At 40.5% G+C, this 288,358-nt stretch overlaps 8 protein-coding genes across 14 annotated transcripts; 6 read left to right on the top strand and 2 right to left on the bottom strand.

The window, feature by feature from the left end:
- Positions 1-70,822: 70,822 nt before the first annotated feature.
- On the top strand, positions 70,823-81,068 carry LOC144014186 (cyclic AMP-responsive element-binding protein 1-like). Of its 2 annotated transcripts, none has more exons than XM_077513788.1 (8): positions 70,823-71,015; positions 71,865-71,952; positions 73,356-73,505; positions 73,590-73,690; positions 74,802-74,941; positions 75,024-75,206; positions 77,088-77,235; positions 79,688-81,068. In XM_077513788.1, exons 2-8 carry the CDS (start codon positions 71,872-71,874, stop codon positions 79,830-79,832), a joined length of 948 nt encoding a protein of 315 aa, XP_077369914.1. In that variant the 5' UTR covers positions 70,823-71,015; positions 71,865-71,871; the 3' UTR covers positions 79,833-81,068. The 2 variants fall into 2 exon arrangements, with proteins under 2 accessions (XP_077369914.1, XP_077369915.1); XM_077513789.1 differs by lacking the exon at positions 70,823-71,015 and adding an exon at positions 71,203-71,781.
- A 3,706-nt stretch (positions 81,069-84,774) lies between these two features.
- On the bottom strand, positions 84,775-85,885 carry mettl21a (methyltransferase 21A, HSPA lysine). The gene is made up of 3 exons (XM_077515346.1): positions 85,666-85,885; positions 85,490-85,601; positions 84,775-85,402 (listed from the first exon to the last, which is right to left on the bottom strand). Exons 1-3 carry the CDS (start codon positions 85,810-85,812, stop codon positions 85,005-85,007), a joined length of 657 nt encoding a protein of 218 aa, XP_077371472.1. The 5' UTR covers positions 85,813-85,885; the 3' UTR covers positions 84,775-85,004.
- A 1,457-nt stretch (positions 85,886-87,342) lies between these two features.
- Positions 87,343-94,624, top strand: LOC144014185 (cyclin-Y-like protein 1). The gene is made up of 10 exons (XM_077513787.1): positions 87,343-88,148; positions 88,227-88,301; positions 88,383-88,417; positions 89,557-89,657; positions 90,613-90,648; positions 91,753-91,804; positions 91,884-92,003; positions 93,331-93,497; positions 94,035-94,191; positions 94,272-94,624. Exons 1-10 carry the CDS (start codon positions 87,992-87,994, stop codon positions 94,386-94,388), a joined length of 1,017 nt encoding a protein of 338 aa, XP_077369913.1. The 5' UTR covers positions 87,343-87,991; the 3' UTR covers positions 94,389-94,624.
- Positions 94,625-95,530: 906 nt separating this feature from the next.
- On the top strand, positions 95,531-208,652 carry tns1a (tensin 1a). Of its 5 annotated transcripts, XM_077513782.1 has the most exons (35): positions 95,531-96,121; positions 96,691-96,815; positions 117,529-117,701; positions 141,722-141,836; positions 145,528-145,565; positions 158,869-158,901; positions 160,531-160,572; positions 165,618-165,667; positions 165,924-166,095; positions 166,174-166,224; positions 166,306-166,428; positions 166,502-166,566; positions 166,838-166,921; positions 169,110-169,222; positions 170,154-170,214; positions 170,303-170,378; positions 170,459-170,588; positions 171,622-171,687; positions 171,762-171,887; positions 182,639-183,957; positions 186,621-186,912; positions 189,253-189,416; positions 189,526-189,610; positions 192,100-192,181; positions 192,312-192,841; positions 194,317-194,406; positions 194,485-194,613; positions 198,063-198,158; positions 198,237-198,314; positions 198,398-198,469; positions 199,172-199,198; positions 199,279-199,447; positions 201,577-201,645; positions 204,649-204,678; positions 204,753-208,652. In XM_077513782.1, exons 3-35 carry the CDS (start codon positions 117,606-117,608, stop codon positions 204,880-204,882), a joined length of 4,803 nt encoding a protein of 1,600 aa, XP_077369908.1. In that variant the 5' UTR covers positions 95,531-96,121; positions 96,691-96,815; positions 117,529-117,605; the 3' UTR covers positions 204,883-208,652. The 5 variants fall into 5 exon arrangements, with proteins under 5 accessions (XP_077369908.1, XP_077369909.1, XP_077369910.1 ...); XM_077513783.1 differs by lacking the exons at positions 95,531-96,121; positions 96,691-96,815 and adding an exon at positions 116,631-117,094; XM_077513784.1 differs by lacking the exons at positions 95,531-96,121; positions 96,691-96,815; positions 117,529-117,701 and adding an exon at positions 125,416-125,621.
- A 17,377-nt stretch (positions 208,653-226,029) lies between these two features.
- On the top strand, positions 226,030-235,272 carry LOC144014182 (insulin-like growth factor-binding protein 5). The gene is made up of 5 exons (XM_077513780.1): positions 226,030-226,048; positions 226,469-227,178; positions 232,919-233,094; positions 234,624-234,743; positions 234,835-235,272. The coding sequence occupies exons 2-5, from the start codon at positions 226,776-226,778 to the stop codon at positions 234,970-234,972; spliced, it is 837 nt and encodes a 278-aa protein (XP_077369906.1). The 5' UTR covers positions 226,030-226,048; positions 226,469-226,775; the 3' UTR covers positions 234,973-235,272.
- A 4,117-nt stretch (positions 235,273-239,389) lies between these two features.
- Positions 239,390-251,165, bottom strand: igfbp2a (insulin-like growth factor binding protein 2a). The gene is made up of 4 exons (XM_077513779.1): positions 250,716-251,165; positions 242,622-242,797; positions 241,166-241,306; positions 239,390-239,636 (listed from the first exon to the last, which is right to left on the bottom strand). Exons 1-4 carry the CDS (start codon positions 251,098-251,100, stop codon positions 239,472-239,474), a joined length of 867 nt encoding a protein of 288 aa, XP_077369905.1. The 5' UTR covers positions 251,101-251,165; the 3' UTR covers positions 239,390-239,471.
- Positions 251,166-255,017: 3,852 nt separating this feature from the next.
- On the top strand, positions 255,018-273,236 carry stk11ip (serine/threonine kinase 11 interacting protein). Its single transcript, XM_077513778.1, has 25 exons — positions 255,018-255,319; positions 256,913-257,115; positions 257,190-257,264; positions 257,601-257,696; positions 257,775-257,882; positions 257,971-258,042; positions 258,123-258,252; positions 258,328-258,431; positions 259,408-259,497; positions 259,569-259,610; positions 259,693-259,857; positions 259,938-260,007; positions 260,759-261,175; positions 262,104-262,318; positions 262,395-262,505; positions 262,628-262,835; positions 264,164-264,285; positions 264,361-264,601; positions 265,759-265,868; positions 265,935-266,032; positions 266,107-266,297; positions 267,655-267,739; positions 268,756-268,838; positions 270,543-270,772; positions 272,772-273,236. Exons 1-25 carry the CDS (start codon positions 255,253-255,255, stop codon positions 272,910-272,912), a joined length of 3,474 nt encoding a protein of 1,157 aa, XP_077369904.1. The 5' UTR covers positions 255,018-255,252; the 3' UTR covers positions 272,913-273,236.
- A 1,833-nt stretch (positions 273,237-275,069) lies between these two features.
- LOC144014179 (gap junction gamma-1 protein-like) lies at positions 275,070-285,998 on the top strand. Of its 2 annotated transcripts, none has more exons than XM_077513776.1 (5): positions 275,070-275,255; positions 278,573-278,842; positions 278,935-279,154; positions 281,576-282,253; positions 284,869-285,998. In XM_077513776.1, the coding sequence occupies exons 2-5, from the start codon at positions 278,603-278,605 to the stop codon at positions 284,880-284,882; spliced, it is 1,152 nt and encodes a 383-aa protein (XP_077369902.1). In that variant the 5' UTR covers positions 275,070-275,255; positions 278,573-278,602; the 3' UTR covers positions 284,883-285,998. The 2 variants fall into 2 exon arrangements, with proteins under 2 accessions (XP_077369902.1, XP_077369903.1); XM_077513777.1 differs by lacking the exon at positions 275,070-275,255 and adding an exon at positions 275,269-275,398.
- Positions 285,999-288,358: the final 2,360 nt, after the last annotated feature.

The following is a 288,358-nucleotide window of genomic DNA, read 5'->3' as shown; positions in this document are numbered from 1 at the left end:
CATATGAATGGCCTTTCAGTTCATTTCATTTGGGAAAACTGATTGGATAGATGCAAAATGAATTACGAGTTTTGGTCACGGAAGAATTTCACTCGAAAGTCAAGGTACCGTTGTATTTAGGGCTAAGAACATTCATAGCTTTGTAAGCTCACAGGATGATTTGAAAAACTATTCTTTTATCCTCAGGAAGCCAGTGTCGAGATATTCGGACCACTGTGATGTGGTCCAGATTTCCTAGAACCTGAAAAAAACTCAAGCGGCTGCATTGTGGCCCAGTTACAGCTGTCAAATTTGTTCAGACCTGTAAGAACCTCCCCCCACACACACACACCCCACCCCCTTTACAATAGTCAAGTCTAGTGAAAATGACTGCGGCAACCAGCTTTTGTGTGTCTTGTTTAGACAGATTCCAGACAAGAATTCATTTTAATATTGTACAAAAAAAAAAAGATAAAAAGCTCTCCAGTGAATACTGACATGCGTCCTCATGCTGCTCTTTGCAGCATGTGCGCAACACAATATTGCAGGTCTCTTTATGGCCTTCTATGGCCTTCCTGCGGAGACCTGCTTCCCCTCCACTCGCACAGATACAAACACACACACGTTTATTTGTATCATCGTCGGGACTTCTCATTGACATAATGCCTTTCCCTAACCTCAACCATGAAAAATGATTGCCTTACCCCCATTCCTTAGCCGAACCTCAACCCAATTCAAACCTAAACTCTAAAACCAAGTCTTGACCCTCAAAAAGAGGTCCGAACTTGTGGGGACCATCAAAATGTCCCCATAATTTCAAGTCGGTCCCCACAATGGTAGTTAAACCTGGAAAAACCATGCGTGTATGGGCCCCACAATGTAGCAAAGACAAAGGCACACGCATATTTGTCTTTGTGTTTTAGTGGGGACATCTCATTGACAGTGTCATTCCGAGATCCTCACCCTAACCATCACAACTGGTTGAGGGATGGACCCAAATGTGGGGAAACATGGCAGGGAGACAGACGGGGCGATGTCAGGAACTTTAAACACGGAAAGGTATGTGACGGGACGGGAGAGAACTGGTCGGCAAGACTTGACGAGAGAGCAGAACGTTGGCAACTCGGCAGCACGTGGACAACTTGCAGCGATGAGGACGACTTGATGGCGACGTAATGAAGACGAGGGTGAACTTCACCGAGATGAAGAAGACTCGACGTTAACGTGGGCGACTGGACGTGACGGACGTGAACTTGACCGAGAAGAAAATGACGTACAAAGATAAAGGAGACGAATACAAGGCTGACTTGTGCACGACATTTGGCCACAATCTTGTTGTGGCAAGTCGTGCCATTTTGGGGCACGAACTGGGAGGTTCCCGCAGTATTCACGCACTGTTCATGACTAGTTCAGGAATGCGTGACCATTCGTATCCACATTGACACGAACTGGCACGACGAGTTCACGCATAGTTCGCACATAGTTTGCGCATAGTTTATGCACTTCCCGCATTTGCACGACGAGTTCGCGCAACTCGGACGGTGTCATGCTGACTTGGGCACGCCATACAAAAAGGGGACCTCCCCTACCCCTATTCGTGGCACTTCGTGACAGTCGTGGCATGGCGCGCACTGCCATGCACCGGCGCGCATCTTTCCCACATCCTCCCGACGAGTTCACGAACAGTGCGCATCCTTCCCGCTTCGTCCCGACGAATTTGCGCATAGTTCACGATCCGGTCGCGAAATTTTGTCGTGACGAAAATTGTGAACATTTCAAAATTTTTGCCCCGACATGGCACGCAGTCACGACGGGTTTACGCACACTTCATGCCACTTTACGACTAGTTCGCGCACTAGCACGACTCGAGTCGTGTCAATTCGTGCCACAAAATCATGCAAGTGTCAGCCTTGCATAACTGATGAGGACAACTTGACCAGAGACCAAAAACACAGTTCTTGCATGACTTGACTTGACTTTACCTGACCTGTCTTGACTTGACTTGACCTGACTTGGCTTGACCTGACTTGATCTGACCTAACTTGACTTGAACGACGACGACGACACGCAACGACGAAAATGCTCTGACACCGACTGAACAAACAACTCCTGATTAAATACACCAACACTAACGAGAAACTTGGGGAACACAATTAGCTGAGGGCACTGATTGGTTACACATACTGGGGGAAGGGAAGGGAAGAAACACGCAGGTGGACTAGGTTAACCATAACGAGACAAGGGGAGAAATCAAGACTTCAAGAAACCACTAACCATAGACAAAACAACAACAACACCCAGAACTAAGAAAAGCCATACACAGAACCAAAACATGACATTAACTGGTTTAAACTGGATATGTGCGCCACAGTGCATATATGAAGACGTCAAGCCAGGACAGGTCACAGCGACACAATAATTGAGCAAAACCTAAACTCTAAAACCAAGTCTTCACCCTCAAAGAGGTCTGAACTTGTGGGGCCCACGTCGGTCCCCACAATGCTAGTTAAACCGGGAGAAAAACGGGAGTATGGGCCCCAAAACACACACACACACATGCACAGAAGCCATTACCAGTAAGGGTTGGACCATTACTCTCTGTCCAATGTGTGTATGTGTGTGCGTGCGCATGAAGTCATCTGAGCATGCTCCTACAAACACTATTTGATGTGACTAGTCCATTAGACTTTCAATGGGCTCCTACGATATAATCGTGAATATACTGAGGGTTTTTTTTGTTTTTTTTTCTCGAAAGCCCCCGTCTCTCCCTGCCGGGCTCCTCACTGGAACAGCGCTACAGATTGCTCCTGTCACCATCGAAGCAGACAAATATGCCCCTCGTATACGCCGCATATGGGACGGTATTGTCTCGTTATGGCCCCGTTACGTCCCCCCGTGGCAACATTAGCCGGCAGCTGTAAAAAGACCATTAGGATCCAAATCATTGCCAAGGTGGAGCGACGAAGAGGGAGGCGAGGACTGATGGGAAATTGAAGGTGCAGGAAAGCGTCACCGAAGGATTAGGTGGGGTGATCATACACGTATAGGGAAGGGGCTTTTTCGATATGTAGACATCAAAACGTTTATTTACCTTCCCCGAGGGCGGAATGTTTTCCTTGCTTTGTTAGAAGGAGTGTTCATAAATTACAACCACATTTTTTTATTTTTTTTTATTGAGGCGACGCATGGAAAACAACAGAGAACCATTAAATTTTGTTGCAGATCTGGATGCAGATGTTGATCCATGATTTCGAGGGTAGTGTAGTAGTTCACATTGCTGATTGGAATGCGACTTACTGCCCCATTAACATTTAACAACAGCTTTATGCCCTTCAAATTGATGAAATATTGTCAGGTACTCTGACATCCTCCCACATCCCAAAATCATCCATGGCGACTTGAAATCACGAGTGTCAAACCTACGGCCAACATGGACCAGATCACGCTCACAAATGGATTGGCCGTGATATCACTTAGTAAAGCATAAAAACCACCCGATGTTCAAACTGAGACACCACTGTTGAATTAAACGCTAAAGAACATGATGACAAACTTGTGTTGCCAAAACTCTGGTTAAATGGTAAGTATTCCTGTTCAATTCAATTGAATTCTTTACACTTTGCTGTATTCCATGAAATGAAGTTGTACGATAACCACATATTGTGATAGGGACTTTTTCCTGCCACTATATTTGTGTTTATTTATTTATTTATTTGGGTTTTGTTGTTTTTTCCCAGGGTTGCTTTTGTTAAGGATCGGGTTTGGTTTGCGTTTTGATTGGTTTTCCTCATGTTTCCTTGAGTCAGTCATGTTCTATGTTTTTGAGTTGTTGAGTTGTTGTTGTGTCATCCCCTAGTCTTAGTCTAAGCATTGTTTTGCCCACCTGTGTTGCCTGCACGTTCCTCATGTATCTACCAATCAGCTTCCCCTGCCACTTGTAACTTGCCCAGCTGTGTCTAATCATTGTCAATTAGTGTGTGTATTTAGTTCCCTGTCTCCCCGCTGTCCTTTGTCCGTTCATTGTTATTTTCCCACTGTCATGCTGCCGAGTTTTTGCCTTGCTGTTGTTGTCACGCCTCGTTTTGCCCTCTCAGGTTTTTGATAGTTGTTAAAGTTTTTTTGTTCGCATCTGGACTTCGTTGTTTTGGTTTCAGTTGCCAAATACCTTGTTTGCCCTTTGTTTTGTTTGACTAAAGTACACTTCTTTTTTGAGCACCTCAACCTCCCTGCTGCCTTCCTTCCCTGCACTTGGGTCCACATTTACCGCATTTCCTGACAATTTATTTATAGTACATGTTATTGTGTGTGTATATATGTGTATATATATATATATATATATATATATATATATAAAAGAATTGGTTATTGTAAAATTCCAAACCAAGTTGTTGTTTCCGTAGAGTATAGTGGATTGCCCATTTAGTCCTGTCTTTCTAATGTCGCCATTTTTCCTCTTTTAGGAAGAACCTGAAAAATGATGCTCGTTTAATTCCATCACATATCCTTCCTTCTTCATCTCTTAATGTCTCACAAGACGCTGAAAATTGGAAAAGCCCCACAAACGTGTGTGGGACGCATCCCCAAACCAAATGGAGGTGCCATTACCCTGACGGGCAAATCACAGCGCTGGGCTGAAAAATCTCCGCCGTCCTCCCTCGTGCTCAATGATTGTCTCATCAGCGGGAGTAATTTGGGTTCCTGGTTATCGCGTCATTTCTGATGCAGACGAAGGGGAGGAAAATGGGGAGAGAAGTAATTACTTCTTGTTGGCAGGCGGAGAACAGATGAGCTATCGTGGAGTAATTAATAACCGGCCGCGGAAGTCGACGGTTACCGCCTCCGAGAGACTCCCATGTCGGACCGACAACAGGCACCTCAAAGAGAGAAAAGAAATGAGAAAGTGTGCTGAACGCCAAGGAGGCGGGGGTGCGAGATGGAGGAGCGATAGAGGAGAGGCTGAAGATAGGGAATGAAGAGGACAGATCGGCCTCAGCTTTAATACACGTGAGAGGCAGGGGAGAAGAGATTGGAGAGGAAAAAGATCCTACGCCAGTCGAGAAAGGCATTAACCAAAAAAAAAAAATCACGATAAAAGGCTATCAAATCTGGCACTTCTCTGTACGCATGGAAAGAAAATATTGCAAAACCTCGTCTGCTTTTAGTTTTCATTTCCTCAGATGTGTTTACGTTGTACATCTCCGATCGCCCTCCTATTGCTTGTATCACTCTCTCATTTGCATATCACTGAGATCTTGACACCGCAACATTAACTACATCTCACAACAGCTTGGATCATGATAATTTTGCACAAGGTGAATTTGCACTCTCAGGGCCTTCTTTGATTCCATTCCATGCAGACTATTTGGGTGGAGTTTTCTTACCTTTGGTATTTTGCTAGACGAGCGCAGATAAAGAGAGCATTTGTTTTGTTGTGCGCTGTTGTAGGATGGAACGCAGCTGACTCTCGGCCAATCGAAGTGGCTCCCCTCATTCCCATTAAAATCAGGGTGGTTGGAGCACACACATGCTTGACATTGTGAGTCATAAGGGTTCTCTCAAGCTGTGGCATATTTCGGAATGAAATATGATGACATCCAGCATACATGTCCGACGAGCACCGAATCTATCTGCCTGCGCCTCAATCAAATCCAACAATATGACTTACATCACCACTTAGACATGTTATTTTTTGTGAGTGTACAATCTAGTCTCGTGCACTCTAAAAATTGATTGGTTAAAAAAAAAAAAAAAAAAAAAAAAAAAAAAAAAAAAAAAAAAAAAACTACCAATCTAGTAGGTTAAGCTCATGTTGGCTTGATGAACCAATAGATTGATCACGCATTGTCCATTTTTAGTGGTTAGCCAAACAATAAATGAAATTGGTTACAATAGAAATTAAGTCTAGATAGGACACTTGGAAATATGTTTATTGAATTCCAAATGTATTTATTATTTATTATAAGTGATTACAATATATTCTCATACTGTATATTAAAAAAATAATAATTGTGTTTAAAAATGGAAAAGTGTGTCTAGATAAATTATAATAGGCGTGACTAGCTCCGTGGCCGAGTGGTAAAGTGTCTACCTTGAAAATGGGAGGTTGTGGGTTCAATCCATTCCCGGGTCTCAGGTTTACCAATTTGGTATTTATTAAACACAAAGAAAATGGAGAGAACACACTCAGTTCAAGGCTCGCAAGGAGAGGGGAGAGGAACTGACTGATACAATTTACTACTGCACTCTGAAAAAAAATCCCCTTCTCACCCTCTCTTTTGATTCGGTTTCCACCCCCCGAGTTCCATAGGTGTTCCAACCCTAATAATACAAATTCAAAACACAGTGTACTTGTTTGCCTATGTGTGTGTGCATGTGAGTGGAAGATTGAGTACATGTGTGGTCAAGTTTGCAATCATTTCTTTACAGAAAACAGGCGGCCTCAGCAGACTGGCTCTAACCATTCTGCTACGTTTGATGTTCTGCTTCTTGAGCTTCTCGAGTCATCTTCTGTTAAGATAACATATAGCTAGGCAATGTGAATGTGAGTGCGGAGCAGAGCAAAGCATCCTTCATTGCAAGCAGAAGCAATTCATCAAGAATGAATTTGACCCTGCTTATGTGGCTGTGACAGTTTATGTGGCTGTGACAATCAGTGGTATTTCTTTTCAGCCTCTACCCCAGATAAACCAATCTCTGTCAAAATGACCAATTTGTATCAGTTGGCCCAATCACCAATACATATTGGTTGAAAACACCAAATACCATTCTGGAGTGGTTGTTTTAACCAAAGGATCTGTCGGACACATAACTACCAGCTAGATTGGTCGTATTTTGAGTGTGAGATGTGTCAGGGCCGTGGGTAAGTCTACCAAATTCACAAACTAGACTTGCCCTGTGTCCGTTTTTACGCCAGGTGCACGGGTGGCACCTTTGTATGAAATAAGACTCTCAGACATTTATGTTCTCAAACTATCCGTGTAGGCATTTGTGAGTGGAACAGTGCTTTTTTTTTTTTTTTACATATATTTTTTTAGCTTCTTATTAGATTCATCCATGATCCTTTCTAGTTGCGGGAAAGCTCGGATTTATCTTACCTAACTGTGGGCGTAAGACATCAGACTACGCCAGAGCTGGCCACGATTGAACAGCATTGCACATGGAGACAAACGATCATTCATACACCCACACTGAGCGGGAATGGATTCCACGTTGGAAAGTCGGCCTACAGTGACCTTTCGGTCCACATCTTCCAGTCAAATTCAGTTTGCTGCTAGCAAGCGCCAAGTGCTACAATCTCGGTCACTTTTATTTCAGCAAGCGGTATTTGGAGAAGGTTTGTAGCGAGTAGCATTTTGTGGAAAGTTTATCAGACGAGTGGAGTGTGCAAACTGAGCTCAGTCACAGAATCTGTAATCATTTCTCTCTCAACTCAAAGCACAATTGATGTTGCAGCCATAAAAGTAGCAAACAGCTGTTGGCTTGGCAGTGAATTTTGCTGGTAAGAGTGTGAGAGAACTGTGAAACCTCAAACGTTGCAGCACATTTCACAACAATTCTTAATGGAGACAGAAGTGATCAATTTAGTTTTTAACTTCTTCCTACTCCCTTTTGAACATGTAAGTTATGATTAATTGAATGATTATGTTATTGGGATTTTCTTCTATTTTGATTGTTGTTGTTTTTTGTTTTATCTCTGCTGTTCATTTGTTTATATGTTCAAAAAAAAAAAAAAAAAAAAAAAAAAAAAAAAAAAAAAAAAAAAAAAAAATTTAACACTCAATCTGCCTGCCGCCATCATAAAGCCTAAGAAAGGATGGAACTGAAGAGAACAGGCAATTTATTAAGTAAAAATTTGGCATTGTTTATTGTCATACAGAGCAAAAAAGTTGTAGTGATGTAATCAGTCCAAAGTGAACCCATTAGTTATGGCCCTGCGATTTGCACAGGATAAGTGGTATAAAATAGTTGAATGGATGAATGCAGAGCGTCAAAAAATGTCAAGGCAAAAAGCAGCGACACAATCCCGATTCAATCTGTACTTTGAGGCCTTTGATAATCTATATTTACACTCTGATCTCGGCGGTCATGGCAGCCCCGAAGCTTGGTGTATTCCAGTCTTGCTAAGCCATTTTTACGGTTTACCACCGTATCCGTGACAGCCCAAAGGGGGAGGGGCCATTAAATCCCAGAGGCTCAAAGGCACACTACGGTTCGGTTTACGGTTTACCAGGAATACCAGTAAAGGGCCCCTCTCATCTATTATATAATGTCAAGGCTTTCTACAGCTGAGACTTGGTGGATTTGGAGCAAGTTTGTGATCACAGCAGAGTTGAATGAAGCTGCCCTACTAGACCCGGATCCAGAGGTGGCGTCAGCACATACTACCACTCAATATATGCCCAAAAAATATCAACGCAAAAATTTTGTTTTTGCTCCTACTTTTTTATTAGATGAATTCAAAGATCTCAAACTTATTAAACGTATTGTTCACAAAGCAGTCTAAATCTGTGATAGTGAGCACTTCTCCTTTGCCGAAATAATCCATCCCATCTCACAGGTGTGCCATATCAAGATGCTCATTAAACACTATTACTGCACAGGTGGGCCTTATGCTACGTTCAGACCAACTGTGGGGGAGGCGTTTCCGGCGGCGCAATTGCTTTGTAATCTATGGACTTTGTGCGGGGGGGAGGAATGGCGTGCCAGGCGGCACATTTGGGACGTTTTTTCGGCGAGCATTTCGCTCCTTCGCCCATTTCGTAGGCGTTAGCTGAATTGAACGTTTGGCGCCATCGCGTCAGCGACAGCCAATCGGTGTGGAGATAGTCCATGTCACCAAAGACGTCACACAGCAGACAAAACATAGGAAGCGGTCGTGTGCAGAACGTGTAGCATAGCAATGGGGGCTAGCTTGATCGTCGCCGTTTGCCGGCACCCGGAGCTGTACTACGGCCATCTACGTGTACCGGGATCAGGCCCAAAAGGTGATTGCTTGTGGGAAGAAGGTTGGAGGTCGGCTTATCTGAGTTATGAGATTGTTTGTTTAATTGTTGAAGTGTGAAGCAAGCTAGCAATTGCTACGATAAAGGTAGCACCACCTACCGAAGCGGAAATCCCTCCTTTTCCACCGTTGCAGCGCAGAGCGAGACAAATTCCACTGGGAACCCCGCCAACAAACAAGCTCGAGACCAGTGTGGCGTCGCCATATTTTCGGTTCGGTCTGAACGTAGCATTAGACTAACCTGGCAATAGCCAGATGGGTATACGCTTCACTCAAGTGAGTTCTCCGCAATATCCATCTGGTACCTCTCCACATTAATTTGGTCGGGAAAAGGCGAGATATTCTGTACAATATTTCGAGCTGATTTGGCGATGCGACGTCCTACACGTTTATTTTAACCAATCACGGCCATGGGTGAAAATGTCATCTTTGTTCTTGCCGAAGGGGAGAAAAGCACAAACATCTTAACAGCTAGAAATGTACGAAGCGCCTCTCGCTGTTCAACATTCAACAAGGAAACGGTGAGTCAATCTGCGAAAACAGAATTAATTGTGGCGTCCATTTGTCTATGTTAGGTTTGTTTGTTAGCTCTGGCGTCAGTGCTGGCTTCCTGGTTTCGTCACAGTTGCATATCCCGCCCCTAAACGTAATGTCTCTCTGTGATTGGTCCGAACCACCAGTGGTTCGGGAACGGCGGATATCAGCGGGAGTGGTACAAGATGTATTCTCCGGGGTTTGTCAACTCACAAATACTGTGAGAATTCATCTTGCAAGAGCAAGGTTAGTATAAGACGGCCCGCAATAAAAGGGCGTTTTGAACGGTGCAGTTGGTTTTCTTTGTCACCAAAATTATTATCTTGGCAAAGGAGAAGTGCTCACTATCACAGATTTAGACTGGCTTGTGAACAATATTTGAGAGAAATGCTGATATTGTGTATGTGGAACGAATTTGAGATCTTCGAGTTGATCTAAAAAATTGGAACAAAAACAAAAGTGTTGCGTTCATATTTGTGTTATGTACATTTGACTAATAATAGTTTTCTGCCCTTGTACCAAAACATGCAAAAGAGTTAATTATTCACTCATGGCGTGGCAAACCAAAGTGCTGTGGCAAATTTTTTCCCCCAGTTGTCTCGCAACATCCCGTTTTGTCCACAGCTGCTGAAAGCGATACACCACTTACTAATCATTTTCCAGTATTGGATTTGGCATTGTGTACAAAGAATAAAAGTGAAAATATCTCTGGCATCGAATTTCCTGAATTTTATTTTAAACTGATTAAAGTATGAAATTTCGAACCATCGTGAGGGATGCCATGTTCCTGGTCACGTGATCGTGATGACGTATCCTGTGTGTAAAACGGAAGCTGTCTTCACTCATTTCAATGGGAATTTGCTGGCGTAAAGGGTCAGAAAAAGACGTCTTCAATCCCAAATTTTGCGCCAATTCTGTTGAGAGTCAAATCCTCAACTCGTCCCGTTTCATTTCATTCTGTGCGGTGGTGTATGCCGCTCCTAATGTGGGCTAAAGCGTGCTCAGCACACAACATGTAGCTTAGCCTAGCAGAGTGAAAGTCACCCGGATGTTTACTGTCCATTCAACTCGCCGGCTGTTGGATCTGCCAGTTTCATCCGGCTTTCGGTTGGAAACACATCTTTGGCGAGTCCTCCATGGCTGTACTGCTTTTGAAGAAGTGCTTCTTTGCTGTAAGGCGTAATTCCACCTTTGATGTCCGCCGTGGGACGTGATAATTCCTTGTCTCTTTGACTCATTCTATGTCATTCAATGTGTATTTTACGCATGCGATACATCACAGTCCTTAGCGCAAAAATATTAATAAAAAATGTTGTAAAATCATAATTGCTCAACATAAATTGGCAATTTTTTTAGGGAAGAGTTGAACTTTACTATTTCACAGAATAGCTGGTAAGTTTTTCATAAGTCTTGTGTTCCTTTAAAATGGTGTTGCCCGCCCGGTCGCTGGGAACTTATTGTAAAGGTGGCTTTAACCAACACTTGTTAACTTTCCATTCGTTTCTCCATCTCATTTCCTTTTTTTTTTTTTGTTACTCGTAGCGACCTTGCATATTACGACTTATCATTTTATAGTTCTGGCATTAAAACTTACCCTTGCCACGTACGTCTGTCTGTTCATCTTCCCATTTCTATTCTGCACCACGCGCTTAATAAGATCTCTCAGGTGGCAAGCCGCTCGCTTGAGTGCTGTCTGCAAGAGGGATGATCGGCGCTGGTCAAAATACAATCTCCAGTCTCGGGTGAAGTCAACAAGATGTTATCTTGACAGCGCAAGATGAAGGGGGCTGATGTCTTTTCCGTCTGTTTCGAGCGCGACGCGTGATCGTTATCGACGGCCAAATCGCATGCAAGAACGTCCGCACGTGCGTATCCATTTATCACTTGACACAAGATGCTATCTTTCACGCTAGTGCACAAAAACAAGCTGATAGCGGCGGCAGGTGGATGGCCAGCACGGCCATCTTTGTGAGTTATGGTGCAGAATGTCGGGCCGCGGCGGAATATGCAAAGACAATAAAGGGCAGATAAAGGCGCAGACGAAGAGGAACCGAAAGGTAAATGAGTGCACTGAGGGGCTGCATATTGTTACAAGCCAGTGCGAATCAATCACGCTCATCTCTCACAGTTTATTAACAATTCAGGAAGCTGCCAGCGCCGCTTTGAGATGAATTGACTCTTGCTCGATTGCACCGAGACTACTTGCACCTCAGTAAACTTTTACACCTCTTTTTTTTGCACCGTCTTGTCGTCAGTTGATGGAACAAATGTGCAAAAGTAGTCAGTGCTTCACTGAACAAAAGTTGTTTAATGTATTGTTTGCTTCCATGAATGGAGTTATGGTCTCAGTTAAAGTCGCGATCACTCTCCCCACTTCCTTTTTTTTTTTTTTTGCAAGACTGCATACGATCCCATGGGTCACAAAGACGACGATGCCAACCGGTTGCTCGGCAACCTGTGACGGTGCGAGCGGGCAGAGGCTTGAATCGCTTCCTAGTACAATACAAGGGCTGCTGAATCCATCAGGTAAAAAAAAACGTGTTTGTCTATCTGCTGCCAACACCTGCGGAGGGCAGCTGGCTGGCTCGCGGGGTGCTTCACATGGGGGATAGTGAAAACCAGTGGTTGTTACAGCGATGTTTCACACCGTGACACCAGCCAGAAAACCTGCTGATGCAACTGCTCACATGGGACACGGGAGTGGAGGTAACACATGCGCACGCACAAAGCGCCTGATTTGTTCCACATTTCAGTGTTATGCTCAGACCAAAAATACATATTTGAACAACAGGCCACAGGTCTGAGCTGTTTTTAAGCATATATCATGATATGTATGCATATATTTTCAAATTTTAAATTAACCCTTTTGCAAATATACAATAATGACACATAGGTAAATCCCATGTATAATACATCCCCCAAAAATCACTCTTGAAAAGTTTTTTCTTCTCTGTACCCATATATAATATGGTCCCCGAATTTGCTGGCATCCTTTATTATACTGGCCAACATTTTTTTTTTTTTTTTGACCCATGAGTGCCATTTTATGACGTGAGCAATTCTGTGCTGCTGACTCTGAAAATGAGCATTTCTTTGAATTGGCTTTAGTTTTAGAGAGATTGATATTTTTGACAATTAATTGATTCCTATCACATGTAGGTAGGTACTGGTAAAACGTGTTTAAAATGTTGAAAAAAAACATGTTTTTATCATTATTATTATTATTATTATTATTATTATATTAATAATATAATATATTTAATTATTATCCGATTATTTAATTTTATTTTTATTATTTTATAAAAAATATATTATTATTATTATTATTATTATTATTATTATTATTATTATTATTATTATTATTATTATCCATCCATTTTCTTAAACCCTTATTCCTCTCACACATAAGGACAATTCAGACTAGTGTCAAATTAACCTGCCATGCATGTCTTTGGAATGTGGGAGGAAACCGGATAATTATTATTATTATTATTATTCCCGCGACCCTTGTGATGAGTAAGCATTTAAGAAAATTGATGTATTATTATTATTATTATTATTATTATTATTATTATTATTACGGTGGAACTATTTTGGATCATTTTATTTTGGGAAAAATGTTTCTAGTTCACAGGAGTTTACAGTATAGGCTTACTAGTAAAATGACTAAAAAGAGTGCAGGAAAAACTTTTTTTTAATGATCTTCAAAATGCTTTCAAAAAGCTCAATCATAAGCATGAGGAAATACTGTAGAAAAAAAAATAGTTTTAACCTTAAAAGCATTCACATTTGAGGCTGAATTCACTTCTGCTGGCAGCATTTGTGTGCAGCATAACAGCTAAATGCTGCTTCATCATGTTTGCTTTGAACTCATAAAAAGTGCTATAAAATCATAATCGCTCAACATCAATTGGCAATTTTTTTCAGACAAGAGTTGATATGAACCATTTCACAGGATAGCTGGTTAATTTTTCACAAGTCTTGTGTTCCTTTAAACTGCCATTGATTTCCCGGCAGCTAGCCGTTAGCGACAATGTGAGAGTTGAGCAGGTCTCCAAGGCGGGTAAATCAAAGGTTGCAGCTTGTTATCAGCTTTCATATGCAGCTGGAGGATCATGGCTATGTAATGCAATAAAAAACGGAGCTCCGAGGGAGAGCAAGGATGCTATTACTACTGGTGCGCTGGGCAAGGCAAGGCGTAAGCCTGGCAGCCTCAGGAACATAACTTATTCACTTCTTCACGTATGCATGTAATAATATAGTCCACGCAGGGACAAAGGACTTACATAAACACTGCGTTATATACAGATAAATATCTACAAGGCATGTATTTTTAAACGTGTAATTCAGGTGATTTATAAAAGTTTGGAAACTTCCGAGCAATGCAGTGACGGATGTAATGTAAGCGGCTCCCCATGCATGTTTCATCAAGCCCGTTCCTGTTGGAGAGCAAAGACCTCCTCGTGGCATCTCACCTTTGGGACTAGTGAGCGGCGTCTTCAATCATTCAGCGGCTCCAGTACTGCACAAGAGGACTCGCCGGCGAGCGTCCGATGAGCATCGAGAGGAGGCTCAGAAAGTAGCAGCCCACCCAACCTACCCCCTTTCACTCCTTTGTAATGGATAAGTCCAACTCGAATATCGAAAGGATAGAAAATCAGAATTTGCGAGGATACCACACATTTTTAGTACATGCAGAAGAACGTGTGGACACGTGATATTCAAAAGACAAAGACAAAAAGATATATTGGGGTGGAATTGACACCTTTATGACAGTCCTTTGATGCTTTTGCACCAAATGCGATGATGAATGAGTACAATTTAGAAAGGATTAGATATTTAGGTTTTTCTTTTTCCGCAATATAGTGAGGAAATCGATTGTGGTGAATATCTTTGGCTAAGAGACTTATTTTTTTCTGCAGATTGCAGTGGATGTATGTGAAACATTTACCGTAAGTCATTTGGATGAATGGGGTAAGGACTTGGGCTGGGTATCGAGTCTAATTTCCTCAATCGATTATTTGACATCTATTAAACACGACACAAAAAAGAGAGAAGACACTCAGTTCAAGGCTCGCGAGGAGCGAGGAGATGAACTGACTGATACAATTCACAACTGCACTCTCTGGGAAAAAAAAAAATCCCCTCCTCACCCTCTCTTTTTATTTGGTTTCTACGGCCCTAGTTCCATAGGTGTTCCAACCCTAATAATGCAAATGCAAGGCATAGTTGGAACACAGTGTAATTGTATTTACAATTATTTTTTAAATTTAATTTCGACTCACAAAAGTTCAGTTCGATTAAATTTCCATTTTTTTCCGATTCGATTCACTTCAATTTAATCTGATATCGATTAATTATGGAATATCAAGTCTTCTTGAACGTTAATGACGAGGGTTTTGAATTGCCGAGTATATGGCGATTTGATCCATATCACGATTCATAGGTCACGATTTGATACCAATTAATCCCGTTACGAATCTGTAAGTTGACTATTGCGATTTTTCTTTAAAACTCAAATTTAGAAAATACTAATCAGTAAACTTGTACATGTACACTGTAATATTTGGATGAGAATGTATTTAACTGAAGATTCAAACAGTTTGCAATCTGCTTCATGTTTGAACAGCATTAAAATAAAAAAAATAAAAAATAAAAATTATGGCTTAATATTACATTAATATTAATATAAACGTTCTTCCATGGTTAAAGAGTAAACCCTAAGTAAGACTTTTTGTTGAATATTTCCATCGAAAATTGATGTTTAAATATCGATTCGGCCGCATATTGAATCGATGCAAGAATTGCGCGCTGTAATATTGCGATATATTGCTGAATCGATTTTTCTTAACACCCCTATTAAGGGCATGATAAAAACTCCACAAATATTAAGTTCCAACTTAAATTTTGCAGAGGCAGTAACTGGTCAAATGATTTAGTTAAGTAAAGGATTAAAGATTGACATCACAAAGCTCATGACATCACATAGCATAAAACCAGTTGGAACATCACATAGCGTCTTTCAAAACAGACACTTGTTAAATCAGTACATAACAGACACTTGACCTCACGGTCGTGAACCCAAGCTTAACAGGTCATGAACTCAAACTTAACCCTGGCATGACCCCAGACATTACAGTAACAGTAAAATACCATAATAATAAAAAATTCTTAAGAATTTGATGGGGAAAAGAGATATATAAAATAATATCGATTCATGGTTTTATGAATCGATATCGGGTTTGAAAAGGAAAATCGATTCGATATAAAATGTGATTGATATTATTTGATTTTTTTTTAAAAACCCAGCCCTAGTAAGGACGGTGGATGTTAAAACTGTATCACAACTTCTTGAAAAGTAGCAACACACCCCCAGCAATAGGTTTTGTAATTTTCAATGACAAGTTAAAGGCCAGGAATCAAGAGTGGAAGGTGAATTTCCCTCAGGTGGTCTTGTCTCCACGGTTTACGGTGAACTAAAGTTCAACCCTCGCCTGCTGCTGCGCCACTGAATCCTGCTTGTGCACTCCACGAGCGACGGTGGTCACCATGACAGACAGACGCAGCAGGAAAGGCTAAACCGAGATGGAAGGCATGCGGAGGTTTGGCCATTTAATGGCCACTGGTGAGGATCAAGTCCTCTGGGGGTCTGCGATAATGCGCGAATTGGAGCTTAATGTGTATCTGTGGAGAACTCGCAGAAAAAGGCCGCCGGGTGCATCCTGCAAATCTATGCTTGACTCATTTTAAAGAAAAACAAAATATATAAACTTGCGTTTTGACCGCTTGCGAAACAATCGCCAATTAAATTTGCGATTGGGTTAATCTGTTCATTATATTTATTCATTCTGAATGATCACACTTGTCTTCTCTGCGCATTTTGTAGCCTCCAAAGTCTCCCGCAGGGGAATTCCACCACCATAAGTTTGACCTGTGCCACATTTATGTGTCGTCCCTTTAACAAAGCGAGTGGCTGAGAAGCCAGGAAAGTGGTGGCAGTCCTGCGCAACATGTCAGCCGCGTCGCTTCAGGCATTGTTAGCCAATTCCAGGTGGAGGAAGGGAAATGGGGAAACAACAAAGAAGAGGAGACAAGGGAGGAGGAAGGCAAGAAGAGGATGACCGTCATTTTCAGGCTAATAACAAAGCGGTGTGCAAACAGTACGATTAAAATGACATCATCACTGCTCAGTTTTCACATTTTTGACAAACGTAAAAGTCCATTTGCACTCGAGGCTATTTTCAAAAGTTCATGCCACACGTGCTTGACTTGCTCAAATTGATCCCTTTTAAGTAGGGTCTGACGGATTCAGCGTCCACCGATTATAATCGGCCGATGATTGCCCTTCAAAAACATCTGCCGAAACAATCGAAGAATTGGGCCAAATGGCCGATTATTTTCCTCTTAAAACGTTAGAATTGAAGAAATCTGAAGTTTCAGAAGCTGTGAATGCACTTTTTGCTTGTGTAGCATTAGCAACTAGCAAGTGTGTAGCATATGCTATTGTGGTTCTACTGTTGTCCCAAAGCATCCTTTAAGCTGTTTCATGACACCCCATTTTGGGTTAACTGTAAAACTAAACACACGACAATAAGAATGACACCCACATTGTATATTTAAATACAAAACATGGTTCGTTTTTAAAACATCACTAGCCCAGCGCTAATGCTAAAAGCGAAGGGAGAATCCCATTCAAATGCTCACGGGACGTTAGCATCGACTTGGGGAGTGTTTTTTCCTTCAAATAACAAATATTCACACACAAATGCTGCGGGAACGCATACCCACAGGTAAGATAACAGGTAAGATATTGCCCTTCAAAAACATCTGCCAAAACAATCAGCATATTGGGCCAAATGGCCAATTACTTTCACCTTAAAACGTTAGAATTGAAGAAAACCAAAGTTTCAGACGCTGTGAAAGTACCCTGAATGCACCATTTTGCTTGCATAGCATTAGCAACTAGCAAGTGTGTAGCATATGTTATTCTGGTTATTCTGTTGTCCCAAAGCGTCCTTCAAGATGTTTACTGACACCCCACTTAAAGTCAACTGTAAAACTAAACACACGACAATAAGAATGACATCCACAGTATATTTAAATACAAAACATTCTTCGTTTGTACATCACTAGCCCAGCGCCAATGCTAAAAGTGAAGGGAGAATCCCATTCAAATGCTCACGGGATGTTAGCATCGACTTGAGTGTTTTTCCTTCAAATAACGAATATTAACACACAAATGCTGTGGGAACACATACCCACAGATAAGATAACACTACGCAAAGGCACAAATTCTTCTCAATGTATGATAAACAAGTTATTTTAATATAATTCAATCGAAACTTTCTTCTGTACTCAATACATATACATTTTTTAAAACAATTGGCATATTCGTTGGAATTGGCATTTTTTTTTCTGCCAAAATTCGGCATCGGCGTCAAAAAATACGTAACTACTTTAAAGTTTTAGGATCGTTTGATGAACGAGTTGATGCGATTGCTGAGAGGTTTCATGTGAACGTTAGTCGCATAGAAAGCGAGATTATGACTCGTCTATCGCTTTCATACCATACAATGCACACATCCGATAACCCTTTTCGCCACGTTGTGCTCTGCCCTCAGTAGAGTCCATTTCTGTGCACAGATGTGCATGAGACATAAAACACATGAAACAAGCACAGGAGCGATTTTCTCCTTTGCTTGTTGTCTCAGCAGAGAGCAAAGGAAGCCGCGTGTTCTAAATAGCTCATTAACTTTTGATGAGCGGCTCCTTTGGCTGTAGATCTTGAAAGCAAACAGGAGCCAGAATCCTTATGGCTATTGATTCAGCAACCCCCACCTCCCTCACCCTGAGCACCCCCCCGCATCCCGACAAGGGCTACTGACAACTTCAAATTAGTCATGCCAAACACACTAAAGACTTGATGGGGTAAAATGTGTCCAGTTAGGTTTGGATTTGGGGAGTTGAACTTTTAAGTAAAAAATGGCAACACAGAGCCCGTATGTTGTAACTAAGAATATTTAGAGGTCACAAATGGATGGTGTCTGCAAATTGGGATTAAGTGGCTGAGACCCCTGTCATCTAAAATGAGTATTGTTGATATTTGTGCAGAGCACAAGCACGTTTGTGCAGCAAAAGTGTGTCACACAGAGGCTTTACGGCTCAAAAACATGCAGATAAACTAAACTGGAGGCTATATGCAGATGAGCTTTATTTATATATATATATATATATATATATATATATATATATATATATATATATATATATATATATATATATATATTAGGGGTGGGAATCTCTGACATGAGGCCGATTCGATATGTATCTCGATACACAGGTTGCGATTCGATTGAAAAACGATATCTTTCAGAGCAGAACGGTTCGATACGGTTCGATTAAGTCTGGGAACGATAAGATTTTCGATTCGATACGATTCATTTCAACATTCAAAACTTATAGTGACATTTGTTGCTGGTAGTGTGAAGTATTTCGGAAACATACATTTGAGACATGAAATAAACCTACCGTCCAGCCAAAAGAAATATGAAGCCACCTTATGGAACAATAATAATTTTGTATCGATTGACGAGTCTGCTACGGTCGTTATAGCTCTCCTTGACAAACGATACCCGGTTGAATCCCACCCCTGATATATATATATATATATATATATATATATATATATATATATATATATATATATATATATATATATATGTATATGCCCTAGAGCGTTGGATTTGTTTGTTTGTCCATCTGTTTGTTAATTAGCAGGCTACTTCCTGGTTCATTAAGGATAACAGACGGATGGGCGGTGCCAATATGGGGGATTCACGCTTCCGTTAATAGCAGAATGACTCAAATGATAAAAAGCACATTCATGTAAATACATGCTTATCCAGATGCTCACTAAAATGTAATTGCTTGGTTGTTCACCAACTCGGCTTGGGCCAATTACCGGTTTAAAGGTTTACCGTGGTTTTAATAACCGCTAATACTTTCTGTCACCAGTAATGGACTCTTTGAAGCAGGCTACAGTATGATTGGTAGTTATTTATTTGAACTTAACATGGTACCGCTTTCTTAATGCATTATTTATTCGGAGAAGATGAACATGTGGACACTCAAGTATAAAACTAGGCACTTTCCCCCCTCCCCCACTTCTCATTTATAGAAATCCATAACACAATTCTGATATGGCTTTTGATCCTCTGTTCGTAACGCTGGACGGCTTTCTCATTAGCCTTCACGTTTAGCGATCCAGGATAACCCATTTCAAGACGAGGAACAAGTCAAGGTGGCTGTCGATCGTGCTTGGGAACACCTGACTGAATACGACCGGAAAACAATATGACTCAGCGGATTTTAGAATGCACAAACTCGATTATTATTATTATTTAATCCTTTCCAAATAACAAATATATAGTCACAAGTACTTACCGGCAATAAAGTGAGCGTTAGAAACCCGTTAGCATCAGACGGAATCCGGGCTTTGAGCGTGAAGTTATAACCTGTCCTCCCTGCTTGCAGCCATTTCTTTCCCTTTTCGCGGCCCCTTTTGGTGCGAATGCGAGAAAAAAAAACTTTTTTTTATCAGGTCCCCGACGGGCCATACAATTTATGGCACAAGATTTAACCATCTGCTTCTCTTAATCCTCCTCCAAATGTTCGAAAGCATCGAACTCCATGCAAAACACGTTGCTTCTTGTCACTCATTTCCCATGATGCAACGCGCGAAACATAAACAATACGTCACACAGGATCCTCCTATAGCTAGGCTGTGTGAATGTGAGTGGGAACAGAGCAAAGCATTCTTCATTGCAAGCAGGAGCAGTTCTTCATTGCAGCAAATGTATGATAACTTATTATTTACAATTATTCCTACAGTTTTGTATTTGTGAAATCTGCTAACTAAGAGTCATATGAGCAAACCCCACCATGTAGAAGGATTCATAACAAAACTACACAAATGCTAATTGGTCAAACTGGAGATGATGATGAATTCCACCAAAAAAAAAAAAAAAATCAGCCATGATGCCTATCATGGTTTGGAATTGAACTTCAGTTTGCAGACCATTGACAGTAAACGGGGTTGTTTTGCAGCCTCACACAAAATCTTTGCATGGGACATGATAGTCTTTGGTGCATCTTTTTTTCTTTTTCTTTTTTTTTTTTTTTAACTCACAATTAGCTTACATTCCGTTTTGGAAAATAGTTCATTTATTTTCCATGTTCCTTCCGATGAGGAAGTGTATGTGGTGAGTATTGTCACGTCTGTGCACCTGAGGGAAAACACAAATCTTCACTTTTTAAAGTCGCACCTTGAACAGGACATGAGAGTCAAATTAGGCAGGACATGAGAGTCAAATTAGAGTCGCTGCTGGTGAAGTGACGCTGCTGCCTTGCTGCTCGACATTAATTATATGGAGATAAACTACATCACCGGGCCCTGTTACGGGGCCCGTGTCTGTAAGTTTTAATTCACAACGTTTGATTTACGACGTTTTTAAATCCTTTAACACGCCAGAGTTCTGCCATCACCGTGCTCACTGTGCTTGTTTGCCTGTCCCACCGTCGCGGCCGTTCGGCGGGCCGGAGCTTCTGGTTCCGCCGTCGGGACTGCTGGCCGGGCTTGCGTGCCGGAACAACCGTTGCCGCTGCTCGGGGGCCTGTTCCACCAGTTCTGCTGTCGCCAGCCTGTTTCGCCGTCGCTGCTGTTCGGCGGGCCGGGGTCTCTGGTTGCAGCTGCCTGCCGGGTTCGTCGGCTGGATTGACGGTCGATGCTTCTCGACGCGGCGCCTGACCAGCTCTGCCATCGTCGCTACGCACCGGGGCTTGCCTGGTGAATCGACCACCGCAGCTACTCGACGCCGGGCCTGCCCAATTCCGCCGTCGTCGTTGCGCACCGGACTTGCCTGATCGTCTCTCGGTTGCTGCTGCTTGGCGGGCTTGCCTGTTTTGTTCAACGGGCTTGCCTGCATCGTTGTTTTTCGCCATTTACACGTTGACTGCAGTACGGCGAGGGGGAAGAGAAGGAGGGGGACCCCTCAATCTCAGGATACTTCGGACAACAACATGCCACCAAAACAGAAACAGGACTCAAAACCGGAGGAGGACTACTTAACGCTCACACAGGTAAACAAAATGCTACAACAACAAAACGAACTTTTCAATACACTCCTAAATCAACAACAGGAACAATTTAAAGGATTTGTTAAAATAATACTGGATTCAACTAATGCACGCATTGACAATATCACCAGAGAACTACAAGAAGTTAAGGGGAGTCTGCAATATACGCAAAAGGAGGTGGATGATCTTAAAACAACTCAAATTAATCACATTGAAAACGGTAAAACCATGCAAACTGAAATGTACAAAATATGTGACAGTTTAATCATTTTAAATGAGAAAATGGAATATTTAGAAGGACAGTGTAAAAGAAACAATCTGATTATTGATGGAATTGAAGAATCACCAGGAGAAACATGGACTGACACTGAAGATAAAGTAATGAAACTATTCAGAGATAAATTACAATTTCAGGACAAGATAGAATTGGAGCGTGTGTATCGGACTGGCAAACGGGAAACTGGGAGGACCAGACCCAGGACAATTACAGTTAAATTTGAAAAGTACAAAGATAAAATAAAAATTCTACAAAAAACAAAACATCTTAAGGGCACAAACATATACATAAATGAGGATTTTACTGATATTGTTCGAAAAAAACGGAAAGAACTTATACCAGAAATGAAAGCAGCACGGGAAAGAGGAGATATTGCCTACCTAAAATACGACAAGCTTATAATTCATCCCCGTACAAGCACACCCAGACACTTGCACCAACACAACTCATCAATAAAATGAAGGAAGACACAGTACACTTGATGACGAAAAGTTGACAAATACTAGAATGGAAAATCTATACCCAAACACAAAAAAATTACAAATATTTGATTATACGGAACATAAGACATCTGATCCAGAAAATGGCATTGATCCAGATAAATTTTTATGTAGTAACAACTATGACCTTGCCTGCGAGTACCACACTGATGAGCAATTCAATGTAAATGTAAGTAAGGATTTTCGTGCATTCTCAATCATACATTTTAATAGTAGAAGTCTATATAAAAACTTTACAGAAATTAAAAAATGCTTGAGTAAAATAAATAAATTCCAAATTATAGCCATATCAGAGACATGGCTTGATAATGAGAAAATAAGCGATATAGAAATGGAAGGATATGAATTGTTTACAATGAATAGGGAAAACAGAAGGGGAGGAGGAGTTGCAATATATGTTGATAAGGTTTTCAAATGTAGTAAAATTGAACATCTAACTACTACTGTGGATAATGTAATGGAATGTGTAACTATTGAAGTTCACATAAAAAATATATCAAACGTAATTATAAGTTGTATATATAGGACACCAGGATCATGTCTTGATACATTTAACGATAAGTTAACAGATATCCTTAGTTATACAAATGATAAAAAATTGCGAATATTGTGTGGTGATTTTAACATTGATTTATTAAATCCTAATGGACATCAGAAGACAACTGATTTTATAAATATGATGTATAGTAATAGTTTATTTCCTGTTATTATAAAACCTAGTAGAATAACAATCGATACAGCTACACTAATTGATAATATATTCACAAATAAAATTGACCTTAAAATAGAAAGTGGACTCCTTATTAACGATATAAGTGATCACCTCCCGATCTTTGCAATTTTTTATGATTATTTTGATAAAAAAATGAAGCCGACTACTTACACATTTGAAACTAGAGTAAGAACAACACGCTCCATGGCTGCCTTTAAGTTGGATTTAGAGAAACACAACTGGTCTGAGGTTTATTCAAATAACGATCCTGATATTGCATATAGTGAATTTCAGTCAACCATTATTTCTTTATATAATAAACATTGTCCATCAATTAAAATTACAAGAAAGTATAAAGGTCCAAATAAGACATGGATGACGAAGGGAATACAGAATGCATGCAAAAAGAAAAATAATTTATATAAAAGATTTATTAAATTGAGAACTGTGGAAGCTGAAACAAAGTACAAGATCTATAAAAATAAATTAGCAAATATTATTCGAATAAGAAAGAAAGATTATTACCATGAATTATTAGAACAGAATAAAAGCAATACACAAGAAATATGGAAAACACTAAATCATGTAATTAAAAAAAGTTCTAAAAAAACAAATTTTCCACAATATTTTATAAAAGATAACGATGTGGTAATTGATGAAATTTCTGACATAGCTAATAATTTTAATGAATATCTAGTTAACGTGGGCAGTAACTTGGCAAACAAAATCCCAGAGCCAAGAAACAAACGTGAAATAGATAAGAACATTGTAAATAATTCATCCACAATGTTTCTTAATGATGTTAATGATATAGAAGTATTAAATGTTGTGAAAACATTAAAAAATAAAAAGTCTACTGACTGTCTTAACATTGATATGACATTAGTTAAAAGTATTATGAAATATATTGTACAACCTTTTACATATATTTGTAATTTATCATTTAAAACTGGTATATTTCCATCAAAAATGAAGATAGCCAAAGTCATTCCTGTTCATAAAAGTGGAGAAAGACACACGTTTAATAACTACAGACCAATATCATTGTTGCCACAGTTCTCAAAAATTCTAGAAAAATTATTTTCATATAGACTGGATAATTTTATTGAGAAACATAAGCTCTTAAGTGAAACCCAATATGGGTTTAGAGAAAAACGGACCACCTCAATGGCAGTCATGGAGCTTGTAGAAGCAATATCTACCGAAATAGATAATAAAAAATTTACTGTTGGGATTTTTATGGATTTAAAAAAAGCTTTTGATACTATAGATCATTCTATATTAATGAATAAATTAAATAAATATGGAATAAGAGGTTTAGCTTATAAGTGGATGAAAAGTTATTTGGAAAATAGATATCAGTATGTGCAGTTTAATAATGTACAATCAGAACACATGAAGATCACTCATGGAGTTCCCCAAGGGTCTGTGCTTGGCCCTAAATTATTTATACTGTACATAAATGATATTTGCTATGTCTCAAAAATATTGAAAAGTGTCTTATTTGCTGATGATACAACTTTCTATTGTTCAGGAGAAAACCTGAAGCAGCTTCTGACTACTGTGGAGTATGAATTGAATATAATAAAAAAATGGTTTGATGTAAATAAATTATCATTGAATTTAAATAAAACCAAGTTCATAGTTTTTGGCACTAGACAAATCACTCATCAAGTTAAAATTATGGTGAATTCAATTGAAATAGAAAGGGTGAATGAAAATAAATTCCTTGGAGTTATTATCGATGATAAATTATGTTGGAAGCCACACATAGAAACTGTTAAAAGGAAAATGTCAAAAATTATAGGGATACTCTATAAAAGTAAGGATGTTTTAAACATGAAATCATTATATATATTATATAGTTCATTATTATTACCATATTTGACCTATTGTGTAGAATTATGGGGAATGGCATATAAAACAAATACTAACACCGTTTTCAAATTGCAAAAGAAAGCTATAAGAATTATTAATGGATCAAAATATATAGAACCAACACATCCACTATTTATTAAATTAAATGCAATGAAATTTTATGACTTGGTGGATTTTAAAATAGCACAAATAATGTATAAAGTTTATAACAATTTACTCTGCCACAGTACTCAGAAGTTATTTGAAATTAGACACAGTCCTTATGATATAAGGGGTACAAGTGTGTACAAAAAACCCAAAATAAGAACAAATATTAAGCAAAGGTGTGTATCTGTAAAAGGTGTTGATCTGTGGAATCATCTGGAAATTGCTCTGAAAAATTGTGACTCAATGCTGGAGTTTAAAAAAATGTTTAAAAGTAAAGTTCAAAAAAATTATCTATGTCAGACCAGAATATGAAAAATGTACATGTATGTGTAAATGATCTAGATAGGTATTATGGTATATGTTTAGTAAATTTATGTATATATGTTTTTGGTAAATGTGAATATGTTAAGTGCACTTGTGTATATGTATGTATGTATATGTGTATATGTATATATATATATATAACTTGGATTATATATATCATTTATTATTATTATTATTTTTTTATTTTTTATGTTTTTAATAATTAGTCAATTAAAATTGTATTAATAATGAAATAAGTTTAAATATATTGAGTAAAAGGGGTAGGACTAGATAAGTTTTTAACTTCTTCCTACTCCCTTTTGAACATGTAAGTTATGATTGATTGAATGATTATTTTATTGGGATTTTCTTCTCTTTTGATTGTTGTTGTTTTCTGTTTTATTTCTACTGTTCATCTGTTTATATGTTCAAATAAATGTACAAAGAAAGAAAAGAAAGAAAGAAAGAACAGCTCAAAGGCCAGCAGGCGCCATGGCTGAGCCTGATAGCGCAGCTGACTGACTCGACCTATATCTGACGTGGCGTTTCCAGCCTGGCGTGTTCCACGTGCTGCCAGGAGTGAAAAGCGGCGACAACGAGGAGAGCGCTGATAAGGTGGGGCTGGTCATGTCCGGGGTCCGTGCAGCTGAGATAGGGCGACAGGAAGTGAAGTGTGACCACTTTCTTACTGTCTTCCTCCATCTTCGCCACACGGGGCCTCCAGCTTTCTGCTCATTGTCAGCATAATTACGTTATCTCGTACAAGACTGATGTATGCTGCTCTTACTCATATTCGGATTGACGTATGAATGGCACCTTTGTACGGAAGCGTGGGACTGCCAATGTGGAGTTAAGCATTTTTGAAGGGTGAGTAAATTTACTTCAAACATGTTCAAACGTACTCGCGAGTACGTTCAATTCTACTAGCCCATCTTTGAACGTATTTGTAGTTTAAATGCTACAACCATAGCATATATTCCCATAATACCATAGGGTATTACTTGGGCATGCACAAGTGGAAAAAAAACGAATACTTTTTTTGGCCAAATTATGCTAATACGTAAGGAAATTAAGTACAAATCCTCGCTTATTGGTAACTCTTATGATTTAAGATTATGTCTGTAGTACATGATTTAGGGTTACCATTTTTTTTTCCCCATTATGCAGCAGAATACCCCATACTGAATACTGAATACCCCATGACATTATGGGGAACATAGGAAAACATATTTAGCATATTTTCCCATAATGTCACACGGGGTATTGCGCAACTCAACACTATGTTATGCTATGTTTGTAGCATATTTCTGAACGTATTTGCAAATATGTTCAAACGTACTTGCGAGTACGTTCGAACATACTTGCATATATGGTTGAACGTACTTATAGGCTAAATGCTACAAACAGCATAACGTAGTATAGACTTACGCATTACCCTGTGAAATTGTGGGAAAATATGCTAAATATATTTGTAACAATTAGCCTACAAGTACTTTTGAACATATTTGTGAATATGTTCAAAAGTACTTGGGGGTACGGTCGAACATACTTGCCAATATGTTTGAACGTACTTACTGTATAGGTTAAATGCTACAAACACAGCAGAGCATAGTATAGACTTGCGTAATACCCCGTGACATTGTGGGAAAATATGTTTCTAGCATTTAGCCTCAAGTATGTTTGAACATATTTGCAAATAGGTTCACAAGTACTTGCAAATACGTTTAAATATACTCGCCAGTCAAAAATGTTTACGGAACATTGGCAGTTCCACGTTTCCGTACCTCTGCTATCAGTGTTCAATGTTTTTTAAATGTTCCACTGACCGTTGCGCCTGAGCACGGTTCCGGCAGGATGAAGAAAAAAAAACCACAAGAAGGAAGAGACGAGACGTTAAACCTCTGCATCGATTTTACTCGCACTTGTCATCTGCTGCAGCTCCTTGAATATAAATGGCTTTTTCAGCCCACTTGTCCCAAAGCTATGTCTGGCTATCACGCCGAGGATCTCCCTCATCTTGCATTCCCGCAGGAAAGTCCTCAACATCTGTCTCATGACTGGAAGTCATTTTGATGCTCAAGTGGAGAACGTGCTCTCTGAGTTCACTCATCTTTCCGCGGCCAATCCGGCGGGGCGGAGGACACTTACGGTACAAGTTGCTCATCTTCAGTGGCGGCTTTGATTCTCCGGCCACTCGCTGCTGATTTTTGCATAATCACACCGTAATGAAGTTGGCGGCGGCCCCCGACGCACCGCATGCTAGCTCACGCTAATATGCTCTAAACGGCTGAGAGGAGGTTCCACTAGAGAGGCGGTAGAAGGGCTGGAAGTCGGAAAGGTGTTAAGTCCCCCCTACATGGCAGCCCCATTTATTAGAAACACAATTACACAGGTGCACAGGGGCATACCGGACTCCGCAATGATTTCTCCATTCTCCAGTCGCTGGAGCGGCTAATTTCCTCAGCAGCTTAGTACTTATAGACTGTTCTGTCGGTGGCCTGACTCGAGAGAGGGCAATGTATCGCATGCTTGTTTCTGTATCGTACGCTGCATTCACAAACCATTCAGACTGCCTTCCAGTTTTTGTGATGGTACAGCATTGTGCCATAACATTTAGTTTCATTTTTTTTCATGCATCAGGACACATTCAACTGACTGCGTTGACAAAGTACAAAGAGGACGCAGTGGACGTCAAATGAGCAAAATGTTGTACAGAATTCTAGCAACATATACCAAAAACACTGTACAAAATCTTGGAGATAAAACCTCCGCCATTCATCATAACATCTGACTTAAGATCAAGCATGCATCATACCTCAAACCTGACCTTATGTTGTGCTTTTCGTGGCTTGTTTGTAACACTATCCAAGGTCTTGAGAACAGGAGAGAGGACACTATATATATAAATATATATATATATATATATATGTGTGTGTGTGTGTGTGTGTACTAGAATCAGTGCAATTTCTGGAGAAATTGCATGGGAATGCTGAAAGCAAATTGAGAGATAAATTATGAAATTATAATCTCGTGGTTATTGGACAAATGCGCTTTTATCAACTGTGCGACCGAACAGTATCAGACACCTGGTAATGATGATAAGTTATATATATATATATATGGAAGTGGGCATGGAAAGTGATACTTAGAAAAAATTAAATGTCTGTCCCATTGAAAATGAAAGGGGAAAAGTTGATATTAAATATTAAATTGGGCAAATACTGCAAGTAATGTGGAATCAGGCGATATATACCCCGGGAGGCGTGAATTTTTGAAGCTAGTTGAAATTTGAACAATACAAATTGGAAGTATTATGTGGGAGTTGTTACACGGCAAAAAAGTGTGGAGAATAACACTCACAACTAGACTAAGTGCAATTTCTGGAGAAATTGCGTGGGAATGCTGAAAGCTGAACGCTAATATCTGAATGCATGTGGAATGCTTATGAGGTAAATTGAGAGATAAATTATGAAATTATGACCTGATTACTGGACACTTTACCAAACTGTGCCACCAAACATTATCAGACAGCTGGTTATGATGGTAAGTTATATGTACGGAAGTGGGCATGGAAAGTAATACTTGGTAAAAGTTCAATGACTGTCCCATGGAAATGAAGGGGAAAAGTTTATATTTAACGTTAAATTGTGAGAATACGGTAAGTAATGTGGAATCAGACGATATATACCCCAGGAGGCGTGAATTATTTAAGCAAGTTGAAATTTGAACAGTGTAAACAGGAGGTATTATGTGGGAGTTGTTACACGGCAAAAAAGTGTGGAGAATAAAAATCACAATAACATATGTGGGAATGCTGAAGCATTCCCACAATAACATATGTCCTTTTCTTCTCAATTCTTCTTCAGGTACATATTGTACATCTGAAATGATGTAAAAAGCTATCTAGTTCAAGTAAATTGTGTTTTCCCATTCACGGATTGTGTTTCCGAAGGGGTCGCCATTGTAGAGTGACGTCACTTGTAGTCCGTCAGTGAAGTCGGGATCTTTTTTTTTCCGACTTCGCAAGCAAGTGGAATTTCCGAGTTCAAGGGGGCGTTCCCGTACACACTTCCTGCTTTGAACTGGGAAACGTCCCACTTCCGACCATACTCAAATGCAGCATGAGCTTTACTGTTTTTTAAAGACACTTTGTTAACAACACCTGCCCTCTATTTAACAATCTATCGTAAACCCGTTGCAAAAAAAGCCCAATGGCTCATGGGTTAATGACACCAAAATGTCCGTTTACACCCACAGAGAGAAGAGCTGAAAGGTTTTATGGCTTCTCATCATCACATACGTGACACTAGCAGCGCTGTTGGCAAGGAACAACGACATGATGATACAGAAAGATTTGCACCAATTCACACATAGGGCTCATCATCATCATCATCATCATCATCATCGTCCCTCTGCCCTTTGACCAGCTCCTCCCATAATTGCGACATGCAATTTTGGGGAGCACATGCTGACCGAAGTTTCGTTTCTATTCATGTTGTTGTTTGTACACTTGTATGTAAAGATGGCGCGTGTGCGTGCGTGCTTGCTTGCATCTGTCTGGACATACGATTGCACCATTTACTGATTGTGCGGCTGCAAATATCCATCTTCCTCTAGTTTGGCTGTCAACATGCGCTCCGTACATCTTGCCATCGTCTCGCAACATCTCTCACCCGTGAACACATCACATGGGGACGAAAACGCTCCCAGAAGAGGCTTTTATTTTATTTATTTTTTAATAGACACATTGCTGGGCCACACATCCTAGAAACCTGCATTAATCCAACAAAATGTCGGGTCTCCAGCAAGTTTTTTTTTTTGTGAACTAAAACTAACGAAAAAACTAAAATTAAAAAATTCGGTAACGAAAAAAAATAAAAACGAAAATGCTTATTAAAAGAACGAAAACTAACTGAAATTATTACACTTAGTTAGTTATGTTTCTAAAACTAAACTAAAACTAACTACAATTATAGCGAAGATGTCCTTCGTTTTAGTCTTTGGTAAAAAATTTAATGCATGAGTCTGGGGATGATTTTAAATATGATTTTAAGTAGATTTATTTTGATATTAACTAGGGATAGACCGAATATCGGCTGGACCGATTATCTGTGCCGATATTCAGCATTTTGACAAATGTCGGCATCGGCCATTTTGAAGAATCATACGGCCGATAATAGATTCATTTCAAAAAGTGTTAACTTCAAGGAACTAATTATTAAAATTTCCTGAGATGCTGCTGAGCTTGGGAACTCTTTGCACATTGTATTTTTGTTTGAAATTTCAATAAAACTTTAATACTTCAGATATTTTTAAATTGGGAAAAATGTATTTACTGTAAAAACAACAACAACAATATTTATTTACATTTCTATTTAACTTTTGAAGACATGTGTCTTCCCCTGAGAGAACCCTGAACTTTTTCTTATATTTTTGAAAACAAAGATGTCTATTGACTAAGATTTTTTTTTTTAACTACCGTACAGTATACACTTATACACTTACTTTTCCTCTTCCCTAAAAAGTGTTTTCACTGAGGGAAGCCATTTTCTTTTATAATGCAATCAAAGATAGCAAAGCCCCACCCCTAAACATTTGGTATCATTGGAAAGCTCTGAATGTCCTCTACAAAGCACAAAAGGAGTTAATCGTATGCACTGGGTGGGAGATATTCAAGTTTAAAAAGGTCCACTACAGACGACACATTTCAATTGCTGGTAGTCAGAAGGATACCGATTATCGGTGTCCTTGATGACTAATAATCGGTATCTGCCCTGGAAAAAAACTTATCGGTCTATCTCTAATATGAACCAGAATAAGGACGTTTGACAATTTGTCACATAGAAGTGACGTCATCTCACAGCAGCCAATAAAAAAGCACATTCAGATGACGCCGCTCCCATAGTGTTTTTTAAATATTGCGCACAAGTCATACACACACAAAAATAAACAAAAACTTTAGCATTTATTAAATAACTAAAACTAATAAAAACTAACAGAACCACCCTGCAAACTAATTAAAATGAACTAAATTTAAAAAAGAAAACTCAAATGAAATCAAACCTAACTAAAATGAAAAATTCCAAACCTATAATAATCCTGCCTGGTGACCATTTAAAAAAATCAAATAAAATAATAATAATCCTTATCAACCTTTGGGTCTGTGTGCCGGCCTTTAATGAAAGCATCTTGCCTGGAGGGGCTGTCTCGGTGCCGTAATGTACGGTTGAGTGTTTGAGGCCTATTTGCCGTGATAACACTCAAGTATAATCAGAGGATGGGCCACTTTTGGAGTGTTTGGAGAAAGCACTCGTGCCCACAGGCAATCAACACCTCATCACTCTTCTGTGCAGAGTAGACGGCACGAGGCGCAGGGCGGTGAAGAGTGCAATTTCACCTCCTTCTCTTCCCCTTTGTTCTTTCGTTAGACCCCCCGTTTACGTTCTCTCTGCTTCGTATCACACATTTCGCCAGCTAATTTCGTTAAGTTAAATAAAGCCACGTTTCCACCAGAGAGGGCAAATCCTGTTGAGTTAGAGCAGCCACAACAAAATGTCACCCAACATCAAGGAATGAGACAGTCAAGTAATTGTGATGCATGCTAATTGACGAGCACAAACTGGCGACTTGGTTATGAAGTATCACCTCTATGAATGGAAATATCATCGATAGGCGTTTTTCCACCAACAAGCCCAGGAACTTTGAGTTCTGGGTAAAGGGAGTTCTTGGTGGTAAAAGTTCCGCAGGGAATTTATGATTTGTTGTCCTGCGATTGGCTGGCAACCAGTCCAGGGTGTACCCCACCTACTGCCCATAGCCAGCTGGGATAGGCTCCAGCACCCCCCGCGACCCTTGAGAGGAATAAGCGGTCAAAAAAAATGGATGGATGGATTTATGATTTGTGTTTCCATTGCAGTTCTCTGTAATTAATTCAAATGACTTTGATTGAGTACAGCCGATGTAAAAACAACGCCCCCCAAAATTTGACCAATCAGCCTTGGTCATTGCAGCCCGCCCTGAGTTCCTGCCTGGCTCAGCACTACTCTGCTGCCGAGATAGTATTTGGATGCTCCCTGGTAATTGTTGTTGGTGGGAAAACGCCCAAACTGAATTTTACCAAGATAAACTGAAAAGCTGTGTGGTAAGAAACAATTGAATTTCCAATAACATCTGTTTAATCCCTAACCGCCGGTTAAATTCTTAACCCGCCGTTAACTAACCGGCCGCTAAATATGCGTTGTTCAAAACATGGTTAGTCACCCCGTTTGTTAACGGCACAGTCAAAGTTAACGGTGTCGTTTCTGTCACTCGTTAGCACCGATATATCCCACAATTCCTCTTTTTGTTTACTTCAGGGTCGGCAAAAGCAATGGATACTATCCAAAAGACCCCTGGCACTCGCCGAAAAAAAAAGAAGCCGGAAGTTTTCTGCTGACGAAGAAAACGTTAAACAATCATTGTTTGAAGTAATTTAGGAGTTTTTGTGACATTATTTATTTATTTTTAATTCATCATGATTTATTTTTGTTTTCTCTGTCCATTTTTAGAACTTGTCTTAAAAAACAAATTTTTATTCTTTCTCTTTTGACTCAGCATGAGACTTGGAATTTTATTACTGCTAAGAGGTAACGTGTGCTTAATTCTTCATCAGAATAATCATCAACGTCAAAGTCAGGCCCTCGATAGACTCTCTTTTTTTCTTGCACTCAGTGGGCATCATGAAGGCAATATTAGCCACGAACACAGAGTTAACCACACTGTTAAAAAGTTAGCGGCGGTCCTTAGGTGTGTTAACTTTAACAGAAAGTTAACAGCCGGTTTAAGTTAACAGAGTTTTGAACAACAGGATAACAGTGCCGTTAAAGTTAACGGTCGGTTAAATCTATAACCGAGTTTTGAACAATTGGGTCCAGACCAACACTAGAAGGGTCTATTTGGACAACCTGTGAGCCACACTGGTTGCTTAGATGGGTTTTAAAAAAAAAGTCTTATGAAAGCAGAACTAAACTGGATTGAAAGATAAGCTATATTACAGAGTGAGGCAAGATTTGGCATAAAGTAGGCATTGAGTAGGACGTTGATGCTGCAATCGCTCCCGGACCGACGCTCCCATTCAGTTTGCTTCTGCTACTCTACAGGAAACGCTTCACTCTCGCACCTGTTTGCCAAAAGTTCCTGTCAAGACAGGCAGAGCGAACGAGAGAAGCCGTGGGAGTGAGTTGAAAAGAGAACACAGGCAGAGATGCGCTAACGAGCCTCGGGAGGTCGACGTTTGTATGCTTCTGCGCTTCACCAGTGCCGGATGTACGCGCGGGCTAGCACGTCGCGCTAGCAGACAGTCGCTCCGTCACTTGTCAAGTGGCAAATTTGCAGCGAGCGGCAGCAAATCTGAAAAATCCCTTTTGTGTCTTTGATTTTGACGGCAGGGAGAAGCAACACCGTCTCACTTTATGGCGCTTGTTTCATCAAAGCGGGATGAATGAAGACAAAGCCGGCGCGTTCTGCTCTCCGTGTCGTCATCATTGTATGAAGGCACCACAAAGAGATGCCATATACGGAATCAGTCAGAATTTGGTTCCTCATTTGAAGTGAACGCATGAAGACGTTTTTCTTTGCTCGCTCCACTGAGTAGAACTTTACACCTACGCGCCCACACTTGTGTGATTCACGACCCCCTCGACAGGCACATTACTCAAATGTGCACTCCACTCTTATGGTCAAGTGCCTCTTTGTGTCAAAAGCATCGATTTGATAGTTTGATAGTTGTTGGGCAAACAAGAAGTCAGCCGGTGTGACGGCGCACATGCAGCATAATGTGAGTAATCAGAGCCACGAGAGAAATGAATCTGTGATGATGTTTTGGGTTTGTTTCCGTCTTCCTGTAAAAGATAACCTCGCGGTTGTCAGGGTGTTTTAAGCAAACAGGTTGCATTATTCAAATCGCACTGCATGAAGGATAATTATTCTTTCCTGTTTTATGCTCCGCACACTAAGAAAAAAAAAAAGTCCCGCCCCCTCCCTCTCATTTGAAACCTACTTCCACTGTTCCTTCATCATCTTGTTTCTCACATCTGTCAGTCGACTACAATTTCAACATAGGGCACAAGTGTCATGGTTTGGGTTGGGTTTGGCTTGATAAGGTTACTTTTGTCATTACTCGAGTTTGATTTTGGTTTGGTTTGATTTTGTCCTCATGTTTCTTTTGAGTTCTTGTCGTGATCTGTGTTTTGCCATGTTGTCCTTGTGGGCTTCCCCTGTCTCGTCAAACCTGAGTATGTTCACCTGTGTTTGTCTACCACTCCTAATGTGTCAACCAATCAGCACCTTTTGCCACTTTTGTCTGGTCCAGCTGTGTCTCGTTGCGTCAATTAGTGTGTGTATTTAGTCTCTTGTCTCCCCTCTGTCTGCGTCGGTTCATTGTCATTTTCCTCCTGTCATGCTGCCTGTTTTTTTCCACGGCTCGTCTCGTTTTACCTTTTTGGACTTTGTTGTTTTGGTTTCTTAGTTTGTAGCTCATTTTTGCCTCCTCCTTCTTGTTTATTAAACATTTTTTTGACCTCATTCTTTGCCTCCTCGCCCTGCTTCCCTGAATTTGGGTCCACCAGCACACCTCCATCGTGACCAAAAAAAAAAAAAAAAAAAAAATGCTGAATTCAGTTTTAGTTCGTTTTTGTGTTAGGTTTAGTAGGTGATAAATATTGCGTAGTAAAAATTGAGCAAAAATATTATTTTAAAAACATTTTGAAAGTAATCGTCCATCTACAAATCAAATGTAGGTACTGTATAACAGTCTGCAGACTTTGACGTCACTTCTGCGTGACACAATTTGGAAATTGTTCTGGTTAGTATAGAAATAAATACATAAAAAAAAAAAAATCACATTTAAAATCTGTTCCAAAGGCTCTTGTTTTACAATAATTAACAAAGAGAAGGACATTTTAAGTTTTGTGTTTTGTTTTTTTTGTAAACATACTTTGTTTTCTTTTTTTTTTAAGCATTTTTGTTTTTATTTTTATCAATTTAATGTTGTTATTTTGTTATAACCAGAGTGTGTGGTGCATATACACAAGCGAAGAGTCACTTTTTCGTATTCAGTGCCATCCTTAACTCCTTTCTGTGTGTTCCTGGAGACTGCGTGCGTCTTTTTGATGCTTGGCAAGTAATGGAGAAGGTGTGCGATGGTGGGGGGGTTGCATCATCATCCATCACCTTTCATCCAGCAGATGCTTTCATGAAGGGAGGAAGGGATGGTGCCTCTGTGTGCTCCCAAGTTGTCAAACCAAGAACATGTTAAAATAATCAACAGGTGCACTTTTTTAAGAATGATTTCACTCACATCCTCAACTGAGTGTCACGTGTTTCAACAATGAGCCGGCGCAGCTCCATAATCATGAAAAAAAAAGCCGCCTCTTCGTCTTTAACTTGCAGCTGAATTGGAAAAAAATGTGACAAGCATTGTCTGGGTAGAGAGGAGAGGAGTTGAAGGTTTTATGTTGTGCAAGAACCACAGTGGACAAGAATTTACACATCTATATTAAAAAAAACTTAAGCCCAATTCACACTGGCTGCGGAAAGGACGCGGCGCGTTTTCCGCACGGCTTCGGCAAGGACTGAAAGTTACACCGCGTGCGTTGCGTGTCCGGAAATGTGCACCCACCAGACCACAAGATCACATGTGGTTCACGCTGGAGAGTTGAGTTAATGCGATAACAACCGTGTATATAGAGTCTTATTTTATAAAATAGCTACGCTTGCCTGTTGTCACATCCATATGCTTTTTGGACATTATTTCTGGGACTTCTACCATGGGTAAGTAGGTTTTGTGTTTAAATAGTGTTATTTTGTCATGTTTAATTTATTCTAAGCTCATTTTTTGTCTTAAATGTCCCACTGATTTCATGCTATGTAGCTAGCTAGCTTCCCTCCCAAAAAAATGAGTTCGCAAGCGGTTTTATTTTGAAATATACCGGATTTACCTTGATGTGAGATGCCTGACTTCCTATCCGGCTCGTGTCATTTCTTCAGCTTCATGAAAATCCGCATGCGACGTCTGGAAAAAAATGGAACGCTTGCGGAAACCTTCATCATCACCGCGGTCGTGACGCACCGTAGCTGGTGTGAATTGACACGCAGACTTGAATGCGTTCTATCCTTACAGCCACCGTACGGAAAACGCACCGCGTCCGTTCCGCAACCAGTGTGAATTGGGGTTAACTCGGTGCGGAACGGATGGCGCGATGCGGAAGGTTTCTGCAAGCTTTCTATTTTTTTTCGGACGCCGCATGCGGATTTTCATGAAGCTAAAGAAATGACACGAGCCGGACAGGAAGTCGGATGTCTCGCATCAAGGTCTATTATCTTTCAAAAATAAAACCGTTTGCAAACTTATTTTTCTTTTTTGGGGGGGACTGAAGCTAGCTAACTACATAGACAAAAAAATGAGCTCAGAATAAATTAAACATGACAAAATAACACTATTTAAACACAAAACGTACTTACCGATGGTAGAAGTCCCAGAAATAATATCCAAAAAGCATATTGATGTGACAACAGGCAAGCGTGGCTATTGTTTACAAAATAGGACTCTATATACACGGTTGTTATCGTATGAACTCAACTCTCCAGTGTCTAGCCCCGTGATCTTGTGGTCTGGCGGGTGCACATTTCCGGACACGTAACGCATGTGGCGTGAATTGCAGTCCGTGCGGAAGCCGTGCGGAAAAAGCACCACATCCTTTCTGCAGTCAGTGTGAAGTGGGCGTAAGATGGAAGTAGAAAAAAATCATCATGGATGGACATTTTTACTACTTAGCATTTTGCAAACAGGCCAAATATGCAAAAGTGCTTTTTAAAGCGGTGTAATCTTGTGTAACATGCGGGTGTACGTATGCACAAGAGATAGCTTATAGCTTAACTCCTTGAATGGCAGACATTTTCATCGAAGCAACCCCCTTTGCTCCCGGCTCTTTTACCGGATTTGGACTAATTTTGCAAGGGCCACAGAATATTGTGTTCTATTGCTATAAAACATGGAACCCACCAAAAGAAAGATTCGAGCCTCTTCTTTCATCGGGAAAAAAAAAAAAGTTTCCGTTTTGCAGCAATTAGCATTGGAATATAGCTAAGTGTCATCATTATTCACAAATCTGTTTAAACAGTGGGAAAAAGAGCTTGTTGCAACATGGCCCTGGTTGATCTACTATACTCTGCTGCCACCTGATGGCCGTTTTTGTAATTACTACAATTTTTTTTTCACTCGTTTTCTGCAGTTGAGAGGCTGCATCAAAGCCTTCTGTATGCTCAATCACATCGATGTCAAACTGCAGTCCTCGAGGGCCGCAGTCCTGCAGGTTTTGGAGGTTTCCCACTTTCAACACAGCCGATTCATATTTAAGCTCATCAGCAAGCTCTGCAGTAGCCTGATAATTATCCTGATCAGTGAATCAGGTGCGTTGGAGTAGAGAAACATGCAGGACTCTGGCCCTCAATGACACCTGTGTTCTAGCATAAAATAAAAATAAAAAATGTATAAAAACATCTTTGGGACACGATCCATTTAAAATAGAACGTATTTATACAAGAATTTTTGGTAACAAGTGAGTGTTAATAGTGAAGCTGCGTGTTGCGCCAGGCTTGCACAGTGGGGGGTGAGCACAAAGTAGACATGCTGAAAGTGTCCTTGCATGCAAATCTGTGTGACTGTGACACGCTGTACGGCAGTGAGCTCCCTCACACGTGCACACGAACGTTAAGCCCCTTCAGACTCCCTGTTTGGCCACCAAGGTTCAAGGTTGCTACTCGGCTTGTCACATTCTCAACAAGTGAAAAGAACCCCCCCCACCCCCACCCCCCCCCCCCCCCCCCAAGGTGCTTGAAATTTGTCATTGGCTGCACATCAGGGCTGGCAGGCAGGAAGTTGTTTGTCACTGCACTTGACGAGCACCATCACCTGACTGAAGCAAGCAGGCACTCACGTTTGTTTTGTACGTTTGCACAGTTGTTTTTGTTTTGCACTAAACAGGTCTGAGGTGCCTTCATAGCATGCGTGCGTGATGGATAATCAATAAACACTTTTGTTCCTCAATGTAATGATAGCTGATCACCAGTAACCATGTGGATTAAAAAAAAAGAACAAAAAAAAAGCTGACGACCATCATGAATCATATCACAGTTTATGCAACGGCATTTTTGGAGCCGTCTGTTTCATGCAAATTAAGCCAGCCGTCATCATGCCTCATGTAGTGTTGGATAACGAGTCCGACTTTGGTTACATGGACAACTTGGAAGCTGAATCTTGCTCACTTCTTCTTGCAGAAGCAAAAACCAATGTGTGAAGAAAGAGAGAATCTTTAAAGACAATGAAAGCATTTACATTAAAATTGTACTTTTTCCCGCTCTTGAGATCAACACTAGCTAATTTAACCACTGGTTGGTGAGCAGGCACTCCAGTGGCCAGAAAAAAAATCAAATACTTGTGCTGTAGTGCTGTCACTATCGAATATTTTTAGAATTGATTACTCAACTCAACTTTATTGTGGGAACGCTGAAGCATTCCCACATATGTTATTGTGATTTTTATTCTCCACACTTATTTGCCGTGTAACAACTCCCACATAATACTTTCAATTTACACTGTTCAAATTTCAACTAGCTTCAAAAATTGACACCTGGGTATATATTGTATGATTCCACATTACTTACAGTATTTGCACAATTCAACTTGTAATATCAACTTTTTTTCCACATTCATTTTCAATGGCACAGACATTGAACTTTTTCCCCAAGTATCACTTTCCATACATGTAACTTAGCATCATTACCAGGTGTCTTACACTGTTCGTTGGCACAGTTGGTAAAGGGCATTGTCCAGTAAACCAGGAGGTCATAATTTCATAAATTATCTCTCAATTTACTTCATAAGCATTTCACATGCATTCAAATCTTAGCATTCAGCTTTCAGCATTCCCTCGCAATTTATCCAGAAATTGCACTTAGTCTAATTTATAAAGCACTTTAAAACAACCATTGCTGTCTACAACGTGCTGTATATGAAACAGAAATCGGTCGTGCAGTCAAGAATACGATAAGAAAAACAAGCAAACATTTTAAGTGAGTATGCATTTTTTTTGTATACAAGTAAATACATTTTACATCAGTAAATTAATAAGAAGTAGGTGAGTGAATAAATAAATAAATAAATAAATACATATATAAATAAATAGAATAAACATCAGATTCATGAAACAAAACACCAAAAACAATGTTAAGTCTCATGGTGCGCCAAAAGCCAAAGAATACAGATGTGTTTTAAGACAGGTTTTAAATTATTATTATTATTATAAAATGATTATTCAATCAATTAATCAACTAATTGGATTCATTTTAATTTTGCATTAAAGTATATCACAAAAGCATATTTCCCTGATTGGTGTTTATTTCGTAGTTGTATAGTCCATTTTCCATCCATTTTCTGAACCGCTTACTCCTCACAAGCATTGTGGGGGTGCTGGAGCCTATCCCAGCCGGCTTCGGGCAGTAGGCGGGTGTACACACTGAACCAGCCAATCGCGGGGCACACAGAGACGAACAACCATCCACACTAAAAAACACACCTCGGGACAATTCAGAGCACCCAATTAACCTGCCATGCGTGTCTTTGGAATGTGGGAGTACCCAGAGAAAACCCACGCAAGCACGGAGAGAACATGCAAACTACCCAGGAAGGCCGAAGCATGGACTCGATCTTGCGTCCTCAGAACTGAGGCGGACGTGCTAACTAGTCATGCACCGTGCCACCCTATTCGTATAGTGATTTGACAAAAAAAAAAAAAAAAAAAAGGGTGGGGGGGTTGGATTGATGTACTATTACCAGTTTGGTTTTTGTTTTCCAAAGTAAAAACAAATGTTTGCAAATGTCTTATTTTGATTAAACACAGAAGAGTCTTCCTTCGTGAAGGACTACAGAAATTATTGTTGATACACTGCAATCAGATTGGGATAATTTTAAATTTACATTTTTGGGACCATTTTAAATTTAAAAATGGCTCCAAACGATTACTTGAGTATTAAAATAGTTGTCGATTAATTTCATAATCGATTACTTGTTGATTAATCGATTAATTTTTAAAGCTCTATAATGCTAATGTCCTCTTTCAAGCACAGATTTTCCCTGTGTCACTTTTGTCCTCCAACGTGCAGTATTGTACTAGAAATAGTGACCTCAGTATTCCTCCGATCATAAATTCAAGCGATGGCGGCCTTGGTGCACTGAAAAGCAGCCGTCTCTCATGATTGCTTACAAAGTTGTCACACACTTCAACACTTTCTCCCGCCCTGCTTCTTGACATTGGTGCGGGATACAAGTGCACGCAGACTGAATATTAGTGGCTAATAAAACATTCAAATGTCACCAAACGTCCTTGCCGCGGCATCCTTACAAGACAACCTTTGGTGCTAAATATTGGCCTGCTGGGAATTTTTTAATCACAGAAAACATTTGGAAACAAGATGGAGTGGCACCAGCTTGTTCAGCTGTGCACAAATTGTCCCTTTATGGCTTTTTCTGCATACGATAGTGCCAATGATCACAGCAAGCTATGCGCTCTGACATGAAATTTATGTTAGTCTATTAAGTGGAATACAGGATACTATAAAAATTAAAGTTATAACAGCAATATCATCCTCCGTTTTTTTTTTTTTTTTAATCTCCATCCCAGCGCGACTGTTCCATTCTCGCTCGTATAGGTCGCCTGCACATGCTGTCTTTGGTGCTCTTTGATATTTACAAGGACATATAGTGTATAGCAATTGTGACAAAATGGGCGTTAGCGCAGCCATTTTGGCAGCAAAGAAAACGCGTCTGCCACTTTGACAAATCGGCAAACGCTACACTTTAACAATGATTGACAGCTGTTGTGGACTTGCTGCCACGACTAGATTAGGCAATTTAAAAAAAAAAAGGATTGAGCATATTCCAGGCTACCAAAAGAGGAAACCAGACATAGCCAATGCATCACAGCAGCCATAAAAAGGGTGAACAACAAGACGGAGGATTTGGGTTTGTGTAGCGATCACGTCATATCAGGTGAGTCAATTGCTCAGTTAGTCGTGTAGATGTAGCTCGATTGTATAGTTATTAAATGTAGACGAAAGACGTGATCGAGCACTCTGTACATGGTGACTGAATCAGCAGATGCTAACTTGCCTGAAGCTAGCCTCCTACCGTACTACCTACTATTAGTAACCCGTAAAGGCAAAAAATTTAAATGAATAAATAAATAAAAAATACTGAAAGAAGGGGGCAGACCTGCATTAAAAACCTTTGTCTGAAATCCGGAGGAGCGGAGTCGGACAATGATCGGATATGAAGTTATTGCATGCGTGAAATGTAAGGCTACAGTAATGAAACTATATACTTACGTAGCTGAATAAAACTCTCAACAGGCCGGTGTGATATTATTGGAAACAGCTAACCGTGATAATACTATGTGGAGTTTGTTTTACAGCTTGTGTGTCCATTCTAGGTGGCTGTCTTTGTTTTTAGCAACGCTAGCGACGTTAGCCATCACAACGAGTTCTTTAGCCACGATCCACGGTTTCACCGGTATCTCGTAAGAACTCTGAGAATGATTAACCTAGCAACGTAGAAAATAGCAAGTAAAGTAAAAGTTAGCCAGCTAGCTTGTAGCCTTAAGTTGAAAAGAGACATTTACTCACCCGAACAAAAACAAGACGGCAGTTATTTAGTGTTTCTTATAATCCGAGTTCGATGACACAACCACACATGAAATCATTATAAGCCTCCAGGCTTTTATATGTCTTCATTTGGCTAACGGTGTAGTACGATGTCTGGAGGACGAGGTAGTTCGCGATGTCGATTGCCTCCACACCAAGCAAATCCCACACGAGTTCTGAAAAATCTCTTTTCCTCAGAGTGTAAGGATCATAGCCGACTTATTTTACTATCTATAGAGCCAATCGGCTATGTCCAGGCTCACCCAACACTTTTACATCGTCGCTTTCCATCATTTTCAATTTGTGTTTCCTACTTCCCGACCCCCAGTTGAATTTCGCGCGCCGCCGGATTCACATGATTGCAACCCAGCTATATCCTGCTGAACTTGCAATTATTCGGTGACCACAACCACCCAACGCAGTGCAGCGATGCCCCGCCCGTCTTCCACACCTGATCTGAAGTCGTCAAAGAGGAAAAGAGCTTAAGGTGTCTATCAGCGTTGTACATGATATTGTCTTCTTTTCAAGACTCCTGTCCACATGATGGATCACGTTTGAGGCTTTCTTCTCTCGGGAGTGATCTACTGTCTGCACTGTCAACTGCAGCGAGGTGAGAATGAGGAAGAGACGAGCGAGCGGACGTGGAGCAGACGCATTTCTCATTACAAACCAATCCTGCAGGATGTCGGCCGGAGTGAGAACAATTTGGAGTTGGTGGTTGAAAGACTTATCTCGCACTCCGATTGGAGGAACAGCCACATTCGGGCAACACTTCTCTCTTGCTTCCGGGAACTCATTATCTCCCCAGACATGCTCGCTCTCCAAACACAGAGTCAATTTTTGTGACATTGGCTGCAGAAACGAATCACGTAGACACACTCTGGTATTGGAGCAGGCTTGGAGTTACTGTTACAGATCATCACTGGAGAACGCTCTGCTCTTTGGGAAAACGTAACAAAGAAATTCTTAACAGCAACAGGTGCGGGCTTTGTAGGCGTCATGCAAGATTTTCCACTGCATAGTCGGGTCATAGCGAGCTTTTGTAGAGTAACACTGAATAGGAAAGGAACAGTTGTGGAAAGATAATGCCAAAAGTGTTATTTATCAAAATACTGTTCCTAATCCTGTGATAGGTCATAGGGTCATGTGCTCACCACTGTGTCACGATATAGGAAGCAGAGAAAAGTTCGATAACATAAACTAAATCCAATATGAATATTGCTTTTCATTGATTTTTTTTTGTTTTTCCCGGCTTGTGTGCGGATGCATAAACACATAATGGTGGGTAAACGAAACATGATTGGTTGTTCTCGTGTATGTTCACTAATGCCTTCATTGTGGGTGCAAATGGAAACGTAACTCTTTCAAGATGTGTAGGAGACATGGGACAGTACAGGACAATCACTTTTGTGTGCTAAGGGCACACAAACACACACACATATTTGTCTTTGTATTACCGTGGTGACATCTCATTGACATAATGCCTTTGCCTAACCTCAACTATGAAAAATGATTACCTACCCCTATTCCTTACCCTAACCTCAACCATAACCCAATTCACACCCAAACTGTAAAACCAAGTCCTGACCCTCAAAAAGAGGTCTGAACGTGTGGGGACCACCAAAATGTCCCCACAATTTCAAGTCGGTCCCCACTATGGCAATTAAACAAAAACACACATGTATGGGCCCCACAACATAGCAAAGACAAAGACACTCACAGAACAACTCACCAGTCACCACAGAGAGGCCAAGGCCAGTTATTTGTTAACTCTTTTAGTGCCACACGTTATAAAAAAAACAAAACTTTAATATAACAAAGGTTTTGATCATTTACATTATCCTTGAAAACGTTCTGCTTCATCAAATTTCATACACATTGAGACCATTAAAAAGAGATACAATGTTGCCATCTGCTGGCTATAGATAGTGAGGGCTTTTGATTCCACAACTCATTGACCAGGCAGCACGTGCTGCACTTAGACGGTGCACTGCCCATTGCTAAAAAAACAACAACAACAAAAACACATATAGTCAACATCATTTAACCTTTATGGTGGCATACATCGTGATTTTATTAATCGTTATTAAACGTTTTTGGCAGTAAAAGAGTTAAATGCCATCACAACTGTTCCGGTGTGCTTAATTGGATTTCCGTTCTCACTGAAAACCTGTCCACTGCTAAAGGGAATGACCTCTTAAGCCCAATTCACACTGGCTGCGGAAAGGACACAGTACATTTTCCCTACGGCTTCCGCACAGGTTCCGGAAGGAATGAAATTCCCACCGCATAACACACGCAACACGCGTGTCTGGAAATGTGCACCCGCCAGACCACAAGATCACGGGGGTTCATGCTGGAGAGTTGAGTTCACGCGAGAACAACCGTGTATTTAGAGCCCAATTTTGTAAACAATAGCCACGCTTGCCTGTTGTCACATCGTTATGCTTTTTGGACATTATTTCTGGGACTTCTACCATGGGTAAGTACGTTTTGTGTTTAAATAGTCTTATTTTGTCATGTTTAATTTATTCTAAGCTGATTTTTTTGTCTTAAAACACGCGTGTATGGGCCCCACAATGTACCAACGATAAAGACACTTTACCAACACACCAGTCAGCACAGAGAGACCAAGGCCAGTTATTTGTTAAATGCAATCACAACTGCACCCTAATTGTCCCTAATTGGATTTCCGTTCCGTTCACTAAAAACCTGTATACATTTTAATGTGGAAAAAAAGAATACTGGACACAGTGTGAAACATGAACACACATGACGGTGCAGTGAAAAAGTGTACATGAGGCGTGGACTTAATTAGGAATTAGTTTGTCACATTTCATTTTCACAGGCAGCTTCTTGTCAATCCCCCAGAGTTCTATGGCACCAGATGACGAGCAGGCTGTCAGGGCAACCCGGTGACTCTCCAAAGTTGAAACGTCTGCCAATACTCTGCGGAAGCAACCTCGTATCGTTGCACCCTGATCTCAACCGTTATTGAGGATTATGTCCCCCACCATCCGCCGCCTAAAGGAACCCTCGCCGATTCACACAGCAGTTTTATGAGTTGTGGTTTTATGAGCCCCTCCATGAGCGGTCACTTTATCTGGGGGGAGGGGCTTGTGTGTTCCAATAATCCTACGAGGTACGTTTTCTGGCGCTTTATGACAAACGGGTTTAGGTGAGGGACCAGACAAAGCGCTGCTCGAGAACTTTGGCTCTCTGATCACCGGCAACAGAAGCTGGCTCTAGGGACGGGGAATGTCAACTCTCTGGCAGGAAAGGAGCCCAAGCTGGTGACGGTGGTTAAACGGATGGATGGATGGATGGATGGATGGATGGATCGATGATGGATGACTGCTTTATGGATGGATGAAGGATTGCTTGATGGATGGATGGATGGATGGATGGATGGATGGATGGATGGATGGGTGGACCGATGATGGATGACTGCTTTATGGATGGATGAAGGATTGCTTGATGGATGGATGGATGGATGGATGGATGGATGATTGCTTAATGGATGAATGATTGATTGCTTGATGGATGGATAATAATTGTTGGGTGGATGAATGATTGCTTTATGGGTGGATGAATGATGGATGGATGGATGGATGGATGGATGATGAATAGAGGGATTATTGCTTAATAGATGGATGAACGGATGAATTATTAATGGTTGGATGGATGATTGATGGATGGATGGATAGATGGATGGATGGATGAATTATTGCTTTATGGTTGGATAAAAGGATGGATGGATGGATGGATGGATGGATGGATGAATGGGTGGATGATTGCTTGATGGATGGATGGATGGATGGACGGATGATTGCTTGATTGATGGATAGAGAGATGGATGGATGATTATTTGATGAATGGATGGATGGATGATTGCTTTATGGATGGATGAATGATGCTTGATGGATGGATGGATTATTGATGGATGCATGAATGGAAGAATGATTGCTTTATGGGTGGATAAATGGATTGGGGTGGATGAATAATGGATGCATGCATGAATGCTTGATGAATGGATGGATTGATGGATGGATAATTGATGGATGAATTATTGCTTTATGGGTGGATAAAAGGATGGATGGGTGGATGGATGATTGATGGATGGATGAATGATTTCTTGAGGATGGATGGATGATTGATGGATGGATGAATGGGTGAATGATTTCTTTATGGATGGATGATGGATGGATGATTGCTTGATGGATGTTTGCTTGATGGATGATTGATGGATGAATTGATTTATGGATGGATAAAAGGATGGATGGATGGATGGATGGATGGATCCATAGTTGGATGGATAATTTATGAGATTCAGCCACTTGGATTTTCTTCTTTTTTTTTCCCCCTGTAGACAGCCTTTTCAGCTCATTTCCACCGGACACCCTGCAGGGAATCGAACGTTTGGTCTTTCTCCCACTGCCGCCCAACTTGTGCGACCATAAAGCAAAATAAAAATGTGCTTTCGTGATTTGTCAGCCATAATCCTCATAGAGACATGAAGTCATCCTTGAAATGTATTCTTTTGAGACGCTGCATGCGCATGCGTCCTTTGTTTGTCATTGTCATGATACGATGTCGTCCTGATGCTTCCCACCCCCTCGCCATTTTGTGTCCATTGTCATTCAAACATGACCCCCGCCTTCATTGTTTCTCCCCCACCTTAACTCAGCATCAACACGCGTGCGCCTCTCGCGACCTGCTCTTATCTTCCGCCACTTCCTGCTTTTCTGCCCCGCCCACCCTCGGTCCCCACCCATTACCGACAGCCCACATGCTGCTCCCCCGTCCTGCTCCGATGCCTGCCAACAATAGGGACTCGAGAGCCATAATGGCAGTCCAAGTCTGGCTTTGGGCCCCAGGGGGCCGCGGCATATCGTCCCAGCCAATCTTAATGCACGATTTCCGCAACAAATTGGCTAGTTTACTTAAAGAGGCGGCGGCTGCGCTCCATGAATATTTGATGGGGTGAAGGCGGCCGAGTGAGGCCATACAATGACACGGGCTTATCTTATTAAGGCAGACAGAAGGGGGTCGCTACCTGGTTCAGTCCGGAACACTCTCTTGAGATATGAGATCTTTTTTTTTTTTTTTTTCATATCCACTTGTTCTCAGCCTTCAAATAGAAAAGGCGTTTCAATCAGAGGTGCTGGAAAAATTCTGGACGAGGGCAGCATCTGTCCTCACTGCATAAAAACAACGGTCTTTATGCTAGGGATAGACTGATTATCGGCTGGGCCGATTATCGGTGCCGATATTCAGGATTGTGACGGATAATATATCAATTTAAAAATGTGTCAACTTCAGGAAACTATTGAAATTTTCAGTTAATATTATAAGGAATGATGTTGTACTGAGAACTATCTGAACCTTCAGTTTTTGTTTGAAACTATAACGGCGATAAGTACAATTTTAATACCTTACTTAAAAGTATTTTGAAATTTTGGAAAGGTTCATTAACTGTAGATATACAATATATTTAACTTTTGAAGACATGCTACTGGCCTAGGGAGATCCCTGAACTTTTCTTTAGAATTTGAAAACAAAGACGTCTCTTGAATACGATTTTTCTTTTTTTAACTCCAATATTTTACAAATCCTAAAAGTTCCTCAAGAAACAGATTCGAATCGATTCACATTGATTTTCGATTCTGTTAAGGATTTCATGCAGTACCAATTTGATTTTTCTATGGAAGACATTCCAAGAAGTAGCAATGCTGTAAAATAGTAGAAACTTCTTTCTCTTAGTTGGTGCATTAGTAAAAATATGAACATTTACATTTAGAATTGAAAACAATACAGTTACATTAATCATGTATCATGGATGTTTTATTGAACATGACCTGATCAAAACCATAAATAATAATGAAATCAATTACAACCACAGCGCTATGTAAATAAAGTGGCAAAAACACTGGCAAATCACGACATTTACATTCCTGTGCCAGATTTTATACTACGGTCCCAGTGGTTAATAAATAAATTAAAAACAAATTGACCTGTATTGTAAGAGACACAGCCATAGTACATAACCAAAAAAAATTCCGCAGAAAGTTTGAATGTGACTGCTGACTCTTGCAAGGTGGAAACTAAAGCCACATGCACTGAACAGTTTGCCAAATCCTGTTGAAATCAAGTCACTTCCTGTTGTAATCAGGGCATGTCCTGTTGATATTAGGCCACTTCCGGGTCACTTCCTGTTAAAATCAGGTCACTTCTGTGTCACTTCCTGTTGAAATCAAGTCACTTCCTGTTAAAATCAGGTCACTTCTGGGTCACTTCCTGTTGAAATCAAGTCACTTCCTGTTGAAATCAGGTCACTACTGGGTCACTTCCTGTTGAAATCAAGTCACGTCCTGTTGAAATAATGTCACTTCTGGTCACTTCCTGTTGAAATCAAGTCGCTTCCTGTTGAAATCAGGTCACTTCTGGGTCACTTCCTGTTGAAATCAAGTCACTTCCTCTTGAAATCATGTCACTTCTGGTCACTTCCTATTGAAATCAAGTCACTTCCTGTTGAAATCAGGTCAATACCGAGGTGCTTGATTTGTGGAGCTTTTACCCCCTTCTCCATTCATTCCTATGGGACTTTTTGGAGGGTTTTTGGGGGGGGACACCATGGTAACTCGGAATTCTGCAAAAAAACAAAAATTAAATTAGAAAAAATAAAAAATTCCCCGCCGAGTCTGATCGAGCCGCATCTTTTGACACCTCATTTGTGCCGGTATGTTCAACAGTTCGGGCCGCATTTTGTCTCAAAAATTACGGTAAATAAAGAAAAACAATAAACGCCGTTTTCTAGTATCGTAATATGTGCCTGCTTTGCTTTGCAACAGTCACCTACTTATGTATCCACATTTTTTTTTTTTTTTTATGTCTAATTCTTACCTTACTTCTTTTTTTTATGGGGCGTGGGGGCTGTATTAAAAGTATCAATTCATGGTTTTATGAATCGATTTTGGGCTATGAAAAGGAGTATCAATTTGATATCGATATTTTAGACCCAGCCCTACTAATAATCAGTATCGACCCTGAACTAACCATATCGGTCTATCTCTATGCACCGAGTCCTACTTGAAATGACAAAACGGAAATCCCGACATTCATTCGCAATGCCAAGAGCGTTGTCCTGCTCAAGTTACTGTGACGCGCCACACAAATGTTCTGTCTTCTTTCTCTTTGTGACATCTACGCATGATACAATGAAGGCAGGGAAGAGGAAACAACACAAGGATAGTTTTCCCAACTATCCCTCCCTTCTCTCTCTCTGCACCTCCTTTCTGTCCCTCTCGGCTTGTGTGATTTACAAAAAAAAAAAAAAAAAGGCCTCTCATATTGCCTTGGCGGTGATGGCGAGTAATACGGCAGCCTCCAAATCAATGGAGCCTGTCCTAGATTTCGCCGCGGTCTCAACTCTCTCTATAAAGGGATCTGGAGGGCACTCTATATTTTTATTAGCTGCAGAGAAATGGAGAGGCAGGGACCTGGATCTTATTACACGCACACACACATACTGACATGCACAAACAATAAGTGGACATATGAACACAAAAGTTGCATACACATAAAAAACAAACAAACACATGAAGAAACGTGGAATCCATGTACTTCACCTGAGACCTGCTAGTGGCTGGAGGAAAGGGACTGAACACGCACACGCGAGACAAGCATGATGCAAATGTGACAGTGGCTTACACCGCATTGCTGACGCAGCACTGCGAGGCTGTCGCGGGAAAAGATGCACGCAGCATGCAAAGGGACACAAGGCAGAAATATGCCGTAAGACATGTTCGGCTTGCGTCCAGACATTTTCACTTCCTCAGCAGGGATCAAGTCGAACGTCTGACGACGGTCGAGCCATTTATCAATCTTTCTGTTTTCTATTTGTTCAGGGGAGCCAGCCGCAGCTAACGCGGGGTGAGATTTGATACACCCTGGACAGATCACAACTTAATCACATGGACTGACACAATGCTGAGTCGTCACGGAAATGTACACATCTTTTTCGACTGTGGCTAAAACAAGGCTACAAAGGGATGTAAACGTCAAACAGAGAAATGCCAAAGTATCCTCATATTCAAATGTAATATTTTTTGTTGTGAGGCGCATAAGAATGTCACTGACAAGGAATACGTGTAACTAAGGGCGCTATAGGTTATTATTATGAATATGATATACAGGGAGTCCTTCAGTTTCATTGGTGTTCCGTTCCTACACTAGCGATGTAACCCGAATTTCGACTTAAGTTGAATTTCCCTATTAAAGTCGGATGGTCGGAAGTGGGACTTTTCCAGGAAATGTGTACGGGAACACCCCCTTGAACTTGGAAATTCCACTTAAGAAGTCGGGGAAAAAAAAGGACCCCGACTTCACCGACAGATTACAAGTGATGTCATGACCACAGACCGTAAATGGTAAAACACAATTTACTCCAGTATAAAACTAGATAGCGTTCTTCATTCATAAATATTCAACATAATTTGACGTTAACGCAACGTATACGTGACAGTATGCCGATATCTCCCTGCATGAAATTATACGGGCAGTAGGCGGAGGACACCCTGGACTGGTTGCCAGCCAATCGCAAGGCACACGGAGACAAGCAACCACTCACGCTCACAAGCAAACCTAGGGACAATTCGGAGCACCCAATTAACCTGCCATGCATGTCTTTGGAATGTGGGAGGAGACCGGAGTACCCGGAGAAAACCCACACAGGCACGGGGAGAATATGCAAAGTCCACCCAGGAAGGACGGAGCCTGGACTCGACCTTGCGTCTTCAGTACTGGGAAGCGGACATGCTAAATGTAAATCATAAAGCTAACTTCTTTGTAGATTTCATTTATCGCGGGTACTTTTTTTCACCTAACCCCAGCGGAAAACAAGGAAACACTGTACTTCATTTTAACATTTTTTTTTTCAATACGTGTGTTTCCTCACAACTTTGAGGTTCAGCTATCACGTATTATCATTTGTGACCAATTTGTAACCTGGTTTCTGGTTAAGGTCAGCAATTTCAAGATTAAAAAATAGTTTTGAAAGACCCCGTAAAGACCCCACGTTAGTTACATCAGGAGTGGCTAAATTAATTCTTATTTTCAACGGCGTCACATTTGTCATGCAGTATGTCACATAAACACGTAACGCAAACTGAAATCCGAAAGGGGAAAACAAACTCGTTCATGAGTGAGATATTTTGAACAGGATTTTGCAAACTCTCTTTTTGTTTCTGTGGACTGAAATTTGATGTCAGAATTCATTTGACGCAGTGAAGCAGCGCCTGCAAAGTGCATTCTCACTCGTCCGCCACCCCCGTTGACCCGGGCGGGTCGGAGGCGACGCGGACCTGCGAGCCGTCCATCCGCCCGGCTGCCGGACAGCCGGCCTTCGTCAGCGGCTAATTCAATCTGCCACTATTCATTTGTCCTTAATGTGCGTTTAATTGGATTACAGGCCTGGTGCCAGAGGAAGGGGGCTTTCCACTTTCCAGGAAGAGGGGCGACGGGGTAAGTCAGAGGTGAGGCCACAGGGGGAGGAGATCCGTCGGAGTGGGTCACCTTCCATTCTCAACAAACTGGAGGAGAAAGATCAAGAAGCAAGCTTTCACATTGATGCTTTTTTTTATTTTTAGTTTTTTTTACGGTCAGCAGCTTTGGGAGATTTGAAGAGAAATATCCATGGCCATACATAATATATATCTTTGTGCTGGGGTGTCTTAAGGCAGAGAAAAATGACTACGGTATTTGGGGCGCATGACTGACAGGGGTCCTAGAAAATTGTATTTTTCCATTTGCGGTATTAAAGTGGGAACTAAAAGTGATCCCCCCCCACATAGCAACAAATCCCTGATGGCAGTGTGTGGATGGGCCTTGCAAGGCAGCAACACACGGAAGAGGTCAAATACTTCAAATATTTGGACGTTTTTGCCAGTTAAAAGTAGAAAAAAAAATGGTAAGAGTAGAGGAATGAGAGGAATGGCGGGAAGAAATGTAAGAGAGCAATTTTTTTGCTAACCTGGCAATTGGTGGGTTTCATGTGACGTCACGACAAGCGGCCCAACCCCAGATGGGTGACAGGAAGTAATTTCCCCATAGGAAAGAGCTGGTGCTTCCTCCTCTGCTTCCCCCCTCCCGCCACTGTGCTACTCTCGCGCGGCTGGAGGTGGGGTGGGCACATCTTCCCTCTCTGCGCTGCTGCCCGGTGCCGGTTTCCGGGGGGGGGGGGGGGGGTTTCACGGGGGCCCGGGTTCGCGGGGTGGGGGGGGGGGGGGGGGGGGGTTGGCGGCCATCGGGGGGGTGGGGGGGGGGGGGGGGCTTGTTTGGGGGGGGGGGGTATGGGTGGGTGGGGGGTTGGGTGTTGGGGTGTGTTCGGGGGTTTGGGGGTCGGGGGTGGTGGGGCCTGGGTCGTGGTGGGTGGCGGGTTTGGGTGGGGTGCGGGGGGGTCGTGGGAGGATGGGGGCTGGGGACCGGTGGGGCGCTGTGGGGGCCCGCTGGGCCTCGTTCTGCGGCCTTGGGCTCGGGGGTGTGGGCCGGGGCTGGGGCGGGGGTGTTCCGGGTGTCTGGGTCGGCTCGCCGACCGGTGTCCGCTCGGGTGGCTTGGGGGTGGCCTTGGTGCTGCCGCGGCCTGGGTATTTCGGGGGGGGAGTGCTCGCTTTGCTGGACCGCGGTTGACGGCTTCTTTCTTTGGTGGTGGTCCTTATGCATGCCAGATCCGTCGCACCAGCATCTACTGAAACTCAACAGAAGTAGCCTCTCCCTCCCACAGCCCCTTGAATCAGTTGGTGCTGGTGTCTGTGGTTCTCACTTTGCTCTATCTATCCTTCCCTCCTTCCTCTCTTTAGTTTTTCCTCTGGTCACTTGAGATCTTAATTTATTAGAAGTATGAGGTTTCTGGGGTTGGCATAAGACTCTGGTTTTGTAACCACGTAGGAGGGGTCTTGTTGGTGCTGGACTTCACTTTGATGGATTGGATGTACTGGCTTCTATGGATCTCTCTCTGCCTTATCGATCCTTCCCTCCTTCCTCTCTTTAGTTTTTCCTCTGGTCTCTTGAGATCTCGCCAAATTTGCTGGAATTTAGAGGCTTCCGGGGTTGGCGTAAGACTTTGATTTTGTAATCATGGGGAAGGCAGGAAGTGTTTGGTCGGTGCTGGATTTCACTTTGATTTTCCTTTCTTTTCTCTTTATTTCTTTTTTTTCTGACCTTTTCTCTGGTCTCCTGACCATTTAAACCTCACGACTCTGGCAAGATTCTGAAGTACCTGGTTAAGGCGAAGGGTAATGGGATATATATAAGGTTTTAGGTGAATGAATGAGTATAAATTTATACGTATTTGCACGCACGCGCACGCACGCAAACGCACGCAAACGCACACACGCAAACGCACGCACACATACACACAAAAAAAAAAAAAGAGCAATGATGACAAGACGTTGAATCGGTAAGACTACCGAATGAACAATTCTGAGCTCTTTAAAAAAAAAAAAAAAAAAAAAAAAAAAAGGAAAGAGCTGAGAAAATTGGCCAAGTTTTGTGCTGTTTGTGGCTGTACCAACCAGTCTAATCGAGAAAAAAATAAAAGCTACTTTCACGGCCAGAAAGTAGTAACCCATAAGGGTGATTTAAAAAAATTCATAAAAAATGAAAAAAGACTGCAGACCTGGATTGAAAAACCTTCGTCTGAAATCCGGAGGAGCAAAGCGTCATGTTTCAATTTTGGGGGGTTGGGTTTTGGTTTAGTTTTTGGGTGTTTGTTGTCTCTTGTCTGGTTTGTCTCCCCTTGTCTTGTCTTAGTTAACCTCGTCCACCTGTGTGTGTGTGTGTGTGTCTTCCCTCCCTATGTGTTGCTAATTACTGCCCCCTGCCTGCTGTGTTTCCCAGGTGTGTCTTGTTAGTGTTGTATTTAGTCAGTGGTGTTTGTTCATGCGTGGTGGTAGCATTGTCTTGTGTTGTCCAAGTTGAGGTGTGCTAAGCTATGTTGGTAGCGTCTACGCCAAAGCCAATTTTCTCAACGTCTGGTCAAGTTTCTCTTCGCCTGGTCAAGTTTCTCTACGCCTGGTCAAGTTTCTCTACGCCTGGTCAAGTGTCTCACATCCGAGCCAAGTGTCTCACTCTCTCACGTCGAAGCCAAGTCTCTCTCTATCTCTCTCTCTCTCTCTCTCTCTCTCTCTCTCTCTCTCTCTCTCTCTCTCTCTCTCTCGCTCATGTCCTGCCAAGTCTGTCCACGTCCTGTCAGGTTTGTCCACGTCATGTCCAGTCTGTCTACATTCAGTCCGGTCATGGCAACCAGTCTGCTCACATTCCGTCCCGTCCTGTCTGTCACCATCTTTGCTGTAAATAAAGTAATGATGAAACTTAGCTATATTCTGATGCTAATTGCTGCAGAACAGAAACAGATAGAAATATACTTCTTTTTTTTTCCTAATGAAAGAAGAGACTTTAAACTTTTTGTAGGTTCCATGTTTTTATAGCAATATAACACAATATTGTGTGGGCCTTGCAAAATCAGTCAAAATCCAGTAAAACAGCCAGGAGCAAACGGCTGCAAGTGGAGTTTTAAAAGATTTCTTTATTTTTACTCACATTTTACACACACAGTCGGTATTCGAGTCATTACATGCTGTAAGATTAGAAGAAGTGGGAGGGTTGGAGCTCAATGTTTAATTTGGAGTAGAATTGATAAACAAATGACAGTCCGATCGATGGACTTTGAATGTGTCTCCCTTGAAAATGCGACTCCTCTCACGCTGCTGCCTGATGACGATTGCAATTTGTTTTCGCAGCATACTCGCGTGAAGCAGGACCTCTTGCGTCATGTCTCATAGAGGACCTTCATTGTGTCTAATATACTTATCCCTTTTAAACGGCATATTTTAATGGTGAAGGTAATCCATTTCTAGCCGTTTGTTGAAACCGGCAACCGCCGGTGACCCTTCGGCTTGGCATGCAAATGCAATGAAGCCGGCGCAATGTAAATCAATGCTGCAATGATGTATGGATATTTAATAGACAAGTCTAAGTTCAAGGTCTAAGCTCCAATGAATGCGTGCTTACGTCTTCCTCTGCAACGTTCAACCGATTCATTGCTCCTCCACCTCAATGTATTCATACGTACTTTCATTCGCGTCATCAATACAAAAACTTAAGCATGTGCATTGATTTTGTTCACTTGCAGTTGCGGCTGAATGGAGTCGCTTCCAATACAAATGAAATGACTGTGACGTTGGCGAGTCGCACAAACCTTGCTTGGCCAAATTAAAAGGCTCATCATCCATCAAGTGATGAATTGCAGGACAGCAGCAAGATGCTGGGAGCAGCCCCCAGCCTCGCTCTCGCCAAACTCTTACACATGGCTTCATATGAATGTCATCCGTTTCCATCAGAATTGTCTTGTGTCACTTTATTGAGGTCTGTTTTCACAGAAGGGGATTTGGCGTGTCACGCACTGCTGTGGACTGTTGAAAACGCAAAGACAGCATGTTGTGCGCATCACGCACACTAACAGAGAGGCTCTTGTTGGAATTTAGATAACATAGCAAAAGGTTCCAGCTCAAAGCAGCTGAGCAGCTGGAAACGAATTGGGTTCAACTCCAGCGCATCAGCAAGGTAATGTCGCCAAATTGTTGAAAACAACATCCACAAGTCACCAAAAGGACTTGAAAAAAATGTTCATTTTGTTACGGTCACTCTTATGTAATTAGGATACAACAATGGAAAAAAAGAATCTGAACTATTTTATTATTTTATCTCCTCTGTAAAGTAGGGCAGCACAATATTGGAAAATCATTCAAAATGCGATATAGTATAGTATATCGATATTATCGCAATATTTAACATTTACCTAAGGAAATTACTTTTTTATGATCTAATAAAATAATTACATTTTCCATGCACCAAAAATAAGCAAACTCAATCTATTCTTAGTTAATTAATTGCAATGACATCTCAATAATGTTCAACTATTGGATGGTGGTGCACATTTTAGTTCGCGGCTGACAGGTCAAATTCAGATAAAAGCATCAAATTCCATATGAAACTTATTGCATGTCTTTGTGATATGAATATTGCATGGGCCAATATCATGATACCAATATTTTTTCGATATATTGTGCAACCCAAATGGGTAGAAACGAAAACACACCGTTTTTGTTTTGTTTTGTTTTTTTGGGGGGGGGGGTGGTTTACATTCTACAATTACAAAATTGGCATAATCGTAAACAAAAATAAAAGATTATTAATACTAATTTTGAGTTGTTGAAATTGACTTTTTTTTTTTTTTTTTTTTTTTTTTTTTTTAATGAGTAATTTAATACATTTGGTCCAAAAATAACTTGCATAACGATAGTGTTTCAAAGAAATGTATTTGTCTGAATACTTTTTACTGTCATGTTTTGGTTCCGTGTGGTCGGGTTTTGTTGAGTTTTAGGTGTCGCTGTGGTGTTTTGTCCTGAGTTCTCCAACTTCTCCCCTTGTCTCGTCATGGTTAACCTCGTCCACCGGCGTGTGTCTTCCCTTCCCAATATGTGTGGCCAGTCAGTGCCCTCAGCCTATTGTGTTTCCCAGGTGTGTCTTGTTTATGTCTCGTTAGTGTTGGTGTATTTAGTCAGTGGTGTTTGGTCAGTCTGTGTAGGAGCATTGTTCTTATCTTCGCTGTCGTCAAGTCAAGTCAAGTCAAGTCAGTCTGTGTGGGAGCATTGTCTTGTCTTCGCTGTCGTCAAGTCAAAGTCAAGTCAAGTCAGTCTGTGTGGGAGCATTGTTCTTATCTTCGCTGTCGTCAAGTCAAGTCAGTCTGTGTGGGAGCATTGTCTTGTCTTCGCAGTCGTCAAGTCAAAGTCAAGTCAAGTCAGTCTGTGTGGGAGCATTGTCTTGTCTTCGCTGTCGTCAAGTCAAAGTCAAGTCAAGTCAGTCTGTGTGGGAGCATTGTCTTGTCTTCGCTGTCGTCAAGTCAGGTCAAGTCAAAGTCAAGTCAAGTCTAGTGTTGGAAGAACTGCGTCTTTGGGCTCCAGTCAAGTCTCCCCTCTTCTTTGTCACGTTCAGTCACCCACATCACCAAGTCTTTCTCGCCTCCGTCAAGTCCCCCTTCGTCTTTGTCACGTCCAGTCGTCCACGTTTCCCTCTAGCCGCCGTGAGGTGCCCACATTCTATCAAGTTGCCCGCGTTCTGGCCCCTCATTCAGTCAAGTCATGATGACCTGCTACACCTTGTCCGGTCCAGTCATGGCGACCCGTCTTTTCTCGATCAGACCAGCCATGGCAACCCGCTACACCATGTCTGGTCCAGTCATGGCGACCTGTCCCCTCTCCTTCAGTCCAGTCATGGCAACCAGTCCTCTCATATCCCACCATGGCAACCAGCTTCCCTCCGTTTGGTCAAGTCTGGGCGACCAGTTCGCTCACGTCCCGTCGTTTAGTTGTCTTATGTAAATAAAGTTCCTTATTTTGTCCTTCCTGCCTTGTTTCTCTACATTTACGTCCATCCGTCACACCCCAAACTGTGACATTTATACATTTAAACTAGTGTTGTTACGATACCGTTTTTTGGCCACCGATACCCAGCTTTGCAGTATCGGCCGATACCATACCGATACTTAAGGTTTTTTTCCCTCAACATGAAAAAGCTGTCCTGCTATTGGTTGAGAGCATTCAAGGGCCAATAGGATATCTTGCATGCAGTTAACATGTCACATACCAGTGAATGTCGTGCACGAGCAAGACACAAGATGCTGCATCCAAAATCCTACATTAATGTTAGAATGAATGGTTACTTGTGAGTACTCACCAATACCGATGGCACTGTTTTAATGCAGTTTTGGCACCTCTGCCGATACCAGTAATATTTGTTTCATAATCAATCAGACCTACACTGTGGCACATTTTACAAGTAAAAGACGGGCTTTGTTCTGTTACATTTATCCATGGCAGAAAAAAAGTACTTGTCAATGCCAATGCAAAAAGAAACAAGAGTGCAATGTGACTTGCGCCATCGTAAATGTCATTCTGGCGGAAAACTGGGTACCGTACAGTGACTTAAAATTGCCTTTAATTTCAACCACGTTTCTTTTTAGTGGCTTCTTGGAAAAACCTAACTTGGGATTACATCCTTGACCTCGGTGGCCCTTCAGGTCTGCTTCCACAAACAAAGTGACACTTTGGTGGCCGTGCTTTAAGAGGCAGCCGCCAACGCGCATCCCGAGCGAATGATGTCAAAATCAATACGGCAATGTCAGCGGGTCCGCTGCGGGAGTAACGACGGGGCCTGAGCGAGCGTGCTCCCGAGTCACGCACAGGCAGGCACGTACTTAAACACGCCCACTCCATCATATCATCAAGCCCATCAGCAGGCTCAATATGGGGGTAGTGCGGTGCCGTGCAATCAGGGCCTACACACCGAAAGTAATAACTCGTTTTTCCACACGTGTTTCCACAACATTTGTGTGTGGATATTCGTTATTTGGAGGAAAAACACTCTCAAAGTCAATGCTAACTTCCTGTTTGATTAACACTAGGCTAGCGATTTTTAGAAAACGAAGCATGTTTTATATTGAATAGAGAGTGGATGTAATTCTTAACATCGTGTGTTTTGTTATACAGTTTACTCCAACTGAGCTGTCATTAAACAGCTGAAAGGACGCTTAAAGGGACAACAGAATAACCAGAATAACGTACGCTACGCACTTGCTAATTGCTAATGCCACGCAAACAAAATGGTGCATTCAGGGGACTTTCACAGCATCAGAAACTTTGGTTTTCTTTGATAATGTATTAAGGCGAAAATTATTGGCCAATTGGCTGATTGTTTTCACCGATGTTTGAAGGCCAATAATCGACCGATTATAATCGGCGGCTGATGAATCGGTCGAGCTCTATAATTTATACATGTATTCAAGGAAATTGTAAAATGTCTAAAGTCCTCTTGTTTATGTTTAATAAAATTAAAACAGCCATAAATCATGCTGTTTCCACTAAGTACTGTCTCAAATGTTCTCCGATTTCGACGTAAATGTACCGGATCGTATGGTGAGAAACGTTTCTTGGGAGGAGCTGTCATGACTGGGTCATGCCAGGATTAATATATATATATATATATATACATGTATATAGATCAGTGCGCTTCACCTGTCACTGTCTTTTGGCTTATTGTGCTTATCGCAGCATCCTTTGTCTAAAGCTCCACCGGGGGATGATAACAGGCCAGAGGTCAATCCCTCCTGACGTTATGAAGTCATTAAGTGAGGAACTTGTGAAACCCAGATGAGATCTTGGCGCTGTATCACGTTCAGCCCCCTCTCGGCCTCGCTGCAGTCTGTTTATAATGCCAGGAAGAGAGCGGCAAAAACAAATGAGTCCACGGGAGAGGAAAATAGCCCAGGATATTGATTTCGCCTTTTCATGCCAGAGTGGAGCACAGAAAATATTGGCCTATAAAAGGGAAACAAGGATATAAAGCCATTACAGTGCACACTTAATTGATCCCTCTTCCCATAACAAATTAATTGAGCGGAAAATGGCAGATGGCTTTGATGAATGTCATAAAAAAGGCTCGTCAGCGACCCTCCCCTCCCCCACTTGCCCATAAGCGTAAGAATGGGGGGCTTCTCGGCGTGTATTTGCTCACCACAGCGATGCTGATGTTTGAATCACTTTTTTTTTTTTTTTTTTTTTTTTTTTTTTTTACATCATTGCTAATTTGTCTTGTGTTTCCATCGTTGTTTTTTTCACCACTGCTTCAACAGCCGCTCAACACTCGGCTGCACGCTTGCGCGTATGTTTGCTTCAGGTTATGCTTGCTGACAGGTTGCTGCCCTCGTAGCAGAACAAATGCTAATTTAATCAATTGGCTATAAATCCTACCGGTCGCTGACTCATGCCTCTTCTGCCCAGGGGACTCTGACAAAAAAAAAAAAAAATCCCTGCCAGTGCAGTTTGTTCAGCACACTTGTGCCCAACCATACACACGCACTAACACATGTAGTGGGGACATCTCATTGACATTTCCCTAACCTTAACCATCACAACTGATTGCCTAATCCTAACCCTTATCCTCACCTCAACCAAAAATGAATTTAAACTTAAACTCTAAAAGCAAGTCTTGACCCTCAAAAAGAGGTCTGAACTTGCGAGGGCCACCAAAATGTCCCCAAACAACTGAGGTAAAGCTAGCCGCCATTTCTTTTTACACAGTCAAGTCCACCGCAGTTCATTTTTTCTGTTCGTCCTTTTGTAGGATTTACGTTAGTGTGCTCGAAGAGACGCTTTCACGGAGAACGACATCCGCTGGTACAGAGAACGACGTAAGCTTTTCAAAATAAAGGATCGGTTTTCAAAAATAAAATTCAGTTCAAACGTGGTTTAGAAGACGTTTGTTTTTATTATTATTATTATTAACAGTTCACTGGGAATGCACTCTTGTGGGGTGATATTGAGCAATAACATTGATATGTGCAATATTAAGTTAATTTAAAATGAAGGAAAGGTTGAAATGGAGAAAAAAAAAAAAAGAGTCTGTGTCATTGAGCAGACACGCCACTATGAGCCAGTACTAATTTGGGGCCAATAGGTCACATGACCTAGAAGCCATTAAGCAAAAATGCTAACATTTATAGAAAAAAAATTATTAAAAATAAGTGGAGGTCTAAAATGAAAAAATAAAAGGTGTGCATCATCTATCAGACATGCCACTATGATGTGACCCATTGACACCCCAAAACAATGCTGCATCATCGTGGGGACTTCTCATTGACATCATGCCTTTCCCTAACCTCAACCATCAAAAATGATTCAAACCTAAACTCGAAAACCAAGTCTTGACCCTCAAAAAGAGGTCTGAACTAATGGGGACCACCAAAATGTCCGCACAAAGACATGTGGTCCCCACAATGACTGTAAAAACCCAGAAAATGGTCCTCATGATGTGATATAAACCTGCCCACGCACACACACCCTTCATCATACTCCTCCTCCTCCATCATGCAACATCAATATCACCACCACCACAATTATAACTGGAGAAACCAGAGTGAGCGCATATGTTGACATAGTGGAATATTTTTTTTCTTCCCCCACATCCTCTAAATTCGTGCATCTGTGCAGACAGCTTGGAAGCTGCGGTGGGTAAACACACTCGGGTAGGCATCCATCTCGGGTAAGCGCTCCTGCAACCCTCTTAACCACAGAATTATTTATTGACAGCATATTCCCGCACATGGCTGCACCACACTTACGCGCGTACATTTCTTGACATCCAAATATCCAAATAGGCTAATGCTGCTGACAGTGACTTAAGGGGGCTTAGAGGCTGTTTGGGGGGGCACGAGGAGGTGATAGAGTGACACAGACGCAGCAAACTGGGATGCAGGAAGTGTCATGCGACAGAGCAAGAGAAGTGCCAGCGGGGGCAACAGTGTTGTAAAGAAAAGTTGAGGGGAAAAAAAGCAGGTGACAAGGGAGGAGCGTCTGACTGCCGGCTGTAGTCGGGTTGCGCTCAGAATTCTGTGGGGCCTCTGCTGCGGCGGCCCCAGCGTCCCCCATCAATCTCAGGATCCTATGGCAGCCGCCAGCAGCTGCATCTTAATCTGCCGGGGACGGACGTGAGGACGGACGGACGTGAGGACGGACAGGTCGCCAGGGCCGAGCGGTAAATAACACAACTCCTGAGTGGCGCAAATGCACACAGAATTTTTTTTTACATTTACAACATGCATGATGAAGCACTTGCGTTCACATTCTTGCGTTGTGAAACTTTGGTTTCAGTTTAAATTCCAGCACCCCCTTGGTGTGAGTGTACCAAGATTTGTCATCACTTTATATTCAGGAAATTATTGGGTGGCAAGTGGACAGTGCGCACTATAGCACATAGCCAGGGTTATTATCTCATTCAAACCCAAAAACATATAAATATGTTTTTTAATACTTTGCCCTGCACTCCCAAAAACGTATTCATACTTTTTTGTGTTATTTTTTATTTTTTTATATTCTAGAGCATACAGACGGCTTTGATACAGCTTCTGACATAAAAAGGTTGCTTAAAGCAATGGTAGTTATTACAAAAATGGCCAGTAGGTGGCAATAGAGTATAAGAGATCAACCAGGCCAAAGGTCTTTTTGTCAATGTTTTCACCAGGAATGTGAATATTGATGAAACTTAGCTATATTCTAATGATAATTGCTGAAAAACTGAAACAGATAGAAAATACTGAGACTCTAATTTTTCTTTTGGTAGGTTCCATATTTTTATAGCAATGCAACACAATATTCTGTGGGCATTGCAAATTGGTCAAAATCCAGTCAAACAGCCGAGAGTGAAGCTTCTGTGAAAATGGCTGGGAGTGAATAAGTTAAAGTTTGTTTTTTTTCCAGGTAGTTTTTATTACGTTTTGAGTTTTGTTTCTTTAAATGTATCCATCCATCCATCCATTTTCTTGACCGCTTGCTTGGTGAGTCAAAGGTCAGCGTACTCTCCCCACCTGCCGAGCCTGCTTGCTCCTGTAGCCTGCGGGTAGAGACGTTTGTGGTCCACTGGGATGTTGGTAACCATGGCAACCTTTGAACCGCCAGAGGAAGCGTGGGATGACTGAGGATGGATGGGAAGGTAACATCACAACGGTTGTGGTCACACTAGAAAGAAAAAGAATGTCAAAACGTCACCCCAGCGTCATTGCGGAATTTGTTCACAAACACGACGAGAATACATCTTGTACCACTCCCGTTGATACGTTTGCAAATCAACCTTTTTTAGATTGGACCAATCAGGGGTTGTTTAAGGAGGGACGAAACCAGGAAACGCTGGATTTGGCCTGACGTGAGAGAGATATGCGAGCAATAGGTTGGTCTACAAAATAAAATGACATGGACATTCTCTTCCGTCCAATCACCATTCATCATTATCTGCTGCACTCAACTCATGTCTGCACAGATGTCAAGCAAGTGAACCACTACATTATCAGTTACTGCTTGATTTTCTATCAGTGTTGACCAAACAGATTACTTTGAGAAAAAAATGACATTAATTAATCTTGATCTGCAAATACTGCAAACTTTAATTTTATCCCGTTAAAACAATTACCAGTAATTGCCTTTAGTCAAATTATATTCAACAGTAATTAACTAATTCCCCTTCATTAATCATTAGGTATGTAACAATAAGGGCAATATCGTGATATTAAAACTGCCACAATATCGTCATTGTCATGTTCACGATATTTAAAAGCAACACATCTGTTAAAAAAAAGTCAGATTGAGTTCCATTTGTGCAGTTTAGCACCCTCTGGTGGATAGTTTTTTTTTTTTTTGTGCAATTTGATTTTCATAAGGCATGTTTTGGTCTTCTATGTTTAAAATCTACACTAATTGTCAGATGAAGGGGAACGTAATATGCTTGTGAACAGAGTCAATGTGTACGTGCATTAGTGCCTCAATATTGTTATTCGAGATAGTGGTTTATATATGCATTGCTGTTATGTACAAATGTTTTATTGTGTTTTTTTTTAGTATGAGCTTTTTTTTTTTTTTTTTTACAATATTGTGACCTTTTTTAAAGATCGCCAACCTCCCCACAATAGCGTGTTAATTATCGCATCGTGAGCTTCATATCATGACAATATCGTATCGTGATGTTTGGATATCGTTAGATCCCTATTAATCATTGTGTACCAACTTTACTATTTTCAGTGTGTTATTGCATACTGTACAACATCCATCCATCTGTTTTCTTGACCGCTTATTCCTCACAAGGGTTGCGGGGGGTGCTGGAGCCTATCTCAGCTGGCCTTGGGCAGTAGGCAGGGGACACGTTGGACTGGTTGCCAGCCAATCGCAAGGCACACAGAGACGAACAACCATCCACACTCACAAGCACACCTAGGGACAATTCGGAGCGCCCAATTAACCTGCCATGCATGTCTTTGGAATGTGGGAGGAGACCGGAGTACCCGGAGCAGACCCACGCAGGCACGGGGAGAACATGCAAACTCCACCCAGGAAGGCTGGAGCGAGTCCAGGCTCCAAATATCAACAAATATCTTTATTATTATTATTATTATTATTACCTTATTATTGGGTCTTGATCACTTTTTTTTTTTTTTGGGAAAAGCGCTCTTGAAATATGCTTTTGCATAAGTAACTACAGTGGGGCAAATAATAAAACAAGTCAGCAAGTATAAATCAAACATACTTCTATTGAGTACATCCATCATGTAAGGAATACTGAACCAATATTTGTTTGTTTATTGAACATATACACATAGCAACATAAAGAAATAGCAGATAAAAAAAATGTAAAAGAAAGAAGAAACTTATTCAGTCATTAGTGATAGTTTACATGTTGAAAGGGAGTAGGAAGAAGTTGAAAACTTATCTAGTCCTACCCGTTATTCTTTGTATCTTTTGACTTACTTCATTATTAATACAATAAATTAATACATTTCAATAAATAGGCCTATTATAAATATTATATTCATACGAAACAAATGGCATCATTCATTCATCATTCATCATTCAACACGCGAAGGCGCGTGGTTCTCTATATTTTGATTGATTAATAATTCTTATAGCTCGTTTTTACAATTTAAAAACATGGTTGGTATTTTTTTTTTTATGCGTTCATGTATATATATATATATATATATATATATATATATATATATATATATATATATATGTAACTTTCCAAACAATAAGTCAGATATGGTGATAATAATGAACAGTATAATGTATAATCAAGTGCAAAGACACAAAGTGTAAGTGTTAAAAAATAAAAACACCATTACGTTATGTTGCTCAAGATACTGACTGTGATCACTCCTGCAGCCAAGAGTCAATTTGAATACCAACTGCCACATCACTTCTAAGCAGGACAGTTGTCAACCCAAACAAACATGGCAATGAAACTTGAAGGGAGATTTGGAGGAGGAAGGCAAATTCCTAAGAAGAGGTCCAGGTCAGCACAATCCGGCCATCTTAAGGTAACTTTGCTGCTTTGTGGGCCTGGCTACAATGTGACATCTCAACCGACTCACATTTGAAAATCTTCTTGATATGTAGTATGAGTGCATGTATTCGTGTGCGCGTTTAAGTGTCTGCGGGCCCTTGTAGCCATGGCAACCCCCACCAGGTGTTCATATGCGAGCCTGATAATTCAACTTGTGATAAAAAGCAAGCACATAAGGTCAGTGGTATTCAAACGAGTCAAATCCCCCCCTTGGCCACATTATAGACTCTCTCCAAATTTGAGTGGCAGCTATGATATTTTCCACACTCTATCGAGATTTTGGACTGTTTAATACTGTTCAATATGTTGACGGTATGTATTACCATAGTTGTGTTATGAATGCACTCAACATTGTGTAAACAGGAGGTGCTGGTAGTGTTCATTACGTCACTAAATCAGTTTGCATTTTCATCGACTAATGAAGCCGAGATGAAAATGTCCTTCACTTCATAAAAACTGGACTAAAATCTATGAACGTTTTAGTTCATGAACAAAAACGAGACGAAAATGATATGATTTTGTCAAATCTTGTCTCCGCTAATCTGTCCAGTCTGTGACAATGTCATGTGACACAAAGCACAAAAATATGGGACAGACAGGAGGTGGACTCACGGTGAAATGTTTAAAAAAAAAGAAAAAAAAAAAAGTAAATTATAGTTATAACTTAACATGAATCCAACAGCTATAACGTTCCAACAATAATGTTAATGTAACTGCTAGCTAATGCTGGCTAACTTGCTAGCTCATAGCATGGTGGTCATAGCAGCCACTGTAATTGTGTGTCAAGTTGTTTTTCATCAAAAGGATGAGAACATTTTAGGTGAAATAGTTTTAGATCCGAAAAGGTTCAATATAATCTGCTGACAAAAACAAACAAAAAACAAAAAAAACGGGGTAAAATGGTTGCCCTGACTAAAACTAGATTAAAATGTTGACAGTTTTTGTTGACTAAAACTAGACGAATAAAATTACGTTTTTGTTTTTTTTTTGGACTAAAATAAAGACAAAAATGCTCATGTGACACAGCACAAAAAAAGTAAATTATAGTTATAACTTAACATGAATCCAACAGCTATAACTACTGATAGTAGCTAATGCTAACTTATTAGCTCATAGCATGGCGGCTAAAGTAGCCACTGTAATTGTGTGTCAAGTTGTTTTTCATCAAAAACATGAGAAAATTTGTTCTGAAATAGTTTTAGATCGCGACCCTTATGAGGAGTAAGCGGTTGAGAAAATAGATGGATGGATGGATGGATGGATGGACGGACGGACGGACGGACGGACGGACGGATGGATTGTCTGCTGACGACAAAAATCTACAGGGGTAAAATGGTTGTTCTGACTAAAACGAGACTAAAATGTTGACTAAAACTAGACGAATAAAATTAAGTTTTCCTGGACTGAAAAAGACTAAAATGCTCGATTTATAGGTGACTAAAAATGGACTAAATAAAAACGAGATGAGGTTGACTAACTGTAATTAAAAACTAACAGGCGTGACTGAAATTGGACGAAAACTGAGACTATATTTCAAAATGGCAGACAAAATTACCACTAGGTGCTGGCAACAGCCAGTGCGCACAAAGTGAATGGGTGTGACTATTGCAATAGGAACACGTGATTAAAAAACAAGTTGGGGGTGGGAGAAAAGCGCAAGTGGGCTGAAGGGATACAAAGTGTCACAAGCAGGCAGGCCATGCTGTCGATGGGCTTTCAGGAGCTCGTGTTAAGCCAAGAGGTTTGACAGCTGGATTTAAGGAGAGGGGAAAGGGCTATAGATTGGAGTTTAGGTTGCTACATGCTTCAGATTAAACTCCCATCCTCCTCCTACGCCATTTTTTGGGGGGCGTCTTTGACATCATCGGCTCGGCTCTTTGGGCCATGATTTACAGCCCGCTTTGGCACGCTGGTGGCCTTGAAAATCAGATTTTCTCTTGCAGCGTCAGCAAGGCCAATCTCATTTCATCGCAAGGCACACTGTCCATGCATGGTGAGAGAGAAAATGTGATGAAGACGTTCATAATCAATGGACATTCCCATTTTGGCAAAGTTTGACTTTAAAGTGCAGGGTCTTCCGTTTCCACTCAGGAAAATGCACTATATGAATACAGGATGTATACTCATGAACTCCTTCTCAAGCTACACCTCTGGGCTTCTGTTAATGTGTGGTGGTGATTTTTTCCTAAACCCCCACCCTTCCCAGCCTGTATTTTGCCATTTTGTGTTTGTTTTGTCAACAGCGGGACTTTTCTGTGGACAGACAATCACAGAGTAGGGCGTGTCATTCACTGTCGGCAGACGGGGCCGGGCAAATTTGTCGGCTGCTTGTGATTTTTTTTTCAAGCTTAATATTAAGCTTGTGTGAGTGAGTGAGTGAGTGAGTGAGTGAGTGAGTGAGTGAGTGAGTGAGTGAGTGAGTGAGTGAGTGAGTGAGTGAAAAAAAAAATCACCAGCAGCCGACAAATTTAAGCTTGAGTGAGTGAGTGAGTGAGTGAGTGAGTGAGTAAGCTTGAGTGAGTGAGTGAGTGAGTGAGTGAGTGAGTGAGTGAGTGAGTGAGTGAGTGAGTGAGTAAGCTTGAGTGAGTGAGTGAGTGAGTGAGTGAGTGAGTGAGTGAGTGAGTGAGTGAGTGAGTGAGTGAGTGAGTGACAAAAAATATCCATGCGTGCTGTCAAGTTGCCGCGGGAGTGACGTCATACAGCCGACAAATTCGCCTGGCCCCATATGCCGACAGTGAGTGACACGCCCCCCGCAACACCCCGCTCTGCGATTGGCTGGAGGAGTAAACAACTGTCTGTCCACAGAAACATCCCACTGTTGACAAAACAAACACAAAATGGCAAAATACAGGCTTGGGTAGGAAAAAAAAAATCACCACCACACATTAACAGAAGCCCAGAGGTGTAGCCTGAGAAGGAGTTCATGGGTATACATCCTGTATTTATATAGTGCATTTTCCTGAGTGGAAACAGAAGACCCCGCCTTTAATGGGAAAAAAAAACATTTATTGGCGTCACACGCTCATACAGATAATAGAGATCCAGATGTGATCGGGCTTCCAGATCGTATCATGGTCGCCTAACAAACACGTCCCACTACAGGGTTGGCTGGAAATGATCCAGTTGACGTCAAACATAGGAAAGAAACTCTTAAAGACGTCATACAAATAACAAAATGTATGGACTGAAATTGTAAATACGTAAATAAACCTAAGAATATAAACGCAAAATAAATTGAATACATAACAAAATAGAATGACTAAATGATAAAAACTATTGTATCGATACCATTTTTTGGCTCCCGATACCGCTACCCAGCTTTGCAGTATCGGCCGATACCGATACCATACTGATACTTACGTTTTTTTTTTCCTCAACATGAAAAAGCTGTCCTGCCATTGGTTCAGAGCATTCAAGGGCCAATAGGATATCTTAGATCGGCATGCAGTGAACATGTCACATACCAGTGAATGTCGTGCACCAGCAAGACACAAGATGCTGCATCCAAAATCCTATATTAGCGTTGGAATTAATCGTATCGGCATGTTACTTGTGAGTAGTCACCGATACCGATACCACTGTTTTAATGCAGTATTGGCACCTATGCCGATACCAGTATCGGTATCGGAACAACACTAATAAAAACATAAAATAATTGTCTCAGATGTGACAAATATTGTCAGTTTAGATTGTTAATGTGTTCCTATTATCATTAAGACTGTGTTTTGTTTTTGTGATTGATTTGTGAACATCTAAAAAGGAACCCAAATCGAAGTTGGTTAGCGCTGCTGTACTGACGTCACCAGCAAGCGCGAAGGCGCTTCAATCTTTTTTCTTTTTTTTTTCACACTGAAAGTATGATGCTTTTATATTTTTAGGTTTATTTATGTTTTTACAATTTAGGTCTTTGGGACCTTGATAATATTTAAAATAGAACATATTTATACGTTTTTGGGAGCAAATGAGTTAAAAGCTGTTGTTCTTATGTTTTCTTCCATCCAAATGTTATTGTGAGTTTGTCAGAATGCTGGATGGGTAGTTTACAAGACATGTTTACAATAGCTACCAACTATTTTGAATATATGAAACCTTTACATAAATGTTTGTCGGGTTTATTAGATTAAAATGGATTCTAATCTGAATCATCCTGAATGACTAAAAAAAATTTGAGTTGAGGAATTTATGGAAGCTGGTACGATCTTGGGAAATCAATGTCTAATCAAATGAGCCACATACGTGAAGAGATGTAAAGGCAGCTTTGTGACAACTATTTATTACACTATTTGAGTGGAAAAGTGCAAAAGTTGAAATCCTCGTAGATGGCACATCCTGTTTTATTGCAAAGGACGGCGTTTAGGTCAGAAGAGTTTGCACCAGCGGGATATTCAATCACTCGCTAGGTATGTTTCACATCTGTATACGTGCGGGTTGAAGAAGATGCTGCCGTGTTGACCTCGCACATCCGAGATGATGCTCATAAATTGGCCTGAAGTCTCATTTTCCCCGCTGGATTTTGACCAGCTGCCACAGCTTAAGAAGCCACTTTGTCGAGGCGGCCCCCACACGCCCGACTGACAGAGATAATGAGAACATTTTATGGCCCGGCTTGATGACCAGGGAGAGGCCAGCGTATTGCGAATGCAAGAGCTGTAAATAGTACATAATAAGCACCACATGGCTGAAATCCGCTGGCCTTCCATTAAAAAGAAAAGAAGATAGTAGCTAATTTCACCAGCTATTTCACCCACGGTCAGGCTCGGGTGAGAGAAAACATGATGATGCCAATAACAGAGGCAGGTGACTGCTGTGCAAGATGGCGAAAGAAACGGAAAGATTGTAATGCCACCATGTGGTGGACAAGACACATTGCTGCTTCATGATGGAAAATGGGAACGTTGCAAGAAATAGACTAGAACGAGAACTAATTGTCATTCAGTGTGCAATTACAACCTCTGTATCAATATTGTTAAGTACTTATATCGGGCAAGACTTTTAAGTTATAAAACGATAATATTATGATAATGTTATGCCAGCACCTCCCCAAGAAAGAAAATATTAACATAATACTTTCAATTTCTTTTAATTTCAGAATGTTTTGAAATGGTATCACGTAAAAATGGCAGTGAGCAAAAACGAAAAGAATAATTATTCCTTTTGTTGGAATATTTAAAATATATTAGTCTACATGGCAATATTGTAATATATGCGGTTTTCTGTGTAACGTGAAAACTACTTTGAATAAGTACCTTGTACATTGTGTCCTTTGCCCTGGAAAGAGTTGACATGATAATTGCATTAAAAAAAAAAAAAAAAAACTAGACACATAGTATGACACGTCGGGGGTTCGTGAATCACATAAATTCAAGCAGACTTTGTTAAGTCTCTTCCTTTTTTTTTAATTACTGTAACACATATTTGATTATCCATTGTCCTCTTTTCGTTTGGATGGCTAGGCCAGTGCACTCTAAACAGCGACAAAATATGAATTATTCCTCATGCCATTTTCGTAAGAACCATGTCGGAACCGAAGGAGGCGCTATTGCAACCAAAGCCTTGTGCGCCGACATCTATAACAGAAGAGGAAGAAGCTTTCGGCATTACTCGTGACTTCTCGGCTTCTCGGCCATCTTCGACCCTTTCCGGACCTCCGCTCGTTTCTTGCCGATTCATCGCTGTCGTCGAAGCCCTCCGTCCTCCTCTCGGTGTTGTTGTTCTCGGTGACGCGACGGAGGTGTAGCCTGACGCGGTCTCTTACGTGTCGGTCTGAATAAAAGTGGAGCTCCGTAGACCCGGGAGTGACGAAGCGAGTCTGCGTTGGTAAGAGGATACGCATCCGATCTTTGCTAGACAGTTCGATGGCTTGCCCTCAAACGTTTATTTGCGGCTTGTATCCGCACAACGCCAACAAAGAAATCATGGCGGCGGCGTTGCAGAGGCTAACTAAAAATGAGTCAGTCGTTGCAATGCTTGCAAAAAAAAAAAAAAAAAAAAAAAGTCTGACTTAGATGGAGAATGGGCTACATTAAGAAAAAAAAGGAAGAAAAATGAAATAAAATTCACAACACCGTTGGACTAAGTTACAGAAGCAGCTTGTCTGATACATTTTAGCAACTACATTGTTTTGATATAAACATAAAGCATATAAACTGTGTGCTACACAGTTATAGAATGTTCCCCTCGCAAATCATTCATGTATGTAACTTTGCAGTATAAATCACATTAAGTTGAATGACTCCATGGAGGCTCGTTTTAATCTGAACACTAACGACTCACGGTGCGAATGCGAAGGACACTAAACGGTCTTTTTTTTTTCAAGCGGAATGAAAGTTAATGCGCTCTTATTAGCTTGTTAGCATGCTAACGACAACAATGTTGGCCACGGGAGCTAGCTGCATGCTACATGCAAATCGATCGATCTTCACACAACTAAGCCAAACAGCAAATTGATTGATTACACTACGATCGGTTTGCTAGCCCGGCTCATCACGACTATTTTTTTTTTATTGCAATGTCTTTATTTTTGTTGAAATGAAATGGTGCACGCGTGTTCAGAATGCCACACCCTCCTTCAAAAGTTGCTCAGGTCAAGCATCTCCGCCGAACGTGATGAACACAATGATAACATACTTATGCGCATACATTAAAGGTTTTTCTTTCATCGTGCAGGTTTTAAATGACAATGGAAGCTTGTGCAGATACACAGCCAAGTGGTGAAACGAGTGTCAAGCAAGAGTCTGATATTGAGCTGGCCCAGGTAACTCCATCACATCACATCACCGCTTGATATAGTTTGGAATATTCAAACCCAGGATTTTCAACCAGTGTGCCGTGGGAAATCTTCCAATGTTAATACTATATATTTATAATAATATATTTATGTTGTCAACAACTTGAAGTTGGAGTGCAGCTTGTGCACTGTGCAGTAGGAAGATTTTTGCTTAAATGTAAAAAAAACAAATAAAAATATTAAGACGTATATTTTTTTTAAACACTAATTATGTAAGTTCCTTTTGGATGAAACAAAATATTAAATTTGTTACTTTGAAATTTAAAAGAAGGTTCAAATGTATAAATTTAAACCACTCAAAAATGAGTACCATATTAATAATCTTGTTGTTGTTTGTTTTTTTGTTTTTTTACGATTATGCTGATTTTTGTAATTTTTGGAGTATAATTGAAATTGTAATTGAATTGTGATTAATTGCACAGCCCTAGTGTCCATGAGGGCTGTTCGATTATGGAAAAAATAATAATCACGGTTATTTTGACAATAATTGAAATCACAATTATTCAAATAATTATTTTTTGGTACAAAACAAGAAAATGCTTTAGCATTTAAAAATATTAAGACCAATAAAAAAAATAAAAATGCTATAATTATGCAAGTTTCTTTTAGACCAAACAGAATTTAGAATATGACATATTTATAATAATATATTTATGTTCACAAAAACTTAGTGCAGCTTGTGCACTGTGAAGTAGGATGATTTTTTTTTGTACGAAACAAGAAAATTTTTAAACGTAAAACACAAATAAAAAATATGAGGACTTATAAAAAAAAAATGAAACACTATAATTATGTAAGTTGCTTTTGGATAAAATAAAATGTATTAAATTTGTTATTTTAAAATTTCAAAAAAGGTGCAAATGTATAAATTTAAACAACTCCAAAAAAATTTATTCATTAACTTTTTTTTATTTATTTTTATTTTTTTTTTACGATTATGCAAATTTGCTGTTTTTTGTCATTTTTGGAGTGTGATAATTGAAATTGTAATTGAATTTTGATTAATTTCACAGCCCTAGCGTAAATAATTACTAATCATTGGTATTGGCATTGGCCTTGGGAAAAGAAAAAAAAAACCATATCGGTCTATCACTAGTAAGTGGTATTACATGAGATTGATTTTTTTTTTCCTGATGCCAAATATGTGTCTTGGGAAACGCTGTTGTCATCCATCAGTGATGAGAAAGTGTGTAAGTGGTGGCCCTTATTTTTATTTATTTTATTATTATTATTATTATTATTATTGTACTTATTTTATTTGTTTTATTATTATTATTATTATTATTATTATTATTATTATTATTATTATTATTATTATTATTATCTTATTTATTTTTAAATAATTATTATTATTATTTTGGTCGTGTCAGGCCTCGATCGCAACGAGCCAGGCGCCGTCGTCCAGCAGTCCCACGGTGGCCTTGGTGCAGCTGCCCAACGGCCAAACGGTGCAAGTGCACGGCGTGATCCAGGCTGCCCAACCCTCCGTCATCCAGTCCCCTTCAGTCCAAGCGGTTCAGGTGTGCACCAAACAATTAAAAAACAAACAAACAAAAAAACAAAAACAAACGTTTGACATGTTTGTCATTCGTTTCCCTGCAAAGATTTCAACGGTCGGCGAGAGCGAAGACTCTCAGGAGTCTGTCGACAGCGTCACCGATTCTCAGAAGCGGAGAGAGATCCTTTCCAGGCGACCTTCGTACAGGTAGCGTCATTTCTTGACATTTTTTAATTCATTGAATTCAACATTGCAATGTAGGCTGTGCTTCATTTTCATCAGTCTGTAGGTAGTATTTTTTTTCTTTTTTACATTTATATGTGTCTATTGTAATTATGTTTTTATGGTAAGAGGACCTTGAAAAAATAATCACAATATTGAGGGGGGGTTAGGTTATTTATATTTCTAAAATTTATATTTCTATTTGTTTTCGTTTGCAGCTATTAGCATTTGAATGTAGCTAAGTTTAATCAATTTTCAGAAATCTATTTAGAATTGTGAGCAATTGAGCTTTTTTTTTTTTTAACCTGGCCCTGGTTGATCTCTTATACCCTGCTATATGTATATGTGTGTATATATAATAAATACAAAAATAATAATAAAACTAAGCTGATGAGTCTTCTTCGCCTGAAGACTTCGTCCATTTCCCCGCCACTCTTATAAGGTGTTCCCCCTAGTGGCCCACCAAGTAATTGCTCAATAAGTCATCAACATTGGAGCTGTTCTAGTAGCTGGTTATTAACTACAAATATCGCAATACTTGCGTAGACGTATCTATAATCTATCGGGAGACAAAGTATCACGATTTATCGTGATATTGATATATTGTCATACTCCTAGTTGGGATGAAATGATAACGGCAATATTGGGATATCGCTATATTTAAACAGCCACAATATATCGTCGTCGTCATTTCCCGATATTGAAAGCAGCACATCTTTGAAAAAAAGTCAGGTTGATTTCAATTTGTGTAGTTCTAGCACCTTCCGGTGGCTAGTTTTTTAATAGTTTCATTTTCATACAGCATGTTTTGTCCCTTCTATGTTAAAAATCCACGCTAATGGTCAGATGAAGGGGAACGTAATATGCTTGTGAACCAAGTCAATATTTGAAAGAACTCCATGTGTGCGCGCATTAGCAAATAGCAAGTTTTTGTTGTTGTTGTTGTTGTTTTTTTTACAATATTGTGACTTTTTTAATATTGCCAACCTCCCCACAATATGGTGATAATGATCGTATTGTGACCTTCATATCATATTGTGATGTTTGGATGTCAATTTCCCTACTCAATGGTCCCGTAATCACTCCGTGTGTTCAGGAAAATCCTCAACGACTTGTCGTCAGACGCTCCGGCGGTCGCGTGCATCGAGGAAGAGAAGTCGGAAGACGACTCGGCCCCGGCCATCGCCACGGTCACCATGCCCACGCCCATCTACCAAACCAGCAGCGGCCAGTACAGTACGTTCTCCGTGCCGCCATCTTGCAATGCGCTTGAAGGCCGACGTTGTGAAAATAATCTGCCCGCCTGCCCCGCCCGCAGTCGCCATCACGCAGGGAGGGGCCATCCAGCTTGCCAATAATGGCACCGACGGCGTTCAGGGCCTGCAAGCGCTCACTATGGCCAACGCGGCCGCGGGCCAACCTGGCGCCACCATTTTGCAATATGCCCAGACCAGTGATGGCCAACAGATCCTGTTGCCTAGCAACCAGGTGGTTGTACAAGGTGAGAACAAGATGGCGGACGCAAGCTCTCTTTGGATTTCATCTTAAAGGGATACTTGACTCATTGAACAATTTTCAGCAGTCATTACCTACTTCCTCAGCACAGGTGATGTCATCATCAGTCGACAGCAAGTAGAAAAAAAAGTCTTTTTAAAGGTATTAAATGTACATGAAAATTAATCAAGTTATTACATCAATTATAGACAAAATATTAACTTTTCACTTCTGAAAATGGCACAATGAGTCAACTCAACTCTGCCTCTAGTGTCATCACTGTCAAATATTTTTAGAGTCAATTCATCAATTGATGATTCAGTCGATTAATCGGCTCATCAAATTGGTTTTCATTTTGCATGAAAGTGTGCAGGTAGTCCTCCACTTACAAACACAATGGGTACAGAGAGGTTGCTTATAAGTCAAATTTGTCTGTCAGTCGACTGACATGAAATTTTGCTTCAAAATAAAATGAAATTATTTGTGGATGTAGTGCGCATTTAAAAATATTTATTCATATGTGCAAATGTTCGTAAGTTGGATGTTCATAACTACATCATAAATCATTTTTTCCCCCTGATTACTGTTTATTAAGTCTTTTGCTCCCAAAAACGTTTAAATACGTTCTATTTTAAATGTATCAAGTGTGCCAAACACTTGTTTATAGTTTTTATTTCACTTTTTTTATTTTTTTATTTATTATTATTATTATTTTTAAATTTACTCTTGAGATGCTAGCCTGAAATCAGAGGATTTGGACAATTAAAAAAAAAAATGACTCCAAACGATTACTCGACAATTAAAATTGTTGTCGATTACAGTGTTCCCTCATTTATCGCGGGTTCATCTTTCGCAGCCTTGCTGTTTTTTTAACAGCATGCTTTTTTTTGTTTATTTTTTTTTGTTCTTTGCGCAACCGTATCTCCCCAACTGTACATCCGACCGGGGACATACGGGCATCGGTGGATTTATCTCGACAAGACCTTTCCAACCTTTCTAATTAAAAAACAACAACATACTTTTAATGGAATCAAATGACTGTAAATGAAAAAAAAACATAAATGATGAATGAAAAAGTATTTACAATGAACTAAAAATCATACCAAAACGAAAAAACATAATAAATAGAAATATAGGGCTGGGAATCTTTGACTGCCTCATGATTCGATTCGATTACGATTTTTGGGTCTACGATTCGATTCAGAATCGATTTTCAATTCTCGATTCAAACGATTTTCGATTCAAAATTTGATTGACAAATGATTTCTGCTTCAATTTACAGATATGCACAACATTGTCATGATATACTCCAGTCTGCTTTGCAAGACAAAATAGCAAATAGAGACATTAAAGTGTCTTTTTTTGTTTAAACATTTATTCATTTTGTATTGTAAGTGCCTTTTTCCACAAAAACAGCATGTGGGCTACAACTGCCTTTTCCCCTTCTTCTTCATTTCTAATTTAAATAAAATCGATTTTTGGATATTAATATCGATTTGATTCGATTAATAAATGGGAATCTCGATTCTTTTATGAATCGATTTTTTGGCACACCCCTCAACTCAACTTTATTTATAAAGCGCTTTAAGAATTAGTAAATACAAAAAAAACAACAACATACTTTTAATGGAAAAAATGAATTTAAATGAAAAAGAAAATATATGATGAATAAAAAAGCATTCCATACCGAAAAACATACATATAATTAACGGGATTTTTTATTTATTTTATTTTTTTTAAATTAACGTTGATTTCTGTTATCGCGGGTAATTTTTGGAACGTAACACCTTGCGATAAACGAGGGAACACTGTAATCTTGATCATCGATGACTTGTCGATGAATTGAAGAATTTTGACAGCTCTGCTTACCTCTGTCTTCACCCTTCAGGAGACGTTCAGGCCTATCAGATCCGCACAGCGCCAGCCAGCGCCATCACCCCCGGCGGGGTCGTCATGGCGACCTCGCCCGCGTTGGGGACGGGCACGGGAACCGAGGAAGTCACGCGCAAACGAGAGGTGCGCCTTATGAAAAACAGGTACGTCGCTGATGATACTGCATGGGAACAATTAGGGGTGTGAATTGCCTAGTATCAATCTGGCAATTCGAACCACATCACAATTAATAGGTCACAATTCCATTTGATATACCGCTTAATCTCGATACAAATCTGTAAGTCGATGATTGCGATTTTCTTTCCTTTTTTTAAACTGAAATTTAGAAAATACTAGGGGTGTGAATTGCCTAGTACCTGACAATTCGATTCGTATCACGATTCACAGGTCACGATTCGATTCGATACCGATTAATCCCGATACGAATTTATAAGTCGATTGTTGCGATTTTTTTTCATTCAAATTTAGAAAATACTAATCAGTAAGCTTGTAGAGTGTAAGATTTATATGAAAATGTATTATTTATTTATCTGAAATTTCAGTCTTATAGAGGTTGTAATCTGTTTCATGTTTGAACAGCATTAAAATAAAATATTAAGGCTTAATGTTCCGTTCATATAACATTCTTCCATGCTCAAGGTGTGAATCCTAAAAAAAAAAAAATCGATTCTGCCGATTATCGAATCGATTCGAGAATCGCGCGATGTAGTATCGCGATATATCGCCGAATCGATTTTTTTTAACACCCCTAGAAAATACTAGTCCATAAACTTGTACATGTACACTGTAAGATTTGTATGATAATGTATTTAACAACACTGTATTTAACAAACAAGTTGCAATCTCTTTCATGTTTGAACAGCATTAAAATGAAATATTAAGGTTTCATCTTCCATTAATATAAAATTCTTCCATGCTTAAATTGTGAACCCTAACCCTAAGTAAGACGTTTTGTTGAATATTTCCATCAAAAATTTATATTTAAGATGCTTGACTCATTGAACAATTTTCAGCAGTGAAAAGTTAATATTTTGTCCAGAATGAATTTGATAACTTCATTATTTTTCATGTACAATCAATACCTTTAAAAAGTCATTTTTCCATTTACTGTCGACTGAAGATGACTCACCTGTTCTGTAGGTAACAACCAATCATGGCTCAGCTGTTTTTTGGGTTTGGTCAGAAAACAGAGCCATGATTGGTCGTTACCTGCTTCCCCAGCACAGTTGATGTCATCATCAGTGGACAGCAAGGAGAAAAATTACTAATTGTACTTGAAAAATAATGAAATTACAACATTAATAATAGACAAAATATTAGCTTTTTACTGCTGAAAATGGCTCAATGAGCCAAGTATCCTTTTAAATATCGATTCGACCGCATATTGAATCAATACAAGAATTTCACCGTCAGGTTGCATGATATTGGAAAAACATGCGATATGCGATAAGGATGTAACAATAAGGGCAATGTCATGATATTGTGATATTAAAACTACCACAATATCGTCGTCGTCATGTTCATAATATTTAAAAGGAACACATCTGTTAAAAAAAAAGTCACGTTGATTTCCATTTGTGCAGTTCTAGCACCCTCTACTGGCTAGTTTATTAGTGTATGTAATTTCATTTTCATTAGGTATGTTTTGGCCTTCTATGTTTAAAATCTATGCTAATTGTCAGATGTAAGCGAACCTAATTTGCATGTGAAGCAATAAATGTGTGCTTGCATTGGCAAGTAAGTGCCTCAATATTGTTATTAGAGATTGGAGGTGGTTAATATGTATTGCTGTTATATACAAAAGCACAATATTGTGCTTTGTTTTTGTATGAGCTTTTTTTTTTTTTTTTTACAATATTGTGATCTTTTTTTAAATATCGCCAACCCCCCCCACAATATCGTGATAATTATCGTATCGTGACCTTCATATCGTGATATCATATTGTGATGTTTGGATATCGTTACATCCCTAATATGCGATATAGTTGTTGAATATAGCGATTATCGATATTATTGCAATATTCAACGTGTACCTAAAGAAATGGCATTTTTATTATGTAATGATAGAATTACATTTTTTTCATGCTCAACGTATTCTTAATTGTAATTACCTCTTGATAATGTTCAACTATTGGATGGTAGTGCACATTTTTGTTAAGTGCACTGTGTTCCAACTACGTTTTGCATTATTAGGGTTGGAACACCCATGGAACTAGGGGCGTGGAAACCAAATAAAAAGAGAGGGTGAGGAGGGGATTTTTCTCAGAGAATGAAGTAGTGAATTGTATCAGTCAGTTCCTCTCCTCGCGACCTTTGAACTGAACTCTCCTTTTTTGTCATGTTTCGTAAATGTCAAACAGGTAAACCTGACAGTCTGATTGGTCAACTTCAGATAAAAGTATGAAATTCCATATCAAATTTATTGCATGTCTTTGTGATATGCATATTGCATAGGCCAATATCGCCATTTTTTCGATATATTGTGCTGCCCTATTTCACGCTGTAATATCGCGATATATTGCCAAATTGATTTTTCCTAACACCCCGAGTAACAATCGGACCATTTTCCAAGTTTCCTTTTGTCATTTTGTCCAGGGAGGCCGCCCGCGAGTGTCGCCGGAAGAAGAAGGAGTACGTCAAGTGTTTGGAGAACCGCGTAGCCGTGCTGGAGAACCAGAACAAAACCCTGATTGAGGAGCTGAAAGCCCTCAAAGACTTGTATTGCCACAAATCGGAGTAACCCATCAAAAATGTACAGAGACTCCGCAAAAGAGCCGTGCATATGGACGCCGCGCCACCTTTTTCTTAATTGTTTTGCTTTCTTAAAAAACACACAAACAAACTGCAAGAAATGGATGTGGCCCAGTAGGCAAAATGAACTGCCAAGTTCGAAGTTAGCGTTCTGTCCCCTTGACGTCGTGATGAGCGCTCCCAAATGGAATGAGCAACAGAAAAAAGGATTTTGTCACCGATGGAAGCTTGCAAAGATGCGATCGGCGCGAAGGATTGAACCTCGCAGATCAAACTTCAACAACACAAAAGTTGCTTTGGAATTTGCGCCATGGATTTGACCTTTGCTCTGGTCTCCTTCCCGCTCTTAAATTGCCATTTGCCCTCTTTTTGTTCGCTCACTTTGCCTTGCTTACGTAAACAAAAACAAACAAAAAAATGTTCACTGTGTTAAAACACAAGCAATTTGTTGAATTTATTATTTTTTTTTGTAATTGACAATTTGTTTCTAACCTTATTACTGCAGGATCATTATTTTTATTTTATTTTTTTAATTGATCTGCAACTTTTTTTTTTCCAGTTCCACACAATTTTGCAATAGGGCTGGGTATTGATTCAGATTTCTAAAATCGATTCGATTCACATTGATTTTGGATTCAGTTCAGGATTTCTTGCAGTACCAATTTGATTTTTTGTATGGAAGAAGCAGTGCTGCAAAATCGTCTAAACTTCTTTCTCTTACTAGGTGCATTAGTAAAAATATGAATATTTACATTTATAATTAAATCCAATACAAGTTACATGTATCAGGTATGTTTTATTGAACGTGACCTGATCAAAACCATAAATAAGAATTGAAATCTATTATCAGCACAGCGCTATGCAAATGAAGCGACAAATCACGACAATTACATTCCTGTGACAGATTTGATATTCCAGTGGGTAATAAATAAATTAATTCATTTACAGGGGGGGGGGGGAAGCCATATTAAAATAATCGATACAAAAAGGAATATCGATTTCATATCGATATTTTAGACCCAGCCCTAGTTTGCAATAAACAAGGTCTTTTTTTTTTCTTTTTTCTTTTTTTTTTAAAGACATGGAATGAGAAAAACAAAACAAAACATAAAGCGTGTGCACGACCCACGTAGTATGAAATGCTTTTTTTGTATTGTGGCTTTTATTCTAATCGTTTCTGATGTCATTATTTTCTTAAAATAAAAAACAAAAATAATGAGCCCTACTTACAACTGGTTATGCAAATATATGCATCGTCACAGACGGCCTGTGACGATGCATTTTCACTTTTCGGACTTCGGAAAATTTGAGAAGTTCCGGTTAGTAAGATGAGTTTGTATCGAGAATGCACTTTTCCTTGCTGGAACAATCCACGTATATACAAGTTGTGTCGGAAAAGTTGCAGACCTGCTGCAGGTGTCTTCAGGATGTTTCAAGTCCAAACGACAAGTTTTCCCATTTGAAGGAAGGGGGCCGTGCACGAGTTGTGCCACAACTGAATGAAACCAAATGAAGCGAACGTCACAGGATCTTTTTGTAAACGTGCTGCTTGATCGTCTGGCGTACTTGGAGTCAGAAAACGAACACATGGTTTGGATTTGAAAAAATATTTTTTGTGTCAACGATAAGGGTGTCACGATTTCGATTTTTTATCGAAATCGATCGAAATTACGTCACGATTTCGAGCATCGAAATAGAAGAGAGGACACACGATTCGATGCCCCCCCCCCGCGCCCGCCGCCACCGCCACCTCCCAGGAAAGCAAATGAGACGCAGCCATTCAGCTACTAGCTAACGGCACTTGTTAGCTGACTTCTCCTGCAGTCATGATGGCAAGCGCGGACAGACACAGCAATGGTGCTTCAAGCCGCTCCCGCTTCTCTCGTCACCAGTTTGGAAACATTTTGCGTTCCCGGTGAGTTATGTCGACAACGTTCACGTTGTCGATAAAAAAGACCACAGTTGCAAGATATGCTATGTGCGCGTACTGTACTCGGCCACGGTGTTACGCCCGGCTCGTCAAGGGGAAGGGAAGTAACACAATAACAGAAAATATAGAGTAGATAAACACGGGTCGACTTTAACATCTGAGTAGTTTTAATTGAAATTTCAGGCAGGGGTTTGACAAGGGAGTGAAAGTGGAAGGTGAACAAATAATAACCGCATTTGACAGAACTGACAGAACGGAGGAGAAACAATAACTAATAGGGGTATAATACACGGATACACAATAGCGTCGCGCTGGCACAGTCGTCCAATCGGAGTGTCGCGCTGGCACAGTCGTCCAATCGGAGTGTCGCGCTGGCACAGTCGTCCAATCGGAGTGTCGCGCTGGCACAGTCCTCCAATCAGAGTGTCGCGCTGGCGCATTCAAACTGAATGGCCCGAGCCGCCAGCCGTAACAACGGGAAACACGACAAACATGACGGGACATTTACGCAGGCATCACAAAGATTTAGATTTATCAAATTCAACTAGAAGTGGGAAAACAACGGTCCAACCAACTATTTCATCCTCATTTACAGTGAAACTTCCACACACTTCAGCTCGCGCGAAACGCCAGATCCATAGGTCTATTTATAGCAGCAGACCTGCAGCCTTGGAAAACGCTGGATTCAAACATTTAATTAGTGTACTTGAACCACGCTACAGTATGCCCAGCAACTGTAAATGTTGGGATATAGTTTGTTCAGGCTGTATTTGTTCCATGACTTTGGATACAATATATTTTTTGTTGTTGTTGCACATTGCACATTATTTTAAGAGGAACACACAGCACACTGTTGTAACCAAAAACAGTCAATAGATGGCAGGCACCCACTGTGACTTTTTGTTTTTGTTTTTTTATTTTTTATTTTACACTTCAGTAAGAACAAGACGGTTAACTTTATATTGTAAATAAATTCTTTGAATTTGATCATTCCTGCCTAATGTCAATTATCATATATTACATAAATTTACACAAAAATAATATGGAAATTGCATCACCTATATGTAGCCGATCTTTTGAAATAAGATTTACTGTACAATGAATAGAACCAATGATCATAGACTAGCCTTAGCCTACAGAAGCATATGCCTCTGTGTTATAAAGTGGGGGAGCGGAGAAAAAAAAAAAAAAAAAAAATCGAAAAAAAAATCGAATCGTGACCCCAAAATCGAAATTTAAATCGAATCGTGGAGTTGGCGAATCGTGACACCCCTAGTCAACGAGTATTCCATATTCAAACGTGAAACACTGGGGCAACTTTATAAAGGGATAGTTTAGTTTTTTGGACATGAATCTATTTCATCCTCACCTCCAGTGGTGTGCGATCAGGACTGACTTACACCTGACAACCTTCTCTGACGCGAGTTCTGGTCCGGTTTTGGCCGAGAGGAAAGTTGTCTGGCAAGTTGGCTGGGGATCACGGGAATAAAGTGTTTTTCTTCTAAAAACAATTTGTGTCCAAAAGAGTGATACATTTGCATCACAAAACTTCACCCTAGAAAAAAAGTCAAACTCCATTACCACCGGGCACTATTTTTCTGCTCGTTCGTATCTCTACGCGGTGCGCTGCATACAGCTGATAGATGCGCACACGGGCGCGCTTTCCGCCCTAATTATAACTTCGAAACGACAAACAACTTGTAGATTAGTGCGCGCGTCTATGCGTGATGCAAATATGTCACTATTTTGTTTTTAGAAGAAAAACGCTTTATTGCCTTGAGGCCAGCCAACTTGCCGGACTACTTTCCTCTCGACCAAAACCGGACCAGAACTTGTGTCACGGAACGTTGTCAGGGGTAAGTTAGTGCTGATTGTACACCACTGAAGGTGAGGATGCAATACAGATTCATGTCCAAAAATCTGAACTCTCCTTTTAAAACAGTAATTGAACACAAAATGTTGGGAAGGAAGGTCAGTTTCCATCTTAAAAAAATAAAAATAACGTCACACCTGTATTTGTTGCACATTATATTTGACGTTTGGCAAAACGAGGATTGTAAAGTGCTCCCAAACCAAGAAGACTTAATCATGATGGGTTACCATATTTTCTTCTTAGGTATTATGTAATATGAGACTTTGTTATAATTCTTGTGGCTTTTCATTTATTTTCTTAACGTCTGCACCAACTTGTATGATACGTTATGTTTGAGCTGTTACATTTTGGCAGCTGTTAATAAAAAAAAAAAAAAGAAAAAAAAAGTGTTTCTGATTCACTTGGATTGCAAAACAATTACAGCTGTCAAACGACATTTTTAATCAGATCAATCTCACATTTTACAATTTTGATTCATCACTTAATTGAAAAGGCTTTTCAATCAATGCTTTTTTTTTCTCGCCAGACTTGAAGTGTTAATTCTTTTTGATGTTATGAGGACATCTTCAACATTTTTCATCCACTGCACACACTCAGTGTTAATTTTGTCTGCCATTTTTAAATTTAGTCTCTTTTCGTCCAATTTTAGTCACACGTGTTAGTTTTTATCATAGTTAGTCAACCTCATCCCATTTTTACTTAGTCTATTTTAGTCCAAGAAAACATGGTTTTATTTGTCTAATTTTAGTCAATTTTAGTTTAGTCAGTCTCGTTTTAGTCAGGACAGCCATTATTTTACCTCTGGGTATATATATATATATATATATATATATATATATATATATATATATATATATATTATTTTTTTTATTTATTTATTTTTTTTTCATTACTTGCGGAATTTCAAAGTGTGTGTGTGTGGGGGGGGGGGGGTGATCCCGATATTTTGACGTGAACAAAATATTCTGAATGTCATACACAAACATTTATGAAATACTTGAATGCATGTACTATAGTTAGGTTATTGCTCAAGCACAACCTGGTGCTACCTTTACGTAACCATCCACAGCCATCTGCGGTCAAAATAAACGGTGTGATTGTAAATCGATGCAATATCGGCACAAGTGTTTTACTTAATCCAAACGCTTTATTTGTGGCTAAAAAAAAAAAACAATCCAACGTTACCGATAAAAGCTAAAAATAGCACACCTGCGGGCGTTGCTATAGTAACCCCCTCGCCGCGCTTTACGGCATGTCGGACTGCTGTCGTAAAGTCAGTTGCACATCGTCCTCATTTTTTTTGCGATTAATTCATTAGTTAATGGCACTGAAAACAATACATATATTTAAATGGAAAATCATAAATCACTCCTGGGCACTCGTTTCCGAGCTTCGTATATATAAATGTCCCTGTTTTGATCATAGAAAACCTCGTCGACAGTGAATTTCCGCCTCAGCATGTTTAAAAACGCGCCATCTCGTTCATAGCGTATCCTGCATGCCAGCAGCACCACGGTGGCATCGGCGCACAAGTGCTCAAGCGTCCGGATCAGCGGCACAAACGTGTCCTCCAGGTAAACAATGTCTGCTCCCAAAACCAGGTCGAATCCTCCTGCTGGGAAGCGGGCAAGACCCTCGCCCCAAGACAGCTCAGACACCACTACACATTCCTCAAGTTCCGAGGGCAGGTTGGCTTTGACGTTGGTCGAAAGGAAGTCCAGAGCACACTTCCTGTCGGTGATGGTCACGTTGGCACCTGTGAAGTCAAGAAAGAAGTGTGAACGTTGCAAAGCCATCTCCAGTCACACCATTATGGTGCGATTATTATTATTATTATTATTACCCAGCAGGGCTGCAACGATGCCCACCAGTCCAGTGCCCGCTCCCAGCTCAATGGACACTTTCCCATTGAGATCGACATGGCCCAACTCCAAGTACATACACAAGACAACAGCCTGCAAAAAATTCCAAGATCATAAATTCAAGCACATTGTTGAACTTGAGCGTTCGATCACTGACCGCGTCCCACACAACCGCCGCGACTCCAAGATTCCTCCAATCCTGAGCGATGAGGATCTCATGGCTGGCAAAATGAAAACGCGCCGATGAATTTTGAAGTTTGGAAAGCGCAGGCACCGCATTCTCTACATACGGAACCAGAGCCATCGTGCCAGTTAGAAAATGAAATGATGGCCAACGACAAACCAATCATTGACGCTCTTTCCGTCTACATTTTGTACTTCTTCCGCCAAGCTAAGCGAACCGTCATCACTACGCTTGAGATGCTGCTGCCCTCTCCTGGTGAATATTATTACTACAATACAGTATACCCTTCTTTTTAATTTAGTCACACGTGATCACTAGAACATCCATCCATCCATTTTCTTGACCGCTTATTCCTCACAAGGGTTGCGGGGGGTGCTGGCGCCCATCTCAGCTGGCTATAGGCAGTAGGCGGGGGACACCCTGGACTGGTTGCCAGCCAATCGCAGGGCAATCACATGAACAGTATTTTATAAATGTCACGCCCATTTCAATTTCAGCTTCTTTTAACATATGCAATATAAAAATTGTGTTTGTATGTGTGTGTGTGTGTGGGGGGGGGGGGGGGGGGGGGGGGTCAAATCACATTTAGCATTTACTGTACATACAAAGAGCATATTCAGGGGTTTATCTTCCCCCTCAAAAATACTCTTATTTTGTTCTTACCAGAACATTTTGAGAGACGTTCTTTACCTAAATATGTACAAGTTAACGATAACAAGGACAATTCCTGGGCATCACGGCTGTTTATTTATTTATTTATTTATTTATTTATTTATTATTAATTATTATTATTGTTGTTATTATTATTATTATTTAATTTATTTTTATGCTATATTGAAAAAAATGCATTCAACAGTAAATACAACATACATTACAGATTATTATTATTATTATTATTATTATTATTATTATTAACAAAAAAATACAAACGGCTTGTAAGTCAACATAAATCAATTAAATTCACGCGTGGGACGGAATTTAAAAAGCAATTCATGTCGTTGATATGTGACGTAAAAATCACATGACACGCGGGATGAGTTGTTTTTTTGTTTTTGTTTTTTTTAACCAATCACGTTAACGGCTAAGTAGCCGATTAGAAAGTGTAATGGTAGATGCACAAACACAATTTCCTATTCATTTTCCTATTCAAAATAAATGACAAAGGACGCGTCATCTATAAATGTCGGCGTTTATTCAAATGTAATGTACATACATTACAAACAAATAGCTTAGTTGAAGTCTGAAAATTTTATTCTAAATTCCATTTGAATATTTGCCATTGTTGATTATGGTGTAATTTCTTTGGAAACAAACACCCGCAATATAATAAACATTGAGTAAGTATAAATGAAAACAATCTCATTACCCGGAATTTAACGGAGACATCACATAGCGTCGTTATTGATTTATTATTTATTGATTTATTTATTTAGTATCACATTCTGATGTTACACATACAACAAATCCACAGATCAGAGCATTAGCAAATACTGTTCATGTAACAATCAAAACACAAACAACAAGAAAAAAAAAGTTGCAGTCAACTCACAACTCAACGCAAACAAACTTTCAACTTAGTCTGTCTTGAGTTACATGAAGTTTCACTCAATCACTTATAACGTATTTATCTTGAAAGTAATTTCCCGGATATGACGTGTATTTGAATGCCCACTGCTGTATGTGCAAAACATGATAGCTAACGTGGGATATCGTTAGAAAATTCAAATTCGGTTCTTCTATGTTCATTGTCACTTAAGTGCCGTTGGTTTTTATTGAAGTATCTATCTACACTTTACGCTGGCTTTTAATTGAGTTTTCAGCTCCAGTTATGAACGTAAAGTGAAGTCGTGGAGTGGAATTGGATGCGGAAGTTAGCCGTGCGGGCAACTAGCCATGGGTCAAGAAGAGAAAGCCGCCCGTGACTATTGTTTGTTTTATCTCTGCTAAGATGACCTGACAGCATGACATGTTTTACACTTCCGAGCCTTTTCCATCCATGCTTGAAGCGATCCAAAAATGCAGCAGTGCTTAGATTGCTCCGCACACGCCCTCAACATGTCAGCTGTTCAAGACGCGTCTGGTTTGTTTGCACATTTGTCAAACAGTGCACATCCTTGTTCTCTCAAGCTAAGCCACCTTTCGTTGAGGACGCCTTGCACGCCGGCTTTACATACTTGAACCAACTCAAACTTAAAGGGCAATCGAGTCAGATGCTCTAGTGTACACGACGTCAGCTTGCAAGGTTGCAAGCCAACCCGGCAGCCCAGATTTCTTGTCAATTGCATGGGAAAAATAAACAATGGGTGGCTCTGTGTCCTGCTGCGTCTCTCCAAGAGAGAGTCCCAAGAACCACAGGAGAGATCTGGAGCTGGAGGAATGTCCTTTCACCGCAGAGGATGTGAGTGAGGACACCGGGACTTACCTGCAGCACATCAGTGACAGAGAACTCCCTGACGGTGAGAGAGGATCCAGCAGGACAGCAGCAACACTGAGCGATACTCGATGCGCTTGTATGACCTTTCCTTCCTTTTCAGAGTTGGCCCAAGAGGCCAACCCATCGGACCACCCGGGAGCCACCACCCTGTTCCTTAGCAAATCTCAGACGGATGGTGAGCATTTCACTAATCATCGATATTCACCCGTAAAGTCATCTAAAAGTTTTTGTTGTTGTTTCTCACCTTTTAATTTAGTGCGAGAGAAAAGGAAAAGCAACTACATAAACAATGTGAGTCTGCCTTACAATTGTAATGTTCTTATTCGTTCATTGCTCGCCATGGATAAATATTAAGGGAAAAACAAAACAAAACTATAGCACGATGCATTAGGGATGTAATGATATCCAGACATCACGATACGATATCACGATATATCGGCTATCCAGTCATACATACATGTTAGTGGTCTGCAACAAGTCATTTGGAGTTCAGAGGTAAAAAATAAATAAATAAATAAATAAATAAAATACTCAGGAAAAACACATGTTGGTGTTCTTTAATTTTTTATTTTTTATTTTTTTCTGTTTTGTTTTTTTTAATTTCTCCTGTTTTTCTGAATAATTTTTCGTCCTGTTTATCTGAATATTTTTTTTTCCATTTTTTTTTTATGACAGAAAAAAATATTCAGTAAAACAGAAAAAAAAAATTCAGAAAAACAGAAAAAAATACTCAAAAAACAAAGCTCCCAAAAAAATGAGTCAGAAAAACAGGAGATTTATTTTTCAAGTGAATGCAATAACCTTCAGCATAAAAAAAAAACAACAAAAAAACATGCAACTGTAATATATATACCTACTTTCTAATTCAAGCACACATTGAGTTCCTCCACACAATGACTTAGTTCACAAGCAAATTACGTTCCCCTTCATCTGACCATTAGTGTGGATTTGAATCATAGAAGGGCCAAAACATGCCTTGTGAAAATTAAACTGCACTAATAAACTAGCCAACAGAGGGTGCCAGAAATGCACAAATGGAAATCAACTTGATTATTTGAACAAATGTGCTACTTTTAATATCGTGACATGATGATGACAATATATTGTGGCAGTTTTACTATCGTGATATCACCATATTGTCGTTATCGTTACATCCCTACTATGCATATTAGTAAACATTCTTCACATATATCTGATTGTAGAGAGTCCATCGTTTTTGTTTTCCAACATAGACATAATTATTTTTTATTTTATTTTTTAAATAACAGTTGTTTGGACAATTTTCAATTATAAAAATGGCTCCAAACAATGACTCTATATTAAAATAGTTGTCGATTAATTTGATAATCAGTTTAATTGATGAATTTTGACAGCTCGAGAATGAGGTTCCTTCCTCTCTCTTAAACTAAACATTTTGTCATTTCCACCAGTTGTCCCCTAGCCTGGTAATGAGGAAGTACAACTCGTGCTCCACAATCTTCCTCGATGACAGCACAGTCAGCCAGCCCAACCTCAAGAACACCATCAAATGGTACATGACTTTGCTGGTACGATATAATAGCTGGAGCTGCCAGAATCAAAAGTGGAGTTATGCATGAAAATTCATAGAAAACTCAGCATGTTTACAACATCTTGAGTTTTTAGTCTATTGTCAGGCGTACAGCAGGTAGACGTGGTTGCAAAAATGCAACGAGATGCATGAATACTAGGGATGCAAACGATATCCCAAACATCACAATACAGTATTATCTAGAATATGAAGGTCACGATACGATCATTATTACAATATTGTGGGGAGGTTGGCAATACCACAACAAGAAAAAGGTCCCAAAGTTGTAAAAAAAAAACACTATTGTGCTTTTGTACATTACAGCAATTAAAAATATAAATATTAAATATATGTGTGTGATTAAATATATATGTATATGTAGAGAGAGAGAGAGAACGAGAGAGAGAGAGAGAGAGAGAGAGAGAGAGAGAGAGAGAGAGAGAGAGAAGAGAGAGAGAGAGGAGAGAGAGAGAGAGAGAGAGAGAGAGAGAGAGAGAGAGAGAGAGAGAGAGAGAGAGAGAGAGAGAGAGAGAGAGAGAGAGAGAGAGAGAGAGAGAGAGAGAGAGAGAGAGAGAGAGAGAGAGAGAGAGACTTGCTAATGCAAGCTCAGATTGACTCAGTTCAAACAAATGCCTTGTGAAAATGGAACTTCACTAAAAAAAAAACCAACTAGCCACCAGAGGGTGCTAGAACTGCACAAATGGAAATCAAACTGACTTTTTTTTTTTTTTTTTTTAATAACAGATGTGCTGCTTTTAATATCGTTATATGACGACTACAATATATTGTGGCAGTTTTAATACTGCGATATGACATTATTGCCGGTATTGTGACATCCCTAATGAATACAACTCCACCATTGAACCCTTGTCCTTCCATCTGTTCCGGCCAGTGGCACACATCCCAGACTGATAATCCTTCTTTTTTTCTGTTCCAGTGTGGCCTTGGCCATTTACTATCACATCAAAAACAGGTAAGAGCGATGTTATCGTTATCATTATTATTAATAATGAAATAAATAAATAAAAATCATTTCGTCAACACACATTTTTCACCAGACTAAAACTAGACCAGACTAGACTAAAACCCTCATTAATAAACAATAAGTGGGACTAAATCAGTATGCATTTTCATCGACTAATGAAGACGAGACCAAAATGTACTAAAACTGGACTAAAATCTAAGGACATTTTAGTTCATGAACAAAAATGAGACGAAAATGATATGATTTTGTAAAATCTTGTCTCCGCTAATCTGTCATTTCTGTGACACTGTCATCTGACACAAAGCACAGACAGGAGGTGGACTGAAAGGTTAAAAAAAACAAAAACTTGAATACTAGTTATAACGTAATATTATAATAATAATATCCAACGGCTATAACGGTCCAACAATAATGCTAATGCGACTGCTAGCTAATGCTGGCTAACTTGCTAGCTCATAGCATGGAGCCATAGTAGCTAGGTAGTTTAAACATAAAACATAGTAAACATATTAGCTAAGTTGTTTTTCATAAAAAAGATGACAGAAAATTTGATGTAAAATAGTTTGAGGTACGAAAAGGTTCAATAAATCTGCTGACAAAAAATATATACAGGGGTAATAAAATGGTTGTCATGACTAAAACTTGACTAAAATGTTGACAGTTTTTGTTGACTAAAATTAGCCAAATAAAGTGAGTTTTTTTGTACTAAAATAAAGACTAAAATACTAGGTTTATAGTCGACTAAATAAAAATAGGTTGAGGTTGACTAACTGTGATAAAAACTAACAAGCGTGACTGAAATTGGACTAAAACTGAGGCTAATTTAAAAAATGGCAGACAAAATTAACACTAGTGAGTATTCGTAGCAGCATCTTTTAGATAGCTACACCATTGAGATTACACTTCTCTAGAAATGTCGGTTAAAAATTTAGAGAAGGTTTTAGCTAACGTAAAGTAAGCGTTAATTAGCACACCGTAAGATGTGGTTCATTTCTGCTAAAGGGAAGTGCCGAGTAAATGTTTTCAGGGTTTTAATAAATTATACAATTGTTCACTGTTAAATTTTGTGCTACGATATTCTCCCATTTTCAGGGATTCCAGTCGCTCCCTGGACATATTTGATGAGAAGAAACATCCACTGTCGGTGAGATGAAAGAAAGCGTTTTGATTTTCATTGGTTTTGGCTCACGACTGACAGATGCGCTTGTCTCCCGTCTCGCTAGCACGAGAAAGTCGCAGATGACTACTTTGCGGTGAACCCCGAGCACAGGCTCATTTACCGCTTCATACGCACGCTCTTCAGCTCTGCGCAGCTCACCGCCGAGTGCGCCATCGTCACGCTGGTGAGTTTGTGTCAGCGCACCCCGACCCGAGTCAAGTCCATTTCATTGACACAACACAGCAGCAGTTCACAAGTGAGCGATCCAGTGATAATTACGTCGACCAAACATTTGTCACCAAAATGTTTTTTCTAGACGAAAATGAAACGAAAACTAAAATAGAAGCCATTCGTTGAGACGATAACTATAACTTGACTGACAATTTCGTCAAGGACTAAAAATGAAAATGAAAACAACATAGTGACGAAAATTTGCACAATCCATCCGAAGGAATGAAACGCGGGTTGGAGAAAAGAACCACTCACAAACTGTTCAGTGTTCACTGCACGTTCTTTCATGTAATTTAATTTAATGAATGTATTTAATTTTATGTATTTCATTGTGCAGCTGTAAGATTCATCACAAACAATTATGCACTTTTTTTTTATTTCGGTGAAAACTAATTTATGCAAGACTTAGTGCAATTCTTGGAGAAATTGCGCGGGAATGCTGAAAGCTGAATGCTAAGATTTGAATGCCTGTGGAATGCTTATGAAGTAAATTGAGAGATAAATTATGAAATTATGACCTCCTGGTTACTGGACAATGCAGTTTACCAACTTTGCCACGAAGCAGCATCAGACACCTGGTAATGACGGTAAGTTATATATACGGAAATGGACGTGGAAAGTGATACTTAGAAAAAGGTCAATGTCTGTCCCATTGAAAATGAATGGGGAAAATTTTATATTAAATGTTAAATTGTGCAAATAGTGTAAGTAATGTGGAATCATACGATATATAGTTGAAATTTGAACAGTGTAAATTGGAAGTATTATGTGGGAGTTATGCGGCAAAAAAGTGGGAAGCATTCCCACAATTATTGTCAATTCAACATGTTTCATTGAAACAATTAATAAATACACCGTTGTGGTTGAACAGGGCTAAGTATATTACCTTGTGGGACGCCAGTCCATACATTTATAGGATTGGACTTAATTGATAATTATTGAGAGACGATGTGATGAAACTGTGGAAGAATTACTGTTGAGTACTTGCAGTTTATTCTGTTTACTTTTTTTTTTTGTATAAAATGACAGATAGACTCATGACTGTATGTCAATCCAAATTGCAGTAGCGAAGTAAGAGGAGATTGCAGGGGATCAAAACATGATTGACATTGGCAGCGTTCCAAGATGAAGGAACAGTCTGTTGCTCATGTAACGTGTTCATGACGACTTTTCATGAGCGGCTTCCTTTCAGCACGATGTTCCCCCTTCCTCCTTAAGGATATCTTGAATCCTGGACGAAGTGGAGGGTGATTTATTTATTTATTTTATTCTGGTCACAGGTGTACTTGGAGCGTCTGCTGACGTATGCCGAGATGGACATCTGTCCTTCCAACTGGAAGCGGATCGTGTTGGGTGCCATCCTGCTGGCCTCCAAAGTCTGGGACGACCAGGCGGTCTGGAACGTCGACTACTGCCAGATTCTCAAAGACATCGCCGTGGAGGACATGTGAGCGAACCGTCATTGGAATCGGACAAGTACTGTCGACGTTGCCATTGTGGCAATACAGATTTGCATTGAAATCATCAAACTTTGAATGACTCTTTGGGCTTTTTTTTTTTTTTCCCCCATTAGGGCTGGGTATCGACTCTAATTTCCTCAATTGATTTTATTTTGATAGAGTTCAGTTAGATTTTGATTTTTCCTGATCTTGGTTCGATTCACTTAGTTCAAGCCATTATTAACTAATTTGCTCCCAAAAAGGTATAAATACGTTCTATTTTAAATATTACCATGCTCCCAAAGACGTACACAAATTGAGTCCTTAATCTTGATTAAATTACCTGAGGTCAAAAGTCAAATCAGTCTTTTTTTTTTTTTTTTTTTTTTTTTTTTTTTTTTAATAAATCGCTCTTGCATCTTCAAGCTTTCAATAATTATTGTTTCATGCAAAATTCCCTCCTTTTTTTTTTTTTTTTTTTTTTTTTTTTTTTAAGTAAATTGGACCCAACTAATGTGTGACACAATTCCGTTTGAATTTTTCAGGAATGAGATGGAGCGTCAATTCCTGGAGTTGCTCCAGTTCAACATCAACGTGCCGGCCAGCGTCTACGCCAAATACTACTTTGACCTGCGCTCGCTCGCCAATGACAACAACGTTGTCATGGAGCCGCTTAGCAACAAGCGGGCCCAGAAACTGGAGGTGAATAGTCACAAGCACTTTGCCGCATGTTCTGTCTGGCATGTATCACTCCCAGGCTTTGCTTCTGATGTTGTCTTCAGGCCATCTCCAGGCTGTGTGAGGACCGCTACAAGAACCTCAACAGATCCATTTTGCGGAGGTCCGTCAGTGCAGACAACTTGGCTGCTATCAACAACACAAAAGCAATATTGTCCTAATTTGAAAGCCGCAATGATGGGCTACCATCCCAGACATTTTGGACTGGAGCTATACGTTTTAAATTGTTTTTTTTTGCAGGCTGACATTTCAAAGTGTCTTCACAAACTTTTGGATACGACCCTGTGGTGTTGTTCCTCGCATGGAGACAAAAGTAGATTTTTCTTTGCTTACTATGTAGGCTATTTTGGCTGAAATGTAACACACTTTATTCAACTACAATAAAATAAGTACAGTAGTTATTGTTTTTTTATGTGGGGGTCCAAAAAAAAACACAAAAAAAAAACCCTGGAAGTTCTGAAAAGAGTCCAGGATCGTTAAGTCTGGAGAGAATTTGTTTGTGGCTGAGTCCCAAAGCTGGGCAGAAATTCTAAGTAAGAAATCCAGTTTAGCGTGGAGTAGCACTGCACTGCGTCATACTGAGAACTGTTTCCAACATTTAAGCATTTTTGCTTTCTATAGTACATAAGATTTAAAAATAATAAAAATAAAATGTAAGCAGCCGAGCTCACCATCCTTAGCATTCTTGTAAGATTATCATTAATGTTAGTCGAGGATGCTAATTAGTAGGAACAAACAAACATTACAAAACTAATTTATAGGAACCATTTTAATGAGGATCCTAATAAATAATGACGAGGTTATTATGGGGAAATGTGGACATTTACTTTACAATGTCACGCTGGCTTCGATTGATTCAGAAATCCTCTCCAGAATCATTTGGCAGTATATTAGTGCAATACAAATTTGATTACATTTGAAACTAATATTGTTATATATGGTGGAAAGTCAATTTTTACATCCTGCAATATATTTTTGCTACACCGCACAGGGAAGCAAACACACACATGAAAGTTGAATTGATGGGGCATATAAATACCATGCTGAATAACCTCAACAACCTTTGTCAGCTGCATGGTGCCCCAAAATATTTGGGGGAAAAAAGCAAACAAAAAAAACTATATATTTGCCAATTACCCTTCTACCCAGTGTTCTACTACGTCTCTAAAAGATATCATTTGACAGTAGTCTACCTGGAAATGTTCACTGCAAAATTGCAGCGATACAGTTCGCCACCTGATGCATATCTAGCTCATCCTCCTTTCCATTCATCATCACGTTCTTTTTATTGCCACTTGTTCTAGAATTGTACGACGTGCTTGTCTCCACGGGGAGGCAGCACTGCAGTGCCTACAGTTAGTGAGCGCATGCACGTATCATTCAACGTCCTCAAGTGCGGCTTGGCTTTACGACGTCACACCATGTACGCGTCCGGCCAACAAGTTTTTTTTTTTTTTTTTTTTTTGCGGAGAAAGTACTGTAAATGCTAACTTTTCCCATCTTTTTTTTTTAAAAATTATTCATTTAAAGTATCAAAATCCTCGGATGTAAACTCTTAAATGTGAATATGTTTTATTTTATTAGTCCCCCTGCAAAAAACGTTTGAAAGGTTGACTTCCTTCCGGTTCAGATGACTGACGGAGCTCCATCACCCAACAACGGGGGGGGGGACACCTGCAGAAATATTCAGCAGTGTCAAGTTTCATACAATATATCATAAAGAGCTACCATTAATGACCATATCAAATGTTCAGGCATCGTTCGTATCTACATGATGTATATGAACATGGACATTTCCGAGCATACGTCACGTCAAAATGGCGGTCAACTCGGTTTAAAGGGCGCTCTCCGCTCATTGAAAAGCATTGGACTTTAGAGCCTTGTAATTTGATTTGTGAGTATTATTTTGATTTCAAAATGTAATGAAATGTTGATTGACCACAATAACAATCTGCCTGGTTTGTATATTCGTCACGGGCAAAGGCATATGATGTTTGTTTTCACTGTGTAAAGTACACCGTAGTAAAGGATGCATTTGTTTTGTGTTGCATTGTGGAAATATCAGAAATACCCGGATGTTAAGAATTGCCCCTCCAAAGATACAAGTGATAAATATATAGCAAGTTTTAGGGTCCATTATGTCATGACGTTTATGCAGCACAAACTGGACGCCTGCTAACTTGTTTTCCTGGTTTGGTCACATCACGTGACATTCCAGGTTCCACATAAACTGTATTGTTGTGATTTTAGGTAAATCATGCGCCGGTTCATGTAGGACAACTGATAAAAAAAAAAAAAAAAAAAAAGTGTCCGTTTTCTGCCGTATTTGGAGTCAAACAAACAAACACTAACACTTTATTTCCCAAACTATAACCTATATACAGAATTTGGAAAGTCACGTGTGGAGTAATATGAAGAAATACGCTGTATAATATGAAATCTGTACGTGGGTTTTCCCTGTAGGACACACAGTTGCCAGAGTGGCTTCATTAATCTCTCAGCATCATGGGACTTGACTGAACTCATCCAGCAGCACCTGGGGGAGTCTCACCATTTACCCTCTGCCCGGGTCACTCTTCAAAGAGAAGGTGAGAGAGAGTAACTTGTACTGTACTTGTCAGCCTTCACAGCGGGAAGTGGGCTGGTCATTCATTCAGTGCCACAGAAGTATCAAATCAAACATCAAAGCATGCAGATCTTATCTTCTAATCTTAGTATCTATGCTTATGGATTTAGAATACAATGTAATCACGTCCAAATTGCACATTTGATCAGTTTGAAAATGGCATGTCTGCATCATAAATATTTATTTACTATAGCTCCTAATGTACAGAGGCAGCATTATGATTACATTACAAAATATGCTGCACTGTATAAAATGAATATGACTTTCATCGTGCAAAGCAATAATGCTCTCAAGAATGCTCTAGTAAAGCGGTTTCTTTCTCTGTCTCTATAAATGTTAGTAAAGCAATCCATCCATCACTATTGCAGTTGTCGTGTGAGTGTGTGCAGTAGCACCCCGGCAGGTCGTTGCTGAGTGACAGGCCAGCTGCATCAAGTAGTTGTTGGTCAATCCATTGACACTATAAGGCTTGTAAATTCCATAATGCTTTTGAAGAGGAGCTAATGAAGGCTGTCATTTTGTCTGAATGTAACACTAATGAATTTTCTGTCTAGATACCTGCAAAGCTTCCTACGAGTATGAGTAAAATGCCTGGTTGCGTTGTCATGGAATAATTTAGCAAGATTTAATGGCGAGCCTGCTAGTAGAACGACAATGCGCTATCCATTCCGTTGTCAAAAGAGCATAATATTTGTTGTGTTTATCCGAGCAACAGAAAAGTCAATCAAATAGTCAGTGACTGAATTTCCGAAACATTTGTTTTTGAATTACCTACCTGTTGAAATGTCAATGGGGAACCGCACGATATACGTCACCACACTTAATTAATATTCATGAGTCTCGCAAGGAGGGTCAAACTCGGCGGGCTGTTTTTTTTTTTGTTTGTTTGTTTTCTCCCCCTCAAACCATCGTCCTATGCAACTGACAGTGACATTCTCCAGTTTCAACAAGCTATTCTTCCTTTACCACCATATGCCCCGTCTGTCATATCTGGTTGTATTACGCCTTTGATAGTTATTGGGGGTAATATTTTATTGCTTTTTTTTGTGTATGTGTGTAGCGTGCGTGTCTCTTGGGCACAACCAACAATACTCGCGATACACCTCAGTTCTTTCAATTATTATATCCTTCCCGCTTATAAACCCCTTTACTTAATTCAGCAAAGGCCCTTTGTATGAAAAGCAAAATAAAAAAAATAAATTAAATAAAAAAAGAAAAAAAAAAAACAGGTGGTAAGCACGACAACGCCACTTTAGCATTTTTTCCTCGTCATTCATTATTGTCGTCCGGCAGTCGGGGTAGTGCCAGATACGAAACGAAAAAATACATAAAAATAAAGACAATCGTTTACCTCTTCGGGGCGGCGGTAGTCGGCAAGGGCAGGGTTGTCATCGAGGAGCATACATGCATGCCATGTCGAAACCCTAACCCCGAACAAAATGTTTACTAGTGAAAGGCTTCACTTGGCTGGTGTTAAACTGCTCTTTTGGACATCCGCACAAGTTTATCCCCGTTCACATTCATGACTCTGAATTTTTGGCTTGGGGAAACGAATAAAGAATACATCCTTCATATGCGGACAATTGTAGTGTCTGGAGTGGTTTTTGCACGTTCCATAACAGCTGAGTTTACTCGCCATGTTGTTTTTCTGGAGATAAGCGAGAACAAAACAAGCACTATTTTCATGGCTCATCTCAATGAGCCAGTTTCTTTCTGACCCACTTCCGGGTTCAAGCTGCTGAAGTCACGTGACCTTGCGTTCTAAAAATAGCATTCGTGTGGTTCCCCAATATAATTGAAAGCAAGTATGGTGTCACCTTCACAGACAAATGGATTCATGACATTTTGTGCAAAACAGACAAGAACGTGTCTCCTGACGACAAATGGCATTGTTTTGTATTTAGTTGCAGTGCATACAAAAGTATGACACAGTATCATCTGTAGGAGTGAAGTGATGACGTTAATTAACCATGCATGTTGGAGCCACGCGTTCACAATGTAGCATCCATCTTGGCTTTTTGTCGCCCCGCCGCTTGCTCTTCCTGCTGAGCTGGCACAAAAATGGCTGCTGACTTGCCGCTGGTTCCGTTTGTCTTCTAATGAGCTCCCGTCCAAATTTTGCCATGCAGCCCTGGCATTGAAGCAAAGCATTCCGGGGAAGCAGATGTTGGGCAGACGGCAACGGCAAGTTGAGCTTAAGTGCGCCTGTAATACCCGGTTACCCTTTGACCTTAGCGGGGAGGCTGCTATGGTATTCAAACAGCAGGCGAGTGAGTTGGCTTGGCACCAGGGTTTTTATAGTTTTGGAATTTTCATTATAGTTAGTTTATATTTCGTGTTCGAGTTCGTTTTTTTACATTTATATAGTTTTAATTAGTTTTCAGGGCGGCTCCCTCAGTTTTTACTAATTTTAGGTATTTAAAAAATGCTTTGTTTTAGTTTAGTTTTAGTATGAGTTTATTTTGGCCATTTTGTGCGGTTTCTCCGTATCTTCCGCCTTTGCTGCCTTTCGTACAATCACAAGAGCGAGGGTTGACTATGACAGCATTATACAATACTGTGCAAAATGCCGGAGGGTTTCATTCATGGTGGGCAGTGGCGTTCCTAAGCAACTTGGCACCCTCGGCAGGATTTCTGGTAGTGTCCCCCCAGAGGCTGCACAACTTATTAGACCAACCACAAACACGACCCCGCTCAAATTCTTAGACCAACCACAAAATATTTTATCATAAACTCACACTCTGGGATTTTAAAACCGCAGTTGCAGTGCAAAATTAATAATGTAGTAATTGTACTACAATAAATCCCTGTAGGCTATGGGATAATGAGAACCTAGCAAAGAACGAACTGAATTATTTACATCAACCATTCAGAATATTATCTCAGTATCGTGAATCGGGACTTGCAGAATTTAGGTTTACATTTCACAAGAATTGTTTTTTCTTGTGTGCTTTGCTTTCATTCCATTGTTGATGGTTCTGATAACTGGTGGTTGGTTCTGATAACTTTTATACTTATTGTTACAACCGTACATCACACAGTGGTATTTTCGCTATTTTCGAAAGAAAGTGCAGGGGGGGGCACTCCATCAAACCTAAATCTAATGTTGTTCAGGTTGAACAGTGGTGTTCTGACAACTGCAAAAGTGCTCAGAAATATTTTGTGACTTAAAAGCGGCAGTTCATTCTGAAATCTAAAAGACAATCAGAAAAAAAGCAGAGGAGTGAACCCGCGCCAACCGGCACTGAAGGCAAGTGACGGTTCCACTCCTCCACCTGGAGCCCTTATGCTACGTTCTCACCAAATCCGAAAAGGCGAACTGGAACGCTTCATTCGCGAGCATTTCACCGCGTAGAGCGTTTTTGGAACAATTGCTGCTCATTCGCGCTGTCGTGCGCACCGGAGCGGAGGAGGCGTGTCCCTTGGTGAACAAGGTAGTGGAGCACTTTAGCGAGTCAACAAAAAGTGGGCGCCGCCAACTACTTCCACTTCTTTCCTGGGACTAAACATGGGACTAATGCTACTGATTTGCTCACTATTCTGTCCCGGCTGGCGTGTTGTTGCGCTCGGGGTGACAATAGAGAGGATGTGGCCCGTACTCGAAGCCGATTGGCTACTGCGAGGCAAAATGCGAAAAAAGTTCAATTTTTTTAACTTCAGCGAATGTGCGGATTTTCATCACGAATGTGCGGATTCTCGCTGCTGCGCACCGCGTCTCAGCGCGCCAAACGCGTCCTCCGCGCCGCCGCATGCACTTTCGTTCCGGTGCGGGCGAACTCCATTGACTACAATGCAAACGCGCCGCCGAACCGCCTCCCCCCGCTTTCGGTGTGAACCCAGCATTAGCATAATGGACACAAACGGCTGCAGTAGGTTATCGAGCTTGAGGGTTAAGATTGTTTTGTTTTTTTTGTTTTTTGACATAGTGACTGTATTTCTCGCTTTGATGCCAGATGGCTAGCAGACCCGTCACCAGAAAGAAATTGTAGGGGGGGCATTACCTTTTTTTGGGGGGGCACACTTTATCAACCTAAATCTAATGTTCATCAGGTTGAACAGCGGCATTGTGACAACTGCAAAAGTGTTCAGAAATATTTTCTGTCACTTAAAAGCGGCTGTTCGTTCTGAAATCTAAAAGACAAACTGAAAAAAAAATGTGTAGTTCATTTTGCATTTATTCAACTCAAAAGTTCATTTGAAACAAATCCACTCTTCACTTCTGTAAACAACTATGTCCGAATGAATGACTCTGTGACCCAGCCCCTTCTATCTGGAATTGGCGAGCAGTTGCCTTCATTTGCGTGTTGGATTAGGGCTGTACGATATGGACAAAATTTCCATTCATTTTTGCCAGACATCTCTATTCTTTGATCTTTGACTCAGCATGAGACTTCACATCATTTTACTTTTTTTATGGTGCCTTCTGTATTTTGTGTTATTTTATTTATATACTTGTACAGATTTTTTTTTTTTAGTATTTTATTTGCGTGTATACTTATCTACTTATATTTACTCTAATTAATTTTATTTTGTGTTATTTTATTTCACTTGTGTCTACTAAAAGACTAATTTCTATTCGATGCACAGCACTTTGTATGCAGCAATGGCTGTTTTAAAGTGATTTAGAAATAAGGTTGAGTTATGTCGATGACATACAGAAACAACATATGGGTTCAGTGAAAAACTAAGCAGAATATCAATCCAAAAGGATGTGTAAAGTGCTGGGGTTTTTTTATTAGAACTTAGTGACAGTCATCAACATGAACAAACTTGGCAATAAAAAAGAGAATTCAACTCACATTGTACTGCAACTGCTTTAGTGATAAATAATTTTATGCTCCATAGTTGTTGTTGTGTATGTGTGACTGCTTGGGTCTGTTAACAGCATACTGTGTATTGCTACAATTCATCCGTGCTGTGTGGCTTGACTAATTAAAATAAAAGTTTGACACTCACTTGTAAACGTAACCAGTGGACTCAGGATTCCCATTCATTGATGTCAACTGTGTCATCCTGGATCGAGGTTTGGCATTTGGTAGCTTCCATTAAAGCGGCACGACGTGCTCACTGCTCAGTCTTTGTGCCAGCGCCAGCCGGCAAATGCTCACTATCTGACCGGAAGTAGATTTGGCTAAGGCACGTCTGCAGAGCGCGCGTCTCCCCCCACCCCACCCCATCCCTCCTGATCCTGATTGTCATTGGCTCGCTTAGTTGTCAATCACAGCCAAACTTGAAAGGAGGTATATGGTTGGCTGGCACGCCATGTTTTACTTAAAACAGAAGGCGCAAGTTTACGTGACTGATAGGACGAATAGTTGGTGAGTCATCTTGCTAGGGCGGGCACGGCTGACTGACAGGGCGGGCACGGACCCCCAAGGCCCGCCCATGGCGACGGGTCCGATGGCTAGCACTGATATTATTTTATTAAGGGTCATGAAATGCTTACCTTTTCCTCTGGTGCTAGTTTACAGCGAAGCAATGCGACACTGGAGGTGAACTTAATGATGATGCTCCTTTTGCGACCATTACATTAACGTTCCTGTGTGCGCTGCGATTAGCGGTCGCATTGCAGTGATGATGAGTTGAACAAAAATGCCTGCATTACAACTACGCTTGTTTTGTTTATTTTGGAAGAGACTAAAATGTCTACGTGGGATCTCATGTTGACCTTCACATCAAACCCCTGCACATTAACTGCCGTCAGCCAAGAGAGTGTAATAAAGCTAATGGAGCGAGAGGCAGTTGAGAGAATGGGGGGTGGGGGGGGGGGTTGGGGGGTAATGCATGGCTGTCCATGCATGTCTCTGCATTTATCGTCCCAAAATCTGGCTCCACTCTCGCTGCACATCAGTTTCAAAGTAAGCAAGCATCACGTTTTGTTTGTCTCGAAGCAACATTCCAGTTTTGTGCTTTGATGTGTGGTTGTGCCGAGGCTAGCTTAGCATGCTGCAAATTGAGTCAACATGACAAATGTTCCTGCATTCATAGTGGGCGGTTCCAGAACCAGCCAATGAGGTGGCCACTTTGCCTCTCTTGTTCTGGTTTCCCCCAATGGTAGTTTAAAATTCACCTTATCGCACTCCCCAAGACAATTACGTCCTTTGTTAAATCACCAAGAACGGACTTTTCTTTTTTTTTTTTTGGAAGCGCGGCAAGGCACCCCTGCTCTCCGGCTCCCGCAGTGACAGTTAACAGGATTAGGCATGGCTTACATAAGCGTCTCCCATGGCAACAGAGCAATGGCAGCAAAGGCAAGGCAGGGAGATCATTCGCACCTGCAAAACATCACCGCCAGTTTGCTGCATGTCCACGCGCATACTCGTGTTAATTGTAGCAGCCATTTTAAAATTTATTCTCAGTTTTAGTCCAGTTCCAGAAATGCTTGTTAGATTTTATCATTGTCCATTATTGGATTATATATATATATATATATATATATATATATATATATATATATATATATATATATATATATATATATATATATATATATATATATATATATATATATAGTCTTTATTTTAGTCCAAGAAAACAATAATTTTATTCGTCTAGTTTTTGTCAAGAACAACTGTCAAGGTTTTAGTGTAGTTTTACCCCTGTTTATTTTTTTTGTCAGCTGATAATGTTGAACATTTCGGATCTAAAAAAAACAAACAATTTTACATCAAATGTTCTCTCATCTTTTTAATGAAAACCAACTTGACACACAATTACAGTATATCAACAAGTGGATCCGATGGCTCCATGCTACAATCTAATAAATTAGCCAGCATTAGTTAGCGGTCGGATTAATATTATTGTTGGAATGTTATAGCCGTTGGATTAATGTTATAACTGTAATTGTTTTTTTGTTTTTTTTTTAAACTGTGATTCCACCTCCTGGTTGTCCCATGTGTTTGTGCATGTTGCACTCACTAGCTGCAGATTTGAATGTGGGTGTGTCACTATGTGTCACATGACACCGTCACAGTGACAGATTAGCAGAGACAAGATTTAACAAAACCATGTGATTTTTTTTATTTTTATTTTATTTATTTTTTGTCTCGTTTTTGTTCATGAACTAAAATGTCCATAGATTTTATGAAGTGAAGTATATTTTCGTCTCATCTTCATTAGTCGAATAAAATGCAGAGGCCTACTGATTTAGTCCCAGTTATTGTTTATTAATGAGGGTTTTAGTCTAGTCTAGTCTAGTTTTAGTCCGGTGAAAAATGTGTGTTGATGAAATTATTTTTGTTTAGTTTTCCTTGACAAAATTAACACTAGCACATACAAGTTGTTATTTTGGATGATTTTCCTTCACTGTCCCTAAATAATGTAACAAAAAGTTGGCAACGTGAGTGCGCTCTTCATCTTCTCTACCATGTTTTGAGGTATGTCGTTGTTCCTTTGTTTCTTGCTCCCTGCGACAGTTGTGCTTAGATGCCTTGGGTTGTGTCCCGTTGGATACACAAGGCCTTTAAAATGCTTCATTTCCCATAATTCCCCCCGGAGAGTCACATGCACGCTTTCTGCCTCTCGTGGCTCCAGACATTTGTATTATACAATTGCACTACATTAGAATAATTGATACCTCTCTTACAGAATTCACTGCAAAAACCAAAATCTTAACTAAGATATAATTTTCTAAATTTAACCTGCATTTGCTTATTTTGCCTTGACAAGTTATTTTTACTTAAAATGAAATTGTCGGACAAGATAATTGTGCTTACTTTTAGATACTTTTGACGTAACGATCTTATTTGATCAACCAGTCTTAACCTTGTGACAGCTAAGGCTGTTTGAAAGCTCTAAAAAAAAAGACTTGACTTGACTTGACTTGAGTGTTAACAGCCAGTTTTAAGTACCGTAAGACTTAAAATAATCATTTTCCACATTTGAAGATGACAACTAACTTAACATCAAAGGCCCTGAACTGGGCTTTCATAAGATGAATTTTCTTATTTTAAGATTTTGCATCATCTAAAAATAAGAGAAATAGAAAAGTTACAAGTATGAAAGTAGTTTAGTTATATTTACTAGGCTTATTTTTTTATCTTTCCATTGTTCTGGTATCCAAATTCAGTGGTCTAGTGGTAGAGTGCCTACCCTCAGACTTGGAGGTTGTGGGTTCAATCCCGGCCTCGGTCATACTAAAGATAATTAAAAATGTGACTTGTTACTTCCATGCTTGACACTCAGTCAAAGTTATTCAGAGTGAATAAATACTTTTGTATTTTAAGAAAATTGTTCTATTTATTAGAGCTTGGAAAAAGTCAATATAACTTGTTTTTTGAATAAAAATACTATTTTCAAGACTGCTCTGGTTGATATTAGAATAGTATTAATTTCTTATTTTTCTAAATCTTACAGGTAAATGTAAGTAAAATTTTCTTGTTCTGTTGGCAAATCCATCCATCCATCCATTTTCTTGACCGCTTATTCCTCACAAGGGTCGCGGGGGCTGCTGGCACCTATCTCAGCTGGCTCTGGGCAGTAGGCGGGGGACACCCTGGACTGGTTGCCAACCAATCGCAGGGCACACAGAGACGAACAACCATCCACACTCACACGCACGCACACCTAGGGACAATTCGGAGCGCCCAATTAACCTGCCATGCATGTCTTTGGAATGTGGGAGGAGACCGGAGTACCCGGAGAAGACCCACGCGGGCACGGGGAGAACATGCAAACTCCACCCAGGAAGGTCCGAGCCTGGACTCGAACCGGAGACCTCAGAACTGGGAAGCGGACGTGCTAACCACTCGACTACCGTGCCGCTGTTGGCAAATAATTGTGCTTATTTAAAGTAATAATTTTCTTATTTTACAATTTTTTTTTTTTTTTTTTTTTTTTTCTTACATTTTCTACTGTCCTTTGTGCAGTAATTGCAACTGTGTGTTCTCGTTTTTGGAAATCCAAATCTTGGTCACCCAAAGTCAAATATTATTCTCTATTATTTGATCCTTGCTGTCAGCTGCACCTCTCCCATCTTTATCTCGCGGGCATCGGATTGGCCCAGTCCCAGATAGAGGTCCTGAATGAGCTTTTCGGATCAACTGGATGGAGCCTCACTGTCATTTGAAGTGCAGCATCACTTTGCATCCAAGTCCAAGGCTGTGATTGGTGATGAATGCTTATAATTAGAAGGGCTCGGTCGTTCGATTGATTCCTTGGCCCATTTAGGGAATGAGAGCTCTGCAGATTTCTGAGCACAGCAGACAGAATGAGGTGATTAATTCACTCATAGATATAAAACGTTCACCATTCTCTCAGAACCAATCAAGGTTGAAATGCATTGCCGGGCTGTTTCTCTCTCAGTTGTTGGCGGCAACCTTTCCCGCATGATCGGCTTTAACCTTGAGACGTCTCCCCCCGGCGCTGGTGTGTTTGTCGACCACAAGGGGGTCTTTAACCTACATAGGTAGCAACATTAGCGGAGCTAAAAGCATGCCACAAAAACTCGACTGGAGAACAGCCAAGTCAGCAGCGGGATGCAAGCTAGCAGTCATGTTTGGAGGCTCGCGGGGGAGAGAGAGCCTGCCGTTCCAGGTTCTCACACCTTTTCCTGCTGCTCCCTCAAAGGACTTATTTTGATTTCGCACATACCAAACTGTGTCTTGCAACATTGACAATCACCTTGACAGACTATGGGTGCGTTTCCATGACCCTCAGTTTTGCGCAAAAGGCATGTTTCACAAAAGCAAGCTGTAATGGAAACACTTAACCTTGCTCTCGCAAGATGAATTCTGGCGGTATTTGTGAGTTGACAAACTCCGGAGAATACATCTTGTACCGCTCCCGCTGATAACCGCCGTTTAGTGGTTCGGACCAATCACAGAGCGACATTGTGTTTGGGGGCGGGAGATATGCAACTGTGACAAAACCAGGAAGCCAGCGCCGACGCTGGGGCTAACAAACAAACCTAACATGGAGGAATGGACGCTACGATTAATTCTGTTCTCGCAGAATTACTTACCGTTTCCTTCTTGAATGTAGAAACAGCGAGAGGCGCTTCGTGCATTTCTAGCTGGTAAGATGGTTGTGCTTTTCCCCCCTTCGACAACAACAAACATGAAATTTTCACCCGTGGCCGTGATTGGTTAAAACAAATGCGTAGAATGTTTTATCGTCCAATCAGTTTGAATTATTGTACAGCCTTTTCCCGATGAAATTACTGTGGAGAGGTACCAGATGGATATCCATTTGGCTATTGCCAGGTTAGGAAACACTGGATTTGTGAAAAAACTCCAAAAACGTAATTGCGCTCTCATGAGGTGTTTTTTTTTAATTTTTTTTTTAGATGTATCGAAATAGAAGTATTTCGCAAAATGGTAATGGTAACACTCATTTGCACATTAGTAGTCATGCGGTCACAGAGGAAAGGAATGTAACACGTTTGCCAAATGTGTGTTTTTATTTACTTGCAATTGATGAACATTTGTTTTGAGAATGATTAATTTTGGTATCGTATTTTAGTTTTACATGCTTAAGTGTTTTTGTATACTGCAAATGTGCACAAAAGTGAGAGAGAGGTGTAACCGAACGAGCCTCGTTCAAGAAGTTAAATAAAAGGAGAGGAGCTTGAAATCCTGTCCTGCCATGTCTGCTTCATTGAGCAGGGAAGACGCCAGAAAACATCAGAAACTTTCAACTATTTGTAACCCGCCTTTTACCCAGCCTCTGGGAACAAAAACAACATTTTAGGGTTACAGGAAATAGGAAGTACGAGGCTAATCGTTGTCGGCACCAAGAAAGACATTCTAGCCGTCCGCACTATAACATGGGTTACAACCGCGCGCACATACACACAACACCACGCACACAACACCAACACTAAATACCGGAACATGCCCGATGAGGGGTGTGTGTTTTTAAAGTAATATAACTACACCGGGTGTCCGTCTACCTTAAACAACACCTACAGCACAGCGAGGTCTCGCGAGACGGGACATTCCAGAGAACTGAAACGCTCTTCAATGGAAACACCGACAAATCCAAATGGTACTTTATCGAAATAGTTACAATGTCGCTTTTATTTTTGCAAAAAAGGGTAATGGAAACGCACCGATTGAAGTCAGTGCATGTTTATTAAGTCCACATCACATTTATTGACTGCTAGGTAGCCAGCACCGTGCCACGGCCTCCTCTTGGCAGCAAAAGCTGCGGCGTGTGGAAGATTTAAAGGTGCGGAGTTAAGTTGGGGGTCGATTTTAATTTGGCCCAGCGCTGCAGCTGATTGTGGCGATAACTGTCGAGGCTCATCGCGTTGCTGTTGTCGGGCTTCTGCCGGTCGGGGCTTATCAGGGGTATGTACGTCGCTGATTACCTGCAGCTTTCTGCGGCTGCACCCACATCAGCCATCCTTGCCTGGCCCATTCAAGCGGGACAGTAAAGGTGACAAAAGGACATATAGGGAATTATGAGCATGCATATAGGGCCTTTGGGAGCAAGAAAATCAGGTCACAATACAAATTCATCATTTGGTTGAAAACACGGTCACTGAGTGTTGTGCTTCATTCGGCTGACGTCAGGCCAGCCATTGAGATTCAATTCCCGCTCAGTAATGGAATAAATGAGACTGTGAATAGTCTGTTTCAATGCATACCCCCCGTCCCCATTCAAGCCAAGTTCTTATGAAATACAACAGATATAAAAAATGAAGGGATAGATCCAAAGTATGCTCAAAGTAGCCGAGGAAAGGAACCATTTGCCAACTTGCATTCTTAAAAAGGTGTACCGAAGGGTTTTATACGTCCCGAAAGGACCTGACAATTTGGTGACTGAAGGCACACTAGACTTCAGACCAGTTGAAACCAGGTCTAAGTTGTGGCACAGGTGGTGTCATCTGGTTGTGGTGAATTTGAACACGGCACTGGCAGACAGATTCTGCGCTCTGTTGATATGTATGTTTGGTGGACGTCATTGTATTTCATTCATCAAGATGACAACAGCATGCATCGAACCCTCTAAATCAGGGGTGTCAAACTCATTAGTTCAGGGGCCACATGGAGGAAAATATATTACTAAGTGGGCCGAATCGGTAAAATAATGGTATATCTTAAAAATAATTACCGTCAATTATACACAGATTTTTGCGATTTTTGGGCCAGCCCTATATTACGGAGCTCAATTGTAATCTATTGTTTAAAAAAATAACACGAATGCAAATGAAACGCGGCAATATATATATATATATATATATATATATATATATATATATATATATATATATATATATATATATATATATATATATATATATATATAGTTCCCAGAATGCATTGTGTGGCACAGTTAATGAAGTTATAAGGACGTTAATCCCTGTCATATGTATTTGTATTACCAGTAATTGAATTTGTGTCATATTTAACACGTTTATGTTGGTCTATGATTTAAAAAAACAAAAAAACAAAAAAAAAACTTGTGAGTAAAAAGTTGTGAGTAAAATAATTACTTCCAGGGTGATTCCGTGTACAAGTTACATTATTCACCTGAGGACTGCTTGCAAAATTACAAATTTATATATTTGATTGTGGCTGGCTGATTAATTGGTCCGACATTACAATTTTTTTTTACTGTACAGTCGTCTCGCAGGCTAGATTAAACGCCATTGCGGGCCTGATCCGGCCCGCGGGCCGTATGTTTGACACCCCTGAGTCTATTTCTGCTTCCGCAGTGTCATGCCTCTCTTCTGCTGAATTTAAAGGGAATGGGAGGAGCCTCTTCCATCAGCTGTGTTCACTCACACAATGGCGCAAAAATGCAAACTTTTGTACTTCTCATGTAGGGCTGCTGGATTATGAAGAAAATATTAAACACAATTAATTTAGTAATAATTGATCATTTGTCTTTTTGGAGCAAAACAAGAACATTTTTAACCGGCTCTGGGCAGTATGCAGGGTACACCTTGGACCGGTTGCCAGCCAATCGCAGGGCATACATGAGTTATTTTAAAATAAAACAAAGTGCAAATATATACATTTAAACAACTCAAAATTAGTATTAATAATCTTCTATATTTGATGACGATTATGCCAATTTTGTAATTATGGAGTGTAATAAATGAAATTGTAATTGAATTTCAATTAATTGCACAGCCCTATTCTCACATACATGAACATACCAAAAGGAAAAAAAAAGTGAGGGTGCCCTCTCTTACCGATTCTGTTCATAACTTTTATGCACAGAATTTCTCGGCGCAGCTGAAGCTTTGAGGAGGTCCCGTTTGGTGCCTCAGCATTGCATCTCTGCTTTTTGCAGATGATGTGGGTGCTGTTGGCTTCATCAAGCCTCCAACACTCACCGGAACGGTTCGCAGCCGAGTGTGAAGCGGTTGGATGAAGATCAGCACCTGCAAATCCGAGACCATGGTCCTCAGTCGTGTCCTCTATGGGTCGGGGATGAGATCCTGCCCCAAGTGTTCAAGTATCTTGGGGTCTTGTTCACGAGTGAGGGTAGGATGGAGCGGAAGATCGACATGCGGATCGGTGCAGTGTCTGCAGTGATGCTGACTCTGTATCGACTCGTGGTCAAGAAGACGCCGAGTTGAAAGGTGTGAAACTCTCGATTTACTGGTCGATCGACGTTCCTACCCTCGCTTATGGTCACGAGCTGTGAAAGAACAAGAACAAAATCCCGGATACAAACGGCTGAAATGAGTTTCCTCCGCAGTGTGTCCGGGCTCTCCCGTAGAGATAGGGTGAGAAACTTGCTCATCCGGGAGAGACCCGGACTAGAACCGCTTCTCCTCCGCATTGAGAGGAAGCAGTTGAGGTGGCTCGGGCATCTACAAGCAGTTTGGATGCCCCCTGGACACCTCCCTGGAGAGGTATTCTGGCTATATCCCACCGGCGGGAGACCCTGGGGACGACCCAGGACACGGTGGAGAGACATCCGTCTCTCTGCTGGCCTGGGAATGCCTTGGGATCCCGCCGGTAAGCTGACAAGCCGGATTGATGATTGTGATTGACTCAAGGGAGTTCTTCACATGATCAATCTGGGACTTCCTTGATAGATCAGTTCATTAAATGAGTGGCTTGCTGTACAATACTTCAAGCTGATTGGACAATGCGACATCTTTGCACATTTGTTTTGACCAATCAAGGCAATGGATGAAAATGTCGTCTTCCATCTCGTCTTGGTTTACCAGATAAAAATGCACAAAGCGCCTTTCGCTGTTCAAATTCAACAAGGAAACGGTGAGTAATAATTATACGTGAACAGAATCAATTGCAGCGTCCATTCGCCTGTTAGGTTTGTTTGTTTCTCCCCCGCCATCGGTGCTTATTTGGTTTGTCCCGCCCTAAACAACGCCTGATTGGTCTACAAACATATCAATGGGAGTGGTACGAGTTGGATTCTCTGGAGTTTGTGAACTCATAAATACCGCCAGAATTCAGCTTGCTGGCAAGGTTATCCCGCAGGAGGAGCTGATTGAAGTGGATGGAGAGAGGGAAGTCTGGGCTTCCCTCCTAAAGCTGCTGCCGTAACCCGATGGATGGATGGATGGATGGATGGAAAAAAAAATATACCAATGCAAAAGGACATTTGAACACTAATGTAGTTAACATCATTGCTACATCAATTTGGAAATCATTGCTATTTTTACTTATAATCCATCAAAAGATGTGAAAAAAGGTGAAATTACACATGGTTTTTCCCTTAATGGCCCACGTTATCCTCCTCCCTTGGGTGTTCACGAAACAATAGGATGCCGCTGGAGTGGCATAGGTGGGGGAGACCCGGCCAGATAAGTGAGTTTACCTTGGCAGCCGGCCCCGGATGTGTCACCACTCATGGTCCTCCGCTTTAAGTGCATCTCCGTCCCCTCACATAATTTGGCCCCGCTAAAGACAAAGCTGTCACCTGGAGCTTGATTCCATGCGGAGACGAGCCGTGGGGCCGGTCCTGGGCAGGTCCTTCACCCTGACCCGCCCTGACGTCGCTTATATGAAACAACATTGTCATTTCCAGTCTGACGGCCAATTCACACTGACTGCGCAATGGACGAGGTGCGTTTTCCATACGGCTTCCGCATGGCTTCCACTCGGTCTGCAATTCACACCGCGTGCGTTGCGTGTCCGGAAATGTGCACCCACCAGACCACAAGATAACGGGGGTTCACACTGGAGAGTTGAGTTCACGCGATAACAATCGTGTATATAGAGTCCTATTTTGTTAACAATAACCACGCTTGCCTTTGGTCACATTCATATGCTTTTTGGACATTTTTTCTGGGACTTCTACCATTGCTATTCTACTATGGGTAAGTACGTTTTGTCTTTAAATAGTCTTATTTTGTCAAGTTTAATTTATTCTGAGCTCTTGTTTTGTCTTTTAAATGTCCGATTCGTTATGCTGTGTTAGCTAGCTTCCCTCCTCCCAAAAAAACGAGTTCGCAAACGGTTTTATTTTGAAATAAAGCGGATTTACCTTGATGCGAGATGCCCGACTTCCTGTGTCATTTCTTCAGCTTCATGAAAATCCGCATGCGGCGTCCGGAAAAAAAGCATCGCCGCATCCCTTCCGCACCGCACCGCAACTGGTGTGAATTGACACGTAGACTTGAATGCGTTCTATCTTTGCGGCATCCGTACGGCCGCCGTATGGAAAACGCACCGTGTCTCTTCCGCAGTCGGTGTGAATTGGGCATGAGACACATGTGAATCACTCATTAACGGAGTTATCTTTCATCAAATTAGTGATCAAAGCACATTGGGCAAATCGACAAAAGCATTGATTGCAGGACGCTGGGCTCACCTCTGTCTGTGGTGCTTTCACTTGGATCAGACGGCTGATGTTACCATGTAGACGGAACGTTTTTTGATGCAAAATTGTGTCACCATTGTTGGGAGTTGTTAATTTTATCTGCCATTTTAAAATTTAGGCTTAGTTTTAGTCCAGTTTCAATCACATTTGTTAGTTTTTAATCATAGTTAGTCAATCTCATCCCGTTTTTATTTAGTCCATTTTAAGTCGACTATAAATCGGGGCATTTTAGTCTTTATTTCCATCCATCCATTTCCTTAACCGCTTATTCTTCACAAGGGCCACAGGGGTGCTGGAGCCTATCCCAGCTGGGCAGTAGGCGGGGTACACCCTGAACCGATTGCCAGCCAATCGCAGTAGTCTTTATTATCGGCCAAGAAAACGTAATTTTATTCGTCTAGTTTTAGTCAACAAAAACTGTCAACGTTTTAGTCTAATTTTAGTCAGGACAATCATTTTACCCCTGCACATATTTTTTTTTGTCAGCAGATAATGTTTAACATTTCAGATCTACAACAATTTTACATCAAATTTTCTCTCACCTTTTTAATGGAAAAACAAATTCACACACAATTACTGTATATCAACAAGTGGCTACTATGGCTTCATGCTACGAGCTCGTAAATTAGCCAGCATTGGTTAGCGGTCGGATTAACAGCATTGTTGGAATGTTATAGCCGTTGGATTAATATTACATTAAAACTATGATTTACTGTTTTTGTTAACCTTTCACCGTGAATCTACCTCCTGTCTTTCCCATGTGTTTATGCATGTTGCTAGCTGCAGAAATGAAAGGGGTTGTGTCACTGTGGGTCACATGACAAATTTCACAGTGTCAGATTAGCAGTGACAAGACTTTTCAAAATATTTCATATTTTTATCTCGTTTTTTGTTCATGAACTAAAATGTCCATAGATTTTAGTCCAGTTTTTATTAAGTGAAGTACATTTTGGTCTCGTCTTCATTAGTTGACGAAAATACATACTGATTTAGTCCCAGTTATTGTTTATAAATGAGGGGTTTAGTCTAGTTTTCGTCTGGTGAAAACTGTGTATTGACAAAATTATTTTTGTTTTAGTTTTCGTTGACGAAATTAACACTAGTTGGGAGTTGTTGCAGATGAAGGGCTGCACAATAAGAGAAGGGCATCAGCAGAAGAGAAGTGGTTGGAATGGAATGTCAAAAGGAGGGAAAGAGAGGATGAGCAGGAGAGAAGTGGAAGACGGATGAGTCAGCACATTAGTGAATGATGAGGTGGTGTGATGGGACCTAATCTGGTGTCTGCTCCATACAGTACGCACTGTGTGCCCTGAATGTGAATGGGATGCTGGTGCAGGAACGGAGCGCGGTGTGGGCGGCTAGCAAAATGGTCCGGCTCTCACTCACAGCGCTGGCCAATCCGTTGCGAGAGAACATTTTTTTTTTCCCCAAATACAATTTGTTTATTAAACATGGCGTTATTCGAATTTTCTCATTTGTTTATATAGGAAAATAAGAATTTGTGATAGCCTTTGTCTTTTGAGCCAAGGATAGGAAGTATTCAAATCTGTTATGGAGTGAAAAACACTTAATAGAACATGCAATGTTTATTATCTTTGCAAAAAGATCGATTACAATGTTGAGCAGTGTAGTGATACCCTGCCAAGAGGTTTCATGCCTCTCTACATGCAATTTTATTGACTGCAAGACGATACAGCAAAAGGTTGTGCTTGACAACATCACAAGTTGGCAATGAATCAACAAGTACAAAAAAAGTTTATTTCAAAGACTATCAAAGGGCTTCACATGCCCACAGTTGACAAATATTAATGATATCCCCTGATCAAACCACAAGAGGGCAAGGGAAAAGAAAAAAAAAACTCAGGGGGAAAACAAGAAACCTTGAGAAGCCAAACCTTATTCTGCAGTCTTATCAAGATTTGAATCATAATCCAGTGTTTGAATCTGCGCTAAAAAAACGTTACATTTATGTTGGAAAATGGGTCGTCAAGTTTTCGCTGAACCATAATTGCATAATTAAAACGCTGTAGTAACAGGCCATCAGAGCACTTTGTTTGAAACGTTTGGGTCAGTGGAAAATGCGGCAACATGTTATGATTGTGTTTTGGGTTGAGTCTTGTCGTCATTGTCGTATGGATGCATTATGCTTATACAGTTACTATGTCCCTGATGATCATGATGTTTTAGCCATATTAGCCACTCTTAGTTAATCACGTTTTATGCAGCACTATGTTCCTTATGATGACAATGTGGTCAGTTGCTGTGCAGGTTCTATATGCCAATCTTGGTGTGGCATGGCTCAGTGGTAGAGTGGTCGAATGTGTGCATGAATGGATGAATGGGAGGCTTCGTAAAGTGCTTTGGGCACCATATGGTGTAGATAAAAGCGCTATACAGTATATAATAAAAAGCAGTCCAGTCCATTTATCTTAATTTGTCTAGTCACTTTTATCATATGTCATATCCATATTTGTTTTTGTAATTCTGGCCCTCAGCCCTGAGTTTTTCGCAAGCTTTCCACCCTCATGGATGGGCAGTGTGACAAGCAACCCAATCGAAGTCAGCAGTGATTATGCAAGTTGCTTATGCTTAATGAGGATGATCAGCGCATTGCCAAGTGAGCACAGAATACCTTGCTGATTTTGTCTCTGGCGATGTCCAGCAGGGCCAATTTCTTTTTCTCTTTTATAAATCCAAGGACAGGACAGTCAAAAAGTTGCACGTTTATCACCCTTTGATTTGGTCATCATTTTAGCACACCACAAGGTCAAAAGTATTTTTTATTTTTTTGGGGGGGGGGGGATAGCTCAGTATTGTTCATTTGGCAGTCTTACCGATTCTACATGTCATCGTCATTGCTCTTTTTTTTTTTTTTTTTGCGTGTGTGTGCTCATTAATTCACCTGAAACCAGTGATAATTTCGTCGACGAAAAATTTTTGTCACAAAATTTTTTTTGGACGAAAATGAAATGAAAACTAAAATCTAACCCATTCATTGAGACTATAGCGATAGCTAAAATTGACTGACAATTTCATTGACTAAAACGAAAATGAAAACAGTGACGAAAATTCAATTCATTATTGACTGAACTGTCAATTTAGTCAACTAAAATTGGTCTTTCTTTTTCGTCGAGTAAATTTGGTCTTTATTTTCATCAACTAAAATTGGATTAAAACTATAATACAATCAGCTGACTAAATTATGACTAAAATTAATAAATTTTAGTCAAAAGACTATAAAACTCAATTAAAGTTTCTTGTCCAAAGTAACACTGCCTGAAACCTAATAAACAATCCATTACCCTTCACCTTGACCGGATACTTCAAAGTCTCGCCAGAAGGTCAGGAGACCAGAGGAAAGTTCAAAGGAAAGTAAGATGGTGCAAAGTGAAATCCAGCACCAACCAGACACCACCTGCCAAGGTCAAAAGTATGACGACATCCCGGGATTGCACTTTTTGTAACTAATTCACAACATTATTAAGGGCTCTTCTCCAATAAATCTGGCCAACCATACCGACTGAACCAATACTGTGACCCTGCTACCGTCTTGGTAGGCTGCCAATCCAAAAGCATGTATTTTTTTTTATTGTTCCCATACGGGCTCCCATCTTTGCCCCGGTCGCCATCATTTGGCATCTCTCTGCAGACTCCTCCATGCACTTGCGTATCTGCTGCCTTTCATGTGTTGTGATTGCGTTGGTGACGCCGGCGCTGGTGCACTGGGTCGGGCTGGTGGAAAGGGGGGGTGAGAGAGAGAGAAAAGCGTTCTGCAGTGAAAATGTGCTCCTACTGAAGCGTAGAGAGACTGCAGCAGCAGTCAACCAGCCCGTGCACCACCTGCAGTCCTCGACTCTCGTGTTTGTGTGCTACTAGTGTGTGTGAGAGAGAGAGGGGAGGATAATCGAGCAAGACGCAATGATTCAATATCTCTCTTCTCTTCTCCTTCTTTGCATTCAGCCCAATTCTGCTGCACACACACCAACAATCAGTCTGCTTTTGCGTGCACGTTGCGCATACTGCCGTTTTCACTTCCCTTCTACATCTTTTTGACATTCTTCTCCCCATCTCAACTCATCCATTCACGCTTTTTTTTTTCACCCTATCACTATTTGACGCACGTCATGTCTTCAGCTGTACAAGTCACTTGTTTTCTTCTTCCAATATTCTCATTTCCCATCATTCTCTTTTCCCTTTTCTACCAATACATACACGACTATTTTTTTTTTTTGCTCCCATCCACCCCCTCCCCTTGCTGGCTGAGTAAGTGCTGCAGCATCGCTGCGTGTGTGTGTGTGTGTGAGGAAAAAAAAAAAGAGAGAGAGAGCAGCAGCGGCGTGTAACTGTGAGAGCGCAAAGCACCGGGAATCCTGAGCCTAGAGGGGAGCTGTGCGATGAGATGAGAGACGGGGGGGGCTCTTCAGCCTGTGGATGTATGTGCCAGGACAGCGTTTTTTTTCCAATGTGATTTTTTTTCTTGTGCCAAAGGCAAGTGCTGTGTGTGTGTGTGTGTGTGTGTGTGTGTGATGTCATGCCAACATATGTGTGTAACAGTGTCGTCGATTAGTGGCGGACTGGTCGCCTTATGCAGCCGCCAATGCTCATGACACTTCGACTGATCTAGACGGGCTTGTGAGGGGACCGACCGGGGACGGATGGACAGACAGGGAGACGGTTGTATGGCTTTGGGTTGTGCCAAACCATCCAACCAAGGGGTCTTGTCCAATTTGGGGGGGGAATTTGTTGTCGCTTTTTTTTACAGCCTGCCGTTATTCGCCCTCCAAAGATTGCAATTTGCAGACAAGTAGTTCAAATTTGCCAAAACGGGCAACTGTGCAAAATTGTTGGACAATCAGATTATTTGTTTGTGAGGGGGTCATTTTTTTAAATTTTTTTTTAAATTTTGACTTTCTTTTTGGTAGGGGGGGGGTTACAGGATTCTACCCCGGAGCCGAGCCGGAAATAAGGGGCTGGCAGGCAAGAGGAAAGAGACGAAGGCATGGCTCGCCTCAACTGGTGCCTCGCCGCCGTCATCAGCTGGGGCAAGTTCCTCTTCGCGTGCTTCTTCCCGCTGCGGGGCTTCAAGCGAGACAAGGTAAGAACCTCCTCCGAGGCTGAGGATGGATCAGAGGCTTCGATGCATCACATCGTTCCATGACGGATGGGAAGAGTGTTTTTTGTGGAGAACAAAACCTTGGCCAAACCATAACGTGACCAAAACATGCGTACGGCGTGAGCGCAGTTAGTGGGTAGCGGTCATGTGGGGGACCTCAGGACGTGATAGTCCATCCAAGTGCTGATTCAAGGTCAGTTGTTCCATCTCAACATGGTCTCCGGCCAGCTTCTCCACATTTCCAGTAGATGGGCTCGTGTTTTGGATTCGCCAATCGCCGCCATCGACTGGACAATGGATGCTGTGGATATGAACGGGGTCACCTTTCGACCAAAAATCGCAGTCTACTGTTAATCTGTTTTGCACGTCATTCTGTTGGCCAGGCGGGAGACTTTCATCCCTTTTCCATGTTTTGCCATGGCACACATGCTTGAGCGATAAAGGCCGGAGTTGTTGGAATGCTGTGTGGTCATCTAAACGCTAGCCAATCTTTTGGGGGGGTTTGAGCGACAGGTAATTGTGAGAATGAGTCTGAGTAGAAAGGCAAAGTCACAGACTCACATGAGGACAGCGATGCCCAAGCCTGATCCTCTCATGGGAAGCATCTCCTGGCTGGGTTTTATGGCGATCTCTTATTTCAGACCTTTGACTCATTTGCATGCTGTTCGTCCATCGAAATCTTTCAAACTTCAAATATGAAGTGTTAGATTAGGAGTTTTAATGATTAGATAGATGACTTGAGCTAGGCCATTGTGTTGCTGTTATTCATCCTTGCTTGGCACATTTCTATCTGTCTGCATTGTGACATACGTATCCAGTACAAACCAGTTAAGGCCATCAGGCCACACATTCTCACGTGGGCAGACAGCCTAGACAGTATAAATGCAGGGACAATTCTTAATAGATCAGTTCCTTTTCCACATATTAATAGAAGAGGGCTCCACAACTGTGTACTCGATCTTTCTGGCATCCAGTAAATATTTCAACTGAGAACATGCAGTCTTCTGATTATTACTGTTAGTATAATATCGTGAGCATTAAGATACAAGAACCAGTGAAAGTTCCCACCCAGAACTTTACAGCTGGTGCCGAAACCCGGATCTAAATCTAAAGGCATCCTGTCTAGTGTTGCAGGCGCCCATCACATCAAGCCCCAACAGCCTCCTACTAGCACCAAAATCCCCCCCCCCCCCCCCCCATTCCCCCCACACTCAATTGCCGCAGCTCCTTATCTCTACACCCGCGCTCAATCCCAGTGCGTCCGCGCGTGTGCGTGTGTAAATGTTTTGCATGAGGAATTTGCCGGCTTGCTGAGCGGCTCTTGTGCAGGCTTGTTAGTTAATATCGGCATGCAGGTGTGCCATTTCATTAAACCTCAACATCGTACTGCACTTTTCAGTTAAGTGGTGCATTTTGGGAGAGCAATAAAAAAAAAAATGGGTGCAATGATGTAACACTCTTAGCCCCCTCCCTCTAGTCTAGTTTGATGGCTCCAGCTGCAGTGCCAGAGCTCATCATGTGACTGACTGGGAGGTGAAAGTGGAGAGGTAATGCTCGGGCGTCTTCCCCTCCGAGGACTGCTGTGAGCGGTTCAGTTTCCATGGCAACCAAGCTCACACGGTCCCAAGGCCTTGGGTTATGGCAGGAGATGGCATAACAGGGAGACGGGGGTCGGGGGGAGGTGGAGAGCCGATGATGTGCAGAGGTTTTTCCGTTGCTATGGTGACGCCATGGTAGCGCATACATGTGGATCCCTTTATCTTCATTTTCCTTCATTCTCTTCTCTGGCATCCTAATTCAGTTTCTTGCTTCTCATTTGACATCACCACCTCTTCTGTGAATATCGCTTTTCTTGTTATGGTTTACAGATAGATCAAGAAGTATATGGGGAGTTTTTTTTCATGATTTTGCCTGTACGCATTATGAATTGAATTTGAGGTAAAGACAATCCGCTTGAAATTAATGATTTAAAAACATCCATCCATCCATCCATCCATCCATCCATCCATCCATCCATCCATCCATCCATCATCTATTGCTTATCCAAGGTCGGGTTGCGGGGGCAGCAGCTTTAGCAGGGAAGCCCAGACTTCTTTCCCCAGCCACTTCAACCAGCTCCTCCAGTGGTATCCCAAGGCGTTCCAGGCCAGCCGAGAGTCATAGTCTCTCCAGCATGTCCTGGGTCATTCCCGGGGCCTCCCGCTGGTAGGACATGCCTGGAACACCTCTCCAGGGAGGCTTCCAGGAGCCACCCAAACCAGTTGCCCGAGCCACCTCAGCTGGCTCCTCTCAACGCGGAGGAGACTCTGAGTCCCTCCCGGATGACCGAGCTTCTCACCCTATCTCTAAGGGAGAGCCTGGACACCCAGCGGAGGAAACTCATTTCGGCCACTTGTATCCGGGATCTTGTTCTTTCGGTCACGACCCACAGCTCGTGACCATAGGTGAGGGTCGGAACGTAGAACGTAGACTGAAGAGCCCCTTGGTGAGGGCCCAGACAAAGCATGGCTAAAAAAAAAACCCTTATGGTGATCACGACAAATGGATCCAGTTTTCCCTTGTCCAGACACGGGTCACCGGGGCCCCCCTCTGGAGCCAGGCTTGGAGGCAGGGCTCGAAGGCGAGCGTCTGGTAGCCGGGCCTGCACCCATGGGGCCCGGCTGGGCACAGCCCGAAAAGGCAATATGGGTCCCTCTCCTCATGGGCTCACCACCTGTGAGGGGGGCCAAAGGGGTTGGGTGCGCAGTAAGCTGGGTGGCCGTCAAAGACGAGGGCCTTAGCGGTCCGACCCCCGGCTACTGAAGCTAGCTCTGGGAACATGGATTAAAAAACATGGCATATCATATTCAGGAATTAGAGTCATTTTATGTTGGATGTCAATGTTTAGGTGCTCAAATGTTTATTTGGACATTTGACATCAAGTATCCATCCAGCAATCTTTAATTCTATCCTATCCCAGCTATTTTCAGGTGCGAGGTAGAGTACACTCTGGACTTGTTGCCAGCCAATAGCAGATAGTTAAATATGACTAAAGAAATGACTATTCATCAAAGTCGGAGATGATTTTGCAGACATTCTACTTTCATTTGGTGGTTGTTTGTGGCCATCAGTAAGTGGGAAGCATGCTCGATCAGGTTAGGAACAGGCCATTAATTGACCTGACTGTTGAAGAATATTCGGTGGATTTCATTCGGTTGCTGTTTGAAGCACAGTTTATTATAATCCATTCAGTCGTTCCTTTGGCTGAATGAATATAAACAGGCTGTACAGACCATCTTTCAGGGATGACGCCATCAACAAGCAGCATGTTCAGCTTTCAAGCCATTTACTGCCTCCAACATGTTTGGTACATGATAACTTTCTTTCACCATACTCTTGCTATCCCGAATCAGAATCGGATTTCAGAACAACTATCTATGATATCTGCTAGTCTAATTTGACTTCCCTGGGTATGAATGTTACCAGTGGTTTCACTGGTTTCCACATTATTGTACAGTAAATTCTTTGTCTTTTTTTTTTTTTTTTTTTACACCCATGAAAGCTGACATGATTTTTTTTATTTCTTGTTCATCAATAATAATAATAATAATAATAATAATAATAAAACATTCACTCAAAAAAAACATAATCCGTGTAATTTTCTTTTAACACATTCACTCCCAGCCATTTTCACTGAAGCACCCCCCTTCACTCCCAGCTGTTTGACTGAATTTGGACTGATTTTGCAAGATTCACAGGATATTCTGTTCTATAGCTATAAAAACATGGAACCTACCAAAAGAAAGATTAGAATCTCTTCTTTCATCAGGGGAAAAAAAGTATATTTTTATCTGTTTCCGTTTTGCAGCAATTAGCATTAGAATATAACTAAGTTTCATCATTATTCACAAACCTGTTGAAAACACTGGCAAAAAGAGCTTGTTGCAACATGGCCTTGGCTGATCTCTTATACTCCGCTGCCACCTGTTGGCAGTTTTTTTAATAACTTCCATTGCTTTAAGCGGCCTCTTCATGTCAGAAGCTATATCAAAGCCTTCTGTATGCTTTAGCATAAAAAACAAACAAACAAGCAAACGTATAAATACGTTTTTGGGAGTGAAGGACAAAGTATAAACAACATATTTATACGTTTTTGGGTTTGAATGAGTTAATGGTCACATTAGCTGCATGATCTTCAACCAATAAACTGTTAATTTACTGAGGTATTTGCAAAAATGTCAAATGTCCAAATACATTTTAATTCCTGATGATTAAATGCCATATTTTTACAAAACCTCACAAATTAAAGGGGAATCTAAACTTCAATTGTATGATGATGTTTTATTCCAAACCCAATTCAAATGATGGCATCTAGTGACAGAACCATAAAGCCTCTGCCATTATCCAAATACTTTGTATCCAACTGTATATATTTTGGTCCTCGTCGTTTCCACCTTTATTCTACCTCTCGTTGTTTGTCCTCCATTCCTTCTCCGTCATCTGTTTTGAATCATTTTTAAATGCCTTTGTTATCTTTCCTTTTCCATCCTCTGATCTTGACTTCACCGTATTCCTTTTCGTAATGTCCTGCCGAGGCCGTATATTGGCATCATAATTTGGTTGTATTCATAAGTTTGTGACCCTCCGCGATGAGAAATGTCAGCCACTTGTGGCTGCTGCACATTTCGTCCCTGAATGGCTTGCAATATTCTGGCCTGCCACTCGACATGATGGATGCTTTGTTATTCTTCCATTAAAGCTTTCATGTGATGGATTCCTCAGCAAGCGATAAGGAAGGCTAACTTTGCTCCTTTTCCTTTCATTGTTTCAAATAAAACCCGAATGTTTGTACATGGGATCTTGGGTGTGCCTAAAATTTGAGAAAAAGAAAGAAAAAGAAAAAAACACCACTCTCAGTCGTGAGCCACTCTTTGCTCTATAAAATAACCAACAAAACGGAGGCAAATTGTATTCAATGCATTGAGCTGTACTGTATGTGCAGGCACGTTTATCAACCAACGTTTGTTGGAGGCCACTAGAGGCTGCTAGCTTGCCGGAATGGAATGTTTATCTGCTGGAAAATACAATGTGTCATGTATCACATGCAGGCTCCACATTATTTCAGATCATAAGTCATTAGCTTTGCTAAAGTGTCTGTTAGTTGCTATCATGTTTACAGTGTACACACGCACACACAGATTATGTGTCAGGTCAGCCTCTGGACCGAGGTACCTGTTACAGTGCAAGTGATGAAGTGCAGCAGCGATCAATACAGCCCCCCTTCAAAATGAATTGGCTCTTTGCCCTTTTGTGTTCTGTGATGTAATGTTGATTGATTACTTGGCTTTTTGTTGACATTCAGAAGGAAGAAGCGCAAACTCACTAATAATGCTCACACGTTGGACCTCATCTTAGATCTTGTCCTGCAAATGTTCAACCTAGTGTTAATTTCGTCAATGAAAACAAAACAAAAATAATTTCGTGGTAAAAATAGAATAGACTTGACTAAATTCCTCATTAATAAATAATAATAGAGACTAAATCAGTATGCATCTTCGTCAACTAATGAAGGCGGGATGAAAATGTACTTCACTTAAAAACTGAAGGAAAATCTATGGACATTTTGGTTCATGAACAAAAAACAGACGAAAATTGTATAATTTTGTAATCTTGTCCCTGCGAATCTGTCACTGTGACACTGTGATGTGACACATGGTGACACACCCCCTTTCAAATCTGCAGCTAGCGATTGCAACATGCACAAACACATGGGATAGACAGGAGGTGGATTCATGGTGACAGAGGAAAATAAATAAATCAATTATATAGTTATCATAACATTAATCCAACGGCTATAACGTTCCAACAATCATGTTGTGTACCGCTAACTAATACTGGCTAATTTACTAGCTTGTAGCATGGCACCATGATAGCCACTTGCCTGATATACTGTAATTGTGCGTCAAGTTGTTTTTCATCAAAAAGATGAGAGAAAATATGATGTAATTTTTTTTTAGATCCTAAATGTTCGACATTAACTAGGGGTGGGTGATATGGCCTAAAAATTCTATCACAATATTTCAAAGAAATTTGTGGTGACGACATTTTTGATGATATTGGTAATAATTACTGAACAATAGATCTATGATTGGCACTTTGGAATAATATCACTTTTATTGCAGCCACAATATTTAAGCCACCTTTTTTTCCACAATTCAAATGTAAACAAAGTGCAAACATAGCAACTGTAATGGAATAAAATGGAAATAAAAACAGGCCAAGTAGTGTTTACCCTGCAAAAGTCTAATTGTAACATAGCTGCTTAAAGCACGTTTACTTAGCAAACACAACGAAAGCACATACCTTCAGAAGTCGGTGGCAAATTGCATGAGTCAAAAAAAAAGTCTATAATTTTCTCCTATGTGGTTGATCCTCATGTTGTTGTTGTCGCCAATGATACGTGAGCAGCCAATTTGTGGCGTCATACTTTGTACATCGCACACCTCCTGCGAGCGTTATTTTGCTGTAAATGTCTCTGATTGGTTAATCAGAGTAGCGAGAAAATGCCGTGATTGCTTATAGACATTACTAGCGGGTATGAAAAACACAAATGTGCATGTTTACGCCACTGTGCGACAACAACGCACACGCCGTCTCTTTGAGCGCATGTTAGCTTAGCGGCCGTTTAGCATCACAAACTCACGTCAACTAGATGGCGACTTACCGGTCACGGTAAAATAAACACCGCAGATTATTTATCTTGGCCAAACAATACGCGACAGCGACCTCTTGTAACCAAACGGCGACACACAGCGAAGCTCACTCCCACTTTGCCGAAGACGCGACAGAACTGGCTGCAGCTCTTGCAACCTCACACGCTCCAACATTGGCTTTTAATGCAACAGCGAACGACGCGTTGTACGTCCAAATTGAGACGAAGATGTATAATTTTACGCGTACATCATCACCTTAATTTGGCGATATTTCAAATTTTTATCACCCAAAAAAATACACCGGTAATATTGTAGAAGGTATGATATGGAACACCCCTAACATTAATCAAAATAAATGCAGGGGTAAAATGATTGTCCTGACTAAAACATGAACCCCTTTTGTTGACTAAAACTAGAGGAATAAAATGATTTCTTGGACTAAAATAGACTAAAATGCTCAATTTATAGTCGACTAAAAATGGACTAAATAAAAACGGGATGAGGTTGACTAAGTCTTATTAAAAACTAACAGGCGTGATTGACTAAAACTGTGACTAAATTTGAAAATGCCGGATAACATTAACACTAGTTCAGCCTCCTCATAGCATTTGATAAGCTTCACATTTTCTGATTTTCCAAATTTGGTGTGCAAGTTTAAATGTATAAAAGCAGGCACCTCCATCACCGTATATGTTTTCCAGCTGTTGACACTGCTCGGGTGGGGGGCTGGGCTTCATGTGAGCTTGTAAATGAAACATCTGTCTGCCACAGTCATTTGTGCCAATTTGGATTTTGGAGGGAACAAGTTGAGGTCGTTGAGGAGGGAGGGAGAAACATAACATCTCCTGGCCCACCTCCCTCTTTTTTTCCACTTCATTGAATAAAGTGGCACTAGTTGACAGGAGCGGCCGGCAGAAGCGGGCGAGACGCGCAGAGCGAGGGAGCCGAGCATGAGAAGGACGGCGTCCCGATGGGGTTCGACTGACTGATCATTCCCTTCTCCAGCATTTGTGACCCTCACATCTGCTATGGCTCAGAATTGCCATCGGAGCCACGGCAGCGCCGGGGATATTTGGCAATATTGCGGATTTGTCGTGTGAGCCGGAACGGCGTCTTTTCTTGGCTTGGGATGCCGTCTGTGTCTCTCTCTCTCCCCTCTGCTCTGGCCGGACGGGCGAGGACATGGGTCTGCCTCTCCTGCATGTTTTGGGTAAGACATTTCTTTCACTCGAAGGGTCTTTTATTGTTTGTTGAATTCATAATGTTCTTGCCAGATTGCCAAAATGGACGAGTTACAATGATTAGCATTTGGGTGACACGAGATCATTCCTTAAGATTCCTTGCCTGGACTGCTTCTTCCAAAACTCCATCTAATCTAGTTGCTGCTTTGTGGTGACTCTCACCGGTGTGTCCGGGCGGCCGCTGCACTCACTCGAGCTATTTCTGTTCTCTCCTGTATAATTTAATCTGCTTCGCCTTTCCTCCTATGTGGGACCGAGTGATGTCGGGAAAGCAGGACACGCACCACAACGGATGTCCATGTTGGACAAGAACATGCAGAACATGAAGATCCGCCCACCTGAATATGCACGTGTTGGTTATTCTTGGTGATGGTACTTCGCTGGTACTGGTTCATCACACCTTAACGGGCTTCATATAAATATTTATTTCCAACATTTCTGCAGTGGATTTAGATGGATTCTTTAGGTTTTATCATTCGGTATGTCTACTAGGGGTGCGAATTGCCTAATATCTGGCAATTCGATCCGTATCACGATTCATAGGTCAGGATTCCATTTGATACCGATTAATCCCGATACAAATCTGTAAATCAGATTCAGATTATTGCTCTACTTTGATTTGTTTGGCGTAACCCTCTTCTTTCACTGTACGTGGCGATATATTCTGCTTCATATATGCTAGGGGTGTGAATTGCCTAGTATCTGGCGATCACGATTCATAGGTCATAGGTCACAATTCGATTTGTTGCAATTTTTTTTAACTCAAATGTAGAAAATACTGATCAGTAAACTTGTACATGTACACTGATCTGTATGATAATATATTTAACTGAAACTTACTGTGTTTACCAGGTTGCAATCTGTTTCATGTTTGAACAGCATTAAAATAAAATATTAATCCCAAAAACGTGTAAATACGTTTTTTTAATACTTTGTCCTTCACTTCCAAAAACGTGTAAATACTTTTTTTTTATGCAAGAGCATACGGAAGGCTTTGATACGGCGTCTGACATGAAGAGGTGGCTTAAAGCAATGGCAGTTATTACAAAAAAATGGCCAGCAGGTGGCAGTATAGCATAAGAGATCAGCCAAGGCCATGTTGCAACAATCGTGCGCTGTAATATCGCGATATATTGCCGAATCGATTTTTCTTAACGCCCCTAATGTCTCGTCATTGTGTGACGATGTGTCCAGTGAGGCTTCTGCCCTACTTTTGAGTCTTGCAGTATATGAGTGCGCCATTGAAATGCAGAAGTGGAGAATCTCCCATGCAGTGTGAATACCTTTTGAGACTTTGTAAAGGTGCAATCCAACATTAGTGGCAGCTGGATGCCGATGAATGTAAACGGAACATAGTGAAGGAAGGGTTGCGAGGAGTAACACGCAAGAGTGACGTGCGAGAGGCCGGTTCTAAGAAAGCTCCCCAAATACACGCTATTAATGATTTATCGGGCCCATGCACAGGGAGTGAATATTAAATGTGACGCGCAGATACAAGCGGAGCGCTGCTTGTAGCATGTGTGTGCTCATTGCTAGCAAGCGACTGATTTTTTATTTTTTTTTTTCGTTTTTATATACCGTGGAATACATTCACATTTTTTCTGCAACACTGGAGGCTCACATGTTTGCCGGATCTATCATGTCGTCTTTTGTCTAACAGAGTCTCTTATTGACTTCACCAAATCCCAGGAGAGCTGTGAAAATCAATCAGGCTTTGATTGGACTTCTACAGCCGTGCCACGCACTGTAACGAATTTGACTGTAGAATTTACAAGAAATAGCTAGCAAAAAAGTTGCTGGCTAAATCTCAGTATATTACTGTATTTTTGACAAGTATTTACTGTATATAAATTACAGTTACTTACTGTATTTATTTATTTATTTTTTGAAGAAGAAAACAGTAATCCACTGTAATCTAATTTACAACTGTTTCTTGCATTCAAATTTACACAAATTAAAGTTGCCAGTAAATTCCTGTAAATAAACAATACAGTTTGTCGTTGTAAAATCCATCCGTCCATTTTCTTACCGCTTATTCCTCAAAAGGATCGATGTCTATGAGCATATCCCAGCCGGCTTTGGGCAGTAGGCTGGGTGGGTACACCCTGAACTGGTTGCCAGCTAATCGCAGTGCACACAGAGACAAGCTATTGGCTATTGCCAGGTTAGAAAATGATGTGATTGGGCCCAATTTCCAATTAAGTGATCGTTATCGGGACATCCCTACTTTAGATTCATAATTTCCAAATACTTGGAAGAATTCCAAATTGTGCGACGTCAGGAGTTGACTTCAGTGTACTTTATTTGGTTCTTGAGTTTGGACCAGTAATAGAACAATGCTGTTTAGGATTTCAATTGAAATAACATTTCTGCAGAAGTTGTTTCTACTGTCTTAGATCACTGATAGTGATCTCAAACCCATTTTTAATTTAATAATTAGTTTCCTATCTGAGCCTTCTTAAATATAAGCCTTCTTAAGTTGTTCCGTATTATTGAGTGTCATGGTTATTAGGCATAGTGGGGGGAGGGATCTTTGTGATGATGACGAGTGTTTAAGAGTCCAGCAGTGCCTTTCAAAAGGAATGAAAACATTGTGGACATTTGAACAAACTTTTTATCATTTGTGTGTGAGGCAGCATGGTATTTGAAGTCGCTGGTGTCTCCAGAGTAACCGCAAGACCCTCCCAAAGGCTTGCAGCCACACATAAATCTATTTCAGCCATCCCGCCGAACTCATCTCACAACAATTGCAGTGGGCCCAAAAATACATGAAGATCATTTTTAGTTTTTTTTTTTTCTTCTTTTCTTTTTCCCACTGATGCTGTCCTGCTTTGGGCCGTCCAGATGGCTCGAGTTGTGAAGGTTTTTTGGTTGGCACCACGTCCCAACAAGGCTGCAACGTCAGCATGAAGGTTGCGGAGTGACGCTTTGGGCTGAAATCATGCATGGGAGGGACTTGGTAGCCGCCTCGACGGTGTCTGAAAGTATCCAAATAAATTTGATACAGTCAGGTCCATAAAAACTGGGACATTGAGACTCAATCTCATCCTTTTGTCTTTGAACAACCCACAATCAATTTAACTGAAGACTGTCAGCTTTAATTTGAGGGTATTTACATCCAAATCCGGTGAAGGTATTTTTATTTTTTTTTTAAAGACAATTTAAAAGAAAAAAAAGTTTTCTCATCATGATGGTTTTGTCCAGTAAAATCCGGATTGTTGTTGAAGTTAGTCGTATTTTGGTGATCAAAAACAATGTTTAATAGGGATAGATCGATTATCGGCTGGGTCGATTATCGGCGCCGATATTCAACATTTTGTCAAATATCGGCATCGGACATTTTGAAGAATCATATGGCCGATAATAGAGCCATTAAAAAAAAAGTGTTAACTTCAGGGAACGAATTTAAATGTAAATAAAAAAAAAAAACAGAAGTAAGCTTTCATTTTCATTTTTGCCGACCCTGGGAACTCTCTGCACTAGGGGTGTTAAAAAAAAATCGATTCGGCGATATTGTGCGATACTACATCGCGCGATTCTCGAATCGATTAAATAAAAATAAAAAAAATCGATTTTTTTTTTTTTTTTTTTTTTTTTTTTTTTTAAGAGCTCAGAATTGTTCATTCGGTAGTCTTACCGATTCAACGTCTTATCATCATTGCCTTTTTTGTGTGTGTGTGTGTGTGTGAATCGATTTTTAAACTTCCATTTTTAATGGAAAAATATTCAACAAAACGTCTGACTTCGGGTTAGGATTCACACCTTGAGCATGGAAGAATGTTATATGAACGGAACATTAAGCCTTAATATTTTATTTTAATGCTGTTCAAACATGACACAGATTACAACCTCTATAAGACTGAAATTTCAGATAAATAAATAATACATTTTCATATAAATCTTACACTCTACAAGCTTACTGATTAGTATTTTCTAAATTTGAATGAAAAAAAATCACAACAACTTATAAATAAACTTATAAATTACGACTTGTAAATTCGTATCGGGATTAATCGGTATCGAATCGAATCGTGACCTGTGAATCGTGATACGAATCGAATCGTCAGGTACTAGGCAATTCACACCCCTACTCTGCACCTTTTGTTTTTTGTTTGAAATGAAAACTAAGATAAGTACAAATTTAATACTTTATATAAGCCTGTCTGAGAAGTGTGTGTTTTTGTTGGATTATTACTTCTGTTACCTCTGTCTCCCTGTGCACCTCCACAGCCCAAGTTAGCTTCACATCTCTTGATGTTATGTGGATAAAGTGTTAAAATCTTATTTGTGTATGCGCTTTGGGATCCAACCTCAGAACATAACAATATGACCCAAAACTTAGAACAGTACAGTGAAAGTGTGAACCACATTGATCACCACAATTAGGAACACAGTGGATGTGCACATGAAAATAAAATGATAGATCTCCGTATGTGGCCACGTCAGACACCCTCAAGGTCAAGGCTGTGACCTTTGTCATTTTATAAAAATGACACGAAAAACTGTAATCATATGCACTAAGAATGGAGTTATGTTCCTCCAGCTCACATGACCTAAAAGTGAAGATCACCACAGTGTGTTCGACTGCCTCCTTGTTCCAAACTAGTGCACACTGCATGCATCTTCACCGTTCCTCTGAGGATGCCACTCGGGCCAAACACACCTATTGCGTGCTTCGTGGCACTTTGCGCCTCTTCTCATTGCCTGTGTTTGTTGGCTCTTTGCCCACAGCGGTAAGAAGAAGCCTTCGGGGAGGCTGTACATTTGTCTGTATTTGCTCCACATTTCTATCAGTCAGTCAGGCAGCACGATGCTCCTGTTGCGGCTTGTGCAGATTCATCAGACAAAGATGTGTTTCGCATTCTCCTGCACAGATGCAAATCTGCATTTCAAAGCAATGCGCTGTTTTGGCCTTTTGCTACATTGTGGGTTGTGCGACTGACTTGAAATTTTGGTGGTCCCCACAATTTCAGACCTCTTTTTGAGGGTCAAGACTTGATTTTAGAGTTTAGGTTTGAATTGGCGGGATTCGAGTCCAGGCTCCGGCCTTCCTGGGTGGAGTTTGCATGTTCTCCCCGTGCCTGCGTGGGTCTTCTCCGGGTACTCCGGTCTCCTCCCACATTCCAAAGACATGCATAGCAGGTTAATTGGGCGCTGGGAATTGTCCCAAGGTGTGCTTGTGAGTGTGGATGGTTGTTCGTCTCTGTGTGCCCTGCGATTGGCTGAGATTATGTGCGTGTGTGTTGTGTTGTGTTGTGTTGTGTTGTGTTGTGTGTGTTGGGGGTGGGGGTAGTTTTATTTCACATCATGGGGACCATTTTCTGGATTTTTACTATCATTGTGGTGACCACGTTTCCTTGTGGGGACAATTTGGTGGTCCCCATTTGTTATGTTCTGGAGTTGGATCCCAAAAACGCAGACACAAATAAGAGTTTAACACTTTCGCATAGCAAATCTTGTTTACGCAGAACGTACTCACAACTAGACCAGAAACAACGAGAAGGTATCATGGATCAAGAGGCGTGGAACTAACTTGGGCTGTGGAGGTGAGCAGAGGAATAATTCGGCAAAAAAAAAAAAAAAAACTTCTCTGGTCCGACTCTTATAGTCTGCGAATGAATCTGATAGGCTGCGGCCAGACATGCGGGTAACTCTGATAGGTTGCTGAAACAGGACTGACATGGATGAATCTGATTAACTGCGGCCAGACATGCGGTTGAAACTGATAGGCTTCTGACCAGTTGAAAGAGATTAAAGATTCCTGACATCACACAGTGCACACATTAAATGCTGATTACATCAGTTCAAAGAAAACAAAACATGTCAGACATCATCAGGCAGTTGCAACAACAAAACACAGTCATGACACCATTAGTCCAGGCCTCTTTTAGTGGGTCAAGACTTGGTTTTAGAGTTTAGGTTTGAATTAGGTTTTGGTTGGGTTTAGGGTTGGGATTAGGCAATCACTTATGATAGTTAAGTTTAGGGTAAGGGGTTAGGAAATGCATTATGTCAATGAGATATCCCCACTAGAAATGTAGATCCGACGTGTGTGTGTGTGTGTGCGTTTTCCAGTGGATTAATTAGCAAGCACATCATTCTTACTACATTATTAGCGGATGCCCCAACAATCATGGTGTGACTTCATGATCGCAGCTCATTGATCAGTAGATGCGTTCCATGACCCTTTTTTTTCCCCGCAAAAATCAAACCAATAATTGTACTATTTCGATAAAGTACAATTTGAATTTGTCGGTGTTTCCATTGAAGAGCGTTTCGCTTCTGAGGCGCAATTCTCAGAACGTTCCCGTCTCGCGAGCCCTCACTGTTCTGTAGGAGGTGCTCATGATGTTTACGGTAGACGGACGCCTGGTGTAGTTAGATTACTTTAAAGACACTAAACCCCTCATCGGGCGGGTTTGGGCATTTTGTGATGATGGTGTGTGTGTGTGGTGTTGTGTGTATTTGTGCGCGCTTGTAACTTGTGTTATGGCGCGGACGGATAGAGCGTCTCACTTGTTGCCGGTGGTAACGGCCATTTCTGCAACAATATGGAACGTGCATTGAACGGTGGCAAACATTAGCTGTCTAAATGTCTTTGTGCTTCAAAAGACTTGTTATCCCCTCTGGTGGCCCCGTACTTCCTACTTCCTGTAACCATAAAATGTTTTTTTTGTTGTTGTTGTTGTTCCCGTATACTGGGTAAAAGGCGGGTTACAAATAGTTGAAAGTTTCTGATGTTTTCTGGCGTCTTCCCTGCTAAATGAAGCAGACATGGCAGGACAGCATTTCAAGCTCCCCTCCTTTTATTCCACTTCTCGAACGAGGCTCACTCAGTTACACCTCTCTCTCTTTTGCACTCATGACGTGCAGTATACAAAACACTTCAGCATGTAAAACTAAAATACAATACTGAAATTACATTAATCATTCTCAAAACAAATAGTCAATTGCAAGTAAATAAAATACACACAAACAACATGTTACATTCCTTTCCTCCGTGGCCGGGCGGGTGTCACATGACTAGTAATGCGCAAAAAGTGTTTCCATTAAATTTTTGCGAAATACTTCTTTTTCGACACGTCTTTTTTTTTTTTTTTTCCCGCAAGTCCAGTGTTTCCATTACAGGCTTGCTTTTGCAAAACTTGCCTTTTGCGCAAAACTGAGGGTCATGGAAACACACCTACTGTGTCTACTGCACCTGGTATTGATCACATGGCGCCCTCATTCCAGTCGTATGGATTGATGCTATCGTGCCAACACAAGCAGCACAAAGCTGTCACTACGCAGCATTTCTCTGCGCGATCAGCTACATTCTGGCCACAGGCCCGGAGAGTCAGTCCACTGGGATTGACTGTATTCACTGTCATTAATAAAACATCATCAACTCGTATCTATGTTCTTGTACACTGATCTATACTCCCATGATGCATCACTGTAGAGAAGGGAAAGAACATGTTGGCAAAACTGTACAATGTGCCATATTGGTACAAAGATATATATTTCCAAAAAGTGTCATTTGTAAAGGATATTTTCAAAAGAATCCTCACTATATGTGTATTTTTTAATTTAATATCAGGTTATCATCATGACTAGTTGGTGAACAATAAGAGAAATAGGCTATGATTATTAAAATGAAATGATAACTCATGATTTGTCTGTTTAAAATAATCAAGCTCGAGTTTGTAATTCATATATTACCCCCAACGAAGTGGTCTTTCTGTGTTTTTCAGGAAATGATGCATCTACACGCCTTGTCCAGAACAAGTGATATAGCCTACAGTTACACAACAAACCTTTTGCCAAAAATCAACTTACAAAAGATCCAAAAACTGACCAAGGCTCCTGCAGACCAATACTACGGTGGTCACCAAACTGATTGAAACTTGGAGTTACTTCTTAGATACTGATGAATACAATACTTCACTTGTATAGCACTTTTATACCTGAGGTACTCAAAGCACTTTAACACTGTTTCCTCATTTGACCTACTGATAATACCGCACTATCTTGCTCAAGAACACTTCAAAGTGGTCAAAATTGCCAGGGATCGAATCCACAACTGCTGGGTTGGGAGATAACCACTCTACTACTGAGCCATGACCCTTTCTGTACTATAAACATTATGGGTGTGCCATTAAAAACAATTCTCATAAGAATCGCGATTCCCATTTGGTATGATTCAGAATCGATTTTAAATGTCCCAAAATCGATTTCATATAAACTATTTTATACTGTCTTGCACTTGTTTGTGTGTGTCCTGATTGGGAGCGGTGTTCATGTTGTACCCGATTTAGCCACTTGAGGTCAGTGTGGTTCCGTACATTCTGATACACAGTTAAGTTGTCACCACATTAGAGAGCAGAAGGAAAAAGTCACGATCAAGTTATGCCAATAAAAATAGGGTTTTTTTTGCAGTGTAGGAAGAGCATATTCCCTTGAGTAATGCTAAGATGCGTCTCTGTATACATTCCTGAAGCGTTTTGTATGAATAGCCGATCTATTGAGTGATAACAGTGCCGTGAGTAGCACGCTAATTAGCTTTAGCAAGTCAGAATGGAGTAGATCATGACGATTCTTTGCTCATCTGTAAATTGAAACAGAAATCATTGTCAGTCAAATCGTTTTGAATCGAAAATCGATTCTAAATCCAATTGCGGACCCAAAAATCGGAATCGAATCAATTCGTGAGACATGATTCAAAGATAAACATGGTGGAATTGGAGATGCTGGGTACAACAGGCCATTTTGTGATGGATTTAACCAATGGCAGCGTAGTGTGGCTACTTCAAAAAGTTTCCAGACTTCCCTGTTTTTTTTTTTTTTTGGCTTTGAATGTTGTTTTTGGCAACCTGTTGGTGAGCATAGGTATAAGAGATAAATTCTTTCATAGGTCTAACAAGCATAACTACTTTCTTGATGTTCCCTATGGATTCATAAAGGTTGACAGACAGCACCAATGTGTGATGGATCAACAATCAAGCAATGGTTGTAGTTGAGCTCAAGCCTGGCCTCACATCTGGCAGTGCAGTTTCACGAGAGTCAACCAGCCTTCCTTCAGCCGTGACCCGTTTGTGTGCGGACACGGGTCCATGAATTTGTTTCCATGGAGCATCTTGATTTGAAGGCTTAATTGGTCCAAATTGGAGGGAACGGCATGCTGTTGTTAGCGTCACAGTGTGCAGTATAGCATCCGGTCGGGTTTGCCCCTTCTCATTGGCCCGGTCTGTCCCACAAAGGCACTCTTTGTTTCAGGCAGAATTTCAATCTGGTTGGAAATTGAAAGCAGGTGTGACTGCTTTCTTTCTTAATCCTGAGGGGCGTGCAGGACTTCTCCTGCTCCGCAGGGCATCTTTGTTTATGTGGCGCCTGATGCTCCTCAGGCTTGCTTGGCTGGATGGAGTCACTATTTCCAACTTTAGCCTCGAACTAGTTTGTCATCATTCCCATAAGACTTTACATCTGATTAACCGTTTAACTATCCGCTTGACCAATCAGTAGATCATGTTGAGAAAACAAATTAGCTTTAGCTCAACCATTTGGTAGTCCTTTTTTTTCAAAGCAATGATTTGACATTTATAAGTTATAACATGTTGAACTCAGAATATAATGTGCTTTTGCACTATATACAGATGAGATATTTCTTATTTGCTGCAATATGTTCATAGATTGAAGAAAAAAAATCATCATGAAAATACTGTGACAAAAATACAAAAATGAAAGATACAGTGAATTCAATGTCCCCAAAGCAACTGTTGTTTCTTTAAAAAAAAAAAAAAAAAAGTACATTTCTTCCAGTTTCCTGTTGTTCATGTCCTATAGATGCTCATATTAAAAACAAACAAACCAAAAAAAACATACAAAAAAACGGTGGATTTTTGTTGTAACTGTCTAAAGAAAATATAGTTCTTATATTTGTTATTAAGGGGCTAAAGAGTGGAGGAAAATTACATTGGCCTCTTTATTTCAACAAGCGCAGTATAAATAAAGATGACTTGACTTGACTTGACAAGCCAAAGTCAGAATGAAGTGCGGGGGCTTTTGAATGTTTGCGTTAGATTGTGCGTTTTTGAGGATAAATATTGATAAAAAAAAATAAAAAAAATTCAGAAAATATTTCATTGAACACAAAAGTTATACTAGCCCTTTTTTAAAATATATGTCAATAGATCTCTATTCATTGTGATGTCAGTTTTACTACAGAGGGGCTTGGCAAGCTCCTTAATTACTCGAACAACAATTAGGGGTGTGCACAAATCACAATTTTCCGGCCGATCCCCAATCTTTTGAAAAGTCTCACCTGCCGATCCTAATTTTTGCCAATACCGATTTTTTTCATTACATCAGCATATACTTTCAGTGTTCCAATCTTGTTTTATTGGAAAACATTGAACAATATCGACAAAATAATACAAATGGGTTGTTTTAACTGGACATGAAGTAGTTCTCTCAAATAAAAATGAAAATCTTGTTAAGTCATCTCAGCAGAAGAGGACTTTTCAGACCTCTGAGAAGGGAGATAGGATTGTTGGAAAAGATCGGTTCATTTTTAAGGGATCGGCCGATCACCGATCTTCCAAAAGTAAAGAAATCGGAGCGAAAAGATCGGTTTATTTTTAAGGGATCGGCCTATCACCGATCTTCCAAAATTAAGGAAATTGGGGCCGATAAATCGATCAGTGCACCCCTAACAACAATGCTTGTTTATTCATAATAAATTCAGATATTCAGGACGTGGTTGCTTCTGAAAGTGTTTAATTTGGTGCCGACCCAAATCGTTGAGCCGTCGGAGCCTGGTGCTCTGCTAAGTGCCATTTCTGTTTGATTGAATTCAGACATGTTTTGTTGCCATCACTCACTCATTTGTATTCATGTGGTGCTGAAGGACACATTGGTGTCTTTGGGTGTGTCACCTCGCCCCGCCTTGCTGCCTCTGTCTCGCCTTTCGAGTGGTAGGTACTGCATCTCTGCTGTAAGTGAAGTGGAGGTAGTGTAGCGCTGCTTTTCATTAGCTAAGTGCACCTTAGGGAAGAGGAGCAGCAAGCTTGATTTACTGCGTTAGCTGTCTATAAGCCTCGGAGAAACACCTCCTCTCCTCGTCCTCCGTCCTCGCCTCTTGGGCCATCCACTCTCTTTTTATGCCCTCCATCTACGTCCATTTTCTGTCTCTCATGAGAGATCGCAACTTTCTCTCTCGGGCCTCTTCAGGGAGGCCACCACTGCAGGGAGGATGGGGATTTTGTTTTATTGTCCTGGCATTTCGAGAAACATTTACAAGTCTTGGAAGTTTGGAAAATGCTCAACCTGAACTGTCTATGCTGCTTGTCGTTTTGGCCGTGACAGCCAGTAGGTCAAATGGGTGTAAAAAGTTGTTTTCAAGCAAGAGTTCCAGTTGGACACATCCCAGCCTATTTTATTCAGACTGCACAAACTAACAAAGGAAATGACATCGCTGCTATGATGACTCATAGGAGGTCGTCGAGAGAAGTGGGGGATGATGGGAAAATGACATTGAGAGTCAAAACATTTCATCCAGGAGCGGTTTTGCTTCCTTGTATCTAATTGCTAAGACAACTATGTCATTATAGGGAAACAATTCGGGCTGCACAATATATCGAAAAAATATCGATATCGCGATATTGGCCCTTGCAATATGCATATCGCAAAGGCACGCAATACGTTTTAGATGGAATTTTATGCTTTTTATATGAATTTGACCAGTCAGTTGCTAACTAAAATGTACATCGCCATTCAATAGTTGATAATTATCAAGACATAATTACAATTAATTAACTAAGATTACATGAAGGTTGCTTATTTTGCCCCATGAAAAATGTTTTTCTTTCATTAGGTAATAAAAATGTAATTTCTTTAGGTACATGTTAAATATCGCAATAATATCGATATCGCTATGTTCAGCAACAGCCCTAGAAACAATCTGAACACACACACACACACACACACACACCCACACACACACACCCACACACACACACACACACACACCCGCACACCCACACTACTACTACTACAGTATAAACATGTGGTTGAACTTGTACCATTTGAGATGCTTTCTTAGCTTACAATAAAATGAAATATTGTAGTTAAAAAAAATTCTATACAACACTTTAAAACCTAAATTTTAGCTTTGATACATCTTAATGTACAGTAGAGGTGGTATTAATCAAAGTATTTATTTATGTATGTATGTATTTATTTATTCATTTATTTATTTATTTATTTATTTCACAAACAAATTGTTTCTTCTGTTACAATGTAACAAATTGGCGGTAAAATAAAAAAATATAAAATAACTGGCAAAAACGTTGCCAGATAATTCTTACAAAATCTCATTTAAGTACTCGTGATAGACCGATATGTTTTTTTTTTTTTCAAGACCGATACAGATGATTAGTAATCAAGGATGGTGATAATCGATATTTCAAGCCGATATTCATTTACAGTAAAATAGAAAAAAAAATACTTTTTTTTTTTAAACTATAATGAGAAATTTGTTTAAAAAATTATAACAAAAATTGCAGCTTCCAGGATCATTCACATGTGTTAAGCTAAATTAAAAATAATAATAATAATAAAAATTAAAAAGCAAGGAAATAGATCCGTAAAGATTTCGACTATAAATAAAGTTTTCTAAAATTTCAACATAAATTCTTGATGTATCTCTATTAAAAATAAATAAATAAATAAATTATTGATTTAATTTTGTTTTTAAATAAAATGTGTCGGGAGTTCCTATTTTTTATAAAGTGGAAATTTAAAAAGATCCATAAATGAAAAGTTCCCTGAGTGACAAATGCAAGCGAATGTAGCTAATTTGGAGTGTTTGTTAGGGTTCGTAAAAGGTTTCAAAAGATCTTCGCAGTGAAAAATTTTCTGAATATGTTCCAAATGTGTTTACGACAAAAACTTACAATTCCTGATGAAAACCTCAAATTTGCTACGTTCACAAGTACTCACTGCTCAGTGAGATTCCAGCTTTATCGGCCTCCAGATTAAAAAAATGGCCGATATTTATCATCATGATTTAAATCATTTACAAAGTTTAAAATCAAAAGTTTGGCATTTGATTTGGTACAATTGATTTATTATTTCTCATTTAGTAAACTTAAGGCCAGTATTTAGCACCATACCAGATCTAAAATAATTTGAAACTGACTAATGTAATAATTTATAGAATGAAATCAGTCATTGCTTTATTTTTGTGGCTGGACAGATTGTTAAAAAACAACCACCACCCTCTACACTCCTCAAATTCAAGACAATTGGGTCTGTCAACCGAGCTAGGATTCACTTCACAAAGCAGGTTCAACAAACTCTGAGACTAACTCTGAACAGTAAGTTAACATACACTGAGAGAGGAAGGTGTTACTCTGCGTTTTCGGTTCCAGGACATCTGATTTGAGTTAGTTTGATCAACGCGGAGTAGTTTCACCCGGCGTTAGCACCTCATTAAAAAAGACCATATCAATGGAGCCCCGATTTGACGAGTCACCATGGCAACAGGGGCTTCCGCGTTGTTTACCCCTCTCAATTGGAGATCGTAATGCGATAAAATTTGAACATGTCTTGAGAAAAGAGTGCATTAATATTTTTGATTAACTTAGAGTGTGTCTATGAAGTTTAATGAATTATGAATTCATTAAACTTAATATATTCAACTTGGATTAACTTAATTTAATCGGATGTTGCTAATTGCATCAATTTTGTGAACTTTGTCAACAGTTCAATATCTAATTAATTTGGTACATCAATTCTCTTTGTCAAAAGGACATGTCACGTTTGTGAAAAAAATTGACTTTTAATATAGGCCTATTGACTGATTTTTTTTTGCGTTTGTTTGTTTAAATAACATGGCAGTACTATGTTCCGCCCAAACTCGCCATCTGATTGAATGAATGAGGAAATGAATTGTCGTGTGTGGCTGAAAGGAGGCGGAGACAGAGAACTCGAGGTTCATTGTGATAAACATGATTAGGTTGATGGACAATGTTACTATGGTAACTGACCGAGAGTTTAAGTGACCTCTTTTTATGAAACAGGCTAGAGTTAAATCTTTTCCTCTGGTTTCAGTTTTCAGTTTCCCGCATTTCAGGGTTTCTTGACCCAGGGTTCTCACCAAACCTGCTTTGTGAAATGGACCCCTCTACAGGGCAGGTTATTATAATCATCATTATTATTATTATTATTATTATTATTATTATTATTATTATTATTATTATTATTGTGGGAATGCTGAAGCATTCCCACATATGTTATTGTGATTTTATTCTCCACACTTTTTCGCCGCGTAACAACTCCCACATAATACTTCCAATTTACATTGTTCAAATTTCAACTAGCTTAAAAAAAGTCACACCTCCCGGGGTATATATCGTCTGATTCCACATTACTTACAATATTTGCACAATTTAACATTTAATATCAACTTTTCCCCATTCATTTTCAATGGGACTGACTTTGAACTTTTTCCAAGTATCACTTTCCACGCCCACTTCCATACGTGTAACTTATCATCATTACCAGGTTTCTGATACTGCTAAGCTGGTACAGTTGGTAAAGCGCATTGTCCAGTAACCTGGAGGTTATAATTTCATAATTTATCTCTCAATTTACTTCATAAGTATTCCACATGCATTCATATCTTAGCATTCAGCTTTCAGCATTCCCACGCAATTTCTCTAGAAATTGCACTTAGTCTAGTTATTATTATTATTATTATTATTATTATTATTATTATTATTATTATTATTACAATTATTAATTCTGTTAGACCACAGAAAAGAACATTGGGGCCTATTCAGTAAAGGTTTTGCGTCGCCTTTGCACTGCGCTAACCGGTAAAAATGGAGCAATCCAGGAGCGCCTAATTCACTAAACATGCGCAGATGGTGAAACCCGTCACTAAGTGCCCTGCCGACCAGATTGCGCCACGGTGCGCCAGTGTTTTTTGCGCGTATGTAAATTAGGTAATTTGCATACATTTGACGCAAAATATGCCCACCCCAATGCAAATGAGACTCATTGATATACAGCGTCAATTTCACTAATGCCAGTGCAAATAGCCACACCGAGTTTGCGTGACACAAATAAACGTTTTTGGAAAGCATGTATTAACCTGACGCAACCCCGATCCCGGGGTCATGACAGCAGTGCACGTGCATGGTGCACGTGACTTTGCTGATCACGCAGAGGAGAGAGCGAGAGAGAAAGGGAAAGGGAGAGGGAAGCGGACATTCCTTAATTTTGGTTTAGGACAACGTAACCCGTGCTGATCGGCAATAGCGGGGAGGCATTTTACGATCATTTTTACATGCCAGATGCATACTGTACGGCCACGCCAACCTCTGAAAATATATTTTTAAAAAACGATCGCACCAATAATTTGTACTTTATGAATGAATGACGCCGTTGTCGTTCTCTCTGCTCTGTACAGCTTAATGGCGCTCTAAACGCTTACTTGCGGTCCAACCTCGCTTTCTGATAATGTCATCTTTCTCGCAACTGTTACTATAACAACCATGTTCTTGGCGCAAATCCATCGCCATGTGTGGTAAATCAAGTGCAAATTTACTCCAAGTTTTGTGGCCGTGTTTGCGCCGGTATATGATTAGAGCAATATCCTTCGTGAATAGGTGGGTAACTGGGCGCAGACTGCGGGTGCAGTTGTGGTGCAATATTTCGCGCTATTACTGGACGCAGCGCATTCGTAGTGAATATATTTGTCATTTTCAAAATATGGGCCATTGTGGGGGGGTTAATTTAACAGACAGGTACCAACAATTTTGTCCACGTGCGCATAAATAATGACCCACATTATCTTGCTGCTGTTTCTCCAAATGGTATCATGAATTAGTCATTCAATTAGACATCTTCAAAGGGAAAACTCTTCTTGCAGTTTCCCCGCATATGTTATACTTTTGGTGTTTGGTGCACTGCAAGTGAGCAACAAACAACGTGGCATGAGTTGTTAGGCAACATTGGACAAATGTTTGAGGTGACCAACTTGTGTGATGATGGCTTGCTCTCTTTTTTTTCCGCTTCTCCTCAGCCCGATGACCTGGAGGGGGTCCACACGCACTCCTTCAAACTGAAGCCATTCAAGAAGGCCAAGAGCTGTGATATATGCAAGCAGGCCATCACAAAGGAGGGCCTCATCTGCAAAGGTGAGTTTTTTTTTTTTTTTTTGCTCAAATCCTGCTTTGATTTGATATAATCTGCTTGTTCTCGCAGAGTCCCAGATAAAAAGTAGACCGGGGCGAGTAAGTAAGTTGTCACGTTGCAATTTTATCCTCCACCAGAGGGCGCAACGAAAAGTTGGGGTTGTGTACTGCCTGAGAAGAGAATAGCACATTGTGAGCTGAGTGCCAGTTATTTGTTTTGCACAACCCAAAGTACAATTTTTCAACTTCATATGTTTTGAAAGAGGCGTCGTATAGACAAATTTTAGCAGAAAATCAGGTGGACTGGTTAGAGCAGAGATTCAGGCATCTTGTCATGCCTCAGTCACTGACTGCTCTGTTTTGAGCTAACTTTAAACTACAGCAAGTTTTAGCCAACATGGTAGTTTGGGGCAACTTGTCGCAGTCAATTTGGGGTTTGTTGTCACATATGCAAAGACTGGGCCAATAAAAAATGCACTTCTGGCAACTCGGTTTACGTATGCCAGAATTGTTCTTCAGATGATGAGTCTGAAGAGTGAGGAAATTAGTTTGCCAGGTTTTGTTTCATTCTTCAAAAATTGAATTTCCAGTTTTTGGAACTACAGTATGCCCACATATCACGACTGGTTTAAGTTTCATGATGAACCATCCATCCATTAACCGAACCGCTTTATTTTTTTTTAAAATTCAATTTAATCTCCAATTTCCAGTTTCAGGGAAGCAAAACGGGCATTTAAGGCTGAGAGCTATGACCACCATGCCAGCAGTTCCTAAGGACTTTCTAAGGACTATTTCATAGCAAAGCAGGCACATATTACTATCCTCGAAAACGGCGTTTATTATTTTTCTTTATTTACCGGAATTTTTCAGACAAATTGCGGCCCGAAGTGGTCTGATTTCAACAGGAAGTGACCTGGAAGTGGCCTGATTTTAACAGGAAGTGACCTCTAAGTGGCCTGATTTCAACAGGAAGTGACCTGATTTCAACAGGAACTGACCCAGAAGTGTCTTGATTTCAACAGGAAGTGAGCCGGAAGTGGCCTGATTTCAACAGCAAATGACCTGATTTCAACAGGAAATGACTTGATTTCAACAGGATTTGGCAAACTGTTCAGTGCAGCTTTCCACCTTGCAAGAGTCAGCAGTCACATCCAAAATTTCTGCGGAAATTATTCTAGTAATTTATTTTATATTAAAGTTTGCTCAATGACTACAGTAAATTTTCAAGAACAATGACAAACAATTTCTCTTAAAAAAAAAAAAAAACAGGAAAAAAGGGTACATTTTGACCTTGTTTTTAGATGCAAAATCCAGTGTGACATCTTACCCCATATAGTGTGACAACTTTCCCATTGGTTGGGCAATATGTCACATGTACACTCCCGCTATTTGATGGCTTATAACTCTGTACTGACACAAAGTATGAAAATGACATGAATACCAAACAATATACCCAAGACTTTGGTCTTTAATCGGGTATACATTTTTTTTATATACGATGCATTGATTCCAAGAAAGAGATAAAAGTATAAAAAAAAATGATACAACTAGCCCTGGTCTCCCCTATATCTGGTCGCAATCTTTCTTTCCCTTTGCCTGTTTGGCCACACTGGGAATGGCTGCGTCTTCCGACGACCTACTTTGTCCATTTAGCTCAGCAAATTGCCATCACGCCTGCCAGAAACATTTCCATGCCTCGCTGAATGTAGGCTGATGATGTTCAGGAAATCCTCGTCCGTCCTTGTGTTTGTCGAGTTGTCATCCAGTTCCCTTCATATGTGGGGCCTTTTTTTTGGGGGGGTGCAAACATACGTCGCCATTCTTTTGTGGTTACCGTGCAAATTTGTGTGCTAACTGCAGGCAAAGCCGAGCTGAAAAAGGCAAAAGCCCCAACAGTTAGGAGATCAGGCCGGTTTGGGGCTTTGGCTAAGGATTTGCTGTTAAAATTAGCACGGCTACTGCGGCTGCTGCTGAATTAGCCTAGATAAGAGGGAAAGTGGGGTGGTAGAGAGAGAGAGAGGGGGAGAGAAAATGGGGAAATGTGAAGGAGAGTTGCATTCATCCCTCTTTTGTTCCTCCATATGCTACATTTTTAGGGCAGTAAGTGGTGCAAATATGACACACCCAACATTCCAGTTGCTAGTGGTTGATATATAGGGCTGGGGAATAAATCAAATGAATTCGACTGATCGTCTTTTTAAAAAATTGACTGGTTAAAAATGTGCTAAATAAAAGATGGATTCAATGATGTTCTCGAAGAGTGGAAGCCAAACATCTGTTTGTCACGTTTAAAAAACTGCGCATGTGGAAGACCATCCTATCAACTCTCGTGCTCGTCTGGGGGAAACGCCTCTCAAATGTCGCTAACGTCCGAGCTCACCTTCATCATCATCTTCATCAGTCTCTGCAGCCGGCCTCGCTTCATACGGGTGTCCTCTCGCGGCTCTCAGCTATTTTCAAAGAACGCGGTCAGCTCGGTGGAGCTACAAAGATGAATGGCCGAATCCGAAGCTCACTACACGAGGCTAGCTACATGCTACAAACACTCGAAGTGCGCATGCACAGCTAGGAACGAGCACGCACGATGTCGTCACGTAGATTGATTGACAGGATCGAGAAACAATCCTGAAGATGATCCACCCAGAAGACGCAGCCACAAAAATATCCTTGAACCCACCTTTAATTGTGGCACATAAGCACAATCTATGAATGTTAGGTTGATGTTAAAACTAATTCAGAATCAGTATACATTATTGTTGTCCGAACACTTTGCGCAGGAATTATTGTTGAATAAATGAAACCTTTAAATAAATGTTTTCTTTCATTAAATAATATCTTCTTCATTTCTTCAGGTACATGTTAAATATTGCAATATCGATATCGCTATATTCAGCAACTGTATCCTCTCACTCTCTCTCTCAGGGTATATATATATATATATATATATATATATATATATATATATAATAATTTTAATATATAGTTTTCTTTTTTGTTTTTTTTAAGTATGGGATACACAACATGCTCTTCGAATGCACTATGTATGTTTACACCTCACAAAGAAACCTTTTTAAAAAAAAAAAAAAATTATTTTCTTTTTAATTATTATTTATTTATTCTTGGTGATTTGAACAACCTCAAGCAATGAAACATTTGTTTGGCCTGCCAAGAATTCAGCAGATGCCAACTTGAATCTGCACGCACTTCCATGCTCCTCTTTTTTTTTTTACATATCTTGGATATCTTTTTTGATCTGCCACTTTCTGCTCTGTCTGTATGGTCATCTTAAGTCCAAATTGTTTTCATTTTGGTTTCTGAATGTGGAGATGTGATTCTACTGCATGGCAGATTTATTGTCACGAGATACAGGGCTGCTGGCCACCCCAACGCCATGAAAGATCTTTTGAGTTTTTAAATTACATATGAAATACATTGTTTTTAGTTTTGTGAAAGAAATAAAAGGTGATTCCATTTTTTTTATGTGCTGCAAAAGCTGGGTGTTTGCAATTCAGCCACTTGGTGGCAGTACTACACTTAATTAAGCATGTGCGCTACAAGGAAGCAGACTGACTGACTGACACTGTTGGCTGTTTTCCTTTCCAGCTCACTCTCAACATTACTGTGTCTGCATGTGTTGTTGTTTCACACTCGACACTGTATCGTAACAATTAACACTTGTCTTTCTTTTTTGCAGCTTGTCAACTGTCCTGCCATAAAAAATGTGAGGTGAAGGTAAGACGTTTACCTCTGCTTGATGTTAAACTTCCCACTAATGAATTATGATGTCATGTTGCTCTTTGGTTGTCATTGTAATGGAGTAGGGAGGGACACATATGCGGCGGTTGGGCAGTCGATGAGCACGTATGGGCGTATGCGTGCTCCCCAACCACCGATGATACAAAGGGATGAAGATTAACCGGGAAATTGATTTCCCTGAGAGAACCCCTCCTCCTCCAGGAGATGCAGAAATTTGACATCACCCTAATCTCTCCTCAGACTGCCTGGGTTCTCACCCGAGAGCAGGGTTATTACGGTTTTGGAATTTTTCCATTTTAGTTTTTTTTTTTTTTTTAAAGTTAGTTAGTTTTAATTAGTTTTCAGGATGGTTCTGTTAGTTTTTATTAGTTTTACTTCTTTAATAAATGCTTAGTTTTAGTTTTGTTTTAGTTAGTTTCAGTATTAGTTTTATTTTTTTTGTTTTTGTTTTTAAATGTGTTTTACTTGTGCGCAATATTTCAAAAACAGCATGGGAGCGAGTCATCTGAAGGTGCTTTTCTATTGGCTGCTGCTGACGTCACTTCTGTGTGACACATCTTCAAACGTCCTTATTCCATTTCAGATCGAAATAAATTACTTCAAATCACATTTAAAATCATCCCTAAAAGCTCATGCATTAAATTAATTACCAAAGACTAAATCAAAGGAAATTTTTTCTGTAATTGTGGGAATGCTGAAGTATTCCCACATATGTTATTGTGATTTTTATTCTCCGCATTTTTTTGCCGTGTAACAGCTCCCACATAATACTTCCAATTTACATTGTTCAAATTTCAACTAGCTTAAAAAATTCCCGCCTCCTGGGGTATATATATCGTGTGATTCCACATCACTTACAGTATTTGCACAATTTATCATTTAATATTAACTTTTCCCCATTTATTTTCAATGGGACAGTCATTGAACTTTTTCTAAATATCACTTTCCACGCCCATTTCCATATATATAACTTATCATCATTACTAGGTGTCTTACACTGCTTGGTGGCACAGTTGGTAAAGCGCATTGTCCAGTCACCATGAGGTCATAATTTCATAATTTATCTCTCAATTTACTTCATAAGCATTCCACATGCATTTAAATCTGCATTCAGCTTTCAGCATTCCCACGCAATTTATCCAGAAATTGCACTTAGTCTAGTTATAGTTTTGTAAGCACAAAATTTCGGTTTCGGTTCGTTTTCGTTTTTTAAAAAGCATTTTTGTTGAAATTGTTTTTTCGATTTTTAGTTTTAGTTTTTTTTCGTTAGTTTTAGTTTGCCCGAGAGTCTCTTTGCTTGGGCCAGGCTCAAATGTGTCTGCATCGAGTTTAAAAAAATATAAATAAATAAAAACAAACACTTCAAACTAGGAAAAGTAATTTTGGTGGCTGATGTGGAAGTGGGAATCTTTTGAAGGAGAAACTCGTGACATTCCTCAAAAGTGCTGTGATTTTAACGACAGCCACCGACCTTGTAACCCTAATAAATGTGGCAGCAGTCACACTGATTGAATTCTTTTATGTTTATTAAGAGGCTTTAACGTCCCATTGTTTATATCATTAACCACGCAAACAATTGCTTGAATGTTTTAATGCAGGTGTTCTTACATTTTATGCTTTTTATGGCGCTTTAATGGGGCCTATAATGATTTGAATGTGGGTGTCAAGAAGGTTGGATGTTGCCAACGTGTGGCACGTATAATTTTATGTACTGTATATACTCAAATCAACAAGCAAAATCAATCTTGTGTCGTCCCTTCTCTTCATCCTTTTTAGATGCAAATCACTCACTCTTTATAGATTATGTTTATATTTGTCTTTCTTTCTTTCTGTGTCCTGGATTATTGCTGCAGAAGTTTTTGGTGACGTGGAATATTCAGAGGAGATATTTGACCATGAGCCATTTCTCAGACTTGAATATTCCTAAACAGTAGGATTAGAGAGCATAGCCGTACTTCTTCTTAGGCTTGGTTCTCTAAAATATTGCTTGCATGTTTTTGCCGAAACAGACCAGATGTGTTTCTGCTACAATTCCACTTTGCACTCATGAAAAGTCTTAAATGCACAATAGAGACAGAAAAGTCTTAAATATACAATAGAGACAAAACCAAGGACAAAACCAAGTTTGCTTTATCAGGTACGGGTAATGTTTGAGAATAAAAGCTTTTAGTACATTATATTAACTCATTTGCTCCCAATAACTAATAAATGTTTTTTTTTTTACTTTACATATTTAGCCCATTATAGCAATAAAAAGTTAATATTTATGTCTATAATTAATTTGATACTTTCATTATTTTTCACGTACAAATAATCCTTTAAAAACACCTTTTGCAACTTGCCGTTGACTGAAAATCACAGCTCACCTGTTTTCTAGGTTTGGTCATGTGACATTCACAAGCTGAGCTGTGATTGGTTACCTGAGCCCTTGTGATGTGATTTGCAGTCGACAGCAAGTTGCAAAATGTGTTTTGAAAGGTAATAATTGTAGATGAAAAATAATGAAAATATCAAATTTATTATAGGCAAAATATTAATGTTTGACTGCCAAAAATGGCTAAATAAGTAAAGTATCCCTTTAAAAAAAAAACAGTATGGGAGTGACGTCATCTTTTGGTGCTTTTCTATTGGCTGCTGCGAGATGACTTCACTTCTGTGTGACACACTTTCAAACGTCCTTATTCCGGTTCATATCAAAATGAATCCCCTTAAAATCACATTTAAAATCATCCCCAAAGGCTGATGCATGAAATTAATTACCAAAGACTAAAACGAAGGACATTTTTGCTATCATTTATCGTTGGTTTTAGTTTGTTTTGGAAACACAATATGTAGTTTCAGTTAGTTTTCGTTTTTTTTTAAAAGCATTTTCGTTTTTTATTTGATTTTGTTCACAAAATTGTTTTTTGAATTTTAGTTTGAGTTTTTTTTTATTAAAGTAACCTTGCTTCTTCCACTTGTTATTGCTTATCCTCTTACAAGAAGCCAATTTTTGGAATGTGGGAGGAAGCCAGGGTATACTCCACACCGCAAATTGGAACCGTGCCGTGAGGTGGATTCTGATTGAACCTCCACAGCATTGTTGATGCAATAATAGCTATTCTCTTTCAACAGCTGCTTTGAGGAAAGTGCGGACAGGGGAATTGGACAGACAGACAGAGCTCAGGAGAGGGAGGGAATACAGTTGCCGTTTCGCTTCGGGCACCAAGCAGCACCAAGTAAGCTGCTTTCTTGGCCTTATATAGTGTGTTTGAATACTGCACTTGGCAGTGGATGAGGAGAGGAGTCCGAGCCAGCAGCACAAAAGATTGCGTCCCGGTTCAGTCCAGAGGCTGAACACACTTGACTTCAGTAGCTTCCTGGCACGCGTCCGGGATTACGGATGGTGTTTGGAGTGAGGAGGGGGGGGGGGGGGGGGGGGGGGGGGGGGTGTTTAAAAGTGTCTGTATTTGGTACTCCTTCCTTTTGCCTCGATCCCCTCAGGAGGGGGTGAGGCTGCTGGTGGGTGTTGTGCAGCCCGTGGAAATGCAAAGTTAGAAAGAAGACAGAGCAGGAGGGAGGAGAAGAACTCCGGCGTGCAGGTAAGAGTTGTTTCAGGAATTGCATGCTGCAAGATCAATTTGCAGTTATAAAAGGACAAACTCGAAGACATTTTTTTTTACTGATATATGTTTGGTTTTATGTTGATACTCAACTAAGTCATGAGAAAGTGGCACCCATGAGCACTTGAAAGGCATTTGAGGCTTTCAACTGTGAACCTGCATGACATCAAACCAAGCTGCATAGATTGCATGCTTTCTTGCATTATCCCCACTTCTGGGGAAAACAGATGTTGGCAACAAGGTTATTTCAGTGAACTAAAACTAATGAAAAAAAAAACCTAAAACTGAAATTCAACAAACAAGTTTGTTAACGAAATAAAATAACGAAAATGCTTTTAAAAAAACAAAAACAAACTGAAACTACATTTTATGTTTACAAAACTAACAAACTATAATGACAGCAAAAATGTCCTTTGTTTGAGTCTTTAATAATTAATTGAATACATGAGCCTTTGGGGATGATTTTAATTGTGATATGAAGTTGATTGAGTTTGATATGAACCGAAATAAGGACGTTTGAATGTGTCACGCAGAAGTGACATCATCTTCTAGCAGCAGCCAATAGAAAAGTACCTTCAGATGACATCACTTCCCTGGTGTTTTTTTAAATATTGCACACAAGTAATACACATTTAAAAAAAAAAAAAAAAAAAAAAAATACTAATACTGAAACTAAAGCCTGGTCCACACGACAGGAGAATTGGCCCGATTTTAGCCCCGAATTTCCCCTTCCGACAATCTGAGACGCAAGCGATAATCTTCACAGATAATCCTGCCGTGTGTCTTGTCACCACACACAGCGCCTCCCGATATCGGCGCTCGGAAGGACCCCCGATTTGAAATCCAACATGTTGGAATTTTTGGCCCGATTTCGCTCCGCGCAGCAGATTGACAGTGATGTGCAGCCAATCAGAAAGCGAGCCAGCGAGGAAGCCGGTGGAGAATCCAAAATCAAAACAGTCATGACGCAGCAGAAAGTCCGTGCTCGTGCTATTACACTTTTTATTTTTTTAAATTATTTGTATTTTTTTTGTTTTGTTTTTTTTACACACGCATTCTCCACAAATAAACGTGGTCTCCGGGTGGGACACGAACCCGCGCCGCCAGCACCGAGCCGAGGGCAAGCGATGTCTCGCCAGTGCCAATTTACACTCCTTTAAACAACACCTTTTCTTTTTATGCCGCTTTTTCAGCTGAAAACCAGGATCCACTCATGTTGACGACTCGGAAGCCACGTTTAATCTTGAGAGGTTTTGCGAGACTTCCCGTCACATTCTTCAATGAACTCGGCTCGTGTGGAGTGTGTTGATTGTGCAGTGTGGCCGCACACCACGCACGGTACGTTCAAAACTGGAACTCCCGTGATTTTTTCTCTTCACGTCTGGTGTCTGTCAAAGATTGGAAATCGGCCGACAATTTTAAAATCTTGCCGTGTGAACCAGGCTTAACTCAAACTGCACTAAAACTAAGCATTTATTAAAGAAACAAAAACTAATAAAATCTAACAGAACTACCCTGAAAACTAATTAAAACTAACTAAATTTAAAAAACAAATCTCAAAACAAAATAAAAATTAACTAAAATGAAAATTCCAAAACTATAATAACCCTGGTGCTCAACCATTGCCTCTTGTGATTTTACATATATTTATTTTGACATTAACCGGAAAAAGGACATTTGAAAGTATGTCACACAGAAAGTGACGTCATCTCGCAGCAACCAACAGAAAAGCACCTTGAGATGATGTCGCTCCCATGGTGGTTGTTTTAAATATTGCGTACAAGTAATACACATTTTTTTTAAACTAATACTGAAACTAACTAAAACTAAACTAAAACTAAACATTTATTAAATAACTCAAACTAATAAAAACTAACAGAACCACACAGGAAACAAAATTAAAACTAACTGAATTTAAAAAAACAAAACTCAAAACGAACTCAAATGAAAAAAATCCAAAACTATAATAACCCTGGTTGGCAAATGACTCTTCTCTGACGTTCAGCCAACATCAATGTAGCAGCTAAACATGAGTGGTCGGGAGGTCACGGCGGTTTCCAAACATGAGAATTCCGTTTTATTGGACCGCCGTTGGGTACGGCACAGCCTGCCAATGTTCTTCATTTGCTTCTGACCCTTGAGAGAAAACATTTCACTTTTTTTCTCACCTTGCCCATAACAAGAGCGCCAGTCATGCGTTCCCTTGAGCGTGGCGAGGTGAAGACCGATGTTAATAGAACAGCTGTTTGTCCCTTCTTCTAGAAGCGGGTTCCCCTCGGGGAAGGTTACATGTTTACCCATTAGATTACAACCCCGAGGGAAATGTGGAGACGCATTATGAATCATGTATTCACAAAGTTCTTCCCCTGTAATGGGAAACAAGCGTGATTCGTGACATGGTGTTAAATAGGCTGTATTTACTGTCAAAGCACAAATGAGACTAGGGTGACCAGATTTTCACAATTATAATCCAGGCCATGACAATTTCACTGAAAATCAAATGTACAATAAATTCTCACCAGGAATTATTTATGACAAACTTAATCGTGAGTCAATCTGGTTGTGTTATTGTTTTAGCTAATTGTGTGACTGCTGCGGAGCAAAGCAGTAGCGGAGCTACCGCTTGCGAAGCAAAGCAGGCACATATTACGGTACTATCCTAGAAAACGGCATTTATTATTTTTCTTTATTTACCTGAATTTTTCACACAAAATGCGGCCCGAACCATTGAACGTACCGGCACAAATGAGGTATCAAAAGATGTGGCCCCATCTGTCTCGGCGGGGAATTTATTTTTATTTTTTTCGGAATTCCGAGTTACCATGGCAACGCAATTCGCAAAAAACCCTGCCATAAAGTCCCATAGGAATGAATTGAGAAAGGGGGGAAAGATCCACAAATCAAGCACCTAGGGAATGACCTGATTTCAACAGGAAGTGACTTGATTTCAACAGGAAGTGACCCAGCAGTGACCTGACTTCAACAGTTAGTGACTTGATTTCAAGAGGAAGTGACACAGAAGTGACCTGAATCACTATAATAGTCCAAACAGTTGGCTTACTGACTAGATTTAAAAAAAACAAACAAACAAACAAACAAACAAAAAAACCATTGAGACGGAAAGCTGTGTAAAATCAAGACAAAACAATGGGGCTTGTGAAATGCGCCGTGACTCGGGACACAAGGCTTAAACCGGGGTTGTCCTGGTTTAATCCGAGATGTATGGTCACCCTAAGACAGCTCCACTCTTGCAATAAATATGTTTATGAAGTTGAGCCCTTGCATTCCATCTTTATCCTGACTTCACTGTGCTTTTCATAGGCCATTACGACATCCAACATTGTCACTATTAAAAAAAATTAAAAAAAATTTAAAAAAAAGCGGCATCAAATGCAAAGCAATCATGGGGTTTAACGCCACTGCGGCGCTTCTGATCAGAAGCTTTTCATTGTCCAAACAAAGTGAGCTGCAGTTTCACATCCGATCTTCATCAGTTCCTCTGTTAAAGGTCTATTTTGCAAGAGTCGTAGTGATTGGCCTACTCGGGGCTCATTGTGGTCTGATCGTGCTCCAACAGCTACTTTCCCGCTCATCCGGGGTTCTCACAGTCTTGCCTGTCGTTTGATCAACTTCCTTTTAGACCACAAAGTCGTCACACAAATGTGGCGGTTGGGAGGAGAGCCCATCCTCAATATCAGTATGTTGTGGTTTAGGCAGCCTTGTTGAACCCACAGGATGGTTTCAGTCGTAAAAAAGGACATGTCATATCAAACTTTCTAAGCAGAGAAGGAAATAATGTAATAACATGTATGCAGTGAGCAAATTCTGTGCCAGGAAGTTATTTCCAGTTCCCAACTGAAACTTCAGATGACGTCGCTCCCATGGTGTTTTTTAAATATTGTGCGCAAATAATACACATTTAAAAAACAAAAAGCAAACAAAAAACCTAATACTGAAACTAACTAAAACTAAGATTTATTAAATAAATATAAGTAATAAAAACTAACAGAACCACCCCGAAAACTCGTTAAAACTAAATTCAAAAAACAAAACTCAAAACAAAATAAAAACCAACTAAATTGAAAAATTCCAAAACTATAGTAACCCTGATATTAACCAGAATAAGGACGTTTGAAAGTGTGTCACATAGAAGTGACGTAATCTGACAACAGCCAATGGAATAGCACCTTTAGATGACGCCACTCCCATGTTTTTTTTGTTTTTGTTTTTTTTAAATATTGCGCACAAGTCACACATTTTTAAAAACTAAAACTAATACTGAAACTAACTAAAAGTAAGTATTTCTTAAATAACAAATTATTAAAAACTAACAGAACCACCCTGAAAACTATTTAAAACTAACTCAATTTAAAAAACTAAACTCAAAACGAAATAAAAGCTAACTAAAATTAAAAATTCCAAAACTATAATAACCTTGATATTAACCAGAAAAACGACGTTTGAACGTGTGTCACACAGAAGTGACATCATGTAGCAACAGCCAATAGAAAAGCACCTTCAGATGACGTCACTCCCACGGTGTTTTTTTAAATATTGCGCACAAGTCATACACATTTAAAAAAAAAAAAAACTAATACTGAAATTAAATAAAACTAAGCATTTATTAAATAGCTAAAACTAATAAAAACTAACAGAACCACCCTGAAAACTATTTAAAAATAACTCAATTAAAAAAAAAAACCCGAAATCAAAACTAACTAAAATGAAAAATTCCAAAACTAAAATAACCCTGGTGGTCAACCATTGCCTCTTGGTCTTGTTTTTAAGCTTTAGGCTCTCATCTGGAAAAAAAATATTCACTGTACCAATGTAAGTCATTCATTCAGTTCACTCGTCCACGTCCTATCACCGAGTGTACAATATAGTTAACATGTTCTGCATCATTTCACCTTCACGTCAAAATGTCAAATCAGAGATGAACAGGTACTCGCTCCACAGTTACGGCACTCTTTCTTCCCTCTTAGAGAGGCAGTATGCTTCAATCCATCCAAAGAGGATTTTGGAGCTTCGCTCCTTATTTGGCCTGTGCCTGAGTGTGGAATTCAATTTCTCAGGCAAGCCCGCCGACGTGCAACTTAGCTCGGGAGGATTGCCGAGGGAATTGGGAGTGGGGTTGCCCCACTGGAGCCAATGCACCTCTACGCCCATTAGATGTGATATACAGTGTTCCATCCTTTTCTGCTGGGGTTAGCTTTCAAAAAATACCCGCAATAAATAAAATCCGCAAAGTAGTTGTGCTTCAGCATTCCCACATGTTATTGTGATTTTTATTCTCCACACTTTTTTCCTGCGTAACAGCTCCCACATAATAGTTCCAATTTCAATCAAATTTCAACTAGCTTCAAAAATTGACGCCTCATGGGGTATATATCGTCTTATTCCACAATACAGTATTTACACAATTTAACGATTAATATAAACTTTTCCCCATTCATTTTCAATGGGACAGACATTGAACTTTCCACGCCCACTTCCATACATATAACTTATCATCATTACCAGGTGTCTGACACTGCTCGGTGGCACAGTTGGTAAAGTGCATTGTCCAGTAACCGGGAGGTTATAATTTATTTCTCAATTTACTTCATAAGCATTCTACATGCATTCAAATCTTAGCATTCAGCTATTAGCATTCAGCTTTCAGCATTCCAATGCAATTTCTCCAGAAATTGCGCTTACTCTTGTTAGCTTTGTGTTTTACATTTATTATAAATGTTTTAAGGCTCTAAAACCCCTCACCACACACTTTATACACTTTTCTCATCAAGGCATTGATATTTTCTCACATTTCTCTCTTGTTTAAACATTCTCAATGTTCAAACAATAGATATATTACTGTAAAAAAAATAAAATAAATAATGCATGCAAATTTGCACTAAAATATCCGCGAAACGATAAGACCGCAAAAAATTGAACCGCATAATAGCGAGGGAACACTGTACACAATATTAGGCCTATTCAGATTTGTCAGAATAAAATTCAGCTCGCCAATTCATTCAAAAAAGCACATCATGAATAAAATAACTTCTTTTTGTTTGTTTTTTTCTTTTTTTGGTCCCTGAATGTTATTGGGGCAAACATTTGTTAAGGTGACTGATGTTGGATTGGAGGGCCTGCCGACTCACCTTGTCTGTCCTAGTTCATCTCAAATGTGTTTGATGCGGTTGAGGTCAGGGTTCTGTCCAATGTCTTTCCTCCAAAGGCACCCAAACATGCCTTTTATGAACCTTGTGCATTGGGGCACTATCTGGACCAGAAAGAGGGCCTCCCAGAAGGACTTTGTAAAATAGAAATAAAAAAAAAAAATTGGGTTTAAACTCTTGACTGACTAATGAATTGATGTAGAGTGTGGCTCCTGTCAGGTTTACCTGCTTGACATTTATTAAACACAAGAAAAAGGAGAGAAGACACTCAATTCAAAGCTCACGAGGAGAGAGAAGAGGACACAATTCACTCCTGCACTCTCTGAAAAAAATCCTCTCCTCACCCTCTCTTTTTATTTGGTTTCCACGTCCCTAGTTCTATAGGTGTTCCAACCCTAAAAATGCAGTGTACTTCTTTCTCTATGTATGTGTGTGTGCATGTGAGTGTAAGATTGGCGATTACGTGTGGTCAAGTTTGCAATCATTTCTTAACAGAAAACAGGCGGCCTCAGCAGACTGGTCAAAACCATTCTGCTGCGTTTGATGTTCTGCTTCTTGAGCTTCTTGAGTCATCTTCTGTTAAGATAACATATAGCTAGGCTATGTGAATGTGAGTGTGGAGCAGAACAGCACATTCTTCATTGCAGCAAATGGATGATAACTTATATGTACAATTATTCCGACAGCACCCTTCCCACAGCACCCTTACGTTGAAATGTTGAAAGACATTTTCCTTGTTTAACTATTGCGTAAGGAGAATGAAGGCAAGCTGGACAAGGATCTTGTGAGTTGTGCCAGAGGTCACTGGCTTTTCCCAGAAGTCCCTCGTGATGCGATGCCATTTTAAGATGGGTGTTTCATGGATGAACCCTTTTAGAGTTCATTTTTCTCCATTCAGGATTCTTTGATTGTTCTCTGCCTGTGTGAAGGAGCAAAGAGAGGCTGGGAAGAAAGCTGACCATCGCATCTCATTTCTGCACGAAAACAGCAAACTGACAGTGGCTATTTGATTCTGTTGATTCTATTTAACAAGCAGAATGTTGTGGCGCATGGCAGAATCTCCAAGATATTCTTGTGCTTTTATGTTCCTCGGCAGGCGGAAACCACGCGAGGATATGTATTAGCTTCCCACATCAGCCGCCTTATAAGGATGTAGACGCGGTTGGGAATGTTAACAGTGAAGATCGTCTCGTCTGGCTTCTCTCGAGTCTCATTCCCCTCATCTCTGACGCCTTTTGACCTTTGGATCAACAAACGTGCTGTTGGCTGCTGATCACTGTTGTCAAGTGGTTCATGGACAGCAATTCTGAAAGGACAAACATTGTATTTCATACAGAAAGGGATTGAAGGGTTTTGTGCAGCTGTGAAAATTAATGCTATTACACTAATTGCCGTTATTTGCCCATCCAGTTGTTTAAATATAACGTACATGATGTTTATAAAAGTGGCTCACAAATTAATGACTGGGGGAAAATGTGAGTCTTGACGTAACCCGAGTGAAGTATAATATACATCGATGCTACCTTTCCTGTCAAAAGAGCCATTTTAGGCCAAATAAATGACAAAAAATCTGTTTGGACCTGCAAAACATTTCAACATTGTGATAAAGGAAACAGTTTGTTAGTCTCATGTACTGAGGGCCCGAGAGCTTATTGGATCTGTACCATCGCAGAAAAAATATGCAGCATCGAATACGGATAGATTCATTTGCTTCTACCTTTCGTCTTCCTGCTTGTTTTTTTTTCACACATTTTTAGATTTTCTAACCTTATTTCAAATTTCTGACATTTTTGGCAGTTTTATAGACACATTATGGTGATTTTTTTTGCCTTTCTTCTTTTTTTTGGACTTGTTATTTTTAGACTTTTTTTTGTGCCTTTTTTGCTATTAATTTCTGACATTTTATGGTAATTTTCAGGATTTCTTTTGTTTTTTGACATTTTATGGTCACTTTTTGAACATTTTCTGAACTGTCTTTTCTCAAATCAATTTTTTTGACTATTTTGGAAATTTTTAGACATTTTATGATAATTTTCAGGATTTCTTCTTTTGTTTTTGGACATTTTTATGGTTACTTTTTGAGCACTTTCTGACCTGCCTTTTCTCAAAACAATTTTCTGACTATTTTGGCAATTTTGTGGACATTTTATGGTAATTTTCGGGATTTCTTCTTTTGTTTTTGGACATTTTTATGGTTACTTTTTGAACACTTTCTTCCCTATATATATATATATATATATATATATATATATATGTGTGTGTGTGTGTGTGTGTGTGTATTAGGGCTGTCAAAGTTAAAGCATTAATAGATTAATTGATCAGAAAATTATCGCATTAATCACGTATTAACGCATATTAATTAATTAAATTTTTTTTTGGACCGCACTTGAGCCTTGAACGTAACCGCGGATGGTTACATTGAAGGCTGCGCAGGTCAGTGATGAGGTCAATGCACGGCATTTCCTATGCCTGTTGTTCCAAAATGAGCGGGGTGACTCCAGTTGGTTTACTCGGTGGTAAATTTCGCTTTAAAAAACACCCTGATGGGACTTTAGATAAAACAAAAGAAATTTGCGTTTAATTAATGAATAATTGCTGAATTGCACCCAGTTGATATGGTGCTGTTACGTTTTGAGCAATACACACATGCATGAAATTGCATACATGCATTTAATCAATGTTTGCAAATGACATTCAGATCATAAAATGCATTAATTGTATTTATTTTATATTACGCGAATACGTAAGTAATTTAGCTGATTAATCGTGATTAATCAAAATTAAAAAGTGATTAATTAGATTAAAAATTCTAATCGTTTGACAGCACTAATATATATATATATATATATATATATATATATATATATATATATATATATATATATATATATATATATATATATACATACTTTTTATTTGAGAATATTTTATCTAAAAAGTAAAAATATGTTTAAAAAAAATAATAGCCACAGGACAGGAACTGAAGAGCCAGAGCGAGCCAGTTATGTTTGTGGAGGCTGCCAGGAAGTGAGACAAAATCGTGACTCTCATCAATGATGTTTGCCATCACGTGGCATAACAACAATACTCCTCCAGCTCCTGTATTCTGATATGCTCCTTGATAACCTTGCAAATAGCAACGAGGCTTTTGTTCTCACTGTGCAAACCAATTAAGGCGGCTTCCTTCCACCGGAGGCTGCTGGCCGCTGATAGCGCGCGCCCGTCTCAAACATGCAGCAGCTCATGTTTATGCGTAAAGTTGCTGGATCCTAATCAGTCTGCGAGATGCTCATACAGACTATTAGGAGCCGCTCTTGTCATGGATACTTGGAGCACGCGCTTGGTGGCCTTCCTACTATTTAAAGATGCCACATCAGAAAACGTAATGAAAGCCGCTCTCATTCTCAAGCGGTGTTATGGTCAGTCCCCTTGCTTGTTATTATCTGCAGGGTCAAACTGTTTCAGAACACAATCACGGACAATCCTTCACATGCACTCTCTCTCCTTTTACAGGTCACCACGGCGTGTCAAACCAACTATGAACTTGTGAGTACAACACGTCGCGCATACATACGTGACTCCTTTGACCCGTTCAAAAGTTTCATGATCCGAGCTGGAATTGTGTGCAAAGCCACACGCAAACACGAGCTGCCGCTAGAGGTCGAAGGTCAGGCTCTAAAGCAGGGGTGTCAAACTTATTTGTTGTTATGGTCATTCTGACTGTGGCCTCATCGAATAACATACACACAATTTGACAGGTAACTCGTTTGAAAGTCACAAGTAAAGGAAAGTCGTTTGTTCGATAATTCCTTTCCAGGGGTGAGAGAGCATTTTACAAATTATTGTTGGTCTGTCATTCGTCACCACTTAATCACCATTAGGACCCACAGACAAAGGTGGGCATTCCGTCAATACTGACGGCCTGTCCGTCAGTCTGTCATTTGTCAAGCGGCGACCAAACAAACTGAGAGGTCCGTCGGTACTTGACCCGATTAGAGATGATTACACTGACGGACGGAGGAAAAAAAAAAAAAACACTTCCGTCATTGCTTATGCTGCATTGGAGGATGGTCAGAACTTAAGTCAGATATATCAGAGTTGGATTTTCCCAGTTCTGACCTGAAAGCGTTTGAGGCAAAAGTAAACAACCAAAATGGTGGATAGTGATAAATAGTTTTTTTTTATTTTGGTCTTCAAAATTCATTTTAACCTCCATCAAACTTACCTTCCCACAATTTTGCTTCATTTATTGTTTTTATCTTATTTCATAACCATTGCATACAGTTCACCGTATAATTTCATGCACGGCGATAGTGGCATACTGTCACGTGTGTTGTGTTGCGTGAAGGTATGTCGAATATTTTTGAATGAAGAAAGCTATCGAGTTTAATACTCAAGTAAATTATGCTTTACCATTCACCGTCTGTGTTTCCAACACGTCACCATTGTAGAGTGACGTCACTTGTAGTCCATCGGTGAAGACGGGATCCTTTTTTTTTTTTTTTTTTTCCCCCGACTTCACAAGTGGAATTTCCGAAAAGTCCCACTTTCGACCATCCTCGAATGCAGCATTAGTCCGTCTTTTTTTTTTTTAGCTTGTCATTCGTCAGCATTACGGGCGTCCATCAGGGGCGCAATGACGGACAATCCGTCAGTAATGGCGAAATGCCCACTTCTGTTCATTTCATTATTGAAATGTATTCCGAAAAGGGGTTTATCAAACCACAAACAGAAACAATAATAATTTTCTTTCCGTTATTTAAAGTGAAGACAAGGTACAATTTTGGGTTTGACATCTGCGTTCCAAAGCTTGTGTTAATAAAACTCGTTTTGTGAGAACCACATCATGAATTTGACGCTGGATGAAACATTCCAAGCAGTCACTTCCTTGTTATTTACTTTAGATGTGGGCCCTTTAAAATGACCGAGGCAGTTTATAAACAGTCCCAAGTTTTGTTTATAGAGCTCAACTAAGCACACTTAACTCAACTATTTTTCCTGGGTACATGTGGGGATGGATGGCTGCATGATTATATTTGGTATGTACAGTATGGGTCCATCTCTTCGTCACACAAGCTCATGTGATTGTAGCATACTTGAGTATAAATAATAAGTAGAGTGGCAACATTTTGGCATTTGTGACTAACCGGCTGGATGTCTGCTTTCTCTCCGCAGCCTCCCACTCCTCAGCTGCCATTAAAGCACGTAGATACTCCGGTAAGTGGCGATGCTTTCTGACTCCACACGTGCTTTCTTTCCGAGGCCACGCTTTCGCATTTCAAGTGTGCAGTGTTAATATCAGCTGATTTATGGTCAGATCGCGTAACCCGCTATGAAAAATAAACACACAGACTGACGCTGAATCAGTGCTGGGCCAGTGCAAGGAACAGGAAAATTGTGTTGAGAATACAGTAATAGTTGTGCTCAGAATCCACGTTGTAGATTTTTTTCTACGGTGGCCCTAAAGTGCAAAAAGCAAAAACAAAAATTGCAAATCAAAACTAGACTAAGTGCAATTTCTGGAGAAATTGCGTGGGAATGCTGAATGCTAATAGCGGAATGCTAAGATTTGAATGCATGTGGAATGCTTATGAAGTAAATTGAGAGATAAATTATGAAATTATGACTTCCTGGTTACTGGACATTGCGTTTTACCAACTGTGCCACCGAGCACCTGGTAATGATGATAAGTTATATGTATGGAAGTGGGCGTGCAAAGTGATATTTAGAAAAAGTTCAATGTCTGTCCCATTGAAAATTAATGGGGAAAAGTTTATATTAATCGTTAAATTGTGCAAATACTGTAAGTAATGTGGAATCAGACAACATATATCCCATGAGGCGTCAGTTTTTTAAGTTAGTTAAAATTTGAACAGTAAAAATTGGAAGTATTATGTGGGAGTTGTTAACACAAACCAAAAAAAAAAAAACACACAAAAACAAAACACCACAGCAAATCAAAAATCACACAAAGAAAAATGATTTTTAAAATCAGTTTCTGCCTCTGGAGACAACATCCTGTACCTAAATCCGCGGTACGGACAACGGGCTCCTTTGCATTTTTGTACGCGCAGCCATAACAACATCAGGATAAGACAAGCCGGTTGTAACTATTTTGAGGAACTCCATTCTGAAGGCTAATTAGCAGTCAGCAGCGCATGTTTACAGTACAAAGGAAGTGCACGTCAACACCCGGCTTGCATGGGAAGAAGAGAGAAACTGTTGTGGGGAGAGTTGGGAATAAAGAGAGATAATGAGATAGAGGGAGGAGCATCTGCAAGTATGCGTGAAGAGGAAAAACATCAGCAGTTGGTGATAGAGGCATCCTGTAGCATCTTTTTTCCACCATGGGAACCCGCATGGAGTGGAATGCCGCATCCCTGGACATGGATACATCATGCCAAATTTTGTTTTCTCACAAATTTCGATATTCCAAACAAAAAGAAGCCTGATCCGTCCGTCATGCCTCTTGGCGTCTCTTTTCACAAACATTTTCCCTTCCTGCGCTTAGCTTGGAGGTGGAGCACAGGTCACCTGGTCAACAAGGTAGGCTCCGCCCATAGTGGAAAGCAAGTTTCACACTTAACTTCGTTTGACAATGTCACACACAGGGTTATTATAGTTTTGGAATTTTTTATTTCGTTTTGAGCTTTGTCTTTTAAATTGAGTTAGTTTTAATTAGTTTTCAGGGTGGTTCTGTTAGTGTTTATTAGTTTTAGTTATTTGATAAATGCCCAGTTTTAGATAGTTTCAGTATTAGGTTTAGTTTTTTTTAAATGTGTATTACTTGTGCACAATATTTAAAAAAAAAAAAAAAACAGCATGGGAGCGACGTCATCTGAAGGTTCTTTTCTATTGGTTGCAGCTCGATGACGTCACTGCTGTGTGGTACACTTTCAAATGTCCTTATTCCGATTCATATAAAAATAAATGTTTTTCAAATCACATTTAAAATCATCCCCAAAGGTTCATGCATTAAATTCATTAACAAATACTAAAACTAAGGACATTTTTGCCATCATTATAGTTAGTTTTAGTTTTGTAAACATCAAATCGAGTTTCAGTTAGTTTTCGTTCTTTAAAAAAACATTTTTGTTTTTATTTTATTTCGTTCACAAAATTGTTTTTTGAATTTTAGTTGTAGTTATTTTGTTAGTCTCAGTTAACTAAAATAACCTTGGTCACACATAATGGTGACAAACGCTTAAGTAGCACGAGTAAAGCAACCCTTCGTTTTCATTTGATCAAAACAGAGCAATTGAGAGAACATGGTTGGTAAATGACTAGGATGATGATTTGAACACTCGACTGCTGTAGTTTTGAATATATGAAGTTAGCCAACATTAATTTCCACTTCATACAGCTAAGTTGATTACAAACTAGACATGGCTAACATGATTAGTCAGGAACTGGCTGTTGCTAAGATGAATGGCACAGAGTCGCCTTTTTTGATGGTGAAGTGGATATTGATCTCTTTTCTTTTATACCCCTTTTATTTATTTAGCTATTTTAATTTCTATTGTCTTTTTTTTTTTTTTTCATTCGGTAGTCTTACCGATTCAACGTCTTATCATCATTGCTCTTCTTTTTTTTTTTTGTGTGTGTGTGCGTGCGTGCGCGTGCGTGCGTGTGCGTGCAAATACGTATAAATTTATACTCATTAATTCACCTAAAGCCTTATAAATATCCCATTACCCTTCGCCTTAACCAGGTACTTCAGAATCTTGCCAGAGTCGTGAGGTTTAAATGGTCAGGAGACCAGAGAAAAGGTCAGAAAAAAATAAAGAGAAAAGAAAGATAAATCAAAGTGAAATCCAGCACCGACCAAACACTTCCTGCCTTCCCCATGATTACAAAATCAAAGTCTTACGCTAACCCCGGAAGCCTCTAAATTCCAGCAAATTTAGCGAGATCTCAAGAGACCAGAGGAAAAACTTAAGAGAGGAAGGAGGGAAGGATCGATAAGGCAGAGTGAGATCCATAGAAGCCAGTACATCCAATCCATCAAAGTGAAATCCAGCACCAACAAAACCCCTCCTGCGTGGTTACAAAACCAGAGTCTTATGCCAACCCCAGAAACCTCAAACTTCCAATAAATTGAGATCTCAAGTGACCAGAGGAAAAACTAAAGAGAGGAAGGAGGGAAGGATAGATAAACCAAAGTGAGATCCACAGACACCAGCACCCACTGATTCAAGGGGCTGTGGGAGGGAGAGGCTACTTCTGTTGACTTTCAGTAGATGCTGGTGCGACGGATCTGGCATGCATAAGGACCACCACCAAAGAAAGAAGCCGTCAACCGCGGTCCAGCAAAGCGAGCACCGCCCCCCCCCCCCCCCTTTGAGTTGCATTTGAATGTATGAAAGGGGCTATATCAGGGGTGGCAAACTGCGGTCCTCGAGGGCCGGTGTCCTGCAGGTTTTGTAGATTTCCCTACTCGAAGTGCAGCTGATTCCAATTAACAGGCTCGTTATCAGGTTTCTGCAGAGCTTGCTGATGAGCTGATCATGAATCAGCTGTGTTGAAGAAGGGAAATATCCAAAACCAGCAGGACTGCGGCCCTCGAGGACCGGATCTCGCCACCCCTGGGCTATATAAATAAAGTTTGATTTGATTGCGCAATAGAGCTGATGTTAGCTTACCAGCTAGCCCTGAAGATTGGCTAAATTTCTCATCAACAACCCAACCATGTGTTTCATAAAATGGATGATGGCTGTTTGGTTCCCTGTCAGTTCCCGTTTGAAGTGGCTACTCCGTTTCTGGAAAGTCTTGCCATCATCTCTCGACAAATATTTCCAACTTGCATTGTCATTTCGCATTGTCTGAGGCCTGCCTCACATCTGGTGCCGGTCAGATCATTGAAGAAGAGGATGCTTCCCGTTTTGGCTCTTGAGGCAGAGTAGCGTCACAGCTGCAGCCTGTGGCTAGCGCACACTTTGTACTGCAAAAAAAAAAATAATCATTGTCCTACTGTGCTTGCCTTTCATGACTTTGTTGTCTTTTGTGCTACAACCTTCTGGACGTTGCCGTCAAATCAGTTACATTGATTCTGCACTACAGTCAAGAGAAGAGAAAAGTTTCTAATCCTGATGGTCATGGATGGACTGGGAACAAAATTCTGCCCGGGAAAATATTCATCAATTGAGGATTTGAGGGAAATGCGGACAATGAACAACAGGCTCCGAATTGTATTCATCCTTGGAGATATTGTGAATTTCATCAACAAAAACTAAACAAAAATGATTTCGTCAACATACATTTTTCATGGGACTAAAACTAGACAAGACTAAAACCATCATGAATAAACAATAACTGTGATTCAATCATTATGCATTTTTGTCGACTAATGAAGACGAGACGAAAATATCCTTCTCTTAATAAAATCTGGACGAAAATCGAAGGACATTTTAGTTTATGAACAAAAACGAGACCAACATGATATAATTTTGTAAAATCTTGTCTGCTAATCTTTCACTGTGACACGCCCCCTTTCAAATCTGCAGCTAGCGAGTGCAACATGCACAAACACATAGGACAGACAGGTGGTGGATTCACAGTGAACGGTAAAAAAAAAAAAAAAATTTAAGTGAATTATAGTTATAGTAATGTAACATTAATCCAACGGCCATAACGTTACAACAATAATCTTAATCCGACTGCTAACTAATGCTTGGCTAATTTATTAGATTGTAGCATGGAGCCATAGTAGCCACTTGTTGATATACTGTAATTGCGTGTTAAGTTATTTTTCATCAAAAAGATGAGCAAAATTTTGATGTGAAATAGTTTTTTCAATCCAAAATGTTCAACATTATATGATGACAAAAAATATACAGGGGTAAAATAATTGTCCTGACTATAACTAAAAAAGACTAAAATGTTGGCAGAATTTGTTGACTAAATCTAGATGAATAAAATTATATTTTCTTAGACTAAAATAACGACTAAAATTCTCGATTTACAGTCGACTAAAAATGGACTCAATAAAAACGGAATGAGGTTGACTTAAAAACTAACAAGTTGAAAGTGAGACCAAATTTAAAAATAGCTGATAAAATAACACTTAAAGGGGGTTGTGGACGACAAACGACATCCAGTGATTACCATTCGTTGTTTGATGACAGTGAAGGGAGTAGCGCGCAGCGGCCGACGATTACTATTTATCGACAAGGCGGTCTGACGCTTATCGTGGCACTGGGACGAAACCCTGTCGTCACATCATTATTTGCTTATTATGATGTATACCCTCTTCTTCCTTTCAGGGGTCAGCCAGGTCCTACAAAAGTGCGGAAATAAAGCGGAAGCAGTCACGGTAAGAAACAACACGGTCGTGTCGCAAACACCATGAGAAAGTAAAGCAGATGTTGCTGATTGAACAAATTTGCATGATGTGAACAGTTGTGTACATTCTCGTAAGAGATTTATGGGTAACGACAACAGTCCTTGGAGGATTGAAAGGGATGGTAAACAACGTGTCTACTTTAAAAGAAGCTTCTAAATTCACCGTCACAATTGCTGTCTCTGTAAGGCGAGAGAAAATGACGCATCAAGCTGCTTGCCCTCACTAGGAGTCAGAGTATGGTCCAGGACATGGAGGAGAGTTATGAAGTGGAGCTGGTCTACATCACAGAGAGGATCATCTCCTTCTCTTTCCCTTCCACCGCCGAGGAGCGCAGCTACATCGCCCACCTCAAGGAGGTGGCGGCCATGTTGCGCTCCAAACACGGCGAACACTACCTGGTGAGGAACACACCTTTTGGCCGCTCACTCCTTTAGCCTCTGATGCCTTGATCTCGGTCCTTCCGTCCTCATATTTAGGTGCTCAACCTGAGCGAGTTGAGGAACGACTTAGCAACATTAAACCCCAAGGTAAAAAAAAAAAAAAAAAAAATGCGTAAGAGGCAAAGGAAAAGTTGACATTGTAGAAAGTTCTTAACTCGTGGTCTGCAGGTGCTGGAGTTTGGCTGGCCAGACCACCACGCGCCGCCACTGGACAAGATCTGCAGCATGTGCAAGGCCATCGACACGTGGCTCAACGGCGACCCGCACAATGTCGTGGTTCTTCACAACAAAGTAAACTCATACACACCGCAAGAACAATCGACATTTAGCGTTTGTGTGTCCATCACCATCTGTGCCGTTCCAGGGAAACCGAGGTCGGACGGGGGTGGTGGTGGCCGCCTACATGCACTACAGCAACATATCAGCAAGGTTAGCCTTATGAAATTCACCACCTCATGATTGCAAATGCGGCTTTTCTTCTTCAACTTTGTGTGGAAAGCCTGGAGGTGTTTGTGAGTCTGTGATTCATGTGGCAAAACAAGAAGCCATCCCGGCTGGTTTCTTGTTCTGCTTCTGCGAGAGCCAGCAGCTCAGGAGAGACATCATTCTTTCATGCAGCCAGATGTTGTTGGAACATTCGAGATGGTTTGAAACTCTGTGGGATCGTTCCCATAATGACAGCGTTGATTTGCGTTTCCAGTGCTGACCAGGCATTGGACAGGTTCGCCATGAGGCGCTTCTACGAGGACAAAGCGCTTCCTATGGGCCAGCCCTCGCAGAGAAGGTTTGTTGTTATCTTTTTGGAAACATCGTCACCAATTGCTTACAGCAACACAAGTCTTGTGAAAAACTAACCAGCTATTCTGTCAAATGGTTCATTTCAACTCTTCCCTGAAAAAAATGCCAATGTATGTTGAGCAATTAGGATTTTATAACACTTTTTATAAATATTTTTGCGTTAAGTACTGTATCGGGCATTTTGGACAGTCACGTGATCATCGTGACGTATCACGTACGTAAATACACAATGAACTAGAGAATGCGATTGTTTGCAGAAAAGAAGAAGAAGAATAACTAGAGCTGCGAGCAGCTATACAGGCCCCTCGCAACCCGGGCCACATTGGAGTACTTGCACGTCGGGGTACTGGCACGTTGGGGTACTGCCAAATGGGACAAGGACCGTCTAAAATGTTTTTGCCAAGCCTTGTGTGCAAGGTTTGACCAAAAGGCCAAAAGATGCTGTGCAATTCCCAAAATATATATATATATATATATATAAAAAAAAAAAGCATTTATCTTATTTATCTTATTTATCAAACAATTCCACGGCAACAAAAACTTTCGATAAGTTTGCATCTTAAACATCTTTAGATGAAACACACCAAGTTTGAAGACGGTCGGATAAATTATGGAGGCGGAGTTTGTTAAAATATGACCCCTGTGAAAGGCCACAAAAAATAGCGACAAATCCCAACATAAATCAAAATGGTGGACTTCCTGTTTGGTTTAGCACATGACTCCAGGAGACTTTTTTTGTACGTCGTGGGGTGTTACGTATGCCTCCAAATTTTCGGCGCTCTCTTTGCAAACAGTGCATGCTAAGGCAACAGCATGCAATGAAATAAAAAGCTTTCAATAACTTCTCATCTTCAACATCTTAAGATTAATCACACCAAGTGAAGATGATCGGATAGATTCTGTAGGAGGAGTTTGTTAAAATAAGACCCCTATGAAACGGCCAAAAAAAATGGCAACATGTTCCAAAGTAAATGATGGACTTCCTGTTAGGTTTAGCATATTAAATTATGTAGGAGGAGTTTGTTAAAATATGACCCCTGTAAAAGGCCACAAAAAATTGCTACAAATCCCAACGTAAATCAAAATGGTGGACTTCCTGGGTTTAGCACATGGCACCAACAGACTTTTTTTGTAGGTCGTAGGCTGTTACATATGTGTACCAATTTTCATAGCTCTAGGTTAAACATACAACCGGCAATGCTTTGTTAAGTAAGAATTTTGAAACTCTAAATTTGATGCCCCGCCCCCGTCATATGGTATGTCAAAAATTTAAAATTTTTTACCCTGATGTTGGCCCAGGTGTTGAGATGGTACAGAGTTAACCATGTAGGAGAAGGGGAGAAAAGTATGATCCCTGTAAATGTGCAAAAATGGGCCAAATTTGGACATTCAAATACTCATACCTCACTTCCTGTCTATTTTTTTTTTCCCAAAAATTATTATTTTTCCTAAATCACCTCCTCATGATAAAAATTATAAATTTTTTTGTGTTTCCTGAAAATGCTGAAAAATGACTTAGGTGATTATTTTAGGAAGGCATCGGTATGCTTATCACACACTGTAAAATATGCACTCCGTGTTTCCAAAGCAGCACATTTTCCACTAACTGGTCCAAATGTGGTTGTCATTCCCGTACACAAGAAAAGTTTTTTTCTCATCTGCAATTTGGTTTGAATTGGGATAATTGTGTGAAAATGTCACCGCTTGTCTGAGAGATTCCACTCATGCCAACAGAAATCCCAAGAGAGTGCGGTTAAAAGTTTTGTTTTCCACAAGTGCGTTGGCTCGCGATGATGTCATCGAGCGTGATTTGGAATGAATGACACAACTTCAGAGGAGGGAGATAAGAAGAATAAACAAAGAAAATCTGATGGCTCTTCCTCATTCCCCCTTTCAGAAAGAATTATCTCTTTAAAAAAAAAAAAAAAAAGTATCAAATGTCATGGTTAGCACGTCTGAACATAATTGAGAGGTTTTGGGTTTGAATTTTGTTTCCTGTGTGGCGTTTGCATGTTCTTCCCGTGCTTGCTTGAGTTTTCCTCCCACACTATAAAAACATGCATATCAATCAACTTGTTTGTTTCTGTAAGTGGTCCACCTGCAAACCAAATGACAAGTGAAAATGGAAGTCAGCAGTGGTTTTTTTTGTTTTTTGTTATTTATTTACTCTTTAGGTACGTGCGCTACTTTAACGGCCTTTTGTCGGGCCACATCAAAATCAACAACAAGCCACTGTTCCTGCACCACGTCATCATGCACGGCATTCCCAACTTTGAGTCCAAAGGAGGTGAGTATGCGGGAAAAAATTGTACAAAAATAAATAAATAATAATAATAATAGCCATAAAATGAATAATAATAAATAAAATTAATAATAATAATAACAATAATAATATTAATAATAATAATAATAATCGCAATAATAATAATAATAAATAAAACAAAAAAATAATCATAAAAAATAGCAAAAATGAAGTGACTGTCAACTTTCTTTGTCTTGTTGGCTGCCGTCCGTTCCTACTAATAAATAATAATAAATAAATAAATACATGAATAAATAAATACAAATAATAATAATAATAATAATAATAAAATGATAATAAATAAAATAAATAATAAATAAAATAAATAATCATAAAAAAATATCAAAAATGAAGTGACTGTCAACTTTCTTTGTCCTGCACAGGCTGCCGTCCGTTCCTACAAATAATTAATAATAATAATAATCATTATCATCATCATCATCATAATAATAATAATAATAATAATAATCATTAGTAAAATAAATAATCATAAAAAATATAAAAAATGAAGTGACTGTCAACTTTCACTTTGTCTTGCCCAGGCTGCCATCCGTTCCTACTCATAAATAATAATAAATAAAATAAATAATAATAATAAATTAATAAATAATCATAAAAAAATAGCAAAAACTAAGTGACTGTCAACTTTTGTCTTTGTCTTGCCCAGGCTGCCGTCCTTTTCTACTAATAATTAATAATAATAATAATAATAATAATAATAATAATAATAATAATAAATAAATAAAATAAATAATCATAAAAAATAGCAAAAATTAAGTGACTGTCAACTTTTGTCTTTGTCTTACCCAGGCTGCCGTCCTTTTCTACTAATAATTAATAATAATAATAATAATAAATATTTAATAATCATAAAAACTTGCAAAAATGAAGTGACTATCGTCTTTGTCTTGTGTAGGCTGTCGTCCGTTCCTGAAGATTTACCAGGCCATGCAGCCAGTCTACACGTCGGGAATATAGTACGCAATCATTCGTACCTCGTAACTTTGGTGCGTCTTTCAATTCATGTGTTTTTTTCAACGAGACGTTGCTGTTGTGATTGCACAGCAACGTGCAGGGAGACGGCAACACCAGCATTTGTATCACCATCGAGCCCGGCCTCCTGCTCAAGGGCGACATCCTGGTGAGACCTTTGTCCTCGTTTCAACTTGTTTCACCTTTGTGTTATCTTCACACACATCTTTCTCCACTCACCTGCCACAGCTCAAGTGCTACCACAAGCGCTACCGAAACCCCAGCAGGGATGTCGTGTTCCGAGTGCAGTTCCACACGTGCGCCATCCATGATCTGGGAGTGGTGTTTGGCAAGAGCGAATTGGACGAGACCTTCAAAGGTAAGATGCCGGCGAGTGAAACAGTGTACAATCCTTCTCTCTTTACAGGGCTGTAAAGAATAACTTTTTTTATCCAATCTTTAACACAACATACACAATATACCGTACATTCATAATCATTGTAAAGTTTCTACAGCATTTCAAAGCAGGATTACACAGGATGACATGAAATATCCATCCATCCATTTTCTTGACCGCTTATTCCTCACAAGGGTCGCGGGGGGTGCTGGCGCCTATCTCAGCTGGCTCTGGGCAGTAGGCAGGGGACACCCTGGACTGGTTGCCAGCCAATCGCAGGACACACAGAGACAAACAACCATCCACACTCACAAACACACCTAGGGACAATTCGGAGCGCCCAATCAACCTGCCATGCATGTCTTTGGAATGTGGGAGGAGACCGGAGTACCCGGAGAAGACCCACGCGGGCACGGGGAGAACATGCAAACTCCACCCAGGAAGGCTGGAGCCTGGACTCGAACCGGAGTCCTTGACATGAAATAGTTTTCAATAAAAAAAATATTGCTGTGCAGATGATTTCTGGGTTCTCTTTCTTCGTTCATCTTCATCTTTCAAATTGACACAGTCTGACAGTAAGTTGTGACGGACAGAAAACTTACTTAAATGCTCTTCCGTTAGATATGTTCACAAGTGACCTGTGTTATGACATTTACTGTACTGTATATTTGGTGGTGTGCCGTGAGACCCATCCTCCATTATTCACTGAAAAACTCACCTATTCACCTTTTTTTGTGCTGATGCCATGTCTAATGTAAAATGAGTGCTTTGGTGCCATCCGGTGGCAACTTGGTGCACAGACCCAATATGAAGGGCATGAGCAGCATGATGTCAACCTTGTAGAATAGGGGGAAAATGTTTTGCTGCCATCTAGTGGCATCTATTGGTAATTATGATCCATTTTGTAGGAGTGTCAAGTTATCCGCAGATTTTCTGTATTTGCAGCAATAGTGGAAGTTTACTGTACTTATTTTTTAGTTTGTCCACTCTTAAAGTAATTTCTTTCTTTGTACAGATGACAGATTCCCTGAGTATGGTAAAGTGGAGTTTGTCTTTTCGTATGGGCCACAGAAAATTAAAGGTAGCGTATTTTTTTTTCAATACTAATTGTTAAATATTTGGCCACGTACCCCCATCACAAATTGTGTTTGTTAGGCCTAGGCCATCTGGAGAACGGGCCGAGCGTCTGCGTGGACTACAACACTCAAGATCCTCTGATCCGTTGGGACTCGTACGAGAACTTCAGTCATCGCTGCGAGGGAGCCGCCGACGACCAGCACGGTATGCGCACACACATGCATGCGCACCTGTCAGGACCGTCGGCATCTCAAAGCAGCCACATCCACTTTTACTATGTCGCAAAGACTTCTTTTATTTTGATGGACTTCCTCACAGGGACGTTGTGGTCATTTCAAGAAGATTCACCCGATTGCAAATTGCATCTTAAACAGGCACTCTGCAGGAAAGCTTTTTGTCCTGTAAATATAGATAGACCGACATGTATTTTGTATAGTTTTTTTTGTTTTTTTTCGGGGCCGATACGATGCTAATGTAGTCAAGGAGGCCGATAACCAATATTTGAAGCCGGTATTCATATTTAGTGAAAAAATAAAAATAAATAACATTTAAAAAAAAAAAAAGGGGGGGGGGGGGGGTGAAATATGTTGGCGTCATTTTTTTTTTTAAATACAAATGCCAATCTTGACTTGTCTTAAAGCTAATTATTAATTAATTAATGCTTATTGAACATTTTTCATTTTTTTTAAAATGTATTTTTTTTAATCTTAGACAATATACTTCATTTTAAATGTCTAAAAAGAAAAAAAAAAATTCAGGGAGCTCCCAAGGTTATCAGTACGTCTTAAAAGTTACATGGAAACGTAAAGAAGTTCTGTTTTTTCTAAAATTAAAAAAAAGACTGAAATCTTTAAAGGGATACTTGACTCATTGAGCCATTTTCAGCAGTTAAAGGTTAATATTTTGTCTAGAATTAATGTGGTAACTTCGGTATTTTTCATGTGCAATTAATATCTTTAAAAGTAATTTTTCTACTTGCTGTCGACTGATGATGACATCACCTGTACTGAGGAAGTAGGTAACGGCCAATCGCGGTTCAGTTTGCTGACCAACCCCAGAAAACAGGTGAGCCATGATTGGTCGTGATTCGTTACCTACTTTCTCAGCACAGGTGACGTCATCAATAGTCGATTGCAAGCAGAAAAATTACTTTTTAAAGGTATTAATTGTACATGAAAAATAATGAAGTTATCAAATTCATTCTGGACAAAATATGAACATTTCACTGCTGAAAATTGTTCAATGAGTCAAGTGTCACTTTAAACTTGTCTGAGAATGACATTCACTGCCATTGACGGTGTTAGACGTCAAAACCTTATTTTTTTTTCACTTTTATTTTTTAAACGAGTCTCGTAGTTTTTAAAGGTATTAATTGTACATGAAAAATAATGAAATTATTAAATTCATTCATTCATGTTCACTGCTGAAAATTGTTCAATAAGTCAAGTATCCCTTTAACTTTCACATGTCATTGTTGCAACGAAAAACAAATAGTTCAGAAGGTTCCCAGGTTCAGCAGTATCTCTTATAACGGGGTTCACCAATTCCGGTCCTCGAGGTACGGAGTCCTGCAGTTTTTAGATGCTTCCGCCTAACAACACACCTGATGCTAAAGATCAGGATCGTTATCAGGCATGCTGATGAGCTGATGATATGAATCAGGTTTGCTAGACCCCGTCTTATAAAGTTAACTGGAAATGTCAATAAATAGTTCCCTGAGATTAAAATGGTTTTAGATTGACCTTTTATCGGCCATCAGATTTTGGGAAAAAGGAAAAAAAGAGGGTTGCTTTCGTCCAAATGGCTGCCAGTCAATGAGTTAATAACCGTGTTTTCCGGCAGCTGTTGACCTCGTTGCCACTGCAGGTCAGAAGGCCACGCACGATTTAAGTTCGGAAACGGTGACTTTCGAAGTGTCACATGCTCTTGTTTCTTGTCTAGTTGAAATGAAAACACCAAGGGAACGAATCATCTGACATAGAACGCAAACATATACAGTAAAAATATATTATTATAAGAATTTCCATTGCTTTGGATATGTTATGAAGCGGTGGAATTTGCGTGTGGCGTTCAGAAGGCCTGAAGGCCGGCTTCCTTGTTTACAACCCCTCCCCTATTTGGCCGGGCCGAGCCGTCAAACATGTCTGGAATAGTTGGTCGGTGACAGAAAGGGACACAGGCAGGCAGGCGGGCGCGGGGAAAGGCAGGCAGGCAGACGTCGCCTCTTTTATGCGTGGAGCCTCACAAGTTGTGTTGTCATGCGTTTGCGAGGACTGATCGAAAGGAAACGTGCGTGTTTGGAATCAGGCGAGAGAAGCAGAGTCACTTTCACCTTTCTTTAGGCTGGTGAGTTCAACTTACTCACATTTAATGCTTGCATTTCATTACGTTCATCATCTTCCAACTTGGTCCTTAGTTACTGTCACTCTTGATGATGTTTGTCATTGATAAGAATTGCTCACTTCTAGGGATGCACGATAATATCGGTGGCCGATAATTATCGGTAATTATCGACCAATTTGACGTCAAACAGATAAACCAAATAATAAAGAAATCCAGCAATAATTATAGACATGCTACGTTGATCCATCTGTTGTGGTTGTGACTCAAATCAATAAAATTCAGCTTCATGGTGCTTTACATACATACAAGTTTATACAATGTTTCCATGTATTTGTTAGACTTATAGTAGGACTCAAAAGCATATTTGTATTCAAGTTAATTTTGCAAAGAATTATCAGTTTACTTATCGGTTATTGACATCGGCACTTCTAAATTATTGGTTTATCAGTATCGGTTGAAAATAGCATTATCGTGCATCCCTACTCACTTCACAACTGCTTCAATTAAAAAAACAACTGGCTTGGATAATATATTGTAATATTTTACATACGATATGAGTGCACTGAAAAAAATGATATGGAAGCGTCAGAATCGTACTAGGACTCAGACGATTTGATTTCAATTCACAAGAGTTCAGTTCAATTCAATTTCGACTCTTTTCCGATTCAGTTCAATTAACTTCAATTCCATCCAATAACGATTAATTATGGCACAGAAATTCTTAAATGTGTAGGATATGATAAAAACTCCACAAATATTAAATTCCCAAGTAAATTTTGCTGAGGCAGGAACCCTGGTCAAATGATTTTGTTTATTAACTCATGATTTTGTTTATTAACTCATGGCAGACTGGCAGCCATTTTGACAGAAAGCAGCAACCCACTTCGCTCCCGGCTGTTTTACTGGATTTTGACTGATTTTGCAAGGCCCACAGAATATTGTGTTCTATTGATATAAAAACATGGAACCTACCAAAAGAATGATTAGAGTCTCTTCTTTCATCATAAAAAATGTATTTCTGTTTCTGTTTTGCAGGAATTGAGCATTAGAATATAGCTACGTTTTATCATTATTCACAAACCCGTTTAAAACACTGGCACAACGAGCTTGTTGCAACATGGCCCTGGTATCTTATACTCTGCTGCCACCTGCTGGCCATTTTTGTAGTAACTACCATTGCTTTAAGCGACCTCTTCATGTCAGAAGCTGTTTCATAAAAAAAAAAAGTATAAATACCTTTTTGGGAGTGAAGGACAAAGTATCAAAAACGTATTTATACGTTTTTTGGGTTTGAATGAGTAAATAATGAACGTAACGCGTGTTCCACAAACCTTGATACCAGCAAGGATGAGATGAAAAGATTTTCATCATTCTAATTCCATAATTGTGAATATAAATGAAAGATTCTGAATTGTCTAAAATGCAGTAACACAAGTCTTTCATAAATGTAAGAAAATACTTTTAAACACATGTAAATTTCAAGAAAACATTAAGATACAAAAAAAAATAATTGGCATTTAAAATTCAATTTTCTGAAGAATTTATGTGGAAAAAGATATATACAATAATCGATTCATGGTTTTATGAATCTGTATTGGGCTTGAAAAGGAAAATCAATTTGATATCGATTATTTGATTTTGTTTTTTTAAAACACAGCCCTAGCGCGTACATATTTAGAACAGGCATGCTGTAAAAAACGAAAGCGCTGCTAACATTAGAAGAAGGAAACACATTTGCCCTTTATACTAAAAACAGCACTTTGGTTTGCATATCTCTGTTTTCCTAAAAATACATGTCAAGTAATGACAAATATGGCCGATGATACCTTCAATGTGATACAGCTCAATTACAACCTTTAAATTCCCGAAGCGCCACGAGAGATCCTCTCAAATGGCTATTTTGGAGTCGACTGATCGCATATCCTCCCAGCATGGCGACAAATGTGAATTAGACAGGGAGGTCCTCATCTTGATGGGCGACACCCACGGCGACGCATCATGTGACCTCTCAAGTGTGACTGATGGCCGACACCGGTCGTATAAATGCAGACGACACCGCGTCAGTTACCGATGCTCCGACTGTGACATATGTGTCGTGATGTGCCGTCACCGTCATATGTCACTCTGCAAAGATTTCAAATGTGATGTATTATTAGTTCCCTTGAAGATTTTGGAAGATATGACACAATCGCGCGTCTGCGACACCAGCTGTCACTCACCTTGTGCCGTTATGCAGACTGGCTGTCGTCACGGCGATATCAGTGTCACATCTGGTGTCGTGAGATGACATCACCGCGCGTCGCTCACATTCCTGCCTGTCAAGTGTGTCGAATTGTGACTAGGGATGTAACGATATCCAAAACATCAATATACGATATTATCGCGATATGAAGGTCACAATGCGATATTGTTATAATATTGAAACAGTATGAGACCAGCCAGGTCTGTGTTGCAACAAGCTCTTTTTGTCAGTGTTTTCACCAGGAATGTAAATATTGATGAAACTTTCTACCTAATGCTAACTGCTGCAAAACTGAAACAGATGCAAATATACTTTTTCCTGCTGAAAGAAGAGACTGTAATCTTTCTTTTGGTAGGTTCCATGGTCTTATTAACCTTGCTCTTGCAAGATGAATTCTGGCGGTTTTCGTGAGTTCTCAAACCCCCGGAGAATACATCTTGTAACGCTCCCACTGATATCTGCCGTTCTGAACCACCAATCACGGAGCAACATTGTGTTTGGGGGCGGGATATGCAACTGTGACGAAACCAGGAAGCCAGCGCCGCCGCCGGGGCGAACAAACAAACCTAACATGGACGAATGGACGCTACAATTAATTCTGTTCTCCCAGAATTACTCACCGTTTACTTGTTGAATGTTTAACAGCAAGAGGCGCTTCGTGCATTTCTAGCTGTTAAGATGTTCGTACTTTTCCCCACTTCGGCAACAACGAACACGAAATTTTCCCGTGGCCATGATTGGTCGAAACAAATGTGTAGAATGATGCATCGCCCAATCAGCTCGAATTATTGTACAGAATGTCTCGTCTTTTCCCGACCAAATTACTGTGGAGCGGTACCAGGTGGATATTGCGGATTGTTAGTGTTTAGGCCAAATCACAGAAAAGTCCCTGTCCAAATACTTTGTGGCCAAGCTGCAAGTGTGCACGATGCATGCACTCCACCTCCCAGTTGGGTTCTTGACACACGCTGCTCAACTGCTTCTATTTATAACAAACCATTAGCCACGTTTGTGAAAATGGCTTTTTAAATGGCTGCCAAGTCTGCCATGTGCCAATGAGACACCCAAGCTAGCTAGCGCTTGTGTTTGGGAGCCGTTCATTTAAAAACAAATGTCAGTACACAAGCGTGCGCATCGAACACCGCACGGGTGACTCACCTGATCTCCTTTGAGGTGGGTCAGCTTGTGTGTTCCATTTGTGTGGCATACCTTCGTTTTTTTGTTTTTTTTTTCTTAATCACATTCGCCGCTGTTCATACCCAGCTGGATGCCACCACAATGATGTGAAGAAGCTCTTTGGCATTAATGTGAGTGATAAGCGCACGTTAGGTGCCTTGCAGCGCCGTTTGATATTTTTGTGCTCACAGTCGGATGCAAAGCGTGTCTTCATATTTCAAAAGGACTTCTCAGGAGCCATAAGCGTCGCTGCCGCTTTACTTGAAGCCTCCACATGACTGCAATCCATCCTTATTTTGTTCAGGGTTACAGGGAAGCTGGAGTTGATCCCAGTTGATTTCGGCTGATTTTTTAGGGTGAGAGGTGGCATACACCTTGAACAGATAAGCAGTCAATCAATGGACTTACGAATTGCAACCATTTATACTTACATTTTCAACTACGGGCAATGTAGTGTGTTCTATTAAATGTACAATGTGCAGTAAATGTCATGACTGCTCATCGCGAACGCAGCAGCTGCTTGTTTATGAGCTAGCTTATAAGCAAACTTAGCTTGTAGCAAATGTGTGTGACGTCATGCATGCTAAGATCACGTCTGATCAACTGCTGAAAGGAGGGTGATTCTGTCCTCTTTCATCAAAAAACTGCTTCAAACATCAAACATCAAAGCGTATGTAGGGATGGAAGAATTTTGATTTGTTGTGATTGTATTGTATTGGTGTTAATGTTTTATGTTATGTTTGTTCAGGCTGTTTGAAAGCGCTATATAAATAAACTTGAGTTGAGTTGATGACTAGGGTCTAGCAAGGGTTATGCTTACTGTCGTGACTAGGGTCATACAAAGGTTATGTTTACTGTCATGACTAGGGTCATACAAGGGTTATGTTTGAGTGATGACTGGAGGTCAAATGTCTGTTTTGAACTGATGTAACCAGCATCTGGTTTCAACTGGTAAGGCGCTATGTGATGTCAGGAGCTATGTGATGTCAAGAATCTATAATCTCTTTATCTGGTCAACAGCCAATCAGATAATTCCATGTCAGTCCTGTTACCCACATGTCTAGCCACAACCAATCGGATCGATTCGCTGTCTATATAAGCCTGACTGAGAAGTGTGTTTTTGTCGGAAGATTACCTCTGTTCCTCTGTGCACCTCCACAGCCCAAGTTAGCTTAGCGTCTCATGATTCTCGATACATTCTCGTTGTTTATATATACCCCTCCCGGGGTATATATATCGTCTGACATTACTTACAGTATTTGCACAATTTAACAGTTAATATCAACTTTTCCCCATTCATTTTCAAGGTGACGGACATTGAACTTTTTCAAAGTATCACTTTCCACGCCCACTTCCATACATATAACTTATCATTATTACCAGGAGTCTGATACTGCTCGATGGCACAGTTGGTAAAAGTTAGGGATGCACGATAATGCTATTTTCAACCGATACCGATAAACCAATAATTTAGAAGTGCCGATGTCGATAACCGATAAGTAAGCCGATAATTGTTTGTAAAATTAACTTGAATACAAATGTGCTTTCGAGTCCTACTATAAGTCTAACAAATGCATTGAAAAATTGTATAAACTTTGCACAATGTTTCAATGTATGTAAAGCACCATGAAGCTGAATTTTATTGATATGAGCCACAACCACAACAGATGGCATGTCTATAATTATTGCTGGATTTCTTTATTATCTGTTTTATCTGTTTGAAGTCAAATTGGCCGATAATTGACGATAATTATCGGCCACCGATATTATCGTGCATCCCTAGTAAAAGTACATTGTCCAGTAACCAGGAGGTTAGAATTTCATAATACACCTCTCAATATACTTCATAAGCATTCCACATGCATTCAAATCTTAGCATTCAGCTATTAGCATTCAGCTTTCAGCATTTCCACACAATTTCTCCAGAAATTGCACATAGTCTAGTAAGATTTGGTTTACTTACTGACTTCCCATGCAATTTTTGGAGCGGCGAGTACCCCCAAACCACAACAACCTACCTATCACTATACCTTCACCCCCCCACTTCGTAGCATCCCTCTGTCTTTATAGCACCCTTAAACTGCTGGTCCTAGAATCGCCGATGGTATGTGTTTTTGGACTCTGGCGGGTGGGTGCCATGGAAGATGGAGAACTTGATCGTTGAGTATTGTTCCGTGTGGGCAGAAGGGGAAGAGTGAGTTTTTGCTATACTCACGCTCTTGTTTCGACCAATGCTGAGGCCGACCGTCTCTGCGAAGGCGCAAGAGCAAGTGTCGTGTCACGACTTTAACCGCGAGTCAGCCCGTGTGAGGATGCAGATCAGAGCCGACCGGAAATTCCCTTTGTTCGTTTTTCGGATTCAGTTTTGAGTGAACTGCATCAACAGCAATCTGAAGCCAAAACTTGATGATAAATTAGTCGTTGTTAAAACCATGAACATTCAAGGAGGCTTTGAATGAAGGGACCCCCCACCCACCCTCGGATGGCTGACAGATGGGAGTTGTTGTCCAAAGTGAAGCCACTCCCCTGCTGCTGGGAAGAATCAAGTGGTGCAGCTCCGCCGGACTGCCTGGCGTCATACGCATTTCTGGTGACGGGAGCAACAGGAGAAGGCTCAAAGTACATGATTATTTTTGCATCATTTTTTTTCTTTTGAGAGCGGGAGAATGAAGCCAAATCAGATCTCCAGGTAAGGATTTTTTTCCAGTGACAATCATCACAGACTTCTGATACGGGCTTCCATGCCAAAAGTTGTGCTTGTCGCTGCTCTTCTGCCTTCCTGTTGACGTGACGTTTGGAAGAAGTGCAATTGGAGTGATCGGCCATCTGTCCCGTGGGGTCGCACACCACGTACTTGTCAGTTGCTGCTCGTGTACTTTCCGTTGCGCCGTGCTGACTACTTTCCAATCGCAATGAGATGATTCTACTTATTACCGCGGCAATTTGAGCTGCATGCAGTGCATTAAGGGATCTTAATTGTCAGCTGTTCATTCCATGTGCATGCTTACCACCTTGACTATGCCCAATATCACAAGTTAAGTTAGTTCATTGGATTTTGAAAGGATGATTTGTTTCATATATAATACAGTATGATTTCAGTGTCCACCCTAGTTGACATCAGACTGGGTTGGTCCTCGGTGACGCGATGGCACCACCTTTTTCCTTGTAAACGGTCTATTAATAGTGGACGGTTGCTGGGCTCATAACTCAAAAGTTTAAAAAAAGACTGGAGCGGCTTCGTTGTGCTTGTGGGGAGGCTTATTTACTCCGTTGCAAGTTGTTTGTTGTTCATTTGTGCACTGTAAAAAAATAAATAAATAATAATAATCTGTATTTTTACAAAAAAAAAAAAAAAAAACATCTGGCAGCTGTGGTTGCCAGAATAATTCTGTAAAAAATTACCCCCACCCCCCACCGCCCCATCCCCCCCCCCCCGCCCAAAAAAATAGTGCAAATATAAACAACACAAAACAACTTGTATGTTTTACTGGTATTTAATGTACAATAAACAGTAACAGCTCCAAAATTTTACTGGGGTTCAATGTACACGTAAAAAAAAACTTGTATGCAAATTTTACAGAAGAAAATAGTATAAAAGCAGCAGCATCTTCTTGATAAATGGGACTTGATTTGTATATCGCTTTCCTCCCTGACAAGGCCCTCAAAATATTTTGCAATTTGACGACTCATATCAGGAACAACTGGAGATTTATTATCTTGCGCGTGGCTCTTCAACACAGCACTGGGATCAAACCAACAACCTCAGTGTTCCAAAATCACCATTCTACCACTCAGTCACACCATTCTGTAGTTTTTTATTTATAACTTAAAGCAATCTACAAGTTTAAAGATTACAGTTCTGCTATATATACACAATATACAAGTTATTTATATTTGCACACTATTTTTTTATTTTTTTTTACAGAATAATTTTTGCAACCACAACTGACAACTTTTTACATTTCTATTGTAATATTACACAATTATTCTGGGAACCACAGCTGCCAGATATTTTTTGTAAAAAAATATGGATTTTTTTTTTTTAACCATGTACCAAAGAACCTACTGACAAAAAGTTATTCTAACACTCCTAAGATGTCATTTTACTTGTATATCCCTTTTTTTTTGTTTTACAGTTTATCTGTATAAATGACAAAAATAGGGATCCTTTTAACATTTTCTTATTGTCAAATTAACAGTTTTGTTTCAGAGTTTTACAACATTCATGTAAACAATGCTTCATTGTTTTTGTATTTAAAGTTTTTTATGTCCCAATTTTACAGACATTTTTATAGTGTGTGCAGAGAACTGCCATGACAGAAGTACACGAGGTTTAATCTAATTGTTAATTCTGTCTGCCATTTTTAAATGTAGTCTCAGTTTTAGTCCAATTTCAGTCATGCTTGTCAGTTTTTATCACAGTTAGTCAACCTCAACCCATTTTTATTTAGTCCATTATTATTATTATTATTATTATTATTATTATTATTATTATTATTATTATTTAGTGGACTATAAATCAAGCATTTTAGTCTTTATTTTAGTCCAAGAAAAACAATTTTGTTCATCTAGTTTTAGTCAACAAACTGTCAAAGTTTTAGTTAGTACAATCATTTTAACCCTTTTTTTGTCAGCAGTTTATATTGAACCTTTTCGGATCAAAAGCTGTTTCACATAAAATGTTCTCATCATTTTGATAAAATAAAAAAAAACTCGGCACACAATTACAGCGGCTATTAGGGCTCCATGCTATGAGCTAGTAAGTTAGCCCACATTAGTTAGCAGTTGCATTAACATTATTGTTGGAACGTTATAGCTGTTGGATTAATGTTAAGTTCTAACTATAATTCACTTTTTTTGTGTGTGTGACAGATTAGCAGAGACAAGATTTTACAACATCATATAATTTTTGTCTCGTTTTTGTTCATGAGCTAAAATGTCCATAGATTTCAGTTCAGTTTTTATGAAGTGAAGTACATTTTCCTCTCGTTTTCATTAATCGATGAAAATGCATACTGATTTAGTCCCAGTTATTGTTTATGAATGAGGGCTTTAGTCTAGTCTAGTCTAGTAGTTTATAGTCCGGTGAAAAATGTGTGTTGACAAAATTATTTTGGTTTGGTTTGTTGATGAAATTAACACTAGTTTGATCTTTTTCCTTTTTTTTTTTTTTTTTTTTAAATCTGTCTTTCAGATGTTGTTCACAGTCAAGGTCCACTTGACGGAAGCCTCTATGCGCAGGTCCGCAAGAAAGACTCCCTGGAGGGAGTGGTCACCATCAACAGCCTCCCGCTCCGCGGAGACCCCCTGAGCGCCCCGGAGAACCCTTTGCAACACCCCAACCACCCCCTTCAAGCGTCTGAGCACACCCTGCCCGTAACGGGCCATGCCTCTCTACCACCCGCCGTCGACCACACCCTATCCGTGAGCAGCGACTCGGGCAACTCCACTGCCTCCGTCAAGACCGACCGCACCGAGGAGCACGGCCAGCCTCCGCAGGGGGGTTCCAGCCACGCCAACCCGCCCGTCAGCCACCACCACCCGTCCCTCAGCCCGCACGAGAAGCGAGAACTCGATCAGCTTCTCGGCGGACTCGAGGTGCCCGCCCATCCACCGCAGGCTTACTTGTCAACCAGTCCGGGAGGCGGCGTCCGGCACCTGGTCCCTGCACAGGTGCACGTCAACGCCAGGCTCATTATCGGCGCCCCTCCCTCAGACGCGCGGGAGACGGATATTCTGGATGACGAGCTCCCCAATAGCCAGGAGGGAAATAGCGCCGACAGTTTGGGCACGCTGTCATCCTTAGAGGGTCGAGCCACACCGGCCGACCTCTACTATCCGTCACAAACCGCCATCACCGGTCAGAACGACGGCACCTACCTGCAAGCAGGTGTCCTGAGCGATACGTTGAGCGAGATGCCCGTGCACGGGATGCAAACGGCCTCCGCAATCCAGGAGCGCAGTTCCTCGGCGTCACCGTCGTATAACAATTACCAGAACGGAAGCGGAATGTACCGTTCGCAGTCTTTCGGTAACCCGCCGACGAGTAGTCCCGAGTCCGACTCCAAGCTAATGCCCAGGGCCCCCGAGAGGAGCACCAGTAGCCGGGAGGCCGTTCAGAGGGGGCTGCTGAGCGCGTGGCACCAGCACAGCCTCCCCGACGATCCTTTCGGCCCGCCCCTCCAGTCCACCCACAGCTTGCCGCATTTCCCCTGCTCGGCGGCTTCTCAACGGGACATCGAGCAGTCCATCGAAGCGCTCAACATGCTCATGCTGGACCTGGACCCCGTCAACTCGCACATGTCCAAGTCTCGCAGCGCCCCCTCCGGGGAAAAGATCCCGAATTCGTCACCCGTGCCCTTCTCCCAGACACTGGCAAGGCCCTCGTACCAAGCGGACGAGGCCATCCACGGATACGGCTCCTCGGGCTCGTTCAACAATACGTTCCAGCAGCCGCCGCCGCTACGCGCCTCTGGGAGAACTTTTCCCAACCAGACTCTTCTGGATTCTCCGGTAAACTGCCCTCAAAGGGCAAGCCCCACTTTGTAGCATGCAGGGTTGTTATAGTTTTGGAATTTTTCCCATTTGGGTTAGTTTTGATTTTGTTTTGAGCTTTGTTTTTTAAATTGGGTTAGTTTTAATTTTTCGGGGTGGTTTTGTTAGTTCTTATTAGTTTTACTTATATAATACATGCTTAGTTTTAGTTAGTTTCAGTATTAGTTTTAGTTTTTTTTTTAAATGTGTATGACTTGTGAACACTTTAAAAAAAAAAAAAAAACAGCATGGGAGCCAGGTCATCTTGAGCAGTGTTGCCACTAACGCGTTACAAAGTAACGCGTTACTGTGATCTGATTACTTTCTTTCAATAACGATACAATAGCAGTTCTACATTTCCTTTATAAAGAGTCGGAGCGTGTGAGGCTGTGAGCTACACAGCCAGTTTTGTCGGCAAAGTGAGCTACCTTCATCGTGTGGAGGTTGTTACTGTCAGATAGGATGCAAAAACATACAGTCGTTTGCAAATTGTGCAGGAAAACTGTTGCCGATAAAGTTGAGAGGATGCGCAGATATACGCGAAGACATGGCAAAAGACTGTTTTACCGTGACCGGTAACTCACCATCTAGTTGGCTTGAGTTTGTGATGCTAACTGGCCGCGAAGCTAACGAACTGCTCTCGAGCAGTGGAGTAAACATGCACATTTGGGTTATTCAAACCCGCGAGTAAAGTACAAGCAACCATGGCATTTTGTCGCTCTTCTGATTGACCAATCAAAGACATTAACGGCAAAATAACGGAGGAGGTTTGCCGGTTACGTCAAAGAATAAAAATAAATAATAATAATAATAATAATAATAATAATATTAATAAAGCCTATCTGCATGCCTGTAGTTCAGTTCTGGTACTTGAGAAAATAGAAAATGTTACAGTTGCAACCAGCCTACATGTAAATGTTATGGTTACAGTTTGTAACCAGCCTGCAGGTGTAATGTGTTATACTACAACAATTTATGTATTGTAAAACCAGAGAAACAGAAACAAAGAAACATGTTCATGTTTCAAGTTCATGCATTTTTATAAGTTTTATTTATGTACCCGGTTGTCATTTTTATGTTAAGGCAGCAAAGGGGGGAAATTGGTACTAAAAAGTAACTGATAAGTTACTTTTTGAGTAACTTAGTTACTTTAACAATAAAGTAATCAGTAAAGTAACGAGATTACTTTTTTGAGGCGTAATCAGTAATCACATTACTTTTTCAAGTAATCTGTGACAACATTGATCTTGAGGGTGCTTTTCTATTGGCTCCTGCGAGATGATGTCACTTCTGTGTGGCACACTTTCAAACATCCTTATTCCGGTTGATATCAAAACAAATCTACTTAAAATCATTTAAAAATCAGCCCAAAAGGCTCACGCATTAAATGAATTACCAAAGACTAAAAGGAAGGACATTTTTGCTATAATTAGTTAGTTTTAGTTATTTGTTTTTAAACATAAAATGTAGTTTCAATTAGTTTTCGTTTTTTAAAAAGCATTTTCGCTTTTATTTTATGTCATTATGAAAATAGTTTTTCGAATTTTATTTTTAGTTTTTTCATGAGTTTTAATTAACTAAAATAAGCTTGCTTTGCAGCAGTGTTATACTTTTGGAATTTTTCATTTTAGTTAGTTTTGCTTTCGTTTTGAGTTTTTTTTTTATTCTTACTTTTTTTTACAGTTTTAATTACTTTTCAGGGTAGTTTGGTTAGTTTTTATTAGTTTTAGTTATTTATTCGTTTTATTTGTTTTAGTTTCAGTATTGTTTTTTTATGTGTATTGTGCGTAATTTAAAAAAAAAAAAAGCACGGGATCAACGTCATCTTTCGGTGCTTTTCTATTGGCTGCTGTTAGATGACGTCACTTCTGTGTGACACACTTTCAAACGTTCCTTATTCCAGTTAATATCAAAATAAATCGACTTAAAATCACGTTTAAAATCATCAACCCCAAAGGCTCATGCATTAAGTTAATGACTAAAGACTAAAACAAGTGATACTTTTGCTATAGTTTGTTAGTTTTTAAAGGGCCTGTCAGTAGGTTTGACAGTTTCTGTTAGTAAACGAACCGTTTCTGTTTGTAAACAAACAATTCAAAATGGGCGCCTCCCATGGCTCAACCCACACGAGCTCAACGTTCACACCCCCTGCCTCTGATCACTCTAATCACTCTACTCGTAAACAAACAACCCGTCTGCTTACACGCCCCCCGCTGCTCCAGCCACGCCCACTCCCAACCCCCGCTCTGGGATTGGGTGAAGGGGGAAACAACCGTCTGTCCACAGACACCACCCAGAAACGTCCCGTTGTTGACAAAACAAACACAAAATGGTAAAATATAGGCTGGAGTTTGGGGGGTAAATTAAAAAAATCACAACCATACATTAACTTAAGCCTAGAGGAGTAGACTGAAAAGGAGTTAAAGTGTGTGCATCCTGTATTTAAAAAGTGCCTTTTCCAGAGTGAAACTGGCAGACAGCGTCTTTAAGTTAATTTTTATAAAAATAAAATGTAGTTTCAGTTAGTTTTGGTTTTTTAAAAAGCATTTTCGTTTTTGATTTCATTAATGAAATTGTTGTTGAATTTTAGTTTTAGTTTTTTGTGTTAGTTTTAGTTAACTAAAACAACCTTGCTTTTGCAGCACCAAAACATCACCCCGACGCACACGCCCGAGCCCTACACGTACTCCCGTCAAGCAGTTCAGCAGTTCCCCCCTTCGGATCCGCTGTCGAAGCCCGCCAACTCGTACGCGGCGGCCCACTCGCCGGATCTACAGAGCTCGTCTCCCTACCCGGGCTGCAGCGAGTCATCCTCTCCGCTTCCGGCTCTCACCCCTCAACCCAAGGACGCCTCGTCTTCCTCTTTGGCCCGAGAGCAGGATGCCGAGGAGGGAGCGTTGAACCTCGAGGGCCTGGTGGCTCACCGCATTGCTGGTAAGGTTGGACCGTGCCAAAGTGTAACCCTAATCGCATCATTGAGATGTCTGACAAGGCTTGGTGTATTAAATTTCTGACTGGAGTCAGAGTTTCATCTGTAAAGTTTCAACTCAAGTTCCCCCAATGAGATCAGACGTGCGCATATAATTAGCTCTAAATTAGCTAAAATAAAAATAAAAGTCAAGACTTGAGAGTGCAGGAAGGTTTTGAGATCCCGGCTTCTATGAGTTCACATTTATGTAACCTCATTGGAAGCTCGATGCTGCCTCCCAGTGGACTGAAGTTGCATATACTGTACTGTACCTTCCTGTCTGCTGTCTTACCCCCCCCAACACGCTGCATCATTACTCAGTTGCGTTAAAAAGGGATACGTGTCTCATTGAGCCATTTACAGCAATACAAAGTTAATATTTTGACTTGAATTGATTAAATTTACGCAATTATTTTTCATATACAAAAAAATCAATATGTTTAAAAACAAGGACTCGGGTTCGAGTCCATGCTCTGGCCTTCCTGGGTGGAGTTTGCATGTTCTCCCTATGCCTGCGTGGGTGTTCTCCGGGTACTCTGGTCTCCTCCCACATTCCAAAGACATGCATGGCAGGTTAATTGGGCCCCCGAATTGTCCCTAGGTGTGCATGTGAGTGTGGATGGTTGTTCGTCTCTGTGTGCCCTGCGATTGGCTGGCAACCAGTCCAGGGTGTACCCCGCCTACTGCCCATAGCCAGCTGGGATAGGCTCCAGCACCCCCCGTGACCCTTGTGAGGAGTAAGCGGTTCGAAAAATGGATGGATGGATGGATGGATAGATAAACAAGAGGACTTAAGACATTTTACAAATTGCCTTAAATACATGGATAAATGATATGCTTAATGTTGCTTACAGGAGGAAACTTGTATATTTTTTATGAAAGAATTATAACTGTGATTCAACAAAAGATGCATCTGCCAGATCTAATATTGGGGAACTGAGCGATTAAAGAAAAAGGGGATCTTGAAAGCAGCACATACCGTTCACTTGTTAAAAAATAGTGACCACCGCGCCCCCCGGCACTAAACTAAGAGCCTACGAGATGTATATGTCTAATATGTACGTACGTACGTACGTACGTACGTATTATGTAGGATCTAACACATTTGTAGGTTTAATAAAAGACAAAGTAAAGAATAAAAAAGTGTTTTTATTTTCGAAAAGTACATATAATGCCATTTTTTTCATATACCTTTTTGTTTTGTTTCTGTATAGTGCCATTATTTTTTGGTTTCTTTTTCAGTTGATGCCATGAATTGGATTGGTGAACATGGCGCTTTCATTGTGGATGTTGTTTATCAACCCATAGCAAGATGGTGTTATGAGCTGGTACGGGATCATGTCGACCAAATTTGAAGCGCAAACGGAACGAACGCTCGTTGTGTTGCAGTTACACGTTCGTTTGTTTTGAGACGTTTCCTCAATGAAAGCGCCATGTTCACCAGTCCAATTCATGGCATCAACTGAAAAAGAAACCAAAAATAATGGCACTATCCAGAAACAAAACAAAAAGGCATTATAATGAAAAAAAAATGGCATTATACGTACCTTTCCAAAATAAAATCACTTTTTTTTTCTTTACTTTATTTTTCTTTTATTAAACCTACAAACGTGTCAGATAATTTTGTACAGTAGTAGTTCTGTACAGTAGTCTGCTCGCAAGATGGGAGTAAGATGGCCGCCCTGTGGGTTCAGCGGCTTGCACAGCGCATATGGGCTATCCAGTCATATATACAGATCAGTGAGTCAACAGCAAGTGGCAATTTTTTTGAAAACGGTATAAATTGTTCATGAAAAATAACAGTTGTAATATTAAATCTAGACAAAATATTATCTTCTTACTGATGAAAATGACTGAATGAGTCAAGTACCCCTTTCAATGTTCTTTCACATTTCAGATTTTCTATTCAGTCAGTTTTTTTGTTGTGTTTTTTATTCTCTGTTTGTGTTGTGCTGATGGGACAACCCTTTCCCACCATTGCTTCTTCCTCTGCACGTCTTCTCACCTTCTTCCTTCTTTCTGTCCACCATCCACCACCCGACCTCCTGCCCCGGCATCAGAGTACAACGCTCGTATCCGGGGCATCAGTGAAAGCATAACACCGCAACAATCTGACCGCCATCGCTCCTATTCCTTCTCTGGTTTGTCCAATCCCCCGCTCACTTTCAGTTGCTTCCTTTTTTTAACTTTTTTTCCACACATCATTTATACTGTACAACATTTATCACATTGCTTCCAAATTGTTTTGACAATAAGTAATTATGGTTGGCCACGTTATTTCACGTGTTTTGCGGGGGGGTGTTCAGGGGTACGCTCCAGGGGAATGACCCCGGAAGTGTGCCAGGAGACGGGCCGGCGTCGGACCACCAGTGAGGGTCATTACCACAGTGGCCATGACAACAGGCCAGATAGCCGGTCAACAGATTTCAGCAACAGTCTGGCCCACAAAGCAGGAGGAAGACCCAGAGAGGTACATTGATCAATTTCATCCTCCCAGACAAAAAAAAAAATGGATCAGCATTGTTGAATATTCCGTTTGTTTTTCTTCTGATTCTGTTTGCGTGACTCTTTACTGGCAGGGTACCGTGCACAGCTACCAGGAAGCGTTTGAGGATAATGATATCGAGAGGTTTGCCAACAACAGCCCTACTTTTGGAGGCTCTGGTGAGAATTACTCTCAGATATTAACTCATTCACTTGCAGACATTTTGGCTGATTTTGCCCACACAGAGAATATTGTGTTGTATTGCTATAAAACAAAGGGCTGCAGAATATATTGAAAAAAATATCGATATTGAGATATTGGCCCATGCAATATGCATATCGCAAAGACATGCAATATTTTTCATTTGGAATTTTATGCTTTTATTTGAATTTGACCATTCAGCTGCTAACTAAAAACTGCACCGCCATCCAATAGTTGAACAGTATCGAAAGGTAATTACTAGGGGTGTTAAAAAAATTGATTCGGCAATATATCGCGATACGACATCGCGCAATTCTCGAATCGATTCAATAGGCGGCTGAATCGATTTTTAAACTTCCATTTTTAATGGAAAAAAATTCAACAAAACATCTTACTTTGGGTTTGGGTTCACACCTTAAGCATGGAAGAATGTTTTATGAACGTAACATTAAGCCTTAATATTTTATTTTAATGCTGTTCAAGCATGAAATAGATTACAACCTGTATAAGACTGAAGTTTCAGATAAATAAATAATACATTTTCATACAAATCTTACACTCTACAAGTTTACTGATTAGCATTTTCTAAATTTGAATGAAAAAAATTGCAACAATCGACTTATAAATTCATATTGGGATTAATCGGTATCGAATCGAATCGTGACCTATGAATCGTGATACGAATCGAATCGTCAGGTACTAGGCAATTCACACCCCTAGTAATTACAATTAATTAACTAAGAATATATTGAGTTTGCTTATTTTCTGCATGTAAACATTTCATTCTTTCATTAGATAATAACAATGTAATTTATTTAGGTACATGTTAAATATCGCAATAATATCTATCTATCTATTCACCAACTATATTGCATATCACATGATTTTCCAATATCGTGTAGCCCTTAATGGAACCTACCAAAATAAAGATTAGCGTCTCTTCATTCATCAGGAAAAATACATATATATATATTTATCTGTTTCTGTTTTGCAGCAATTAGCATTAGAATATAGCAAAGTTTTGTCAGTATTCACAATCCTGGTGAAAACACTGACACAAAGAGCTTGTTGCAACATGGCCCTGACTGATCTCTTATACTCCACTGCCACCTGCTGGCCAATTTTTGTAGTAACTACTAGTGATAGACCGATATGTTTTTTTCAAGGCCGATACCGATACAGATTATTTGTAGTCAAGGAGGCCGATAACCAATATTTCAAGCCGATAAAAAAATTTTAACAAAAATTGCAGATCTTCCAGGGCCATTAGCATGTGTTAAGCTAAATTAAAAAAAGAAAAAGGAAAAAAAAAAGAAAATAAATAGATCCCTAAAGATTTCTAATAAAGTTTTCTAAAAGTTCAACATAATTTCTTGATTTAATTTATTTTTAATAAAAAGTGTAGGGAGTTCCTATTTTTTTTTATAAAGTAGACATTTAAGTCGATCCATAAATGAAAAGTTCCCCATATCTCACTGAGTGACAAATACGTGCAAATGTAGCTCCAAAGATCTTTGCAGTGAAAATTTGTCTGTATATGTTCCAAATGGGTTTACAAGTAAAAACTGACTGTGAATATCTTAGAACTCCTGATAAAAACCCGAAATTCGTTACATTCGCAAGTAGTCGCACGTAGCCTGGCTATCATGCTAACCATATTCCTCAACAAGCTCATGACAACTCAAAGAATATTAACATGTTGACCTCACTGATTGAAATATGTTGGAAGTAAAATTACTTTCTGACAGCGAGTAGTTAATTGTTTTGATTTGATTAACTTCAATGGAATACTTCAAGATTAGCCTGTTGGCTAATGCGCAAAGTTAGCTAGCACGTAGTCTGGCTATCATGCTAACTAAATGCCTAAATAAGCTCATGACAACTCAAAGAATATTAACATGTTGACCTCACTGGATTGAAATATGTTGGAAGTAAAATTACTTTCTGAAAGCGAGTAGTTAATTGTTTTGATTTGGTTAACTTCAGTGGAATACTTCTGGATTAGCCTGTGGGCTAATGCGCAAAGTTAGCAAGCACGTAGCCTGGCTCTCATGCTAACCATATGCCTCAACAAGCTCAGGACAACTCAAATAATATTAACATTTTGACCTCACAGGATTGAAATATGTTGGAAGTAAAATTACTTTCTGAAAGCAAGTACTTCATGATTTTGATTTAGTTTACTTTCGTGGAATACTTCAAGATTAGCCTGTTGGCTAATACGCAAAGTTAGCTAGCACGTAGCCATCATGTTAGCCATATGCCAAAACAAGCTCAAAGAAAAATGACATTTGGACTGGATTATTACAAATTTAATCTACCAAACCGAACATACTGGATAAAGGTTTGTGTTGTTTTTTTTGTGCCCTAATTTTTATTCCTAAAATTATGTTTTTAAGCTGTGCAAGACTAGTATTCATATTGTTGTTGTTTTTACATGTGCTGATGTGTTTTCCATCCAATGTAGATAATCGTGGTTTTGTGGAATTTCGAGCACAGCAATTCAGCGGCCCTCTCACCTCCAGCAGTCCCGGACACAGTCCCGAAGGGTGCGTATTTGTGTACGACTGACACTTAAAGCTCACGGGCTGAGAAAATAAACAAATAAAGAGAAATAAACTAAAACCTTGAAGCTTTCATGCAGATAGAAGAATAATGTTTGTTGTTCTTTCTCAAAAGGAGATACGGTTCTTCCGACCACAGCCCAGCAGCATTTTACCCTCACACATACGCCTCCCCTGATGGCTCCCAGGTCAACATCATGGGCGTCCACACCATCCCCGGTAGCCCCAACACCCTCCACCGCACGGTGGCCACCAACACTCCCCCAAGCCCCGCCCTCCAAAGGCACCTGGGCCAAGCTAGTCCTTCGCCGGTCAGACGCACGCCTCCGGCAGCAGGTGGCAGCATCCCCTCCAGCCCCTTAATTGGCCGAAACCCCAAAACGAGCGTGCCGCCCGCCAGCCCCCTGACAGGGCGGCGCGCTGCAGCGGGCGGCGCTGGCCACGGTACCCCTGATGAGTTGGGGGCTACTTCTCGTCAGGCCCAGCCGCCTTCCACGCCCGCCTTCCCCGTCTCTCCACAGCTGCCGGTCAAAAGGCACGCGAGCAGCGGGGACGCAGAGAGGATGGACAGCAAGAAGCTCGCAGCCGAGGCTGCTGGCTCAAACTTGGCCGGGTCGTACCCAGACACCTCCAAGTCCATCTATGGTGAGTAGTGTTCATTTCGCCAAGGAAAACCAAACCAAAATGTCAACACACATTTTTCACCGGACGAAAAGTAGACTAGACTAGACTCAAACCCTCATAAGTGGCGCTAAATCAGAATGCATTTTTGTCGACTAATGAAGACAAGAAGAAAATGCACTTCACTTCATAAAAAGTGGACTAAAAATCGATGGACATTTTAGTTCATGAACAAAAACAAGAGTAAAATCATGATTTTGTAAAATTTCATCTCAGCTAATCTATCAATGTGACATGGTCATGTGACACACGTGACACGCCCCATTTCAAATCTTTAGCTAACGAGTGCAAAATGCACAAACACATGGGACAGACGGGAAGTGGAATCGTGGTGAAAGGTTAAAAAAAAAAAGTAAATTATAGTTATAATGTTACATTAATCCAACGGTTATAACGTTCCAACAAACTGTTAATCTGACCGCTAACTAATGCTGGCTAACTTGGTAGCTCATAGCATACAGCCATAGTAGCCACTTGTTGATACACTGTAATTGTGTGTCAAATTGTTTTTCATCAAAAAGATGCAAACATTTTATGTGAAATAGTTTTTTTTAGATCCGAAATGTTATGTTAAACAATATCTGCTGCCAGAAAAAAAAAATGTAAACGGATAAAATAATTGTCCTGACTAAAATTAGACTAAAACGTTGAGTTTTTCTTGACTAAAACTAGATGAATAAAATGCTTCCTTGGACAAAAAAAATAAAAATAAAAGACTAAAATGCTAGATTTATAGTCGACTAAAAATGGACTCAATAAAAATGGGATGAGGTTGACTAACTATGTTAACTCATTCACTCGCAACCATTTTCACTGAAGCAACCCCCTTCGCTCCCGGCTGTTTTACTGGATTTTGACTGATTTTGAAAGGCCCACAGAATGTGTTCTATTGCTATAAAAACGTAGAACCTACCAAACGAAAGATTCGAGTCTATTCTTTCATCAGGAAAAAAAAGTATATTCTATCTGTTTTACAGCAATTAGCATTAGAACATAGGTAAGTTTCATCATTATTCACAAATCTGTTGAGAACTGTGGGGAAATCAGCTTGTTTGCAACACTGGTGGATCTCTTATACTCTGCTTCCACCTGCTGGCTGTTTTTGTAATAACTACAATTGTTTCAACCGTTCTCTGCAGTTCAGGGGCTGCATCAAAGCCTTCTGTCTGCTCTAACATAAACAAATAAAACTAAAAAAATAAAAATAAAAAACATATACATGCGCCTTTGGGACACTTAAAACATTTTAAATAGAACATATTTATACATTTTAGGGAGCAAATGAGTTAAAACAAGCGTGATTGAAACTGGACTAAAACTGACACTGAATTTAAAAATGGCGGATAAAATGAACACTAATGGTGAGGCATAAGAACATAAGCTGTCTGAAGAGTTTTTTTTTCCCCCTCCCCACATTCCTAATTTGCTTGTGTTTTCAGCGGATGGTTATCCAGATATCAAGATGAATGTGAAGTTTGTCCAAGACACGTCCAAGTTCTGGTACAAGCCCGACATCTCCAGAGAGCAAGGTGACACCATCTTCACGCACTCCCGTCAGCGTCATCATCATCGCCGCCTTGACTCTCACCTCATCATTCCTTTTTCAGCCATTAACGTGCTGAAGGACCGCGAGCCCGGCGCCTTCGTCATCAGGGACAGCCACTCCTTCCGTGGGGCTTACGGTCTTGCCTTGAAGGTGGCCTGCCCGCCGCCGATGGTACAACAAAGCAAAAAAGGTACCATCTGCATACTGGATATCGCTGCCGTCGGGCCGAAGCCTCGCAGTTTGCTCAATTGCTTTGTAAGAATTACAATTCTTACATGTAAGGATCGGGGGACATCGGGGACAGTGCCTCTGGATTGGCAGACCGGGGTGGTGGTCCCCCTTTTTAAGAAGGGGGACTGGAGGGTGTGTTGCAACTATAGAGGGATCACACTCCTCAGCCTCCCTGGTAAGGTCTATTCAGGGGTGCTGGAGAGGAGGGTCCGTCGGGGGGTCGAATCTCGGATTAAGGAAGAGCAGTGTGGTTTTCGTCCTGGCCATGGAACAGTGGACCAGCTCTACACCCTCAGCAGGATCCTCGAGGGTGAGTTCGGTCAACCAGTCCACATGTGTTTTGTGGATTTGGAGAAGGCGTTCAAATGGGGCGTGCTTCGGGAGTACGGGGTACGGAACCCCCTGATACGGCCTGTTCGGTCCCTGTACGACCGTTGCCAGAGTTTGGTCTGCATTGCCGGCAGTAAGTCGGATTCGTTTCCAGTGAGGGTTGGACTCCGCCAAGGCTGCCCTTTGTCATCGATTCTGTTTAGAACTTTTATGGACAGAATTTCTAGGCGCAGTCGAGGTGTTGAGGGGTTCCGGTTTGGTGGCCTCAGCATTGCATCTCTGCTCTTTTGCAGATGATGTGGTGCTGTTGGCTTCATCAAGCTGTGATCTCCAACTCTCACTGGAGCGGTTCGCAGCCGAGTGTGAAGCGGTTGGGATGAGGATCAGCACCTCCAAATCCAAGACCATGGTCCTTAGTCGGAAAAGGGTGGTGTGTCCTCTCCGGGTCGGGGATGAGATCCTGCCCCAAGTGGAGGAGTTCAAGTATCTTGGGGTCTTGTTCACGAGTGAGGGCAGGATGGAGCGGGAGATCGACAGGCGGATCGGCGCAGCATCTGCAGTGATGCGGACTCTGTATCGGTCCGTCGTGGTGAAGAAGTAGCTGAGCCAAAAGGCAAAGCTCTCGATTTACCGGTCGATCTACGTTCCAACCCTCACCTTTGGTCACGAGCTGTGGGTCGTGACCGAAAGAACGAGATCCCGGATACAAGTGGCCGAAATGAGTTTCCTCCGCAGGGTGTCCGGGCTCTCCCTTAGAGATAGGCTGAGAAGTTCAATTATCCGGGAGGGACTCAGAGTCGAGCCGCTGCTCCACCGCGTTGAGAGGAGCCAGCTGAGGCGGCTCGGGCATCTGGTTCGGATGCCTCCTGGACGCCTCCCTGGAGAGGTGTTCCGGGCATGTCCCACCGGCGGGAGGCCGGGAAGACCCAGGACACGCTGGAGAGACTATGTCTCTCGGCTGGCCTGGGAACGCCTTGGGATCCCGCCGGAGAAGCTGGTTGAAGTGGCTGGGGAGAGGGAAGTCTGGGTTTCCCTCCTAAAGCTGCTGCCCCCGTGACCCGACTTCGGATAAACGGAAGAAGATGGATGGATGGATGGATGGATGGATGGATGGATGGATGGACATGTAAGGATTTGTATTTTTACAACCAATTGAAATGTTGAAAACGGCTTGCTCTCTGTGATGATGTCATGTTAATGGTTGAACAAACGCGTCGTTTTTGGGCACTACTGAAAAGTGACCATTTTTGGAGGTACAAGTTTTCGGCCCAATGCCAGCAATGTGCACAATCGAATACATGTTATGTAATATGTAAACCATCACTCACCATTCATGTTAACATCAGCAAGTGGATTTTAAATCCATTCGCATTTTGGGTGTTTCGGGGGAAGAAAAAAGCGGGGGGGACAACGTCATAATCCAACTCAGGGGTATGGAACCTTGGTCCTCGAGAGTCCTTCTTGTATCCGATGTCTCCCTCCTTCAACGCAAATGTCAAAATGTTTTACTTTTTACTTGAAAATGCCTTCCTTTTACAATTTTCACGACCCAGTGGTCATTCAAATGAGGGGAAGCTCATTCTTTCAGACAGATCATCTAATCACATAGTAGCTGTGGGGCCAGCCCACTGTTTCCAGGGACCCCCAGAGATGCTGCGCCTCCGATGGGTGGGAAAAAGCCCAACATTTATTCAATGACTGTTCGTTTTTCGCGCAGCGGAACAACCCACTCTACTGAGCAGCGTCCAACTGTGTACATTATTCTAAAAGTGCCGTGGATGAATGAGAAGGAAGGCATGTCATTTATTTGTGATAAGTAGCTGATACTGAAGCTGACTACAGCTGACGTCACCGCTTAGCTTCCGTTGCGCTTCCCGGAGGGCAAACATCCCATAACAAATGAATGTTGAGAGCTTGATTTTCGCCGAGCGTTTTCGTTAAAAGGTGGGAAATATGTCAAGTATCACAAAAAACGTCCTGAGTAGGACACTACATTACTGCGAATCATTGAAACCAGTCGTTTGGAGCCACTAGCTACAAAAAAATTTAGTTGGTTGGAGGGCAAAGTGGTAGTGGAAGCTTAAGGTATGTTGTTTTTGCTTGAAACAGTACGTCGATCACTACTTTCATGGTGTAAATTGTCATTCATGAAATCGTATATGTCTGGATATACTCGTCTTGCTGTATAGCAAAGTCTTCGAGCTATCTTAGCTTGCTCGCTGCTAACAAACAGACTGCACGTTTACTACACATTTCTTAGCAGAGATCAAGCCCCAGTTAAAGTGTTAATTGTGAAAATCATGTTAACTTTTTGTTCAAAATTACTTGAATACTTGTGCAGAAAAAGTAGGAATGATTGTTTCACTAAAGATAGTATAGCACATTCATCACATCTGCCTGGAATTTACAATCAGAGATTAATGTTATGACCCACTGTGCAGTGGTACCTCTACTTACAAATTTAATCAGTTCCAGACCAGTCGTCATATAATGAAAAAATCGTAAATTGAACAGCAATTTCCATGTAAAATGGCGAATGCGTTCCAACCCCCCAAAATGAAAAAAAAAAAAAAAAGTCAGAAATTCACTACAATTATGTAATGAAATTTAACATTGTTTTTATTGTTTTAGTTTTCTTCTCTTCGGTTATTTGGCTCACTACCACCTTGCCCATTGTTACTTGACCACAACAGACGTTTAGTAAAATAACACTCCAACAAAGTTTGACATTGCCTGCTCTTTAAAATGTCTCGAAACACTTGCAAGCAAACTTTGTCAAAGTGAGCAATAGCACGCCCAGACATCACTTTCTCAGGGTGATTTTTTTTTCCCACAAACTCACCGACGTTGTGGCCAGAATTTCCCTGATTCGGGCTGACAGGATTATTGCTGCCTCCTCCTCCTCCTCTTCACTGAACCCCTCCTGCACTGCCGAGTGTTGCCTCCAACTCCTTCAGCTCCTCCGTTGTCAGTTCTGGATCAGCATTTCTGGGAAGCTGAGCTTCTCTTGCAGTCTTAGAGGAATCGCTACTGATACTTATAGCACCGCTTGAACCTTCTTCCTTCCAATGCATCTAGTTGCCGATCTGAGCAACGAGCTGGTGAGACACTTCCTGATCGAAACGAGCCCCAAAGGTGTCCGCCTTAAGGGTTGTCCCAACGAGCCTTACTTTGGTGAGTGCATCTGAAGCCCTTTCATATCATATATCTGGCCACGGAGCCCACTCACACGCACTCTTTGACCGATGGCAGGTTGTCTCTCGGCGCTGGTTTACCAACACTCCATGACTCCTATGGCGCTGCCCTGCAAGCTGATGATCCCCACCAAAGGTCAAATGTCGGGCAGCCAGAAATATTCCCCAAATTGTGTGACAGCGTTTGTTGATGCTTGTTATTCGCTTGCCTTTGTGCAGACCCAAATGAAGAGGCGCTGGAGCTGGCCACGCCCACCGACCCGGTTGTGGAGCTTTTGAAGCAAGGGACAGGTAAGCCGCCGCCTCCTTTCCATACGCTGGCTCATCCACTTTGCCTCACAGTAGGGCTGCTCGATTATGGGAAAATAATAATAAATCACAATTATTTTGGTAATCATTGAAATCATGATTATTTTTTTATTATTATTATTATTATTATTATTATTATTATTATTATTATTATTATTATTATTATTATTATTATTATTATTATAAAGAAAATGTTAAAGGCCAATTTAAAAAAAAAAATAGAAACACTATAATTACGTAAGCTCCTTTGGGATCAAACAGGATTTATAATAATATATATTTATAATAATACATATTTATAATAATACATATTTATTTATTTATGTTGGTGCAAAAACTTGATGTTGGAGTGCAGCTTGTGCATTGTGCAGTAGAATAATTTTTTGGGGACAAAACTAAAAACCAAATAAAAAATATTAAGACGTTTGTCTTAATATTTTTTTAAATATTAATATTAATATTCAAAATTCTTTAAAACACTAATTATGCAAGTTTCTTTTGGATGAAACAAAATGTATTAGTTATTTTAAAATTAAAGTAGGTGCAAATGCATCCATTTAGACAATTCAAAAATTTGTAATAACCTTGTTTATGATTATGCTCATTTTGTAATTGTGGAGTGTAATCATTGAAATTGTAATTGAATGTACAGCCCGACCTCACAGTGTCATCTCTACTTTACAGTTCAGAAGCTTCCGGAAGACTCTTACGGTAAATACCGCTACATCAAGCGACACTTCCATTTTTGGTTTCAGATGCGTGCCGATGATTTTTTTTTTTTTGTCTTCCAGCGTCCAACGTGCTGTACATCAACTCTGTGGACATGGAATCCTTAACTGGCCCTCAAGCCATTGGCAAGGCCATCAGTCAGACGCTGGCGACTAATCCTCTGCCGAGCGCCACCGTCGTCCACTGTAAAGTGTCCCCGCAGGGCGTCATGCTCACAGACAGTCACAGGAAGTACGTACTGTACAACTTTACGCACCCTGTGTGTCAACAATGGACCTTACCGTAAACCACGCCCACATGAGCTAGTAAACCCATCAAGACGCAAAACGCCATGACTGCAACAGCATGTGCATTTTACTACGGACAAACAAAAGCAATCCAGCTCCCGGTAGTGCATTGCGTGGTTGTCCAAAGGCAAGAAAAAAAATTAGTACAACACTGTAGTCACGGCTTGTGTAAGAGAGACACTGTCCAGTTTATTCCCTTTCCTAAACCCTCAAGCAACTACGAAAAATATCTGCGCTGGATCAGACTTTGTGGAAGACCACACAACCAGTTGAATGCCTCCAAAATGAGCAGACACCACTACATCTGCACTAAAGTAATGTTCTCCATTGTTGTTTTTAGCCAAAGGCTAACGATAGCTCCGGGTAGCTAACCGTCCACACGTTTATTGACTTACTCTTTACTATAAATGCCAACAGAACAAATTTTGCACACACGACCAGTCGAATTCCTCCAAAATGAGCAGAAACCACTATGTCTGTGCTAAAGTATTGTTCTCCATTGCTGTTTTTAGCTAAAGGCTAACGATAGCTCTGGGTAGCTAACCATCCACACTAACGTTTGTTGACTTACTATAAATGTCAACAAAACATTGAAACTATGAGGTCATATAAATTCATTCTTACACTGTTTGACAGGAACAATGTCCAAAAACTTTTGTTTTGCCGACAATCGGCCAAAGTGGGTGAGGCGACTCTTGTCTTTTTATGACTTCTGCAGAAGCAGACAGCGATGCGTAATTCCTTTTGTTTTGGGGCAAAATTGCATGGTGAGGGAGTGAAGATACCCTTCACTAAAAAAAAAAAATGGAAAGCCCACCTCGACTTGCTTGGAAGAGAAATATCGGTGTCCTGAACATACCTGAGCGAGAAACCACGAGCAAGATTTGACAACTTTGCCATGAGTGTGAATGCACTTCAGCTCATCTCAACCGGTAAATGTCCGAGGGCGCTTCTCATTGCGTTCAGTGGGCGGGGAGGGGCGTGCCACCGTAAGGTCAATTGGGTACTTCCGCTTGGTAGAACGAAAGTCACTACTGATAACATGAGCTGAAAACGTCAGATGTTGTAAATTGCTGTACAGGTGGCAGAGTAGCCACTTTTAAAGGGACAAACTTTGAAGCAAAACTCCATCATCGGATTTTCAAAAGACACTTTCTCACAGATTTGTAGAACGTGTTTGCTTGAATTATCTGAGTTGCAAAATTCAGTGGCCGTCCTGATTCCTGGCAACAGAAAAATCAATTTGTTAAACAGTCCCTCCATGATATAATGTTATCACTTCCCGAATTTCCACCATGTCTATTTTTTTTTTTTTTTCAATCAACATAGTGGAAATTCCTTTTCAAGCACCGTTCTTTTCAGTTGACACAAAATACAAAATACAGTGGTAGAGAAAACATGACGGTCAATCACTCCACTGTGATCAAATGACATGGCAGGGTTGTTGTTTTTTTTTTTGTTTTTTTTTAGAAAATCTCACCAAAATTAACTGAATTAACTCATTTCAATTTTACGCCACTACTGGATAGCATCCGCAGTGACCTGGAGCTCTGGAATAATCTTCCTATCTCTTTAATAGGACGAATAGCCACCATAAAAATGAAAATTTTACCAAATTATTTATTTTCAATGATTCCATTCTGTCAGGTTTATACACCATCTATGCACATTTTAAAAATGCACAGATATAAGGATGAGAAGTCACAAAGATGAGCAAACAAGGCCTTTTTGACTAATTGAAATTCACATGCTTATTTGCATCCAGACAGACAAATATGTTATTTTAAGATAATGCAGCGTTGCACTATTGCGCTTTCCCCACCCCTTGGTGGTGCAACGCTATTTTTTGTAACCGGACAGGAAATAATCCCTAATAATTAGAGAGAGAATTGCCAGAGCATTTTTGACAGCTTGTACCTGGCAACTCTGCTCTCCTCGCTGCATGTAAAAACGAATAAGTCTTGTCTTCTTGTCCTTGTGTTGTCATTCTTATAAGTTTTGGTGTGTAAACCTACCATAAACTTACCTGTAGTCGTCGTAAGAAAGTCATTGTGATGAACTCTCTTTCTGCAGGATCTTCTTCCGACGGCATTATCCTCTCAGCACCATAACCTACTGTGACACCGACCCGCAGGACAGAAGGTCAGACGGTCATGACTAAATGCTTGCATTTTTTTTTTATTTTTTTTTTAAGGATGCATTTTCAAGCATTGAAGTCTCGAAAGGTGCTTTGGTCACAAATTGAGATTCAGAAATTCAGAGATCCGATTAGGCTAACAAACAGTTAGCAGACTGCGTTGTTTGATGGTTTAAAACGATAAATCAAATATGCTGAAGGACAGCAAAAATGGAAAATTGTTTCTGCAACTTCCACATGGACCTTGCACGCCTCACTGTGTCAATCGAACAGGTGAAGTGGCAAAAGAGCTCATCATGGAAAAAGTACAGTCAAATATATGCCCATAATGTCATTGTCTCATAATGCTCGTCATAAATCATATGTGTAATGATAAAAACAAATATCAATTTAAAAAAAAATGTTAAATTGGCTACATTGATAAGTCATTATCAAAGTAAAAGAAAACTTTCAAAAAGTTACCCCTTTTTTTTTTTTTTTAGTAGGAATGTAACGATATCCAAACACAATACGATGATATAACGATATGAAGGTCATGATACAATAATTCTCACAATATTGTGGGTAGATATGCAATACAAAAAAGACCACAATATTGTTAAAAAAAAAAAAAAAAAAAAAAAAGCTCATACTAAAAAAAAAGCCATGCAATATTTTGCTTTTGTGCATTACAGCAATGCTTCGAAACAACCTACAAGCTGTAATAACACTTCATATTGAGATGCTTACTTGTTAACAGTGTTGCCACAGTTACCTTGAAAAAGTAACTTAGTTACTTTACTGATTACTTGGTTTTAAAAGTAACTAAATTGCGTTACTGATTACTTGATTTTAAAAGTAACTAAGTTAGATTAAAAGTTACTTTTTTAGTTACTTTCAGCAGCTGCCGATAACACCATCTCAACATAAAAATAATGCAGTATAAACGGAGTTCCAAATACTTTATTGAAAGTGCATTTTTAACATGAAAATAAAGGTGTTTTTTTTTATGAAAAACAAAATAGGCAGTCTCTCTTGACTTCTTGTAACGTAAATACTTTTTATAAAACAAAAAATAAAAATCTATCCAGGTTGAAAATGAAAATCCCCTAAATTCCTCTATTGTTTGTTCCGCTATTCCAGTGTGTACACATGTATCAGTTTAAATATTTATTAGAAGTTATTGACAGTTATAATTGTTTTTTGGTTTGTTTGTTTTTTCTCTTCAAAATAAGGATCAGGAAAACAAAAGGTTGATAATTTAATGTTAAATATAAATATTTAACCTTTAGACAGACACCAACACAATTAAACAGAATATTTGCACATTGTGAAGTATTTCAGAAACATAAATTTAAGATATGAAATAAACCTACCGTCCAGCCAAAAGAAATATGAAGCCACCTTATGGAACAATAAATCTATCAAACACATTTTAACCACTTAATATATGCAAAAATATTTACAAAAGTTCATTTCCCTTTTTAATCAACAATTTTTGTATTTAACAATTGTTTTTTCTTTTGTCATCACTTTCATTTTTGGTTAATGTATGACATCTTTTTTTGTTTTTTTAATCTGAGACACGATGATGACCACAGAATCACTACTGTTTATATTTTGTTTTTTGGGCTGTCGTAATCGCGGGCACGTCTCAGTTCTCCTATCTGCTGCTCATGCTAGTTGTAGACATTGACAGGGAGCCACAAACTGAGAAATGAGATACTTGCAGTGTGCTTTTAGCTTAGCTGGTGTGTTGGCTGTGGGACATACCTGTGTCGTTTGAATCCATGCATTGGATCGTCACGGGAGTTATTCTTTTTGGCTCGCGCGCAGTACCAACGCCGGCCCGGGACATACACGTGCACCGAGAGGACTCGATAGCCATGGGAAATACCGAGATGTACGGCACCGGCTTCTGCTAACTGTCTCCATTTGTATGTTGTCACTCGTTGCGCGCGCGCGCGCCGTGTCGCGAGCACGGAAACACGGAAGTAGCTTGAATGGTGATGCTACTGAAATGTAAACAAAACAAGTAGAGCACGGCGCAGAACTCTTGCTATTGTTATGAAAACCATAAAGCCTCACTCGCAACCGATACGGTCGTTTAGCTCCCCTTGACGAACGATGGTTCGGTCGAATCGTTTTTTTGTTCCACCCCTACTGAAAACGTAACTTGTCTGACGTCACTCCCCCTGGCGAGAGGGCGGAGACGACCTCATCCCATAATGCTTCACGGACCAGTTGAGGATGGAAATAAATTATTTTTTTACCACTTTTATGGTCCATAATGCACACTTTTTTTGTTGTGTTGTGTGCCTGTTGGTTAATAAAACTGGTAGTAAAAGTATCATCACTTTTGTTTTGAATGTGCAAACCATTCATGACCAGACCATGGCTGAATTCAGTGTGGTGATCAATGACTTCTGCCTCATCTTCGTAGTTAGCAGTAGTTGTTTGTGACTGTTACAACAGTGAGATAGTTTGCCTGCTTCATGAAAATGTGGAGTAACGCATTGATCCTCTGGACAGTAACTTTAATCAGACTACTTTGTAGAATAAAGTAACGCGTTAGACTATTAGTTACTTTAGAAAGCAACTTTTTTTGAGTAACGCGTTACTAAGTAACGCGTTACCGGCAACACTGCTTGTTAATGCGCGCACACATTGAGTTCCTCCATATATTGACTCGCTTCACAAGCATATTACGTTCACCTTCATCTGGATTTGAAACATAAAAGGGCCAAAACATGCCTTGCCTTGTGAAAATTAAACTGCACTAAAAACTAGCCACCAGAGGGTGCTACAACTGCATAAATGGAAATCAACCCGACTTTTTTTTAAAAGATGTGCTGCTTTCAATATCGTGACATAACGACGACGACGCTATATTGTGGCAGTTTTAATATTGCAATATCACGATATTATATTATCGTCACATCCCGATTTTTTACAGATGGAAAATGTTGCTAATAAATTATACTTTGGAGACGTGAGTCTAACAGTAATGAAATGATATGTTTGCACAGGTGGGGCCAGGAGAGCGGCTGTTCGCTTAGGTAAGTATCGCCAACATGATTTTTGTGCACAAGCTCAACAAAAGCGCAAACGCACATTTGTTTTTTTCTTTCAGGCTTTTTGGCTTTGTGGCCCGGAAACAAGGAAGCACAACGGACAACGTCAGCCACCTGTTTGCCGAGCTGGACCCCGACCAGCCGGCCTCCAACATCGTCAGCTTTCTCTCCAAAATGATGAGACGATGAAACGGCGGCCATTTTTAAACCCATCATTTTACGTCTCGGGGATTGGAGGAGCTCTTCTTTTTTTTTTGGGATGTCATTCATTGATAGCTATATTTTTCTGCCTTTCTGCTTTGGCGTGTTGCAAGCGTCTTTTTTTTTGCCAGGTGAACATGTGAGCGGATGTGCCAACGTGGGCCTGAAAATGTGACAAAGGCCGCTCGGACCGGAATGCGGAGACGAGAGCAGATGAAAGTTGAGCGTGAGGACATTTCAGGGTGTTTTTCCTTCTTTTTTCTTGATTGATTTACCAAAGGTAGACGCAATACAAGTGCAAGAATGACGTAGCAATTAAGCCATTTTTTATTTTGTCCTTCTTTCAAAGATGTACACAAAAAAAAGAAAAGAAGTCGTTTCTTCTTGACATTGTCTTCAGGAAAGAAAAAAAAAAGTTGGCCTTGATGACTTTTGGCAAAACCTTGTCTGAAGACCTTATGCATGTTAGCTTGACCTTTAAGCTCGGTTCTCCTACCTTCCACGAGTCTGTCAACTTTTTCTGGTTCTGCTGTGTGTTGGAAAGGGCTCTGCAGTGAAACGGCGACTGATCTAAACTCACTGACCTATATATATATATATATATATATATATATATATATATATATATATATGACTGGATAGCCCGTACACACCAGTGCAAGCCGTTGAAGTCACACGGCGGCCATCTTGTTACTCCCACTTTGCCAGCAGACTACTGTATACTAAACTATACGGTATATGTACGTAGAAATAAGACATATACAGCTCATAGGCAGTTAGTATAAGGCGGGGGGTGGGGGATTTGTGCCAGGGTGCTCACGATTTTTTAACAAGTTAAAAAAAAAAAAAAGTTAAGCATATAATTCATACATATATTTAAGGCAAGTTGTAAAATGTCTGAAGTCCTCTTATTTATGTTTAACAAATTTAAAACACCATGAATCATGCTGTTTCCAAGTACCGTCTCAAATGTTCTCCAATTTGGATACTGTAAATGGATCGTATGCCGAGAAACGTTTCTTGGGAGGAGCAATATGGCGGCCTCAAAAGTCTTGGCCTATCAGCTGTCCAGCCATATATATATATATATATATATATATACACACACACACACACACACACACACACACACACACAGGACTGTCTCAGAAAATTTGAATATTGTGGTAAAGTCCATTATTTTCTGTAATGCAATTAAATAAGCAAAATGCCATACATTCTGGATTCATTACCAATCAACTGAAATATTGCAAGCCTTTTATTGTTTTAATATTGCTGATTATGGCATTTTCAGCCAAATATCTCAAAATATTAGAATATTTCCCCAGACCAAGTAAAAAAAAAAAGCCATAATCAGCAATTATAAACAATAAAAGGCTTGCAATATTTCAGTTGATTTTTAATGATTCCAGAACGTATGGCATTTTTGCTTATTTAATTGCATTACAGAAAATAATGGACTTTACCACAATATTCTAATTTTCTGAGACAATCCTGTATATATAGATATATATTAGGGGTGTTAAAAAAAATCGATTCAGCGATATATCGCAATACTACATCGTGCGATTCTCGAATCGATTCAATAATTTATTTATTTATTTATTTTTTTTAAGAGCTCAGAATTGTTCATTCGGTAGTCTTACCGATTCAACGTCTTATCATCATTGCCTTTTTTTTTTGTGTGTGTGTGTGTGTGAATCGATTTTTAAACTTCCATTTTTAATGGAAAAATATTCAACAAAACGTCTGACTTCGGGTTAGGATTCACACCTTGAGCATGGAAGAATGTTATATGAACGGAACATTAAGCCTTAATATTTTATTTTAATGCTGTTCAAACATGAAACAGATTACAACCTCTATAAGACTGAAATTTCAGATAAATAAATAATACATTTTCATATAAATCTTACACTCTACAAGCTTACTGATTAGTATTTTCTAAATTTGAATGAAAAAAAATCGCAACAATCGACTTATAAATTCGTATCGGGATTAATCGGTATCGAATCGAATCGTGACCTGTGAATCGTGATACGAATCGAATCGTCAGGTACTAGGCAATTCACACCCCTAAATATATATATATATATACGTATATATAGATCGATATATAGCTATATATGTATATATAGATATATAGATCAGCGTCTAAACTGCACATTGCAGACCAGACCCCCCCCCCCAACCCCCCCCCAAAAAAGAGAAAAAGAAAAACAGCACACACCAACACGAAGCTCCGTGCACACCTGCATTTTCATCAAGACGCTTTTAGTGCAAGCACCTGGAGACTTTGACAGACTGTCCACCAGGTGGCTTGTGACAGAATGACACTGGAAAGCGCCTCCAGGAATATCAACCTGGAGCCTGGACCGATGCACTCTTCTATCTCTCTCTCTCTCTCCCTCTGCATGCTGTTTGACTGAAAACTCTTCGACGTCGTGTGCCCTCGTACACACTGAGACCGTTTGACTTGTGGAAAGCCCGCATGAAGTAGATTTGTTTTTGTTTTTTTATGCTCGACAGAGTCCTGAGCAAGATGTTAGACAACCCATGTTTGAAGTAGTCAAATGATGGTGATATTTTGATTTGAATTGTTGGTATATGCGGGGGCGGGTGTGTTTCCATTTGTTTGCACTGTGTTGTCACAAAAACACATTTAGATATTTTTAGCAGAAGGCAAAAAAAACAAAGAACAAATGAATCTTCACAATGTGCACACGCGCAAGCATCTGCGACAAGAGGATAGCTTATATATGTACATAGATGAACTACTTTGAAAGGTGACTTAGCGAAAAGTATTTATTTTTGTTGCTTTGGTCCCTCATGAGTACTCATTATGCATATATTGTACAGTCTAGATAAAGAAATGGGTTCAGACGACAAAAAAAAAAAAGTTATACTTATTTTGGCTAACGATTTCAAAGTCTGAGGATTTTGAAATGTTTGAATATATGGTGTACATTACTTTGTACATGGTTTTGTTTTGGCTCGTCTTGTTTGTCATGTTGGCAAAAAAAAAAAAAAAAAAAGCAGTGTAGCGGACTTGCATGGACACCAAGGGTTTGTTGGCGGGGAAGGAGTTGATGGAACATAGCAGATTCAACAACAACAAAAAAAAAAGATATACAGTAGAAGGCCAAGTAAGTGCAAAATGCAATACAAAAACAGCGTGTGCCCATGACAGTTGTGATTTTTTTGCCAAAGAGTCTCATCAGCTGCTTTTTGTCTTGCTGCCGTTTTTCATGCAAAAATATGTTACACAGGGAGGTTTACATTTATGCACTGAAACATTATTGACGTCTTCTTCTTTTAAATGTATGCCTGAAAAAAAAAAAAAAAAAAAGTCTGCTGCGTCCATGGAGCACTTAACTTGAAAGAGCAGCAGAAAAGCGTCAGGAATTTCACATGCAAAAAGATCTTCCGAGGCATCATCGTCATTATCAGACCTCCCGGACACCAATCATTTCTTTCATTCTTTTTATTTTTTTTTTTTGGTTCTTTTTTTTTTTTTCCTGACATCATCTTGTTCCATTGCGTTACATGGAAGCAGAGCTGTGCAGCATGCTTCTGTCCAAGAAAGCATTTTTCTGAAAGACCTAGAAAGTGTCCATAAGGTCGTCTCAACTGTATTAATGTGAAGAGAAAAAAAAAAAGACACTCGGATTGTGTCTGTGCTTTATCATCTTCATTTTGTCATTACAGCTTAAAGGAGAAAAAAAAACATTAAAGCAATACAAGTCTGTTACGTCCAAGTGTATGTCTGCATTTGCATGTGTATGATTATTTGGTTTTGTGTGACGGGTGCACAGCATCAGCCCTTTAGCTTGAAGGAGGACACCTGCCACAAATTAATTTCAATGATCAGTTATGCGCCAAACTCAACTTTAAACTGTCTTGCGTAGTAAGCCTTTAAGTCAATTTTAAAAAAAAAATTTAATTAATCAGTTCCAGTCTTCTCCCCCATTAAAAAAAAAAAAAAGTTGCAATGTGGATTTTAATAAGAAAAATTAGTATCCCATAATTTATGTTATAAAAACCTACGTAATGACAATTAAATATTAAAAAGAATGAAAGTTTCTGTCCCATGACATCAATTGATTTGAATGCTGCACCTTCTTGGTATGGCCATCTGGGGGCAGTACAAGACAGGAATGCCACGAGAGTTCTTGACAGGACACGCCCAGCTGCGACATGATTAGCTGGCTGCTACATAATCATATTGCTGCTGGGCGTTTCCTGGCGAGAACTCAACTGTGATTCTGATTCATAGCGCCTCTTTCCAAATGTATTTTTCTTGATTTATGGTGAATATTTCTGGACATTTATGGTGATTTTTGTCTCTTAAACGTCCCCAGCGTGTCCAAAATGAGAGGTATTGTAAAAAAAAAAAAAAAAATTCAAGCTGTAGTAGTTAGTTGTACACTCTTGCAAGCTACTACAGAAATCAGAATGAGAACATTTGTTTTTGTTGATTTTTGGTGAATTTCTGGACATTTTTGTCCCTTAAATGTCCCCAGCCTGTCCAAAATAAGAGGTAGAGATAAAAATTCAAGCTGTAGTAGTTAGTTGCACACTATTGCAAGCTACTACAGCAATCAGAATGAGAAAACGTGTTTTTGTTTAATTATGGTGAATATTTTTGGACATTTATGGTGATTTTTGTCCCTTAAATGTGCCCAGCGTGTCCATAATGAGAGGTATGATAAAAATTCAAGCTGTAGTAGTTAGTTGCATATCATAGCAAGTTACTACTACAGAATGAGAAAATGTGTTTTTATTGATTTTTGTTGAATATTTTTGGACATTTATGGTCTTTTTGTCCTTTAAATGTCCCCAAATTACCCAAAATATGAGATATGATAAATATTGGCGCTGTAGTAGGTAGTTCCTTATAACCGTGGCAGTGCCAGCTACTACAGCAATCAAACTAAAAAAAAATATAACCTTTATGGCGATCTAATGACACGTCACCCTGGAGAATTAAATTTGTAGACGCTCCCTAATATCTACGGTAGGAGTGAATATCAAACATCGAACGTCAAGCCAACTTTCCCTCGCTGTGGATTGGACTTCCGAGTGTATTTTCAAACGTGCCCAAAAAAAGTAACACTATGAACATTGACAATATAACAGTACTCGCATTCATATATCCTTTAACCTCTGTGTATAAATACACAAGTGTGGTGAACAAACCTCCAGCTGATCTGACAGTTTGTTTAAAGGTTGAGTTCCATCATAAGTTGTGACATTTCGGCTGGAGAGAGGAAAGACGACCACTTTGCCATTCAACTTTACAATGGAAATGCAGAAAAATACATATTATTCCGAAGTTAACTGACCAAGCAGACAGATGAAATACAGTTTGTTGTAGACACCGGAATAGGTATTTTGGAAAATCCTCACCCAATTTGATGTACACACTGTGTGGAGAATCTAAGTAGATTCACCGGTACCACATGCTCTGCATGGTCATTCCCCGTGACAGCTCTGAGGAATGTAGAGCCGAGCCAAAGTCGATCACCTTCACCTTCTGCGGCAATTGTAAGTGGTCCACCACCATGATGTTGTCTGGCTTCAGATCACAGTGGACGATCCCAACACGCTTCAGGAACTGCAGGGCAGTTGTCAGCTAAAATAATACGTAAGATATTAGATCCATACATGATAAGATCGGTCAGTGTAGGTCATGATGGATGAAACGTGATGGGTCCACACCCTGGACTGATCACCAGTCAATGGCACAACGGACACAAAGACAACCATTCGTAGTCGCACGTATGGGCAATATTGTCGTCAGTGAATCTAACACTGTGGGAGGAACCCGAGCGCTATACCTGGAGAGACCACACGCGAGTACAAGGAAAACATCCAATAAGATTCAAGTCTTTAGGAAGAACCTATCAAATTTGATGCAGAGCAGAATAAAAAAAAATCTAGGAAAGTGGCCCAAGGTGTGTGCTCGACTGAGGTGGTCTAAGGTGGGACTCGTTTTGCTTAGCCAGGTGACCTGGCTCAAGATTGTCATGTTTGTCGCTGGTTGCTAAGCGACCGAACAGGAAGTAGCCTGGTGACTTTTCCCTCTATAGACGTGAGGTAGCTCAGCAATGTGTTGTAGCTCTGGCTTTACTTTTACCGAGGAGGAGGGGAAGTTAACGATAGGCAGAAAGAAAAAGGGAACACGTTCATCCAATATAAACGCATGTCAGGATCTTTGGGAGTTCAGGCTATGATCAATGACCAATGATCAGCTCATCAACAAGCTTTGCAGAAGGCTGATAACGATCCCGTGCATGGAATCAGGTATGCTGGTGGAGAGAAGCATGGAAAACAGGCTGGATAGGCGCTCTCGAGGACCGAACTTTAGCACAACAGGTTTCCTTTCTTTTAGTCCACTGAAGTAAAAATATATGCCGATGGTCATCCCTTGTAACTAGTTTGCTTTTAGTATTTATGAATCACCATCAGTGGTCTACACCTCAGATCACATCTATTAACTCAAACATGTTTCACAGGTCTTGTCTTTGTTTAGCTGATTTGAGTCAAACATTTACAGCAGTGGGCCAAGTGATGTTTAACCCATTAAAGCCGGGAGTGCATTACCGCATTTCTACCACTAGAGCCAGGATAGGGAGTACGTCACTCTATTTTGTACTGACCAATTTTCAGTCTCTTAGCCGATTAAATGCATCCGAATATACACGAGAAGGTGACGTGGGCCTCTTAGAATGTCTTGGAATTTTGTTTGAGCATTCATGGCTAACGCTGATTGGCGGGAGTTATGAAATAAGTGACAGTGATTGACGACTGCGCGGGAGGAATTCGAATCAGTGTAACGAGTCGACAGTGACATATTTTTAAGAAATGTTTGTAGACAATGAGGATGTTGAAAATGTTGACGACTCTGTAATGGAATAGACGAAGAACAATTACCACGAGGTTTTTACAACTGCGCTCCAGTGTTGAAGATTAATATACCCGCAGATGCGACCCAGTACATGTTGAATTTTAAAGGCCCGTTCTGCCGGTTTCACTCAGGAAAAGGCACTTTTTAAATATAGGATTTAAACAAACAAACTACTTCTCAATTTACAGCTATGGGCTTCTTTTAATGTCCCGGTGGTGATTTTTTCCTAAACCAAGCCTGAATTTTGCCATTTTGTGTTTGTTTTGTAAACAGCGGGATGTTTCTGTGGAAAGACAGTGTTTACACCCCTCCGGCCAATCGCAGAGCGGGGGGTGGCAGGGGGCGTGTCGCAGACGGGGCCGGGCGAATTTGTCGGCTCTGTGACGTCACTTCCGCGGCAATTTGACAGCACGCACGGATTCTTTTTTTTTTTTTTTTTCACTTACTCATTCACACATGTAAGCTTCTGTGAGCTTTGGTGTAAGCTCTGAAATGTTTTTGGAATAATGTTTCTATCTGCTACAGGACCTGAGATATAGATTATTTTTAATTTTGTTGAATTTCCAGGAAAACGTCATTGGAATATCATTTTTGGGGGTTACTCTAAAGTCTAAAATAGGTTTTAGAGGCATGTTTTGCCAGACGCTTTTGGCCTTCATGGGGTGAAAAAACCCAAACTTTGCACCGTAATCAAGAGCCACTTTTCCACCGGACGGTTCCACACCAAAGCGGCATTTTTTGTCAACGGATGTTAGCATCTTCATGGGACTGTTTCGGGGCCGAGCGGTTCCGTTGTAACCGTTTAGAACCCTTTCGGCAGTGGTTCTGCAGCGCCGGTCATCGGGGGACGAGAGGTGCCGTGTCGTCACTGTCATCTGATTGGCTGATAGCAACACCGCAAGCAACGCCGTGGCACACGCCCATTTCCTTGTTTTTTGCAAGAGAGGCAGAGGCGCCCGCCGGTCTTCGCCAAAGTCATAAAAATACACTATATACAATAAATATAATGTTTTGCAACAACGCTGAACTATATTTACACTTTAAAAGGAACTTGTGGATGGATTTGTAATGTTTGTGGTTTAAAAAAAATCACAAGTGCACAACGCTGGCTGGTCGTTTGTTCCCATTCACTTGAATGAGAGCTCGAGAAGCAGAGCTCTCCGTTTAGAAATAGCTTTGCACGCCGCTCGTGAATCGCAATATTTCATCCATGGTGGTCCATATTAAATTGTAAATATAGTTCAATGTTGGCGCAACTTGCCACTCGTGAAATGTTATGGCAGATCCGCACGCACTGCGGGAGTGCAAGCTTGGCTTGGACAGTTCAGATGATCCCGCCCCCTTCCCGCCGTGCGCTTCTTGTAATGGAAAAGCAACGGGTGCGGTGTGGTGTGGCATGTGCCATGTGGGATCTGCTTGAGTTCCACCTTGCACGAGATGCCAATCAAAGAGCAAATCGAAACAATTCTGCATGAGATTCTCACAGGAGCAGACGTGGTGCAAAAATATCCACACTGGGCTTGTTCCACTTCTCATCAGTCACTCTTTCAACCAGAGCTGTGGACACAGCACCTTTATCTACTTCTCAATTTGAAACAAACCAATACCATGACAAAACTTAAATGAGATCTTGAAAAAGCAGTTTTCCACTCTATGTCCCTTGTAGTGCTCTTTAATGTTCTTGTAAACACAAAACAAATAAGACACGGGCATGCGCAACCTGGAAACATATGTGACCTTCCCACATGTCGGAAAAAGCTGACCTGTACACTTGGAAGACTGTAAATACTCAAACAAAGGGAAAATTCCTGCTCTGCTCTTATCAAATGGAAAAATCAAGCCGGTTTGTTTAGGTTTGCACACAACCTTCCTGTTCATTTTTCCTGACTTGAATCGCCTGCAGGTGCATCAAGTGAGGCAAAGACACTTCCGAATATCAACATCATCATGTTGATGCTGTCAAACGGCTGACGGCAATGTCGGAAAATTGATTTGACAGTATTTATCCAAGCGTTGGAAAAAAAAAAACTCCTTATCTGCCATTTGAGCTCCTGAGGGTTTCCTTGCGATAGCAGTTGGAGCTATTTAGGAGGTGGAAACGCTACACTGAGCTTTTCCTCACATCCACATGTTGTCGAGGAAGAGGCAGACGTCCACGGGCCTCTTAAACGCTCCAGCTGTTCTCCCACCAAAAGAGGGCCAACTTTCAGCCTCTTTCCTCGTTCACACCTGCGTGAACGCTCTCCAGTACAAAAATGTAATTCACATCCGTGTGGTAGATGCACCAGTGACATAATAATGATTATTATTATTTACAATTATTAATAGTAGTAATAGTATTTATTTATTTATTTATTTATTGTATATATGTATATATATTAGTGCTGTCAAAGTTAAAGCATTAACTCATTGACTAATCACAAAAAAATAACCTCATTAACTCATTCCAACCCAAAAACGTGTAAATACGTTTTTAATACTTTGTACTTCACTCCCAAAAACGTATTTACACGTTTTGGGGTTGTAATGAGTTAATCATGTATTAACGCAGATTAATCTCACTATTAATTTTAACTGCAGATGATCAGCAGTTTAGCTGACAGCGGTTGGTTACATTAAAGGTCGCACAGGTTATGTTTGAGCAATAAACAACTACATGCTTTAAAGCATTTAATAAATGTTTGCGTATGACATTCAGAATAGTTGTTCATGTCAAACTATTAGGGTCATCTTTTTTTTATCATTTTAAATTATGCAAGTAATTAATAGAAAAAGAGAAGGATGAGAGTGTGCAGTGGATTTAAAATAAAAAATGGCAAAGATGCTCTCAAAACGGCCAAAATGTGCTCTTCAAATTTGGCAGGCAAAAAATATTTTTAAAAAGCCTTTTAATTGATTAATCGTGATTAATCAAAATTCAAAGATGAATTAATCTGATTAAAAAATGGAATCATTTTACAGTTAAAAACCGTTTGACAGCTGTAATATATATACAAACAACAAGGTGTACTCTTGCTTCCCATTTTGTCATGCAAAGCATCGCTCAAATTGAGCGCAAGCTAATTGTAAAACAATGACATTTGCATGAATGTATAAAACCACCCCAAACATGATATAACCAACAAAAGAGTTCAATTGGTCACCCTATTTATGTGCACATGCTACATGAATCAAGTTCATCTCGAGATGCGTGAGCTGCGACTCATACGAGCACAGACTTGGTCTTCGCCTGCAGCATAAATGCAAGTGTTGCGGAGCACAAGAATGTAAAGCGCGGCTGCAGTTCAATGCACTCAATGATGACTGGCCGTGGGGGAATTTGCAAAAACTGTCATAAATGCAAAAACTTGAGACATGTTTGGGGTCTAAGTGTTAACGCTTTATGGTATGGATCGAAAACAAATGTGTAGCAACGTAATGTTGCAGATGCTTTCATATCATCAATTCTGCATGGGGCCATTTTTTTTTTCATGTTTTATCAAAACTCACAACATCCAGAATGGTGTCTGTTATGAATGTTGGGCAAATGTCATTTGAACTGATGCATGCACTTGAGAAATTACGTAGCTGCACGGAGCATTTGATCAATTCCTTTCATCCTAATCAAATTATCAACTTGTTCAAGTTTTGAATATTGAATTGTTTTGAATATTGAATTTGCCATATGACGTGTTCTTCGTGATTTGTGTTTCTGAGTTTTGGGATTTTGTTTCAACAGGCCCGTTTATGTAACTCCGCAAGACGAGCTCATAAAGGTGACAGACAGTATAGGCTGTTATTGTAGAAAAAAAAAAAAAATATATATATATATATATATATATATATATATATATATATATATATATATATATATATATATATATATATATATATATATATTAGGGCTGCACGATATTGGAATATCATGCGATATGCAATATAGTTGCTGAATATAACAATATCGATATTTAACATGTACCTAAGGAAATTACATGTTTATGATCTATTGAAAGAATTGCATTTTTCATGCAGAAAAACATGTAAACTCAGCATATTCTTTGTTAATTCATTGTAATTATATCTCAATAATGTTCAACTATTAGATGATGGTGCACATTTTAACACATTCATTGCCAGACCAGCAAAAAATGCATCATTTGACGTCTTTTTCCGTCAATGGCGGTGAATGAGTTAAACGTGGTAAAAATCAATGAAGCAATTGTAAGTTGTTGATATAATGTAAAGCAGGGGTGTCCAAACTTTTTCCTCTGAGGGCCACAGACAGAAAAATAGAAAGCTGCAAGGGCCACTTTGATTTTTTTTTTAAAAGTTATTTATTAACACATTCATTGCCAGACCAGCAAAAAAAAAATGCATCATTTGACGTATTTTTCCGTCAATGGCAGTGAATGAGTTAATAAGCGGCTGACTGGTAAAATTCAGATAAAAGCATAAAATTCCATATATATATATATATATATATATATATATATATATATATATATATATATATATATATATATGTACTGTATGTATTTCATTTCAGAGAAGGTACTGTTTATTTTTACTTAGGCAAAGGAGTTGTATCAGTACTTCTACTTCTACCGGAGTCTTTTGGTTTTACACAGTCATCTGTACTTCTAGTTGCGTACAGAGCAAGATTATTTGACGAACATCATTGGCCATCTGCAGTCCACATTAAACAAGAGCTTCTTTCTGTGCATGGTGAACAAGGATGTGAATCCTTGTGACAGACGTCCATCATCCCTCCTGACCCTGCCGCGAAGACACGCTAGTGAGTCAGGCAGCCCTTTAAAACAAGACTGGAGTGGGTGTTAAGACATGTCAGTGACACAAAGCTTTTATTTTGCCTTTTTTTTTGGGGGGGGGGGGGGGGGGTGAGCGAGGTGAAGGGGAGGGACAGGAGGAGAAAGCGGCATGTAAAATCGTTGAGCTTTTTATTGTGTTTCTGCTCTTGTTGGGGAGATTTCTTGAGTCGGGGGGACTTCGCTCCAAGTCCACTTGTCAGCAGACTCCTGCTTTGTTGCTCTTGTCAGACTTGTCGAGCACCATCCGTGCCCTTTTTCTCGCCTTCCGTTTGATTGTCTGGAGCAGCCTCTGTCTGACTCACCGCCGGCTTGCAACGTGCTCTTGTTTCAGTATTATGTGTCTCGGGGAAGACGCGTCGTTCTGGCAGCGCTTCCCAGAGAACAAAGTATGGGAACAAGTGGTTCCATCCAGCTGACTTCAATCTGAAATGTGACACATTGAAGGGGGGGGGGGGGTGGCTCAGTGCCGAGAAAGAAAGCAGCCCCACTTCATCAGGCATATGATGAAAATTGTCATGCATGTGAAATCTCAGCATCGCTGCCTCCAAGAATCTGGAACAGACCAGCTCAGCACATCTGATAAGGATCTGCAGCGCTCATGGAAAAAAAAAATCCGGCTCAACCACATCATGTCCCAAAGTCGGTTTCTTTGGCCGCTTGTTTTGTGTTGACACGCGAAAGTCACAAGGACACAGTGGACAAAAAGAAAAAATCCTCCTGATCACTCGGGTGACCAACTCCTCCTGAGACGAACGATATTGTTCTCAATCTCAGGATGAAAAACCACCGTCAGTCAGTATTTGGACAAGCACATCACATGGAGGGCAATGAAGAATTTTCATGTGCTATAATCGATACTTTTCTTCGAAACTTCAAATGAAGTTTGGGCAATGGTGATTACGTACAAGTTCCGTTCCTACGCTGGTGATTACGGCTGGAAATCTTTGACTGTCTCACGATTCGATTCGATTACGATTTTTGGGTCTACGATTTGATTCGGAATCGATTTTCGATTCTTGATTCAAACGATTTTCAACGAAACTGCAAATGAAGTTTGGCCGATGGTGTACATGCAGAATATGTCGGGACAAAAAGTGCATCTCTCCATTTGGGGCACGTCTTCTCCTGCTGAGTGTTGACAAGTCTGAAACAGGTGCCAGGAGATGAAATGAGCTCTTGCGCTTTTACAAGCGTCACACTTGACACATTTACTAGATGATTGCAGCTTGCAGCAGTTCAATCTGCCAACATTCCTTCGTCAGCACAGCAAATTTAACAAACCATTCTGCTGTAACTCAAGTGGATGCTTATTATGAATACAGTAAAGCCGAAGAGGTTGCAGGTGGAATTCGAATGTGGGAAAGCACAGTCGTCACTCAGCACATTTTTGCGACCAAGCAACTGTTGAGGAAAGGTCACAGCAGGATGTTGGAATCGCTCCTCTCAGATGGTTTTGTAGGCCAAACGTTATCCCACAAGATCATGTGGAGAAAATATTTGATGAGGGATGACAAGGACAGAATCTTTGTTAAAGTTGCCCCAGGACCCGAACGGGCTCACCATGTGTGTGTAATACACGTCATCGTTGGAATACAGGGACAGATTTGGGTCATCCCTATCTATGGCTGACACGGTTGGAATGGTTGATTCCCATTTGGTGCATCATATAAATGCAAAACAAACGTGGTTATTTTTGGTGCAAACAGGAAGAAATATAATTACAGAGACACTTTTCAGGGTTGCAGAGAACTGTCGCCTGTTATATTCCAGATGCCTAAAAAGGAGACCACACACTGGACTGGTAGCCAGTCTCAAGGCTATTTACCGTAAAATCCACTTAATAATCATCTCACCATATTGTACAGATTCTTTTTTGTTTTGTTTCTTCAAACGTACATTATGAAGACGTTTACCGGTACGTAGATGTTGGGGTGGGGGGGTGTGATACTACGTCATTGCACGGGCAGTGTGGCTCAGTGGTCTGGTGGTTGTCTCCCAACCCAGAGGTTGTGGGTTCGATCCCATGCCGTTGTGACCACGTGGAAGTGTCCTTGAGCAAGATACTGAACTGAATGATGTCATACAACAAGTACAAAAGTTAGCTTGAGCTGTTTGCCTTCGTCACATTCACTGTTCAAATCCTATTGCAAGTTACTTTTATATTTTTCAGCTACACTGATAATCACATTTGTGACATGACGTCTGCTAGCCAGAGATAGAGCTGCACTGTATTTGTTCACAGAGCACAGTGTGTGGCGAAATAGTGAAGCAGTTTCACTTCCTTTCTTTTATGTTCTATATGATTGTTGTCTATTGTGCATAGGAAATGTTCTGTACTCAAAATCTGAATCCAAATGCCTCACTAGTGAATCCCCTTGTGGCATTCTTATCATGGATCGCTTCTGAACTGGCCCAGATTGTCAACAAATGTTTTGCAGTCAGATTCCTCAAAGTCATTTGGAGTCATTCTTTGGTTTTCTTGAATAGCAGTCAACTAACTTCAACATCTGGACTCAACAAATGACCTGCATCAACGCAGATGTTCAGAAATGATTTGCGACAATCTGTCATCTTCTGTAGCGTCTGCTGTAGTTCTGGGAAAGAGTCCGAGAACCCTGCCGGACTTCCCGAGTCACATTCACAATCCGGAGTGTCCATTGGCTGCAGTGAGTTGTTTTGTCGCAGATGTCGCCGGATCATTACCCGTCAACAGTCACTTTGCTTCTACATGACCGTCAGTGATTTTTTTTTTTTCCTCCCACCCCAGAAAGCAAAACAGCTGCTGTTTGTTGGAAACATGACGCTTGTCTCCTCCAAGAATTCCATTTTCGTCGAAAGCGTGCAAAAATGTCTGCTTAAAGCACCATTAGTCATGCTGAGCAGGTGCAGCCAGCGCTCATTTGCTTCCTTGCAAGTGTCGTGCTAGCATGCTTGGTGGGAAGCAAAGGCGCGAGCACCATCTGCACTTGACACTCAACTTGGATTTCAGATTGATTCGGCGCTCATTAAGCATGCGGCATCATCAGCGCTAAGCTGCTGATGATGTCACAAACACGTGCTGATGGATGTGCAAGGACACGAACATACGTTGAACAATTGTAAAGGTGAAGATTCCACTGTAGATCTCTTTGAAAGAAATGGAAGATGAAGATCACCCAACAGATCGCAACATAATAAGCTATTAATGCGGTGCATGGCCAAGCCCTTCAATGAAATCAGTGAAAATATTTATATGTGATCAATACCTTTAGTTCTACTTCTTTGTTCTTAAATTGCTGTGTAATTTGGAGAGGTGGAAAGCGACAGTGGCTAGTTGGCACGCACGAACCATCGCGATAAACGAGTGTTTCGTAAGAAGAAGCTCGTCTTTGTAATCAAAGTTCTGTAAAAACCGACCGCTTGTTTCGCACACGCGTAATGAGAAGCCAAAGTTGTGTTCATTCTGAGAGGTTGTTTTTGTACGTTTTTGTTGGTTGAGATGTCATTTATTTTTCCTCTCCCGGGTTGAGCCCACATCATGGGCACGAGCAAGTTCCGAATACTGTAAATTCCAACGAATGCCACGGAAGAGGCGGGACGTGATTTTTGCACATCGGTTTGTTTCCGGTCCGGGTTGCAAACGCGCAACCGAGGGGCACAAAGTCGGAAGCACAAGTATTTTTGACGCAGCCCACACGTCACAAACTGATGTGCAAAAACAGCCCCGCCTCTTCCGTGGCATGTACCCCATTGGCAAATTGTGATTTTGTCATTTCACTCACCACGGACCTGGTTAACATTACAGTGTGTGCGTATCAACCTGTGTGAGTCCTGAATATTTCTGCTTTCATTTTATACCTACACAGTAGTATAAAATAATAATTAATAATATTTTTATGGAAATTAATAAAAATACCCCCGAATTTCTCAGCTCGTGTATGTGACACTACAGCATGCCCACTCTAAAATGTCACCGCTCGCCACTATCATACAGCATCCAATTTTCATCTTTGGACTCCATTTTGAGGCTGACTCGAGGAGCTCCTCAACCAGTACAGATGCAGCGTCCTTCGGCGCTTCCTAAAGTAGGTCAGGAAGTGAAAGCTGAGCCTCACCGAAACAATCGGAGAGAAACCTTGATGAGAGCAGATTGCTTCTAACTTTCATAACAAAGACGAGTTCCACCCGCACCCGACTGCAAGACTAAAACACAAAAATTAAAGGCCAGCGTGACAGATGAGTCACAATGTGGGAAATATTTGGCACACACGGGAAAATTGAACTGAGTGGTTAGGTTTTGTTTGGTTTTAGGTGTTTGTAGTGTTTAGTCCTGAGTTCTCCCATTGTCTCGTCATGGTTAACCTCGTCCACCTGCGTGTGTCTTCCCTTCCCAGTATGTGTGACCAATCAGTGCCCTTTTGTGTTTCCCAGGTGTGTCTTGTTAGTGTCTCCTTAGTGTTGGTGTATTTAGTCAGTGGTGTTTGTTCATGTGGTGTGGGAGAATTGCCAAGTTGTCCCACGTCCTGCCAAGTTGCCCTACGTCCTGCCAAGTCGCCCCACGTCTTGCCAAGTCGCCCCCATGTCCTGCCAAGTCGCCCCCACGTCCTGCCAAGTCACCCCACGTCTTGCCAAGTCGCCCCCATGTCCTGCCAAGTCGCCTCACGTCCTGCCAAGTCGCCCCACGTCCTGCCAAGTCGCCCCACGTCTTGCCAAGTCGCCCCACGTCCTGCCAAGTCGCCCCACGTCTTGCCAAGTCGCCCCCATGTCCTGCCAAGTCGCCCCCACGTCCTGCCAAGTCGCCTCACGTCCTGCCAAGTTGCCCCACATCTTGCCAAGTCGCCCCCATGTCCTGCCAAGTCGCCCCCACGTCCTGCCAAGTCGCCTCACGTCCTGCCAAGTCGCCTCACGTCTTGCCAAGTTGCCGCACGTCTTGCCAACTCGCCCCACGTCCTGCCAAGTCGCCCCACGTCTTGCCAAGTCGCCCCCATGTCCTGCCAAGTCGCCCCCACGTCCTGCCAAGTCGCCTCACGTCCTGCCAAGTCGCCCCACGTCTTGCCAAGTCGCCCCACGTCCTGCCAAGTCGCCCCACGTCCTGCCAAGTCGCCTCACGTCCTGCCAAGTCGCCCCACGTCCTGCCAAGTCGCCCCACGTCTTGCCAAGTCGCCCCACGTCCTGCCAAGTCGCCCCACGTCTTGCCAAGTCGCCCCCATGTCCTGCCAAGTCGCCCCCACGTCCTGCCAAGTCGCCTCACGTCCTGCCAAGTCGCCTCACGTCCTGCCAAGTTGCCCCACATCTTGCCAAGTCGCCCCCATGTCCTTCCAAGTCGCCCCTACGTCCTGCCAAGTCACCTCACGTCCTGCCAAGTTGCCCCACATCTTGCCAAGTCGCCCCCACGTCCTGCCAAGTTGCCCTACGTCCTGCCAAGTCGCCCCACGTCTTGCCAAGTCGCCCCCATGTCCTGCCAAGTCGCCCCCACGTCCTGCCAAGTCGCCTCACGTCCTGCCAAGTTGCCCCACATCTTGCCAAGTCGCCCCCATGTCCTGCCAAGTCGCCCCCACGTCCTGCCAAGTCACCCCACGTCTTGCCAAGTCGCCCCCATGTCCTGCCAAGTCGCCTCACGTCCTGCCAAGTCGCCCCACGTCCTGCCAAGTCGCCCCACGTCTTGCCAAGTCGCCCCACGTCCTGCCAAGTCGCCCCACGTCTTGCCAAGTCGCCCCCATGTCCTGCCAAGTCGCCCCCACGTCCTGCCAAGTCGCCTCACGTCCTGCCAAGTTGCCCCACATCTTGCCAAGTCGCCCCCATGTCCTGCCAAGTCGCCCCCACGTCCTGCCAAGTCGCCTCACGTCCTGCCAAGTCGCCTCACGTCTTGCCAAGTTGCCGCACGTCTTGCCAACTCGCCCCACGTCCTGCCAAGTCGCCCCACGTCTTGCCAAGTCGCCCCCATGTCCTGCCAAGTCGCCCCCACGTCCTGCCAAGTCGCCTCACGTCCTGCCAAGTCGCCTCACGTCCTGCCAAGTCGCCCCACGTCTTGCCAAGTCGCCCCACGTCCTGCCAAGTCGCCCCACGTCCTGCCAAGTCGCCTCACGTCCTGCCAAGTCGCCCCACGTCCTGCCAAGTCGCCCCACGTCTTGCCAAGTCGCCCCACGTCCTGCCAAGTCGCCCCACGTCTTGCCAAGTCGCCCCCATGTCCTGCCAAGTCGCCCCCACGTCCTGCCAAGTCGCCTCACGTCCTGCCAAGTCGCCTCACGTCCTGCCAAGTTGCCCCACATCTTGCCAAGTCGCCCCCATGTCCTTCCAAGTCGCCCCTACGTCCTGCCAAGTCACCTCACGTCCTGCCAAGTTGCCCCACATCTTGCCAAGTCGCCCCCACGTCCTGCCAAGTTGCCCTACGTCCTGCCAAGTCGCCCCACGTCTTGCCAAGTCGCCCCCATGTCCTGCCAAGTCGCCCCCACGTCCTGCCAAGTCGCCTCACGTCCTGCCAAGTTGCCCCACATCTTGCCAAGTCGCCCCCATGTCCTGCCAAGTCGCCCCCACGTCCTGCCAAGTCACCCCACGTCTTGCCAAGTCGCCCCCATGTCCTGCCAAGTCGCCTCACGTCCTGCCAAGTCGCCCCACGTCCTGCCAAGTCGCCCCACGTCTTGCCAAGTCGCCCCACGTCCTGCCAAGTCGCCCCACGTCTTGCCAAGTCGCCCCCATGTCCTGCCAAGTCGCCCCCACGTCCTGCCAAGTCGCCTCACGTCCTGCCAAGTTGCCCCACATCTTGCCAAGTCGCCCCCATGTCCTGCCAAGTCGCCCCCACGTCCTGCCAAGTCGCCTCACGTCCTGCCAAGTCGCCTCACGTCTTGCCAAGTTGCCGCACGTCTTGCCAACTCGCCCCACGTCCTGCCAAGTCGCCCCACGTCTTGCCAAGTCGCCCCCATGTCCTGCCAAGTCGCCCCCACGTCCTGCCAAGTCGCCTCACGTCTTGCCAAGTCGCCCCACGTCCTGCCAAGTCGCCCCACGTCCTGCCAAGTCGCCTCACGTCCTGCCAAGTCGCCCCACGTCCTGCCAAGTCGCCCCACGTCTTGCCAAGTCGCCCCACGTCCTGCCAAGTCGCCCCACGTCTTGCCAAGTCGCCCCCATGTCCTGCCAAGTCGCCCCCACGTCCTGCCAAGTCGCCCCACGTCTTGCCAAGTCGCCCCACGTCTTGCCAAGTCGCCCCCATGTCCTGCCAAGTCGCCCCCACGTCCTGCCAAGTCGCCCCACGTCTTGCCAAGTCGCCCCCATGCCCTGCCAAGTCGCCTCACGTCCTGCCAAGTCACCTCACGTCCTGCCAAGTTGCCCCACATCTTGCCAAGTCGCCCCCATGTCCTGCCAAGTCGCCCCACGTCTTGCCAAGTCGCCCCACGTCCTGCCAAGTCGCCCCACGTCCTGCCAAGTCGCCTCACGTCCTGCCAAGTCGCCCCACGTCCTGCCAAGTCGCCCCACGTCTTGCCAAGTCGCCCCCATGCCCTGCCAAGTCGCCCCCACGTCCTGCCAAGTCGCCTCACGTCCTGCCAAGTCGCCCCACGTCTTGCCAAGTCGCCCCACGTCCTGCCAAGTCGCCCCACGTCCTGCCAAGTCGCCTCACGTCCTGCCAAGTCGCCCCACGTCCTGCCAAGTCGCCCCACGTCTTGCCAAGTCGCCCCCATGTCCTGCCAAGTCGCCCCCACGTCCTGCCAAGTCGCCTCACGTCCTGCCAAGTCGCCCCACGTCTTGCCAAGTCGCCCCACGTCCTGCCAAGTCGCCCCACGTCCTGCCAAGTCGCCTCACGTCCTGCCAAGTCGCCCCACGTCCTGCCAAGTCGCCCCACGTCTTGCCAAGTCGCCCCCATGTCCTGCCAAGTCGCCCCACGTCTTGCCAAGTCGCCCCCATGTCCTGCCAAGTCGCCCCCACGTCCTGCCAAGTCGCCCCACGTCTTGCCAAGTCGCCCCCATGCCCTGCCAAGTCGCCCCCACGTCTTGCCAAGTTGCCGCACGTCTTGCCAACTCGCCCCACGTCCTGCCAAGTCGCCCCACGTCTTGCCAAGTCGCCCCCATGTCCTGCCAAGTCGCCCCCACGTCCTGCCAAGTCGCCTCACGTCTTGCCAAGTCGCCCCACGTCCTGCCAAGTCGCCCCACGTCCTGCCAAGTCGCCTCACGTCCTGCCAAGTCGCCCCACGTCCTGCCAAGTCGCCCCACGTCTTGCCAAGTCGCCCCACGTCCTGCCAAGTCGCCCCACGTCTTGCCAAGTCGCCCCCATGTCCTGCCAAGTCGCCCCCACGTCCTGCCAAGTCGCCTCACGTCCTGCCAAGTCGCCTCACGTCCTGCCAAGTTGCCCCACATCTTGCCAAGTCGCCCCCATGTCCTTCCAAGTCGCCCCCACGTCCTGCCAAGTCACCTCACGTCCTGCCAAGTTGCCCCACATCTTGCCAAGTCGCCCCCATGTCCTGCCAAGTCGCCCCCACGTCCTGCCAAGTCGCCTCACGTCCTGCCAAGTCGCCTCACGTCTTGCCAAGTTGCCGCACGTCTTGCCAACTCGCCCCACGTCCTGCCAAGTCGCCCCACGTCTTGCCAAGTCGCCCCCATGCCCTGCCAAGTCGCCCCCACGTCCTGCCAAGTCGCCTCACGTCCTGCCAAGTCGCCCCACGTCTTGCCAAGTCGCCCCACGTCCTGCCAAGTCGCCCCACGTCCTGCCAAGTCGCCTCACGTCCTGCCAAGTCGCCCCACGTCCTGCCAAGTCGCCCCACGTCTTGCCAAGTCGCCCCCATGTCCTGCCAAGTCGCCCCCACGTCGTGCCAAGTCGCCTCACGTCCTGCCAAGTCGCCCCACGTCTTGCCAAGTCGCCCCACGTCTTGCCAAATCATGGCGACCAGTCTGCTCACGTCCCGCCCCATCATGGCTAGCTGCTTCCCCTTGTCCAGTCTTGTCTTGCAAACAGGTAAATCTGACAGCGACCATTCCTATCATGTTGCGTCCTGTCATGTCAACCAGCTTCCCCTTTCCCGGTCAAGTCTTGGTGCCCAATCCTCTCACGTCCCGTCCAGTCTTTTACTTATTCATTGAAAATAAAGTTCCTTAAATTGCCCTTCTTGTCTATCTCCCTGTAGTGTTTCTCCGCCATTGGGTCCATCTCCCCTCACCCACTCACACCACCCATTGTGACAGACACATAACTAAAAGATTGATCAAATTTAACCCTTTTTTTTGTGTAGATTTGACCAATCTGTTTTTTGACCAAGCTTAACATTTTTAACTTGAACATCATGCAATTCAACTTGCGATTGTGTTTGTTTATAGCTAAGATCCAATCATGAAGCAGAAGTGTTTATGTGTGTTTACTTTCGACACGCAAATATGTCACGTCCACTGCAATCGTGTTTGGGTCCGAAGGGGTTCAGTTGTGATCCAAATGACCAATGCTGAAAAGAAGATGGGAAGAGGAATCACAGCTTGGAAAGGTCAGTTTCTGTTTCTGGGGCCTACATCATGGTCATATAGACCAGTGAGACAAGAAAGAACTGGATCATGGAGATTTGTGCGTGCAAGAAATACTGAGAGAGGGAGAAACATCCTAGAAATGACTGGCTCTTGATTTTCTTTATATTCTTATTTGCATGCTTGCTTTTCCTTGTTCAACTTGAGTGAAAATTGTGTGTGTGTGTTGGGGGGGGTAGTGCATGGTCCTACTGAGTCAATGTCACATCTCCGCCTCGTATGTGAAGGCACGCATGCCAGTACCCGCCCTGCACAATCAGCATCACAGCGTGCGCGCTTGACAAGTGCATGCGCCTCCCCCCGCCCCTCCGCGCAGCCTCGTTTGACATCACCATCCTTCTCGGCTTGCCTCTGGCTTTTTTTTTCTCTTCTTTTTTTTTAAGGCCAGCCACAGATTACACATTCTGCTCACACGATCACGCACGGAGGCAGAAAGGAGCGACGCGGGTTGGTGGAAACAGACGCGCGATCTTTCTCGCGTGGAGACGACAGCTTTTTGCGCGCGATCGGCGCCAGGCAGAAGAGGAAGAGGAGGAAGAGGGAGAGAGAGCAAGGCTGCGGCTGGATCCCTGCGTGCACATTCAAACCATTTGGCTTATTCGCCGCAAAGTTGAAGAACAGGAGGCGACCGGCTCGACTCTCATCGCCGTCAATCGCCCGCGCCGTGACACCAATTTCGCACACCTGTGGATGCTCGATCGGACAGTCTTTGCCACACGTTGGATTTTGCACTTGGTAGTCATCCTGCGTACCATGCCACTGAGCAGCGTCCTCCTGGTGCTCCCTTTGCTGTGCGCGGTGACGAGCTGCGCCGCCTCGTACGTGCCGTGCGAGCCGTGCGACCAGAAGGCCCGCTCCGTGTGCCCGCCGGTGCCGGCGAGCTGCCTGCAGGCGGTGAAGGAGCCCGGCTGCGGCTGCTGCCTGACGTGCGCGCTTGAAGACGGACAGTCGTGCGGCGTGTACACGGGGCCGTGCACGCGCGGGCTGCGCTGCCTGCCGAAGAACGGCGAGGAGAAGCCGCTGCACGCTCTCCTGCACGGCCGCGGCGTGTGCAGGAACGAGAAGTTGTACAAACTGATGCATCCTTCCAAAGGTAGGCCCCGGCCGAGCGGCGTGCGCGCCTGCGTGCTTTGCGTGTCAGTGGTCGCGGCTTTTAAAGCTCCCAATATCATTGATGTAATCATCTGCCCCACCATGGACAATTGAGGCAAATAATAATAATAAGAGCAAAGAGTAATATTTTTCAATGCAATCACACGCCACACCACCAAGCAAACTGATCACAAAAAAGTCTAAAATAATAATGACCTCTTGTCAATTTACTCATAAATTGTGAAATATGTTCTCTGTGACTTATTTTTCTTGTGTGTCTGTTGGACAGGTTTATATCCAGGGCTGGACTGGCCATCTGGCATACAGGGTAGATGCCCGGTGGGCCGATGCAGTGCTTTTAAATGAGCATTTTCCTACATTTTACCCCAAGAGACTGGCTCACTATTTAGAGGGACCAGTCCATGAATCGATTTCAAATATAGACAGCGCACTGAAACGTTATCAATAAACATCAGTGGTTGAACTATGTTGGCCATGTCGACCGCTGGACCAAAGTCATGGCAGAGCCGATTTTATTTTCATTTTTTTACCAGTCCAGCCCTGTTTATATCTTACGCACTTCCAAACAGTTGGGTTAAATAGCCCAATTTGGGTCAAACATGTATCGATCCACTATACTTGGGTTAATTTGACCCAACTTTCTGGGTTGCTTTTGCACAAAACGTCTTGGGCTGTTACAGGACAAATTAACTTTTTTTTTTTTTTTCTCCGCGTTCGAACTACTTGTACATAGGGCTGGGCAATAAATCGAATTAATTCGATACATCGCCGTTTTAAAAAATCGAAACGTTGAAAATTTGCTAAATCGTGAAATCGAGTTTTGTCTTTTGGATTATTAAAAGCTGTTGTTCTTACGTTCTGTTACATCCAAATGCTTTTATGTGTTGTAATTTTTCACAAGTGGCAGAATGTTGGATGGGTGGTTTACAAGACATGATCACATTAGCTACCAACTACTTAATTGTGGCATTCAAGCACAAACTATGAAGTTAAGTTTATGTTAAAACTGATCTCGAATCAGTATATGTTACTGGTGTCTGAACATTTTGCACAGGAATTATTTTTGAATAAATGAAACCTTGAAATAAATTTTTTGGGGATTTATTATATTAAAATCGATTAAAATCGTAATCGTCCTGGATGGCTGCAAAAATCGAGATTTTATTTTTTGGCCATATCGCCCAGCCCTACTTGTACAAAACGGCCCAGTTTTTCAGGTTGTTTTTATACAAAGTGACCTAATTCTTTGTGCCAAATATACCCAGTAGTGGATTGATCCATTTTTGACACCAAAAATGGGTTATTTTTGTCAAGGTTTGGGTTGGGTTTTGGTTTGTTTTTTATTTTGTTTGATTTTGTCATCATGTTCCTTTAAGTTTCTTTTATGATCTATGTTATGTTCTGCCTTCCTTGTCTCGTCAAGCATTGTCCTGCCCACCTGCGTTTGCCTGACTTCCTCATGTGTCAACCAATCAGAACCCTCTGCCACTTGTGTCTTGCTTCCAGCTGTGTCTCGCTGTGTCAATTACTGTGTTTGTGCATTTAGTCTCTTGTCTCCCCTCTGTCCGCGTCGATTCATTGTCATTCTGCCGGTTTTGTTCCACGTCTTGTCTCGTTTTACCCTTTTGGACTTGTCTTGCTCTGCAAGCTGAATCCTCGCGATATTTGTGAGTCGTGTGCGTTGCGTGGAGGGTGAAGGTGGCGATCGGATGGGCTGCTGCTGAGCCACATGAAACAAATTTACGGGTGAGGATCGCGGTAGGCTCGGAGATGGCGTGAGTGTGGAGTCATGATAATGTCCGCCAGGGAGCACTGCATGTGGCGAGTCATATTTGATACCATCTTCTTCACTTTCTTGCCTTTCTTCTCCACATACAGCTTTTTATCACGCACGTTTCATGTTTCTCCATTCTCTGCTATGTTAATGTCTTGTCTCCATTTTTTTTTTTTTTCTGCTGGGAATAAATGAGCTTGCTTACGGATGAAGTAACATTGGCCCTGAGGAGGTCCGGAAATATGAACAAAGATTTTATTCAACAAGAGTCAATTGCAGGTATTTATTGCAACATGGATGACGTTACACTTGTGGGCATTTCATCCAAACAGAAACGGGTTCACGACACCTTTTGTTCATTTGTCGCTGCTGTGGCTGAAAGGGGCTGCTTGACACTTGATAGTCTGTCAGATTTACCCTTTGAAGATGATGTCGTATTTTAGATCCGGAATCAGGGCCACCATTTTTCATCAGTCTGTTTGAAAGCGTTATGAAGATAAAGATGACTTGACTTGACTTCCTAACCAGATGTATGACCCAAAAAAAAGCTATTTTTGATATGGACACATGTGCAAACTAAATATTTCAGTTTTCAAAGCATGTACTGTATAACAGATCCACTGTCCTTGCCCAACAACAAATGGTTTGAAGCAAACAACAAAATACACCACTATTTTTTTATTTTTTTTATTTTTTTTGCCCCAATGCAAAGGGCATAAAAACAACAATTCAAGGATGGCACAAGATGGCTGAACAGCAAAGCAACATGAAACGCAAGAACTCATTTTGCACATTTTCCTCATAGAAATCAACTGCATGGCTCAGAATTGTAATAATATTGAGGTGCTATGTTTGATCTGCACATCAATCAAACTCCACAAAAAAATAAAATAAATACTTTGGACCTACTCCCGGTGTAGTATAGGACTGTATAAAACATGATGTAAGTACAATTAAGACATCTAGTGGTGATATTACAACAAAAAATTACAGTTGATACATAGTCACAGTTTGGCACCCGCGAATTTGCATATTCACTTTTTTCTCTTTTCATTTAGAACAAAAATACACATTTGTATTATTTTGTTTTTTCGCCGGAATTTTTCTTGCCATTTAATGTTTAAATGCATTTTTGAAGAATTTGGGGGATTGTAAAATGTTTTTGTTTTTTTTGTTTTGGGTTTTTTTGCCGGCCTTTTTCTTGCCATTTACATTTTTTTGTGGAAAAGATATATTTAATGTTTCTATGCATTTTTGAAGAATTTGGGGAATTGTAAAAATTATTATTATTATTTTTATTTTTTTTTTGTGGAAAAGATATATTTAATGTTTCTATGCATTTTTGAAGAATTTGGGGAATTGTAAAATGTTTTTTTTTTTTTTTGTGGAAAAGATATATTTAATGTTTATATGCATTTTTGAAGAATTGGGGGAATTGTAAAATGTTTTTTTTTTTCTTTAAATATAAGACTAATCAAGGGGCTACTCAGCGTGTGGTCAACGGCCGCATGCAGTTGCCCAACCTTGTTTTCGATGACGCGTCAGTCGATTGATGGATCTGTCCTTCATGCACTGCCAGCATGTCGTCTTTGCCTCTTCCCTCTTTCAACTATGGATCCATGAGATGTTACAATTTTTAGTAACCAATTCAAATAGGCGACATCAGGTCTGGTCTGTCAAAAATATGAAATGGCCACACAGAATTTGATGGCCATGATTACTGCAGAAGGAGAAAGATTTGGACTGTGTGTTGCACGCATGCATTCGAAGACATTCCACGCGAATGTTTGCAAGCAACCGTGACCATTTCAACAAAACGTGTCAAAGTTTGCAACAACACGATTCGTCAGCAGAGGCCAGATTGGGTGAGGATTAGCAAGCAAGGACTTGATGGACGTATAATGCGGATCGTGCCTGCTTTTTTTTTTCCTCCTGAGGGGGAGAGAGAGAATAACCGTGTCAGCAGGAAGCCGTTTCCAAGAAGTCATTATGTCGAGGGATGACATCACTGTGATCTGCGGCATCGTCACTGGAAGGGTGGGGAAATGATGGTGACCTTGTTTCACGACCCGGTTAGCTTAGTAGCTTAGAGAGCCGGCAGCCGCGTAGAGCCACGTACGTACCAGTGAGATGGTAGAAAAGCGTGACGCCGCAATGGAAATGTGCCAGCAGTGGCTTAATAGAACAAGATATGTTGAGGTCTTTCGGCTCAGAGACACACATGTGCATCATGAACAGTGGCTGAGACATGCTAATAGGGCACAGGTTTGTGCTACTCTCACATGGAGACAAATCGGTGGTATATGGTTTGAAGCGGAAGTCATCTACCCCCCCCAAAAAATCTTGGCAATAATATATTCTATGCAGAATTCTGGTTATATGGCATTAGTAGAAACTGACTTAAGCAGCAAAATACATGTGTTTTTTTTTTCTTTTCTTTTTTTTTTTCCAATATCAGGAGGCGGCCATTGCCACGTGCTGTCGAGTGAAGATGACGTCAGAGTTGCTCGGGTGTCAGGCAACAACCAATCACAGCTCAACATCAACTGTGATGTCATCTTCAGTCGACAGCACGTGGCAAAATGGCCGCCCAATGAGATGGATAAAAACGGCTTGATATTGCTTCATAATATAATATATCCTCTTGACGACCAGCAATTCAAATTTGTCCTCTGTAGTGGACCTTTTTAAACCTGAATATCTCCCACCCAATGCATACGATTGAATTAACTCCTTTTGTGCTCTATAGAGGACATTCAAAGCATTCCAATGATACCAAATGTGTAGGGGTGGGGCTTTGCTACCTTTGATTGCATCATAAAAGAAAATGGCTTCCCTCAGTGCAAACACTTTTTAGGGAACAGTAAGTGTAAAAAAGTAAGTGTATAACACATTTTATTGAACAAATTTAGGCTTTAAATGTTGTTAGCATGTTTTCTATTAAGACTCTTAAGAACACATTAAAGTATTGTTTGAATTATTTTAACTGGATTTGAGCCTAGCATTTAAGTTATAAAAAAATGTCCTCTGTAGTGGACACATCATTGCTTAAAAATAAAGAATTGTTTTTCAAAAATTTATTATTCAGTATTTCAGTTACTTGACAAAGATTGGGGAATATCAAAATAAACATGATTGACAATATATTTTTTCCTGGTAGTCAGGAGGATAATATAATTAATATACAGGGAGTCCTCGAGCTAGGTCTGAGTTCCATTCCTACGCTATAGCGATGTAACCCGAATTTCGACTTAAGTCGAATTTCCCCATTAAAGTCAATATTTACATTGAAATAATTTGCATTAAGAAAATCTAAATATATTAAATAAAAATAAAAAAATGAGACGCTGTCCGACTGAAGCCCAATCTTTGCCGATGTTCGTCGGTGTCTCTTTTCAGTGTTCTTTTTACAATGTCTAGCTTCGTTTCTATGGTAACTGTTGTTGTTTTTTTTTGGCTGGACCATTATCGATAGAAGACGTCGCTTTCTTCTTCGTTGGGGCCATTTTGTGGACAAAAGAGGGCGAAAAAAGCCAAAGATACTCCCACAAGTGCACAAGCGCAAGCTAGCACTAGCTAAGGGCTAAATAGCGGATAAGGGGAAAACACTGTGGGCGAAATGGTGGACAAGGAGACAAAATGGCGGACCGGGCCATAATGACTGGGTGTAACTGTCGAAACGCTTTAGGTCAAGTGCGCCTTAACTTGAGGACTCCCTGTAATAAAAATATATAATATTCCATAAATGTAATATTTGTCAGAATGTCATGTTTGGACGAGTGAGGTCACATATTGTTGTTGGAGGTTGACTTCCACTTTAAGACGAGCAACATTTGAGCCTGTTTTCTCAAAATACGTTTAATTTCGTTTGGCTTTGCGGCGTCTTTGTGGAATGCCGGCGAGCGCGATCCGAATCTCACGAATGACGTCTTTCTCCCCGCCCCAGACTCCGTGATGGCCCAAACCAAGGTGCCCATTTACGGCCGGGACCACATCAGCAGTCGGAAGGCGCAGGCGATGAAGCAGGCGAAGGAGCGCAAGAAGCAGCTGGCCAGGGTGCACGGACCCAACAGCAACTTGGACTTCCCCCTGCGCGGCCTGGACAAATTGGAGCCCGAGTTTGTACGTGAGCAACACTCACTCACAGCCTTCTTTATATCATCACACTCTTTTTTTTTTTTTTTTTTTTTTTTTCCCCCCGGTAACATGAAAGCTGAAGCAAATACTGATTGATGATGATATATGTATTCATAATTTCATGTCAGGTAGAATGGAATGATCCGTTTAACGAAATTAGCAAGATAATGTTTTTGGCATTTTCTTTGTGTCCAAATATCTTAAGTAGGCAAATGGTTCTCAAATGAGGGTACGTGTACCCCTGAGGTATGTCAAAGTACGTGAGATTTTTAAGTCTATTTTAAAAAACTATATATACATATTTCTAAAAAACTGTAAGTTCATCAAATTTATTTTATATTCAGTCGGCTGTTCAATTTTAGTGTCCTAAAACCCAGATTTCCCCCATAGCAGAAGAGTTTGGCCAACTTGTCATATGCCACTTGAAAACTTTATTTCAAATTCAGTTAATTATTTCTTTTTGAGAACAGAGCTTTTCTATGATCCCAAAAACTTTATAATTTGTATGTGCACAAATCTGTATTTATTTATTTATTTATTTATTTTTCTTTTAGTTATAGCTTTTTATTTGAAAATAGTTCAAGAGATCACATAAATGTCAATTGTCAAAAATCAATATCACTAATTTTTACAGTACAGTACATCTTTGTAATTGTAACTTAATTTTATGAAATTACTGTATCAATGACCAAAAGATGCAGCCATATTTTTCTATTTAACATGTTTCCCCACTTTTATTTTAACAAGGCTATGATAACTTTGTAAACATTTTAATCGCCCTGACACCACTACATACCACATATTCACTGAAAGACAGAATGATGGCAGAAGTACAAGTCACCACAACTTTTGCAAAAAAATAAATAAATAAAATAGTTTGTAACTAGGGATGTAATGATATCCAAACATCACAATACGATATTATCACGATATTGTGGGGAGGTTGATAATACAAAAAAGGTCACAATATTGTAAATAAAAAATGAACTCATGCTAAAAACACACACACACTATTGTACTTTTGGACATTACAGCAATGAAAAATATAAAATAAATATAAATATTATATATAAAAAATATATAATTATAACATATATAAATGTGTATATATATTGAGGCACTTATTTGCTAATGCAAGCACACATTGAGTTCCTACACATATTCATATATTGTTCACAAGCAAATTATGTTCCCCTTTATGTGACCATTAGTGTGGGTTTGAAACATAGAAGGGTCAAAAGATGCCTTGTGAAAATTAAACTGCACTAAAAAGCTAGCCACCAGAGGGTGCTAGAACTCCACAAATAGAAATCAACCCGACTTTATTTTGAACAGATGTGCCGCTTTGAATATCGTGACATGACGACGACGATATATTGAGGCAGTTTTTAATATTTTTAATAATATAATATATTTTAATCACCATATTGCCATTATCGTTACATCCCTCTTTGCAACCAGAATGTTCAAATGTTGCCTGCAAACTTGAAGCGAGCATGTGGTCGCGTCTGCAGGGGCCCTGCAGGAGACGTCTGGATCATCTCATCCAAAGCATGAAGGACACGTCGCGGGTCTTGGCTCTGTCTTTGTACATCCCCAACTGTGACAAAAAAGGTTTCTTCAAACGTAAACAGGTAACACTCCGTCGTGTTTGGACTTGAAACGGTCGGCGCAGAGAGTGACAACCCTTTCGCCCGTCCACCTCTCTCTCTTCCTACCCCGCAGTGCAAGCCGTCCCGCGGCCGCAGGAGGGGGATCTGCTGGTGCGTGGACCGCTTCGGGACCAAGGTCCCCGGCATCAACTACGCCGGAGGTGACTTGCAGTGCAAAGACTTGGACAGCAGCACCAACAGGAATGAGTGAGCGTGTTGACCCGAGTGTCTCATTTGTCACCGAGCACTCATGACGGACGACATCAGAAGCAAAGCGCAAACGCTTGCTCGTGTAGGTTAGAAATGGACTTGTGTGTGTGTGTGTGTTGATGTGTAAACTTGGTGTCCAAACTTGGTCCTGGATTCTTGCAGGTGTACGATGTTTCTCTACTCCAACACACCTGAAAATCGTCAGCAAGCTCTGCATCAGCCCGATAACGATCCTGTTCAATGGAACAGGTGCGTTAGAGCAAGGAAACATCCAAAACACCTGCAGGACTCTGGCCCTCCAGGACTGAGTATATATATATATATATATATATATATATATATATATATATATATATATATATATATATATATATATATATATATATATATATATATATACTATACTATATATATAGTATATATATATACTATATATATAGTATATATATATATATACTATATATATATATATATATATATATATATATATATATATATATATATATATATATATATATATATATATATATATATATATATGTCCTCATAACATTAAATGTCAAAAGAATTCACAAATGACAGGTGCTCTTTAAATTTGCCGAGCAAAAAATGTAGATAAAAAGCCGGAATTGTGATTAATCAAAATTGTAAGATGTGATTAAATCAGATTAAAAAATGTAATCAGCTCTAACATACTGTGTGTATATATATATATATATATATATATATATATATATATATATATATAATATTGTTTGGACACACCTTCTCTTGCAATGCATTTTCTTTATTTTCATGACTATTTATAAATAGTCATGAAAATACTATTGACTATTTATAAATAGTCATGAAAATAAAGCAATTGACACATTGAACTGTTCTGGATATATATATTTGACTTATTGTAATGTAACTTCGAATTTGTGGCATATTTCTTGTGACTCAGGGGGAGCAGTGAGCAACTAACTCCTTGATGTGCTCGCCATAAGTAAAAGTAAGAGGGATGAATTAATTTCTATTATCTTTATGTTGGGCTTTACATTTGTTTTGTTTTGTTTTTTGTTTTTTTTGGGGTTGTTGTACTTACTCATATGGTCGCAGTGGGGGAGCTGACTGCCCTTCGTACCGCCAAACAACCCACAATTGCAATTTCTTCTGAAATGACACGTCAATGCTATCGCCAAGCAACAATAGCAAATAAATAATATATTCAAGACTAAAATGCTGATGAAAACAATCTTTTCGACGTGATGTGGAAATCTGATTGGATGATTTCTAGAAGTTGTTTTGTCAACGATTTGACCATTGATCTTGTTGGAGAAGCAAGCCACTGCGCATGAAATCAAGCACATGATGTGACCACTTGCACAAGCTCGTGTGAGAAACTCTGCAAGCAGCAACCACGATAAGAAGCATATTGCTCAAGAAATGAATACCTCTCTGACTGTATCAACCACAAATGGGCATTATTACCTTTTTCATCCAGCTCTTCATTTGAGTGTCCGCATAATGTTGGAATAGAGAAAGATGATCTGTCACCTGGGGAAAATGCTCCCCCGTCCCAAATGAGTGAAGTGATTGAGTTTGGTGTAATGCTGCATTGGAGGATGGTCGGAAGTTGAATATATCCGATTTGGTTTTTCCCAGTTCCAACCTGAAACCGTTCGAGGCCAAAGTAAACAACCAAAATGGCGTTTTTTTTATTTTGGTCCTCAATACTCATTTTGACCTCCAGCAAACTTGCCTGCTCGCAATTTTGCTTTGGTTATTGTTTTGATCTTATTTCATAAGCATTCCATACAGTTCAGTAGTTGACCGTATAATTTCATGCAGGGAGATAGCGGCATACGTCACACGTACGTTGTGTTTCATGAAGTTATGTCGAATATTTATGAATGAAGAAAGCTATCTCGTTTTATACTCGAGTAAATTGCGTTTGACCATTCACGGTCTGTGTTTCCAAAGGGGAAATCATTGGAGAATGACGTCACTTGTAGTGCGTCGGTGAAGTCGGGGTCTTTTTTTCTGACTTCGCAAGTGGAATTTCCGAGTTACTGTACACACTTCCTGGTTTGAACTCAGGAACGTCCCACTTCCGACCATCCTCGCTTTGTTGAGCAATTGATGAACAAAACAAAACAAGTGGAAGGAGCATTCAAGCAGGTGTCAGATGCAAGAAGAGTGAGGCTTGGGCACATTTGATGTGACGATTATACTTTGTTTTGATCTCACAGTGGCCTGTGACAAAAATGAGTTTGAGTTGTATGCATCGTCGTGAAGTAAAAGTTAAGTTCCTTTTTTTCCCACTTTTCAGTAATTGTATGTCAAGTTTGTGTTCATGTTCCCGATAATGCTGGTGTGCGTGTGTGCCCACTGAAGTCTTTTGGGATGCAAATGATATGTAAAGGCCCGGTTTCGGTCTGTGTTGGTCCAATCCACCTGGCTGATGGAAAATTGGCTGCACGTGTTCGGTCGCCGAGTTCGTATGGAAATCAATCCAAGTGCCTTTGGTCACATGCCATTTTCAATTGCAATTTGCATGCGTCTGGTAGATGAGTCCAACGTGGATGTTGATGTTATTTTTGTTTTTTGTTTTTCCTTCCTCCTGTTTATTTTATGAGTGACATGTGTCCTGACTTGCTCAAGTCAAATGATGGCTTCTGTTGTACGGAGCCCCGAAGGTGACACGGTAGAAAAAAAGCCAACAACTTTGCATTCCCTTCCCTCACAAAAAATGTTGCGTTCCCCCCCAAAAACGTTTGCATTCCCTCGCAAAGATTGCGAGATAACGCAAAGATTGTGAGATTTTTGCGAAAGGACACTTTTTCTTTTTCTTTTTTTTTTTAACGAGTTAATGTACTTCCGGGTCATCTTCTGTGTAGCCAAAAGCGACAAGGATGGAACGTGTAAACATGAAACAAAGCAGTGGGAAAGCTTTCCCGAAGCGACGAGGATGGAGCATATGTATTTTCCCACTACTTTGTTTACACGCTCCATCCTCGTCGCTTTTGGTCACATGGAAGATGACCCGGAAGTGTTTACGGAGCCCCTAAGGCAGTGTTTCTCAATTCCGGTCCTCAGGCCCCCCCTAGCTAGCCTGTTTTCCATGTCTCCCAATTGCAACGCCGGTGAGGATCGTTATCAGGCTTCTCCAGAGCTGGCTGATTAGCTGTCATTGGAATCAGCTGCATTGGGAATTGGGAGACATGGAAAGCAGGCTGGCTAGGGGGGCCTGAGGACCAAAATTGAGAAACACTGCCCTAAGGTGACATGGTAGGGAAAAAAAACAACTTTGCGTTCCCTCGCAAAGATTGCAATAACGCATCGCAATCTTTGCGAGTGAACGCAAACTTGCTCCGTAAACACTTCCGGGTCATCTTCCATGTGACCAAAAGTGACAAGGATGGAGCGTGTAAACAAAGCAGTGGAAAAATACGTACGCTCCATCCTCGCTGCTTCGGGAAAGCTTTCCCACTGCTTTGTTTCATGTTTACACGGTCCATCCTCGTCACTTGATGACCCGGAAGTACATTAACTCGTTAAAAAAAAAAAAAAAAAAAAAAAAAAAACGTCCTCTGTAAACTTTGCGTTATCTCGCGATCTTTGTTGAGGGAACGCAAAGTTGTTTTTTTCCATACCATGTCACCTTAGGGGCTCCATACTCCAATGTGGCAAATTGAAAGGGAGAGAAAAAAAACGACTATGGTGTGAACACTCATCAAATATTTATCATGTGTGTTGTTGCTTGTACTTGTTTTTTTTGTTGTTTTTTGTAAGACAAATCACTATTTAAATAAAGATCCTGTACTCTGGAAAAGCATTTTTTTTATAGGTGGCTTTGACCTTTTGATTGTAAAATGTACATCAGAAAGTTTGCTTTTCGAGATGTCGCACCTTCCACCATTTGTCAAACATTAAACAAGAATGACGTCATGTATTTCAAACGAGCACCATACTGTTTGTAGCTTTTTTCGGCTTTTATTGGCCTCATGCTAACAAACAATGCTAAACACCGTAGACAGGCAAACGAATAGGCGAGCATTCGTTAATAAGCAATCCATATTTGATCAAGTAAAGCAACTCAGATCTAGACACCACAAAATAGTCACAAGCACAATGAGCTAATAATGCAGCTTATTGAGTTTTGATATGCTCCATGTATGTCTGTATTACACTGCCCCCAAGTGGCCAAGGTGCGCATGACAGAAGGAACAGCAAAACGTCCATTTAATTTTTTACATTATTTAATCACATCATTACTGTATCTTTTCATAAAGTACCATTTTATATTTTCCTTTGACGTTTATATGCATTTTACTCGAGCAAGATGATATGATACACAATTGCTTTGAGTTACAAGCATTGTCACACTGGTATCTCCATTCGCCACTGGCAGAAAATCAAAGCAAAGAAGCTCCTTCAATCTACAAGTCTTTTTATTACTATTATGTGTTAATTTGTGTTGTTGTTGTTTGACAATTCCTTTTCGTGTTATTCACATTATATCTGCTCCATGTTGTCCACGTCCAGCTCCAACTCCAGTTCGGGAAGGTACTGGCTGCAGTTGGGGTTTCCCCGCACAGTGGGGGCAGCCGGGATGGGTCGGCCACTGTGGGGGCTCACACACCAGCACTCGCCCCTCTGACCATACAGAGACATCTTGCACTGGAACCATACAAGCGATCGTCTTACAATAGAAAAAAATACATTACAAGTTCAACTGTGCAGAGAAGAAAAAGAACCTTGAATGACTATTTAGACATTTTCTCTGTGACGTCAAACATATGTGGGGGGGTAGAAGACTTCCATTTTTCACCAGGTAGCCTCAATTGATTTAAAAACTTGACGTGATTGAAACACAGTTAAGACACAGTTTATCTGCTCAATGAGGCTTATTAAGTGACTTTTCTGTTGCTCTGATTTATGGCACAGATGTTTTTTTTTTTTATCCGGAAATACACAGCAATGGGGTATATGCCACGGAAGAGGCAAGACGTGATTTTGCACATCAGTTTATTTCCGGTCCGGGTTGCAAACGCGCAACCCAGGGGCACAAAGTCGGAAGCACAAGTATTTTTGACGCAGCCCACACGTCGCAAACCGAACCGGAAACAAACTGTTGTGCGAAAAACAGTCCCGCCTGTGGCATGTACCCAATAGAGCTCACGTTAGCTAGCTAGCAGGCTTATGTTTTTGAAACACAACTCAAGCAAACATTTTATTTCAATGATGATAATAATAATACTACTATCATTATTATTGTAAATATTCTTTAATTATTTTATTGTGTTTTATTTGATTATTTAATTTAACTTATCTGTAAAACTATTAATGACATCCAGTTTTGTTCTCTTTGCTGGCCTAATCTAAATATATTCTATTTTATATTTTGAAGTTAGTGCAGCCAATGACGTTTCTGCCACCTGGAAGTACCATATGGCATCCAAATGTTTTTTTTTGTGTGTGTGTTTTTCACCCGCACACACAACAAACACTCACACAAACTTACATGGTCTCCCGGGCGGGGAAGTGAACCCACGCCAACCGGCACCGAAGGAAAGTGACGGTGTAGGTGTCAGTTGTGATCGGGCTGCCAGATTGTATCGGGTCGCCTGCAGATGACGTCACGCGACAGGATTGTCCAGAATTGTTCAAAATAAAATGTATGGACTAAAATTGTAAAAACGTAAATAAACCTAAAAATATAAAACCATGATACTTTTAAGAGTGGGAAAAAAACAGATTGAAGCGCATTCGCGCTTGCCAGTGACATCAGTATAGCAGCGCTAACAAAGTTAGCTTTGGTTTGGTTTCTTTTTTAACTGGTCACAAATCACAATTACAAAACGCAGTCTTAATGATAATTGAAACACATTAACAATCTAAACTGACAATATTTGTCACATTTGAGACCATTATTTTGTGTATTTATCATTTAGTCAATCTATTTTATTATTTATTCAATTTATGTGTATATTCTTAGGTTTATTTACTTTTTTACAATTTCAGTCCGTACATTTTGTTATTTAAATGACAACTTTAATATTTTCTTTCCAATGTTTGACGTCAACTGGATCATTTCCAGCCAATCCTGTAGCGGGAAGTGTTTGGTTAGGCGACCCCGATACCATCTGGCAGCCCGATCACGTCTTAAGAAAGAAAAGAAGAAGAAAAAAAAATAAATTCTTATGCACCTGTTTGAGGTTATACTGCCCTCTCCTGTCACAGTTGGGGATGTGCAGGGCATAAAGGTCCTCCAGGGGACCTCGATTATCTCTGAAGGGCATCCTGGAGATCCTTTCCAGCACCTGGTCCAGCTCCTGCTGACACGGAGTCTTCGACCCAAAACAAAGCACAGAAGATTTGAGAAAGGATACAAGGATATGCATGAGATCACCACCAAATCTAACATCGACTTACATATGGCACTTGAAGTAGTACAGCAACGAGAAATACTACAAAATAAAGGTACTGTTTGAAATGAATTCATAGAATTTTATGAAACACGTATTGCACTGTTATTGTATGTTACAGGCAGGCATGTTTTAATATGTCAAAAAAAAACAAAAAACTTTAACCTTTTTCCCTTATGAATTGTGATCTATCACCTTTCACTCATACGTACTATATGTTCAGATGACTATTTATTACTTGATGTGTTGTAAAATTAGAATTCAAAGTAATGTAATCACTACCATTTCTGCAGACAGACTAGACCAAGAGAAATCAAGAAAAAAATGACAATTTATTCTACTTCTGTTACATCTAAACATCTTGAATTTTTAATTACAGTATTTATTATGTGCATAAAATATGGCTAAAAATAATATATTTTGTGTGCATAAATAATGAAATAAAAGGGAAAAATAGTTTGTTATTTAATAAATGCTTAATTTTAGTTTAGTTTTTGTTTTAGTTGTTTTTTTTTTTGTTTTTTTGTTTTTTTAAAAGTGTATTGTGCGCAATATTTAAAAAACGCCATGGGAACGACGTCATCTGAAGGTGCTTTTCTATTGACTGCTGCTCAATGGCGTCACTTCCAAACGTCCTTATTCCCTGGGCTCCAGGCGGAGTGGAACTGTCACTTGCCTTTGGTGCCGGTTGGCGCGGTTTCGCTCCTCCGCCTAGGAGACCCCATGTGGCTTATATGAAGTACGCTTGTGTGTGTGTGGATTAAAAACAAAACAAACCATCCTTATTCCGGTTAATATCAAAATAAACCTAATTAAAATCACATTAAAAATCTTCCCCAAAGGCTCAAGCTTTAAATGAATTCCCAAATACTAAAACGGAGGACATTTTTGCAATAATTGTAGTTAGTTTCAGTTAGTTTTGTAAACATCAAATGTAGTTTCAGTTAGTTTTCTTTTTTTTTTAAAAAAAAGCATTTTCGTTTTTATTTTATTTAACTAAATTGTTTTTTGAATTTTGAGCTTGGGTTTTTTGTTAGTTTGAGTTCACTAAAATAACCTTGCATGGTTCCATTCCACTGCGATAGGCTAGCAACCAGTTCAGGGTGTACCCCGCCTACTGCCCAAAGCCAGCTGGGATAGGCTCCAGCACACCCCGCGACCCTTGTGAGGAATAAGCGGTCAAGAAAATGGATGGATGGATGGATGGATGGGTGGATGGTTCCATTCCAGTCCTCACCTGTCTGGGCCGTGTGGATTTCATCTCTTCCACCTTGTTGCTCTTCATCTTGGTCATCATCTCCTGACGATGTTGTCGCACGGCGCTCTCCTTGGGTCCCATCCAGGTGCTCTCCTTACCGGGTAAGCGGGCGTCGCTCAGGCCTGAGTCGGACAACAACAGTTCGACGGCCTCACCTGAAGGAGGACGGATGGACGGGAAGATGACGCTCAGTTTGATTCAGGGCTGGACTGGCCATTGGGCATCGTGGGCAAATGCCCGCATGGCCGCTTCCCCCCTCCCCAAGAGGCCAGCCCACAATTTAGAGCAGTTCTTCTTGACCTTGTTGGAGGTACTGCATCTCACTTGTTTCCTATATGTGGATTTAATGAACCCTTCTTTATTGAAAAAAACCAAAACACTCACATTTTTTTTCGGTGGGGTTGGGTTTTTGTTTCGTTTTTGGGTATTTATGTTGTCTTTTGTCTGGTTTGTTTCACCTTGTATCGTCATAGTTAACCTCGTCCACCTGCGTGTGTCTTCCCTTCCCAGCATGTGTTAACCAATCAGTGCCCTCTGCCTATCGTGTTCCCCAGGTGTGTTTTGTTAGTGTCTCGTTAGTGTGGTTTATTTAGTCTGTGCTGTGTGTCCTGTCTTATTAATTTACTGATGTGAAATGTAATTACTTGTAAAAAAAAACAAAAAACTTGTATACGCACTTGTAAATGTTTGCTTTGTTCTTGTTTTGTTACCTTATTCTTTACTGCACAATCAATATTTATGTTTATGTACAGCACTTTGTAGACAGCAATGCCTGTTCTTAAAGCGCTTTTCCAATAAAGTTGAGTTGAGTCCTGTTCCTGTCGCATCGCCCACGTGCCCCCCACATCGCCCAAGCCAAGTTTACCCACGTCGTCCAAGCCAACCAGTGTTGCCAGGTGTAAGATAATTATCGTATTTGTACAATAATTTGACCCTCTGTACGATCAATAATCCCCAAAAAATGGCAAACGTACAATAATTTGACCATTTCGGATTATTGCCGGCGAAACTGAAACTGCCAGAGTTTTTTTGTGAACCCTGAAGGCATCTGTTCTCATGTGACATAATACCAGCCAATCACGCTTTGCTGAGCGTGAGTACAGAGAGACGCCCATGCATTGATTGGCTGAATGGTAAGCGCCCGCCCCCAGGAGATGCTCCCATACATGTAATCGCACAAGACTTAAACCACCTATCCAGTAATATATACAGATCAGTGGCGTTAACCCGCAACAAAGCCTTGAGTGCCTGTGAGCGCTTTTAAACACAAGAACGACTGTATTTGACTGTCGAGAATTGGTGTATTTTGGTTATGACGGCTGTATGATAATTTCTATCAAAATACGATAATTTTGAGTCTATGGTACAATAATCCTATATTTCCCACCTGGTAAAGCTGAAGCCATGTCTCAAGTTTTGGAATTTTCATTTTAGTTCGTTTTTAGTTAGTTTGTTTGTTTGTTTGTTTGTTTTGTATGTATTTAGTTTTAATTCGTTTTCAGGGTAGTTTTGTTAGTTTTTATTAGTTTTAGTTATTTAATAAATACTTAGTTTTAGTTTGGTTTTAGTTAGTTTCAGTATTGGTTTTAGTTTTTAAATGTGTATTACTTGTGCACAATATTTAAAAACCACCATGGAAGCGATGTCATTTTTTGGTGCTTTTCTATTGGCTGCTGCGAGATGACATTACTTCCGTATGACACACTTTCAAACGTCCTTATTCCAGCGGCTAATATCACAATAAATCGACTTCAAATCATCTCCAAATGCTCATGCATTCAATTAATTGCCAAACACTAAAATGAAGAACATTTTTGCTATAATTATAGTTACTTTTAGTTAGTTTTGAACATAAAATGTAGTTTCAGTTAGTTTTTGTGTTTTCGTTTTTATTTTATTTCATTAACGAAATAGGTTTTTGAATTTTAGTTTTCATTTTTAGGTTAGTTTCAATTAACTAGAATAACCTTGATACATGCCAATTCATGTTGCACATATTCATGCAACCACTTTTTTTTTTTTTGATACTATGAAGGGATTACAATAATAAAGGAATCACATCATTTGATCATGATCATTTGAGTCGGGTGTGTGTCTTGACCCTCTGAGACTGACTCGGGTCATGAATCCATAAAAAAATCACGAAAAGATTTGCAATTTAAACAAAGCAACAACAACAAAAAAGCATAAAAGTATTATTTTCAAAAGGCGTCGATAACCTGAATTATTGGCTGCTTTTCCACGTATGTTGTTACAAACGGCTTCGAAGGCAGCACCTTTGAATCCAAAGTGACACAGCATAGAAGTGCGTGGAACAAAAGGTTCGGTTTAAAGTCTGGGAAGCTCCACACATGAGCGCACCATTTGTAAAAGGGCAAAGGTCACAATCTCTTTCACTGTATGTTGCACGCACTCAAGCAAAGAGGAGCGCACCACTCGACCCCCTCCTTCCCTTTATGGCCTCGGACGGATCAGCAGGACAAACAGACGAGCGGGCCGACTGTCCAGTCGACTGCTTTCATTCATCCCGGCATGGACAATGAATTCCTTTCCAAAAAGCCATCCCAGAATACACAAAGGCCAGAGGTGCCACGTCAAGATTCCCCATCGGCAGAGCGAATGCTGCCTCCATTCACTTGAAGGGATTTCCAGAAATACAATACAAGACTTTAGCCACACTCCCTTGACAGATCTTTGTGGCCCAATCGGTGGCTTCGCTTGTTGCGCAGAACAAGTTCCAAGTATCAATCAATCAATCGCAATTTCATAACAATAAAAGAGAAATACATGAATGTGTGAATTACATGGTTGTGTGACTGTAAGAGAGAGTATTAAAATGCACTTCTCGTGAAGTCATTTTGACAGGTGTGATGTCACTTCCTGTCCCACCCCCCAACTTTTGGTCTAATGCTGCATTGAAGGAAGGTGGGAAGTCAGATATATCCAAGTTGTTTTTTCCCCAGTTCCAACCTGAAAGCGTTCTAGGCGAAAAGTAACAACCAACATGGCGGATAGTGGTAAATTGTTTTTTTTTTTTGGGGGGGGTTCTTAAAACTCATTTTGACTTCCAGCAAACTTACCTTCTCGTAATTTTGCTTCATTTGTTTTGATCTTATTTCATAAGTATGCCATACAGTTCAATAGTTGACCGTATAATTTCATGCAGGGAGATATCGGCATACTGTCACGTACGTTGCGTTACATGAAGTTATGTCAAATATTTATTTAATGAAGAAAATTGTCTAGTTTGGTACTCGAGTAAATTGTGTTTTGCCATTCACGGTCCGTGGTTACCATTGTAGAGTGATGTCACTTGTAGTCCGTCGGCGAAGTTGAGCTCCTTTTTTTATTTTCCGATTTCTTCGCAAGTGGAATTTCTGACTTCAAGGGGAAGTTCCCGTACACACTTCCTGGTTTGAACTTCGAAAAATCCCACTTCCGGACATCCTTGAATGCAGCATTAGTCCGGTCCCTTCACTTCCTGTCCAAGTCCTTCCCTCTATATCCATATTTGGACTTCCTATGACGTAATCCTTCCTTCTGGCTGAGTACATGTCCGGACATCAACCATATAGAGCAGGTGTGTCCAAACTACGGCCCGGGGGCCATTGGCGGCCCGACATCTATTTTTTAGCGGCCCTCAGCATATACAAAAAATACTTTTGACACAGCCTGTTTTTCTAGATATGCAAAGAAACTATTTAAATCTAAAGCAAAAAAATTTATTTTTGTAATTAATTAATTAAGTCATTGATTTCAGTTACAGAAACAAAACTGTTTTCCTCCATGTTCCGCTGTCTGTGTCAAGGTCTAATTTGTGAACACATCACATTAATGATTAACTAAGATCCTCAAGTGATTTAAAATTTGTCATTTTATTACCGACTACTCTTCCTTTGATTCTGAATGTGGAGATTGGTTCAGAGATGGGGCGGATCTATTCTTTTGGGATACAGGGGTGTGGGCCACCCCAAAATCAAGAAAAATTCCAAACTGTCTGTTTAAAAATAACTAGCTAAACTATAGTACATTATTAATGGACTTGTTAATTTTAGTGTGTTTAATAATGTCAGACAATTTCAAAATGGCCCTAGCATCCTTCGATTATACTGTATACGGCCCTCAAAAGAAAAAGTTTGGACACCCTGATATAGAGCAACTAGTTTTCCAGAACAGGGGTCACCAAAGTGGTGCCAGCGGGCGCAAGGTCGTCCACATAAGTAGCCTGCGGACCATTACTAAAAAATAGCTTACCGCTGAAGGGACATTGGGATTTTCTTGGAATGTTGTAGAAGTAAACATTTGAAAATGTGAACAAGGGTAGAGATTTATTTAAAAAAAAAAAAAAAAAGCATCATTATTTAGTAATAATAATAACACAATAATAACATTATTCAAAATAATTTGAACAAATTTGCTTTTAACTCTTTTACTGCCAAAGGTTATCAAAAAAAAAAAAAAAAACGACAGTGCCATCTTTCAAGGTAAACAGAATATTATGTGCTATAATGACATAAGCATGGTGGATACCATATGAAAGATTGGATTCCATTCTTTCATTAGAAAAACAAAAGTATGTTTCTACCGTATTCCGTTCTTTTGTAATCGCCATTAATAAGTCATTTGAGTGACATCAAGCGAAAATGGGGAAAATGGAGAAAACAAGCTTTTTTTTGTGAAAATACATTTTTTGCACAACAGTGACTTTGACACTAATATTTTTTTTTGTTTTGTGACGCTCTGTGAATTAATTTAATGTGACAGGGTGGATTTGTTAATTTTTATTAGTTTTAGTTATTTAATAAATGCTTAGTTTTAGTTTGTTTCATTATTAGTTTTAGCTTTTTTTTTTGTTTTTTGTTTTTTAAAGGTGTATTACCTGTGCGCAATATTTAAAAAAAAAAAAAAAACATGGGAGTGACGTCATATGAAGGTGCTTTTCTATTGGCTGCTGCTCGATGACGTCACTTCTGTGACACAATTTCAGACGGCCTTATTCCGGTTCAAATCAAAATAAATGGACTTAAAATTACATTTAACTCATTCACTGCCAGTCCAGGAAAAAAATAATCTTTGACGTCTAAAATCGTCTATGGCAGTGAATGTGTTAAAATCATCATGAAAGGCTCATGCATACAACGTTTGTCGACGTTTAATTGTCATCTTGATTTGGGCCACGGGTCTGTGGCACTGTTTTGAAAAAGTCTGTGTTGGCTGAATGATTATCTTTGGGCTATTTGAGTCGGTCAGGCTTCAACAGGACAGGAATGTCTCTTGTTAGCTAAGCATGTTATTTCAGATGGCACTGCTGTTTCTTTCCACTCTGGCTCGCACTTGCTCATGTACTTGGCGTTGTTACCTCCTCTACATAGACAAATGTGAGCACCATACAGATGTTACATGCTATGTTTGTATGTAGGTTGTATAGATACAAATGTTTGTCTGCTCCAACCAGGATACGAACCCCTGTCCCATGCGCACACCAGTCTTTTGCTTTAAACATTGGACTATTGATGTCTTTGCTAGTTTAAAAAAAAACAACAACAACTACTTGTTTTGGAAACAGCCCTAATCATTATTATTATTATTATTATTATTATTATTATTATTATTATTATTATTATTATTATTATTATTATTATTATTATTTGTTATTATACAAGGGATGTGGGCATGCTGGAACCTACGGAGCCCCTTAAGGTGACATGGTAGAAAAAAAACAACAACTTTGCGTTCCCTCACAAAACATCTTTGTGTTCCCTCGCAAAGATTGTGAGGGAACGCAAACCCTCGCAAAAAAATTTGTGAGGGAACGCAAAGTTGTTTTTTTCGCCTACCATGTCACTTTAGGTGCGCCGTAAACACTTCCGGGTCATCTTCCATGTGACCAAAAGCGACGTGTAAACAAAGCAGTGGGAAAATACATGCTCCATCCTAGTCGCCTCGGGAAAGCTTTCACACTGCTTTGATTCATGTTTACAAACGTTCCATCCTCGTTGCTTTTGGTCACATGGAAGATGACCTGGAAGTGTTTACAGAACACCGAAGGTGACATGGTAGGCGAAAAAACAACTTTGCGTTCATTCGCTTTGCGTTGCCTCGCAATCTTTGCGATATTGTTATTATTATTATTATTATTATTGTACGAGGGTCGTGGGCATGCTGGAGCCTATCCCAGCTGCTGTTGTTATTATTATTATTATTATTATTATTAATATTATTATTATTATTATTATTATTATTATTATTATTATTATTATTATTATTATTATTATCATCATCATTATTATTATTCGCATGACATAACATTATAAACCTTCAGTAGCGGTTATTCTCATTTTGCCAAGGGAGAAGATCCTATTGTACAACAAATAGAAGTGATGTGAGGTCTTTGGAAGCTTGAAGCGCCTCCCAATTCATGACCTTTGACCCAGCAATACTCGAGCTGCTTTGTGAAGGGTTGCTTTCAAGAAGTATAATTTCAACATGACTGCTGATTATCATCGGGGAAATTATTGTCTAGCACTCCAGTACCAAAATCGACTTTTTGTTCCCCATTTTGGCAAAACATTCCAAAAGAAAGGACAAATTTTGACTGAGGGCCTCAGAATGATCCAAATAACGAGGCTGTTGACTTTTCCTCCTCACAGTGACCCGTCCTTGTCCAAACACAAAGCACACATGAGCCTCACTGGAGTCCTCCCGCACACACATTTTGGAGGTAGAGGCTGCGCACTGTATGCTTACTGCAGGTCAAAGCCTAAAGTCCAGCTTTTCCAAACAATGCAACATTCCTCCCGCTGTCTCCCGGCTCGCTCCACTCCCTCAAAGAATCATCAACATCAACGTTGACATTTTTCTTTCCTTCTTTTTTAATCCAAGGAGTGCAGCTTGTGAGAATTCTCCCCACTACCTTGGCTGGCTGGGTTGAAGAGATTTTTTTTAATTAATTAAATTCTAATTTAATGAGTTTATATTTATTTTATTATAATATTTAATTTCCATCTACATGCACAAGCACGCCTAGGAACAAGTTGGAGCGCCCAATTAACCCGCCATGCATGTCTTTGGAATGTGGGAGGAGACTGGAGCACCCGGAGAAGACCCACGCAGGCACGGGGAGAACATGCAAACTCCACCCAGGAAGGTCCGAGCCTGGACTTGAACCCGAGTCCTCAGTATTAGGAAGCGGGCGTGCTAACCAGTCATCCATAATATTTAATGTAATTAATTTAATTTTAAATTAATTCATTTAATTAGTGTATTATTTTACTTATATTTATTAATATTATTTATATTTAATACAGGATTTTGCTTTCTTCACACATGCAGGTCAGTGCAACTGGGACTCACACATGATCAGTGTGACGTTCATATAATCATGTTGTTAGCAAAAGGCATCTGTTGTCCTTTAATAAATGCAATCAGGACAATGTATTTGAATTTGAAATAAAAGCATTGTATCGTTTCAAAAAGCACATTAGCGTTGATAATTGTGGCTCAGCTCCAGTGTTATTATAATAGTTTTGGAATTTTAGTTAATTTTGATTTCGTTTTCGGGGTGGTCTTATTAGTTTTTATTAGTTTTATTTATTTAGCTTTAGTTTTAGTACAGTATTAGTTTTGTTTTTTTAAGCGTATTGTGCGTGATATTCAAAAAACACGATAGGAGCGACGTCATCTGAAAATGCTTTTCTATTGGCTGCTGCTAGATGACGTCACTTCTGCGTGACACACTTTCAAACGTCCTTAAAATCCGGTTCATATCAATATAAATCTACTTAAAATTACATTTAAAATCATCCCCAAAGGCTCATGCATTAAATTAATTACCAAAGACTAAAACGAAGGACATTTAGTTGTAGTTAGTTTTGTAAACATAAAATGTAGTTTTAATTAGTTTTCTTTTCTTTTTTTTTAAGCATTTCCGTTTTTATTTTATTTCCATAACGAAATTGTTTGTTGACTTTTAGTTGTAGTTTTTTCTTTAGTTTTAGTTGACTAAAATAACCTTGCTCACAACTTCGCTAAGTGGCGACAGGACAGACCGACAAAAGGACGGGACGGACTGACCGCTGGTCTGCTCCCGGTGCTCCCGGCTCGCGATGTCGGTGTCGACCGTGTGCCGGCGGCACAGGCCCTGGCCCAGCACCAGTTGCTCCAGCGGAAGCTCCGAGTCGGGCGTCGGGTAGCACCGCAAGCCGGCGGCACACCTCGGGGTGTACACGCCGCACGTCTCGCCCTCCTGTCGGGCGCACACCGGGCAGCAGCCGCAGCCCGGCTCGCGCACGATCTCCGCGCAAGGCTCGCCGAGTGGCGGACACAGAGCCTGGCGCTCGGCGGTGCACGCCGGGCAGCGGAACACCATCTCGGCATGCAGGGATGCGCCGGCGAGGGACGCGGCAATGAGCAGGCTGCAGAGCTTGAGCATTGTTATTTGATTCTGCTTTTGTGGCATTATCGTGCATGGGCTGCTGCTGGAAGGAATTTCCAAGTTGAGAGGGGGAAAAAATGTTGGGAGGGGATGGGGGCTGCTCGCGCGTAAGCGAACAGGTGAAGCAAGGGGGACGGTGCTCTGCTGGGTCCTACAATTCGCAAATACGTCACATAGTTTAGAAACTTGGATCATGTCAACTTTGACGAGCAGCATACATATAAACATACACATACATATATATATATATATATATATATATATATATATATATATATATATATATACATATATATATATATATATATATATATATATATATATATATATATATATATATATATATATATATATATATATATATATATATATATATATATATATATATATATATATATATATATATATATATCCATCCATTTTCTTGACCGCTTATTCCTCACAAGGGTCGCGGGGGCTGCTGGCGCCTATCTCAGCTGGCTCTGGGCAGTAGGCGGGGGACACCCTGGACTGGTTGCCAGCCAATCGCAGGGCACACAGACGAACAACCATCCACACTCACAAGCACACCTAGGGACAATTCGGAGCGCCCAATTAACCTGCCATGCATGTCTTTGGAATGTGACAAAAATCTACCACCCACAAATATGTGAACTGCCGGTCAAACTGTGAACTCTGCAATTGAATTTCCTTCAAGAGTGTTGAAATCCACACGTGACCTGAGGGGGCAGCAGATTCCACCTGACCTAAGTCCAAGGGTCACTGACACTTTTTTGCTTCCTACCGATTTGACCTTGCATGTGATCACTTTCTTTTCTTGTAACAGGATAGAAAGAACGAAAGTACAGTGAGGCTATGCATTGCGTCATGTCATAAGTGCAGCTGTATACAGTCAAATGACATCCAATACAAACGTTTTCTAAAGGCAATAATTCTCAGTAGTTTATCAGTTTGTAATGAACTATATTATGGAAGAGGAGTTTTGAGGTGTTACCAATATTTTGTTACCCCTCACTGGAGGATAAGTGTATGTTGTGAACTTGCATGGGAAACTACAAACACAATAAAAGACATATTTCTTTTTTAAATCACTCACTCACACAAGATATATTTAAGATACATCCCTAGTTAGCATGTCTCCCAGTGCAGAGGTTGTGAGATCGAATCCGGGCTTCGACCTTCCTGGGTGGAGGTTATACAACCCCTAGCAAAAAATATGGAATCAGCAGTCTTGGACGAGCACTCACTCAGACGTTTTATTCTGTAGATCAAACTCAGATAAAAAGCATGAAACAGTCGTAAGGTCATTCCAAAGTGCAACATCTTGGCTTTCAGAAACACTAAAAGAAATGAAGAAAAAACATTGTGCTGGTCAGTAAATGTTACTTTTATAAGCAAGTGCAGGGAAATAAATACGGAATCACTCCATTCTGAGGAAAAAAATATGGAATCACTCCATTTTGAACAGAAAATACCCAGGACACACCCAGTCAATTTCCTTTCCTTAATTGGGCACCTGCCTCAAATGACATCTGCTCGTTTGTCAGCAGTTAAAAACAGTGCAGGTATCACACCTTGGAGGGCTGCTGGACCAAGTGGATTGGCAAGAATCATGGCTCCAACAAGGGAGATGTCTCCTGAGACCAAAGACAGGATTATCAAACTTAATGAAGAAGGTAACTCTACACGTATGCTTGCCAAAAATGTCAGCTGTATCGAAGATCTGGACCAAGTACAAACAGCATGGGATAGTTGTTCAAGTCAAGCGTACTGGTAGACCAAGGAAGACATCTAAGCGTCAAGACAAACAACTAAAGGCCACAATGCTTTGTGTTTCTGAAAGCCAAGATGTTGCACTTTGGAATGACCTTCCGACTGTTTCGTGCTTTTTATCTGAGTTTGATCTACAGAATAAAACGTCTGAGTGAGTGCTCGTTCAAGACTGCTGATTCCATACTTTTTGATAGGGGTAGTATGTTCTTGCATGGCCTTCCGCCCACATTCCACAAAAATTAAGTTTGGTATCATCAAACAATTCAAGTTCTGGAAAACGTTACTTTTTGAGTTAATCACCTAAAAAAAAAAGTGAAGCAACCGATTTACCTCACTTTTTTAAGTTCTGTTAACTTATTCGGGTTAACAGTGTACAATAACATCACATAAATAAAGAATGTTAGCGTGTCAACTGCCTTGAAGCCAACCCGTCACGGCTTCAACTCGTGTCAGGAGGAAATGACGTCACATAGTTTAGAAACAGTTTTGCTTCACATTTGAAAATGGCTGGGAGTGAATGAGTTCAAATAGACTGTCATCTTTTTTTGTTCTTTTTTCCAGTTCATCAAAATTCAAGGACGGCACAAAGCTGCTGAACAGCAAAGCAACATGAAGTGCAACAAATCATTTTGTCCCAAAAATCAACTCAATCAACTTTGTCCTGCACATCATTCCAAAGCCACCAAAAAAAAAAAAAAAAAAAAAAAGAGGCCTATGCAGCCAAATCGCATGTGTTGGATTAACACTGAGTGTTAAATTTAACACTTAAAAGTGTTACTTTTTGCCACACAACCAGTGTTACTCCAACACTGTATATGTGTTGTTAAAAATCTACACTGGTAAACTCTGAGTAGCGTTGAAAGTACTCTACACTAGAGTCAAGTGTTAAAGTTTAAAAAACGCATTCAGAAAGCTTCAGTGGCAAGGGCTGTCCAAAGTCCAGTCTAATTGGTTCTGTCACCATTTCAAAAGCACTCGTATATCAAGAGAATGAATCCGTTCCAGACTGCCATGGCCACCAGGGAGCAGTATAATTATACAAATAACAGTTTCACATTTTTTCCCCCACAGAGGATCAAAAATATAGAGTGAAGTTCTATTGTCTGTCTAATGTGGTGTTGCACTGATCGTGTTCAGACATCCGTTGCTGGAAGATTTATAACACCGCTACATGAATGGAGATACTTTTCATACTTTTTATCTATGGCATTTCTCATTGTGTATTAGCATAAAGCTAGCAAAAATTCAAAATGATGGTGTTGTATAATAAATAACACACAAAATTGTATTTTCTTGGTGTTGCAATCAACAGCAACAACAGAAAATGTGTGTTTTTATTGATTTTTGGTGGATATATCTATATTATTTTTGTCCCTTAAATGTCCCCAGCCAACGTGTCCATAATGAGAGGTATGATTAAAAATTGAGCTGTAGTAGTTAGTTGCATACCATTGCAAGTTACTACAGCAATCAGAATGAGAAAATGTTTTTTGTTTTTTTAAATTGATTTTTGGTGAATATTTCTGAACATTTTTGTCCCTTGAATGTCCCCAACTTGTCCATAATGATGGTGATGATTAAAAAAATAAATAAAAAAATAAATAAAAAAAAAAAAAGAGCTGTAGTGGCTAGTTGCATACCACTGCAAGCTGCTACAGCAATCGGAATGAGAAAATATGTTTTTGTTGATTTTTGCTGAATATTTTTGAACATATTTGTCCCTTGAATGTCCCATACGTGTCCACAGTAAGAGGTATGATAAAAATTTCAGCTGTAGTGGCTAGTTGCATACCATTGCAAGCTACTTCAGCAATCAGAATGAGAAAATGCGGTTTTTGTTGATTTTTGGTGAATATTTTTTTAACATTTTATGGTCATATTTGTCCCTTAAATGACCCAACTTGTGCATAATAAGAGGTCTGACAAAAAACAAACAAAAAAAAAAGAGCTGTATAGTAGTTAGTTGCATACAATTGCAAGCTACTACAGCAATCAAAATGAGAAAATGTGTTTTTGTTGCTTTTTGGTGAATATTTCTGAACATTTATGGTCATTTTGTCTCTTAAATGTCCTCAAATTGTCAAAAATTAGAGATATTATAAATAATGGAGCTACTTTATCTCACTGTAGTAGCGTATTATTCCTAACATCAACTGTCTTACGAAAATATTTGTGAGTGACAACAAAGCTTGTGACCAGGAAGTGTCTAAGCTAGCTTCGCCGGCTGGCTAGCTAGCTAGCTAGCTGGCTAAGTAGAGCTGAGTTCGGAATGTCAGTTGTCCTTCTGACAAACGGTGCTTGTTAACATGGCTGTTTGTTTGTCAAGATTGTAATGTTTAGCGCATTTAAAAGCAGGGGCTTGTCATTTTCGGCAGCAGCTCATTGCTACAACGCCGGCCAAGGATGTCTCGTACTTCTGACGGCCAGTCCTCGCTTGTTATTAGCTTGGCAACACTCCTCCGAAATAATGGTGAGTCTTGATCCCAAATGACAGGTTCCATTTTGGTGCCGCTTAGTTCTCATTTTTCCTCGTAGTCTAAATACATTGAGGCACAGGTACATCAGAATGAATCAGAACATCGTAGTTAAGTTTAATTATTTAAGTATTATTTGTTGTTCAGTTAAAAACTCGCAGAGATTCAGTAAATACACGACAAATAGATTTGATTTTCTCTTTTGTTTTTTAATATAATAACTTGAAATATTTAATTCCGTATGTATTTCTAGTGAAATGATATATAATGTATAATTTTCGCTCCCTAGTCAATAATACAATTAACAAAAATAAGAAATATTGCTACAAGTAGTAAACTGACGGCATGGTGGGATGAGTGGATAGCACATTCACCTCACAGTTGTGAGATTGTCGGTTTGAATCCAGGCGAGAAGACCTCCTGTGTGGAGTTTGCATTTTCTCCCGGTGCTTACTGTACGTGTGTTGCACTCAGGTAGTACTTGCTCCCAGGTTCAACCCTCCACATTCACAACTGTGAGGAATAAATGTTAACCACTCATCTACCATGACACCCTTACAGGATTAAAATAAAAAGAAAATAAAGCAAATATTAAAAATAAATCAAGAACCTAAATAATGACAAAGTAAAATACAGTCATTTTGAGCAAAATAAATGTAATGAGCAAGAGTTGAGTTTTAAATAAAGATTTTTAATACAGTACTGTCTCAGAAAATTAGAATATTGTGATAAAGTCCATTATTTTCTGTCATGCAATTAAATAGGCAAAAATGCCATACATTCTGGATTCATTACAAATCAACTGAAATCTTGCAAGCCTTTTATTGTTTTAATAATGCTGATTATGGCTTTCTTTTTCTTTTTTCCGTGTGTTGTTCCGACACCGATACTGGTATCGGCAGATGTGCCGATACGGCATTAAAACAGTGGTATCGGTATCGGTGACTACTCACAAGTAACATGCCGATACCATTAATTCCAAAGCTAATATAGGGTTTTGGATGCAGCATCTTGTGTCTTACTCGTGCACGACATTCACTGATATGTGACATGCTCACTGCATGCCAATCTCAGATATCCTATTGGCCCTTGAATGCTCTGAACCAATGGCATGACTGTACAGATTTTTCATGTTGAGGAAAAAAAAACCTTAGGTATCAGTATGGTATCGGTATTGGCCGATACTGCAAAGCTGGGTATCGGAATCGGTATCGGGGGCCAAAAAATGGTATCGGAACAACAAATATATATATATATAATTTTTTTGCTTGGTCTGAGGAAATATTCTAATAATTTGAGATGGGATATTTGAATTTTCTTAAGCTGTAAACCATAATCAGCAATATTAAGATAATAAAAGGCATGCAATATTTCAGTTGATTTGTAATGAATCCAGAATGTATGGCATTTTTGCTTATTTAATTGCATTACAGAAAATAATGAACTTTATCAAAATATTCTAATTTTCTGAGACAGTCCTGCAAGTTAGGGAAAACAAAACAAAAAAGTTTTCCCACAATATTCTAATTGATTAAGATGTGCCTGAGTGTTGTCATCTCAGTTGTCCGCCCGCCTCCTCCCATCTGCAGGCGAGTTAGTGCTCGGAGGTAGCAGCACGCTGACCCTGCCAGCGACGAGCTTGCAGCAGCTCAACCGACTGTTTGAGCAGCACTTGCAGTCCAGGAATCAGCAGCACGGCTTCTTGGCCCTGCCGTCGCATCCAGCTGACACCGCATCCTTGCTGCAACTGCAGTTCCTCTTTGACGTCCTGCAGAAGACAATCTCCTTTAAGGTGGTTTGAAACGGACTAATGAATACCTCATGGTGTATTTATTATTTGAAAATGCTCGTCTGTGCTTTATGCAGCTCATCAACCCATCAAGCACAAAACTCCAGTCCGGGGTGAAGATATTCCCTTTCAAGTCTTTAAAGTGTTTGGAGGTACTTTACTATTTTGGTTTTCCTTATTTATTTCTCGTCTGTCTATTCCTTTACCTAAGACCTGTATTTTATTCTTGCATTTTGATGGTCAGTGCCTCAGTTTGGTGCTATATTGCTATCTCATCCAACTGTACCTTAACCCACTTTGAACCTGTTTGTATCAATATGAGCAATCATAACATGATTTGTCTGTCCATTATCTGTCTCCATTTTTGTTTGTCGTTTATTTACCCCCACACATTGCTCATGCTAAATGCTTTGCTGAATACAGCTGATCTATATTGCCCCTATCGGACAATTTATTTCTTTATTTTAAAGTGGACTTTCTCTTGGCAGCTGAAGAATATCCCCCCACACTGTCTGGAGGGGCTCCGAGGAGTTTATTCCCAGTTGGAGGTCTTCATCTGCTCAAAGAGCCTCAGCTCCCCGGAGGTGCTCCCAGCAAGGCTGTTTCTATATCCGACACGTTTGAGACCCGTGTGACAGCAAGTGTGCAACTTGTCCCTGTAGGAGCTGCTCTCCCTGTGCGGCGGTGACCTCAGCTCCGCGCTGCCGTGGCTGGAGCTGCACACCCTCAACTTCAGCTACAACTTCATTGTCTGCCTCGACCAGTCTTTGGTGAGACAAATGACACAGTGAATCATTTTTAAAACCATTAGCTTACCTTTCTTTCCACTGACACAAGCTCGCACGACTCCTGTCTTAGAGTCTCCTGAATGTCCTGAAGTCTTTGGATTTAAGTCACAACAAGATTCAGGAGTGTGCAGAATTTTTAAAGGTCGGTCAGAAGGTTTGCCTCCGGTTTTTCAACTGCCGTTTATATGCTTCTTTTAACGTCTCCGTCTTCCTTCCTGTCAGCCTTTGAGTGAACTGGAACATTTGAATCTGGGGTACAACTGCCTGCAGAGGGCGCCGACGCTTAGCATAAGCGCCAGGGTCAAACTGCTCACGCTCATCCTCAGGAACAATGAACTGGAGACTATAAATGGTACACAGCTAAAACACAATGATTTGCATATTCACTTGATATGATGCTGTTTTATTGCATTTGTGTATCGAACAGGTGTGGAGCAGTTGGCATCGCTCCAGCACTTAGACCTGGCCTATAATCTTCTGCTGGAGCATTCGCAACTGGCCCCGCTTTCCTTGCTTCACTGCCTGAACACGGTGAGGTCGTCGCACACATGCTCGTAGTACATGCCATGCTGCAGAATGTGCAGATAGTTCAACATGCCATTTAGAGTTAATTTTGTCAACGAAAACTTAAGCAAAATAATTTCGTCAAGACACATTTTTCACCGAACTAAAACTAGACTAAAACCTTCATTAATAAACAATAATTGGGACTAAATCAGTATACATTTTCGTTGACTAATGAAGATGAGACAAAAATGCACTTAATAAAAACTGGACTAAAATCTATGGACATTTTAGTTCAGGAACAAAATCAAGACGAAAATTATGATTTTGTAAAACCTTGCCTATGCTCATCTGTCACTGTGACATTGTCATGTGACACAGTGACACGCCCCCTGTCAAATCTGCAGCGAGTGAGTGCAAATGAGTTGTTTTTTTTCTCTCTCTCTCTCAGTGTCATAGGCCGGTTTCAGCCAGTGGGGTAATTTTTTTTTTTTTTTTTTTAAAGAGTTTTTTTTTTTTTTTTTTTTTTTTGTGACGTGGTCTTCGTATGTAAGCTGTTTCAAACTTTGCTCGCCGTTGGAGGGCACAACGTGCCGCATGGAGGTCTGATACAAAAGGTCTTCAACTCAAGAAACAAGCCCCCACGCCCCGATTGGCAGATTCTTAAATAAATAAATAAATAATAAGCTTTTTCGCTTCACTAGCAGGAAAAAAACTTTCACTGGTGGATTCTGATGGTGTAAAAAAAATAAAATAAAATAATAATACCCTTTGGTGGAAACGGGCCTTTTTTTTTTTTTTTTTTTTTTAAAAGGTTAAAAAAAATATATATATATTTATAATGTAACATTAATCCAACATCTATAACATTCCAATAATAAGTCAAGTCAAGTCATCTTTACTTAGATAGCGCTTTCAAACAGCCTTAAACTGGACTAAATCTGAGATTAAATTTAAAAATGGCGGCTAAAATGAACACTAATGCCAATGTCTTGTCATGAAGTTGAACCTGGAGGGCAACCCGATGTACTTTCAGCGGACTCATCGCACGTGTACTGTTGGACATCTCTCGCCAAAGGCTGTCAGCCTCAAAGTAGGTACAAAAAAAAACAAAAACATTGCTGATGCATTTAAATTTCATTGACATGTATTTGTTTGTAACAGCTTAAACTGGATGGCATCCCGCTCTCCTCTTCCGAGTTAACTGTAAGTTTCTCTCAGCGTACAAATATTTGCGAAGATCTACAGCAGATAAAGTCTCCAAAGATGATCCCGCTCCTTTCCCCAGGTTCTGCCCAAAGCGGGACAACTGATTGTCCACGTCCAGTCGTCTCCTCCGGCAGAGTTGGAACAAAGTCTTGCAGCGGATGCGTCGAGCGGGGCCGGAGAGCTCAGCGATAGTCTCTCAGTGGGGGAAGTGCGAGTCTCACGCACTCGCAAAAAGAAGTCCCGGGTACGATGCTGAGCCAACGTGCTCGAGTTGACATCTTTGCATACATTTACTTGAATTCATCATTCTGTTTGCACACCAAGGTTCGAGTGCGGCGAGCGAGTATCTCTGAGCCCAGTGATACCGACTACCAGGCGGTGTCCTCTGCACAGGGTGGGTTCCTTCATACCTGCATGACTGATACTTTGTTTGTGCTTCTTTCAATATCATTTACTAGGGATGTAACGATATCCAAATATCACGATACAATACTATCATGATATGATGGTCACAATATTGTGGGGAGATGGGCGATACAAAAAAAGGTCACAATATTGTAAAAAAAAAAACATAGCTCATTCTAAAAAAAACACAACAAAAAAAAAACAGCACAATATAGTGCTTTTATACAATGAGTTGAGTTAAGTAAAGCATATAAACAACTTACAATCTCTAATAGGTTACTTGCTTATGCAAGCACACGTTGAGTTCCTCCACATATTGACTCAATTCACAAGCATATTACGACAATCGTCTGACCATTAGCGTGGATTTTAAACATAGAAAGGCCAAAACATGCCTTGTGAAAATGAAACTGCACTAAAAAACTACTCACCAGATGGTGCTAGAACTGCACAAATGGAAATTAACTTGACTTTTTTTTTTTTTTTTTTTAAACAGATGTGCTGCTTTTAATATCGTGACATGATGACAACGATATATTGTGACATTTTCATATTGCAATATCACGATACTACCATTGTCGTTTACATCCCTATTACTTACCGCCAAGAATTTGATGTTTTCATTCATGTTTGTGCAGTAGCTAGTTACTGATTGAGTAAGAACTGACAAACCATTGCCACAAGACTTTTGGAGCACTGTGCCATGAACCAGGGGGAAAAAATGTGTGCTTCCTCACTAGATATCGTCCTTCCGCACCAAGAGGACATTGAGCGCATGTCCAGTTTCCGAGAGCAGCTGGGCGAGGACTGGCTGCGGTACCAGCACCACCTCGACGTAGACGCAGCGCCTCCTGCCAAGACGGTTAATGGTTCGGAAACGCTCTCCAACAGCCTTGTCACCCCGTCGGAGGTCCTTCCTCCGCCTCTTAACTCATCCGAGCCAAGGGTGCCCATGCCAGAGGCAGAGGCAGAACTGGAGACCGAGTCCACGTTGCAGTGGCCCAGTCAGAGTCCTCAGCACACCGAGTCCACTTTGGAAGACACTCCGGTGGACGGACAGGCAGCAGACCAGTTCCGTTCACCCGCACCCGCTTTGGACTCCCGCAAGTCGGCGAGTGCCAATTCCAAGGAGGCAGAACACGAGGAAGACCTGGGAGGTACAGTACAGGACAAAAACACCTTCTCATGCATTGTCTTTTCTTTATTTTCATCAATATTCACTAGGGGTGTGAATTGCTTCATACCAGACGATTCGATTCGTATCACGATTCATAGGTCACAATTCGATTCGATCCCGATACGAATTTATAAGTCGATTGTTGCGATTTTTTTATTTTTATTTATTTTTATTTTTTTTAAACTCAAATTTGGAAAATACTAATCAGTAAACTCGTACACTGTAAAGCTTAATTCACACTGACTGCAGAAAGGATGCAGTGCGTTTTCCGTACGGCTTCCGCATGGACGTGCAATTCACACCGCATGCGTGTCCGGAAATCTGCTCCCGCCAGACCACATATCATGTGTGGTTCATGCTGGAGAGTTGACTTCACGCGATAACAAGCGTGTATATAGAGTCCGATTTTGTAAACAATAGCCACGCTTGCCTGTTGTCACATCCATATGCTTTTTTGGACATTATTTCTGGGACTTCTACCATGGGTAAGTACGTTTTGTCTTGAAATGGTCATGTTTAATTTATTCTGAGCTCATTTTGTGTCTTAAATGTCCGACTCGTATCATGCTATGTAGCTAACTAGCTTCCCTCCCAAAAAAAACGAGTTTGCAAACAGTTTTATTTTGAAATATACCGGATTTACCTTGATACGAGACACCCGACGTCCTGTCCGGCTCGTGTAATTTCTTCAACTTCACGAAATTCTGCATGCGGCGTCCGGAAGAAATAGAACGCTTGCAGAAACCTTCCGCACCGTAGCTGGTGTGAATTGAGGCGTCTGTACGGAAAACGCACCACGTCCGTTCCGCAGCCAGTGTGAATTGGGCTTAAAATTTTGTATGAAAATGTATTATTATTAAAAAACGTGTTTTTCTTCTGTTGTCTTGATGGATTGTTTTGGAGTGCAGTGGACCAGTGTCTGCCACTTCTGGTGGGCGTCTTATCGGACAAAGAAGAGGAAGACGAACGGAGTCCGGATGGGGCGAGGAAGGAGGAGGTGTTTCTGCGTGTCAAGCCGAGCCATTTGCTTGAGGTGGACGTGCAGTCTGGCCAGGAGAGATGTCGCCTGGAGCTGGACTGCCTGGCCAGCGTGGACGCCACACAAGCGGCGTGGACCCACAGGGTGAATGAAGTCACTTCACTTGGTGTGATTCTGTGTGTTTTACATCAATCAACTGAAAAAGCGACATTTGTTTCAGGAGACCAAAGCAATGTTTCCAGCTGTGGAGATCAAGTTTGATTATATCGTGAAGAAAAAGAGGCGGAGATGTTACGTCCTTCTAGATGATGACCCGCAGCAGGCCCTCAAGGTTGTTCACACATGCATGCAAGCCCTTTTGTTGTCTTGCAAACAAATAACAAAATTGCAGCTCCGACGGATGACAAGACCCGAAGCGTGTTTGATTTGTTTTCTCGCAACCTTCTTGACCAGGATCTGCTTGATGTGCTGTCACCTGTGGCGGAGGCCAACCGCCGTCGTCAAGCGGGTCTTCTGCCAGGCTGCGTTCATTTGCAGTGCCTCCGTTGCGGGTCAGAGTTCATGGAAGCCAGAGGTCGAGCCAGGAGGAGTACAAGGCCCGTCATGTTGCCAGAGGGCGTCGATGAGCAGGACGGCGAGGAGTTGATGGAATGCGATGAGGGTGAGCAAGATGAAGGAGCAAGCTAGATCACGCGCAGGCAGTCAATCAGCTCTTAGAAACATTTCTTTCCAAACAAAAGGGATGCTTCCTCCGCATGGAAATACGTACTGGGCATGCGATCGTGATATTTTCAGACAGGGATAGGTTTTATAAAGAAACGAGTGAATCATCCTGGCAATTTATAGTCCTTACAATCTTCCTTTGTTCATTTTTTTTCCTTTCATAATCAACAGCTGACAGATAACTTTCGGCAAGAAGCCACCTATGTGTGATTTTGACCACAGTTGACGTAAAAGACCTGCACCGGCACGCACACTCCACTTTGTTCTTGAGATGTTTTGAAGATTGCACAGCACCAGCTGGGACTAGTTTGCTTTAAATTTCCGAATGGTGCCTCAAGTCAATTGAATGGTTGTTTGCCGATACGTGCCATGCGACTGGCTGACGACCAGTCTAGGGTGTAACCTGCCGGGATGGGCGCTAACTCACCTGTGAACTAATGATTTTTTTTTAAAACATGTCAAAACAGCACATAGAACAGCAGGGAAGTGATTATTAATGTTGCTAGCAACAGCAAAAAATAATTCTGAGGCCTTTGTATGGGGCGTATTCATGTTCTTCTGCCTGCGCTTGTGTGGCTTCTCTCCAATTTTCACTTCCTGCCACACTCAACATCGGGTATGTTAGATTCAGTGTAAACTTAATTTGTCAAAAGTTGTGTATATTAAGGCTGGGTATCGATTCAGATTTCCATATTTCGTTCAGAAGGGCCCGATTCGAGTCACGATTCACATTGATTTTCAATTCAGTTAAGGATTTCATGCAGTACCAATTTGACTTTTATATGGAAGATATTCCGAGAAGTAGCAATGCTGCAAAATAGTCGAAACTTCTTTCTCTTATTTGGTGCATTAGTAAATATATGACTATTGACATTTGTAATTGAATCCAATACAGTTACATAAATCATGTATCATGTATACGTTTTATTGAACATGATCAAAACTATAAATAATAATTGAAATCAATTACAGCCTCAGCTCTATTTAAATAAAGTGGCGAGAACACTCTGGCAAATCACGACATTTACATTCCTGTGACAGATTTTATACTAAGGTTCTAGTGGTTAATAAATAAAGGAAAACTAATTGGCCTGTATTGTAAGAGACACCGTCATAGTACATAATTGTGCATCCACATTGTGTTTTTATGTCCAATTCTTACCTTACTTCTTTTGGCACATTTATTTACGAGGGAGAAAAGCCGTATTAAAAGTATCGATTCATGGTTTTAGATTATTATTATTTATTTATTTATTTTTTTAACAGGAAACTGCGACAACTGTCCGGAATGTGGAAGCGACCACTTGATCCAGCTCGTTGGCCAGTCATTTCCTTACAGCAGTACGCCAATCCAACAGCCATTAATGGCAGGCAATGAAGAGTTGAAGGTATCGTTTATCAGTGGAAGATTTTCTCTCCTCCAATATAGTAGTAGTCAACTGCAATGTGTCATTCTCTAACAGGTGAACACGAGTATTAGCAGTAATCCTGAGGAAAGTGCCTCGACCGCCATCACAGAGGAGCCCACTTTTTTCACCGCACAGGAGAACTCATTCCGCATTGGGGAGATCGGTGCGGACTCTTTCTCCCTGTCCTACAATGCCGACTGCCAGAGCAAGGAGGATCTGGCTGGCAGCTACCGCTACGATGCCATCTGTGCCACACCGCCTGGCATCCAGCATTCAGGAATAGTCGACTCCACCGGTTTGTGCTTGCTTGATTGAACATTTCAATCAATTGTATTGTAATTTAATGCACCATGAAATATTTATGCTTCACATTCAAATTCATGTGTTGGTACAGTGCTTCTTAACCTTGTTGGAGGTACATACATACATACATACATACATATATATATATGTATATATATATATATATGTATATATATATATATATATATTTATTTATTTATTTATTTATTTTTCAAATTCAATGTATAGGTATGGTGAGCAAAATGAATGAGGAGTGTAACATTTTCATTGAATCTGGCTCTTGAATTCAAGCGATGTGCATGTCTATGCAGCTTAAATTAAGAAAGACTTCCTTTAGTTGTGCTGAATAATTGCTTAACTTGGCATTGCAAATCACCAGGTAGGATGCTGACTTCCATCATTCAACTCAACCACATATTTATAGCCTACAGTTGTTTATTTAAACAACCACCGCTGTTTTCTTCAAGTGGGAGTCATCCTTAAACATTTCTTGACAATAATGTACTCGAAGTGACCTCACGGGTCTAAACATGACATTCTGATGAACGTGACATTTATGGAATATGAGTTATGGAGCAAAATCCAGCCATTGTTATCCATCTCATGGGGCGGCCATTTTGCCAATTGCTGTGGACTGAGGATGGTGTTGGGGGTGTTGACTTCCCCACTTAGATATAATCCAGGGGCAGCAGATAAAATGAAAACAGCAGAGGCCCCAGAATTGAACCCTGCGGAACACCGTACGTTCCGTTATACATGTGGATTCATATGGTACACACTCGTCCGACCGCTTTCTTTTCTTTTGCTTGACATAGTTAGTATGACGCGGTTACAGTAATGAAGAATCACGACATACCATCACGACTGTCAAAAGTCTACTATTGAGCACACCAAATTTCCTGCAGGCCAAGCAATGTGGCGTGATCGCCTGTAGCCATCGATGGCCAAGTGAGGCGTATCATCACGAAAACATTTGAGTCGCGTCTGTGTCTTGACCTTTGCCGAACCCCTGAGACTGACCCCTGGGGTTCGATCGAACCCAGGTGAAGAATCACTCATCTGGAGCCTCACCCAAAAAATGCAACAGGATATTCTTTGATCCTTCAACAAATGATGCCAGGTGTCTGTAACTTAACCGTCCTTTCCCAGGTGACTTAGAGCTACTGAGCGAGGCCTTTGAGGCCGTCGACCATCGGCTGAAACTTTTCTTGGACGTGGATGTCTTCGAAGAGGAAGAGGAGCTCAGTTGTTTCCTCAAGGTGAGTCAAACTGATTTGTTGTCAATGACATTTCGACAGGCTGAATGTCCTTTTTTTTGTCGTCAGACGTCACTTGTGAGGTTTGGGGAACCGGAAGAGTTTCCATCGCTGGTGGTGGTGTCAGACAAAAGAATCTATGTCCTTGAAGTTACATCGGGAGACAGGTGAATGGCTGAAACTTGAAACTCTTGAAACCTTGTTTGAAAAGCGTTTGATGTGTGCGCGTTTTCCCTCCCAGCAAAGGGCAGCTCTCCGATTGGCTCCAACAGCGTGACCGCCACCCAATCTTAGAGCTCAGCCACCTGGAGGTGGGGCTTGGCTCTCAGAGCATCCACATGGCATTTGAGGAGGGGGGAGAAGGCGGTGTGGCCTACACCCTCCTGGTGCGCGACAGTGTTCGCTGCAAACGCTTCTTTGGCCTGTTGACAGGTAAGAAGGAGCTCGGGCCAAACACCGGCGCAGGAAAGCACTTCCTGTTAAACGTGGAAAACACATAAAAGGATAAACTGGGATTGTGTGGGAAAGAAACTCGCTGACCTTTTTCCTCCTCCGCTTGCTGCTTGTTCTGCTTTCAACTCAACAAAATGTGCACATTGCTGCTGTGGATGTCAAAGCGTTGTGGTCGATTTGTACCACAGAAACCCACGAACACGAGGCCATACGTGATAACGAGGCGAAAATCCGCCCCGGCCCAACTCGTCTGCTTATCAGGCCAGCAGCCGGAAGGAAAAGCCGGAATGTCGAGAATATAAACGAAGTGGATGATTTACAGCCTTTCCTGAGTTGGATGGAAAGCAACTCATTTTGATGGGCACACATAAACGCCTCGTGACTCAAAGAAATGCTTCATCAGATTTTAACAACACGGTTACGTCAACGGGTCCCACATAACTATTTCATTTCAATTGGATTCATGTTGCGTGACTAAAATTTAGCTCATGCTATGAACTTCATACTACATTAGATAATTGTTTTAAATTTACCTGATATTTTTAAATATACTTGCAACCATTTTCACTGAAGCAACAACCCCCTTCGCTTCCGGCTGTTTTACCAGATTTTCCACAGAGCGTTGTGTTCTATTGCTATAAAAATATGGAACCTACCAAAAGAAAGATTAGAGTCTTTTCTTTCATCAGGAAAAAAAAGTGTATTTGTCTAAGTGTAATGTTGCTGCAATTAGGATTAGAATATAGCTAGGTTTCATCATTATTCATATTCCTGGTGAAATCAATGGCAAAAAGAGATTGTTGCAACATGGCCCTGGGTGATCTCTTATACTCTGCTGTCACCTGCATTTTGTAATAACTGCCATTGCTTTAAGCAACCGCTTCATGTCTGAAGCTGTATCAACACCTTCTGTATGGTCTATCATAAAAACAAAAACAAAACAAAAAACAATGTATAACTTTGTTTTTGGGAGTGAAGGACAAACTATTAAACGTATAAATTTTGGATTTGAATGAGTTAACACAATTTTCCTCAATTTACTAAAATGAAGCGCTTTTTCAACTATTAAAGCAAACTCGAGGCATATTAAGTTTCACTTCACACGTACTTCTCATTCACTTACTGACGGAGCAGCATCGGGGGCAACTCGATGCTCAGTATGTGGCTCAAGGACACTTGAGCAAAAGATGTCCTGTGTGAGGAGACGGAATAATGGACCCACTCGTGAAGTCCTTCAGGTGGTCTTCAACTTGAGTCCAGCAGTTATTTTTGTTTGTTATTTGTTGGACACTTGCTCCAAATGTGTTGTTGTTTTTTTCATGTCGTCTGTGTGTAGGAATTGTGCGTGAGATGGCACACCGGTCGGACAGCAAACTGAGGTCGATCACCACCACCAGACTCGATCCTCAGCACCATCTCTGGTACTTCAACACATGCAGCCAGACCAGAGTTGTGCCACTGACATCATTCTCCATTACAATCAGATTTTTTTAATTTTTTATTTAAACTTCATCTTGTAGCACGGCTCTGTTAAATTAGCTGGTAAACCGCACCTTAATTGGGACCATCTGTTGACGACGCGAGACGTGCCAATGCTGTTGTGCAGACTGTTGTTATCCACCTTTTTATTTGTATGTTTTCCTCCACTCGGTCTCAAACTCTGGAGAATTGTTTGATGTGCTCCAGAAAATAATAATAGAAAAGCATTGCATTGATGTTGTATTTTAGCATTCCCACAAAAAAAAAATACAACACATATGTTATTGTGATTTGTATTCTCCACACTTTTTTGCCGTGTAACAACTCCCACATAATACTTCCAATTTACACCGTTCAAATTTCAACTTGCTTCAAAAATTCACACCTCCTGGGGTATATATCGTCTGGTTCCACATTACTTACAGTATTTGCACAATTTAACGTTTAATATCAACATTTCCCCATTCATTTTCAATGGGATAGACATTGAACTTTTTCTAAGTATCACCTTCTACGCCCACTTCCATACATATAACTTATCATCATTACCAGGTGTCTGATACTGCTCGGTGGCACAGTTGGTAAAGCACATTGTCCAGTAACCATCATGGAAGTCATCATTTCATAATTTATCTCTGTTTACTTCATAAGCATTCCACATGCATTCAAATTTTAGCATTCAACTTTCAACATTCCCACACAATTTCTCCAGAAATTGCACTTAGTCTAGTTTTTATAATTATTCATCTGTGAATTGGGAAAAAACAAACTCTTTTTCAATTTCCACCCCTTTGTTCAAAATCAAGACTTTATTCCAAAATGCACAAACCTACAATAATTATGCTTCAGTTACAAATTCTGTAACATGTTTGAAAGTAGGCCTAAAAAAAACTTGCATAGACGTTGCCTCGACAGTTGTGCGTGTTGTGTTCATGTTATGTTCCTTTTCCTGTGCCAGGCCTCTGGTGTGTGAAGACATCCAAACAGATGTGGAGGACGGCCAGCTGCAGTTTTGCTACATTCTGGCCTTTTTGCTGCAAGGTTAGCCACCAGCCGTATCACTCGATTGGCCATTACCCACATGCATTATATGATGTCGCGACATGACGTCTCTGCCGGGTGGCTTCTAGATGGGATGTGAAGGAAGTGAATTGATTTGTGCCGCAGATGCGGGATCCCGCCTTGTCTGAAATTTTCCTCCGGCGATTTTCTGATTGCGCAAACAGCTGCATCTATCGCTCTGCCATTTGAGCGTGTCCAGATTTGCCTTGTCAGGCTGATCCAAAACTTTTTTTCATGCACTCAATGCCAAAAGGCGTCTTTGTTTGCCACAGCGCTGAAGACATCATATGGTGAAGACAAACCGAAACGGTGACCACAATTTCGCTAGAACTTGTGCACAAAATACTCGTTTGATGCCACAGAGTATGCGTGGCTTGGTACATAACAGTTTGGTGAGAAAATCAAGAGGACCTTCGCTGGAAACAGTAAATAAAGTCAAGGCATGGGCTAAGCTAACGGACAGGGATTGTATCGTTCATTTTTGTTTTGGACTGGGGAGGAGCTACAAAGACATTCTGAAAATCCAATTGACATTAACAGAATAAGAAAATACCTTAAAGTGGAAGTCAACCAGAAACATTTCTTGACAATATGTTACATGTGACCTCACTAGTCTAAACATGACATTCTAACAAATATGACATTTGTGGAATACGAGTTCTGAAGCAAAATCCAGCCATTTTGAGCCATCTCGGGGGCATCCATTTTCCCACTTGCTGTCGCCTAAAGATGACATCAGAGTTGCTCGCGGCTCACAGCCAATCAGAGCGCACCTGTTTTCTAAGCTGAGCTGTTATTGGTTGTTACCTGAGAAACTGTGATGTCATCTTCACTCGACAGTACTAACAAAATATTAATCAGAATACCATATTTAGACGAGTGAGATCACATAGAACATATTGTCAAAAAAGGTTTTTGGGTTTGACTTCCCCTTTCAGGACATCAAATTAGTAATTGTTGCACACATTATAGCTATTTTGTATCCACAAATTACTAATTATGTGGCCGCACAATTGGGACGTAACGATAAGGGCAATATCGTGATATCGCGATATAAAAACTGCCACAATATATCGCCGTCGTCATGTCACGATATTAAAAGCAGCACATCTGTTTAAAAAAAGTCAGGTTGATTTCCATGTGTGCAGTTCTAGCACCCTCTGGTGGCTAGTTTTTTATTGCAGTTTAATTTTCACAAAACATGTTTTGGCCTTTACATGTTTAAAATCCACGGTAATCGTCAGATGATCGTCATGATATACTTGTGAATTGAGTCAATATGTGGAGAAACTCAAAACGTGTGCTTGCATTAGCAAGTAAGTGCCTCAATATTGAGTGTTATTACAGATTTAGGTTGTTTATAAGCATTGCTGTAATGTACAAAAGCACAATATTGTCTCTTTTTTTTTTTTTTGTTTGAGCTCTTTTTTTTTTCTTTTTTTTTACATTATATTATATTAATTATTGTGAATCTTTTTCGTCAACCTACTTACAATATCATGATAATTATCGTATCGTGACCATATTATGACGCTATTGTTACATCCCCATAATGTGTGCATGTTATACGTCAAATGTAATGTAAAAGCATTGGTGGGCTTGTGACCTTTCACCTTCCGAGCAACCAATGAAACGATGATGAAATGAAACGAGGTCCTATCCAATTATCTGTGTGATTTTTAGAAAGCGCGTGGACGCCGACGAGCGTGCTGGCGACCCGAGAGACGCTGTATCTGCTGAGTGAGGATCACCAGTGGGGGAAGAGCGCAAAGCGGCCGACGACGCCCGACGGCCCCCCGGAGGCGAGCAGCGGGAGCTTCTCCGTCGTGGAGACGCTGCCCATCAGCTGCGTCAGCTCGCTCCACCTGTGGCCCGACGAGCGGCGCCAGATGGACGTCAAACTCTACGACGAGGTGAGCCGAGCACTTCCAAATGACGACTTTGTCGGCTGAAATTGACCTTCGCGTACGCCACGCCCGCATGACCTAGTAAATCAATCAAGATGCAAGTCAGCAATGACACGTGCGTTTTGCTGTGGACAAAACAGAAGCAATCTCGCTCCCGATGTTGCATTGTGTAGTTATCCAAAGCCAAGGAAAAAAATCAATCAATACAAATGGTTAAACAAACGCCGTAGTCATGGCTTGCATCAGAGTAATAAGACATGAAGACATTATCCCGATTGACTGGAAGGAGGTGTCCGGTTTATTCCCTTCCCTAAAACCTCAAACAACTACGAAAAATGTCTGCACTGGATCAAACTTTGCACAAACGACCAGTCGAAACCCTCCAAAATGACTAGAAACCATTACGTCTGCACCACTGATTTCTATATATATGACTGGAGAGCTGACTTTTGAGGTCACAAGGCGGCCATATTGCTCCTCCCAAGAAATGTTTCTTGGCATACAATCCGATACATTTACAGTATCCAAATTGGAGAATATTTGACACAATACTTAGTAGAAAAAGCATGATTTATGCTGTTTTAAATTTGGTAAACATAAACAAGAGGACTTCAGACATTTTACAACTTGCTTTAAATACATGTATAAATTATATGCTTCATGATTTTTAGTACAGGAGGAAACTTGTATATTTTTTATGAAAGAATTCTAACTGTAAGTCAACAAAAGATGGCTCTGCCAAATCTAATATTGGGGTCTAAGGAACTGAGCGCTAAAAGAAGGGGGTCTTCAAAGCAGCACATACCATCTGCTTATTTTATTTTATTTATTTTTTCAAATACTGACCACAACCCCCACCCCCTACCCCGCCTCTGGCCTTATACTAATGCTGCATTCAAGGATGGTTGTTGGAAGTCGTACTTTTCCGAGTTCAAACCAGGAAGTGTGTACGGGAACTCAGAAATTCCACTTGCGAGGTTGAAAGAAAAAAACGACCCCGACTTCACCGACGGACTACAATGTGACGTCACTCGAGTATAAAACTAGATAGCTTTCTTCATTCATAAATATTCAACGTAACTTTACGTAATGCAACATACGTGACAGTATTGCTGCTATCTCCCTGCATGAGATTATACGGTCAACTACTGAACTGTATGAATAAGATTAAAACTATAAATGAAGCAAAATTACAAAAAGGTAAGTTTTCTAGAGGTCAAAATGAGTTTTGAGGACCAAAATAAAAAACAGTTTATCACTGTCTGCCATTTTGGTTGTTTACGTTCGCCTCGAAAGCTTTCAGGTCGGAACTGGGAAAAACCAACTCGGATATATCCGACTTCACACAATCCTCGAATGCAGCATAAGTGCCTACGAGCTGTATATGTCTCATCTGTACATATAGTGTATAGTTTATACAGTAGCCTGCTCGCAAGATGGCCGCCTTGTGGCTATCCAGTCACTTATACTGGTCTGCACTAAACTTCTCCATTGTTGTTTTTAGCCAAAGGCTAACGATAGCTCCGGGTAGCTAACCGTCCAAGTTAACGTTTGTTGACTTACTATTTACTATATATGCCAAGCAAACATTGAAACTATGAGGTAATATAAATTCATTCTTACCCGGCATGATGGGAACAATGTCCAAAAATTGCCGGCAGTCGGTCGAAGTGAGTGAGGCGACGCTGTCTTTTCCTGACTTCTGTAGCAGCAGACAGCGATGCGTATTTCCTTTTGTTTTTGCATGGTGAGGGAGTGAAGATACCCTTCACCCAAAAATGTAAAGCCCCCTTTGCTTGCTTCAAAGAAAAATATCGTCCTGAAACTACCGAGAAATCACAAGGAAGATTTAACAACTTTGCCTTTACTTGTGAATGCACTTCAGCTCATCTCGACCGGTAAATATTGGAGGGGGGCTGGCTTGTCGCATTTTGTGGGCGGGTAGGGGGCGTGGCGCGGTAAGGTCAATTCTCTTGACTGACTGGTGGTCATTTCCCGCTTGAAGACCCAGAAAGAGGAGAAGACCTGGCACATGCGCTCGGAGAGTTCGGAGCTCCTGCAGGCGCTGCTGGCGTGGATCCGAACGCAGTGGGAGGCCATGTTTGGCGTTCGGCTGCACACAACTGTGCACGGCAAACAAATGTAACAAATAATGCAACATGTTTGTTTGTTTTTTCTTATGTACATGCACCTTCAATGTGGCCAAAGTTCATTTCCAAGTCATGGTTGGAAACAGCTCTTCCTTCCTGAATGGGGACTTTTTTTTTTTTTTGGTTAAGAATTTGTGAGCAGTTGCATGATGTCAAGCGCATGTGAAGCTGTCATCACGCATATGTGGGAATCCTCACACTAGCCGATCATTTGCAGCTGTGAGCGCTCATGTCATAATTTATGTCTTTACTACTGACTTTTATTTTTCTATGACAGCAAACATGTTTGCTAACTGTGTGTATAAAAGAGTTCAACCAAATGCACTGAATTGCTTTTATTCGTGACAACAATAAAGCCCTTGCTTTTGGCGGGAGATCGGGACCAAGTCCTGTAGGGAAAAATGCCAGCACTTGACAGTTGATACCCTCCAAAAATGGTTCCTAATTGCCTCTATTGGTAGTTGCCTCCCTGGTGAGATGTTCTGGGCGTGCCCCACCAGGAGGAGGCCCCAGAGACGACTCAGAACACTGTGGACAGATTACATCTCCCAGTTAGCTTGGGAAAATCTGGTGATCCCCTAAGATGAGCTGGACAAAGGTAGTGGGGAGGCAAGTATCCTGTCCGAGTGGTGTGAACGCCGCACGAACTGTGTCAATATTTCTTCTTGCATGCCATCATGTGCACATGTGTTGCGCACATGATTGTCGAAGACACAGATCACTTTCCACTGAACTCGTGTGCTCCAAACCAGCAAACGGGCTTTTTGACAATTGAATCTTGCAGAACTTCCTTGTTGAAGTCACAGTTGCTCATCTTGTGGGAGAGCTTGAGGTGAAAGGTCAGCGTCAGGTGCACCGCAGTGAAAGGTTGTAGAAATGAACACGAATGGGTTTTGTTCCATGTCGGTGCATCTGTCGGGACTCGGCAGGGGCGGGAGGAAGGAATTTGAAGCCCTTAAACCCGTCAACACAATTATCCCCCCCCCCCACCCCGCGCTCATCCAGAAGTCGCAATCATTTGTCTCCGTGTTTTCCTCATCTCCACAAGATTGTGATTTTACAAATCATTTCGCAAGCGGAAGTTGTGGTTGAGGAAAACATTTGGTGACAAAAGAAATACTGCGGTGTACTTCTGAACGCGTTATTGGGTAATGTTCGCCTACATTTTTAGCATTTGAAGCTGCATGGCTAAATTTATGGAGGACAAAAACTGCTAAAATTCAAAATGAATAAATAAATACATAACTAAATAAATGACAAAAAGTGAAAATAAAAATAATATATTTGTATGTAATTTTTAAATTATATTTTTTATATCAGTTTTTATTTCCACTTGTAGTCATTTATTTAGTTATTTGATTTATTTATTTAGACATTTACTTATTTATTTATTAGACTAAATAAATAAATGACTAAAAGTGTAAATAAAAATAATACGTCTGTATTTAATTTTTAAATTATATTTTATATATCCGTTTTTTTCCCTTTTAGTCGATTTATTTAGTCATTTATGTATTTATTTATTTATTCTTTAATTTTTAAATTATATTTTTTATATCCGTTTTTATTTTCACTTTTAGTCATTTATTTATTTAGTCTTTAATTTTTTAATTACATTTTTTTTTATATCCGTTTTTATTTTCACTTTCAGTCATTTATTTATTTAGTCATTACTTTGGATTTTGGCAGTTTTGATCCTCCATCTAAATTTTAGTGTTTACCCTGGTGGAAAGATAATTGACTTTAATAATATATTGTTTTTATTTCCATGCACCACGAAATCTACTTTGTTTATTTCAAACTATAAAAAGTTCAGATTTTATATATATATATCTTAACAGCACCATTACATTCCGGTAAAAATAAGCATGTTGTATCTTGCTTCATGTTTTTTTTTTTTTTTTTTTTTTTTCCCCCCCCAAGTTTCAACATCATTCATTGAAAAAGGCCACGCGGGCAATGTGTGCAGCAATACGTGGGACACTTGCACAACACTATCATTTAAAAAACAAAAACAAAAAACTTTTGTGTTGAGGCACAAAAAAAAAAAAAAAAAGTCTGCAGGACTGTTCTCAGGTTTCAGGCGAGGGGCGGGTGCTTATTTGCTGGGGCCACTTACGCGGCATGAAGAAGAAGAAGAAGAAGAAGAGGAGGAGGAGGAAGAAGAGTCAGGAGCCCACAGGAGCCGACACTTCTTTTTTTTTTTTTTGTTATGAGGACCCCGGCGCGCGGGGGTCACGTACGGTTGGCTGAATGGACTTCAGATTCAGACTGACTGCAGCCATCGCACGCTAATTAGGAAAACCTGGTGGCGCAATTAAGCGCTTGCAGCGCACGAGGTGAGTTGAACGTGTTCGGTTTGGGGGATACTGCGTGCATGGAACTTTGTTGGGGCTGCTTTCCTTCCCAGTGGGCAACTGGAGCTTATGTTGGTCATGCGGAAAGTGACGTTTTAAAAGCGCGTTTGTCTGTCGTGGAGTCGGTAAGTCTCACGTAGTCTACACGTTACCTTGGAACGCACCATTGCCATTTAGTGAACCACCAAAACTTGGCCAGAGAAGCAAACAATTGTGTTTCTCCACATCTCTGCTCATTTTCGACGTTTTTAAGTTTCTTGGAGGTCGCGTTCATGCTTGACATGCTGTAGCTTGGCCGATCAAGTCGAGCGGCGCCAGGTGCGCGTGCGCGTGCGGCCGGCCTCCGTCATCATGTCGGTTCCTTGAACCCTAAAAAAAAAAAAAAAAAGCCAGCTTGCTTTCTGCTTTGGGTTAGCGAGGAATGTTAAAACGCCTCCGCTTTGTCCGGATCACCAGACTAGCCCCCCTCCCACCCCCAAATTCTGTCCCGCATGCAAGCAATGCCGGATGGTGTGAAAAAGTGCTTTTCTTTGGTCAGCTGTATTTAAGTATTTGACTTTGACAAAACACACAAAGACGTATTTGGCCTTTTTTTGTGTGTGCGATCAATAGAAAGCAACTATTAAACAGCGTGCTAACGAGGAATGATTGAAGCAAATCTCTACTTTACCATAAAGCAATTTCGAACTTTTGTTTACACTGATGCACTTCATTTGAGATATTTAAATAGTCAAGACTTGGACAAGCCTCAGTGATATTTCAGTTTGATGCTTCAGATAATTATATAGGCCGATACAAGTCAGCCTTATGGTTTAAATATAGGTTTAAAAAAAAAAAAATCCCCCCCACACGCAAAAAGCTGGTGAAAGACGTCATGACTGACGTACTGTCAGTCTGTCACTTGCCACGTCTCAGCAGTGTAAAAAAAAACAGTTGCTGCATTGCAGTTTGTGAAATCAAGTTTTTTTTTTTTTTTTTTTTTCAAATATTACCGGTCAACCAGTGGCTGTTTGTTAGCAGCCTTTAATTTGCTTGAGTTTCTACCACGGCTGCGGATCCCATCAGAGTGCTGAAGTGGCGTTTAAAGGGACAGTCGCCATTATCGTGCACATCTGCGTGCAGGCGCACATGCACGGTAATTAGATAACCCCCTCAGCTCTCAAACTGCTCCTTCAACTCGGCTTTATCTCTGCCTCCGATTTTAAAGATGGTGTTTTGTAATTGTAGGTTGAAAACAGATGTCAGCCGTATTTTTTTTTTCTTTGCTGCTGTTGCTTCTTCTTGTCACGTCTTGATCTTTTCTTTTTAGGAGCGCACCACTACATTTTACAACTTCCACATACTTTTAAACACATCTCAACTTCATAAAACACGCATTTTTTTTCCCCTTCGCTTCTTGTTCTCTCCTGTCATATAATATAATAAAGAGGCACATACAGCAATGCTTGCATGCTTCAGTTGTTTATCACTCTCGGTTCAAGTTTGCTTTTAAAAGTGACTGCCACACAAAACAAGAGAATACAATATTGTATATTTAAACCAAGCCATATAATTTCATATCACGAAAGCTCCCGAGTTTAACGCTTAGGCTATATATAATGTGAAAAGCTATGCTGTAAAAAATTAAATTAAAACATAAACCGTCACTTAAAAATCGACCTATGCAGTTTGATCAATACAGTAATAATCTTAATCTCTGACTTGGCCCATTGCAAGTGGTACGTGGGGGAAAAAAAAAAAATATATATATATATATATATATATATATATATATATATATATATACACTCAAATGATATATGTTTCCGCTAAACAATAACACAAGTGAAAAACTTTATGTAAACATGCACACAATAGTGAGAATGTGCACGTTGTGGTTATTGGGAAAAACAAATCCCAAGGTTGGCAAGCACGCATGCACTGCTCCCCGAGGACGATTGGAATTTCTTCCACAAAGACAATGAACGTCAGATCCTAAATTTTGCCTGAAGGAAAAAAAAACATTTCAATGTTGAGTTTTTAGTGGTAGCACAAGTGTCGTTTTCTGTTTTGTTTGTGTTCAACTTGTCGACTCTCTCGTGTTGACTGCGCAGATTTGTTTGCATGCAGGCACTGCAGGACACGTTTGTTTCAGTTACTTCATTTCAACCATGGGCAAAAACTTCTTTTGGAAAATGTTGACACTCATTGCATTTTCACGTAGGGGTGTACTCACTTTTGTTGCCATGCAGGGGTTTACCTATTAATTGCCATATTTTGAAGGAACATTGCTGTACACTGTCTTTTCATGATATAGTTTCTTCAGTGTGGTCCCATTAATAAAATAAAAGAATAAGGGAAGTCAATATCACGTAAAAGACAAGTCTGGAAAACTAAGTTTGAAGAGGTTTTAAATCACGAGATGTGTACTTCACATAAATAAATAAATAATAATAGAAATAGTAATAATAAATAAAAATAAGTTTAAAAAGGTGTTAAACGACAAGATATGTGAACGTCACCTAAATATTATTATTATTCTTATAATAATAATAATATAATAAAAAGTTTGACGAGGGATTAAATCCTAAGATGTTAACATCACATAAATAAATTAAATAAATAATAAATAAAAAACCTTGAAAAGGTGAACTTCACCTGAATAAATAAGACAATAATAAATAAAAACAAATAAGTTTGACGTGGGGTTAAATCATAACATGTGAACTTCACATAAATAATTTAATATATAAATAAATAAAATAATAGTAATAAAAATAAGTTTGAGGAGGGGTTAAATCACAAGATGTGTGAACTTCACCAAAATAAATAAATAAATAATAAAAATAATAGTAATAAAATAAGTTTGCCGAGGGGTTAAAATCACAAGATGTGTGAACTTCACCAAAATAAATAAGAATAAAATAATAATAAATAGAACTAAGTTTGACGAGGGGTTAAATCAGATGTGAACTTCACCACAATAAATAAATAATAATAAAAATAATAGTAATAATAAAAACAAGTTTGAAGAGGTTTTAAATCACAAGATGTGTGAACTTCATCTAAATAAATAATAAAATAATAGTAATAAAAATAAATTTGTAGAGGTTTTAAAAGATATTTGAACTTCACCTAAATAAATAAATTAATACTAAATAAATAAATTAGTAAGTTTGAAAGGTTTTAAATCTCAAGATGCGTGAACTTCACGTAAATAAATAATAATCAAATAAATAGTAATACAAAGTTTGAAGAGGTTCAAAATGACAAGATGTGTGAACTTGACTGAAATTTTGTTTTTCTATCCCCCCCAAAAGCCTTTTTAGCTCCTGGGTCCTGGCGCCACGATGAGTTGGAGTTTCCTGACGCGTCTGCTGGACGAGATTTCCAACCACTCCACCTTTGTGGGGAAGATCTGGCTGACGGTGCTGATCATTTTCCGCATCGTCCTAACGGCTGTGGGCGGAGAGACCATCTACTATGACGAGCAGAGCAAGTTTGTCTGCAACACGCAGCAGCCCGGTTGCGAGAATGTGTGCTATGATGCCTTTGCGCCTCTCTCGCACGTCCGATTCTGGATCTTTCAGGTGATTTTTTTTTTTTTTTTTTTTTTTTTTTTTTGCATCACATGTAAGAAGCGTGCGACTAAAGTGAGCCAATCAATGTCTGTCTGCTGCAGGTGATCATGATCACCACGCCGACCATCATGTACCTGGGATTCGCCATGCACAAGATCGCCCGTATGGAGGACTCGGACTACCGTCCGCAGCGTAAGAAGAGGATGCCCATCATCACCCGAGGCGCCGTTCGTGACTACGAGGAGGCCGAGGACAATGGAGAGGAAGACCCCATGGTCGCTGAGGAGATCGAACCGGAGAAGTCGGACAAGGCGGAAAAAAGTACATCCGTCACTTTTGAGCCACTTAACACATTCGCTCCAATAACGTATAAATATGTTCTATTTTAAATGTTTGAAGTGTCCCAATGATGTGTTTACACGTTTTTTTGTTTTTTTTAATTTCTTTTATTTTGTTTTTATTTTTTATACTAGAGCAGCTTTGATGCAACTTCTGACATGAAGAGGTCACTGAAAGCAATGGTAGTTATTACAAAAAACGTCCAGCATGTGGCAGCAGAGTATGCGATCAACCAGGGCCATGTTGCAACAAGCTCTTTTTGTCAATGTTTTCACCAGCAATGTAAATATTGATGAAACTTAGCATTAGAATATAGCTAATTGCTGCAAAATGGAAACAAATAGAAATATACTTTTTGTCCTGATGAAAGAAGACTTTAATCTTTCTTTTGGTAGGTTTTGATAACAATAGAACACAATATTCTCTGGGGCTTGCAAAATCAGTCAAAATTCAGGAAAACAGCTGGGAGCGAATTATATTTTTATTTTCGTTTATTTTTTTTTGAATTTGTTAATTATTATTATTATTATTTTTTTTCTCTTTTTTTCAATTGTATTTATTTTTTGTTGAATTTTTGAATTCCAGTTTCGGTAAAACAGCCGTAAGTGAACGTGATAGCTTCAGTCAAAATGGCCGCCAGTCAATGAGTTAATATAGTCAATGCGCTCTTCTCTACATCCAAGACGTACAGAGGAAGCAAAATGCTGCTATTTGGAACAAATAACACTATTATGAAATAAAATAGGAGAGATTGGTTAGCCAGTAGTTATATCCTAATCACATGTAGAGTACATATACTGCATAAAGACAGCATGTCTGCAATTAACCACAATCAAATGTTAACAAAGGATGCAAACTTCAAGGTGAACCTCTTTTGAGGGTCCTCAAGAAGAACCGGTTGGAATTCTGAAATAGTTGAATTTCATTGTTTGCTTTTCAAGGTTTGAAAAACATTCCTGAGCTCTGGATAAATTGCTGGGCAGCAGTCTGTCAGAGAGAGAGAGGTGGCAAAATATACACGCACTTGACTTAAGTAGGCAGTAGTTACTTGTGTAAAAGAAGTCATCAATGAATTGCTTTATGGAAACTTTAGTACGGAGTTCCTTTTTAATTATGCAAAATCAGCCATTGCAATTCCTCTTAAGATTTCATTTTTCCACTCATTGCCCCTCTGTATTGTCTCCTCCCAGAATGTGCAAAATGAACTGTGCTGCAATTTTTCCTGTTCGGCAGACGCAATCCTGGTTGCGACAGCTACTAGATAAGATTCCACATCTGTTTGTTTTGCTAGCAGTGGCCGTTTTTCTTGCAGGGGTAAACGTAGCAAATGAGGACCAAAACCTCCAAAATGAAAAACAAATATACATGGTTGATATTTAATTGTATTTATATATTTATTTTAGTATGTATTTCCACATTTATTTTTTGAATTGTTTTTTTATTTTTGTATTTATTTTTACTTTTATTCATTTGTGTTTATTTATTTCATTTGTGTTTATTTCTGGATATATGTATTGTTTTTTATTTCTATTTTCATTTATTTTTGTTTAATTTTTGAATATTTTTGATACGTTTATTTTCATTTATTTATATACTGTTTTGATTTTTTTGCATTATTTTTTTAATTTTAATTTATTTATTTTGCTTAAATTTTTAATTAAATTTTGTTTTTAAATTTTCATTTGTTTTTTTCATTTTAAATTATATTTTTGTTTTTAATTTTCTTTTTAGTTTTTTATGAATTTTTGATTTATATTTTTATCTTTTTTATTTTAATTTATTTTTTATTTTCATTTTATTTGTTTTCATTTTGATGTATTTATATTTTTTCATTTTTGAATTATATTTTTATCCTTTTTATTTTCATTTATTTTGTTTTGAATTTTTGATTTATATTTTTTCTGTTTTTTAATTTCCAATTATTTTTTTTTAATTTGAGAATTTTATTTTTATGTTTTTTTTTTCATTTATTTTTTTGTTTTAAAATTTGGAATTATATTTTTATCTTTTTAATTTTTCATTTATTTTTCAGTTATTTTTTTATGTTTAATTTTATTTTTTGTTTTGAATTTTTGAATCATATGATCTTGTTTATTTTTATTTTTTGTCATTTTTGATTTATATCCGTTTTTTATTTTCATTTATTTTTTTGATAATTTTGTAATTATATTTTTTGTTTTTATTTCCATTTTTTTGTTTTGAATTATATCTTTATTTTTTTATTTTTTGTTTAACATTTTTTAAAATTATATTACCTTTTTTAGTTTTGAATATTTTTTTATATCTGTTTTTATCTTCACTTTTATTTATTTGGTTACTTATGTATTATTTTAAATGTTGTCAGTTTTGGTCCATGTTTTTGTGGTCTAAGAAAGCTGTGTCTTTTTGTTTGTTTTCCCGAAGGCTCGCAGGAGAAGAAGCACGACGGGCGCCGGCGTATCCTGCGCGACGGCCTGATGAAAGTGTACATCTGCCAGCTAGTGTGGCGCTCTGCCTTCGAGGTGGGCTTCCTGTGCGGCCAGTTCATCCTGTACGGCTTGGAGGTCATCCCCTTCTACACGTGCACGCGCTCGCCCTGCCCGCACACAGTGGACTGCTTCGTATCCCGGCCCACCGAGAAGACCATCTTCCTGCTCATCATGTATGTGGTGTCCTTCCTCTGCCTGATCCTCACCCTCTTCGAAATCGCCCACCTGGGCGTGGGGGGCATCCGGGACGCCTTCCGCCGGCGCCGGCGCGCCGCCCTCGGCTCGCGCGCACCCTCTTCCTCCTTGCGCCCCATCGCCTCGGCGCCGCCGGGGTATCACGCCGCCGTGAAAAAAGGAGGCAAAGGGCAGCCGCGGATCTCGCAGACGGGCGACTCCGGCTTGGACGGTTTTGGCGGCGATTCATCACGAGAGGTGGAGCGACTCCGCCGGCACCTAAAGCTGGCCCAGCAGCACTTGGACCAGGCCTACCACACGGAGGAGGGGATCCAGTCGCGCAGCAGCACCCCGGACGTCCACACTGCCGCGCAGACGCCGGCCGAGCAGAACCGCCTCAATTTTGCTCAAGAGAAGCAGGCGGACGCCAGCCAAAAAGGTATTTATTTTTTTTTACCGTCGTTGCGTTCACCCACCACATTATCGGAATCTCCATTGTATTTGTCGTGCAATTTTGTGTCTACCGGGGTTATTACAGTTTTGGAATTTTTTTTATTTTTAAATTGAGTTAGTTTTAATTCGTTTTTTGGGGTGGTTCTGTTAGTTTTTATTAGTTTTGGTTATTTTTATTAGATGCTTAGTTTTAGTTAGTTTCAGAATTGGTTTCTTTTAATTTATTTTTTGTTTTTTGAGTTTCATTTTATTTTTTGTTTTGATTTTCATTTATTTATTTTTGACACATCCCCCATTTTCATAACTATGACCCAGATGTCCAAAGCACTCATCAGTCGCAGCTGTTTATTGCATTGAGCAACAAGCGTTTCAACCATACCGAGTTTTTATTATGAGCATTCAAAACACACCCAATGTGGTTTGTGAAGATTTAAGACCCCGTGAAATGAATTCAGAGATTTGTTTCCAAATACAGTTTGTGTATTCAAATGTTGGATGGAAAAAAAAACAAAAAACAAAACTGAGAACTACACAATACTGAATTATGGAGTTAAGTGAAAAGACTTGGGCACCCTCCCCCGTTACGTACTTTATTGTAGGCCGTTTTCTACGACTACCACTTTTACTGTAAACTTGTTAACTCTTGAACTAGCAGCTTGCTAGCATCTTTCGCGGTGGTGCGGAAAGCACCGCCATGACTTTGTGGGATACATTTCTTGACTATAATATGTTCTATGTGACCTCACTAGTCTAAACATGATATTCTGATGAATATGACATTTGTGAAATAGGAGATATGAAGCAAAATGCAGCCGCATTTCAGCCATCTCAGGGGGCGGCCATCTTGCCACTTGCCTGTCGACTTGTGCTGCATTCGAGGGTGGTCGGAAGTCGGACGTTTTTTCCCAGTTCGGACCTGAAAGCGTTCTAGGCGAAAGTAAACAACCAAAATGGCGGATAGTGGTAAAATGTTTTTTATTTTGGTCCTCAAAACTCATTTTGACCTCCAGCAAACTTACCTTTCTCGTAATTTTGCTTCATTTGTTTTTTTTTTTTTTAATCTTATTTCATAAGCATTCCTCCATACAGCTCAGTAGTTGACCGTATAATTTCATGCAGGGAGATAGCGTCATACTATCACGTATGTTGAATATTTATGAATGAAGAACGCTATCCAGTTTTCTACTCGAGTAAATTGTGTTTTACCATTCACGGTCTGTGGTCGCCATTGTAGAGTGACGTCACTTGTAGTCTGTCGGTGAAGTCGGGGTCCTTCTTTTTTCCCGACTTAGCAAGTGGAATTTCTGAGTTCAAGGATTGCTTTTATTAATTTAAAAAAAAAAAAAAAAAACTTCCTGGTTTGAACTTGGAAAAGTCCGTCTTCCGACTGTCCTCGAATGCAGCATTAAGATGACATCACAGTTGCTCAAGGCAACAACCAATCGCAGATCACCTGTTTTCTGAAGCTGAGCTGTGATTGGTTATTACCTGAGCAACTGTGAGGTCATCTTCAGTCGACAGCAAGTGCCAAAATGACCGCCTTCTGATAATAACGGCTGGCTTTTACAACTTAGCTCATATTCCACTAACGCAATATTAGCCCATGTATATATTATTTTTTCCTTTATTCATTTGGATTTGTTTGGTTTAACGGCACTTTTCAGTGGTGTCACATTTACAAGGATGTATTTTCACTTTACAGTGATTTTTTAAATACTGCATTAAAGGGATATTTGATTCGTTGAGCTATTTTCAGCAGTAAAAAGTTAATATTTTGTCCAAAATGAATTTGATAACTTAATTATTTTTCACGTCCAATTAATACCTTTTCAAAAGTAATTTTTCTACTGATGATGACATGTCCTGTGCTGAGGAAGCGGGTAATGACCAATCATAGCTCAGTTTACTGACCAAACCCAGAAAACAGGTGAGCCATGATTGGCCATTACTTACTTCCTCAGCACAGGTGACGTCATCTTCACTCGACAGCAAGTAGAAAAACACATTCATCCATCCATTTTCATGACCGCTTATTCCTCACAAGGGTTGCGGGGGGTGCTGGAACCTATCTCGGCATGAAAAATAATGAAGCTATCTAATTCATTCTGGACAAAATATTAAAGGGAAACTTCACTAATTTAGCCCATTATAGCAATAAAAAGTTAATATTTTGCCTATAATAAATGTGATGTTTTCATTATTCTTCACGTACAATTAGTACCTTTCAAAACACATTATGCAACTTGCTGTCGACTGAAAATGACATCACAAGGGCTCAGGTAACCAATCACAGCTCACCTGTTTTCTAGGTTTGGTCGTGTGATTGGTTGCCTGAGCCCTTGTGATATCATTTTCAGTCGACAGCAAGTTGCATAATGTGTTTTGAAAGGTACTAATTGTACATGAAAAATAATGAAAACATCACATTTATTATAGGCAAAATATTAATGTTTTACTGCCAAAAATGGCTAAATAAGTCAAGTATCCCTTTAAATTCTAGTTTTAGCAATGTGGGCACCTTTTCTATAAAATGTTATGCACTTATGAATATTGAAAATGTAGAAGGTTTTTAAGTATTTTCTTTTTTGTCTCCCTTTCCAGGAATACGTGCCTGAACGTGCATTGTGGTGTCTTGTCATTCATTCCTCACAGCCTTATCATCACATTGGGTGCGGGCGCATCTGGGAAAGCGGTTGGACCACTCGGAGAGGACGTGTATTTTTGTGTGTGTGTTTGTGTGAAAGGGGAAAAAAATGCTCCTTTCAGTATTACGTCTGTTGAAGGGGGGGGGGGGGGGGCTGATTCACCTTTTTAATGGCCGTTCCATCGTCGGTTCTTTGTGAACTAAATGCCCTGGGCAGCCTTGCTCGCTCACTCTCATTTGGCCCTGAAATCATCCCTTGTCCATTTCTGCTGGCCCACTTCTTTTTGTCTTTCTCATAAAAAGTATAGTGCTTTTTGTGTGTGTGTGTGTGTGTGTGTGTGTGTGTGTGTGTGTGTGTTTGTTTGTTTGTTTGTTGAGGCGATCTGGGATAGAAGCTTGTAGACCACTGCTCAGTGTTGTTTGGTTAAACATTTCTTCCACTGGGCCAAAATGTTAAACTGGGAAATGCTTGAATTCTTTGTGGCCTAAAAATACATTCCTCAAGATTGACAAGAACAGATCGATACAGTTCATTCATATTTTTTTGAGACCATAACTTCACACACTCTTTGTTTTTCGTAGGTCAGTGTTTATTCTCGGAATGATATAATTCACCTTCATCACTGCAGAAGGTTTGGAAAACATTTTTTTTTTTTTTTTTAATGCTTATTGGCTTAACCTCATTGAGCTGCACAGTGATTAGCGGCGCCGACGCCATCCTGCTGAAATGCATTCCTCTTGGGTGAGACATAATTTTCCATCCCTGACACGCGTGTTCATGCTCCAACATGGATCATGCTTACCCTCCCAACCGCACGCTGGAGTCAGCAGCTGACGCCCACTTCCATTTGCAGTCCTTTTGCAGGTTTACATGTTCTTACACATTCTCGATTACTTTTTTTTTTTTTGGGGGGGGGGGTCTGGCTTGAAAAGGTGGAGCCTACAAAATGTTGCATCGTTTCTCATTCCATGTGTTTGTCTTAAAGTTTGACGGTACATTCCAAATAATGCAGTTGCAAACAATGTTTTGTTTCTTTTCTATAGTTGTAGATATTTTTTCTTGAGAGTAAATATATTTGAACAGAAAGTTGTACTGTTTTTATTGTGGGTTTACAAAAAAAGGGGGGTAATTTCCACAAGAGGAGATTCACTGTCATCTAATGTCGACAACTGGAACTGAAAATTTGCTATAAAATACACACACATATCCAGGTAACCTGGCAATAGCCAAATGGATATTACATATCCATCTGGTACCTCTCCACAGTAATTTCGTCTGGAAAAGGCGGGAGATGCTGTATAATAATTCGAGCTGATTGGACGATGTGTCATTCTACAAGTTTGTTTTAACCAATCACGGCCACGGGTGAAAATTTGGTGGTCGTTCTTGTCTAAGGGGGGAAAGCACGAACATCTTACCAGCTAGAAATGCACGAAGCACCTCTCGCTATTCAACAAGGAAACGGTGAGTAAATTCTGCGAGAACAGAATTAATTGTAGCGTCCGTTCGTCCGTGTTAGGTTTGTTTGTTACCTTCGGCGCTGGCTTCCTGGTTTCGTCACAGTTGCTATCCCGCCCCCAAACACCATGTCGCTCTGTGAGTGGTCCGAACCACAGGAGTGGAACAAGATGTATTTTCCAGTGTTTGCCAAGTCACAAATACCGCCAGAATTTATTTTACAAGAGCAAGGTGCTTGTCAAAAAATTAGAATGTCCTCAGAAAGTTGAATCCTTTGCGTAATTCCATTCAAAAAGTCAAACTTTCATAAAGGATAGATTAAGGAACCACAACTTGAGTGATTTCAAGTATTCGTTTATTTTTACATTTGGGCTTCCAGCTCATAAAACCCAAGAAAACGGGGTGCCAAAAAATGCGATGGCGCATCAAGGTAGTGATTAAGGAAAAGGGAATCCAACCAACTACTCAAAATGGACATAGCCCATCGTTTTGAAAATTACCATCCATATTTTTTCCCCATGCAAAACTAGGAAGTATGCATGGTGATTTCTTCACATTTATTCTGTTTATTTTTTTGACATCCTGTTTTCATAGTTTTTATGACCTGGAAGCCCAAATAATGTAATCATAAACAAATGAATATTTGAAATCACTTAAGTTGTAGGCCCTGAATCTATAATCTATGAACGATTAACGTTTTGAATGGAATTACTGAAATTATTAAACTTTTTGAGGATACAGTGTTCCCTCGTTTTACGCTGGGGTTAGGTTTAAAAAAATGCCCACCATAAATGAAATCCGCAAAGTAGCGAGCTTTATGTTTTACATTCATTATAAATGTTTTAAGGCTCTAAAACCCCTCACCAGACGGTTTATACACTTTTCTCATCGAGGCAATTACTTTTTTCTCACATTTACATTTTTAAACATCCGCAATGTTCAAACCTTCACAATAGGTACGTTAAAATCCACAATACAGCGAGACCGTGAAAAGTGAACCACGTTATAGCAAGGGAACACTATTCAAATTTTTTTGGCAGCATACTTATGCACCTTCGTGTGTGCATTAGGCCACACGTATTAAAAAAAAGAAGTTGTGGCTCAGTTTTCAAATTTAAAGAAAATGGAAAATGTCTAAATTGTGCATTTTATTCAGAAGACAACGTGATACACAATACGGAGAGTGGAAACTGGAAGCTTTGCCACTAAAACAACTGAATGTTCTCGTAGTACAGTCTTCCCTCGCTATAACGCGGTTCACTTTTCGCGGTCTCGCTGTATCGCAGATTTTTTTTTAAGTGGAATTTTGCACATTTTTTTACAGTAATACACCCATTTTATAAAATTTATGAAGGTTTGAACATTGTCAACGTTTGAACAAGAGAGAAATGTGAGAACATGTAAATGCCTCAATGAGAAAAGTGTATAAATTGTGCGGTCGGGGATTTTAGAGCCTTAAAACATTTATAAGAGTTGTAAAACATAAAGCTAACTATTTTGCGGCTTTCATTTATTGCGGGTATTTTTTGGAACCTCACCCCAGCGGAAAACGAGGGAACACTGTATAGCTGACGGTGCCAACTGAAGTGGGTTCGTTCATGCTGCATTTACATCAACGCGTCCACCATGTTTGATATGGCAGATCCGCCCATAAAATAATGCTGCATTCGAGGATAGTCGGAAGTCGGACTTTTTCCGAGTTCAAACCAGGAAGTGTGTACGGGAACGCCCCCTTGAACTCGGTAATTCCACTTGTGAAGTCGGAAGAAAAAAAGGACCCCGACTTCACCGGCGTGTTACGTCCTCTTCTCCTGCCCAGGGACCTCCGAACCCGTGGTATGGAGACTGAGCAGGCAGACACTCGTTTTGTTGCTTCACACCAACTTTTTATTTTTGCACTCTCCAACCAACAGACCGTCCGCACACACACACACACACACACACACACACACACACCCACACACACACACACACCCTTGTACATATAT

This window comes from Festucalex cinctus, chromosome 2, assembly GCF_051991245.1.
Source record: "Festucalex cinctus isolate MCC-2025b chromosome 2, RoL_Fcin_1.0, whole genome shotgun sequence".
Classification (NCBI taxonomy): Eukaryota; Metazoa; Chordata; class Actinopteri; order Syngnathiformes; family Syngnathidae; genus Festucalex; species Festucalex cinctus.
The sequence above is the reverse complement of the archived record's forward strand: the minus strand, read 5'-3'. Positions and strand labels throughout refer to the sequence as shown.

Bases quoted from the DNA above. Each gene is read 5' to 3' on its own strand.
- LOC144014186 (XM_077513788.1), top strand. From the start codon at position 71,872: ATGACAATGGAAGCTTGTGCAGATACACAGCCAAGTGGTGAAACGAGT. The intron at 73,691-74,801 runs GTAGCGTCATTT...CCGTGTGTTCAG, and splicing joins TCCAGGCGACCTTCGTACAG to GAAAATCCTCAACGACTTGT. The intron at 77,236-79,687 runs GTACGTCGCTGA...CATTTTGTCCAG, and splicing joins GTGCGCCTTATGAAAAACAG to GGAGGCCGCCCGCGAGTGTC.
- igfbp2a (XM_077513779.1), bottom strand. From the start codon at position 251,100: ATGCCACAAAAGCAGAATCAAATAACAATGCTCAAGCTCTGCAGCCTG. The intron at 242,798-250,715 runs GTCAGTCCGTCC...GTCCTCCTTCAG, and splicing joins GCACCGGGAGCAGACCAGCG to GTGAGGCCGTCGAACTGTTG. The intron at 241,307-242,621 runs GTGAGGACTGGA...TTTGGGTCGAAG, and splicing joins AATCCACACGGCCCAGACAG to ACTCCGTGTCAGCAGGAGCT.
- tns1a (XM_077513782.1), top strand. From the start codon at position 117,606: ATGGCTCGCCTCAACTGGTGCCTCGCCGCCGTCATCAGCTGGGGCAAG. The intron at 166,429-166,501 runs GTAAACTCATAC...GTGCCGTTCCAG, and splicing joins TCGTGGTTCTTCACAACAAA to GGAAACCGAGGTCGGACGGG. The intron at 194,614-198,062 runs GTACCATCTGCA...CAATGCATCTAG, and splicing joins GGTACAACAAAGCAAAAAAG to TTGCCGATCTGAGCAACGAG.
- LOC144014182 (XM_077513780.1), top strand. From the start codon at position 226,776: ATGCTCGATCGGACAGTCTTTGCCACACGTTGGATTTTGCACTTGGTA. The intron at 227,179-232,918 runs GTAGGCCCCGGC...TCCCCGCCCCAG, and splicing joins ACTGATGCATCCTTCCAAAG to ACTCCGTGATGGCCCAAACC. The intron at 233,095-234,623 runs GTACGTGAGCAA...TCGCGTCTGCAG, and splicing joins ACAAATTGGAGCCCGAGTTT to GGGCCCTGCAGGAGACGTCT.
- mettl21a (XM_077515346.1), bottom strand. From the start codon at position 85,812: ATGGCTCTGGTTCCGTATGTAGAGAATGCGGTGCCTGCGCTTTCCAAA. The intron at 85,602-85,665 runs GTCAGTGATCGA...AATTTTTTGCAG, and splicing joins CGGCGGTTGTGTGGGACGCG to GCTGTTGTCTTGTGTATGTA. The intron at 85,403-85,489 runs GTAATAATAATA...TTGACTTCACAG, and splicing joins CATCGTTGCAGCCCTGCTGG to GTGCCAACGTGACCATCACC.
- stk11ip (XM_077513778.1), top strand. From the start codon at position 255,253: ATGTCTCGTACTTCTGACGGCCAGTCCTCGCTTGTTATTAGCTTGGCA. The intron at 257,116-257,189 runs GTGGTTTGAAAC...TGCTTTATGCAG, and splicing joins AGAAGACAATCTCCTTTAAG to CTCATCAACCCATCAAGCAC. The intron at 262,836-264,163 runs GTGAGCAAGATG...TTTTTTTAACAG, and splicing joins GTTGATGGAATGCGATGAGG to GAAACTGCGACAACTGTCCG.
- LOC144014179 (XM_077513776.1), top strand. From the start codon at position 278,603: ATGAGTTGGAGTTTCCTGACGCGTCTGCTGGACGAGATTTCCAACCAC. The intron at 278,843-278,934 runs GTGATTTTTTTT...TGTCTGCTGCAG, and splicing joins TCCGATTCTGGATCTTTCAG to GTGATCATGATCACCACGCC. The intron at 279,155-281,575 runs GTACATCCGTCA...GTTTTCCCGAAG, and splicing joins GTCGGACAAGGCGGAAAAAA to GCTCGCAGGAGAAGAAGCAC.
- LOC144014185 (XM_077513787.1), top strand. From the start codon at position 87,992: ATGGGTGGCTCTGTGTCCTGCTGCGTCTCTCCAAGAGAGAGTCCCAAG. The intron at 88,149-88,226 runs GTGAGAGAGGAT...CTTCCTTTTCAG, and splicing joins TGACAGAGAACTCCCTGACG to AGTTGGCCCAAGAGGCCAAC. The intron at 91,805-91,883 runs GTGAGATGAAAG...CCGTCTCGCTAG, and splicing joins AGAAGAAACATCCACTGTCG to CACGAGAAAGTCGCAGATGA.